The sequence below is a fragment of the Aulonocara sp. 'chitande type north' Nkhata Bay genome, linkage group LG12 (genome assembly GCF_057382095.1).
Source record: "Aulonocara sp. 'chitande type north' Nkhata Bay isolate Kocher_YH1m ecotype deep benthic linkage group LG12, A_spYH_male_GT1.1, whole genome shotgun sequence".
Lineage (NCBI taxonomy): Eukaryota > Metazoa > Chordata > Actinopteri > Cichliformes > Cichlidae > Aulonocara > Aulonocara sp. 'chitande type north' Nkhata Bay.
This window is the reverse complement of record NC_141355.1, coordinates 38,566,448-38,844,202: the sequence shown is the minus strand read 5'-3', so window position 1 is coordinate 38,844,202 and position 277,755 is coordinate 38,566,448. Positions and strand designations below refer to the sequence as shown.

General features: G+C 44.6%; 12 protein-coding genes, 1 long non-coding RNA gene and 1 other non-coding gene across 26 annotated transcripts; 8 read left to right on the top strand and 6 right to left on the bottom strand.

Moving 5' to 3' along the window:
* Positions 1–1,099: 1,099 nt before the first annotated feature.
* On the bottom strand, positions 1,100–9,780 carry LOC147318080 (uncharacterized). 2 transcript variants are annotated; one of them, XM_086257726.1, is made up of 7 exons: positions 9,671–9,780; positions 7,922–8,120; positions 7,109–7,148; positions 6,612–6,671; positions 5,256–5,864; positions 3,863–5,056; positions 1,100–3,752 (listed from the first exon to the last, which is right to left on the bottom strand). In XM_086257726.1, exons 3-7 carry the CDS (start codon positions 7,122–7,124, stop codon positions 2,107–2,109), a joined length of 3,525 nt encoding a protein of 1,174 aa, XP_086113852.1. In that variant the 5' UTR covers positions 7,125–7,148; positions 7,922–8,120; positions 9,671–9,780; the 3' UTR covers positions 1,100–2,106. The 2 variants fall into 2 exon arrangements, with proteins under 2 accessions (XP_086113852.1, XP_086113851.1); XM_086257725.1 differs by lacking the exons at positions 7,109–7,148; positions 7,922–8,120; positions 9,671–9,780 and having other exon boundaries at positions 6,612–6,693.
* Positions 9,781–14,434: 4,654 nt separating this feature from the next.
* Positions 14,435–26,376, top strand: LOC147318079 (granzyme K-like). Its single transcript, XM_086313015.1, has 6 exons — positions 14,435–14,587; positions 15,179–15,364; positions 22,871–23,015; positions 24,229–24,364; positions 24,970–25,239; positions 25,336–26,376. Exons 2-6 carry the CDS (start codon positions 15,325–15,327, stop codon positions 25,486–25,488), a joined length of 744 nt encoding a protein of 247 aa, XP_086169141.1. The 5' UTR covers positions 14,435–14,587; positions 15,179–15,324; the 3' UTR covers positions 25,489–26,376.
* Positions 26,377–34,299: 7,923 nt separating this feature from the next.
* On the bottom strand, positions 34,300–42,720 carry LOC147318078 (GTPase IMAP family member 8-like). 2 transcript variants are annotated; one of them, XM_086257721.1, is made up of 6 exons: positions 42,589–42,720; positions 40,842–41,040; positions 40,026–40,069; positions 39,530–39,589; positions 38,184–38,783; positions 34,300–37,983 (listed from the first exon to the last, which is right to left on the bottom strand). In XM_086257721.1, the coding sequence occupies exons 3-6, from the start codon at positions 40,039–40,041 to the stop codon at positions 35,237–35,239; spliced, it is 3,423 nt and encodes a 1,140-aa protein (XP_086113847.1). In that variant the 5' UTR covers positions 40,042–40,069; positions 40,842–41,040; positions 42,589–42,720; the 3' UTR covers positions 34,300–35,236. The 2 variants fall into 2 exon arrangements, with proteins under 2 accessions (XP_086113847.1, XP_086113846.1); XM_086257720.1 differs by lacking the exons at positions 40,026–40,069; positions 40,842–41,040; positions 42,589–42,720 and having other exon boundaries at positions 39,530–39,611.
* Positions 42,721–47,359: 4,639 nt separating this feature from the next.
* On the top strand, positions 47,360–110,841 carry dapk1 (death-associated protein kinase 1). Of its 3 annotated transcripts, XM_086257717.1 has the most exons (26): positions 47,361–47,506; positions 48,111–48,296; positions 71,435–71,656; positions 75,820–75,958; positions 78,646–78,775; positions 80,948–80,996; positions 81,125–81,151; positions 84,360–84,512; positions 86,291–86,336; positions 86,420–86,509; positions 87,291–87,383; positions 89,067–89,186; positions 90,951–91,049; positions 92,344–92,442; positions 94,160–94,258; positions 94,353–94,550; positions 94,702–94,899; positions 97,112–97,210; positions 100,147–100,224; positions 102,081–102,297; positions 104,311–104,496; positions 104,588–104,785; positions 105,150–105,288; positions 105,695–105,815; positions 105,928–106,116; positions 106,462–110,841. In XM_086257717.1, exons 2-26 carry the CDS (start codon positions 48,235–48,237, stop codon positions 107,755–107,757), a joined length of 4,347 nt encoding a protein of 1,448 aa, XP_086113843.1. In that variant the 5' UTR covers positions 47,361–47,506; positions 48,111–48,234; the 3' UTR covers positions 107,758–110,841. The 3 variants fall into 3 exon arrangements, with proteins under 3 accessions (XP_086113844.1, XP_086113843.1, XP_086113845.1); XM_086257718.1 differs by lacking the exon at positions 97,112–97,210 and having other exon boundaries at positions 47,360–47,506; XM_086257719.1 differs by lacking the exons at positions 47,361–47,506; positions 48,111–48,296 and adding an exon at positions 71,107–71,228.
* An 8,802-nt stretch (positions 110,842–119,643) lies between these two features.
* On the top strand, positions 119,644–123,675 carry ctsla (cathepsin La). Its single transcript, XM_086257716.1, has 8 exons — positions 119,644–119,796; positions 120,630–120,766; positions 120,848–120,970; positions 121,189–121,341; positions 122,121–122,345; positions 122,552–122,720; positions 122,871–122,988; positions 123,277–123,675. The coding sequence occupies exons 2-8, from the start codon at positions 120,638–120,640 to the stop codon at positions 123,374–123,376; spliced, it is 1,017 nt and encodes a 338-aa protein (XP_086113842.1). The 5' UTR covers positions 119,644–119,796; positions 120,630–120,637; the 3' UTR covers positions 123,377–123,675.
* Positions 123,676–124,541: 866 nt separating this feature from the next.
* fbp2 (fructose-1,6-bisphosphatase 2) lies at positions 124,542–135,201 on the bottom strand. Its single transcript, XM_086257714.1, has 7 exons — positions 134,935–135,201; positions 133,765–133,927; positions 132,783–132,875; positions 131,841–131,981; positions 130,656–130,793; positions 128,138–128,257; positions 124,542–124,924 (listed from the first exon to the last, which is right to left on the bottom strand). Exons 1-7 carry the CDS (start codon positions 135,105–135,107, stop codon positions 124,739–124,741), a joined length of 1,014 nt encoding a protein of 337 aa, XP_086113840.1. The 5' UTR covers positions 135,108–135,201; the 3' UTR covers positions 124,542–124,738.
* A 616-nt stretch (positions 135,202–135,817) lies between these two features.
* Positions 135,818–141,917, bottom strand: fbp1a (fructose-1,6-bisphosphatase 1a). Of its 2 annotated transcripts, none has more exons than XM_086257713.1 (7): positions 141,733–141,917; positions 139,121–139,283; positions 138,571–138,663; positions 138,218–138,358; positions 137,979–138,116; positions 137,689–137,808; positions 135,818–136,414 (listed from the first exon to the last, which is right to left on the bottom strand). In XM_086257713.1, the coding sequence occupies exons 1-7, from the start codon at positions 141,768–141,770 to the stop codon at positions 136,223–136,225; spliced, it is 885 nt and encodes a 294-aa protein (XP_086113839.1). In that variant the 5' UTR covers positions 141,771–141,917; the 3' UTR covers positions 135,818–136,222. The 2 variants fall into 2 exon arrangements, with proteins under 2 accessions (XP_086113839.1, XP_086113838.1); XM_086257712.1 differs by lacking the exon at positions 141,733–141,917 and adding an exon at positions 139,907–140,181.
* Positions 141,918–146,913: 4,996 nt separating this feature from the next.
* kank1a (KN motif and ankyrin repeat domains 1a) lies at positions 146,914–197,216 on the top strand. Of its 3 annotated transcripts, none has more exons than XM_086257709.1 (12): positions 146,914–147,252; positions 175,092–175,221; positions 184,797–187,454; positions 189,373–189,537; positions 191,609–191,705; positions 191,921–192,139; positions 192,256–192,343; positions 192,517–192,736; positions 194,111–194,253; positions 195,099–195,299; positions 195,428–195,526; positions 195,715–197,216. In XM_086257709.1, the coding sequence occupies exons 2-12, from the start codon at positions 175,185–175,187 to the stop codon at positions 195,775–195,777; spliced, it is 3,990 nt and encodes a 1,329-aa protein (XP_086113835.1). In that variant the 5' UTR covers positions 146,914–147,252; positions 175,092–175,184; the 3' UTR covers positions 195,778–197,216. The 3 variants fall into 3 exon arrangements, with proteins under 3 accessions (XP_086113835.1, XP_086113836.1, XP_086113837.1); XM_086257710.1 differs by lacking the exon at positions 146,914–147,252 and adding an exon at positions 147,383–147,498; XM_086257711.1 differs by lacking the exon at positions 146,914–147,252 and adding an exon at positions 147,553–147,688.
* Positions 197,217–198,488: 1,272 nt separating this feature from the next.
* On the bottom strand, positions 198,489–217,994 carry LOC147318072 (uncharacterized). 2 transcript variants are annotated; one of them, XM_086257722.1, is made up of 7 exons: positions 217,641–217,994; positions 216,561–216,608; positions 214,384–215,016; positions 206,724–207,695; positions 205,905–206,492; positions 204,313–205,521; positions 198,489–204,212 (listed from the first exon to the last, which is right to left on the bottom strand). In XM_086257722.1, the coding sequence occupies exons 1-7, from the start codon at positions 217,642–217,644 to the stop codon at positions 202,630–202,632; spliced, it is 5,037 nt and encodes a 1,678-aa protein (XP_086113848.1). In that variant the 5' UTR covers positions 217,645–217,994; the 3' UTR covers positions 198,489–202,629. The 2 variants fall into 2 exon arrangements, with proteins under 2 accessions (XP_086113848.1, XP_086113849.1); XM_086257723.1 differs by lacking the exon at positions 217,641–217,994 and adding an exon at positions 217,281–217,350.
* A 435-nt stretch (positions 217,995–218,429) lies between these two features.
* On the bottom strand, positions 218,430–227,859 carry LOC147318069 (cilia- and flagella-associated protein 157-like). Of its 4 annotated transcripts, none has more exons than XM_086257701.1 (9): positions 227,607–227,859; positions 225,000–225,271; positions 223,870–224,023; positions 222,949–223,216; positions 222,542–222,681; positions 220,061–220,211; positions 219,560–219,696; positions 219,336–219,470; positions 218,430–218,717 (listed from the first exon to the last, which is right to left on the bottom strand). In XM_086257701.1, the coding sequence occupies exons 1-9, from the start codon at positions 227,768–227,770 to the stop codon at positions 218,636–218,638; spliced, it is 1,503 nt and encodes a 500-aa protein (XP_086113827.1). In that variant the 5' UTR covers positions 227,771–227,859; the 3' UTR covers positions 218,430–218,635. The 4 variants fall into 4 exon arrangements, with proteins under 4 accessions (XP_086113827.1, XP_086113830.1, XP_086113828.1 ...); XM_086257704.1 differs by having other exon boundaries at positions 219,560–219,693; XM_086257702.1 differs by having other exon boundaries at positions 223,870–224,020.
* Positions 220,229–220,300, top strand: trnac-gca (transfer RNA cysteine (anticodon GCA)). The gene has a single exon. It is a non-coding gene; the product is annotated as a tRNA-Cys (tRNA).
* On the top strand, positions 220,727–223,412 carry LOC147318070 (uncharacterized). Its single transcript, XR_015124291.1, has 3 exons — positions 220,727–221,227; positions 221,870–221,977; positions 222,282–223,412. It is a non-coding gene; the product is annotated as an uncharacterized LOC147318070 (long non-coding RNA).
* Positions 227,860–229,557: 1,698 nt separating the features above from the next.
* dmrt1 (doublesex and mab-3 related transcription factor 1) lies at positions 229,558–262,495 on the top strand. Of its 2 annotated transcripts, none has more exons than XM_086257708.1 (5): positions 229,558–229,971; positions 232,651–232,819; positions 233,969–234,126; positions 243,471–243,645; positions 262,043–262,495. In XM_086257708.1, the coding sequence occupies exons 1-5, from the start codon at positions 229,756–229,758 to the stop codon at positions 262,198–262,200; spliced, it is 876 nt and encodes a 291-aa protein (XP_086113834.1). In that variant the 5' UTR covers positions 229,558–229,755; the 3' UTR covers positions 262,201–262,495. The 2 variants fall into 2 exon arrangements, with proteins under 2 accessions (XP_086113834.1, XP_086113833.1); XM_086257707.1 differs by having other exon boundaries at positions 229,560–229,971; positions 243,468–243,645.
* A 7,127-nt stretch (positions 262,496–269,622) lies between these two features.
* dmrt3a (doublesex and mab-3 related transcription factor 3a) lies at positions 269,623–273,488 on the top strand. The gene is made up of 2 exons (XM_086257706.1): positions 269,623–271,043; positions 272,222–273,488. Exons 1-2 carry the CDS (start codon positions 270,644–270,646, stop codon positions 273,232–273,234), a joined length of 1,413 nt encoding a protein of 470 aa, XP_086113832.1. The 5' UTR covers positions 269,623–270,643; the 3' UTR covers positions 273,235–273,488.
* The last annotated feature ends 4,267 nt before the right edge of the window (positions 273,489–277,755 follow it).

Here is a 277,755-nt window from a genome sequence, read left to right as displayed (position 1 = left end):
GTTTAGAACTCTTAAAGATGTCGAAGAAGCTCCTTTAAGCAATTACTGTGATGTTCCTCCACCTCCAAAGTAATGTCAGAAGGAGTCCGAACCACAAAAGAAGCGCGTATTCTCGGAAAAGTAGTTGCAGGAGGTGAGCTGGCTTCAAACAAATGATGAACGCACAGAGATGTGGTGCAAAATGTGCCGTGAAAATTTAATAAATGACAAATTAAAAAGGCATGAACATTTTTTTTGTATCAAAAAAATATCGAACCGTGACACCAAAGTATCGAACCGAACCGAACCGTGAATTTTGTGTATCGTTGCACCCCTAATATATACACATATATATATGTGGGTGTGTGGGTGTATACATATATATATAGTCATTCTTTTTTGAACAAAACTCAAAACAGACCATAATAATCTTTCAGTCGTTTCTACCCTCACTTAATTTCCTTTCGCTGCTCAGCTCTCACAAAGTGGCTCAGTTATGCTCCAATCACTCCATATTGTGGCCAATCACATGCGAGGATATAGGATAATATCATTATGTGAAAAACAGAGAGGGTGATGGACGCGACAGTCAAGTGGAGCATCCGTCTGTCCTCTCAGTAAGTGAGTGAGACAGTAGACAGCGGTGAGGAGGGCTGTGCGAAAGCAAAAACACATAAATATGCCTGACACCCGTAAACGACGCAACATCTGGCTGCAGTTTAAAGACTTTTTTTGTCTCGGTCTCGGTCTTGTCTTGGTCTCGGATTAGGCGGTCTTGACTACAAGTCTACTCCTGTCTCATCTATACCCTGCTTCTGTTTTCATGTTAGTGTGAAGTGTGGTTTTTTGTTTGTTTGTTTTTGTTTTTGTGGGGTTTGTGTGTGTATATGTCTGTATTTTTGTATTTAAGATATTTCTGTTTTGCTTAATTTTCTTTAGTATAACTTTGAATAAACCAAAGAACAGTGTCTTAAAATCAGTCAATTATCTTGATGAACAATTCTTATTCTCCATGTGATGAATTAATTCATTGAGTCATTTTTACATTTTCTGTGATTTTTTTTACTTAGAAACTGCATTCTTCCATGTTTACTAAAAATCCTCCATATTAACCAAGGAATTTAAAAAAAGTTTTTAATAAGATGCCACCTGCAAGAATTACTTTAAAAAAATGACAGGATAAAAACATCATATAGAAGATTTTATAACAACTGATAAAAGTGAACATTAAAGAAAAAACCCACAAAAATGTTTCCTTTAGAAAATAAAAATACAAGGTTAAACATGATCCTGAAAATAAGAATTTAAATTTAAATCAAATATCTGCTGATTGTAAATTGTTTATGAATCAACCTTAAAATCAGTCAGACGAACCAAAGAGTCTGTTGTGCTCGTATGTAAAAATAATGTAGTACAGACTCTCCTTTACTGCACCAGCAGCTACATCTGCATTCTCGTACTCCAAACGTAGTATTTTGTGCTGAAATGTTACAAATTGTATTAAATGCACCGAAAATCATTTGTCCATGTAGCTGAAATCTGACAATAATTTTAATCACCTCATGAAATGCTGCAGGACGAGTCATTCAGAAGTTTTTCTATGAACTCTGTGATCTCCTTTTCATGAATTTTCTGCAGGTTTTATTTTTTATCCTCGATGTTTGCAATCTTCATTTGGTCCTTGTGTTTTGTCAGCAAATCTCTGATTTTTGTCAGATTTCCTCTCTTCTTAGACAGACATACTTATTTAATACTAAATATTTCTAATTACAGCAAGCATGCAAATATCTAATAATCTTCTTCTATTGTTTAATACGCTGGTGCCTGCAATAATCTAAATAAAATATACCAAAAAATTAAACAGCGTTTCAAATATTTTCCAAAACCTTAAGTTACATGGCAGCAATTCATCCTGCATGCATCATTGACATCATTGACATCATTGACATCATATAAGGTACAAAATGAAACACAATCCTGAAAATATAAAAGATAAATCAAGAATTCCATCTGTAATTGTAAAATGTTTACAAACTGACCATAAAATATATCTCTTCATCTCAACTTTTAATGTACAGAAAATATTTTATCCAGCTGAGCTCTGTCACAAAAAGTAGAAAAGAAATCTCATGAAATGCTGCAGGAAGATGTTTCAACTTCATCCAGAAGTTTTTGTATTAGTTCACTTATTTCTGTTTCATGGATTTTCTGCAGGTTTTCTTTTTCTTCCTCATTTTTTTCATTCTTCATTTGATCCTCATGTTTTGTCAGCAACTCTTGGATTTTTTTCACGTTCTCTTTCTTCTTGGAAAGACATTTGATCACATCTTTGATTTCTGCTTGATGCTTTTCTCTCTTTTGTTTTTCAGTGTGCTCAGCCAGAGCCTTTAACAGGTCATACTTCTCATCTTTGTCTTTAATCTTCTTCTCGTGCTCCTCCTTCTGAGCTGCAAACTCTTTGTTGTGTTTCTCTTTGAAATCATTGAACTCTTCAGCTTTCTTTCTGGCCTCATCTTCATACATCTTCTTCAGATTTTCCACACGTATTTTATAGTTTTCCTCCAGCTGATTTCGTTCTTTCTTCTCCTTTTCTCTCCTCATTTTGTCTTCTTCTTTTCTTTTCTTTTCATGTTTTTCTTTTTCCTGTTGTATTTTTTCTTTCTCTTCTTTCAGTCGTCTTTCCTCCTCCTGTCGTCTCTGTTCATCTTCTTGTCTTTGTTTCTCCCACCATTTACTTCGTTCTTTCTCCCAGGCTTCTTGTTTTCTCTTCATCTCGTCTCTGTTCTCTTCCAGCTCTTTGTTCACACTTTTCTTTTCCTCTTTTTCTGACTGAATTTGTTTGTCCAACATTTCAAGTTGTGTTTTTAAATTCTGTCTGTGTAATTCTTCCTCATTTTTCCACTTCCTGTTCTCTTCTTCTCTCACTTCCTGTTCTTTCTTCCTCTCCTCACGCTCCTTCTTTAGATATTCCTCCATCTCCTTGAGTTTCTGGTCTCTTTCCTGCTGAAGTTTTTTCTTCTCTTCTTCCATTCTTTTTGTCATTGCTTTCATTTCTTCCTCATGTTTTCTTTCCAGCTCCTCTCTCTCTCTCTTCATTTCTTCTTCCTTCTCCTTCAGGATTCTGTCCATTTCCTTCTTTATCGCTGCTTCAGCTTCTTCCAGCATCTCATTGGTGAAGCAGTTTCCTCCATTGTCCTTCACCATGGTGTCAATCTTTGTTATCAGCTCACTGACTTGTTGGCGGTTCTCTTTGTCTACATTATTGAACACATGGTATCTTCCTCCACAGTCAGCAATCAGCTTCTTAAACGAATCATCACATCCGCTTTCAATATAATCTTTAATAGACATTTTTTTAAGCTTATCTCCCTCTGTAAAAAGAATGATGGTGAACTTTTCTGAATTCGGCCCAAAACCTTCCTTTATAAGTTTTAATGTCTCCTTCTCCTCTGGTGTGAGACGACCAATTTTTAACACCAGCAGGAAGACATGTGGTCCTGGAGCCAGAAGACTGACACATTTCACCATCTCCTCATGAACTTCTTCATGTGACAGAGTTGTGTCAAACAGACCAGGAGTGTCGACCACAACAACAGGACGGCCGTCCACCTCACTCTGTTCTTTCTGACACTGTTTGGTGACTGATTTTTGACTTGCCATTTCTTTAAACACATCCTTTCCTAGGATGGTGTTTCCTGATGAGCTCTTTCCATTGCCGGTCTTTCCTATCAGCACAATCCTGAGAGGCTCCATGTTCTGCTTCTCTTCATCACCTGTAAACATATGATTTTCTTAAAATGTGAACAGTTTATAAAGTAGATGTTAGAATATAATGTAGAACATGATTAATGATTAAAATAAAAAAAAACATTCAATTACTTACGAGTGACCATATGTTTAGTTATCAGATCAATCTGGGCTCGAGCAAATGTTAAAGCTGTGTAGCAGCATGGTTTGTTTGTGCATCTCATCTGATCCACAGTGTCCAACAACGTGTGGATCTGCTCTTTATCCTTGATGTTAACAATAACAGGCCTTTGTCCGTAACGTTGACAGACCTCCTGGATATTTGGGTCTTTGCTTACAAAGTTACCAACAGCTGGATCTGTAGGATCTGAGTCCACAGTGAACAGAATCATGGTGAAGTCATTGACTCGAGAGCCGAATGCATCCTGGATGGTCTCTAACTCTCCCTTGTCTTCATCAGTGAGGGGAGCCACAGGTAGGACCAGGATGAAGGCATGGACACCCTCAGGATCACAGAGGGAGATACACCTGAGTGATTCCTCCATCACTGCCTCCTGAGGTTTTCCATACAAGGCAGGCAGCTCCACCAGGGAAACCCAACGTCCACACACCTCTCCCTGATGTTTAACACACTCTGATGAGTTGGAGGCTGAATGAAGCTCAGTCTGACCTAAAATGGCCTTGGCTGCTGACGTCTTCCCTGCTCCTCTCCTCCCACACAGAACCAGGTTTAAAGATGGTTTGATGAGTTGTGATTCTATTCTTCTGATCTTTTCAGGTGGTTCTTTTATGTCTTCAGACTTTGGTCTGATGGTCTCTTCGGTGACTGTGAGGAATTTTCCTTTGAGAACATCGTGCATGAGAACAATCTTCTGCATTAACTGTCGATGATCTTTTTCAAACATGTTGTAGTGTCTACCTTCACAATCTCTAAGTAGAGAATTAACTGAACGTCCCATCTTCTCCTCATCTGTGATGATGACCATTGAGTGTTTAAAGGCATCTCCATTAAACACACTCAGGGTCAAACTGAGAGTTTTTCTGCTCTGCACAGTGAAATCAGAAGGTTTCACCATCAGCAGCAGAACGTTTGGTCCAGGAGGACAGAGACTCACACAGCTCTTCATCTCTTCTCTCGCTGCTTTCAGAGATGGACTTAAGAAGTCGGGAGTTTTCACTACTGTTAAAGGTTTTCCTCTCCACTCTCCATGGAAAACTTGTCTGTCTGGAGAAAATCCTGAAAAATCATAATTTGTCTTCACAATAAAGTTACAGAGTTCTGTCTTCTTTGCTGAGTTTCCTCCAAACAGCAAAATGCAGAGTCTACGTCCTGTAAAGGAGCAAAGATACAAACAGGAAATTACTCTCAGACAGTCTGACTGATCCTAAAAGCCTTTTGGTCTTTCTTCACTTTTTCCATCTTCAGTAAATGCTGCTTCATGTTCTTGGTGGATCGTTCCTTCTGAGCACTTTAGAAAGTGTCTTTATGTTAAAATATCTACAGATAGAGTTTGGGGTTTTTTACTTACCAACAGGCTGAGGATCATTCAGAGTAACAGGAGCTTCTTTTCTTTGTTCAGCGCTGGTGTGCTGACAGGTCACATGTGTTCCATTGTTCATTTCTACAATGCGTTCCATGTTTTCTAGTAACTCCCGAATGTTGAGGTTTTCAAGCTGCAGTGACCTGTTATTACACAGTCTGATCATTTCCTGTATAGGTGTATGATACATGACACGATGCCGTAAACCTGGACGCCTCTCTCTGGGTGGTGATATCAGAACCAGTGAATGATCAAAGGAATGATCACTGAAGAAGTTCAGGACTCTGCAGAGTCTCGTTTTTTGATGCTCTTTGAAGTCTTCAGGCTGTAGAACCAGCAGGAACACATGAGGTCCAGGATCAGAGAGCCTCACACAGTTGTTCACATGTTCCTTTAATTTCTCCTCTGAGATGTTTGGATGAAGCAGATCTGGAGTGTTGATGAGAACTACTTCTTTCCCTTGAATGTGTCCACTGACTCTCACACATCGGTCCAGTTCTTCCTCAGGGTTGAACTTGTTCTCTCCCAGTATAACGTTCCCCACTGAGCTCCTCTCAGACCAGCTGTTCCCCAGCAGGACAGCTCTGAGCTCAGACACTGAAACAACAGCAAACACAAACACTGAACAAAGAATCTTTCAAAGTTAATACAAGCAGAAACAACATTATATCATAGGTTTTAATTAATCTAATTTTAATGGTTTTCCACTTGTAACCACTGAGTTGTAATTACTGAAAAATGCACAAAAATTGTCAGTTTGTTTAAATATGTGTTATTTTTTTCTCGTATTTGGACCATTACTGAGCCATAAATATATATTCACATGTGAGAATACTACATAAAGTTTGAGAGCTGAAAAATAAAATTAACCTCTGTTAAAAGCTCAGTTTTACATCCACAGAATCTGAAGACCAATTTTTTTTCTTGTTTGGCACAATTTTATTTCTATAATCTCTTTTGATCATCATTACCACAGGATACATCACAGTTTCAATAAATTGCACCAACTTCATGTCTGTGGCATAGAGCTACATAAGCACTGGTGTCCTGAATGTTTGATCTGTTAACATGAAGTTAAGGAGACATTTGATTTGCTGTAACCTCTCCCAGAAATGACCCCCAAAAGTTTACATAAAATAGTTTTCTTCACTTTTCTATACATTATATGAGCTTTAAATGTAAAGAGAGAAAGCAGGATCTGTGCACTAAGAGGTTTTCATTATTCCAAACAGGCTTCACACTTCCTGCTATAGTTTGTCTTCACCTGCTCCTGTCTAATGTCTTCCACCTTAAATTGCCCAGTTAAAGTTTGCATTAAACATAATCTTTTCTTTAAAAACTCACTGTGGGGGGGCAGAAATCTAAAGCTGTTCCTGCGACGTCTGGGAAAAGTGTCTTGTGGTCCTGCAAAGATAAAGAAAAACATGCATTGTGCACTGAGACGTGTTATCCTGCAATGACTACATCAGATGGAACAAAGCACTTTTAAAGTCAACAGCTGACTGCATGAACAGATCACATTAGTTCTGGGAAAGATTATTAAACATGACTGTTAATTTTCAGAAAACACATTCTGTCAAATGTTATTGGTTAAACACATTGTTAAAGTATGTTGCATGCAACACAGCAGCTGGTTCAGCAAAGACACTCAGATGAGACCTGCTGTAAAATATTCACCTGTAGTCACATCGTTTATCCTCTAATAATCACTTTTTCTTCATTTTTTTTCACATTTCTCCAAACAGGAGAAACCAAGAAACAATTAAATTACTGTCAGAGAGTGCTTGTAGAGGGAGGTAACTCACAGTTACTGCATGTAAGTGTGACAAAGTAAGACTCACCAGATGCTGCTGCCATGCTGTCATTCAGCTGCAGAACTCACTGTGGAGTTAAAAAGAAAAAACAACAATGACTGAGAAAACTGTTTGTTTTTCATGTTTGAACCTCTGACATCGAAGGAGTTTTGCACAGACGGTGCTGGATACAGAAACTTGGATGGTTTTATGTAAATATTCACAACAAAGCGAACAAAAACTAGTCTTCAGAAGCACGACTGCCTGTAAAACATGGCAGAAAGTCCCTTTCAGACTGTTGTTCACTTTAAGGTGAATGAAAGTACTCTCAATGAATCATATTCAGTTCTTCCAAATGAACTCAACTTATTTGAGTCAAGAATAAAGTTGGTGGGGTTCAAACTGAAATCCAAAACTTTTCCGTTTGAGTGTCTAGTGAAGATCATCCACCCTTATTTCAGCATTTACTTAGTGGGTTATTCTCAGTTTCATTTGGCCATGTTGCTATCATGACTTATCTAATATTACAGACTATCTGCAGGGCAAAGATATGACTGTTTTTGAGCAATAAATACTTCATTTGTCAGTGTCTCGAAAAACTCATTTAAAGGATTTGCACATGTCATCATATACCCAACACATGTAAGTTCTATAGAGTCTTGCTAATGACCTACTAATGTTCTTCAGGTGTGTTGCAGCAGAGACATTTAAAAGTTTCAGGACACCGGCCCTCGAGGACTGGAGTTTGACATCGCTGCCATAGAGCAGAAACCCACCCCAACCCCATCCCCCCTCCTTTGTGGGGTTTTCAGTCTGAGTCTCAGGATGTTTGTGTGTATTACTTCTAGTCTATGTACCCACCTTGCTTTTCTTGTGCTACAGCTCTCTGATCACACCACCTGTTTCACGCTCTGACTCCTGGGAAGGATTTCAGTATGGCACCTGGCTGCCCTCTTGCCACCGCTTTGCACTGGATCCCTTTTAACTCAGGTCAGCCCAGCATCGCTCTCTTCAGCTCACCCGGATCTTCAGCTGCTCCTCAAAGTGTCGCCAACTCTGCCTGCAACATGAGTCATATTTCTGTTTCAAATTCATTCAAGCCTGGAGAAGTTTCATACCCACAATAATCACCCACTCCTCTGTCCACAGTTACAGCTTTAGATCTCCACACTACGAGTTATGTTCAAACATCAAGCCCTGAATCCCCCACCAAGTTTATTCCTTTGATTAAACTTGGAAATAAAGTTTGAAAATTGCTCTGCTGTCTCCACAGTCACATATTGGGCCCTTTGTAAGCTTCTGAGCTCTGAGTTGTTTTGCGGTGTGTACAGACACATTTGTGTTCACCTGTCCTGATAAAACACCTGGTCGCTGTGTCATCAAATACATGCTTAACTGCATCTGCATGCACATCCAACAGCAATGTCGAGTAGCCCTGACCATCACTGCTGAGGTCATAAATAAAACCTCCAGATTTGCATATACGAGAACTCTGAGAGGTCAGGTTACTCTAATATTTGCTCCCACCAAGCTTAGAGGCTTTACTTGATGAGTTTGCCTCTGTTCAAATTAAACAAGGTAACAAGAAGTCTGTGTTTATCTGTATACAGTGGATGTTATCTACTCTGTGGTCAATGTTCACTTTTTCCAAACGTTATCATTTTCTTCTTTGTGCATGCTGTTACTCATCGACTCACAGGGCGTGATACATTTACTTTATATCTAACTGCAGGTCAAAGGTCAGCTTTATTAATATGAATGTGAGTTAATGATTTAAAAAAGGCCCTTTCTGAATATTCTCTGCTATCAGCTTTATGTTCCTAGATAATCTGAGACTAAGACTTATGAACCTTTTTAAAGATTAATACAAAAGTTTCAGACTTTGATGCAGACGAGAAAATAACAGCTACGGTCACAAAAATAAAAATACTTGAATACATAAAAAGAAAAATACATCAGGTTATGATGGAATAAGCACACGACCTCATTCAAGTTGGGTTTTTTGTTTTTTTCCTACAGACTAACAGGAGGTCACACAGGTCACAGTGAGTATTACATTACTGTTACTCAGCTGTATTCCACGTATCGTATTTATTACTCTGATGTCCACAAACTGATGAAAAGAAGGAAAGCATCCATAACTGTGATTTTTAAAAAAAACACACCAGATGGGACATGACTGTCTGAAACTTTCTGAAAACCAAATGTTATTTTGACGGCTCCTGGTTATTAACATGAATAGAAGCTGCACTAATACACACAGATCTACATTTACACAGTTAATATTCTTACAGTTAAATATTATACTTTTATTAATGAATTTTTTATTGCTCCTAACATTATGGCTGCAATTAAGTTCATCGTCCCTGGACTTTAGACTCTCCGCTCTTGAACAACAACGCACTGCCCGGCTGGATTAAACGTGTTACTTTATTAAAATCTGAACAAATTTAAAACAGACGAGCTTTTTGACACGAAATTCAAAAAATCATTTCACTGGATTTTTGTCTTTGAGATCAAACGTCACAAACAGAACCACAGGGATCCTGCAATCTGTGCATGGACTGATTTTAGTTCTTATTATTGATCAGGTCATCCTGCAGATCTTACCTGAGCTGTGTGTCTGTGACATCACTGTGCTGAGAGCAGAATTCATAAAGTGACTCTTCAGGTCTTTTAGCTAAAAACAGTCGTCATTGATATTCCACATGTTTCATGCGACACCTCTTCAAAGTGAAAACTCACCTGTAACAAAGTCTTCTCAGCAGAGTGGGCGGGAGTCTCACTGCTGACATCACTGAGACACCTGAACACCTGATCAATGTTTAACCTGCAAGAAAACTGAGACTGAGAAAATTTTACAGCTGAATAAGACCAAGGTTTCTCTTCGATAAGCAGCCTGTAACTACGTCTACTGGTTCATTCTTGCATTGTGAGCTGTCAGATTTTAACAGCAGAATTCACAGTTTACCAGAGAATCACTGAGAGAGAGAAATGGCATCAAAGTAGGTTTCTCACTGTGGCCAGGCTGACCGTCAGAGCTCTGTTGAGCCAACCATCCCTTTAACATTAACTAGTAATGACTTCATGAACTTCTTCACAAATAACATTTTAACCATTAGAAAAAACATTACCAATAATCATCCCACAGATGTAATCTGTCCATGAAGCCAGATAACACACACCAATGAGTTAAACTGCAGGAATGTCTTAAAGACATAAAGACCTGGATGGCCGCTAACTTTCTGCTTCTTCATTCAGATCAAGCTGAGGTTATTGTACTCGGCCCTGAAAATCTTAGAAATATGGTATCTAACCAGATTCTTACTCTGGATGGCATTACCTTGGCCTCCAGTAACGCGGTGAGGAACCTTGGAGTCATTTTTGACCAGGACATGTCCTTCAACGCACATATTAAACAAATATGTAAGACTGCTTTCTTCCATTTGCGCAACATCTCTAAAGTTAGAAATATCCTGTCTCAGAGTGACGCTGAAAAACTAGTTCATGCATTTATTACTTCCAGGCTGGACGACTGTAATTCATTATTATCAGGAAGTCCTAAAAACTCCCTGAAAAGCCTTCAGCTGATCCAAAATGCTGCAGCAAGAGTACTGACAGGGACTAGAAAGAGAGAGCAGATTTCTCCTGTTTTGGCTTCCTGTTAAATCCAGAATTGAATTCAAAATCCTGCTCCTCACATACAAGGTCTTAAATAATCAGGCCCCATCTTATCTTAATGACCTTGTAGTACCATATCACCCTATTAGAGCGCTTCGCTCTCGCTCTGCAGGCCTACTTGTTGTTCCTAGAGTATTTAAAAGTAGAATGGGAGGCAGAGCCTTCAGTTTTCAGGCCCCTCTTCTGTGGAACCAGCTTCCAATTTGGATTCGGGAGACAGACACTATCTCTACTTTCAAGATTAGGCTTCAAACTTTCCTTTTTGCTAAAGCATATAGTTAGGGCTGGACCAGGTGACCCTGAATCCTCCCTTAGTTATGCTGCAATAGATGTAGGCTGCCGGGGGATTCCCATGATGCATTGAGTTTTTCCTTTCCAGTCACCTTTCTCACTCACTATGTATTAACAGACCTCTCTGCACTGAATCATATCTGTTATTAACCTCTGTCTCTCTTCCACAGCATGTCTTTATCCTGTCTTCCTTCTCTCACCCCAACCAATCACAGCAGATGGCCCCGCCCCTCCCTGAGCCTGCTTCTGCTGGAGGTTTCTTCCTGTTAAAAGGGAGTTTTTCCTTCCCACTGTCGCCAAAGTGCTGCTCATAGGGGGTCATTTCTCTGTATCTATTATTGTAGGGTCCACCTTACGATATAAAGCACCGTAAGCAGCTGTTGTTGTGATTTGTTGCTGTGTAAATAAAACTGAATTGAAAGTGAAAGAGCAGCAACTGTCCCAAAGGAAAGAATGAAACAAGATCGTCAGACAGATGTTTGTTATTAATTCAGTGTATTCGATCACTTTGCTCAGTTATCATTGAATAATGTTTACTTGCCACTGTGGTGAAACAACCTCAGAAGCAAATTATAACTCAGACATGCGCGTGCATGTGGCGCTCAGCTCCCTGGACAAACACCACAACACCCTCTGAGTGCTTCCTGCTCCACAGCAGTGTCTTCATGTCCTTGGACGTTCATGTTGGTGCAGTGGTCCTGGATACAAGCCTCCTTATTGGCTCAGGTGTTTCTATGTGCAGTTTGCCAGGTCTGCCTGTGCCTGTCCTACTGTTGCTGAGTGTTGGTCTGATGCTCTTACACTGAAGATAACAAACTCATTCACGTGCAGTAAGGTGATGATAAACTGCAGTCTTACTTTTGTCTTGATTTTAAACAACAATTTTCAGATATTTGCTTCAGTTTTTATTGCTAACATTGAACTTTAATCTGTGTACTTGGTTTTATTTCTTATTGGGTGTAGTTTACCATTGTGGCCACCAGATGGCGCACACTACGTGTTTAAAGTGAGTGAAAATGAAGCAGTTTTTGCTCCTCACTTAAATACTTGGACAGAGAGACTTATTCCAGTGTTTAAACACTCAGTTTAAACACTTGGTGCATTTTCTATCTTCTATGATCAATTAAATCTGAGTTTCACAAATCATTGAATTTTGTTTTATTGTTACGCTTGTGTCCTAACTTGTATGAAACCTCTGACAAAGCACTAAAACCTGCTTTGGGTTAAGTTGCTGCTGCAGTTTGTTTCCAGCATCATATTTTAAAATGACACACAATCTTTCAGAAGAATGAAAGAACACCAGGATCGGCTCTGCAGCCTCTCCTGCTCTTACTATAAATGACCAGAATATGAAATGAATATTTTGGGGCTTAAGCTGTCACATCACTGTTATTGTGGTGTTAATAGGAGCTGATGGAAATGTCAGAGGTGGAAAAGCTGCTGGTTAAACAAAAGAAAAGCCAAAAGATAAACGAAGTCAGCAGACTTTGTTTCCTCTGAGGGCGGTAATCTGTTTAATACTGGCTGATAATCCAATCCAACCATTCGGTGCACCGACGACATCATCTTCTTCAAAACTCTTCATCTGTCCCTCTGGCTGCAAACTGTGACAACAGGAGTCGTTTAATTTTCCTCTTTTCAGCCCAAACGTTCCTCTGCTGCTTTAATCATCTCCCAGTTTCTTTGGTTGAGATGTTTGACTAAAAATAAATAAATAATATTTTTAAATATTAGCTTTTTAAATCTATATATGAAGATCAGCTGCTGAGAAAAGACCTGCAGCTGTGATCAGCTGTAAACATCTGCTTTGGTTGAACATGTAAACTATGGATCAGGCATGAAGACGCCCAGAGAGGGAAAGGTCAACAGAGACTTTAATGTATAAAGTTTGTTCCCTTGTTAATCATCCAGACTGTAAACTGCCTTTTTACCCTGTGTGCAGGAGCAATTACTGAGTTATTCATTTATTCTTATACATCACATCTTTAAGAGAAGTTTTCTACTGAAAAACACCAAAATCAGGTTCATGCTACAGTGTTTAGAACTTTCTTCACAGACTGACAGATAAATATCATCTTTTTAATCTCATATTGTATTTTACTTTAGATACTGGTCATGTTTATTCTTCTCTCTCTTAAATAAACATAAATACATTGTTGGTTTCAAATGCAGCTGCAGTTAAACCAACAGTTCTTTCTCAGTCTGCATTCACAAACCCCAGAAGCTATTTAGAAAGCACAAGGAGCAGTATGTGCAGTGTATCGTCTGTCCAGATGTCTGACACCACATAGAAAATCATTCAAATTTAATAAAACATTGAAGTCATCAGACAGTGTTAGAAACATTCAAACCTTGTAAGATCTGAGTTTCTCTGTCAGCAGTCACGTCTCTGCTGTTAACGTCCTCAGCTGCACCCAGAGGACACTTTGATCCACTCACCAGAGACTTTATCAATCCTCAGTCTTTATTCTTCCAGCAGAAAACTGTTTTCTATGTCTCGTGTGATGATGATTCATCAGAACGCAGTGAAAAGGAGCTCATCAGCATCAGCATCAGGCCACGGCTTGACTGGAGGTACGGACCTCTTTTAAAATCTTTCGATGGGGCTGGAAACAAACTTGTGCCGTCCATGCTCCCTGATGTTTTGGTTTCCACTCTATAAAAATATTATTTCACCATAATAACAACAAATATCATGATGTTGAGCCAGCTGACACATGTGTCATGTGCTTTTTAGAGAAATGTAGTTCTGCCTGATACAGTTTGCATGCTTTAACTACTGATTCCTTTTCAGTGCTGCATTACAGACACATGCAGGCATAACTATTCGCTCTTTAATTGTAAAAAGACTTGAGGTGAGGAAAAACAATAAAATAAGTAAACATTTTATTTTTGTAGATGTCTAATAACAGCTTTGTAATCCTCAATTGTTATTAAATATTTATTTTATCTAAATAAATAACTGCTGACAGATGTTAATTCATTGCAATAATGACAAAAAGTCTGGATTTTGCTACTTTTACTCTAAAAATGATTTAAAAAAACAGGGAATAAAATAAACAGATTAACATAAAACGTCTGAATTACATAAAAACGTATTTTTGCACAAATTCTCAGCTTCTGTGATTCAAAGTGGAGGTTTGCTGCCCTCCTGCGACTGAAGGAGCTCACACACCCACGCTGCCTTCACGACACGTAGAAACTCGGACATCTCATCTTCGTTTTACTAAAAATTCGGATGACAAACACCCGCCGATTATAGTGACGTTTAGTAAAATCACTGTTTAGATTTATCCTTTGATCTGTTGACCTCATCGTTGTTCGTTTAACGGTAACACGTGAAATACACACAGCGTGTCCTCCAAGTCTCCGATCTCCTATTTAACCCCAGCCCGTGAACGCAGCACCAGGACCAGCCTGCCTCACATTGTTAACGTTGATTTCTCCCGTTCAAAGCAGCATTTTGTCTTCCGTGAGCCGAACCTGGATCACAGCCTCCCACTAACCGCATGAAATCTCGGCTTCGTCAGGCAGCGGGACCCCCACCGGCACACGGTAAGACCTCCACGGAGTAATCTGGAAACCCCCCGTTTCCCGGTGAGAAATCTTTCCAGCTAAGGTTCATGTCTCAGACTCCGGAGGAATAAAACGTTACCGGGGCGAGCCGTGCTGTTACTGCGGGGGGAGCTGAGGGGTCTGGTGGTTAAAGTAGTTGTTTTTTTGGGGGGCACTTTGGCACGCACGGTTAAACCGGGTCAGACACCTGTGCGGCTCGTTATTCTGACTTTGCTCAGCAGTCATTTTCCTCACCGGGCTGAAAGCAGCAGGAGGAGGTTAGCGTGTTTCCCATGGCTACACCAAGCGTCCACACGGGGGTTATTTGCATTCCTCTCCGGCCTGTGGCGACACACACACGCGTTATTATTATTATCTTAAAACTGGCAGCCAGATAACTGCGCCGGGAGTCCGGGGGCAGAGCGGCCAGGGCAGCTCCGGGGGTCGTGACGTCGCCGGGGCTGCAGGTTCACCGCTCCGTCACTTTGGGCTCCTTCTGTTGACCGCACGCCCACCTTCCCCCGCAGCCGCACGGTTTCATAATCTAATGCTCTCGTTTCTTCTGCCCTCCTGTTGATCTCCGTGTGGAAGCCCGAGCATGAGGAGGATCGGTGGCCGTTACCCTGCCCACACCGGAGGCTGCTGGTAGGGATGGTGTGGCTGTGAAGAGCCGGTGTGACGCGCCTGTGGTCGGGGGAAGAAGTGCCTGGACAACATGACTGTTTTCAACCCGGAAAATGTGGAGGAATTTTATGACATCGGGGACGAGCTGGGGAGGTGAGTCCACACCGAGCTGATTTCTAATGCGCATCAACTTCCCGTTTCTGTGCCCGGGGCGGGGATGCTGGGAAAATACCTGTTTCTCATGTCGATAATAAATGTTTCAAAGTTTATTTAGCCCACATGTGCAGAGCTGTGGTCCACGCGTGTCTGAAGCCCCCCACTGTGAGTGAGTGAGTGTGATAAGCTGTGATTAATGCAGTCTATAATGCAGTGTCGTCAGTGATGAAGAGTTGCTGTGTCTTCTTGGGCTTTATTGCAGGAGGCTGATGTAGCTCTTTGCAGGGAGAAGGTGTCCATCCTGGCTGTCACTCCGTGTGTGATTGGTCAGAGGTGGATGCTGATGATCAGGGTGAAGAAGCTGACTGTGTATGAAGCACTGTGACAGAGCTGGACCTGAGTTTGGTTTGCAGGGCGGCTCGAATGTGGCAGATGATTCCAAACATAACGTGTTTGTTGACTGGAGCAAACTGCTGACCTGGCTTTACCTTCCTCATCGAAAATCTCTCGTGCCGTCATCTTTGCTCGAGCTGAGCTGACAAAAACAGTCAGGGAGTGAGTTTGTTTGGGCTGTTGGAGAAGAACGAGGACGTGCAGCAGCAGCAGCACAGTTGATCTGGATGATGTTCTTCATTTGAACCAAATCCAGGTTTTGGTTAATCGAACAGCTTCACAAATGTTGTTTTTTAATCATAAGTTAGTTTAAGTGAAAGCAGATTTTCCTGTTTTCACTGTGACTTTATTGCTGATTCGGTAAAAAATGTCATTACGTAATAATAAAGGCAGAAATGATGCGTTCCAGCTCCCAGATGTGAGAGTCACAGCTGTGGAAGTGGGTCTCTGAGTTTGTGGTTATGAAACGTTGGTAATAATCAGCCAGCTGTTTTCTGCTCCTCGGCCTTTGTGGCGTTGCTGATTGTGTGTCGTGTTCACCTTCCTCTCTGAGGAAAGCCTGCGCGGCTGCAGCTGCTGTAGCAACAGAGACGATCGGGGAGCTGTGTGTGATGGGATTGAGTTTCTGGCTGAGGTAAAGTAGACGGCTACGCCAGCGTGATCGTCTCGATTGGCTGTTGCTCCAACGCTGGGATCCGCTCTCTGTTGAGGAAGGATGGGGAGAACAGGGAGCTGATATCACGTCATCCGCCATCATTATTGAATCATCCTAAATATTCCAACATCTGCAGTGTTGGGATAGAAAATATTTGCTCGTGTCGTCAGTCCTGTCATTTATGCATGCTGTTTGCTGGAGAGCGCTCCAGCAGCAAGGACTCAGAAATGAGTGTGTCTGTGGGAAACTTATTTTGCATGGGCACAAAGAGGCAAGCGCCATGTGTGCAGCTGGAACTAGACTTGTTCTTGTTTCTGCTGCGTCTCTTATGCGTGAGGCTTGTGTTACTTCTCTCATCAGTCACTCAGAATCTGACGTATCTGAGTCCGGTGACGTCCTGCAGCGTCCTCAGGCGTCTGCTTGCCGCCGCGTCACGTTTTAATGAGCAGATCTTTCCCATAGATGCTGCACACAGGTGGTCTTATGTAAGACTCGGGCGCACTGATCACTCCCAAACTGGGCCTGACACCTCTGCATTAGCAGCCCACGTGTGTTGAAACGAGGCAAACGGAGACATTTCTGTGCAGCTAAGCGTGCTCGCTGTCTGAATTGGAGCACTTGTACTGTACAAACAGACGAGCTGCACAGGAAGAAGAAATCAGAGGTTCTGGGTGAAAATGCAGAAACTACAGTGACTGTGCAGTCGTTATATATTTGTGTTAGTATTGGATGAACTTTAGGATAAACCAGAGTCTGTTAATGATGAAAGCTGCTGAGTCTTCCACTGTAAAGCCCAACATGCCTGCAGACTGAGGGCTTTTGATCCGACTGTACTCCAGGCCTGCTGCTGGCTGCACTTGGATTAAGGCCCATTCAGTTTGGCAAAATGGGAAAATGGGAATTCGCCCAAGCGGTGAGTCTATCCTGTCACTGACACCGACACTGCCTGCTTATGCATGGAGGACCTGATGCCCGGTGAAGCCGAGCATCATGCATGAGCATCTACGCGCAGCGAGCACGCAGGAACAAAGCCAAAGCATACATGTTAGCAGTGCGATCTTATATAATGCTGTCTATGAATGTTGCATTATTGCTGAAGCTCTGCTCAGAATCGCTGCCTCATCTTGATTTGTATCACCTCTGTGATCGGTGGGCCATTGCTCGCCCAGTTTTCCGAGCCTTCCAGAACAAAACCTGGAAAACTGGAAATATTAGACGCGCCTAATAAAGTGTCAGTCAGAGAAACGATTGTGAAACTGCAGGTCAGCCGTTGAAGATCCAGGCAAAGCAACAAGTTGTTGCTTCCAGAGCTGCGCTTTAAAAAGTGTGATGTGTTTGCACAAGTGCATCAAACTCATCCCTTTGAGTTTTCCCCAAAAACAAAAGTGCAGCATGGAGTTTAGTTTAAAGGCCTCCTGACAGATGTTGACCACATCTGTGCTCAGCTGGTCTCTGTAACTGCTTCACAGAAAAGTCTCACTTCACGCCTCAGATTGTTGAAGATGTCGTAGTTTGCCAGCATCTCAAAGGGTCTGTTGTTTGACGCCTCCTCAGTGTGATGCTCAAGTGTCGGGTGAAGCACCGCTGCAGTGCTTTAATGGTGTGTGTGTGTGTGTGTGTGTGTGTGTGTGTGTGTGTGTGTGTGTGTGTGTGTGTGTGGATGTTAGACTGCACAGACACAAGCATTCAGGCTCAGAGCTTCTGTCGCTGCAGGGCTTTTTTTACCCCATCAAACCTTTTAGTTCCTCCAGTTAGATCAGCAGAAATAGAAAAAGCTGTAATTGCTTCCATTATCAGTGCCTCTGCAGTGCATTATGGGTCGTGCGTGACAGCCGGCGCGTGTGTTTTCTTAATTAAATGATTAAGCAACGGTGTTTGTGTGGTGCTCCTCTGCAGAGGCCTCAGTTAGCAGGTGCTTTATGACACATAATACAATCAGCTGTCCATGCAGGGAGTTCCTCGCCTCGTCGATGGACTTCAGCTGCACCTCCTTGGGCTGGTCCTCAGTGAGCCCAGTGCAGCAGGACTTGAACCAGTTATCCACCTGCTGCAGGTGCTTGTTAGAAATCTCCAAACTAGAAGGCTCCGACTGCAGGGTGAGACCCGCTGGAGAGGCAGCTGAATGAAATGCAGCTCTGACCTACGCAGGGAGAAAGCTGGAGATGATGCACGACTCCAGAGACAGATGGGAAATCACCGTCAGTGCTGGCCGGCTGATATCTGATCTCTGAGTGGATGCCAGTACTGCTCTAGAATAACAGTAAACCTCTGTAGGTCTGAGCAGAGCATGCGGTCATGCTGCATGCAGCAGGCCTGCATGAAGAAACGGGCGCAGCTTGTACTCCGGTCATGTGAGTCCAGTTCTGCTTTCCTTATTTTTTGGATTCATTTATTTCTTTTGCAGTGGGAGATTCAGGGCTGTCACGTGTTCAGAGATACGCTGACTCAGCCTTTCTTTCCTGATTGAGAGAGAAAAATGACACGAGCCCACTCCCACTGTGGAATCCATTTGCTGTGTGCTTTTCATCGGGTCCACGTGGCAGTTTTACACTTTGCATATTTTTGCAGGGCTCTGCTGACCGCTGTGTGGCTCTCTACCAGTTAGCCCTCCTATTGTGCGTGTGTGCGTGTGCGTGTGTGTGTGCGTGTGTGCGTGTGTGTGTGCGTGCGTGTGTGTGCGTGTGTGTGCGTGTGTGTGCGTGTGTGTGCGTGTGTGTGTGTGTAGAGGAGGAGGGGAGGCTGTAGCTCTAAAAAGATTCTGCAATGCAAATGAAGGTAGAAGCTTTAAGCTGAGGCTGCGTTTGGGCTTCATCAGGAAAAACTCCCCAAAGACGAATCGCTGTGAACACAAAACAGGATTATTTGAAGAATCCACCCAGGATCCTGTGTCCCGGAGTCCCTGAACAAATATTTTCTTCATTTATTGTTTATGGAGGACACCGACAGTAAATCTGCTCCAGACAGTCAGCAGCAGGAATCAGCCCCAACCAGCTACTGACCTACATTTACCCCCCACCACCACCCTTGGTTATTCTGTTGGGTGGAGGGGCAGTCTGGGAAGCAGGAGTGGCCTTGATGAAGCCTGTCACTCAGCCACCCTCCCCCCCCGTCCTCCCCCTGGATCCCAGGGAGCGGCAGTGCGGTCCTATCAGGACTACTGTGCTGCAGCACTACATTAGCTCCAGTGTGGTCGTTGCATACTTTGGTGTGACTGTCCAACACAATAGGTTTATAAAAACCTTAAAGTGGAGGACTTTTGAAAATGAGCACAGGGCCGCTCGTCTGCTGACGCCTGCTCTGCATTAAATCCATCAGTGACTGTGGGTGTGAACAAAGACGAGAGCACCGCCCGTCAAAGCTCCATCACAGCCAGCCGCTGCATGAAGGCAGAGAGAGGCAGCACTGATGCTGTTGTACCGTCTGCACTTTGTTTTTTTATTGCTGTGCCATCTCATCATTTGCATTTTGGAAGCCTCGCAGGAAGCTGCGTGTCTGTGTCGTCTCTCTGAACTGTGGTCGCTGCCTGGATGCATCTCGCTGTCACATCTATGTATCTGACCGCCACACCAAAGTCAGAGGACTCAGCATCCTCCACGTCGTTGATTCTGCCGTCATAAAGATGCACGCGCTCAGTGAAGCCAGATGGAAAAGTTTTTCGAGCCGCACTGAGCTGCTCTGTTTGCAGTTTGTCCAAACTGCAAACAGACGAGCTATCAGGATAACAACACGACGAACGTGTTCTCTTAGTCCTCGCTGAATATTCAGAGGCTCTGTGTAAGAAGTGATTTGCAGCCGATCTCATGCTGACAGAGTTCAGCCTCAGTCTGAGTGAGAAATCCTTTCAGCGTTTCTTCGTTGCCCACATTTAGCATCATCTGTCCAACTGCACGTTTCTCTGATCGTGATATTAGTACGTGTCACAGAGCACTGAGAGGAGGCTGCTGTGGGATACAGCCATTAATCCTCCCAGATTTCAGGGTTTTTTCTGATCAGGCGTCTTTTATTATTGACGTATCCCTGGATCATTAAATGAGTAAATAAAATATAGAAATATTAATAGAATTAATGCAATTTTAAAATTTGTTGTTATATTAGTTTATTGTGTAATAAAACAAATCTTTAGAGTGATTTAAAAGGACTCTTTTAAAACCATTTCAGGACCGTGTGCGCTGCTTTTATCCCCGTGCTCGGTGCTCGGCGTCGGGCAGGTTGGACGAGCTGTTAGTCGATCTGTTGAGGAAGCTTTAGGCTGCAGCAGCAGAGGCCGAGCAGTCAGCCCCCTCTGATCCTGCAATGTGAGGAGGCAAAATAACCACGTTTCAGTCCATATGTTCCAGCTTATCAGAAGATTGGTGGTAACTGGAAACCAAGCCTCAATAACCAGGTCAAAGGGCCAAACTGGGAGTCATGTAGATGCTGGTCATAAATCCTGATCAGAGGAAAACATCCCGACTCTTGTTTGTGTATCTGCTGCTTCGCTGTATGTATTTACATTCAGTCATTGAGTGCACGCACACCCTGAGCTTCAGCCTGCCAACATTAGCAGGAGTAATAAGTAGTACGTGAGTCAGAGGAGCATCTAATGTTCCTGCGGCCTCGAGATTATCATTAAAGACAGACGAGGTGGGAAAAACGTAAACAAGACGAGTCAGCTGTGAGAAGAGTTGATCAGGACTCTGAGGCTGACTTTAGTCTGTTATTGCTGCACTTAGACTCACATTGAAATCGGACTCACTTGGATTAGCCTCAATTATTTTCAATTAATCTCTGCAGTCAGGGCGGGATGATTGGATTCCTGCCTGCTGTGGTAGCAGGTGAATGGCAGGGAGCGGCGCTGTGCGTGAAGCTGAGTGTGTGTTGGAGCGCACGTGGGACGAGCTACAACCCTTTGCGGTCAATTAGGAGAGACGTGCAGGCGGTGGAGCGTGGAAACCGAGGGGTGGTAAACGGTGGAGGAAGACAACTTCTCCCGTTTCTGTCTCTCGTCTTCTGCAACGTTCCAAGCTTAAACTCTCACTCAGGGTTTTCCTCCTGCTGTGAACGAATGTGACGACTGCACTTAGACGAACGCCACGCAGCCTTCTTCTCTCGGCACATAAACGACTCCAAACTAATGAAAACGTGCACTTGGAAGCTTTTGTTTCACGTTCACTTGAACTGATATCACTGCGTAACTCCTCGTCTCGTTCCTTGGAATATCTGTCTTCTTTTCACACATGCTCGCCCACTCGTGACAGTGAGGGCCAATCAAAGGCTGCGATGAAAGCAGCACCAGACCACGGAGGTCTGCAGATGCTGCTTTCAGTATCTGGTCAGTGTGCAGAGAGCAGACAAACCCGAGTGGGTACAAACAAACAATCACACCAACGTTGGGTTGATGCAAAGAAACTTTCACGGACGCTGAACCTGTGAGCCGAGAAAGATGCTCATTTGGACTCAACTACACGTCCAACTCGTCTCTGCGTCCTGTGTGGGCTTACATGAAGGATCGTTTGAAACACTACGAGTAAAATCTCATTAATCCTTGAGCGGATTAAGTTTCACTGTTGGAAAAATATTCTGAGGGCTTAAAGTATAACTATTGTAAACAGTGTTTTAGGTAAAGCCTCGTTTGGGCTGCGGCGCTGATGTGATGTCACATGACTACATTTCAGACCTCAGTGTTGATCAGGGAGCAGACATGCAGTCTCGCTCCCTAGATTTGATGGTTTTGTTACAGACTTTAAAAACGTGTTTTGCTTTTCTTTCACAAATGTGGGATTAAATTGTGTTAAAATGCACAAAGCAGTGATGTCATGTTCTGTGACGAGGACCCAGGCACAGAGAGACTTGATGGATTTAAGAATCTTATGATTTAATAAAGAAATTTGCAGACTTGCACAGAGAGGGTAAAATTATGATGACTGATAACGGAGACGAAGACAACAGACGACGAGGACAAGGACAGGGAGGAACAGGGGTTTAAATGCACCAAGGAGACAGACAGAGAGAACTCCGGACAACTGGAGACATTTAGGGATGCAGGGACTGACAGAGACGGGGTAGAAGTCTCATCCTGACAAGTACAGTTTATCTTGCCTGGCTGGGCAGCTCTCTGGGTGCTCTGTAATTTCCACTGTAATTTAATTTACTTATTGACATTTTTAATCTTCATGTAAACGAGCATAATGCAACGTCACACTGCTGATATCTTCAATGTGGCTATAGCTCAGGTGGCAGAGCAGGTCAGTTACTGAAGGTTGGCGGTTCGATCCCAGTCTGCATGCCAAATAGCTTTGAGCAAGATTCTAACCCCATGTTGCTCTCCGTAGTATCAATGTTAGATACTTAAGTGAATGAATTAGTTGTATGAAGTGCTTTGAGTGATCAGACAGAGTAGAAAAGCGCTATATAAGAACCAGTCCATTTCACTCATCTGCTGATTTATGTGTCCTGATATTTTGTTTCTGTTTCAGGTCGTGGTTCTGAGATTATTAATGGGAAAGAAGTCGAGCCACACTCACTGCCTTACATGGCTTATGTGAGAAGTGTGACTGATTCTTGGTGTGGAGGGACATTAATCCATCCACAGTGGGTGCTGACAGCTGCTCACTGCACTGGGTAAGAATCTGAGACCTTATTTTAAAAATAATGCAGTATTTATTTTCAATGACTATTATTCCTTCAGTAACTACCCAGAGGTCACTGCCCTCACCTGTGGTCACGAGCTCTGGGTAGTTACTGAAAGAATGAGATCAGGGCCAGAGCAGCAGGAATGTGCTTTCTGTAAGCCATGACTGGCCTCTTCTTTAGAGAAATGGTCATTCATCCAGTCATTGGAGAGAAGCTCAGCTGCTTCTCTTCCACAGTCAAAATAATACACACTGCTATAATTATGCATGCAAAGCTCATAAATTTTAATGGAGAGAATGAATATAAAGAATATTTAAAGTTGAATTCTTGTTCATAGATTTATTTGTTTTACAGAGGTGTTCTAGAAAATGTTATTTGTGATGGAATAACAAGGAAAGTACGGAGCCCTGTGAGGGACATGGGAGGAAAATAAATGAAAATAAAATTTTGCGAGATCCTGAGTTACTTTTGTGAGATCTCGGGATCTCTCAAAATCTTAGGCCACATCTTTCGGAGGCCGCCAGAAGGAAGCTGACAGGGAGGTCGAGGCACAGTGTGCCGGGAGTGCGGTATTCTCGCCGTCTCTTGTGGCCTCGACCTCCCAGTCAGCTATCAAGCGCAGCGGGTGGGTAACAGACGACTACGAAAACATCGGAGCACTTTTTACAAATATGTGATGTCTTGATAAACCAATCAGATATTTGAAGTTTACACAGCTACATTTTTGCCTGATATCTTAAAATTGTATTTTGTGACCCAGAAAGAATAATATTAAAACTAAGCAGCTGCCACCATTGTTGGAAACTGGAATTGGCTGGGCTGCGCTATGAATTCTGGGATAGGATGGGCCACAAAGGAGGTCTCGCAAAAGTTCATCTTCATTTTTTTTCCTTCCATGTTTGTTGCGGGGGAAAGAAGTGTTGCACTCACTTAAAATAACACAGAAGCCACAGCTACATACACATCAAACATTTGATACATTTCTTCATCTAAAACATTTTATGTACATTTAAATTTCTTCATTCAGCTTAAAAAGAAAAAATAACGCAGATTCACCCAAAGCTCAGTAACAGCTATAACCCAGCCATATGTAGTAATACACAATAATAAGGAACTATGATGACTGTTTTAGAAGCCGCTGACCTGTTAACCTTTTAAATATGTAAACCTTCATCACCAGATTGTGTTTTTTCTTTTGCAGGAGTTACTGGGTGATGCTGGGAGCCCACTCCAGAAAGGAAAACGAACATTCCAAGCAACTCCGAGTCGTCGAGAAAAGTTTTCCTCATCCTGACTACTGTTGTGCAAAGCACGACAATGACCTCATGTTGCTGAAGGTAAGGTGATATATCAGGGTCTGATGATGATGATGAGATGATGAGATAGCCTTTATTTGTCAGTTGCAGGTCTTTTGCCCACAACCGATACAAACGATGTAAATGCACTGCTTCTTATTTAGCACCTTTCTACTCTACCTGAGCACTCAGAGCGTTACACAACATGGCTTATTCACCCGAACACATCTTTCTGTGCTTAAGTGCTTTCTATCTAACATTGACACACACTCACACTCTAACGTAGCATCAGAGAGCATCGTGGGTTCAGTATCTTGCCAAAGGATTTCTGACATGCAGACTGGAGAGACCAGGGATCACACACCAAACCATCCGATTAGTAGATAACCTGCTGTACCTCCTACAGCCAACTCAGGTTTTGCTCACTTAACTAAAACTTAGTTTCATTTTTTAAAATATAAAATGTATTTCCATGTCTTTATAGACATGTTTCAACTCAGCACTGCACATACTTCATATTTTCCAAGCAAAATATTAGAAATAAATGAGTGGTGCTACAACTCTTTAGCAAATATCTGTTTATTTAATGTAGTTAATGTAGAGAGATTCATCACCAATATCTGAGATTCTTTTTAACTTTTTTTCAGCTTAAAGAACCGGTGAGGAAAACCAGGGCAGTGCAGTGGCTCAAGTTTGGCAACACTGTGAGAGACCCGGCAGCTGGCAGCACGTGTCTGGTGGCTGGATGGGGAGAAACTGAAAACAACCAAACATCAGACGTCCTCATGTCTGTCAATGTGACCGTGGTGGACAGACAGACGTGCAACTCTTGTGATTATTACGACCACGACCCTGTTATCACTGATGACATGATATGTGCTGGTTCAGATGGTACAAACGTCGCTGATACCTGTCAGGTACGTATGAAGAATACATGTATTTTTCCTTGTTTGAAGTAAATGTTCATTCAGCTCAACACCTGAAACACTGTCATGTGTTTGTTCTTGCTGCAGGGGGATTCAGGAGGGCCGCTGTTGTGCGATGGAGCGCTGGTTGGAGTCACTTCTTTTGGAGAGGATTGTGGTGTCATTAAAAAACCTGGAGTCTACTCGTTTGTCTCAGAGACACAGCTGTACTGGATCAAAACCACGATGAAGTTATTCTAAATGTGTGAAACCACAGCATGATTTGATTTCACAGGTGTCAAACTCCAGGCCTCGAGGGCCGCTGTCCTGCAGGTTTTAGATGTGTCCTTGATCCATCACAGCTGATTTAAATGCCTTAATTACCTCCTCAACATGTTTTGAAGTTCTTATGAAAGGTACTGGTAATGAACTCATCATTTGATTCAGGTGTGTTGACCCAGGGTGAGATTTAAGACCTGCGGGACACCAGCCCTCGAGGCTTGGAGTTCGACACCCCTGCTGTAGACCATTATCCGGTTTATAATTTCATTGCTCCTTTTAAATTTTATGATAGCTTAGTTTCTGCTAGCTTGCTGCACTTTTTTTTATAGATTCTGCACTTGGCTAGTCTGCTGCATACACAATTGGAAACACAGTTTGGCATTTTACCCTCTTTCACCATACAAACTGTACAGAAACAGGGTTATTTCTAATAATAATTTTTTCAAATAAATTAAAGAATTCCCAAACATAAGTGTTCCTGGTTGTTGCAGTAAAACCAGGGAGAAGCATTTTTTATGTATATACAAAACCAATGAACGTAAAATATTATTGTATTATATCCTACTGTTTTATTGTAGGGTCTACTTTACAATATAAAGCACCTTGAGGTGACTGTTGCTGTGATTTGGTGATGTTTGAATAAAATTTAATATAATTGAAATTGAAAATAAAAAAGTGAGATATTCAGACTGTCAAACAGATTCAACACATCTTATACAACCAACTGAAAATGAGGCTTGTGGACAGTTTTTTTGAAAAAGACATTCTTTACATTCTTATTTGTTCCATTTCACATTATGACTGTGTGCTTGATATACTTGCTACTTTTTTACTTTCTAATAAAGCTGGAGGCATGAATAAATAAAGACACAATTCCTTCTCTTTTTCTTTATTTGTTTGCACTGCAGTTTCAAACTGTACCTTTCAAATGTCATTGTTAAAATGCTTAGAGAGTTTTATTGTCATTGTGCAGTTTCTTGCAAAGTGAAAGTGGGTAGCTGGGCCACAAGGTGCAAAAGTAAAGAAGGGAAAACAATATACAATGAGGGGGGGGAATAAATAAAAACCAATATATATGTATACATGTGTGTGAGTGAACTAATATACATGGTGTATACATAGGAAAGATTGAAACAGAAACATAACTACAGTATGCAACTGTACAGAATAGAATAAAATAAAATACTATATACAGTAGAATAAAATAGAATAAAATATACAATAGGATAAAAATAGAATACAAATTCTGTATACAACTGAGTAAAAATACAACGATGCCAGAAAGGAATATTGCACTTAGTGTTATTGCACATGTGTGGATGTGTGTGTTTGATCAGTTGGAGTCTTTGTTGTGGAGTCTGACAGCAGTGGGGAGGAAAGACCTGCGAAATCTCTCCGTCCCACACCGTGGGTGTAGATGATCAATAGCAGCATTAGAGTGGATGTGTTGGAGAAGTCTGCCACCAAGGACTTGTTTAACTTCCTCAGTGCCCTCACCCCCAGTGATGGGCAAGTCTTTCCCCTCATCTTCAGACTCTGCTTCCTCTACAAAAGACATGTCACTGGGATTAAGGAAGTCCTCGAAATACTCCTTCCACCAGCATGCAATATCCTCAGTTCAAATGATCAGCGCTCCACTCACACTATACACAGTGCAGATATATCACTGCTTTCCCCTCTCGAGTTCCCTGATGGTTTGCCAGAATCTCTTCGAGGCAGTCCAAAAGTCTTTTTCCATGGCCTCTTCGAATTCCTCCCACACCCAGGTTTTTGCTTCACCCACTGTAAAAGCTGCGTTCCACATGGCCTGTCAGTACATATCTACTGCCTCTGAAATCCCACAGGCTAACTAAGCTTGATAGGACTCCTTGTGCCTGATTCTTCCCTTTACCTCCAGTGTCTACCATCTGGTTCAGGGTTACCACCGCGAATGCTGCTGGAGCTCTGCCTGAGGTGGGAGTTGAAGAACTCGCAGATCAGGCATTCCCAGCGCACCCTCCTTATTCGTTTAGGCATGCCATGTCTCCAATTGGGCAAAGCTGTCAAAGACCCTGCAAGTGTCTGGACGGGTATAAATGCCTGATCTGCGAGTCATATCATATCTAGCAGTAGAGGAACGCTGTACCACTGTACATGGTTGAAATGACAATAAAAGTAACTTGAGGAGATGGAGAAAAGCAGCAGAACAGCACAGAGAGGACTGAGAGGCCATGACACAAACCTGGTCTGTAGTGATGGCCACATGAAGCTTTCTGAAGCATTAACGCATCAAAAAAAGGCTTCATTACTCCAAGCTTTTCAACACAGTCCTCTTTGGGGACATCTGGTGGCCAAAAATATGAAGAGCAGCTTGAATCTACAATTTAAATAAACTGGTTTGTTATTATTGCCCACTCTACAGAGCTCAGTTTATTTAACATCATCTGACAGCTCTGTGTGATATCACGCTGCCATTGTGGTGCTTTGAACAGGTTTTTTGTGGTAGAAATATTGTTACATCCATAATAATAATTTCAATGAATTAACCTTCCTTGTTTAAACATGTGCTATGATGTGTTCTCACTTTGCTTCTGACTTCTTGACATTTGTAAACATAAAAGATGAAAATGCATCATATCTTGTAAAATGCTGCTGCTGTGAGGTCCCGCCTCTATGTGGTATATTTGTATAGCGCTTTACTTAGTCCCTAAGGACCCCAAAGCACTTTACACTACATTCAGTCACGCACACATTCACACACTGGTGATGGCAGCTACATTGTAGCCACAGCCACCCTGAGGCGCACTGACAGAGGCGAGGCTGCCGGACACTGGCGCCACCGGGCCCTCTGCTTTTGATGGAGTAATGAAACAAATCTTGTTGTGTCGGCTATTTTAACATCTTTGGAAAAAAACAAAACAAAACACTAAGCCAGTATTTTGGTAACATGTTGAGTTTCCTGTGGACTGTTATCTTTCAAGGTAAGGCTCACAGTGTTCCTCTGATCACTGTATCAAACACTGATTTCCAATTCTGAGAATCACTCATCTATGAATGCAGCCAGTTTCTTCTATGATTTTCCAAACAAAGACAGTTTTACCAACCTCAGATAAGTTCAAGTTCAGATTTATTTATATAGCACTTTTTAAAGACAACAAGTGTTGAAGAAAGTTCTGTAAAATAAAATAGACAAAGCAGAAGACATAAAAGTATTTTAGGAGAGAATAAAATCATTAAAAGAATAATGGTAACAAAGTCATGATGAATCAAAAGCCAGAGAATAAAAATGGGTCTTTAGACTGATTTAAAAAGTATCCAGTGTTGGGGAGGACCTAATATGCAAAGGCAGTGTATTCCACAGTTTGGGGGCAGTCACAGCAAATGCCTGGTCTCCTCTGTGTTTCAGTCTGGACCTAGGGACAACCAAAAGCATTTGGTCTGCAGACCTCAAGGATCTTCACAAGGGGAGAATACCAGGTTAGGAGATTAGCAAGATACGTAGGGGCTAGTCCATGCAACGTCTTAGAAACAAGTCTTAAGATCTTAAAGTCAATTTGAAAGCTGACTGGCAGCCAGTGTAGTGATGCAAGTATAGGAGAATAATGATCTGATTGCGTGTGCCAGTTAGGAGTCGTGCTGCAGCGTTTTGGACTAGCTACAGTTGGCCAGTTGATGAAGAGGTAACACCAGAGTAGAGACTATTACAGTAGATGAGATGAAGGCATGGATTGCTGAAACAGAAAGGGCTTAACCTTTGCAATTATGCAAATATGAAAGAAGCTGGTTTTGAATACATTGACTAAATGTACATTGAAATCTACATTGACCCTAAATTTCTTGCAAACAGTTTTTTATAGTATCCTAAGGTGTCAAGGTCATAACAGTCAGAAGGACCCAAGACAATGACCTCAGTTTTCTGTTCATTTAGAGCCCTCCATGCCTTGACATCTTCTAGACAATCAAACAGTCCCTTCCCAGGATTCACCGATTTCCATTTCAGTGGAATATGAGAATCATCTGCATAGCAATGAAACAAATTACCTTTTTTTAAAACAAGTGATCCCAACGGGAGCGTGTAAATTCAAAAGAGGACTGGGCCAAGGGTAGAGACTTGGCCCTTGGCAAAAAAGCGTGGTCCTTGGAGACAATGTGTCTCTGAATCTAACAGAGAAAGTACGATTAGATAAGTAGGATTTAAATCATTCCAAAGCAAGCCCTTTAATTTCAGCACATTGTTCCAGTCGAGAGATAAGAATCCTGTGATCTACCATGTCAAAAGCAGCACTGAGGTCTAATAATATTAAAATAGCAGAATCTATAAATCTATAGTCTGTAAAAGTTAAAAGGTCATTAAAAACTTTTAAAAGAGTGGTTTCAGTGCTGTGGTGCATTTAAAACCGGACTGCAATAGTTCACCAATGTCATGTTGATCTAAAAAGGTTTAGAGCTGCAAAAGGACAATTTTCTACAGAACCTTTGACAAAAAGAACAATTTAGAGATTGGACGGTAGTTTGATAGAACTGTTGGGCCCAGATTCTGTTTTTTAAGGATTGGTTCAACCACGGCATGTTTAAAGTCAGAGGGAACAGACCCAGACTGAAGACTGGTATTAACAATGGAAGCAAACATGTACAGTGGCTTGCAAAAGTATTCGGCCCCCTTGAACTTTCCCACATTTTGTCACATTACAGCCACAAACATGAATCAATGTTATTGACGTGAAAGACCAACACAAAGTGGTGCACAGGTGAGAAGTGGAATGAAAATCATACATGATTCCAAACACTTTTTACAAATGTTTTTTTTTTTTTGTGATCACACTTGCTAATGTGTATCTTCCTCCAGAATGGGATAGAAAATTCTTTAAGTCATTTTTTGATGCTTTAATTATAGCGAGCGAATGTATTTTAATCTTTGGTGAAGACTGGAATACTATTCTGAATTTCTCCCTGGATACAACAAGTTGTAAGAGACAAAAATTATGATCTCGAAAAAGAACGGAAAAACTTAGAAATCAAACTATAACAAAACGGTAAAGATTAAAGCTTGGCCAACAAAATTAGAGTACTTCCATCCTGGCGCGAGGCGGTAATATCTGATCTACCTAAAGAGGGTAAAATTACTATGAATCTTACCGCCCCATTTCTATTTTGAATGTAGACTATAAATTATGTACCTTAAGAATCTCTAAAAGACTAGAAGTCCATTTGCTGGATTTAATACATTAAGATCAGACAAGCTTCATAAAAGGCCACCAAACACATGACAGTATTAGAAGAACGCTTCATATTATAGAAGAAGCAAAGAATCACAAACTGAGTATGGCATTAATAAGCCTAGACACAGAAAAAGCCTTTGACTGGGTCAGCTGGCCCTTTCTTTATAAGGTACTAGAGCGTATAGGATTCAACAATAAGTTAATTAAATGTATACAATTATTATACAGTAATCCAGTGGCCAGGTTAAAGATCGATGGACATCTTTCCTCTAGTTTTTAATTGAATAGAGGCACCCAGCAAGGCTGCGGGCTCAGCTCTTCGCTTTGTTTATAGAGCCTTTAGCCCAGGCAATAAGACAGAACCCAGAGGTAGTTACTCTTTTTGCTGACGATATCATTACATACCTCCAGAATCCTGATATGTTACTCCCTGAGCTCATGTCAACTCTGAAAGAGTTTGGGGCCCTGTCTGGTTATAATTTAAATATAACTAAAACACAAGTCCTGACAATTAACTACTCTTCATGCAATTCAATAAAACAAAATTATAAGCTAAAATGGGATGCAAACAAGATTAAGTATCTTGGACTTTACATTTCACAGGATTTTAATAGTCTGTTCACTTTGAACTTTGATAATCCAACTCAATTCAGGAGCACATAACTCGCTGGTCTTCACTGACTCTGGACTTTAGTACAAGAATACAGATTGTGAAGATAAATCTGTTGCCCAGATTCTCATATCTTTTTATGGCTCTACCCATTAAAATCCCAGATTTCCAATTCAATGCTTGGGACAAGTTAATATCACGCTTTATATGGGCAGGAGTTAGACCAAGGATAAAATTATAAACCCTTCAAATCGATAAAGAACATGGCGGACTGGCCCTCCCTAACTTAAAGGAATATTACTTGGCAGCACATCTGAGAAATATTGTTTGTTGGTGTTCCCCGGCAGTGGAGGACCAATGGAAACAAATTGAGTTGAGCATGGGCAAGTCTCCTCCCCAAACATGATTGGTAGAAAAATCAAGGAGAGGCAACTTAAATAACCATATTGTGAAAAACACTCTTAATTTGGCATGAAGTTGTTAACAAATACAATCTGGGGAGCAATATTAAAATTTTGTTCCCACCTGGAAGGTTAGATCCAACATACTCAGAGCAGTTAAACCTTTTCCAATCCAACCTGTGTCTGTTTGTGGAAGGGGGCACTTTTAAATCATTTTAAAAAATTGAAAACAGAATTTAATCAGGAAAATGCGGACCTGTTCAGATATCTGCAGGTACGTCATTTTTGCAATTTAGAAATAAAGGGTGCCTCCTCCCCAGTAATTGATCTTGTCAAAGTTTTTACAAATGCCTACAAATGTCTGCCCACTAAAGCCATGTCTAAACTCTACGAAGGGCCACAAAAACAAAATGGCAACAACACACTATATCCATTCACTTCCGCTTATCCTTTTCAGGGTCGCGGGCAGTGCTGGAGCCTATCCCAGCTGTCATAAAGGCAGCTTAAGAAGCTTAAGAAGGCTTGAGAAGGATCCTGTCCGAGTGGACTTTCTTCCTACGATTAAAAGGTCACCTTTTTCTACAACGTTGGACTAAATGGCATAAATACAAGCAGAGCCTTGAAGATTCTGTGACTTAATTCAGCTAATATATCTCTCTATTTGTATGATGCCTGGAACAGTGCCCCAATTTGTTCCTCTTTTGTTTTTGTTGGGTTTTTTTGTTTCTTTTTGTTGTTTTTTGTTATATTCTTGTCGCAATGAAAATTTAAATTAAAGTTGTTGGGGTTTTTTAAAGTAAAGCAATACTACTTTTATAAAGCTATTTGCAGTGTTGGTCAAGTTACTTGAAAAAAGTAATCAGTAACTAATTACTGATTACTCCCCCCAAAAAGTAATCCCGTTACTTTACTGATTACTTATTTTCAAAAGTAATTAATTACTTAGTTACTTAGTTACTTTTTAAAAACACGATTTACAACCTGAAGAGGTGATAAAGTGATAGATCTTTCAGCCCAATTCTACTTTTTCTACATAATCCATCATACAAAATGTAATCAAATGGAAAAGTCTCTTTTTTTAACTTGTTTTATCAGTTTTAATCTTTTAACTTTATGCATCAAGCAAAACATTTAATTATATGCAACATTCTCTGACTTGAATAAATTAGTTTAACATTTAAACCTATTTTCTACACATTCCAGCACATAAAATAAAATATTTTTTGTGTTTTCACTCACTCTTTCAAACAGATGCAAGTAAAACACAGCAGAAAATAAATAAAGTCAAAGACTCAGCGGTCCTTTTGCTCTATTTTCACCTGTAAAGCAGGAGCAGGGTAGGCGGAGGGTTACCCTGGTGTAGGTGTGCTGCGGTCAGTTGAAGAATCCGCGCGAGTGTCTCTGTGAGTTTCCCATCACGTCGTAGCTACTCGGTGCTTGCTCGGAAGTTTAGGGGTTTTTTTCGCTGTAAAAAGAAGTTTTCTTCCCACGCACGATGGACGCTAATGTTTTTGTCACTTTTTATGGAATCAAACTCAAAGTAAGGTCAGTACTTCCACACTTTAAACGCTGCACGCTCATACTCTCTCCCGCACTCGATATATTATCCATTGTTGATCTGCACACAGCTGTTGTCACCAACGTCGCACTTGCTTACGTCACTGTCATGAGACATTCTCGCAAAAAAAATCACGGTTTTAGTAACGCAGTAACGCAGCGTTCCTACGGGAAAGTAACGGTAATCTAATTACCGATTTTGCAATAGTAATCCCTTACTTTACTCGTTACTTGAAAAAAGTAATCAGATTACAGTAACGCGTTACAAGTAACGCGTTACTGCCCATCTCTGGCTATTTGTAGTAAAAAGATATCATTGAAAAGGTGACATCCCAAAATCAACCAGAATGGGTTCAATTTCATTATAAAACTCATAACTGATCCCTTATTTGTTTAAAAATAAAGGATACAAATAGCATGTGTTGTTTTCAAAAACGGGATTGTAGTAGTGTCATTGCAACTAAAAATCTCCACTTAGAATGAAAAAGTAGCATCACAGGAAGAGTAGTCCCAGGTGGGGCTGTGGGAAATGGCAAGGACCTGGTTTAATTTTGATTCTTCACTGGAGAACATAGATTTGGTTACATATATTTAGACATTCATTTGCCACGATCTTCAGTATGTAGGCTCTCAGGAAGAGATACAGTTCAATGGATTTATCTGATGTGCTTAGTGGAAGTCAGAAGTTCTCTGACACTATAAGGCAACACAAGCTGAAAACTGTTTCATCACGGGTATAATTTCCTCTCTGTTGGCATTCCTGCTTACAAGCATCCACTGCCATTATAATGTACAAACATGAAAAGTATATTGTTAGAACAGTAAAGTCTTCATGGTATAATGTGATATACCTCTATTTCTCTTTTGCTTGGGTGGCAGCTCTATGCTTCCGTAACTTGATCCTACAAAACTGAAGAACAACATTTTAGCCCTTTTAGATTATTTATAAAGAAAGTGTGCCACATATCCATATATGTTCCCGACTTTCCAGTAATCAGACCACACACAATGCATTAATAGGAGGACATTTTATTTTTACAAACATTCTGATTACATAATGACCAAGAAACTTTTTCCATTCACTCTGATTTTCCATATGGAAACTATGGCCTGCAGGCGTATAGTGTCCAACAATAAAGTCAGAGTAAAAGTCAATAAAAACATTTCCCACGTACTGAAATAATTGTATCAAACTATATAGAAACATAGAGCGCTCAAATGCATTGTTTTATTTTAAACAGACCAGGACGAACATAGAAAATAATGTAATAACATCATATAATTTTTTTAACCCTCAATATCAGTAATTATTATGTGCATGTATTTTGACATTCACCAGTTTTATATCTAAGTTTGTTATCTTATTCTTTACAAAGTAAATTTAAAATACATTTTTCACAGCTATTTTTCTTCCCATTTAAATGAATACGACTTGCAAAGAACACATCAGAAGTTATCAATTATGTTTTTAATCCTTCCATAAAATATTTGTGGCTCATATAATACAAAATCATAAAATTAATATTTCAGATACATCATCTGTAAACTGTTCAGTATTTCCAGGTTTGCAGTGGAAATCATTAACAGACAATAATTTGGTGAATTACTTTGAATTACTTTTACTTTCAAAAGGAGAAGATAGAAAATTAATGTCCTTTTATGAGAGCACCACCTGCTGGGCACAATAGTAAAAACACTCATAGTGTAAAAATATGGCTCTAATAATAAACACAGATGTTGGTGTCTTGCTGACACTGCTGCCTTTCCAGAGTCTAAAACTGACAGGTTTCAGCAGTCTTCTTCTTCATTGCAGCAATTTTCCGTTTTGCTCCCTTGTTAATTGAAAAAACAAAAGTGGTGCTCTCTCTATCACTCGCCCATTTTAATTTATGTTCACTTTCAAACACTGGTATGAAACTCATGTGTTCTTCTCTGTTTTACTGCTGCACTGTTTAAAGTCATCAGGCTATGATGCATTTATGCTTTTGTTTATATTTCTTAATTTCTTCTTCATGCTTTTTCTGCATTTCCTCCGATTCTTTCTTCAGTCTTTCTTCTCTGTCACTGGAGACCTTGTGCAAATCAGCATAATTATGTTTCTGTTTCTCATGCTCCTGCTTCAGATTCCTTATCTCCTCATTGTATTTCTCTATCAGAGATTCAAAGTCACTGGTGTATTTCTCTTTGAAGTCATTGATGTCTTCAGCTTGATTTCTGGCCTCGTCTTCATATTTCTGCTCCATTTGTCTCATTTTTTTCTTGTGGTCTTTCTCTAATTCTTTTCTTTTTCTTTCCTCCTGTTCTATTCTGACACTGTAATCTTTTATTCTTCTGTGATAATCTTCTTTTTCCTTTTCATATTTTTCTGTCAGCTTTTTAATTTTCACTTCTTCTGCTTCTTGTCTCGGTTTACTTTCTTGATCCCTATTGTCCCACCAGTCTTTCCTTTCCATCTCCCAGGCCTCTCTCTCTCGTCTCATTTCTTCTCTGTTTTGCTCCAGCTCTCTGATGAGTTCTTCCTTTGATTCAGATTCTATTTGCTTCTCCAAAGTTTCCAGTTTTTGTTTCCATTGTTCTCGTTGAGTTTCTTCCTGTTCTTTCTTCTTTCTCTCCTCATCTTCTCTGATTTTCTGTTCTCTCTCTCTCGCTTCACGCTCCTGGTTAATGCGTTCCTCCATCTGTTTGAGTTGTTTCATACTCTGCTCTTTCTCAGATTCAAATTTAGAGATCTTTTCTTCCATTTGTCTTTTTACTTTTTGCATTTCTTCTTTATGTTTCCTTTTAAGCTCCTCCCTCTCTCTCATCATGTCTTCATCCTTCTCTTTCAGTATCCTCTCCACTTTCTTCTGTATTGCTGCCTCAGCCTCTTGGAACATCTCAGTGGTGTAGTATCTGCCACCATTGTCTTTCAACATGGCTTCAATTTTCATCAGCAGGTCTGACACTTGTCTACGGTTTTTTGGATCTTTGTTGTTGAAGACGTGGTATCTGCCTCCACAGTCTTTAATCAGAGTTTTTACAAAATCAGAACAGTCTTCTTCTATGTAACGTTCAATGGATGTGTCTTCAAGCTCATCTCCTCTGGTGAAGGTAACAATGATGAAGTTTCCTGACTTCTTTCCAAAAATCTCTTTGATTATTTTCACAGTTTCTTTCTCCTCCTCTGTAAATCGACCGATCTGCAGCACCAGTAAGAACACGTGAGGTCCAGGAGACAACATGCTGATACAGTTCAGAAGCTCTTGTCGAACTTCATAACTGGACAGTTTTGTGTCAAACAAGCCGGGGGTGTCGACCACAACAACAGGACATCCATCAATCTCTCCTGCTGCTTTCTGACATTCTCTGGTCACAGAAATCTGACTGACTTTAGATAAAAACACCTTTTTGCCCAAAATGGTGTTTGCAGTTGCACTTTTTCCATTGCCAGTTTTTCCAAGCAGCACCATCCTGATGGACTGTTCAGTTTGATGTGCATCATCAGATGAAGCCACACTCCTGCGTTTAACTTCCTGCAGTTCAGCTTTAAGTCTTGTTACCTTCTCCATTTGAGCTTTGGTGAACATGTCCTTAGTGAAGCATTTGGATCCTTCAGCTTTCATATTTTCCACTTCATGCAGAAGGTTCATGATGGTTTGCTTTTCTTTGATGTTGAGAACAACATATCGTCCTCGATAAGTCTGACAGAGCTTCTGAATGTCTTTGTCTTGTCTTACAAAGTTAACAACAGCTGTATCTGTAGGATCTGAGTCCACGGTGAACAGAATCATGGTGAAGTCATTGACTCGAGAGCTGAATGTGTCCTGGATGGTCTCTAACTCTCTCTTGTCTTCATCAGTGAGGGGAGCCACAGGTAGGACCAGGATGAAGGCATGGACACCCTCAGGATCACAGAGGGAGATACACCTGAGTGATTCCTCCATCACTGCCTTCTGAGGTTTTCCATACAAGGCAGGCAGCTCCACCAGGGAAACCCAACGTCCACACACCTCTCCCTGATGTTTAACACACTCTGATGAGTTGGAGGCTGAATGAAGCTCAGTCTGACCTAAAATGGCCTTGGCTGCTGACGTCTTCCCTGCTCCTCTCCTCCCACACAGAACCAGGTTTAAAGATGGTTTGATGAGTTGTGATTCTATTCTTCTGATCTTTTCAGGTGGTTCTTTTATGTCTTCAGACTTTGGTCTGATGGTCTCTTCGGTGACTGTGAGGAATTTTCCTTTGAGAACATCGTGCATGAGAACAATCTTCTGCATTAACTGTCGATGATCTTTTTCAAACATGTTGTAGTGTCTACCTTCACAATCTCTAAGTAGAGAATTAACTGAACGTCCCATCTTCTCCTCATCTGTGATGATGACCATTGAGTGTTTAAAGGCATCTCCATTAAACACACTCAGGGTCAAACTGAGAGTTTTTCTGCTGTGCATAGTGAAATCAGAAGGTTTCACCATCAGCAGCAGAACGTTTGGTCCAGGAGGACAGAGACTCACACAGCTCTTCATCTCTTCTCTCGCTGCTTTCAGAGACAGACTTAAGAAGTCAGGAGTTTTCACTACTGTTAAAGGTTTTCCTCTCCACTCTCCATGGAAAACTTGTCTGTCTGGAGAAAATCCTGAAAAATCATAATTTTTCTTCACAATAAAGTTACAGAGTTCTGTCTTCTTTGCTGAGTTTCCTCCAAACAGCAAAATGCAGAGTCTACATCCTGTAAAGGAGCAAAGATACAAACAGGAAATTACTCTCAGACAGTCTGACTGATCCTAAAAGCCTTTTGGTCTTTCTTCACTTTTTCCATCTTCAGTAAATGCTGCTTCATGTTCTTGGTGGATCGTTCCTTCTGAGCACTTTAGAAAGTGTCTTTATGTTAAAATATCTACAGATAGAGTTTGGGGGCTTTTTACTTACCAACAGGCTGAGGATCATTCAGAGTAACAGGAGCTTCTTTTCTTTGTTCAGCGCTGGTGTGCTGACAGGTCACATGTGTTCCATTGTTCGTTTCTACAATGCGTTCCATGTTTTCTAGTAACTCCCGAATGTTGAGGTTTTCAAGCTGCAATGACCTGTTATTACACAGTCTGATCATTTCCTGTATAGGTGTATGATACATGACACGATGCCGTAAACCTGGACGCCTGGGTGGTGATATCAGAACCAGTAAATGATCAAAGGAATGATCACTGAAGAAGTTCAGGACTCTGCAGAGTCTCGTTTTTTGATGCTCAGTGAAGTCTTCAGGCTGTAGAACCAGCAGGAACACATGAGGTCCAGGATCAGAGAGCCTCACACAGTTGTTCACATGTTCCTTTAATTTCTCCACTGAGGTGTTTGGATGAAGCAGATCTGGAGTGTTGATGAGAACTACTTCTTTCCCTTGACTGTGTCCACTGACTCTCACACATCGGTCCAGATCTTCCTCAGGGTTGAACTTCTCTCCCAGTATAAAGTTTCCCACTGAGCTCCTCTCAGACCAGCTGTTCCCCAGCAGGACAGCTCTGAGCTCAGACACTGAAACGACAGCAAACACAAACACTGAACAAAGAATCTTTCAAAGTTAATACAAGCAGCAACAACATTATATCATAGGTTTTAATTAATCTAAATTTAATGATTTTCCACTTGTAACCACTGAGTTGTAATTACTGAAAAATGTGCAAAAGTTGTCATTTTGTTTAAATATGTGTTATTTTTTTCTCGTATTTATGGATCATTACTGAGCCATAAATATATATTCACATGTGAGAATACTACATAAAGTTTGAGAGCTGAAAAATAAAATTAACCTCTGTTAAAAGCTCAGTTTTACATCCACAGAATCTGAAGACCAATTTTTTTTCTTGTTTGGCACAATTTTATTTCTATAATCTCTTTTGAGCATCATTACCACAGGATACATCACAGTTTCAATAAATTGCACCAACTTCATGTCTGTGGCATAGAGCTACATAAGCACTGGTGTCCTGAATGTTTGATCTGTTAACATGAAGTTAAGGACACATTTGATTTGCTGTAACCTCTCCCAGAAATGACCCCCAAAGGTTTACATAAAATAGTTTTCTTCACTTTTCTATACATTATATGAGCTCTAAATGTAAAGAGAGAAAGCAGAATCTGTGCACTAAGAGGTTTTCATTATTCCAAACAGGCTTCACACTTCCTGCTATATTTTGTCTTCACCTGCTCCTGTCTAATGTCTTCCACCTTAAATTGCCCAGTTAAAGTTTGCATTAAACATCTTTTCTTTAAAAACTCACTGTGGGGGGGCAGAAAATTAAAGCTGTTCCTGCGACGTCTGGGAAAAGTGTCTTGTGGTCCTGCAAAGATAAAGAAAAACATGCATTGTGCATTGAGACGTGTTATCCTGCAATGACTACATCAGATGGAACAAAGCACTTTTAATGTCAACAGCTGACTGCATGAACAGATCACATTAGTTCTGGGAAAGATTATTAAACATGACTGTTAATTTTCAGAAAATACATTCTGTCAAATGTTATTGGTTAAACACATTGTTAAAGTATGTTGCATGCAACACAGCAGCTGGTTCAGCAAAGACACTCAGATGAGACCTGCTGTAAAATATTCACCTGTAGTCACATCGTTTATCCTCTAATAATCACTTTTTCTTCATTTTTTTCACATTTCTCCAAACAGGAGAAACCAAGAAACAATGAAATTACTGTCAGAGAGTGCTTGTAGAGGGAGGTAACTCACAGTTACTGCATGTAAGTGTGACAAAGTAAGACTCACCAGATGCTGCTGCCATGCTGTCATTCAGCTGCAGAACTCACTGACTGTGGAGTTAAAAGAAAAAACAACAATGACAGAGAAAACAGTTTGTTTTTCATGTTTGAACCTCTGACATCGAAGGAGTTTTGCACAGACGGTGCTGGATACAGACACTTGGATGGTTTTATGTAAATATTCACAACAAAGCGAACAAAAACTAGTCTTCAGAAGCACGACTGCCTGTAAAACATGGCAGAAAGTCCCTTTCAGACTGTTGTTCACTTTAAGGTGAATGAAAGTACTCTCAATGAATCATATTCAGTTCTTCCAAATGAACTCTCCTTATTTGAGTCAAGAATAAAGTTGGTGGGGTTCAAACTGAAATCCAAAACTTTTCCGTTTGAGTGTCTAGTGAAGATCATCCACCCTTATTTCAGCATTTACTTAGTGGGTTATTCTCAGTGTCATTTGGCCATGTTGCTATCATGACTTATCTAATATTACAGACTATCTGCAGGGCAAAGATATGACTGTTTTTCAGCAATAAATACTTCATTTGTCAGTGTCTCGAAAAACTCATTTAAAGGATTTGCACATGTCATCATATACCCAACACATGTAAGTTCTATAGAGTCTTGCTAATGACCTACTAATGTTCTTCAGGTGTGTTGCAGCAGAGACATTTAAAAGTTTCAGGACACCGGCCCTCGAGGACTGGAGTTTGACATCGCTGCCATAGAGCAGAAACCCACCCCAACCCCATCCCCCCTCCTTTGTGGGGTTTTCAGTCTGAGTCTCAGGATGTTTGTGTGTATTACTTCTAGTCTATGTACCCACCTTGCTTTTCTTGTGCTACAGCTCTCTGATCACAGCACCTGTTTCACACTCTGACTCCTGGGAAGGATTTCAGTATGGCACCTGCCTGCCCTCTTGCCACTGCTTTGCACTGGATCCCTTTTAACTCGGGTCAGCCCAGCATCGCTCTCTTCAGCTCACCCGGATCTTCAGCTGCTCCTCAAAGTGTCACCAACTCTGCCTGCAACATGAGTCATCTTCCTCTTTCAAATACATTCAAGCCTGGAGAAGTTTCATACCCACAATAATCACCCACTCCTCTGTCCACAGTTACAGCTTTAGATCTCCACACTACGAGTTATGTTCAAACATCAAGCCCTGAATCCCTCACCAAGTTTATTCCTTTGATTAAACTTGGAAATAAAGTTTGAAAATTGCTCTGCTGTCTCCACAGTCACATATTGGGCCCTTTGTAAGCTTCTGAGCTCTGAGTGGTTTTGCAGTGTGTACAGACACATTTGTGTTCACCTGTCCTGATAAAACACCTGGTCGCTGTGTCATCAAATACATGCTTAACTGCATCTGCATGCACATCCAACAGCAATGTCGAGTAGCCCTGACCATCACTGCTGAGGTCATAAATAAACCTCCAGATTTGCATATACGAGAACTCTGAGAGGTCAGGTTACTCTAATATTTGCTCCCACCAAGCTTAGAGGCTTTACTTGATGAGTTTGCCTCTGTTCAAATTAAACAAGGTAACAAGAAGTCTGTGTTTATCTGTACACAGTGGATGTTATCTACTCTGTGGTCAATGTTCACTTGTTTCAAACGTTATCATTTTCTTCTTTGTGCATGCTGTTACTCATCGACTCACAGGGCGTGATACATTTACTTTATATCTAACTGCAGGTCAAAGGTCGGCTTTATAAATATGAATGTGAGTTAATGATTTAAAAAAGGCCCTTTCTGAATATTCTCTGCTATCAGCTTTATGTTCCTAGATAATCTGAGACTAAGACTTATGAACCTTTTTAAAGATTAATACAAAAGTTTCAGACTTTGATGCAGACGAGAAAATAACAGCTACGGTCACAAAAATAAAAATACTTGAATACATAAAAAGAAAAATACATCAGGTTATGATGGAATAAGCACACGACCTCATTCAAGTTGGGTTTTTTGTTTTTTTACTACAGACTAACAGGAGGTCACACAGGTCACAGTGAGTATTACATTACTGTTACTCAGCTGTATTCCACGTATCGTATTTATTACTCTGATGTCCACAAACTGATGAAAAGAAGGAAAGCATCCATAACTGTGATTTAAAAAAAAACACACCAGATGGGACATGACTGTCTGGAACTTTCTGAAAACCAAATGTTATTTTGACGGCTCCTGGTTATTAACATGAATAGAAGCTGCACTAATACACACAGATCTACATTTACACAGTTAATATTCTTACAGTTAAATATTATACTTTTATTAATGAATTTTTTATTGCTCCTAACATTATGGCTGCAATTAAGTTCATCGTCCCTGGACTTTAGACTCTCCGCTCTTGAACAACAACGCACTGCCCGGCTGGATCAAGAGCGCAACTTTATTAAAATCTGAACAAATTTAAAACAGACGAGCTTTTTGACACGAAATTTAAAAAATCATTTCACTGGATTTTTGTCTTTGAGATCAAACGTCACAAACAGAACCACAGGGATCCTGCAATCTGTGCATGGACTGATTTTAGTTCTTATTATTGATCAGGTCATCCTGCAGATCTTACCTGAGCTGTGTGTCTGTGACATCACTGTGCTGGGAGCAGAATTCATAAAGTGACTCTTCAGGTCTTTTAGCTAAAAACAGTCGTCATTGATATTCCACACGTTTCATGCGACATCGCTTCAAAGTGAAAACTCACCTGTAACAAAGTCGTCTCAGCAGAGTGGGCGGGAGTCTCACTGCTGACATCACTGAGACACCTGAACACCTGATCAATGTTTAACCTGCAAGAAAACTGAGACTGAGAAAATTTTACAGCTGAATAAGACCAAGGTTTCTCTTCGATAAGCAGCCTGCAACTACGTCTGCTGGTTCATTCTTGCATTGTGAGCTGTCAGATTTTAACTCTGAAAAACAGCAGAATTCACAATTTACCAGAGAATCACTGAGAGAGAGAAATGGCATCAAAGTAGGTTTCTCACTGTGGCCAGGCTGACCGTCAGAGCTCTGTTGAGCCAACCATCCCTTTAACATTAACTAGTAATGACTTCATGAACTTCTTCACAAATAACATTTTAACCATTAGAAAAAACATTACCAATAATCATCCCACAGATGTAATCTGTGCATGAAGCCAGATAACACACACCAATGAGTTAAACTGCAGGAATGTCTTAAAGACATAAAGACCTGGATGGCCGCTAACTTTCTGCTTCTTAATTCAGATCAAACTGAGGTTATTGTACTCGGCCCTGAAAAGCTTAGAAATATGGTATCTAAGCAGATTCTTACTCTAGATGGCATTACCTTGGCCTCCAGTAACACTGTGAGGAACCTTGGAGTCATTTTTGACCAGGACATGTCCTTCAACGCACATATTAAACAAATATGTCAGACTGCTTTCTTCCATTTGTGCAACATCTCTAAAATTAGAAATATCCTGTCTCAGAGTGACGCTGAAAAACTAGTTCATGCATTTATTACTTCCAGGCTGGACGACTGTAATTCATTATTATCAGGAAGTCCTAGAAACTCCCTGAAAAGCCTTCAGCTAATCCAAAATGCTGCAGCAAGAGTCCTGACAGGGACTAGAAAGAGAGAGCAGATTTCTCCTGTTTTGGCTTCCTGTTAAATCCAGAATTCAAAATCCTGCTCCTCACATACAAGGTCTTAAATAATCAGGCCCCATCTTATCTTAATGACCTTGTAGTACCATATCACCCTATTAGAGCACTTCGCTCTCGCTCTGCAGGCCTACTTGTTGTTCCTAGCGTATTTAAAAGTAGAATGGGAGGCAGAGCCTTCAGTTTTCAGGCCCCTCTTCTGTGGAACCAGCTTCCAGTTTGGATTCGGGAGACAGACACTATCTCTACTTTTAAGATTAGGCTTCAAACTTTCCTTTTTGCTAAAGCATATAGTTAGGGCTGGACCAGGTGACCCTGAATCCTCCCTTAGTTATGCTGCAATAGACGTAGGCTGCCGGGGGATTCCCATGATGCATTGAGTTTTTCCTTTCCAGTCACCTTTCTCACTCACTATGTATTAATAGACCTCTCTGCATTGAATCATATCTGTTATTAACCTCTGTCTCTCTTCCACAGCATGTCTTTATCCTGTCTTCCTTCTCTCACCCCAACCAATCACAGCAGATGGCCCCGCCCCTCCCTGAGCCTGGTTCTGCTGGAGGTTTCTTCCTGTTAAAAGGGAGTTTTTCCTTCCCACTGTCGCCAAAGTGCTGCTCATAGGGGGTCATTTCTCTGTATCTATTATTGTAGGGTCCACCTTACGATATAAAGCACCGTAAGCAGCTGTTGTTGTGATTTGTTGCTGTGTAAATAAAACTGAATTGAAAGTGAAAGAGCAGCAACTGTCCCAAAGGAAAGAATGAAACAAGATGGTCAGACAGATGTTTGTTATTAATTCAGTGTATTCGATCACTTTGCTCAGTTATCATTGAATAATGTTTACTTGCCACTGTGGTGAAACAACCTCAGAAGCAAATTATAACTCAGACATGCGCGTGCATGTGGCGCTCAGCTCCCTGGACAAACACCACAACACCCTCTGAGTGCTTCCTGCTCCACAGCAGTGTCTTCATGTCCCTGGACGTTCATGTTGGTGCAGTGGTCCTGGATACAAGCCTCCTTATTGGCTCAGGTGTTTCTATGTGCAGTTTGCCAGGTCTGCCTGTGCCAGTCCTAAAGTTGCTGAGTGTTGGTCTGATGCTCTTACACTGAAGATAACAAACTCATTCACGTACAGTAAGGTGATGATAAACTGCAGTCTTACTTTTGTCTTGATTTTAAACAACAATTTTCAGATATTTGCTTCAGTTTTTATTGCTAACATTGAACTTTAATCTGTGTACTTGGTTTTATTTCTTATTGGGTGTAGTTTACCATTGTGGCCACCAGATGGCGCACACTACGTGTTTAAAGTGAGTGAAAATGAAGCAGTTTTTGCTCCTCACTTAAATACTTGGACAGAGAGACTTATTCCAGTGTTTAAACACTCAGTTTAAACACTTGGTGTATTTTCTATCTTCTATGATCAATTAAATCTGAGTTTCACAAATCATTGAATTTTGTTTTATTGTTACGCTTGTGTCCTAACTTGTATGAAACCTCTGACAAAGCTTTGGGTTAAGTTGCTGCTGCAGTTTGTTTCCAGCATCATATTTTAAAATGACACACAATCTTTCAGAAGAATGAAAGAACACCAGGATCGGCTCTGCAGCCTCTCCTGCTCTTACTATAAATGACCAGAATATGAAATGAATATTTTGGGGCTTAAGCTGTCACATCACTGTTATTCTGGTGTTAATAGGAGCTGATGGAAATGTCAGAGGTGGAAAAGCTGCTGGTTAAACAAAAGAAAAGCCAAAAGATAAACGAAGTCAGCAGACTTTGTTTCCTCTGAGGGCGGTAATCTGTTTAATACTGGCTGATAATCCAATCCAACCATTCGGTGCACCGACGACATCATCTTCTTCAAAACTCTTCATCTGTCCCTCTGGCTTCAACCTGTGACAACAGGAGTCGTTTAATTTTCCTCTTTTCAGCCCAAACGTTCCTCTGCTGCTTTAATCATCTCCCAGTTTCTTTGGTTGAGATGTTTGACTAAAAATAAATAAATAATATTTTTAAATATTAGCTTTTTAAATCTATATATGAAGATCAGCTGCTGAGAAAAGACCCGCAGCTGTGATCAGCTGTAAACATCTGCTTTGGTTGAACATGTAAACTATGGATCAGGCATGAAGACGCCCAGAGAGGGAAAGGTCAACAGAGACTTTAATGTATAAAGTTTGTTCCCTTGTTGATCATCCAGACTGTAAACTGCCTTTTTACCCTGTGTGCAGGAGCAATTACTGAGTTATTCATTTATTCTTATACATCACATCTTTAAGAGAAGTTTTTTACTGAAAAACACCAAAATCAGGTTCATGCTACAGTGTTTAGAACTTTCTTCACAGACTGACAGATAAATATCATCTTTTTAATCTCATATTGTATTTTACTTTAGATACTGGTCATGTTTATTCTTCTCTCTCTTAAATAAACATAAATACATTGTTGGTTTCAAATGCAGCTGCAGTTAAACCAACAGTTCTTTCTCAGTCTGCATTCACAAACCCCAGAAGCTATTTAGAAAGCACAAGGAGCAGTATGTGCAGTGTATCGTCTGTCCAGATGTCTGACACCACATAGAAAATCATTCAAATTTAATAAAACATTGAAGTCATCAGACAGTGTTAGAAACATTCAAACCTTGTAAGATCTGAGTTTCTCTGTCAGCAGTCACGTCTCTGCTGTTAACGTCCTCAGCTGCACCCAGAGGACACTTTGATCCACTCACCAGAGACTTTATCAATCCTCAGTCTTTATTCTTCCAGCAGAAAACTGTTTTCTATGTCTCGTGTGATGATGATTCATCAGAACGCAGTGAAAAGGAGCTCATCAGCATCAGCATCAGGCCACGGCTTGACTGGAGGTACGGACCTCTTTTAAAATCTTTCGATGGGGCTGGAAACAAACTTGTGCCGTCCATGCTCCCTGATGTTTTGGTTTCCACTCTATAAAAATATTATTTCACCATAATAACAACAAATATCATGATGTTGAGCCAGCTGACACATGTGTCATGTGCTTTTTAGAGAAATGTAGTTCTGCCTGATACAGTTTGCATGCTTTAACTACTGATTCCTTTTCAGTGCTGCATTACAGACACATGCAGGCATAACTATTCGCTCTTTAATTGTAAAAAGACTTGAGGTGAGGAAAAACAATAAAATAAGTAAACATTTTATTTTTGTAGATGTCTAATAACAGCTTTGTAATCCTCAATTGTTATTAAATATTTATTTTATCTAAATAAATAACTGCTGACAGATGTTAATTCATTGCAATAATGACAAAAAGTCTGGATTTTGCTACTTTTACTCTAAAAATGAAAAAAAAAACAGGGAATAAAATAAACAGATTAACATAAAAAGTCTGAATTACATAAAAACGTATTTTTGCACAAATTCTCAGCTTCTGTGATTCAAAGTGGAGGTTTGCTGCCCTCCTGCGACTGAAGGAGCTCACACACCCACGCTGCCTTCACGACACGTAGAAACTCGGACATCTCATCTTCGTTTTACTAAAAATTCGGATGACAAACACCCGCCGATTATAGTGACGTTTAGTAAAATCACTATTTAGATTTATCCTTTGATCTGTTGACCTCATCGTTGTTCGTTTAACGGTAACACGTGAAATACACACAGCGTGTCCTCCGGTCGCTCCAAGTCTCCGATCTCCTATTTAACCCCAGCCCGTGAACGCAGCACCAGGACCAGCCTGCCTCACATTGTTAACGTTGATTTCTCCCGTTCAAAGCAGCATTTTGTCTTCCGTGAGCCGAACCTGGATCACAGCCTCCCACTAACCGCATGAAATCTCGGCTTCGTCAGGCAGCGGGACCCCCACCGACACACGGTAAGACCTCCACGGAGTAATCTGGAAACCCCCCGTTTCCCGGTGAGAAATCTTTCCAGCTAAGGTTCATGTCTCAGACTCCGGAGGAATAAAACGTTACCGGGGCGAGCCGTGCTGTTACTGCGGGGGGAGCTGAGGGGTCTGGTGGTTAAAGTAGTTTTTTTTTTTTGGGGGGGCACTTTGGCACGCACGGTTAAACCGGGTCAGACACCTGTGCGGCTCGTTATTCTGACTTTGCTCAGCAGTCATTTTCCTCACCGGGCTGAAAGCAGCCGCAGGAGGAGGAGGTTAGCGTGTTTCCCATGGCTACACCAAGCGTCCACACGGGGGTTATTTGCATTCCTCTCCGGCCTGTGGCGACACACACACGCACGCGTTATTATTATTATCTTAAAACTGGCAGCCAGATAACTGCGCCGGGAGTCCGGGGGCAGAGCGGCCAGGGCAGCTCCGGGGGTCGTGACGTCGCCGGGGCTGCAGGTTCACCGCTCCGTCACTTTGGGCTCCTTCTGTTGACCGCACGCCCACCTTCCCCCGCAGCCGCACGGTTTCATAATCTAATGCTCTCGTTTCTTCTGCCCTCCTGTTGATCTCCGTGTGGAAGCCCGAGCATGAGGAGGATCGGTGGCCGTTACCCTGCCCACACCGGAGGCTGCTGGTAGGGATGGTGTGGCTGTGAAGAGCCGGTGTGACGCGCCTGTGGTCGGGGGAAGAAGTGCCTGGACAACATGACTGTTTTCAACCCGGAAAATGTGGAGGAATTTTATGACATCGGGGACGAGCTGGGGAGGTGAGTCCACACCGAGCTGATTTCTAATGCGCATCAACTTCCCGTTTCTGTGCCCGGGGCGGGGGTGCTGGGAAAATACCTGTTTCTCATTAAGATAATAAATGTTTCAAAGTTTATTTAGCCCACATGTGCAGAGCTGTGGTCCACGCGTGTCTGAACCCCCCACTGTGAGTGAGTGAGTGTGATAAGCTGTGATTAATGCAGTCTATAATGCAGTGACATCAGTGATGAAGAGTTGCTGTGTCTTCCTGGGCTTTCTTGCAGGAGGCTGATGTAGATCTTTGCAGGGAGAAGGTGTCCATCCTGGCTGTCACTCCGTGTGTGATTGGTCAGAGGTGGATGCTGATGATCAGGGTGAAGAAGCTGACTGTGTATGAAGCACTGTGACAGAGCTGGACCTGAGTTTGGTTTGCAGGGCGGCTCGAATGTGGCAGATGATTCCAAACATAACGTGTTTGTTGACTGGAGCAAACTGCTGACCTGGCTTTACCTTCCTCATCGAAAATCTCTCGTGCCGTCATCTTTGCTCGAGCTGAGCTGACAAAACCAGTCAGGGAGTGAGTTTGTTTGGGCTGTTGGAGAAGAACGAGGACGTGCAGCAGCACAGTTGATCTGGATGTTTTGAAGCCTTCATTTGAACCAAATCCAGGTTTTGGTTAATCGAACAGCTTCACAAATGTTGTTTTTTAATCATAAGTTAGTTTAAGTGAAAGCAGATTTTCCTGTTTTCACTGTGACTTTATTGCTGATTCGGTAAAAAATGTCATTACGTAATAATAAAGGCAGAAATGATGCGTTCCAGCTCCCAGATGTGAGAGTCACAGCTGTGGAAGTGAGTTTGTGGTTATGAAACGTTGGTAATAATCAGCCAGCTGTTTTCTGCTCCTCGGCCTTTGTGGCGTTGCTGATTGTGTGTCGTGTTCACCTTCCTCTCTGAGGAAAGCCTGCGCGGCTGCAGCTGCTGTAGCAACAGAGACGATCGGGGAGCTGTGTGTGATGGGATTGAGTTTCTGGCTGAGGTAAAGTAGACGGCTACGCCAGCGTGATCGTCTCGATTGGCTGTTGCTCCAACGCTGGGATCCGCTCTCTGTTGAGGAAGGATGGGGAGAACAGGGAGCTGATATCACGTCATCCGCCATCATTATTGAATCATCCTAAATATTCCAACATCTGCAGTGTTGGGATAGAAAATATTTGCTCGTGTCGTCAGTCCTGTCATTTATGCATGCTGTTTGTTGGAGAGCGCTCCAGCAGCAAGGACTCAGAAATGAGTGTGTCTGTGGGAAACTTATTTTGCATGGGCACAAAGAGGCAAGCGCCATGTGTGCAGCTGGAACTAGACTTGTTCTTGTTTCTGCTGCGTCTCTTATGCGTGAGGCTTGTGTTACTTCTCTCATCAGTCACTCAGAATCTGACGTATCTGAGTCCGGTGACGTCCTGCAGCGTCCTCAGGCGTCTGCTTGCCGCCGCGTCACGTTTTAATGAGCAGATCTTTCCCATAGATGCTGCACACAGGTGGTCTTATGTAAGACTCGGGCGCACTGATCACTCCCAAACTGGGCCTGATACCTCTGCATTAGCAGCCCACGTGTGTTGAAACGAGGCAAACGGAGACATTTCTGTGCAGCTAAGCGTGCTCGCTGTCTGAATTGGAGCACTTGTACTGTACAAACAGACGAGCTGCACAGGAAGAAGAAATCAGAGGTTCTGGATGAAAATGCAGAAACTCCAGTGACAGTGCAGTCGTTATATATTTGTGTTAGTATTGGATGAACTTTAGCATAAACCAGAGTCTGTTAATGATGAAAGCTGCTGAGTCTTTCACTGTAAAGCCCAACATGCCTGCAGACTGAGGGCTTTTGATCCGACTGTACTCCAGGCCTGCTGCTGGCTGCACTTGGATTAAGGCCCATTCAGTTTGGCAAAATGGGAAAATGGGAATTTGCCCAAGCGGTGAGTCTATCCTGTCACTGACACCGACACTGCCTGCTTATGCATGGAGGACCTGATGCCCGGTGAAGCCGAGCATCATGCATGAGCATCTACGCGCAGCGAGCACGCAGGAACAAAGCCAAAGCATACATGTTAGCAGTGCGATCTTATATAATGCTGTCTATGAATGTTGCATTATTGCTGAAGCTCTGCTCAGAATCGCTGCTTCATCTTGATTTGTATCACCTCTGTGATCGGTGTGCCATTGCTCGCCCAGTTTTCCGAGCCTTCCAGAACAAAACCTGGAAAACTGGAAATATTAGACGCGCCTAATAAAGTGTCAGTCAGAGAAACGATTGTGAAACTGCAGGTCAGCCGTTGAAGATCCAGGCAAAGCATCAAGTTGTTGCTTCCAGAGCTGCGCTTTAAAAAGTGTGATGTGTTTGCACAAGTGCATCAAACTCATCCCTTTGAGTTTTCCCCAAAAACAAAAGTGCAGCATGGAGTTTAGTTTAAAGGCCTCCTGACAGATGTTGACCACATCTGTGCTCAGCTGGTCTCTGTAACTGCTTCACAGAAAAGTCTCACTTCACGCCTCAGATTGTTGAAGATGTCGTAGTTTGCCAGCATCTCAAAGGGTCTGTTGTTTGACGCCTCCTCAGTGTGATGCTCAAGTGTCGGGTGAAGCACCGCTGCAGTGCTTTAATGGTGGTGTGTGTGTGTGTGTGTGTGTGTGTGTGTGTGTGTGTGTGTGTGTGTGTGTGTGGATGTTAGACTGCACAGACACAAGCATTCAGGCTCAGAGCTTCTGTCGCTGCAGGGCTTTTTTTACCCCATCAAACCTTTTAGTTCCTCCAGTTAGATCAGCAGAAATAGAAAAAGCTGTAATTGCTTCCATTATCAGTGCCTCTGCAGTGCATTATGGGTCGTGCGTGACAGCCGGCGTGTGTGTTTTCTTAATTAAATGATTAAGCAACGGTGTTTGTGTGGTGCTCCTCTGCAGAGGCCTCAGTTAGCAGGTGCTTTATGACACATAATACAATCAGCTGTCCATGCAGGGAGTTCCTCGCCTCGTCGATGGACTTCAGCTGCACCTCCTTGGGCTGGTCCTCAGTGAGCCCAGTGCAGCAGGACTTGAACCAGTTATCCACCTGCTGCAGGTGGTTGTTAGAAATCTCCAAACTAGAAGGCTCCGACTGCAGGGTGAGACCCGCTGGAGAGGCAGCTGAATGAAATGCAGCTCTGACCTACGCAGGGAGAAAGCTGGAGATGATGCACGACTCCAGAGACAGATGGGAAATCACCGTCAGTGCTGGTCGGCTGATATCTGATCTCTGAGTGGATGCCAGTACTGCTCTAGAATAACAGTAAACCTCTGTAGGTCTGAGCAGAGCATGCGGTCATGCTGCATGCAGCAGGCCTGCGTGAAGAAACGGGCGCAGCTTGCACTCCGGTCATGTGAGTCCAGTTCTGCTTTCCTTATATTTTGGATTCATTTATTTCTTTTGCTGTGGGAGATTCAGGGCTGTCACGTGTTCAGAGATACGCTGACTCAGCCTTTCTTTCCTGATTGAGAGAGAAAAATGACACGAGCCCACTCCCACTGTGGAATCCATTTGCTGTGTGCTTTTCATCGGGTCCACGTGGCAGTTTTACACTTTGCATATTTTTGCAGGGCTCTGCTGACCGCTGTGTGGCTCTCTACCAGTTAGCCCTCCTATTGTGTGTGTGTGTGTGTGTGTGTGTGTGTGTGTGTGTGTGTGTGTGTGTGTGTGTGTGTGTGTGTGTGTGTGTGTGTGTGTGTGTGTGTGTGTGTGTGTGTGTGGAGGAGGAGGGGAGGCTGTAGCTCTAAAAAGATTCTGCAATGCAAATGAAGGTAGAAGCTTTAAGCTGAGGCTGCGTTTGGGCTTCATCAGGAAAAACTCCCCAAAGACGAATCGCTGTGAACACAAAACAGGATTATTTGAAGAATCCACCCAGGATCCTGTGTCCCGGAGTCCCTGAACAAATATTTTCTTCATTTATTGTTTATGGAGGACACCGACAGTAAATCTGCTCCAGACAGTCAGCAGCAGGAATCAGCCCCAACCAGCTACTGACCTACATTTACCCCCCACCACCACCCTTGGTTATTCTGTTGGGTGGAGGGGCAGTCTGGGAAGCAGGAGTGGCCTTGATGAAGCCTGTCACTCAGCCACCCTCCCCCCCCGTCCTCCCCCTGGATCCCAGGGAGCGGCAGTGCGGTCCTATCAGGACTACTGTGCTGCAGCACTACATTAGCTCCAGTATGGTCGTTGCATACTTTGGTGTGACTGTCCAACACAATAGGTTTATAAAAACCTTAAAGTGGAGGACTTTTGAAAATGAGCACAGGGCCGCTCGTCTGCTGACGCCTGCTCTGCATTAAATCCATCAGTGACTGTGGGTGTGAACAAAGACGAGAGCACCGCCCGTCAAAGCTCCATCGCAGCCAGCCCGCTGCATGAAGGCAGAGAGAGGCAGCACTGATGCTGTTGTACCGTCTGCACTTTGTGTTTTTATTGCTGTGCGATCTCATCATTTGCATTTTGGAAGCCTCGCAGGAAGCTGCGTGTCTGTGTCGTCTCTCTGAACTGTGGTCGCTGCCTGGATGCATCTCGCTGTCACATCTATGTATCTGACCGCCACACCAAAGTCAGAGGACTCAGCATCCTCCACGTCGTTGATTCTGCCGTCATAAAGATGCACGCGCTCAGTGAAGCCAGATGGAAAAGTTTTTCAACCCGCACTGAGCTGCTCTGTTTGCAGTTTGTCCAAACTGGCCACAGACGAGCTATCAGGATAACAACACGACGAGCGTGTTCTCTTAGTCCTCGCTGAATATTCAGAGGCTCTGTGTAAGAAGTGATTTGCAGCCGATCTCATGCTGACAGAGTTCAGCCTCAGTCTGAGTGAGAAATCCTTTCAGCGTTTCTTCGTTGCCCACATTTAGCATCATCTGTCCAACTGCACGTTTCTCTGATCGTGATATTAGTACGTGTCACAGAGCACTGAGAGAGGCTGCTGTGGGATACAGCCATTAATCCTCCCAGATTTCAGGGTTTTTTCTGATCAGGCGTCTTTTATTATTGACGTATCCCTGGATCATTAAATGAGTAAATAAAATATAGAAATATTAATAGAATTAATGCAATTTTAAAATTTGTTGTTATATTAGTTTATTGTGTAATAAAACAAATCCTTAGAGTGATTTAAAAGGACTCTTTTAAAACCATTTCAGGACCGTGTGCGCTGCTTTTATCCCCGTGCTCGGTGCTCGGCGTCGGGCAGGTTGGACGAGCTGTTAGTCGATCTGTTGAGGAAGCTTTAGGCTGCAGCAGCAGAGGCCGAGCAGTCAGCCCCCTCTGATCCTGCAATGTGAGGAGGTAAAATAACCACGTTTCAGTCCATATGTTCCAGCTTATCAGAAGATTGGTGGTAACTGGAAACCAAGCCTCAATAACCAGGTCAAAGGGCCAAACTGGGAGTCATGTAGATGCTGGTCATAAATCCTGATCAGAGGAAAACATCCCGACTCTTGTTTGTGTATCTGCTGCTTCGCTGTATGTATTTACATTCAGTCATTGAGTGCACGCACACCCTGAGCTTCAGCCTGCCAACATTAGCAGGAGTAATAAGTAGTACGTGAGTCAGAGGAGCATCTAATGTTCCTGCGGCCTCGAGATTATCATTAAAGACAGACGAGGTGGGAAAAACGTAAACAAGACGAGTCAGCTGTGAGAAGAGTTGATCAGGACTCTGAGGCTGACTTTAGTCTGTTATTGCTGCACTTAGACTCACATTGAAATCGGACTCACTTGGATTAGCCTCAATTATTTTCAATTAATCTCTGCAGTCAGGGCGGGATGATTGGATTCCTGCCTGCTGTGGTAGCAGGTGAATGGCAGGGAGCGGCGCTGTGCGTGAAGCTGAGTGTGTGTTGGAGCGCACGTGGGACGAGCTACAACCCTTTGCGGTCAATTAGGAGAGACGTGCAGGCGGTGGAGCGTGGAAACCGAGGGGTGGTAAACGGTGGAGGAAGACAACTTCTCCCGTTTCTGTCTCTCGTCTTCTGCAACGTTCCAAGCTTAAACTCTCACGCAGGTTTTCCTCCTGCTGTGAACGAATGTGACGACTGCACTTAGACGAACGCCACGCAGCCTTCTTCTCTCGGCACATAAACGACTCCAAACTAATGAAAACGTGCACTTGGAAGCTTTTGTTTCACGTTCACTTGAACTGATATCGCTGCGTAACTCGTCTCGTTCCTTGGAATATCTGTCTCCTTTTCACACATGCTCGCCCACTCGTGACAGTGAGGGCCAATCAAAGGCTGCGATGAAAGCAGCACCAGACCACGGAGGTCTGCAGATGCTGCTTTCAGTATCTGGTCAGTGTGCAGAGAGCAGACAAACCCGAGTGGGTACAAACAAACAATCACACCAACGTTGGGTTGATACAAAGAAACTTTCACGGACGCTGAACCTGTGAGCCGAGAAAGATGCTCATTTGGACTCAACTACACGTCCAACTCGTCTCTGCGTCCTGTGTGGGCTTACATGAAGGATCGTTTGAAACACTACGAGTAAAATCTCATTAATCCTTGAGCGGATTAAGTTTCACTGTTGGAAAAATATTCTGAGGGCTTAAAGTATAACTATTGTAAACAGTGTTTTAGGTAAAGCCTCATTTGGGCTGCGGCGCTGATGTGATGTCACATGACTACATGTCAAACCTCAGTGTTGATCAGGGAGCAGACATGCAGTCTCGCTCTCTCTGTCAGTTATTTGGTGCCGTTTGGTCCGAGTTGCGTTCTTGTTCCTCACGTTAACAGGAATTCTTCTGACCTTCACAGATCCTCCTGACAGACGTTTTCAGCTGCGTGTTTTTAGTTGGACTCGTGAGATAAGGAGGGAAACGAGCAGGAGCTTTCAAAATGAACTTTTAATTAATGCTGACAAAGTCAGAGGTGAGGTCACATCAGCTCAGAGCGTCTCTGCTCAACCTACAAAACCAGTCTGCGCCTGCTGATTTCCCCTGAGTCACGGCGGAGTTAACCGGCTCGAAACTTGCTGAATGTCAGTTTCGTCAGACATGCGGGGCCCTGTTTGAAAAAGCAGGCAGAGAGAAGGCCCTCCCCCTGCTGCCGTCTCCTCGGTGGACTGTGCAGGAGTCCAGCACTTCCCTTAATTTACATACAGTGCTAAATAAAGTTTGTCGTGTTTTTCTTTAACAAATGCAGCGCGTTAGTACCCACAGCAGACAGGTAACTCATCGCCTCTGTAAACACGTCTCTAACACGCTGAATAAATGAGCATTTTTGATTCTTAGTACCAGAAGCTTTCGCTCATACTCAGCCTATAAACGCACCAGCAGCCCCACAGACTCGTCGTGATTGTCAGACCATCAGACGTGACGATCGATCGAGTCGGGCGGACGGGGCTGTTCCAGCGACTCGTCAGTGTTTACAGCCTGCAGATGAAGTCACGTGTCGATTGTACAATATGGGCTTAAACGTTCATATTTCTGTAAACATTAAACATGTTTGATTAATTATGAATTCAATTTATTTACACAGCACCAAATCACAACGGCCTCAAGGTGCTTTATATTGTAAGGTCGACCCTACAATAATAAGTACAGAGAAAAACATGAGCAGCACTTTGGTGACAGTGGGAAGGAAAAACTCCCTTTTTAACAGGAAGAACCAGGCTTAGGGAGGGGCGGGGCCATCTGCTGTGATTGGCTGGGGTGAGAGAAGGAAGACAGGATACGGACATGCTGTGGAAGAGAGACAGAGGTTAATAACACGACTGATGCTGGTGACCAGTTTGAGATGCGTGCGCCTGTTTGACCATCAACGTCGGTGCTTTGGGTGAAAGAAACCTTCATGTCTTCATGACTGATTCATGATGATTTATTGTTTTGAGAACTTCACAGTTCATCAGCTCTCTCCACTGTTTCACCTGGTTTTTTTCATTGTTTTTCTACTTATCTCTGGGTGTTTGTACACATCAGTGTGGCTGCGAGGATTCTTCCAGGATGATTATCTCTGCTTGCTGGCATTCAGTCCTCTCAGAGTTACAGCTGGATCAGAGCAGGAGTCTGTTATTGTGTCTCTGCAGCGTCTGAAATCTTTGAAGGTCCTGGAGGCTGTTGGTCGTAACAAGTGTGAAGATGGCAAAGGAAACCTTTCACCTCTCCTCTTTACCTTTAAGCACAATGTCTCCATTGTTTGTGCCGTGGAAAGCTTGGGCCTGGGGGAGGTGACTGACATTCCTGCCACACTTGAATGTCCTTTCACTCTGGCTGCAGACGAGGGCAAACACTGCCTGCCTCTCATTTAGCTTTCTGTCAGTTATCTCTCCATCAGAGGAGACATTATTAGTTCCTTGAACCTGCAGTTGTGTCTGAATGAGACTCCTCCCCCCTGAGTCACACCTGGCTGCCAGGCTGGGAAACAGCTGAGTGGAGGAAACAGGCTGTTGAGCAGAAAGTTAGCAGTCCTGATGTGAACGCTCACAGGGATTTGAGTCTGCTTCTGGTCTCGAACCACCGATCTTTTATCTGTTAGGCAAAAGTGCTCACCACCAGGCCAATGTAGTCACTTTAAAAACCCTCACTGATCTTCTCTGTGTGTGTGTTCATATCTTTGTGAAGTACAAAATTTGAAGTTTAAAGGCCTTTAAGAGGCTCAGAATGTGATTTTTGATGGTAAGGGCCCAGGGAAAGCCTTATGTCAATGAGATGTCCTCACTGAGTTTGAAAACGCGTTTGTGTGTGTGCTGATGGAGAGGTGGCGTGGCCCGTACACAAACACATACAGGTGTGCGACACCTGCTACACAATACCGTTTTGTGCTCTCCTGCAAATATTTAAGTCCCCGAGTATGTTGTGACATATAAATGATGAAGTATTGCAATCAGCTGCGTCTCCTCTGCTGCAGCCACGAGCGGGTGCACTTTCAGAATAAGAGCTTTCATACTGACTGCAGACAAATAACATCTTATTTTAGAAATGCTAAAGTGGGTCATGTTACATCCAGGTGTGTTGCTCAGGTGAAGTCTGTTTGTTGGAAACACGATGTCAAACATCAGACCGATCGTTTCATCGCTGTTACAGCTGAACAGCTTCTGGATGCGTCGCTGAGACTCAGCGGGCACCTTTGCATAACAGACTAACCACGCGGGGAGATAACCACGGTAAGGTTGGGTCATGTCCACAGTATCAGCGCTCCTTCTTACAGTCTTATTATAAGATCGTTGAAACTGGTTTTTAATATCTGTGGAGCCTTTAAAGCCGAGGGGAGCGATGCTGCGGCCTGTCGGAGGTGCAGTGACGCTCTCAGGGCGTTAATGACGTTTAATAACTTTCACCGGTGTCAGAAACACTGCTGATAAAATGCTTATCTGAACACAAACACTCGCACACGCGCTGTTTACACCCACCCAGGATTATACCGCACTCTTCCTTCCTCCAACCAGCGCCGGTTCCTCAGTCTCTCGGCCCTGTTGCCGTGGTTACCCTTCCGCCGTACACAATGGCGCGGCGGTTGCGTAATGTTTTTTCTGCCGGTGCAGTTTGTGGCCCACACTACCGCAGAGTGGGCCGGGAGCACTCCACGCCGGCCTCCCACACTTGGCTCCGTGCTAATGAAAAGCCTGGCCTCGCCGGGAGTCTTCAGGCTGACGCCTCGGAGCCTGCGGCCGCTGCAGACGCTTTGTCCTCTGACTCCTCTGAGCTGCAGAGGTGCTGCAGTTACAGTCTGATCTCTTGTGTTTCTGCTGAGACTCAGCCGCCCGTGGAAACAGAACCGGAGTGAAAAAGAGCGACTGGCCTCTGATTGTTTTACCCTCGTGTCTATAAGGAGGATAACCTGCGGCTCCTGCATCGTGCTGGTGTGATGAATGTGCCACGACACACCCGTGACCTTTGCAAGCAGAGCCAATCAGATACATTGAGGAGTGTATGTTTCATTGTATGTGGAAATGTGTAGTCTTCCACTCACAGGCCTGATTCTCTCGTACTAACAGCAGTTTTAAAAACCACGCAGCATCAGATGATCAGCGCTGAAGCTGCACAGCCCACAGAAATAACGTGAAGCTGCGAACTCACCAACAAAAGTGTAAAACTGTGCTGATCATTCAGAGATGTAGCATCTGCATCAAGGCTGGCTTATTAAATTAAGTACAAACTATAACGATGCCACTTACACACTGTTTATGCAAAACTTTTATATCTGTTTGTTGCTGCTCTCTGGACGCCTGCTTTAATGTAAAGATGAGTTCAGTATAAAGGAGAAGCAGCAGCCGTGTGTCGCTGAGAAAAACCCTTTGACGGTTGTGACTGTCAGTAAGGTTTCAGCTGGTCTTACTGTAAAATCAGCTGACGACGAGAGCGGCACTCCAGGTTCAGATTGGGAGGGGCAGTAACTGATTATCATCTGTCAGCAGTCTGTGGTTTCACTTCACTGTTTCTGCGCGTTGTCGTCTCTACTTATTATTTCCTTCAGCATGTTTGCAGCCAACGATGCAGAGGAAGTGTGGAGAGCTGAGCAGGAACAGGCTGATGTTGTGAATGTGGACGCAGGCTGGCCTGCAGAGCGCTGGGACTGCATCCATCCCCCGCGAGCCAAAGACAATTTAATTAAGTAGAGAAGCTTTAATTGAAGTGAGCAGGCACGTTTAAAGGGATGCATCGCCCAAAACGAAGGCGGTTAGTTCCCTTCTCTTTATATGATAAAATAAAAACGACACAGAGTCTTTCAGGGGTTTGTTGTTGGAGAAAGTGTTCTTGTCGTCGTGTTTGAAGGCGTTCAAACCTTTGTGGAGACCTTCCTGGGGGATCTGATTCAATCTGAGCTGGTGTCCTCTGATGCGCTGCTGGTTTTCTCTCACTGTGCAGCAGTTTGGCACCGATGCAGCCATTTGTACCCCCATCAAATATTCATCTCTGATTTTAAAAGCAAAATGCGCCGTTGCTCAGCACCCCGAGCGTCCGTCAGTGTGAAGCTTTGACAGCGAGCAGCGAACCACTCAGTGCGTCGAGGTCGTTACCTGGAAGGTGAGCCAGAAACCTGCTGAACATCTGATGGAGCTGCTGGCCGCGGTTTCTTAGTGCTGATTAAAGGATGGCACAGTCATATATTTCACATTACACGAACAAACCTTTACACAGCAGTGTTTTTATAGCCGTACTGTACGATGAGCATTCGCACAGACGGGGTCCTCGCTTGGAAACTGCACACAGACAGAAGGTGAAGATGACACATTAGTGTACCAAGGAAAAAATAAACATTTTATGTCATCTAAGACCAAAGCTGCCAACATCAGGAAACAGTGCGGGCTACTAACCCTCCGCAGTTTCAGGTATTCACGTCAGGTCTTTGCAGAAACCCTCCTGCAGCAGAACAGCTTCCTCTGCTGCCAGCTCGAGTCGTATACACACACAGTTGTCACACTGGATGCATTCACAGCTAACCGCCGCTGTCCACGGAGACGGCATAGAACTGCTGATGCTCGTAACTGGTCAACCTGACGTTTAAAGATGGCTGCACTCGTTTACATCATAAATGCTGGCAGCTAAACACATGATTTCATTTTTAAATGTCGGTTCTGCTGCAGCTCTGACTGACAGCAGCACCTGTCTGAAAACCTGCGAGGTGAGAGGTAAATGAAGCGGCGTGCTCCTGCAGCACTATGAGGCAGGAAACGTGGACGTGGACGTGGACTGGCATAAACTGTCATGGAGCCACAGTCAGTGCAGGCGTGTGGGTGCTAGCTGCAGGAAGCCCAGGCTGCCGGTGCAGCAGATCGATCTGACGGTTTGTGCATGGCCTGCATGTAAAATATGTTTTGTTATCAAATCGTGTGATTAACAGTTTCACACGAATCTTAAACTCTTTACTATTCTATACTAATCTAGTCTGTTCCATTCTACATTAGAGGGCATGCACTTCTATGAAAGCACGTCTCCCAGAGCGCTCAGACTAACTCGCAGCACAGGGTCTGATGTCCTGTCATGACTGCTCATGTGACCACAGCCTTCATGCAGGGTGATGACAGGACGACGCTGGTGTCCTACATCAGGAGGAGGGGAAGCCTGTCTGAGCGGGGCGGACGCATCAACTATAAAACTGTTTATTCCGCTCACCGTAGATGCTGGACTGAACGCGACCTGCAGAGCAACACTTGAGTCTTAACTGCTGCCGGGCGCTGCAATGGATCAGGTTAAATATAAAGTGTGCAGGTCACGCACCTATCCAGGGTTTGACGAGCACGCCTCGCTTTATCTCTCCCTGGCAGGCCTCGCTGATGAACGATCCCATCAGCCAATGATCGGGCAGCATAAAAGCCGCTTTGTCACAGAGCTGACGGGCAGCGAGCCTCGTGCCAGGTTACAGCGGCTCCCTTTTATTAGACGCCTCCATTATCGAACCTGAAACATAGACCTGTGTTTAATGGCCTCGGATCTCTTTCAGTGATCCGCCTCCATCAGTGGATGATGAAGTTGAGACGAGCACAATCACCCAAAACAGCTTTGGGAGGTTCATTTAAATAAGCTCATACATGATGATCGTGAAGACCTTTGTCTTTATTTATCACATTATATCCTACAGTAGTTTATTACTAATGCAGGAGAAACACACACACATGCAATAGTGTGACTTTCACTCATGCTGGGACTGTTTTCTTTGTAAAGGCTGACAGACGTCCGTTTATACTCAGATGTTTCGTTTCACCGTCTTTACAGGAGACGTTTGATCTCAGGTGTTTGCAGCGATCGATGTGAAGCGCACCGCCTCACTGATGTGTTTGAGTTTTTTGCAGTTACATTAGAACACAGTAAAAGCTCCTCATCAAACCCTCTCTGTTCACAGTTTAAAGAAAAGCAGCGTTTTCAGCTGTTAGTCTGTTCAGCACACCAACACATCAGCTCGAAATCCAGAAGACGTTAAACTGAAAGATGCTGCATTTTTAAACGATGCAAGCCGAGAGCTGCTGGTAACGCCTGCACGCCTAAAGACAGACACTACGTCTATTTGAAGTCTGAGTTACTGTTTCATGAAGGACGATGATGATGATGATGATGGCTTCAGGCTGTGACTTGCTCGTAACAGAGCAGTCTGCACAAAAATGAACAACATGGAGAAAAAAGCAACAAAGCAAAGTTTGCTGTGGGGTTTGCAGCGAAGGACGGCGAGCGGGAGGTGAGATCGCACTCGTTGTTTCCCACTTACTGAATGTGTCGTCCTCCGTCGGTCCGAGTGCGCCCGCGTCACATGTGACAGAGAAGCCTCGTGGGCGCCTTCCCGAAGCTCTTCCAGCCTGCCCGCCATTGTGCTTAACACTTTTCAGCTTTTCAGCACCCTCTCCGATTTCACAGTAGTAGTGCACAGAGCCAATCAATAGCTGGCTCGCAGTAGTGACGGAGAGGTGCAGTGTAGTGTTGGACAGCGCGCTGGTCTTTGTCCTTCTGTGTTTAAAGTCTCAGAGAAACCTCGTCGTTGTGTTTGTGTTACGAAGACGCGATCTTTGAAGCTTGAGTTTATTTATGCGCACTTAGTTTGAGCTTGTGTTCAATGCTGTTGTTAGTGATTAAATAACACAGTCTGTACATTAAAAGCTGCTTATAACTATCATTTATTTGGCAAATGAAGCGAGACTCTCAGTGTTTATCAGAGCAGTGTTGGTGGGAGAGGAGGCAGAGCAGCCTTTTGGTTTCTTATCCTGTGGACCGAGTCCAACTCCACCATCCTGAACCAGCAGCAGCCCGTTGGTGTTCTTCAGTCCCAGCATCGAGGACCAGTTCCCATCTCCTGCAGGTTCTGGGGGGGGCTTCTCCCACTATCAGCAGCTTTTCAGAGCATTGCCACCTTAACTGACTGCAGTCCAAACAGCTGGGATCTGTTCAGTGTGGGGGGAGAGCAGCTGAGTAATGTGACCTGGTCAGCCTGCTGGTGGAGATGCATGAGGTGGTGGGTTGGGATGATTGCCTGTTAGCAGCTGTGCTGTAACAGCAGGGGAAAGGATGCGTTAACACGTTGCACAGTGCAGACGGTCTGCTGCAGGAAGGGCTTTTATTTTACCCTGTATGTTTATACTGAGGGCTTAAAATGTCTTTATACGTTGAATTCTGCTCCCACAAGCCTGGCTGTGATGTATGGCTGGATTATGGCTGGATTGGGGCCAAAGATTAGGAGGCTGAGCATCTTACTTTCCTTTTCAAGCCCAGACAGCCATGGAATCACTTACACATCGGGTTATTCTGCAGAACCTAATGGCGTCCACACAAACACAAGTGTCTGCTTGGACAAAGCCTGATGATGTGGAGTAAAGATGCAGATGTATGAAGATAACACCGAGATTTGTTCTCATCTCTGAGAACAGAAAGCCAGCAGGATCGTGTTACAGTCAGCTGTCCAGCAGAGAACGCAGACTTTTCTCTGTGTGTGTGTGTGTGTGTGTGTGTGTGTGTGTGTGTGTGTGTGTGTGTGTGTGTGTGTGTGTGTGTGTGTGTGTGTGTGTGTGTGTGTGTGTGTGTGTGTGTCATCAGCTGCTGTCAGCCCGAGCTGTGCCAGACACCCTGCGTTGACAACATGAACTTCCGTGAGCTTGTTATCACTTCGTTCTCACTGAGGAGGCTCCTTTCCAACACAACCCTGTGCTGCTAAAATAATCCTGTCATGTTTATGTGAGGCCTGCGTAGTTTTAATGTTCATGTGATTTGAGGTTCGGTGTCAATCAGAAAACTGCGCTGATGCAGATCTGCCTCAGTGTGTTTCTGACCTGCTGATCACATCGTCACAGATCAGTTTCCACACCTGAACATTAACCTGTGGAGATGCAAACACATGTTAGTGACCTCATAATTAGAGAGCTTTTTATTGTCATCCTGCAGCTTCTTGCACAGCGATGTTGGGATAATATCATGTTGTCACTCAGACTGAAGCCTGCATGAGTCTTCAGCTGTCCTTCTCCTCTCCAGTGGACTCTGATCCAGTCTGGACTCAGCAGACAGACGCCCTCTCTGCTTTTAAGACCTTACATTTTAAACGCTTATAGTTAGGCCTGGATCAGGTGACGCTGAAGTGCTCCAGGCTCCGGCTGCATGGGGGACTTCCCAGGATTTATTCCTTCTTCACTTCCCTCTTTTCTCTCCTGATGCATTTACCTCTTATTCCTGCATGTCCTTAACTCTCCCTGCACTGACCTGACAGTAGCTGCTGGTAAAAGGTTAATCTATTCACAGCTAGCGAGTTGTTGCCCCGTGTGGCAGCTGCTTCACCAACAGGAGGAGGATTGCATCTGGAGTAGAGGCCATCTCCTTCAGATTCGGACAAAATCCCGACGTGATTCTCGGACTCGTGAAAACAGCAGGGACCTCAGGAATAACCCAGAAGCTTTCATCGTGTACTTCCTCTGCTGCTGATGCTTTAACCTGAGCAGCTGTGATGAAATGAGCAGAAACACTTTCTTAAACCTTGTTTTTGCTTCACAGCGAGTAAAAGTGTTTATATTTGATTAACTGGTAAAAGAGAACTTCACTGATTAGTGTCAGAGCTGAACTTCCTCAGAGTCGGAGGCATGAAAGTAACTGAACTGCCCATAAAGAAAAGCACAGTGAGTCTGTGGTAGCAGCTCGCTGTCACTGCTCAGCTTTGGCTCCATTAAACCGTCGCTGAGTTCCTCCTCTGGTTTGATGCAGACGTCTCGACGTTGGCGTTAAATTAATAAACTGTTTTCATCAGGCTGTACTTAAACATTACTGTCCTGAGTAGTTTCTCCTTTTCCTCGAGCAGCTGAACGCTGATGATGACACCTTATGTTACCAAAGCTTCCCAGCAGCTGCTTCGCTGAGTGTCCTGCAGCTCCGACCGTCTCTGTGACTCTCGCTGCTTCAGTTCTTACAACGACAAGCTGTTTGTGGAGCAGCAGTGCTGCAGCTGTGCAGCTGCAGCTGTGCAGCTGCATCGGCACCTGCAGGTTTGGTTTGGTCACCGACACACAAACCTGCTTTATGACCTCATGTTGGACCCGCATGGTCCAACATGAGGTCGGTGGATCTGCGCTGAGAGCTTTTAAGCTTCTCCCTTCTTTCATGTGCGTTTGCACATCGTGCTGTAAAGAGCGGCAGCTGCTTCTGCTCCCGGGCGTGGCCGTTGTTCCCGTGGGAGTTCACGCTGTAACAACAATTACAGATAAGAACAGAAGGAGACGAAACACAGCGACGTAGCAAACATGTGCGGCCGCGTGTTCTCACCCAGATGCGCCGGCTGCCCTTCCTCTCTGCTGCGTTGTTATCATGAAGCGCGTTCCCTGCCCACTCCCACTTCACCGACTTGTGTGTACGAGGCCTTCCTGCTGCTCATTACCACTGAACATTGTTCATTCCGGCGCTGCCTCACCATGACAAGGCCGAATTCCCGACAAGAGCAGCGACCTCTAACTAAGCATCGAGGTCGCGCCGATCCAACATCGCGCCGGCGGCGGGTGTGCGCTCAGGACTCGAGCCCCCACGGCTCAGGGCTGCTTGTTTGTGCGCTCTTCAGCTTCCTCATACATCTTTCTGTAACGTGGCAAAGCTGTAATAAGAGCTGCTGTAACAGGTTGGCTGTAATTATTAACGCCACTGGGAAAAATTATTATATGAAAGCTGGAAAAATGATGTCGCAGCAGCCAAAAGACTCGATGCAAGCTCTGAGAAAATAGGAAATAAAGACAGCATGACAAACAACAACAGTTCAGTGAAGCGAACAGAGCAAGCAAAGAGCTTAATGAGTAAAGCTGTAACTAGATAAACGGCGGTGCTGTAGCATGAGGCAGGAGAGACTTCCTGTATGTGACGCGCGCTCGGTAAATGAGCACGTTATTGGAGGAGCTGAGAGGCCGCAGACACAAAATGAAATTGTCTTTGCTCCCTCGGCTGGACCGATGCTCTTCACAGACTGAGCTCTGTGTAAGACGCAGGTTCGGTTACTTGTTCATCGTCCACGTGTGTACGTTCCACAGGCGTGACTGCGTGTAGTGAACCTGGGTGGGATAGTCCTGTCACTCTGACCTGCTGTATCAACCTAAAGCTACGCTGCGTATCTAAGCACAGATAACCTCCTGCAGTGTTGAGTAATGCAAAGAGCTCCCGACCAGCTCCTCTCCGTCATCCCCTCCCTTCCAGCTGCTTTGGTGAAACAAGTAGGCCAAAAGTGGGAAGCCCTGTCTGTGCTTCAAGCACAACAAAGGGAGCTCAGCAATCTGATCCTGCAGACTATCAGAGAGCCGGGGGGGGGGGGGGAGAGGTGCTCTTGAAAACCTGCCTCTGTTTGTCAGCGATTCCCAGGAAGGGTTTTTCCCCTGCTCGTTACTTCTGCCCCGTCTCTGTGCTCAGCAACATCCGTGCACGTCGGCGCTCTCCCTGCACGTCTCTGGAGGATGAGAAGGATTTCCTCACTCTGCCAGGCTCTGCTAGCAACGTAAACACGAGGGCTCTGTCATCATGCAGCAGGGAGCCGCCACTTTGACCTCCGTTAAAGTAGCTCCGGGTTAAACACAGAGTCTAGCAGGGAAAGCCTGTTTGTTTGCTTTTCCTCACCAGGGGAAGACGGTTCAGTTGAACCGCTGCCATTTTCCCCTCGTCTGTGTGTGTGTGCAGCTGGTGTTGTTAACAAAGGGTGGGCTCGCTTTCATACACGGGGAGAGCTGCGGAAAAACACACAAGTTAGAGTTTGGGTTTAATTCCCACAGGCGAGCTGTCGGTGTTTACCTCGTGCTCCTTTTTAGCCACGCTGTCATTTCCACTTAGCTTGCAGACAGATGTGATGCAAACTTTCACGTGTCCACAGGAGAGTTTCAACGAGCTCTTACATAATTTTGTCACTTTAGGACAAAAGAGGAAACATCAGAGGAAGTGCACAGAAACGCGAGAGCGTGAACACTTTCATTAGTTAGGATTTAATTTAGGAAGTCGTAGTACTTTCTGACTCCAGGTTATAAGCACAGCCGTTGCCCTGTGACTGTGCACATGTTCAGTTTCTCCTTTGATGGCAGCATAGACCAGTTTACTCTGTGTGCTAAAAGAGCACGCTCATGCTTCCTTAAATTAATTATGAAGTAATAATTCATGTATTCAAATGAAATTCCCCCTCGTAGAAAGTTTAATTGCCATGTGCAACAATTTATTCATGTGTGGAGTGCAGACACGCTGATGCTAACGAGCTTACGTCGCTCTTGCTGTTGTGTTACTTTGTGAGGAGCGAGTGGAAGAAAACTTCGAGCCTGAGGATAGTTTGTGGTTGTGGAGGAAACTCCTCGTGCATACCTGAGTTTGGTGCCTGCTCGTGCTCTTTGTTCTTTAAGGACTGTCACATGATTATCGTTGCTACATCTATAATTGCAGTGCTTCCCTGAGTCTGCGTCTGCCCCGCGTGTTACCCAACCTGGGAGGAGATACGCCTGCAGCTCAGCTCCCTCCCATCATGAAGCAATCCTGCAGAGCTGCTGTTAGATCGCACCGCAGCTCTTTGTTGGTGCGCAACCCGACACCCTGCAGATAGCTTTTATGCTTAAGGTGCTACTTTGTGTGTGAGTATTAATAAATATCAGTTTCTTGCTGATGCAGTATCACGAAGCTCAGAAATATTCATATTCGCTCAGATGGCAACCACTGAGGGAAACTGCAGTTCCTCTGGTGGCCTCTAGAGGCGCACTGTAAAGGAGAGTTAGTCCCCACTGAGCCTCGAGGGCCGGTGTCCTGCAGGTTTGAGACGTGTCCTCGATCAACACAGCTGATTTAAATGTTAAATGACCTCCTCAACATGTCTTGTAGTTCTTCAGAGGACTGGGAACGAACAAATCATCTGATTCAGGCGTGCTGACCCAGGGTGAGCTCTAAAACCTGCAGGACACCGGCCCTCGAGGCCTGGAGTTCCCCACCCCTGCTTTAAGGGTCATGGCTGCTGAATGCAGACGCGCCTCTGCTCGTGTCTCCTGGCAGGAAATCGCAGCAGGTCGTCTCGTTGCGTGGACTTTATTCTCTCTCTCGCCACTTTGTGTTTTTGTAAATGTAGCATTTAAAAGTTTGTGCTTCAGGTTTACTGAGAGAAACCTGAACATTTTATTCATGTATGACGTAGAAATGAGTTGATGTGCGTCTGTGTTGGATCTGCACAGTTCTTGGGTGAAGCTTCTCGCCTTAGCGGCTCATTTAGTCCTAAATATGGTCGCAGCGTCCGTCTTTTGTGTACAGTCTGTGTGTTTGATGATGGGTGTAGCCGCGGCGCCTCGTCAGTAACACTCAGCAGTGCTCCTCGTGCGCTGTTTGATGCGAGGCCTGTCAGGCAGGATGAGAGCACTTCCAAAATGTCACACAGAATATTTTGAAGTGTTTTCTATTGTGTGGAGAAGTTTCCAGTGTGCTGCTGGTTTGTGTGTGGAGTTGTTTCCCTTTGTGCTTCTCTTAAACAGCATGATGATGGTCCTCATGCAGACGCAGCGCCACGTTTCCTGTCGTACTTTCAGCAGAGAAGTGAAAACGAATAATTAATATTCATTTCTGAGGAGTCACAGAAAGTCTCGAACTGCACAGATGGTGTTTAATCAGGAACAGGAAGTCAGCCGTGTTTTCCTTCTCATCCCCGACGAGATTTTCGCAGCAGGTCCCGCGACTTCACAGATTCCACGTTTCCGCTGCACGAGCCGGCGGCGGCGGGACGTCTGAGGAAGACGTTCCGACGGCTGCTGCTGTTCCAGCCGTGCACGTGTGCGTGTGCGTGACAGGTGACCGGAGCTGTGTGTGCACGGACGCTTATTACAGTGTGAAACACTTGACTTCCATATGAACGCGATCACATCCTGATGTCTTTCTTTCTGCGCCGAGGCCTCAGTCACAGAGGTGGAAGCAACAACAGGGTGAGGTCAGGCTGAGTGGGAGTGGTACTAGCATGAGAAAGCCTTCGTCCTCGGCTCTCTCTTCCTCTTCGGTCACAGGACGGTTCGCTCTTTTTAAGCGTGCAGTTCAGTTTCTGAGGAAATCTTTGTCCACTGGTTTGTTTCACTGTGGTAAACAGAAGAGACGTGAATCTGTCACAGAGCACAACACTGAGATGAATTCAGCCTCACATGATTCATATTTATCAGAAATAATCATTCACCAGTGACTGATCCAAACATGGATCCGTGCATGCTGACGGATTATTATTGAGCTTTGAACTCGGTCATATCTGATGTTTCTTTTGATACAAAGAAGCAACTTGTTGCTGCAACATTTCTGGATGATGGAGACACGAATGCTTCTGCTCGATGTCTTGGAGCGGTTGATGCCTTCTGCCCTGACTGACCCTGTGAGTTACACCGTCAGGTGGACGGCTCACTTTGGCCAATCAGAGGAGCTCTCATTTACAGTTTTATATATAAGGCAGTGCTGGGATTGCTGCCCTCCTGCACGTGTTGCCTGCTCGCAGTGAAACGTGCTGCTCGTGTTTCTCTTGCTTTCTGTTTATTTGCACAAACTGAACTCGGTAGAAGAGTTTTTGTCTGTTTGGCTGCAGAACGACTGGGAAACGAGTTCATTTCATTATAAATGCTTTAAATCCAAACTAAGATCCTTGAGGCCGTTTCCATAACACACAACTGTTTCAGTTAGATTGCTGTCATTTTAATTGAATTGAATTTTGTGTGTGTTGTTGTTGCCTGTGTTTAATTGTCTAATTTTTGTAACTGTGGAGTATGCTGCTGCCTGTTTTGAGCGGGCCTCCTTTGAAGAAGAGGTTTGTGGGATCTTCCTCCTCGGGGCGACAGCATGGAGCTCGCCTTTGATTAAAAACACGTTTACTGCACAGAATCACCAGGATTGATTGAATTCACTGATAGTGAAGAATATTTGTTCAGTGCTTTTCTTTGAATGGATCTAAACTTTGATGAAGTCTTCCTGAGCGAGAAGCTCCACCAAACGAGCCGATCGATGCCGAACGCTGCACGAGCCGCATGCAGCCGGCGCAGCAGCAATCTGGCAGCACGAGGAGCAGCGCCGCTCTGCTGCTGCTCGTGTTTGTGGAACAGAGACAGGGAGGGGGTATGGGGTCTTTTGTTGGCAGCAAACTTCCAAAATCAAATGCGTTTTGTTGTTTTTCCAATTATTTTCCCACTTGGCTTCAGGCCCCGCCGATTGGCCCTTTAGAGCCGCGGCTGTTACGGGTCACATCGGGGTCACGGATGCTGCCTTCAAGCTCGTCTGCAGCTGGCGGTCTCACACGAACTGGGTCAGTCACACTGTGGAGTGAGGATGTGCAGAGAGCTGAATCACTGCTCTGATTCCTGACGACTCTGTGCCGGCAGGGCTCAGGGAGTCGGATGACTCTCACTTTATTGCCCATTTTTTGGCCGGAGCCGAGGAGACGTTTGCCATCGTCTCTGTTGGAAGCCTGTGTGAAAATCTTGCTGTGGAAATAAAAAAAAGAGGCAGAATGTGGCGCTCTCTCATTTTCACTCACTCTTCTTTCTCTCACCCCCTACTCCCTTGTACTCTTCCTCCCTCCGTGGGTGTTCGGTACACTAAGTGCTGCGTGATTGCCGGGGCCGTGAGGAGGCGTGAACAGCCCTCAGCCAAGTGTCCCTGCTTCCCCGAGTGGTTTTTCTGGCGCTGCTTTGGTCGAGTGGCAGAGGAGTCAGCAGTCTGATCAACCACAGCGCTGCGTGGCAACGCGACGGTGCGATTTCCATAACAGCCTCTGTGTTGTTGATACATGCAATAATCGTCACAGCGAAATGTCACGCAGGCTCGCCACATCTGGGCGAAGCGCTCACGTGTGCCCTTCAGGAACGTGTGCGGGGATCAGCAGCATTGTCTTTGCTACAGCCTGTCAACAGCAAATAATAAAGACGGGCTTGAAGGGCGGAAACATCTGTGCAGATGTGGTGACGGAGGAACTTCAGTTTGAGTTTGTATCCTGTGGGAGAGGCGACAATCTGCTTATTATCTGTTACGTGGCGACTACACGATGTCAGGAGACAAAGTTACACACCAGCGGTCGGTGAGGTGGTTGTGATGTCACTCACTTTGTAAAGCATCATCAGTGTTTCGATAACAAGCCGACTGTGAAGCTCAGCGTCACTGAGCATGCTCCGATCAGCCTCCTCGTCCAGGGCCCAGGTTAGCGTGACCGTCCACGGATTTATCATCGAAATCTTTTCTTCTTTTTAAAAATCAACATTTCTGGGCGGATTTATAGTCGGTTTATGGGCTTTTTCTACATAAGAGCAGTTAAAACGTTCCCAAATGATCCCAGCCTGTGTGTTTATCACATAATAGAACAACAACCACACGCCTCTAATGTGTGATGGGTAAAAAACATACAGATCTTCTCATTTTCATCGGCCCAGGTTGGATACACTGCATAGAGTATCTGTGCCGGACGTGCCAACGAGGACACAGCTCATTATTGTTGAGGTGCACGTCTGGTTTCAGAGTAAGAGTTTAAAGTCTGGATGTTTGTCGGCTCTGTGGACGAGGTGCTGACGCTGAGAGCTGTGCTGCTTTTTGCACACTGTTCCTGAACTGATTACGAGGGGCTGCTGAAGGTGGAGGGAGGTGGAGGGAGGTGTGCCTCTGCACTCTGTGCACAAGTCTTTTATTAAAGATGTGGGAGCGTTCTGCATCAGAGACCAAGGCCACGAGAAATAACCCGACTGCACCCGTGCAGGTTGTCGTGTTGCACTGACGTGAGTGTGAGCGTGCACGCTGCTGTCTTTATTCCTGCGTTGCTATTTCAGCTTCAGCCGTGATTCATCCAGCACTTATTAATTAAAGCTGTTCCTGATCACCAGTTTGCTTCTCATAGTCCCTCCCACTCCCTTTGGCTCAGCTGTCTGTGTTTACCATATTGACAGTGATGCATATATGCAGCCTGATGTCTGTTTTTAAGGTTGCTGAGCAGCCGAGGTTCCTTTCAGCTCGCTGCTACACATCTTTATGTATTTTTCATTTTCTCAGGTTTGTTCTGAATGATTTCTCTGCCCTTTCAGCTGCAGTCATCATGTAGCTCCATATGCTCTATCTTAGGTCTCTGCTACAGCAGCTTTGTGTTCACAGTTCAGAATAATCCTTCTGTCTATCACCTGTCTCAGACTTCATCCTCTGTCTGAAATAAGCTGTTGTGGTGTTTGCTGAGCGCTCTCTGTGTTCCCTCCCGTCTGCAGCGGTCAGTTTGCTGTGGTCAGAAGATGCAGACACAGGACTACAGGTGTGGAGTTCGCCGCCAAATTCATCAAGAAGCGGCGCAGCAAGTCGAGCCGACGAGGGGTGACGCGGGAGGACATCGAGCGCGAGGTGAACATCCTGAAAGAGATCCAGCACCCGAACGTCATCGCGCTGCACGAAGTCTTTGAAAACAAGGCGGAGGTCATCCTGATCCTGGAGCTGTGAGTTTGTCTTCTGTTTGTCAAAAACATGTGTAAAATACATTTAAAACCACAAAAGGTCCAAAAACATCAACAAAGTAAAAAAATAAAGAAGATTCTGCGTCATAAAGGTTCAAATCAGAACACGTGAAACACGTGAAGAGCAGATCAGAGGGATTCATTCATCAGATGTTTAAAGCATTTAAAAAAAGCCAAACGGTCGACCAGAATCGGTGAGAGTCTGTCTTGTGGAGGAGACACAGACTGGCTCCTCCTCTCCTCTGATAAACGTCCTGCAGGAGCCGGTTTGTCTTCAAACAGACGGCTGATAAAAACCGTGACGGTAACTGTATCCCACCAGTTAAACCAGTTTTACACGCTTACTTCAAACATCAGCAGTGTTTATATTCCAACTATGCACCATTATTCACCATTACTCTGCGCCTCAACAATAAGGTCGCCGCGCTGCAGATAGTCGCCCGACGGCATTCCTGTCCGCTGATCGCGTCTGAAATAATGGCACCGTGTTTGTTGTGGTTCGCCGTGACCTCGTCTCCACGCCGATAGTGAGCGGGCAGACCGCGTAACTATGGCAACAAATAATCTCTTTTCCATGTCGTGTATCTCTGTTGTTTATGTTCTTTAGGCTGTTAAAGATGTTAGAACATGTTAATAACAGCAGAATGAGGTTGGCTGTTGTTTTCCAGTTTTCATGTTTCCTCGTTCCCAAAGCAGGAAACAAAGCCTCTCTGCTCCTGATTGGACTCTGTTCATGGGCTGTGAAATTACAGGTTCAGCAGTAAAATCAGGGGAAAACTCTCATTAGCATATAATCAGTTTACTGAGAACATTCATGGGTTTAAAAATAGTGACGCCTCGGTTCATGTTCGAATTCTCCACCCTAAGTAGCCGTTTATCTCCTCTCTGAGGCCTTTTTAAATCCAAGCTCATAAGTTTATAAGAAGTTTATAAGAAGTTTATAAGAAGTCGCGTCTTTAAACCTGTAAGACTGTCGGAGGCACTTTGTAAGTGGACGGTCTGAGAGTCTCCCTCCTCAGACACGTCGTGTTTCGGGAGGTTCTCACCTGTCAGGGACGCGTGTCAGCTGAGCCACCTTTGCCCTCGGGTCATTCTAAAGACCTCCACCTCTGCTCCATCCATCTATCCTCTACCTCCATCACACACAGTATCCCACATGTTCACTGCTCACTTTATTTTCACTACGTAATGACGTAGTTAACCTCATGAAGGACAAATATGGAAAATTCATGCTTTTTTCTTTGTGTTGTTGAAGTGCAGATGTTGTGAGTCTTTCAGAGGAAGTGGAGGTCGGTTATCTGTGGGCGTTATTAACGAGTGAGTGAAGCAGGAGACGTTTCTGTGCTCGAGCTTCCTCTGTTGGGTGTCGCAGCTCGAACGTATGAGAGTTCAGAGGAGAAACACACCAGGCTCCCACAGAAGCCACACCAGTGCCTCCATAAGTGATGGAGGCGCTGATGGTTGTGAGAGTATAGAGTTCACATACAAGCCAAATATTTCAGCAGAAAACACTTGAGTTTCCCTGAAGTCTTCGATCCGTCTCGTTTTCACGACGCACTTTGATCTGCTGATGGTGACGAGACGTCTGTCGGTGTTCAGCTGCTGCTGATAGAGGATCAAATATGAACCAGGAAGTTTGTTTTAAAGGCTTTAAATGCTTAAATGTTACACAAGAGCTCGAAGCTCCTGGATTGGCTGGTTTGATGTCTGAGGTAAACGCTGCTGACAGGTGTGGCTGCGCTCTGGATCTGGTAACGTGTGATTTCGATGTTTTTTCTGTACTTGGAACGAACCTCTGATCTGTTATGGGTCAGAACCACAGGCGATATGAAAGACTGATGAAGCCACGGTGACACCACCCACTTTCTGGATGGTTAGCACCACACAGTCGTAACGTCAGGCACAGAGCCCGTTAAACAGCCAGCAGGAGCCGCGGTTTAATGACGTGGGAGGAGCTGTCCACAGAGACCCAACACCTCCTCTGTCCCAGGCGTGATTTTTAATGCAGGCAGATTTTAAAGGCGTTCGCTTCATTTTTCAGCTTCAAAAATGGGTTTTAACACAACTCCATGATTATTAGAAGGCTTTAAAGTCGCGACACGTTTCGCCTCACGCTATTTGCATACCCACCGTCTTTAAAGCGTTTCAGCAGCCCGCAGATATTCACCTTCCTCCTGATGTACGTCACAGTAAAGCGACACTTTCAGACGAAGCGCTGAGACTCTGCAGACGTCAGACGCGGCGCACAATCGTGTTCAGTGATGGTGACATATTGTCGTCGTGTGTTGAAGTGTATTGATGTTTGTGCAGACGCTGCATGTGAAATGGAAACAGCTGATGTCGGTACAGTTTGGTGTTTATAGTCAAAGTCGGCTCTCGAGCGTGCGGCGAAATCGAAGAGACAAGATGTCGTGTTTTGTTGATTTCGGGCCCTTTTGTGTCTTTGCGTTGCCGTCGTGGTAAATACAGCCACGATAATGACGCACAGCTACGAGCTGCAGGGAAGTGACAGAGCTGCTGTGTGTGTGTGTGTGTGTGTGTGTGTGTGTGTGTGTGTGTGTGTCCTGTGAACCACTGAAGCAGATGATGAGGTAAAGAGTGGGCGGAGCTGTGCAGCTGGTCTGGTGTTCCCCCTCGAACGGGGGTGTGTGTGTGTGTTTCTATTTCAGGATAAATATGGGGAACATTAACTGTGGTCATTTTATTTTTCCACAGCAAAGTAAACACAACTTATCAAAGTAAATGTGTTTCTAACAATCAATAGAAAAGAATAGAAAGTAGAATCTTTATTGTCACTGTTACAAGAACAATGAGGTGCAGTAGCTACTATAATAAATAATAAGTACAGTTTAAAGTGGGAGGGATGTTGGTTCCATTAAAGTATAAATAAACATGCAGTTTATAAATGAAGTGTGACGTGAGTGTTGGCAGTGCAGTTATCCTCCAATCAGGGTGGAGGTAGGGCATGTCTGACAGCCTGTGGGTAAAAACGTCTGAGTCTGTTTGTCTTCGACCTGATGGAGCTGTAACGTTTACCAGAGGGAAGGAAAAGTGAGTGTGCAGGGTGTGAGGGGTCTTTGATGATGAAGTCTGCCGGTGTAAATGTCTCTGAGGGGGGTTAGTGAGGTGCCTCTGCTGCCTTCACCACCCGCTGCAGTTTCCTCTTGTCCTCCACGGTGCAGCAGTCGAACCTGAGTGTGCAGCAGTAGGTCAGAAGGCTCTCGATGGTGGAGCGGTAGAAGTTCACGAGCAGTCTCTGTGGTCGTTGGGCCTGACGCAGCTTCCTGAGAAAGTACAGCTTTGTTGTGCTTTTCCTACCTTGCAGTGAATAAATGTGAGGAACTGGAACTCGTTTTCATATCTTAGTGAGGACATGTCATTGACATGTTTCCCCCTAGCTGCTTACTATAACCATCAAAAATGAATGTTAACCCTAACCATAACCTAATTGTAACCCTGAGACTAAAACGTGAGGATGTGACTGTTGGCCCTCACAAGTATAGTAGCAATATGTGGGCCCCACGGAGATGTCTAAACAGGCACACACACACACACTCTCTTACTGCTGCTAGTTTTATCTCACCGTGACGGAGACGAACCTCCGTCCTCTCCGTTCCCCGTCTCTGTTCAGAGCTTTCCTCTGTTTTATCCTCACGTCTCTCTTTGCTCTTCCTCACTGTGAAGAATAAAATATGTAAGACGTTTTGAATCTCAGCTTCATTGTGTTCGATGAGCTCATATGAAGTAAAGTCAGCCGGGTTTTTAGGAGGTTGGTGAGAGAAGCTGCAGAGTCTTATTTATTTATTTAAAGAGTGTAATTGCAGCACTGGCCGGTGTTATTTCTTCCTTCAAGTTCGTGTTTGAACTTGAACATTTGCAGCTGTTTATTGAAATGCAGACAGGAAATGGTGCACCGTTGTTAAATAACCCAACAGGTCGTTTTCATTGAAGGGTTTCATTGACTTAAAGCGGTTTTGTGCAGACAGCGCTCCTCTGGATGTGTAAATTGGTCGGCTGCTAAAGCATCAGGATGATTAGATTACATCAGCTGAGCTGTGTTAATCTGGGATTTGTTGCTGGCTTTGATCTCAGAGATCTCACTTTCTCCCTCTCCCCCCTCCCCGTCCTCCTTTCACCTCGCCCAGGGTGGCCGGAGGCGAGCTCTTCGACTTCCTGGCAGAGAAGGAGTCCCTGAGCGAGGAGGAGGCCACGCAGTTCCTCAAGCAGATCCTGGATGGAGTCCACTACCTGCACTCCAAGCGGATCGCTCACTTCGACCTCAAGGTACATCTGCAGCTGAACCGAGTCCGCCGTGCGTGCGTGTGTGCGCATTTGTGTGTGTTTACATATCTTTGTGGGGACCAAAAATCTGAAGTATACTTGTGGGGTCCAACAGCCCATTTGGGGACAAGTGCGTCCCCACGAGTTCGAAGAGAGTCAAAATGTGGCTTTAGTGTCAGGGTTACAGTTGGGCTATGGTCTGGGTAAGCAGCTAGGGAAAGCATGATGTCAATGAGGTGTCCCCACAAAGATATGAAAACAAAGTGTGTGTGTGCGTGTGTGTGCGTGTGTGTGCGTGTGTGTGTGTGTGCTGTACCCACTGATAAAAAAGATAAAATAAAAGCTGTGTTAGTTCAGTGGCTCACATTAATAACACGCAGGGCTGAGGATGTTGTGCACTCACAATGAAAAAGATCTAAAAACAACGAATCGATTAATCGAATCATTCGGAGTCTGTCCGTGTCTCCTAGGAGATTTGCCAAATGTTCAAACGTAAAGAGAAAATTGACGATGAAAACGGATCCGTTCATGTTTAGTTGGGATAAAACGACTGAAACCATCATTAATATTTAATTAACTGTGTACATATAAAAACCAAACTGGAGCCCTGAAAAACTTTGCTATGTGAAATACAATGATGTTTAAAATATCTGAGCTGTGTGAGTTCAGACGATCTCAGAGGACACAAACGTGTCTGAGTGAGCGCGCCTTTCAAATGCACTTCTTACATGCTAACTAACTGGCTGTGTGATGTTCAATAGTTTGTCTCGGTTTTCCAGGGATTCGTCTCATTAACGTCCTTAAACATGAGAACCAAACGTTTGTCACGGTTTTCTGTCTCAGTGAAACCCTGGGAGTGTCCTGCTCCTGACCGTCAGCTGACTGGAGCGCTGATAACGTGGCATCTTTCTGACCACTCTGGTTTCTCTCTGTGTCTCCGGGCTCATAGTCATGACTAATCTGTTGTTTAAGGTCTCTGTTGTTAGTGGACAGTTTTCCAGAGGGACGAGCAGAGGTCAGGAAGCACTCGGCACAGCGCAGCACATTATGTTTCCTCCCTGCTGGACGAGCTCCAGTGTTTCTGGTTGTGAGTGTTCTTTGTTTGTGTCTCGTCATTATCATTGATCAGTTTTCCACTTGCGCGGCGTCCTGGTGTCCTCGTACATCACAGTTTGGGACACGCTGGCCTCAGGCCTGCAGATAATGATAACCTCTGAGCTCAGCCGCTCGTGATCGATGCCGGAGCTTTTACCGAGCACGCAGCCTCCGCTCCGCGCATTAGCCGCCGTTATTCACTGCTCGGCTTCAGACTTCATTTAATATACTTTACTTACTGATCCCTCTAAAGTCAGGCGTCTTTTATATTTCCACCCGTGTTCTGGTCATATGACGCTTTATAAGATGTTTTGTGAGTTTTAGTTGGAGGCTGTTTACGCTGCTTTTATAAGGAAATGCAAATGTTTTCTTTTCCAATCAGCTGTTAGAGACAGTAACGTGACCTGTGAACTCAGTGCGTGTAATCATTTAGAGTCACCTGCTCTTTTACTGGAAAGTATATGAAATGAAAACTCGGCTCCGACGCGTCGGCTCTGTCTCTGTTTACCGATCGTGTATCTGTGTTTGCGTTCGCCGCCTTGTCGCAGTTTCCACTTTGCTCCTGGTTTAAGGTGTCCACACGATGCAGACGGAGACCTGGAACAGCTTGTAACCCACATTGGATCATCTTCCTTCACTCCAGCATAAACATGAGCATAAACATCGCTGCTGGTGGAGCAGAGAACAGAGCGGGCGAGCTGTTGTCAGCGCTGCCCACAGCCAATCTGTTCCTCCCCGCACTGAATCCCAGGCTCGTAATCGTGCTGAAAGGACGAGACCTGAAGGGAACGCGGACTCATCTAAAGCTCGTCTTTGGCTTTCTATCCTTTCTCCCACTTCCTCGAGAGGTTTCCACTCATGATTTGCATGGGATTTCCATCCCTGATGAGCCTGCTTCCTGCCAGACTCTTCCTGTGTGCTCCTGCCTCCTCCTCTATTTGCACACACAGGACACGCTGTGTTTCCTGCACACGTCTGCTCTGTTTCTGGACGTCTGAGCTGTTTTTCATTGAAATCATGGCGGGCAGATGGACGTGCTTTATGGAAATGTCACCTCCTCCTCTGTCTAATCGCTTCAGTTCAGTTTGATTTTTACAGTCGATTCATAACAGTTCCCTGAAAGGTCGATATTAGAGAGACGATCAGGTGTCAGCAGCACTGTCTGACAACCAACCTGCTGCAGAGGAACCGCAGAGAGAAAACCTGAACTGTGTGAGAGATAAAGGTTGATGACATGCAGCTGTTGAATGTAAACACATGTGGAGTGAAAGGAGGAGAAGTGTTGTGTGCATCATGGAAAATCACAGGAAGTCCAGAGCTGCACATGTTTGCTCAACAAAGACAGTTTGAAGCCTGATCTGAAAGTAGAGCTGAGTCCATAAGAGAGCCCCTGACAGCTGAAGGCTCCGCCTCCCATTTACTGTTAAATACTCATAGCGTCTGTTTGGATAACAGGTAGTCTTTAAGATGAGACAGGCCTGATTATTCAGGAATTATTATATTATGAATAATAATAATTATAAGTCCAGCCTGTGAGTAAGTCTAGTTCCCGTCTGGTTCGGCTGATGAATCCTGTTTTCTTTGCTCCTCTGCAGCCGGAGAACATCATGCTGCTGAACCGCTCAGTGCCTCACCCGCGCATCAAGATCATCGACTTCGGACTCGCCCACAAGATCGATTTTGGCAACGATTTTAAAAACATCTTTGGAACTCCAGAGTTTGTAGGTCAGTGTCCCACAGCTGCGCACACGGGGCTTTGTGTTTCTGACACTGTTCTGTTTTCCACCATGAACACACACACGCGCGCACACACACACACACACACACACACACACACACACACACACACACACACACACACACACACTGCACCACCCTGTTCTCCTGGCTTCATCCCAGAGGTTGCATATTGTGAGAATGGACGCCAAATGTACCGGAGGGACCGAGAGAGAGACCTGATAATAGGCCGGAGATTATCAGAACTGGCCCCTGCTGCCTGCACACACACACACACACACATTCTTGTTTTGATATTTTAGTGAGGACATCTCATTGACATAATGCTTTCTCTTGCCACTTACCCTAACCATGAAAAATGAATGCCTAACAGTAACTATAACCTAATTGTAACCCTGACACTAAAACCACATTTTGAGTCTCACACTCGTGGGGACGGGCACTTTGTCCTCATAAGTGACTGTTGGTCCCCACAAAGATGTCTAAACCAGTACACACGCTCGCAGAGACACCAGTGCCATCTGCCCTCATCTACTCTTCTCTGGGGCAGCAGCCAACCCTCCACCTGGTGCCAGTGCCCACTACCAGCAAGATCCAGGCCAAGACCACAGCACGTTCCCGCTGCAGCGGGGTGTCAGCGGGCAAATGGTGTAAATAAAGATCAGGTGGAAGAAAGCCAAACGATGTGTGGGATAGACGATGCTGGAGAATCGAGTCAGCTGCAAAACATAAACATTCATGCTTTCCATAAAATAACATGTTCTTTATTTGTTCTCAGCGCTGAAAACCTAAAGTGTTGAAGCAGCAAATAAGAATAAAAGCTCAATATAATAAAATAAGATTCAAAATAAATTAAGTCCTTCTGCAAGTCTCGTCTGAGTTGGTATTTTAAGCCATTTTAAAATTTCAGTAAAGTCTGAGGCAGAAAAACTGAATCAAAAGTTAAAAGTCAAAGTAAAGTTTAAAAGCTTTTCCCTCCACGGCTGCTCTCGCTGCTCCTGCAGGCTGTTTGTTTAAAATCCAGGATTCTTGAATCCTGCTCGTCTCTGCTCGTCTCGTCTCCGGTATGAAGCGAGCAGATGAAATGGCAGATGTAAATGTAAATGCCAAGAATAATAATAATAATGGATTGCATTTATATAGCGTTTTCAAGGCACCCAAAGCGCTTTACAATTCATTCACACACTGGTGGAGGCAGCTACAGATGTAGCCACAGCTGGTAAAGTGTGTTGCCCAAGGACACAACGACCAGGACAGAGAGAGCAGGGGGATCGAACCAGTGATCTTCCGGTTACAGATGTGCTTCCCAACCCCCTGAGCCACGGTCTTGCTTTTGCAGTTTGCATTTGCAGTTTCAGTTTTTGCTCTGCCTCGGGAACGCAGCGCTCGGCCGCTGCAGGGCGAGCTGGAAAAGGTGAGTGTGTGATACTGACGGCGGCGTGCTGGGGCTGTAATAGCAACAGGAAGTTAGTTGTTGTAGTTCGCCCTGCTGTTCTGGCTCATTTACCAACACAGTCGGCTGTTAGAGGCCCTGATGCACGGCTCATGGAGGAAATTAAGGTAGTTTAGATCCTTTAACACATGATTGCTGCAATTTGCATCGAGTTGTTCTCCGTCTCTGCGTCGCAGCTCAGTCACAGCTCCACACAGAGACGTAATGAAACGTACTCTAACGCAGCGCTGCACCCAAATGTAAAAACCACACCGATATACAGACACTTCTGCAGGTGGGAAACACTGTTAGCTGATTTATTGTCAATAATAAACTAATAAAGGCTGAAAACGTATTGTTTACAGTCTGGAAGCATTTGATTGGCCCATAAATGGAGCTGCAGGAAAAACGATGACATCATCCTGTTGATTTTTGTGGGTTCTTCTTTCAGATGAAGGATGTTTTGTTTCAGCACGATTAGAAATGAATTCGGTGATTTGTCTTTGATTATTCACACATTTACAGACAAGTGGGGAGAAAAGAAATCGCAGCTTTAGCAGGCGCCATAAAAAAATCCCACCTCTGAAGGAACAAACAAATCAGCGAACCTAGCCCAAAGCGATCGTGCGCTCCAGTAAAGCTCAGCAAACTCTGAGAAGAATTAGTGTGGAGAAGAAGTAACGTCTGTGTGCCGACCTGACTGCTAACAATCTGCTGTTTCCTCGCAGCTCCTGAAGTCGTCAACTACGAACCTCTGGGCCTGGAGGCAGACATGTGGTGAGTAAACACGCAGAGCTTCATCCCAGCTGTGCGTCTGCTGTAGAATACATCGAGGATTTTCATGGTGTTTGATGTTCGAGATGTTGAAAAGCTGAACTCTGTTTCTCTCTCCTGCCTCCGCCCAGGAGCGTCGGTGTGATTACCTACATCCTGTGAGTATCTCAACCCCGCAGCAAACCTGCTCTTGCATAAACTGTATGTAAGCGATGGAGCTTTTTGAACCTGCTCTGCTTGTCTGACTGTAATTGGAATAATTACAGGATCAATCGAGCCGTCCGCTCGTTTTTCTATTGCAACCAGAGGAGTCGCCCCCTTTTGGCCATTAGAAAGAATGCAGGCTGACGGCTTTTACACCTGATGGGAAGGGACCAGTTTTTATGTTTCACTTTGCTGTGTGTTCACTCGCTGAGCGTGAGCAGCAGCGAGTGCCAAGACGCGGCGATCTCAGCGGCGTCTCTCTGACCTCGGTGGGCGAATCTACGGTGGCCCTGAGAGCTCAAATGCACTGAAACATCAGAAATTAGCAGCAAAAAAAAATAATTCAAAAGCTCATAAAACGTGACGGGCTCACGAGCTAACAGGAAACAGCTGCGAGCAAACACGTGTGTCCACGATTATGAATCATGTGATTAAAACACGCGTTTCCTTCCATCTTTGATCTTTTTGACTCTTCTTTTGTGCGAAGCCTTTTTTCTTGATGGCGCTTCGTGTCACACCCAAACCAGCAAACACCCACAGAGCGCTTTAAAGATGGCGTCGGAGAGCTACTGTTGTGATTGTGTTCGTATTAAATATCAAGCTGTGAGTTGTTGTCGACTGCATCCAGCCCACAGCTGCTGGATTTCCACGATCAGCGGCTGGTTTTCACCCGAAGAACGTTTTGTTCCAACGCCATCATCAGTTTCTTTGATTTCTTTGTTCTTCGTGGTTTCATTTGAGGAAGAGTTGAGCTCAGTCACCAAACGAAGCCGTCACAGGGTCGGCGACACGTTTCCTGTGGGCTCGCCGACTGTCACGCTGTGATGTGACCCGCTCTCATCGCACGTCCAATTATCCACTGATGGAAAAGGTTGTTTAATATAAAACTGATTTATACTAGTAAATTCCTGCAGTGTTTGATTATTTTTAAAGAAGTGGCCTTTTTAGAAGGATGTTTGCTCCGGCACACTGAACAGCCCTGTTATTAAAAGCTTGTTTTTCCTGCTGCGCGCACACTGGAACCTAAATGAGCCGAAACTCGTCACAATATTTAAAACACTTTAAACAGATCAGATATTTGCCTCTGAGCCACAGATGGGATTTTCCCAGTCCTGATAATCTCTGCATGTAACTCGCACGTTAAGCTGTTTTTAATATTTGAAAACTTTTCTTTTATTTGCTCTGATTCTTAAATATTAGCGCTAACGTGCACTGTTGTTTGAGGCTAGTCTGCTTAAGCTAATTGACTCTGGACGTTATCCTGCTCTGCCGATGCTTTGATCTTATCAGCATGTCGTTGGGTTGATAAAGGAGCTCGGAGGATCGCAGTAGTCTGATTAGATCCAACAAATTCTCCTGAATTCACTTAGTTTGGTCTTTAAAGCAGCCGTTCTGCAGACAGCTGTTTGTGTGCTCTGTGTTTGTGAAGCAGTCGCCTGCAGACGTGTCAGCACAGTTTAATTCAGCAGCAAAAGTGAAGTTCACGTCCTCGACGACCCGCCGGTCGACTGCTGCCGGCTCTCGATGATCCCGTCGCCTCTCTGTGTACTCAGCTGAAGGCTTCCTGAGCTCCCGCGCACCTTTATCCTTCAAAGTGACACCTACACCAATTTTTCCAAAAAACAAATCGCACATTAGTTGCGTTTGCCTACACAAACATGCGAGCGTGCCAAACAAAACAAGGCGAGAGAGAGAGAGAGAGAGAGAGGGAGAGAGGGAGAGAGAGAGAGAGCGAGGGAGAGAGAGGGAGGGAGGGGGTAAATGCCCAACGCCAACCTAAAGGTGTCATCAGAATATTCAATAATAAGCAGCTGCAAACAATACAAGCTTTTCAGTTTGCATGATACACAATCTCAAACAAATGTGTCTGTGCTCACACACACACGTGGGGTATTGATATCTTGTGGGGACATCTACCCAGTCCCCACAAAGACATGAATACAAACGCACACTCACACATGCATCCCAGTTCGTGGCGTCCGCCCACACAGCTGTCACAGCTCAGCCTGGCAAGGTTGAAAATAGATTGTTCTCAGCTTCTTATCACAGCAGAGCAACAGAGAGGTGCGCTGACTCTTCATCTCTCACTGGCAAATGTAATGTAGTGTGTGTGTGTGTGTGTGTGTGTGTGTGTGTGTGTGTGTGTGTGTGTGTGTGTGTGTGTGTGTGTGTGTGTGGGAGCGTTCGGTGAGCGTGACACGATGACCACAGAATCATAAACAGTGCTCTGGGTAATGAAACGCGCTCTTATTTCCTCTTTCATCAGGCCTGGCGTGCCGTGCGCCACACAGCCTGGAATCCTATGACTGAACGTGGCGCCTCTCTGCTCTGCTGACCCCCAGTCTGGCTTTCAGGCTGGTCACAGGGCTTGATTTCGGCCTGGTGCTCAGTGCACGAGTGTTTTGGAGAACCAGGAGGTAAAATGTCACCAGGAGTCCTGACGTCACACTTCCCTGCCGATTGTATCGCCTGGCCTCGTAACGAGCCGCCGCAATGACTCGTTTGTTGTGAGCAGCTTTATACAGTCGATAAATTCATACATTTCCACTCAGCCTGAGCTCGACCTGCACCAGCTCCACGCCTCCCCCAGATCACATGTTAATTAGCAGCTGGTGACGGGATGCAGGAGTCGGAGCAGAAGGGGAGGCCGGGTTTGTCGGGAGCTGCTGTTCGGTTTAACGGGCTAAAGTCCGGGAGGCCGAGCCCTCGTTAACGTGCACGACTGCTCAGCCCTGCGTGTGCTGCGCCGTGGTCTGTCCATTAAAACGTGCTCCCCTCAGTGCATCTGCTTTGTGTGTGCGTTCAGTGGAGAGGTGCATTAAAATTCCTGCACTCACACCGAGAGCGGTCCAGCTGGTTTCCCTGAGAGTGTTTGATAGCGACGCTTCACTAACGAGTCACAGTTATTTGCAGCTCTTTAATCACATTCACTCAGCAAAGCGTTGTACGGTTGTAGTTTGGATTTCAGGGGCTGAAGCTCATCAGCGTTTGGACTAAAATCAGAATTCCTCTTCCTTTGTGATTACAAGACAGCTGAGCTGTAGTCAGAGAAGGTTCCACCTGATGTGATGCAGAGCTGGTTTGTTAAAGTCCTCACACAAAGATAAAAACCCGCCAGCCTGCACGTTTCTGACCTCTCCGTTAACCTTTCTCGTCCTGCAGCCTGAGCGGAGCCTCTCCTTTCCTGGGCGACAACAAGCAGGAGACTCTGGCCAACGTGTCGGCGGTGGACTACACCTTCGATGAGGAGTTCTTCAGCAACACCAGCGTGCTGGCCAAAGACTTCATAGCGAGGCTGCTCGTCAAAGATCCAAAGTATGTTCTGTTTCCATTGTATTTGAGATCAAAGCGGCCTTAGAGTCACATCAGAGCAGGAGCTGCTTTAATCACGACAAACGTTTCCATGCAGAGCTGCCAGACTGCAGGGTGACTCCTTCAGACACAAGTCTGCTTTGAGGCCTTCCTGCGTATCCTGACTCGAGGTGGTTTGGTTGACGGTGTGATTTCCTCCAGTCAGCTGAACAACAAACGAACACATTTCGTCTTCAGCTCCGAGTCTTGGCTGTAACAGCAGCGTTTAAACGACGCGTTGACTTCTAAATGATCGCTCTCTGATTGGTCTCGTTTAATCGCTTTTAAAACGCTGACAGGAAAATTGAATAGGTGCTTTCTGCAGATATTCCAGCTACGCTGCCTCCTCGCTCGGCGCCGTGCCTTTTGGCGCTGGCTCCTAAAATTGTTTGGACTGTTCCCTTGTTACAGAGTTGCTGTAGCAACAGCTGAATGGCTGCAGCTGTGCTCGAGGACAGTTACCGCCATCAAGCTCTTTTCTGCTCGTAATTACGCCAGCTCCTTTCAAAACAACGGCGTGAGAACGAGGGGGCTAACAGAGGTGATTAATTGTAGGTGTGAGGATGATTTCATTTGGATAAGTCAGAGAGGAGACGATGAGGGGTGGGCATGCGCTGCTGTAAACAGAGAGACTTTACCAGCTTCACCTAATGGGGCTTTCAGAGATGACGGGCCGAGCGCTTCGTAATGGAACGGCTTTTAATTGATCTGCGTCGAGGTTTGCATTCAGGAAGATAATGAAGAGATGCTGTTATGAAGTCTGCTGGGTTAAAGCTGCACCAGCACAGGCCTGGAAATCTGGGAACCTGTGTGGTTGGTGTGAATGCAGTCGCCTCGGCTGCAAACGGGGATGTGGTGGCGATCGGGCCGAGCCGAGAGGAAGCGGCGCCTTCGCCAGGTTCCCCAAAATCTATGTAGGACGTACGGAAACCTTTCCTGAACAACGGGCTGTTGTTGGACTGAGGCCGTCCCTGAAGCACATCGAGCTTTACTAAATATTAATCATTAATGTTGGTGCAGCACTCTGTCAGGTTAACTTCTGCTTTGTTTGGATGAAATGTGAGCGTTTTAAAATCTGTCAAACTGTTGTCTGTCTCAGGAAGTAGCACCGAAGTGCATCACGTAGATTTGTTCCCTTTACTCCGACGACCACGCCGAGTTTCTCGGTACCGCCTTTCATGAGACGCCGCGTAGAGAAGCATCGAAAGAGGAAACTGAATATTCCAGGTTAACAAAGAGCAGCAGTTATATCTTTATTGCTCATTAGGTGCAGAGCGACAAAGGTCAGCTGTGTAATATCAGCAAGCGATTATTAAAAGACGCACAGAGACGTGGCCGAGGCTGCAGCCTGACACGGACGCACAGCTCGCACACCTACAGCCAGTTTACACTCACCCGGTGTGGGTGTCTGTGGACTGTGGGAGGAAGTAAACCCACACAGGAAGCCTGGCAGGTTCAAACAGAGGGCAGCAGGTTCAAAGCACACAAAACATTTTACAAATAAAACCAAAAATACATCTATAACCTGTAACTGCCTCAGATTAAAGCAACTCAAATGAAAACAATTAGGAGATAAATGAAAGTCCTGCTGCTGTCAGGCTTCGTGTCTCCATCCCAACTGTGTGTTTCCTTTGTAAAACAGAAAATAATCAGCATTAATGCACAAAGAAAAAGACCGAAGCTGAACCGCAGCAGCTGGAACATCTGATGGTGAATCATCGAGTTTCCTTTTCTGTCCACAGAAAGCGAATGACCATCCAGGACAGCCTGCAGCACCCCTGGATCAAGGTGGGACTGATGTCAGCGTTTGGATTTTGTTGTCCGAGCTTTTCTAACTTTAACATTTATCTCGTTTCGTTTCCTATAATCAGCCAAAGGACACTCAGCAGGCTCTGAGCAGGAAGGAGTCGGCCGTCAACATGGAGAAGTTCAAAAAGTTTGCAGCCAGGAGAAAGTGGAAGGTGAGAGTTTTCCATCTTACTGGTTTCTACGCTCACACTGAAGCTTCAGGAGCAATAAAATACATTTCCCATGATGCACTCTGAAAGCTTCTTGCTACAAAGTCTCCTCATTGGTGCTTCGCTGTCACTGTTGATCGCCACGGGGTCGCCGCAGCCATCAGATTCACCGCCGGCTTCTTTACTGCGTGTCTGCTTCGGTTCGTCACAGCTGACCCGGCGACGCTCCCAGCCAACACAACGCAGCGGCGTTTGAAGCTGCGGCGCTGCTGTCGCCATGTTTGTGTCTTCTGTTTGGTGACTCACAGCAGCTCCTGGCTTTGCAGCAACCTTCATCTTTGAGGATTTATTTATGTTTGATACACAAAAACCTCCAAAACACACAAACGTTAAACGCAGCTCAGGCTCATCTCGAAATTCAGAGGGAAGAATAAAAAACTGCAGCGACACAAAGAAAACCTGCTTTTAATAAATGAATTCTTATTAATTGGACAAAATCATTTATGTGTTTATTGATCATTTGAGGTCATCAGTTCGCTCTCTGGTGATGATGGTTGATATATAATCTGTAACATCGACGTGAAGCTGGAACATTTGCAGACGTGTGAGGTCGATCCACGTGCAGGTCAGCGGGTTACGAGCGATGAATCGGAGCAAAGAACTCAACCAGAGCAGAAAATCGCTCTCCTGCCTGTCGGCGGGGATCCTTAACGTGACGTGACGTGAGCTTGTTCTGCTTCTGCACATTCACCGACCCCGTGTCTTCTCTGTTTGTCTCTTGCAGCAATCGGTCCGACTCATCTCCTTATGTAACCGCCTGTCCCGCTCCTTCCTGTCCAGGAGCAACATCAGCGTGGCCCGCAGCGACGACACGCTGGTAAGACGGGGCCTCACACCAGCAGAGCAGCACATAAATACGTTCAGCTTCATGCACCTGCTCCAGCTCTGAAGTCAGTCCTTATCTCCAGCCAAGAGTTAGAGTAACTGAGACGTGCAGCGCGAGCGCTTTCAGTTTGACTGAATGTTCAGTTACAGCTCAGGTATTTGTGGCCTGACAGACGGCAGAAAACCATCTTTTCCTCATTCCTGGTGTGTGTGTGTGTGTGTGTGTGTGTGTGTGTGTGTCTTTGTCTTTGTTGGGAGGTTTACTGTACTTGTGGGACCGTCAGCCCTTATGGAGACCTGGTCCCCACAAGTTTGAAGCCATTTTTGAGATTCAAAGTGGGTTTGAGTGTTAGTTACAGTTTGGTTATGGGTCAGGCTGAGGTTTACGAATTCATTTTCCATGGTTAGGGTCCAGGGAAAGCATTATGTCAGTGAGATGTCCCCACAGGTCATGAATACCCAACGTGTGTGTGGTTTCCAGGCTCCCGGCGTGCGTCCGTCTGCGGTAAATGATGAGTCAGCTTGTTCGGACACACGGAGGCTTTTATGTTGTTAGCGTGTCCGTTTCCAGTCGACACGATAAGCTGGACAGATGTAAACACTGCAGCTTCTGTGAGGAGCTTAATCATTCACAAAGCAGCCGAGGCCGGCCCTGTTATGTCATCAAAGGATTACACAGCAGCTTCCTGCCGTCACAGGTGACCTGACAGGTAGGACTGGGCACGGTGAGGTCACAGCGCCCCCTGTGGTTCAGGGTAACAAACACAAGCTCTCTGATGGAGACTTCCAGGCAGTTCCACGGTTTAGTGACTTACCTGAAAAGCAGGTACAGGTGGGTGTTCGTGCTCTGAGAACAGCCGGCCTGCTGGGACGGCTTTGTGAATAATTAAGTTTCTCACAGAAGCTGCAGTGTTTACATGTGTTCAGCTCATGTTACCGAGGTCAGCTCCGCTAGTTCAGACAGCTCATTATTCCTGCATGCTCCTGCAGGACTGTTGTGGTTTCTTCCTCAAATGAACCTTTTGATTGTTGTCTGTCTTGTTTTTTTTATCACACATTCAGGTATTTGTTCTGCAGTTTGGATAAAAACATTTGAACTTGGCAGCGATGTGAAGCAGAAAGACTTCATGTGATTAGAGCTCGTTCTTGCTGAGCGTCTGCTTGCATCACCGCTCGATGAATAAATGGATGAGTGTGGTTACCGTCGCAGTCGGAAGGCCGCTTTTTTGACTGCAGTTATTAAATCATTTCTGTGTATTTTGGAGGTCACAACGAGACCCGGAGGTCTTTTTCACGTGTGTGCGATCGAGGTGGGCATGGAGCTCCCAGCAGGGCCTCGCTGCTCGTGCATGTTTGTGCTGTTTGCAGCTCTCCGAGGTGCTTTAGTCACGGCTCGCCCAGCAGCGAGGTTATGTTGAGGAATGCGGCCAAAGAGTCGAGCTTGGCTGAGCAAACGCCACATCAGCCTCGCTCTCTCGCTGCCTCCTCGCCTCGCTCATCGTCGTCTCTTTGTGCAGCGAGGCGGCACGGCCGGTTGCTGCGCTGCACGGCTGACTCTGGCTGAAGGTGACCGGGTCACGTGTCGCTGACAGAGTCGTAATCACTGGATTCTCGGTTTAGATCAAGTGAGCAGCAGAGGATTAAATGTCTTTAACCGTGTTTCTCACCTGTTTAGGACGAGGAAGACTCCTTTGTGATGAAGGCCATCATCCACGCCATAAATGACGACAACGTGCCGGGTCTGCAGCATCTCCTCGGCTCGCTGAACAACTACGATGTGAACCAGCCCAACAAGGTGACGCACAGACACGCTCAGCTCGTTCCTGCTGAACCCAACGAATCTGAAGTAGTGGCGCAGAAGCACGTCTGCCAGTGTCTCTATTCAAAACTGAATCAAAGTGAAGCAGGCGCCACCCTGAGTCATCCACACAGAGACGTGTGTGTGGAGCTGTGGATGCGCTGCCTCCATCTTTCTCTGAGAAGTCACGCTTTGAGTTTTAGACGCTGGGACCAGGTTAAGACTCGGTAACGAGTTGGCTTTGTGCTGAGGTTGGGAAACGGGTCAGACTCGCGCGAGCGGCGTTTCTTTAAACGTTCACATTTAACAAAGTCACCATTCAAACAGATAAAACCGTCACATTTGCAATTTTTATAACTAAATAACTTGTTTATTCTTCATGATCCCAAGAAATTGTGAAAATCAGGGAATAATTTTCCCTTTTCGGGCATTTTTCACACCTGTGTAGGAACGCTGGCTCAGCGGGAGCAGCGATTTATTAAACTGAAGATCTCAGTTTTTCCACTGCAGGCACGTCTCACAGTATCCAGTGGGCTGGATTGCACCGCTGTGCTCCAGATTCAGATGAATCATGCAAATAATTTGAGAAATTATTCAGTTGTTGTGCAGCCTCGTGTTGCATAATGATGTTTGTGATGATGTTTGATCCGGCTTGTTCCAGCTCTGATCGACGCAGAGAGCTGATTGGCTGTCAGAGTTACATGTCTGAGCTGTGCTCCACACTGTGTGGACGGCAATCCTGCTTTCACATCCAAGGCAAAACGTAGCAAAGTGGACTATCCACCCAGGAATATAAAGTCTGACACAACCATCCCTCGACTTTATTAACCGCTTATCCAACAAATCCCAACGCCAACAAAATCATGACAGATTAAAAGTTGATTAAAGAATAAATTGAAAGCTTGAATCGTCTCAAAGATCTCCATAAAAATCTTTGTGTCTTTTCCATATTTATTTAAAGCTGCCAGCATCCCAGAAACTAGGTCGTCCCGTCCTCCAGCCAAAACACAGCAGAAGAAAAACAGCCTGACGTTTTAAACACTGACGGTCCACAGAGCGTGTTTCCACAGAGCGTGTTTCCACAGAGCGTGTTTCCACAGAGCATGTTTCCACAGTCGGGCCCACAGTCGCTTCCAGGCTCATCTGCCACCTGCAGACTTTTGCAGTGTGTAAACAGGTGAAATCTGCAGATTTGAAGTGTTATTGTGAAGCATCATCACGTCTTCATTAAAGAACATCAGTGAATGTGGGCGGAGGATGTGCTCGTGGTGCAGCGTGTTAGGGAGGCGTGTTCACGTCCGGTTTGTGGCACCGAGGGAGCGTTTTATGGGTTTTTATAAATCAAAGCACAGCCTGGGCATGATTACACAGAAACTAAAACACGCTTAGTTTTTACACCGCGCAGCCTGATGGTCGGGTACATGTCAGGACTTGGCGGGCGATGTGAGGACGAGAAGCCATTAAACTCAGTGAAGTGTAAGAAAATAGGAAGAGGAAAGAAATGAGGAGGGGAAGGATGAACAACCAGAGGCAGAGTCGGTACCTGACAGACTCGTCGGCTCAGTCTGTCTCTGCTCAGGGACTCGTTCAGAAAAGGTCATCTCGCCATTTTCATTCATTATTCCTACCTCAGTCTCGTTTACTTCCTCGCCACGTTTTCTGTGTAACTACAGGCTGTCAGATTGAGCTTTACCGCACAGATTAAAGACGCAGCGTTCACACATAAACAGGAAGCGTAACACGCGTGTGTGTGTTTTGCAGCACGGGACCCCTCCCCTGCTGATCGCAGCCGGCTGTGGAAACATTCAGATCATCGAGGTCCTGATGAGGAAAGGAGCGGAGATCCGGGCCCACGACAAGGTAAGAGCCGGACCTGCTGTGACGAAGACTGCATGGAGGAGCTGTAAGGCGCATAACAGCTGACCTTTGACCCTGCTGTGAACCAGGACAGCTTCAGATGCTAACAGCAAACTTTTTTTGAAAATCAAATATTATAAAAAAATCAATATTTCAGGGAACAAACCTGCTTCGACGTTGCATAATGAAGGTTCTCATGATTGTGAATATTTGGGCCTGTGTAATGACAGAAATGAAACACACATCAAACACAGTCGAGTGATCAGAGCCGCTCCTCTTTGCTGATTGGCTGTTTCATACGCAGTAATGCTGGGATGGACTCTGATCGTCGGTTCGTCCTTGCTCTGCGTGCACTGATGCTGTTGTGGTGCCTCAGAGGTTTTCTATCATATCTTATAAACACATTTTAATTTGAAATAAGAAAAAGTGTGAGATATCTTCTTCTTTAGAAAAATCAGAAGCTAACGTAGACGTGAGGGTTGAGTTTAGCCCTGCGGGCTCTGCCTGCAGCACGGTCAGAGCCCACGTGTGACAGCTGACGTCGACTTGTTTCTTTGAAACTTATGAAGTTGCTTAAGATTGTTCAGAACCAACAAAGTGCATCAAACACAAAACTTGTGCCGCTGCTAAAACTCTTTGTCACAGCTGCATCTTCATCAGTGAAGCGTCAGAGACGGGAGGAAGACTTTAGCAGAGCCTGAAATCGTTTCCCTTCCGATAGCCGACAGTTCCTGGAAGTTCTGTGAGCAGCTGAACATCCGCAGCAGCTTCTCCCTGACAAACGTCCTTCATCGTGCCGTGCAGTCACTCTGTGCTTGCACCGAGCTGCAGGTCCTTCCTTGTTTTCCAAGATGTTAGAAAATAAGAGACGTCTGGAGCTGCTGACCCACACCAGGGTCGACGTCACGTCTCCGAACTCTGACGCAGCGATCTCGTTGCCTTTGATTTGATTTCAGTGCCACACATGAAATCAGGTTAATGCTGCACACACTGGCTGCCATTAAATAAAGTTTCATTCTGTCATCATCGGTGCAGCGAGTTCAGGAGATTTATATAGAGACGTTATGACTTCATACAGAAACAATGAAAGAACGTGTTTTGATCTCGTTCCTCCGTTTAGAAACCACAGCTTCAACGTTGTGTCTGAGCCCAACATCCAAGCACATCCTCAGAACGATCCCGTGTTAGAGAGCACGGCACAGTATTGTCCAAGGATACGTTCCTATCGTGTGGCTGCAGACTCTTTACTAAAGGTCAGGGATAAATCCTGCAACGCTGTTCTCTCTCCAACCCTCAGAGCGGAGCCAACGCCATCTACTACGCGGCGAGACACGGCCACGTGGCGACCCTGAGATTCCTCCATGACAAGAAGTGCCCGCTGGATGTGCAAGATAAGGTAGAAAAGCAGGTCCTTCCTCTCTGCACGTCTCACACTCACATGGAAAAACACACACTTACTACGACTCATCATGCTCTGTTATCTGTCAGCAATTACTCACTGCCTCCTACCCACAAACCCCTCGAGAAGCATTACTTTGAAATGCCCAGAAACAAACACACACACACACACACACACACACACACACACACACACACACACACACAGCTTTACACATTCACACTCTCACATTTCCACACCTGTGGAGAAAACCAGTTACTCTGGCATTTTATCAGCTTATTTGCTGTTGCTATGGAAACAGGCCTTGCAGGGAGAGATGGGATTGGTGCGTCTGTGTGTGTGTGTGTGTGTGTGTGTGTGTGTGTGTGTGTGTGTTTGTGTGCTTTCGATGCTAGTGCAGCCTCGGCGTGCCTTGCCTGGGCGTCCAAAATCCCAGAAGCGTTTTCCCGTCTCTCCGATCTTCACGAGGTGTCCTTTCCTGTCTGTGAACGCTGAGGCGGAGCCTAATCTGCGCTGCACGCGCTCTGCTGATTACTCTCCAGCTCCCGTCCAGGCGTCGTTAAAGTTTCATCTTTCTTTATTACACAATAAACCCCAAATCACAAGCCGAGGCGTTTGTGTGGAACTAGATAATTGCTTTGTGAGAACAGAGAAGCCAAAGGACCTTTCAGGTTTATCATAACAAGGTGAATCTGCGGCGGCTTTTTATGTAATTCGCCAAATTAAACCGCTCTTTGAGGGTTTTTCCTTTTTTCCAGAGTGACTCAGTCTCTAAGAAACAAGTAAACACGTCGTCTCGCTAACGAGCGTTTACGCTGACTGCCAGCCCCAAGTCTGAAACTCGTGGGTCAGTTTTTAACGAAAACAGAAGCGGAGTCAGAGTTCTAGTCAGAGTCAACATCCACAGCGTCCACGCTTGGTATGCATGGTCTGTGCATGGTCTGTGCACGGTCTGTGCATGCAGTGCAAACATTTGGCTCTGTGTTGTGTTTCAAGAAGCAGGGAGGTGAGTCCGCTGCTCCCTGTTAACATCTACTGGAGGTTTTGGCTACTATACGGAAAATCTGGGATGTTTGACCAAACTACAGAATCTAAACTGGAGACAGCATTCCCACTTATGGTGTCAGGATCACAGAGGCCCCCTACTACCTCCACCTGCTCCTCTGATGGGTGATGGAGGACCGCCCTCTGAGGAAGCTCTTTCCCGCTGCTTGTATCCTCGGCCCTGTTCTTTCGCTCGCTGCTCTCGGGTGAAGATGGAAACAGAGGCTGTGCCGCGTGTCGTCTCCTCCAGTCTTTCACACATTGTTTTTGTCATGCAAGAGAAAATTTGCACGCGTGTCAATCATCTCTCATCACCGTCTAGCAGCTCGTGCAATCAACCAGCGCCTGGAATAATAAACATTTCACTTCCCGAAGCTGAAAGGAAGGTTCTGCAGGGAATCCTCTGGACACCAGCAAAGCTTCGTCTCTGTCACTGCGTTTATACTTTTACTCTGAGATTTCATAGGAACCGTTTTTATCTGAACCGTCCGACGTGTCACAGACGTGTTAGACGTCACGTGTGTCAGTCAGGTGGGTGTGAGCGACAGACACACAGTCGCTTCTTTTGTTCTTTTGTTTGACTTTTATGACACAATTTGATCGTTTCTAGCTTACTGCTAGTTTAATCTGCTGCTTTGTTATTAACATATTGGCTGTTGGTCACCTCCAGTCCGGCGAGACGGCGCTACACGTGGCTGCTCGCTATGGCAACGTGGATGTGGTGAGCTACCTGTGCAGCATCCGAGCCAACCCGGACCTGACGGACAGGGTGAGCGAGTGCAGCGACGGCATCGGAATAAGAACCGAGGGGTTGTTCGAGGGCCGCGGGGTTTTATCTTTGCGTTCCACGTTTCTGTCTGCAGGAGCAGGAGACGCCGCTGCACTGCGCTGCCTGGCATGGCTACTCTCCGGTAGCCCGAGCTCTGTGCCAGGCGGGCTGCCACGTGGACGCCAAGAACCGCGAGGGGGAGAGCCCGCTGCTGACGGCCTCTGCCCGCGGCTTCGTGGACATCGTGGAGTGCCTGGTGGAGCACGGAGCCGAGCTGGAAACCACCGACAAGGTGACCAGAGCTCAGCCTGATTTATTTTGGCACATTTTACTTTTACTTTTACGTGTTTTTGTGCGAGGGTTGACTAACAGGTCTCACAGCACACAGGTCTCACCACCTGTGCAGGTCACAGACACTGACCCGTCTGTGTTTGTGTCTCCAGGAAGGCCACACAGCTCTCCACCTGGCTGTGCGTCGCTGTCAGGTGGAGGTGGTCCGCTGCCTCCTCAGACACCGCTGCCAAGTGGATCAGCAGGACCGCCACGGAAACACGCCGCTCCACATCGCCTGCAAGGATGGAAACCTGCCCGTCGTCATGGCGATCTGCAATGCTAAGGCCAGCCTCGACCTCCCCAACAAGGTGAGTGCAAGCACTTCCCCCCAGACGGCCCGGATACGCTCCCTGAGGCGTTCCCAGGCCGCGCTGAGAGGACTGGTGGTATCACATAGTTTTCAGACACAGCTGAGAGTGAAGGTGGAGGTGAAGGACCTCCTCCTAACTCTGCGCTCCGCCCCCTCCCTCACATTCAGACACTGATGTTAATGTGTGGGGTTTTTATTTTTCGTCCCGATGCCGTTAACATGAATACGCTTTCTGTTTTTACTCTCCTCTTACATAATCTTCAAGCACATCTACTTCAGCGCCAGCTCAGCGATGCCGGTGTTATGTGATGTGTTACAGTACCTTGATGAGTCAGGCCGAACGTGTCTCTGTCTTATAAAACACGCTCTGCGTGACCAACAGCACCTGAGTGATTGAGCTAGCAGCCTCGGCGCTGCAGCCTTCACCCTGCGGATCGTGCTGCAGATGGGCTGCAGAGCGTTTTGCATTACTGTCACAGGAGTCTTAGAAGCACAAGAAGAGCAGAAGTAAACGACAGCTAACCGAACCACACTCAGCTTGACGCTCTGCAGGAAGTGAGATCCATGAAGTAATCTTCCTCACGAAGAAGACTCCTTTAAATCGAACCCCATCAGCTCAGCTGTGAGTCAGACCTGCTCCACATTGACCACAGTTTCAGATGATGAGGTGTCTGTGCCAGTAATCCCTGCTCTCACAGACTAATATGGTCGCCTCACTTGTGTGAGCACAGAGCTCCGCCCACCTGCTGTTCGGTTTGTGAGGAACGGCCAATGAGAGGGAACTCTCTCATAGGTAAAGGAGTTAGAATAGTTTGACCTGAGAGCAAATGTAGCTGAAGAAAAATAAGACGAGTTTAAATGAGTGTTTTAGATCGTTGTTTTGCAGCGGAGCTAAATGAGGCCTAATCGCAGGTGGAGCATTGATAAAAACACAGGAAGTAGAATATAACGCAGTGTAATGTTTACAGAGGTATGGGCTGTTTTCTGCTGACATATTTTAAAATCGTCTTTCTTCTGATATCTCCTGCCCTCCTCACACACCTCTGAAGCTCCCGTCCTCTCGCCTCCCGCATGTTTCTGATTCTACTTTCTATTTTGACACCATACATTTAAATAGATTCTGCGACGGGGAAGCTTTTCTCGGCTTTTTCTGCAGAAACGTGTTTTCAGCGTCGCACAGGGAGGCGATGTGCATCGGGAGCAGACGGCGCTGCCAGAGACGTCGTGGTTCATGCATTATTCTCAGCTGGAGCTCGTTTCTTTTAAGCTCGTGTGAAGCAGCGAATCACAGGCTGCTGACTCTGGGTCGGTCTTTGCTGTCAGCTGCAGACACCGAGCAGAGAAATAAGAGGGTGGGATTGAAACCGTCTCCAGCTCAGTTTGCAGCATCACAAAAACAGGGTGGATGTTCTTCCAAACTGCTGCAAAGGAGAATGGATTGAAACGCCTCCGTCACTGAGCTCTGATTAAATCCCAAAGCTTTTACTGTAACATCAACATCGAACTGCTCTGGATTTATGAGATATTGTGGTATGAAATTGATGGCAATTATATGGTGTTTACAGTAATTAGCGTTGTTTTCAGGGCACTGTGTTCCTGCTCTAATCAGCAGTTTTATTCTTCAGGCCGAGCGACCGCAGCGGGAACAGCGAGCAGCCGATCAGCCCGCCGAAGCACGACCGTGCGCTTAATTAGGCCGAGTTAGCGCGAGGCAAGAGGGGGACGCCGTTCAGTGTTTGTTTAGAAAATGTGATAAATGTTGATTTCAGTGTTTGTGTCACTCTTTTTCCTCCACATTTGTGTTACAGTGACGGCAGCTTAAAGAGAGCAACGTTTTATTTTTGCCAGCTTTCTTCTGATTGGCTGCTCCTCATTAACAGGAAGTGGGTGGGGCTTCTCATAGAGAGATGTGTACCTGAGAAAACCATCAGATATCTGCTCTGTATGACATCACGCAAAGATTATTTATTGATTTATTGAAAAAAACTGAATGTGAGCTTCTTAAAAAGCTTCTGCCTCAACATTTAAACTGAGCACGCTCAGAAGGTTTTGACGTTTTCAGGAATCCTTATTCGAGCATTTCTGCTCAGCAGCCTCAGTTATTAAGAATAACCTGTAAGTGTCAAAGCGAACATGAATGATTGTGTGCGTGACTTTCACCGTGTCCGGCGCTGACGTGTGCTGCTTCCTCTCTCCTCTGTGCGTCACAGTCCGGCAGAACTCCGCTCCACCTGGCGGCGAACAACGGGAGCCTCGAGGTCGTCCGCCATCTCTGCCTGGCCGGAGCGAACATCGACGCTGTCACCAACGTAAGGCACCTCTCTGTTTTACCGCTCGGGCGGGTGCAGCAGCACCTCGTCATCATCGTGATGAGACTGACAAACCCAGTGCAGCCCTTTGGTCTGTAGGACGTGTTCACACGTGAAGCTGCTGCGATCTGTGACTCGAGTATGGTGGGGGCGTGGTCCACGCCGACACGCCTCATATAGTATGTAAATTGAAACGTCGCTCCCGTGCTTGTTCAGATATTGTTTGCGTGGCGATTGTTCATTTTCTGCTGGGGCTGCAGACGAAGGCGCCGCTCATGAATCCTCAGTAAAACTGGGAAATTCTTCTGGCATCGTTCCCTTACCTCCGCCCTCGTCTCCACCCGGCTCAGCTGCACCACCTGTTTGTTTTTTTAATAATCTCATCCTCTCAGAGGTTTTCAAGGCGAAACCTTCTCCTTGTTTCTTCTTTCTTCATGTTACTGAAGTTCTTTCGACCTCTTGAACCCTGATGAGCTTCCTTGCAGTGTCCCATCCACTTCCCTCACAGTCTCTCGCTTTGAGCTCTTAAACTCTTATTAGAATATTTAAATCCCAGCTGGCAGTTTGAGAGCTGCACCATTAAATCAAATGAAAAGTCTGCTGAGGATTTTAAACATTAGTTATTAACATGTTTGGGGGCTTTAAAATTTCTCTTTGAAAGTCCAAGAAGTAAAAAACTGTGAGTACAACTTCAAGAATGTTAAATTTCCAAAGACGTTTCCTGTAGTTTACGTCTGTGGGGTCGTTACGAGCGCTTAGCTTTGTTCAGGAGATTGTGCAGCAAGACTCCTGTTTGTCACTGTGTTTGCTGCACAAGGCAGAAGAAAGCGAGCAGGAGAAACGGCTTCGTTGTTGTGCAGATGAGATATTTAAGACGAGTGAATCCAAGCGTGGATTTGGTGACTGCACAGAGACGTTTGTGCCGAGTCTGCGGCAGGTGAGGCGTTAAAGGCTTCAGCAGCCGCGGGCTGAGAGCTTTTATCCAAGCGCTCGGGATCAAACGGTTCCACATTCAGCCCTGAGTGGGTTTGACTTTACGGATAAGTGGGAGTTCATGTCCAATCGTTTTAGATCCGAAAGGATTTTTATTTCTCGTTCAAAGCTCAGCGCTCTGAGCTGATGCTTCTCCACGCCGAAGGCCAGGAGATGACTTCATCCGAGACGCGTCCAGGATCCAAGTGGTTTTATGAAGAACTGTTATCGTGATTTTATAAATCAAACGTAATTGAAAGAGTTATGTCACGAGCTAAAATTTCATTTATGTGAATGTTAATGTTGATCGTTTGAAGTCTCTAACAAACAAAAACACTCGTGTCAAATGTTCGGTACAAGAACTGGACTCACAGTGAGCGAAGAAGCAGCCAAAGACCGAAAGAGACCTTCAGCACGTCAGGGTCGGCGCGTCAGCCTCCATCACGGGCGCCTCCCTGCTTCTCCTGCCAGAGCTCACAACATGACCTCAGTTGTTATTGTGCAGATGTTTTCAGCCTGTTCAGATATGATTTCCAGATGTTTCCAGCGTTCTCCGCCGATATCAGAAGTAACGTGTTTTTGTCCGTCATTGAAACTCGTCTCAGAGCCTCAAATCTAATTCTGCTCGATCCTGATGCATTATGTTCTTTCTTTCATTCCATTGAATTGATCTGGTTCCAGCAGCAGACGATCCGCGCTGAGCTTTTTCCCTCTCTGCCTTCCCGGGATGTTAATATTGTATGGCAGCTGATGTGCTGTGCATGTTTCATCTGGAGCGCACACTGGGATGTATAATTCAGTGTCAGGGAGGACAACCTTCCACGGTGCCTCTGTGATCTCTGCCTGGTTTTTCTTCCAAATCATTCCAGCCTCTGCGATTTCACCGTTACTCGTCGTTCCCGAGCTTCCGTTTCAGCAGATATTTAGTCTGGGCTGGAAATACTGTGGATGATCTAATATTCCTCACATAACGCCAGCCGTTCATCTGTCACTGCCAGGCATCAGTAGTAATAATCGTGACACTCAGCCATCTGTGTGAGGCGAGCACCGCGAGAGCGTCCACGCGTCTAAATGCTCAGACTTCATTTGCCCAATCCAGTCGGCTCGGGAGGTCGACGATGTCGAAGTCCGATCGTCACGACGAGCTGTTTGGGAGGAGGCGGCGGCGCTCTGTGGGCGTTTCAGGCGTCCGTGCAGGTTTTCCCAGCGGAGCGTCAGCCAAGCCGGACAGTGACAGATACATGAACGCTGTCAGGAATGTGGCGTTTGTGTCGGAGCGCTGGAGCAGAGAGGGAAAGTAACGTGTGTGTGTGTGTGTGTGTGTGTGTGTGTGTGTGTGTGTGTGTGTGTGTGTGCGTGTGCGCGTGTGCGCGTGTGTGCGCGCGTGCGTGTGTGTGCGTGTGTGTGTGTGCGCGTGTGCGTGTGCGCGTGTGTGTGCGTGTGCGTGTGTGTGTGTGTGTGTGTGTGTAATTAATCCACTGACATCAGCTGAGAGACGACGCTGCGTGATGAGGAATAACTGTCATAACTAATAAAGGTCACTTCAGGCGCATCGATCTGATTTATGTAAATGTCGACGTTTTTGGAGAACATTCATTAAATGAAAGCAGCTGACTAATAAATCACTAACAGCAGACGTCAGCGTCGATCAAAACAAAATATCTGCTGAATTTCCTGTTATGATGAACAAGTAAATAAATATACAAATATAAATGATTTGTGTATCTAATCTGCTGGTTCTGATCTAAACTGGTTGAACACGTGATGTAAGTTTGGGGGAAACACTCAGTTAAAGTAAAAGCAGCGTCTGCTGAACTGGTTTAACAGGAAGCTCTTTTTTGTGCTCGAGCTCCTTTTTCATTATAAAAACTCCAGAAAACGAATGTCCTCAGTGGAGCTGAGGAGGAGCCAGAGGAGATGTGATGTTTACTAAAGACCTGACTTTTTTTGTTTTCCTCCTGCAGGATGGAAAGACGGCGGAGGATTTGGCTTCGGCCGAACATCACGAGCACGTCGTGTCACTGCTGGGAAAGCTTAAAAAGGTAAAGAGGAAGAAGAAGGCTCAAAAGGCTCGAGTTGGACTGATGTGTTCAACCAAGTTGTGTCAGCTGAGCTTGTTTGAAGAATGAGGCTATAAAAAAAATGATGTGATGCTGTGAACGCGGTTTAGGAAGTGCAGATGATGATGATGGTGGGGGTGATGAGGCACAGTCGGGCTTCACAGTCGTCACACTTGGTCTATTTCGGTGCAGAGGTGTGGAGAGAGACGTCTCGGGAAGACGGGAGGTGTTAGATTTTAGCGATCCGCCGTTTTTAGACTTTGGGGCGCAGTTTGCTCGACACGTGCAGGTGAAAGGACGAACACTCGGTGAAAGCCAAACCTTTCATCTCCATGACGATCAGCTTCACCCTCCACAGCGGCGTGTGTGCGTCCGGTGTTCCCGGTCACAGCTACCAGGACACGCTCAGACTCCTCGTCTAAAGCTACGTGATGCCGACGTCTCTTTTTTTCTAGAAAACCTGCTGAGAATCGGTGAAAACATGAAGCAGCAGCTGTGAAAACAGCCGCCGTCTGCACATGCTGGGCTAATCTCAGACACTTTGGCACGTTTGAAAAGGCCGACTTGTCGAGAACCAAGAGGGGGAGAAACCCGGCGGCTTGAAACGAGAACTCGTTCGTTTTAAAGCCGGATTCTGTGAATCACACGTTTTGAAATTGGAAATGAATTATTTTTTGACACGTTAGCATAACCCAGGTGGGATTAGGAGCGCGTTCACATCCCACGTATCTGCTCGCAGCGTTTGGGGCCACTTCTGATGCGTGACTCATTGGATGGTTAGAGAAACGTCTTAAACGGCTCCATCGAGCTGTCAGATCTACGGCGGCGTGAGCAAGCAGCTGGCTTTTGTTGTAAATGTTTCCTGCGGCTGAGTCACTGTTTCATTTTTACAAGAACATTAAGAGCAGTTTTAAAAACCGTCCTCGTAGCCCGAAGAATCGATGATGTTTGGAAGAAAGCGTCTCCTGTAACGCCGCTCACAGCCACGGCGTTTCAATGCTGTCACATTTAAATGTTTTATAACTGAAGTATTTATAGACACATAAGATATGGAACGTTTTGTTTGAGTCACAGGAACTCTCCTGTTCATCCACCAAAATAAAAGCATTTAAGCTTCCTGCGTTGTTTTTAACCACTCTGTCCAATGAATGGTAGACAGACGCCTGCAGGCGGAGCTCACATCCTCAGTTTATGGTTCACCTGCTCAGCTGTGAGATAGCTAACCTGTGCATGAAACTTTTCTCTGTCACCACCAGGGGGCAGAGTTTCACCTGCAGCTGCGATGTCACCGCAGAGCTAAGTGGTGACATTTAGCTCGATTTAGTGATTTTGATTCTCTCTCCCCAACCAATCACAGCAGATGGCCCCGCCCCTCCCTGAGCCTGGTTCTGTCGGAGGTTTCTTCCTGTTCAAAGGGAGTTTTTCCTTCCCACTGTCGCCAAAGTGCTGCTCATAGGGGGTCATATGATTGTTGGGTTTTCTCTGTATTATTGTAGGGTCGACCTTACAATATAAAGCACCTTGAGGCGACTCTTGTTGTGATTTGGCGCTGTGTAAATAACACTGAATGAACTGAATTTGTTGGATGGAGCTGACACTGCTGCCTGTGGCCCAGCCCAGCTCTGGTTCCACATCAGCTGATATCTCTTCAACACAATACGCTGATGTGTATTTTTAAATAAGCTTTTCTGCAGTTTGAAGCTGACATAATGTGCAGCAGCACAAAATCTGATTAGTTGAAATGTGTCATGTGATTTTTGGGGCCTTGTGGGAGTCGTGTACAGGTGTCTGTGACCTGAGCTGTCGATGTCTTCTTCTGTGGTGTGTTTTTGGGTCAGGACAACCACAAGCTGAGCTACATCCAGCAGCTGCGGCCCACTCAGACGGTCCAGCCCCGGATCAAACTCAAGCTCTTCGGACACTCGGGAGCCGGGAAGAGCACGCTGCTGGAGTCTCTGAAGTGCGGCATCCTGCGCAGCTTCTTCAGGAGGAGGAGGACGCGCATGACCAACGCGGCCCGGCACCCCAACTCGCCCGTCAACTCCAAACCTCCCGGTAGGTGACAGACAGGTGGAGTCGCGTCGTCACCAGCTCAGCATTAATGCTTTCACTGCCGCAGCGGTTAGCTCCGCCCCCTCACAGCAAGAAGATCCTGAGTTTGTGCAGGTACAGACAGGTGTGTGTCACCTGGTGACAGCTCTGAAAGGCTCCACCCCCTCCAATCACCCTTCGGCTACACATGCGAATGTTGGTTGGGATAAGCAAAGAAAGACACACAGAGACTCCTTCGTTTATTTGTGAGGAGTGCAGTTAATCAGAGGAGGCGTCTCCCTGGCACATCTGTCTCAGAAAACTTCAGCGTGAGTCATTTTATTAAATGTCTTGTTTTATCCACGTTGTAGACGCAGCTGTTGTTGCTGCTCTGATGTGAGCATGAACATGAGCCCTCACAGTCTCGTACTGAGATGCAGTTTGAATCTCACAGGGTGAAATTGATAAAAGCTGATCAGTTCTCCTCGTTATGTCCTCTGGAGTAAATGATAGATGAGCACAAATGGAACAACTGTCTGCTGAGGGAAACCGTTCAGGTGCTGCTCTGAGGCTCGGGTATCTTGAGGTCTGTGAGGTGTTCGTGGTTTTCAGGAAAGTGCAGTGACGACGTGTTCAGTGTCTTGCCTGCCTGCCCTCCTCTCCCCTTTAGCTGCTCTGTTATGCGCCGCTTGCAGCCATTACGTGACGCCCGGGCTGATAACGGTCAGGTGCGTTAGCCGACTCCTCCGTCTGTGAGCCTGCCGGCGTCTCAAAGAGTCAGCGCTGGTCCGTATCGACCGTTAGTTGTTTCTGCAGCGATACGTGACGTGAATCCAGCCAAAGACAAAGAAACACAAGTGTCGATATTTTAGTGTCGCCTCCCGAGACCGCTGAACGCTGCATATTGATTTTGTGGCTTTCAGCCTCGGCGTGCGCTGATATATTCTTTTATTTCCTTATTTGTAGCGAACTTTGAAATGTCGCGGAGCTCCATTAACGAGAGGCCTCGTCGTGAAAGGTGCTCCTCGGTAAAAGGAGCGCTCTTTTTAGGCCTGTTAGCGAGAGAAGATATGAGCAGCTTCGCTTCACTGAACTCTGAACCGCCCGACGTTAAACGGCATGAAAACAGCTTTTTCTCTCCACGTCGAGAAAATGAGCGGAACCTGTTGGCTTTAAGGATTTCACTCATTTTACACCGATCACAAAAACCACACACGGGTTTTTCACAAAATGCACATCTAACAAAGGTTTTGGCCTCTCAACGACTGGAATTAAAAGATTTGCAGCCACTAATACTTTACAATCTCTTTATTGAAGTATAAAATCCCATCAGAAATGAAAACATTCGGATGAAATAAACATCTGTTTTGTGGATGTGTGTCCAGATGTGCCTGAGTTTCTGACTTGTCCTTCGCTGTGCTGTGAACAACCATCGTGCGTCTGGCGTTTTCCCCGATTTGTCCGCGCAGACGCTCACTCGTCCGTCTCAAACATCTTCTCTCCTCCAGCTCTTTACACCAGCGATGATGTCACACTGATGTCTGTGATCACCCAAAGACCAGGATGTCATTTTACTGTGATTAAGACCTCAAAAACAAGCTGTAGGTGTGGTCCCGAAAATCCAAACTGTCCCTGCAGAGTGGATTCATTAGCAGTGAAATGGCGCCCCCCTGTGTTTGCAAGCGGCGGTTATTTGGTAAAGATGATGCAGATGTGTTTGCTGCAGCAGAGAGAGACATCTGCACTTAATCTGAAATACTTTGAGCGTTAGTCACAGTCGATCGCGCGCTGAAGTACAGCAGAGATCAGAACAACAACCTCTGAGAGCAGAAACCAGCCGCTGTGTCTTTAAACACCATCACCGCTCAAACTGTGGAGCCAAAAGTCAGGATTTATTCCCTGATCTAACAGCAACATAGTGCTGCAGGTTCTCTGCTTCTCCTGTGTGTCCCTGCTAAATAAAAATCAGTAAAAATTCTGCATTAACTGAAAGTAGTCCGGTGGTTGTCATGGTTTCTCCTCCATGTCTGTGTTCAGTGTCGGTGAGCATTTCCAACCTGTACCCCGGCTGTGAGAACGTGAGCGTGAGGAGTCGCAGCATGATGTTTGAGCCCAGCCTGACCAAAGGCGTGCTGGAGGTCTTCTCCCCCGTGCACAGCGCTCTGTCTGCGGCTGACGAACAGGCCACCAAGGCCATCGACATCCAGCACGCCAACATCCACGGTGAGAGCCGCGAGGATCCCCCGCGGAGGACGTTCACGGTTAAACCTGTGTGTGAAATTCAAGCAAAGCTCACTCGGCTCCCTCTCTGTAGGCGTGGGAGATTTCAGCGTGTGGGAGTTTTCTGGAAACCCGGTCTACTACTGCACCTACGATTATTTTGCGGCCAACGATGTCACAGCGATCCACGTGGTCCTGTTCAGCCTGGAGGAGCCGTACGAGACCCAGCTGGGCCACATCACCTACTGGCTGAACCTGCTGAAGGCCCTCACCCTGCCGCAGGAAAGCATCTGTAAGCAGACCAACCATCTACTGCCTTCGTGCGGTCGGTGGATGGTCGACTTTAATCTTTTTCTTAAAAACATCGATATGTTTGAGGTTAGGAGCAGATCTGCAGGCAGGAAGTAGAAGCTGCAACGATAGAGAGTCGGCAGGTTTGAAAGTCTTTGTTTCCTGAGTAATTGGAGAAAAATATGAGTTTTCACTGATACTTCGCCAAGAGTTTGGCCTTTTTGAAGCTTCATTTAAACAGTTTCGTGCGAGGCTGTGGGAACTACATTTGCTGTTGCAGCAGCCAGACAGTTACACAACCTCAACACAACCTGATCATGATAAGCTGTCTACTGTGACGGTTCACAATCTTAACTTTTCTTCAGCTTTCGGTGGTCGGATCCAGCAGCCTCTCGCGGTCGTCCTGGTGGCGACGCACGCCGACCTCGCCGACGTTCCCAGAGCGTTCTCCGGAGAGTTCAGCTACGACAAAGAGAGGGCGCTGCTCAAGGAAGTCAGGAACAGGTGAAGAGCACCTCCTCTCCATACTGCACCGAGCGGTGCCAGCTTAAATCACGTCAGTCACATGATCCGGTCACAGCGAGCGTACGTCTCAGCCTTACTGATCAGACAGCAGATAGCAAATTCAGCAGTTTCACCGCTAACACAGCAGAGCTAATGTTTTGTAAAACCAGATCTAGAGTGAGGAGAGCTTGAGAATCTTTTAATGTTGCTTTGATGTTTATGTTTGAAAAAGTTAAAGTGCCGTCAGTCAGTGGAGATTATGTTGATGAGTAAAAAAGCGAGCGGCTTTTTGTCAAGACAGTCGATGCGACCTCAAAGAATCCCTGCAGAGAATAAATTAGACGTATTAATCACACAGATTTCAGTGATTTGTTACAAAGTTTGGTGTTTTTGGTTTTCGGTCCAGGTTTGGGAACGACCTGCAGATCAGTGACAAACTGTTTGTGATGGACGCTGGAGCCTCAAACTCTAAAGACATGAAGCTGCTGAGGAGTCACCTGCAGGAGCTTCGAGCCAGCGTCGTCTCCGTGAGCTCTGCAGACTCTCACTCCCCGTGTCCTCTTGTTTCTAAATGTCCTCATACCTGAACAAACGTAGCGTGGTCGTTTATTGTCGCCGCTTCCTTCTCCGTCTCTGCAGAGGTGCAGTCCGATGACGCTGCTGTCGGAGCGTCTGCTGGCCGTTCTGCCGACCTGGAGGAAGCTCAGCGGACCCAACCAGCTGATGTCGTGGCAGCAGTTTGTCAGTGACGTGCAGGAGCACATCAACCCGCTGGTGAGCCAGGATCACCTGCGCACGCTGGCCCTGCAGCTCCACAGCATGGGAGAGGTGAGTGTTTGACCAGGAGCAGGCAAAAGGAGTCGGTGTTTTACTCCTGAGTGCCAGCAGGGGGCACTGCAGGCTCCTGAATAAACCAAACCAGATGGTTTTCATCTGTGAGGACAGCAGCAGGAACACTGTGTTCTGTTTGTGTGCCTCTGCTCAGGAAGCTGAATGAGGAACCAAAACTTTATTTATTTATTTGCATGTTTTTCACAGATAAAGCAAAAGTTCCATTTAATGTTGTTCCTTAAATATTTATTAGCTTCTTTCTGTATTCTGTCTTTGTCTCATGACATAAATTTTTCTGATAAACGTCCACGCGCTCACATTTCTCCCTCGTCTCCTCCACAGATCAACATCATGCAGAGTGAGACGGTGCAGGACGTCGTCCTGCTGGAGCCTCGATGGCTCTGCAGCAGCATCCTCGGCAAGCTGCTCTCCGTGGAGACGCCCAAAGCCATCCACCACTACAGGGGGCGCTACAGGCTGGAGGAGGTGCAGGCCCTGGCGCCTGAGAGCGACGTGGACGAGCTGCTGCAGATCCTGGATGCCATGGACGTCTGCGCCCGGGACGTCACCAACCCCACCATGGTGGATGTTCCCGCACTCATCAAGACAAACGGCCTCCACCGGTCCTGGACCGAAGAGGAGGAGGAGGAGTCGCTGCTCTACGGAGGCGTCCGAATCGTCCCGGCCGAGCACCTCACTCCCTTCCCTTGCGGCCTCTTCCACAAGCTGCAGGTGAACCTGTGTCGCTGGAGCCACCAGCAGAAGCCCGAGGAGGACGGCGCCGACGACAACGATGGAGATATTCACCTGTGGACCAACGGCGCCAAAGTGAGCCAGGCAGGAGTGGAGGCCATGATCCTCCTGGTCAACCACGGGCAGGGTGTGGAGATTCAGGTCCGTGGACATGATTCTGAGCGGGCCAAGTGCTACACCCTGCTGGACACCCTCTGCAGTATAACAGAGAACCTGCTGGCCTCCACGCTGCCCGGACAGCTCACCGCCAAATACTACCTGAGCCCTCAGCAGCTGCGGGAACACCACGCCCCCATCATGGTCTACCAACCCAAAGACTTCTTCCGGGCTCAAGTCCAGCGAGAGACCTCGCTCACCAACACCATGGGCGGCTATCGGGAGAGCTTCAGCAGCATCCTGGCGTTCGGCTGCGCTGAAATTTACCAGTGGGGGATTCTGGGAACGGACGTCCACATATCGGACGTGCCGCTGCTGGCTCGCCGGAAGCTGTGCCGCATGCTGGACCCTCCAGACGCCATGGGGAAAGACTGGTGCCTGCTGGCCATGAACCTGGGCCTCACTGAATTGGTGGCCAAATACAGCAACGGGACTCCAAACGGCACCTCTGAGCTGGACTTGGACTCGGACTCCCAGCAGGCCGCGCTGCAGCCCAGCCCGACGGCGGCTCTGCTGCAGGAGTGGAGCGGGCGAGCGGGCAGCAGGGTCGGCGTACTGATGGCGAAGCTGAGGGAGCTCGGCCGGCGCGACGCCGCGGACTTCCTGCTCAAAGCGTCGCCCGTGTTTAAGGTTAACACAGAGGCGCTGGGAGGAGCCGCCAACGGCTACCCGCCAACCTGCAACGGCGGCACATCGTACAACTCCATCAGCTCCGTCATTTCCCGCTGAGGGCTCGCTGTCCCCGCCAGACGTCAGGAGGTCGCTCTGACACGACGGACTCGTGCAATCTTTCCGGTCCAGCTGCTCACACTTTAATCGCTCCGTTTTGTTGCCGTGCAAACCAGATGTTGTGTTTGTGCTCTCCACACCTGTACAGCCGAGCTTTCCTCCCGCTACGAATGTCGTGAAAGAACCGAACGCTCCGAGCTCCAAAGAGGAATTCTGTGTTTTTCTTCTCTTTCTATCTTGTTGTTTGCTGCTTCCTAACGTCCCTCCTGCTGTCACGCACACTCCAGTCTCACTCCAAGGAACAGCGCCATTTTCTAATCTCCACGTGTGGTCAGAAACATGGCAGCTGCACGTGTGGCTCGAACACGAGGGCTGAGTGTCGTGTTGCTCGCTCCATCCATCGCTTACATCTAATATCAGCTCCCTCCTCGCGTCTGGTTTACTGATGTGAAATTTGGTCGTTCAGCTTAGCGTTTAATACATTTACAGCATTTCTTTCAGAGTGCCTTGGTGGCCTTCTACCTCCCTGAAGAGCACAGCCAGTCTCATTGGTACAAAGCAGAAGTCTTTTCCAGATGTTTGGAGAACTGTGCCTTGTTGATATAAAAGTAAAATGAGTTTCTAACACGTCTATTTATCTGGCGGCTGTCACTAACACGAGGAAGACCATGTTGTATAAAAATAAAGGAGACCTGGTCTCGTGCTGTTTCACTTTTCACAAAAGCAAACGCACACAGATGTGTGGAGACGACACGTGTCAGCAGTGGGTGGAACCATTTCCTTCATGTTTGATTGGTGTGTTTGTTGATGTTCCTGCTAATCCTCAGTTCAGATTTCTGTATTCTTCCATCCAACAGCTGAAACCTTTACAGGTCCCAGAACTTCCCGTGAAGGTCTTTGAATAAACTCTGTCTTATTACAGTTTTGGTCTCCAGTTGGACTTTAAAGTCTGCTGGACTCAGACAGTCTAAGTCAAACCTCACCTTCACCATCACAGCTGCTGTTTTCAGATCGCTGTTCAGACCTCTGGCACGTGTGCAGCTGTGATCTCCCCGGAGCTTCAGAATTGTGCTCAAGTTAAGCATCAACTTGTATCAGATAAACAGATTTCTGAGTGCACATCATATCAAACCATGTCAATGTAAATGTCATTTGCATATTCAAGAGAACTTTTTTTTGCCAATCCAGAGCAGCTTACTTGGTAACAGCAGTCTGGTGTATTAGAGCAGCTTTGCATGATCCACAGTGCAAACTAATGCGCATTTATCTGTTGCTGGGCCTTAGTGCAGCCGCTCGGCCTGAAACAAGCTGGTTTTGCCCCTTTCTCTTTAAGCTAGCCTTCCTCGGATTGGCTGCCCCTCTCTAAAAGTAGGTCAGAATAGCAGGTGGGCGGGGCTTCAGTGCCTAAGATATTAGGTATATCCCGTCTCTGTGGTGTCATGGAGACACCCCGGAGCCAAAACCTTAGAAACAGAACGTTCTGCTTTGTACTCGCATTTTAATATCTGCGATTCCTTTTCTTCCTTTTCCTGAAAACTCCAGGGAAACTTTGGGACCTGTAAACATCAGTGTTTCTATAAACATCATCTTTCATTCACACAAAGGGAAGCGTAGCCATTTTTACAGGAAAAGGAGGGTTTTCTAAAGGACTGTGTCGTATTGGGTGATGTTGACCTTTCTAAAGTGTAACAAGCTGCAAAGCAAATGTTTAACCCATCACAGGGTGGGCTGAGGACGCCCTCACGCTGAGTACTTTGAATAGAAAGTTTCACTAAAACGCTAAATTCTAATCAGAAAGGTGATTTTTTTTTTTATAATTGGGTTGGTTTCTGTACTTTTGTACTTCTCTTAAACGAGCAGCCGGTTACAGTAGACGCTGACGCCGCGCCTCTTTGATGCCTCCTCATCAGGTTTTTAAAGCGTTATCGCCGGCGCAGGGGCGTCATTAATCAAGCTGCCATCCGCGGTCAGAGTTTTGCACAGTGGCATCCACGCCACCTCTGTCAAGCTAAATTTGAGCTTCGTTGTCGGCGGGCCGCGCGTGGCTTCATGCCTTCTTTCAGTTTGTCTTTGTGAAGCATGAAGCCGCAGCCCGGCCGCGGTCAGCACAAGCACAGGGAAGCGGCGGCGTGATGTTAGTATTGTTAGCTGAAAAAGGCCAAAGGCTGCTGATGACAGAAATGTCAGAGAAAAGCATTTTCACTTTGTGCGAGCTGGTGTTTTGTAACGTTTGTGCCCCTCACTCTGAACCTGAAGAAGAAAACAGCTTGTTTTTCAGCGCACGTGTGCGTCGGACGGTTTCACTCCTGAAGTTACATTTGACGGATGTAAAGGACTTTTTCAGGACGCGCTGTGTAAAGACGAGCTCCGTGCCAGAGTGCAGTATTTGCTGTCAGCTTCTCTTCCTCCAGTGTTACCATCTGTTCACAGATTTAAACTTTCTTCTCGCCAATCAACACAGCAAACTGTTAGCTGTGATGTAAATACTCAAAGCTTTTTGTTAAGCTGTTTGTTTTTTGCTGAGGCAAAAATGAATGTACTGCACATCTTTCCTAAACATATAGTGACAATAAAAATGAATCAAAGACGCCAACATGTGCGCAGGAACACGAGGAAAGGAAATGTCCCAAACTGATCTGAAACGCGATTTGAGTTTTCTGTTTTTTATTGAAGCTGTTGTCGGAGTTGTGTATAATCATTGCCAATGTTGTGTGCCTAAAACACACTCGTTCATTCCTCTTTCTGCCTTGTACAGTACACGAGCTGAGAGGTGGCGTTTGGAAAGGGAAGAGACTCTTCTGTGTTTCAGAGGATCGTTTTGTAAAAACTGAGAATCACTATGATGAGTTTGTCTTCTCCCTGGAAGCTTCTGCTGAGGTTGAGATGTTTCTGTCGACGAGGAGGGACCGACTCGGTTTTACTGTCGGGTGACTTTTCCTCCTTGGAGAATAATCGCCGCATTGCACAAATCTTTCTGTTGCTATTTATGTTACATCCTTAGCATGTCCTGGAATGCCATGTTCTTAGTACTGCTGACACTTTATAGTGTAATACATTTTATAATAAATTCTTTACCTAATGCCAGTGTGGTTGCATCATTTAAGTGTTCGTAGTAGACTGTACAGGTGCAGCGTGCCAGCACAGGTGGGCTGATTAATGCTAGTTCAGTGACTCTAATGTGCAGTTCGGTTGCTCATATTAGCAGGAGCCTGTCTGTCTGTGTGTGCACACGTATCAATCAAAGGACTGACACACCTGACTTTACTTTAAAGATGAGCTCCAAAAACATCTTTGCAGTTTGCAATGACCGAACACTTTTCAGGCACAACGTTCAAAGAAAGTTTACACACTGCAGTCTGTAAGAAGCTTTAGTAAGATCCAATTTTACATTATTCTGTTTTTTTCTAAGTAAGCAAACCTACATACTGTATTTTTTTTGGACCATAAGGCGCTAAGCGAAACAAAACAGATAAGTCAACTGAACTGAACTCGTTCTTGCTTCCTCCACATCCGTACCATCGATTCATTAATGCTGAATTCTCTGGCAGCTGCTCTATTCCCATGTTGTTGCAGTGACTAACCTCGTATTGTGGATGGATTATCTCAGTTGTTCTCCTGACTGAAGTTTGGTCCGTTTACAGCATCCTGCCTTGCGACTGTATTTGTCTCTAACCATCGGGAACCCTCACGTTAACTTTTATCGAGTGGAAAAGTGTTAGCGTTCATCCTCCAGCTTCACTGTTTATGCTAACATAGCTGTGTAGCTAGCCACCATGTAGCACATCATTATATAGCAGCTAGCCAAACTTCAGTAACCCTACAATCGTCATTGCTGTTTATAGCAGAGCTGTACGTTTGAATTCTTTCAGAAGTCTCTCAGTCAGAACATGCTATATCATGTTTAGGTGGAAGCTAGCGAGCTAATGTCCTGCTAACTTCTAACTCCGTTAAATGTAATAAATCCTGTTTTCATGGATGCCTGGATGTTAAACTTAATTGTTACACCTGGTAAAGCAGCAACGCTGATCATTTTATTGAAGATGAAAGAATTTAGATAGTTTTTAACTCGTTTGACTTTGCGATATGAAGTAACGGAGTTTTAGACCCAGATTACTCCGCGAGGCTCCTGACTACAGCAGCCGTAATGCTCCAAGCCATCAAGCGGCGCAGCTTCTGAGCTTACCAAAGTCATACTAAAGCATTTTTTGACTGATTTATATATATGTACCACATAAAATCAGTTCAAAGTAAATAAGCACAACAAGAATTCATACATAATGCACACCGGATTATAAGGCACACTGTTAATTTTTGAGAAAAATTCAAGGATTTTAAGTGCGCCTTATAGTGTGGAAAATACAATATATGTTTGTATATCCTGGTAAAAAGTCTCCAAGATCCATCACGGTCTTCATATACATATACTGGTGCCTGCTGGCCATATACTTATATGCAAAAAGGGTCTTTGTATATATTTTTGTAGTTTAATTGTTTTACTTATGTCATCTGCTTCTGGTTCTAATAATATTGCCTAAATGTAGCATGTATACTGTAAAAAATACTCGTCCTAGCACAGAACCCTGTGGAACTCCATGACAACCTTTTACATATGAAGAAGACTCCCTGTTTACATGAACACAATGTAATGTGTAAGATACGATTCAAACCACTGCAGTGCCCTGTTTATCTAGCAGGATAAACACAAAGGTGAGTCCATCACCAGAGGCCATAAGAAGATGGTTTGTAACTTAGCGCTACATTGCGATGCACTCTAAATCCTCAATGAAAATCTTCAAATAAACCGTGCTTCTACATGTGCTCAGCTACTGTTGAGGTTAAAAATCGTCCCATAATTAGGTAAGACGGCTGCTACATAGTCTTTTAATAATAAAGATAAAATGATGTATGTAAATTTTAGGATTAATTAATAGTGAAACAACTTTGAGCAGTCTTTAAGGAATGGGGCTTTAGAAAAGTGAAAGATTATAAATATCAGCAGTTATTAAAGCTCCTGTAGGATGTGGATGGTTGTGAATAATTTTTTTCTCTAATTAAAAATGTTTTTATTTCTAAAGAAACGAGTGAAGTCATTGCAAGTTGAAGGAATTCTTCTGACTCTTTGTGGCTGCAGGGCTGAAGAGAAACCTGCGGTTGTTCCTGTTTTCGTTGATCAGGGTTACAGTGAACGCTAAGATGTCCTCGTTTTACAGAGTGCTTCTGCTTTACAGAAAAAGACACGGGCAAAAACCGAGAAAATGTTGATAACTGCAGCAGGATTACTTGACAAACTTAATGTAGATCACATCGTGGTGGTGATCATGTAGCTCCAGAAAGTTCATCCTGTATCACTCTGAGTGGGAGAAACGTTTTGTCACTCAGTAGAGACTTTTTCAGTCTCACGGCTCGCCCATATGGAAAAGATATTTATAAATCTTATAATGTTTGTATCTGTCTTGTGTGAAACTTGTATGAAAAGCACACAAGAGTGAAAACAGATATAAGATCCCTTGAAAAATTATATAAATGAATCTTGTATGTTTTGGATACTTACTAAAACAATATATGAAAGTAATGACAAACTGGCCACTTTCATGAGTAAATCATAGAAGTTTTTACTATTTCTTTTCCATATGGGCGCTGTTAGTCACTGGTGATAGTTTTGGTCATTAAGCAAACATACAGGGAAACCTGCAGTCAGTCATCTGATCGAATGATGAAATATTTCTGCACTGAAACAACATGTCCAGACGAACTGAATCAACCTTCTGGGATTAATGTGGATCAGAAAGATTTGGATATTGCTGTGAAATAAGGGCTGCAGACAGAGGCCTGCTCTTCTCCAAATTCCACACCGAGTTGTTTCCACTCCTCTGGATTCATTGTGGAGCTTCAGCAGCAGGGACGTCACATTAGTTCACCCACAGAGACTCTCACGATTGGAAACTGTCCCAACTTTCTGTGTTGTTAAGAAATATTTGTTGTAGAGAAGAAGTCGAGCTGTTGAACGTGTTTCTGAACCTGTCACCTGATTCTGAGCAACAGCAGGATTGTTTGATTTGATTTGGGAAAGTGTGCCGAGGGTTCTGTTTACAGGGTCTGTGCTGGTTGGTACAGGCAGCACCTGCAAAATGCTTCTTTGGCACATTTAATATCAATACTCTGATTCTTATTCATCTGGCTTCTGGTAACATATTAGGCAAATGCTCAAAGAATACATTAACACATATACAAAGTTAATTCAGTGAACATCAACACTGCCTGTTGTTACTCTAACTGCACTTCATGTACAGTTAGGCCCACACGTTTTTGGACTCTAGTTTTACTTTGTACAACAGCACACTGGGTTTGAAATCAAACAAAGATATTTTAACTTTAATTCAAAGGTTTTTTACAAAACGTTGCATTAAAAAAAGGAGAAATTAGGGTCATTTTAAAACATAATCTCACATTTTCAAGGCCTAAAAAGTGGTTGAACGACTGGTGAACAGTTCTTTGACACAATGAGCAGATAAAAGATCTTCAGCTGATTCCAGGTTTTAATCTCGTATTTGGTTTCTTTTCAAAAAGCGGTCCAAACAGACGTTGATGCAACTGAGTGAGACTGAAAATCCAAACTAAACCTGTGAGAGGGACGGAGAAACCTTTAGGAACGACCAAATCAACAATCTGAGTCTTTAAAACGATACATGAGTCGGATCATCAACAGCAAAAACCTGACAGAGCACAGAAGACGACAGAATTATTTCTGTGGTTAACAGAAAACAACTTCAGAACATCTAAATCACTGTTGAGGAGGCAGGTGGTGTAAGAAGACGCTTCCTGAGTGAAAATACGGAGCGTTTACGACAAACATCTGATTACACTCAAAAACACAAACACAAACATCCATAAGGGCCGCGAGGGTCACAAGGAAAAAGCAGATTCATTGAATCCATGACCTGATTACAGCTTTATCTGTCAAACATGGTGCAGGAATGTTATGATATGGCCATGCGTGGCTGCCGAAGGTCACAGGTCACCGGTGTTTATCGATGACGTGTTGATAGAGGGGTACAGAGCTACGTCTCTGCTCAGCTTCAGCCAAGTGTTGCAAAACTGATTTGCTGTGAAGAAGCACTGTATTGATTATAATGATTGATTATAATCAATAATGACCCAAAGCGCACTGCAAACAGCAAACCAACAGCTTCTCCAGGTAAACAGATGGGACAGTGCAATGGCCAAGTCAGTCACATGACAAAGAAACCATCCAAACGTGTTTGTAAAACTGAGTCACAACTGAAAGTCTGCACTCTGATCACTTCTTCAGGCCCAGAAACCTCTGCGCCTCTCTGCATCTGCTGCGTTTCCACTTCCTCCGGTCTTGCCCGTCTCCATGATTTGTCTTTTGTCTTTTTGTCCTGTAGCGTCTTTTCTCATGTGTTGCTTTGTGTCTGACGTCCTTCATAAAAAGAGAAAAGGAGCTGCTGTGCTGTGGAGTCTGACTGTACAAGTCAGCTAAACATGGTCACTGTTGTTTACCTCCACGCAGTCAGGACCAGATGAAAACCAGCGTGACATGTGACTGTGCTGAAACGTGTCGGTCATCCGAGGATGTGATGTAAAGACTTCATGTATAGACAAACTGGTTTCATTCCTGTCAGCAAAGCCAAAGGGAAGTTTGTTGGAAACAAGAGAAGCATCAGCTGACTCCATACACTCCATTACATACATGCAGTGCACTTCCTTAATCCACTAAATATTCACCGACTGTTCTGGTCAAAATCAGACGATAAATCTCGTTTTAAGGGGTTTTCAAAACAGAAGATAAAGACATGATGTCCACATAACATGGATGTAGAGGCCTAATCTGTGCCTTCTGCTTACAAGACGTGCTCAATCGACACAGCGACGCATCGCTAACTAAGAACCTCTGACCGTCTTTCATGTTTGCATGAACAAAAAGCTCAAATCAAGATTATCATCAGGAAGTAAATCTGAAAGAAAACACTAGAAACAAACTACAAAAATGCAAAACGTCAGTGACTCTGATGATCCCAATCCAGAAACATGAAGGTGGTCCAAACGGGCCTGTGTGACACACCGATGCATCGCTAATTCTTTCACAGACCGAGTAAATAAAGCCCAAATGAACAAATCTGGGAACAGTTAGCTTCTTCAAGATTTTTGCTTCACGTGAACAAAATAAAACATTTTAAGATGAGCAGTGAAAATAAAGTCTGTGTGAACTGTTTAACAGAAACCTGTTTTTGTGATGTGGAAGAAACTACGTTAAAAATCATCATAATTCTGTAACACGTTCTTATTGGCACAAATATGAAACAATGTAAACACAAAGAACAAAACCAAACAAAAAAGAAAATATTTTTAAGAAATATTAATTATGACTGAAATGAAAAAGTGAAGCAACATAAACACGAATAATTAAATAAAAATACATTTTTGTTATAAAAGCAAACATTTACGACTCTTTGCAAACACTCATGTGACCTCTGCTCTTCGTGGCTGATTGTAACGTGCACGCTTCACGTAACGCCGTGGACACACTTTCATCTGACTGCTGCTTTTTCACGTTAATGAGTTGCTTTTTTTTTTTTTACTTTATCAAATTTAATCACCAGTTTTGTTATTTTATTTTTATTTTATTATTTTGCATTATTTTATTTTAATAAATGAGAGCAAATGAATTTCTCTCATTCTAATAGTTTAAAAGTTTGCCTGATTTTTATTTCACATTTCTACATTCGGCTCTTTGCTGCTTTGACTTCACTCTTGTGTGCTGAAATATTTCTGTGAGTACTTCAGTGTTTCTGTGAGTAATGAGGCTGTTTGCACCTCCAGCGATTCCTGGACGACTGCAGACGTTTGAATGACTGTGAACAGAAACAATCACTGACAATCATCAGTGTCACTGAGTGGTGGGCCTGTTGTGTTGATCACTGGCCGTGTGTTAACCTTTGTTTCGGGGTCGGCAGACGCGCGCAGCAGCTGATAACCCGGCGGAGTGTTTGAGCTGATTAAACATCCTAATCAGAGGAATGTGTCGCCTCGATGACAGAAACATTTACAGTTCACAAAGTTCACCCGTACGTCTTCATCCGCAGCATTAAAATATTACACAATGATAAAACCATCATGAGCCAGTAATAAAATGATTCTGCATAATGAGTTTTTTTAGTTTTAGGAACTAAACATAGTTTCATTTTTGCACATTACAAAAACACTGAGAGGCTCTCGTGCTCAGAGCGGCACATCCAAACTCCACACTCTTTTAATTCTGATCTTATTTCTCATTGGTCCTCGCTGCCTTAATCTTTCTCACGTTGCAGTTAGTTCAAAGTGTAAAAGCTGTTTCACTTCCATGCGTTGACTTTGCTACTGTGCTCATCTGTGTTTATGAGAAAATATGTAGAAATCTAAATTTGCTTCATCCAAACCGGCCAAATTTGGGAAACATCTTTGATGGTTCATGGTTTTGTAAGAGGGTGACGCATGAATCTGAAATATTATGACACAGAAACATTTGGAGTTAGCTTCTTTGCTGGTCCGGCCCACATGATGGCTCAGACTGTGCTGTTTGTGACCCATGAAGGAAAATCCATTCATAAGCCAGCACTGTGTGTGCTCCCCTGCAGCATGCTTGATTGATTTAAATCACATTTCTTTGATAAACTTGTTGGAAACAGATGCTGATAAAGTTATCGTGTCTGACAGATTCCTCTGAGAGAAGCTTTGGGTGGATGACCGCACAGAAAACGCTCGGCCAGTCGCTGTCATGTGTGCCACGGCTTGAGCAACACATTCAGTCATATGCCTGCTGTGCTCAGCAGCAGAGACACATGCAAGGAAGGACACAGTGTTTTTTTAGACTGCTGTACAGTAAAGAACGATGCTGCGCTAATTTAACCGCTTCCTATATGTGACCACACAGATGCATGACAGACAGAGGGGCAGATGTGGATGAATCACTGCTGATGTGTCTGCTGCTGGCACTCTATACTCTGTGTTTGATGTGCATTGCTGGTATTTAACTGTGTGGTTTAGACTCAGTGTGCTGAAACCAGTTTGGGGAAATGCAGTTCAGAAGCATCCCGCTGCAGTAATGTAGGTAACATGAAACTAAAGCCGTATCGCAGCATAAGGATGAAACCAGCAGGAGAAATGAAACCTGGCTCTGCTCAAAGGCAGCAAAACACTCCGACCAGCGTTCACCCGTTTACTGGGTTCAAAGTAAAGAAAGAGAAACAACTGTTATCAAACTACATGCAACTTCTGCTTTGGCGTCACTTTTCAGGCCCAAACATCCATCTTCGTGTTGATGGGCTGCACGAAAGATCTCGGAGGTCCTAAATTATAAAGTTGTTGTTTCTGTAGCAGCTCGTCCATGGCAGCGTTTTTTGCCACGTCAAGTGAGGAAGGATTCTGGACACGGGAAAATAAATTGAACTCATCTGAGCTACAGCCAGTAAGAGTCCAGGTATTAAGATGAGCACACGTGCAGAAATCACACCACAGACACACCAGCAAAACCTCCAGAATCCAGAGCGAACTTGATGTTTGTGCAGCAGTTTTGTACTGCTGTTGCATTATCATGTGAAGAAGCTGCTTTTAGTTGCTCCCTTATTCACACGGACCTGCCACAGTGGGCACATATGTAAACATATGTAAACATATGTAAACGTCCACACATTGTGTTTTAAAGTTGTAACATCACAGTTTACGTGCATTTTAAATCTGAACCTGCAGAGTAATAAAAACCTAAATGTCATGATGTAATTCCTGAGGTCAGACTATCACAGCTCTGCCTGTTCAGAGTCCTTCAGTCTTATCAATCACATGAACACTGATTGATTCAGGGTCAGTGTTCATGTATATTCATGTGGCCCGTCTCTGCTGCTCTGTATGTTAATGCGGTCGTTGTCAGGCTGTTACAGTCTAACACCTGAAGGATCACAAAGTATACTTTGGAAACGATGGCAGAGTGCACCGTCTTCATTTTACAGAGTAAATGATATGATTATATATCATCTACGCTTCTCCATCTATCATCATCAGCTCTTATTTTTATTAAATAATAACCTAAAAAGGGATTAATTTAACCTGTTTTTACTTCAGCAAAATTATTGGAGTGAACCTTAAATTTGGTGCTGGCGGGGTGCACTGAAGGAAAATACTAAAACATACACAAACACTGTCTACAACTAAAGATTCACCACTTCCCCCCTTACAAATCTCCTTTATGACCCAGTAACAAACATTCAGCTGTTAGTGTTTACCCTCCATCTCAGGCTGCTGTTGTTGTGCAACTTTTAAACTCACTGAGAGGCCTTCTGTGGGTGTTTGTTGTCCATACCTATTTTTGCAGTCGCAGTTTCACACAAAGAAAACGACATGTCTGCAGATGAATCTGGAAGCCTTTCTCTAATTTCCTCCTCTGGTTAAACAACAAATGCAGCAGAAAACCTGCAGGCCTGGTTCTCTGTGGGGGTTTCACTTCAGTCTATCCACACTTTCAGTAACAGTATATTTATTTACCAGTTTAACTTTTTTAAAAAGTCCCCCACACACCACAGAAATATAAAAGTACAAAAGCAGACGTGTTTTCAGTAACACACAGAATAAATCGTTATTACTAATCATTGTTACCAATAGTTTGCTGGGTGTACTTTTGAGTGTTTTCCTGAATCCTTCTGTCTTGTAATCAGCGGTATTGAGCAGCATTGGGATGAATCAGAGGCTCTGCGACTGAAAACACGTTCAAACAAGAACACGCTGATTAAATCGATTCTTTTTAAAATCGCGCTTATCTAAAAAACTATCGACAACAACAACAGCTACCCGCAGGCTGGTGAGGGGACAATCACGTGCTGCCATGATGACATCAGACCCCGTGTGGGCGGAGCCTGGGAGCAAACAAGAGCGGACCAATCACAGGGCAGCCTCGGAGCAGCTGGGTGTCCGTCCAGCCTTTATAAAGTTTAGCGCAGCGTTACTGCAGCAGGTTATTTTTCTTCACTTTCAGCGTCGAGAGTTTTTAGAGTAAGTGAAGTTTTTAATCTCGTTTTCAGGTCTGACGGTTACGTTTTAGAAACAGGAAGTTTGATCAGAATTATTTGTGGGATATTTCTTTCGCCTTTTAAACCTAGCATAAACATCGTGCCAGTGTCCGTTTTAAAAATCTGTAATTTAGCACGTTTTTAATGTAATGTTTTTTAGCGATGATAATCAACATTTTGCTCTTGTTTCCATCACACCCATCGCTTTGTATTTCGTTCGGCTGTGTGTGCTGTGATCTGCGGTTTGTGCTTCGGTGGCAGCCATCGTTGCTTTTTCGCCTCTTCGCGTTAAATAGATTAAGAAAAGCCGGGACCCCGTCGATCAGGTGGTGTTTCTGGCCGGATGCTGGTCAAGTTTTGGTTTTCTTTTCGGTTTCCTGGTAGTAGTTTCGGTGACGGCCCGGTTTCTTGGCTCTGCGCCGGGACAGCCGATCCCGTGACTCTGCACAAACACAAACAGGCCCTGCTCATTGTCGGGGTCTGGCCTCGTTTCCGTTCGGGAATGTGCAGGAAAATGGCGATGAGGAAATCGGCAGCATCGATTTTCTTGGATACACTTTGATGATTATTATTCTTTTATTCCCGGGATCCAGCGGGCTCCTTTTGTGTGTTTGGCCTAACTGTTGCCCCACATTTGGCCCGGGGGGAGGAAGGATATGACTGCGCTGCCGGGAATGTGTTTTACTACTTAGTCATTGTGATAAATAAGAAAAAGACTGTGTTGAGTAACCGTGTTTCTGCGAAGACCTCCAGGACTGAGTTCTTCAGAATCGCGCCTCTGAAATCTGATCCTGACGCTGTTTTCTTGTTTTGCAGTAGGAGCCATGATGAAGCTGCTGCTGGCTGCACTGGCCGTTGGCCTGAGCTCGGTCCTCTCAGCCCCCCATCTGGACCCACAGCTGGATGAGCACTGGAACCTGTGGAAGAGCTGGCACGCTAAAAAATACCACGAGGTGATGCATTGTTGTTCTTTCTGTAAAACCTGGTGCTCTTCTGTCCAGCGGAGGAGGCCTGACTGAGTTTTGTCTCTGCAGAAGGAGGAGGGCTGGAGGAGGATGGTGTGGGAGAAAAACTTGAAGACGGTCGAGCTGCACAACCTGGAGCACTCCATGGGCAAACACACCTACCGCCTGGGCATGAACCACTTTGGAGACATGGTGAGCCAGCGGTTTGCGCACGCACACACACACACACACAGGCACGCACTCTTGTATGGTGAAACTTATCAAGGCTCTTTTAAACCTTTGGAAAGATGAATGAGGGAGATATCACTGGAAAACATGGCTCATGCAAAAATAAAGGTGATCTAGAAGTTTGAAGGTGTAAAGTGCAGCATGATGTCGCTTTATTTACATTCCTGACGTTGTTCCCACAGACCAACGAGGAGTTCAGGCAGCTCATGAACGGCTACAAGCATGAAGCACAGAGAAAGGTGAAGGGGTCCCTGTTCTTGGAGCCCAACTTCCTGGAGGCCCCTCGTTCTCTGGACTGGAGGGATAAGGGCTACGTGACTCCCGTTAAGGACCAGGTAACAGCTGTTTTGTTGGTTTTTTTCACCCTGGTTGCTCGAGGCCCTGTGGCAGCACATGCGTAATTAAGGTGGAGCTTCCTTGGTTTTTACAGACTGTAGACTAGATCAGGCTGCAAGTAGGAGGCAGACGGAGGCTTTTTCAGGTGACACCTCGTGTGGTTGTAACAAACCAGACTGGTGCACATCAGGTGTGCTGTGGCTGTCTGATAAATGCCTTTAGGTGATTTTTTTTTTTTTTTTTTTTTTTTTTTGAGTCATCCTGCACAACCTGCAGGTTTCATGACCACAGTGTGGTCCGTTTTCCTTCAGTAAAATTCCACAATGCAAATCTTCAGGATTTGCATTGCTGGAGATGCAGATGCACTTCTTTACATCAGCTGTTTGCATTAAGCCTGATGTCATGTGCATTGTTCCAAATGTGTTGAAGGGCATTGCTGTAAATGTTTTGCAAGAAGATAATAAATACCCTGCAAGCAGTCAGCTTATCTATTTACTGCACTCACACCAATGCCCCTCCTCCCTCCTTCCATGAGTGCACAGCCTGTTCTCTCCGCCCCTCGACATACATTTTTCACTCGGTGCTGTCAAACAGGTGGAGCCAGCTCACTGTAAACAGGCCAAGGTGCAGCAGGCGGGTGTATACGTTTCTTTTCTGTCGTTCGATTAGTCCCCTCTGCCTTTGCTCTTAAGTTTATGCAGAAGTTTACAGCCACAAAACTCTCACATTGTGTGCTTTCATTTCTTCACCATCATCGTGTCCTGTCTGCTCTCCTCAGGGTCAGTGTGGCTCCTGCTGGGCTTTCAGTGCCACCGGAGCTCTGGAGGGTCAGCAGTTCAAGAAGAGCGGCAAGATGGTGTCGCTGAGCGAGCAGAACTTGGTGGAATGCTCAAAATTCGAGGGTAACGAGGGCTGCAACGGAGGTCTGATGGACCAGGCCTTCAAGTACGTCATGGACAACCAGGGCCTGGACTCTGAGGAGTCCTACCCTTACCTGGGAACCGTACGTATCTCTCACGTGTCCTCAGCACAAATGAAAAGAAGTAATTTGTCTTTTACTGACCTGTCAGCAGTTTACTTATCAGTTGTCGGCATAATTGAGTCACTGATTTAATTCATCTATTAGTTTTTTAAAGAAAAGAGCTAACCACAGAACACTGATTCAGCGCTCAGTGTTATCCTCACTCACCACCACCTTCCCTCTTACAGGATGACCAGAAGTGCCATTACGACCCCCAGTACAACTCTGTCAATGACACCGGGTTCACAGACATTAAGAGCGGCAGTGAGCATGCTCTGATGAAGGCCGTTGCTGCTGTTGGACCCATTTCAGTCGCCATTGATGCTGGCCACGCGTCTTTCCAGTTTTACCAGTCAGGTCGGTGTTTGCCAGTTATAAAACACATTTTAACTTAAAGCTTATAAAATGCACGGACAGGAGAGGAGTAGTTGACTTGACGAGATCTTCCTGCGTCAGGTTTCATGCTCAAACTGAGCTGCAGGTTTGACTCGTGGCTTTAAATTTCAGGAATCTACTATGAGCCAGATTGCAGCAGCGAGGACCTGGACCACGGCGTGCTGTTGGTGGGCTACGGCTTTGAGGGAGAAGATGTGGACGGCAAGAAGTACTGGATCGTCAAGAACAGGTCAGTCAGGCTTTCACAGCTGCAGCGTGCTCGGCCTTCAAGTGTGTAAAATCCACTCAACAAGAGTAGTTTCACTTCTTCCTTTCAATGCTGATGAATTTCACTTCCAGTTGGTGTTAAAGCTCCTAAATGTCACAGACTTCTCAGCCTGATGCAAAACGCTCTGCTGACATGAGAGTCGTTCTAATGTAAATAGGACTGTTTCAGGCCCTTTGTATCGTCGTCTCTGCATCACAAAGGAACCAAAACCAGTCACCTCCTGACTTTTGTTTTCTTATCTCTCTGCAGCTGGAGTGAGAAGTGGGGAAACAAAGGCTACGTCTACATGGCCAAAGACCGACAGAACCACTGTGGTATTGCGACCGCAGCCAGCTACCCTCTGGTGTGAGGCCGGCTCCACCTCGTAGCACCGTAGTGGTTTTATTCTAATACTCTGGACAGGAGGGACGACGCTGCAGTCGACGTGAGACACGCAGGAGATTCTGAGGTCTCACCACCAATAACACTGATTTTAGGGAAATTGCCCTTTTTTGTTTTCTGCTACTTCATGTTGTCAGGAAAAAATTAGCTCATTGTTTTATTCTCTGTAAATATGTACTAGGCAAGTGATCGTTACCACTTGCTATGGTCATTGTAAATGATTTCTTTTCTACTTTTACTGTGATCAATTAAAGTTTTAAAACACTAGTCTGGACTCAGGACTGTTTTGAAAGACGTGTTTCACCCCGAGCGCTTTCCTCATCTGATTATAATCAAACTGACGTCAACGTTAAACTCTGTCCCTGCAGAAGTCACAGTATTGCTCTAGAAAGCTAATGAAGTTAGCTAATGTTAGCGATGCAACAAAGCTCTGTGCTTCTGCTGGTTTTAAAATGTAAAGCAATGAGGCTAACGAGCTCACAGTATGTGGGATCTCGTGGATTTCTGATCAACAAAGGTGCCAAGTGAGAAGGAAACATGACCCAGTAAATACTGCTTCCATAATGCTTTTCTCATAAATCTGAGCACTTACAGTATCTCATCCAAAGACGCCTCTAACATACGAGCAGGGGGAGCCAGCAATCAAACCAACAGCCTTGTGGTCAATAGATGAGGCTCTTTACTTCAAACCACCAAATATTTCAAGTATAAAAAGCACCTAAAAACTACAGCTCGTGACTGATGATCATTATTGACTTCTACTGGTTGATTACCAGATGTTAACAAGGATGAAACCTCAGTTAACATTCATGCTAGCAACATTATGGTGATAGCTTTAGATTACAAAACAAAAACCCAGCTGATTACTGTCGTACTGGTTCGTGGTATTTTAAGGCCAACTGTTAAAGATATGTGAATTCTCACTTTTCTATTTTTATTTATTATTTATTTAGCACTAAATAACCAGTGGCCTCTGCAGCTGGAGGATGCTGGAAGCTAAAGGCCCTGCGATCGTGCAGAGGAAACCCTAAAATCACACATCCCTCTGAGCACGTGGCAACAGTCAGAGGATTTTTGCTAAAAAAAAAAAAAGAGTCAAAAACAATGATACCCGGATTCTTTCTGGTGTCATATTTCTTTGTTTTTATGCAGCATATATGACCCAACACAGGCGCTTTCATAAATCATGATGTCACAGTTAATAAATCTAATTATTTATTTAAGGTTAAGCTGAATATTTAGCTGTTACCGTTAAAGCAGAAAACATCAGGTCACGACTGTGAGAAAACCACATTTTAAGAATCTTCAGCCAATCGAAGCTCCCGCAGCTTTATGAGAACTTCTTGACGAAGGACAGGTACTCGTTGACGTCATCAGGTGAGCCGACGACAAAGGGCACCCGCTGGTGGAGCGATTCAGGCTGAACGTCCAGTATCCTCTGAGTGCCCGTGGTGGCGAGGCCACCGGCCTGCTCGATGATGAAGGCGATGGGGTTGCACTCGTAAAGCAGCCGCAGCTTCAAGGAGAAGAAGAAAAAAAGGACACACTTGCGTTAATATTGAAAAGATCAGCGCAGCTGTTTACAGCTAAAGGTCACAGCTGGAATCTGAACCGCTGAATCATTTCTAAAGATGGTAAATATTCACTCTGAGACTGATAACCACCTCACAGTGCAGCCGAGGCTCACAACAGCACGTTTCCAGTTTTGTGTAGCTACAGTTTGCAGATGACCACCAACATGTCGCAGGCGATCATCAGGACAGACTCGTGTTCATGTTTAGTTTTTAATTATCACGGATAAAAAGCTGAATGCGTGCTGGACTCTGGACACGCAACAAACGGGATACGAACCCCAGACTAACAATCAGAGGCACCAATAACCTCACATAATACACGCACAGGTCCCAGCGCGATCTGTTATCGTCTAAGTGATGACGCATGAACCCTGCATCCGGGTCCAAATGTTTATTAAGGCTGTTGTGTTTTTAACATGTTTTAATGCTTCGTATCTGTTTAACCTGAACAAGCTCCTGTTAACTTTTACCGAGTGGGAAAAAGTTAGCGTTCATCCTCCAGCTTCACTGTGTTTATCCTCAGCTGCTGTTATTGTTCTATATTTCTATATTGTGTATTTTGTTGTACAGTTATCTTATTTTCAACTTTAATTTATAAATTTTATCTTATTCTTTTCCAGTTAAATTTACCCTTCATTCTAATTTGTTGTTGTACAGTTATTTCAACTTTATGTATTTTATTCTATTGTTTCCTAGTTAAATTTACCCTTTTTCATTTCCATATTTATTTCCTATCCTATTCATAGTCTTTTTTTTTCTTTAGGTCACAGCAAAGCATTTCACTGCATATCGTACTGTGTATGTGACAAATACGATTTGAATTTAACGTAGCTGTGTCGCTAGCGATCACGTAGCACATCATTATATAGCAGCTAGCCCAACTTCAGTAACCCTACAAACGTCACTGCTGTTTAGTTTCTGTCTTCATTTATGGTGGAAGTGATAGCAGAGCTGTACGTTTGAGTTCCTTCATAAATCTCTCAGTCAGAACATGCTATATCATGTTTAGGTGGAAACTAGCGAGCTAACTTCCGCTAGCTTCTTGCTAACTTCTAACTCTGTTAAATGTAATAAATCCTGTTTTCATGGATGCCTGGATGTTAAACTTTGTTACACCTGGTAAAGCAGCAACACTGATCATTTTATTAAAGATGAAAGAATTTAGACAGTTTTTAACTCTCAGTGATGTCACAGTGTTCGTGTGACTTTGGGCCCTGAAGTGGCGATTGGACCCGGAAATAATGACGTCAGACTTAAAGCCTGGATTCTGTTTCTGAGACACGCTTGTTTCTTTGACTCTCACATGTAGTGGGCTGATTCCTGGCAATATTAGAGAATGACAACAAGAAAAAAGGAAGAAAATTCTCTCAGAATTGGGAAGTGGAGTAGTTTCTTAGTTTTTATTGTGGCTGCATTTCCTTTTCTTGTGTCCATCAAATCCACATAAACCGTTTCTGATTCGTGACCTTTCAACCGCCACTTGACCTTTAGGAAAGCCTTCTCCTCTTTCTTCACAGCTGAGCTTTGGAAAGGCGTCCGTCCCACAGCGCTGACTTATGAAAAACCAGAACGCAGTGCATTTGCTCGATTTGTGGGGCAATAAAACTGCTGTGCAGATTCACACATCTGGTGATTGTCCAGCACACAGAACTTCACCTCCAAAGGTCATGTAGAGTGTCTTTATTGGAGCGCTATGGCACGCTGACAGCATGTGTTTTATCCCCACTAAAAGCTCTCAGCTGGAGCATTTGATCTAGTGTAAGGGGCGATCGTGGCTCAAGAGTTGGCAGTTCGCCTTGTAATCGGAAGGTTACAAGGTTGCGGGTTCGAGCCCCGGCTCGGACAGTCCCGGTCGTTGTGTCCTTGGGCAAGATACTAATCCCATGTTTGCCTACTGGTGGTGGTCAGAGGGCCCGGTGGCGCCAGTGTCCGGCAGCCTTGCCTCTGTCAGTGCGCCCCAGGGTGGCTGTGGCTACAATGTAGCTGCCATCACCAGTGTGTGAATGTGTAAAGCACTTTGGGGTCCTTAGGGACTAGTAAAGCACTATTCAAATACATTTACCATTTAGTGTTTTATATATATTTGTATTTGTTACATTCAGCTATATACATCAGTCAGATCAGAATTCAGACACCTGCTTGTGAAAGACATTAACTTTTTGATGGGGGGCATGTTTGGGAGTTTACGTGGTGCTTTTGTTAAGCATTAAAAAAATACCCTAAATTTGGCCAAAATGTGAAAGTTTTTTGTTTCCAGGTTACTTTTAAATGCTCTTCGTCAGTATTTCAATAATAACACCGGCAGTGAACGAGCAGGTCGTGACTATGTGCTGAAACTAGAAAGTCTGAGTTTCATATTCCCGTCTTCACTGCAGTGCACAGGTTTGTTCACAGCTGCCTGCTGCCTGTGATTTCCCCTGTATTCAGTTTACATCTTATAATATATTAATCATATGTTAAGAGTTATTATTTGCTGCTGTTTTTGAAACTGGCACTCAGCAGCTGTAGCTCGTGTTTGCCCAGGAAATAATGGTGGAAATATGAGAGATGTTGTGTTCGAAGCGCTCACAGAGGGAAGCTGCCTGGATGCACACTGACACATGAGGTTTGTGGGTTTTCTTTACCACCAGTCTCTGCTGCCTCTGAGCTTCATTTATCTCAGGACAACCTTGGATTAGTCCACGGACACATCCACGGCAGTGTCTGGTCACACGTCACAGTCAGAGTCATTTCATTTTGGAGCAAAAACTTCAATCAAACTTTTGGAGTTAAAACAAATTTAAAACTGAAACACACGTTTGTTTCTTCTTTTGTGGAGTGAACCCATTAAAGGGGACCTGCTTTGCTCTTCACACTGTTACTGATGCGTGCTGATACTAAACACAGCCAAAGATTCAGATAATGAGTTCAGTGTATAAGCAAGAAATCCCCGAGAGCCAAAACCTCAGACCTCAGACTGCTCTGAAAACTTTTTTTCCTCTTCTGGGCTCTGCGTGATGTCAGTGAGAGTCGATATCACTTTCATGTCAGGCACACCTGCTACACCAAGGCCCCGTGTAAGATAAATAAGCATTATTCTGATTGGTAAATCATGCAAAGCCACTCAAAAGCACAACGAGTCCCCATTGAACAGCTGCAGCCTTCTCAGTGGTTACCTTTCCCTTTGGGCTCTTCTCATTGGCCGGATACATGAAGATCCCTCCGTAAGCGATGGTGCGGTGAATGTCTGAGACCATCGAGCCCACGTATCGCGCTCCGTAGGGCGAACTGCCGTCCTGCAGGAGAGAAATTCATCTTAAATGTCACTAAACTAAATGTGACTTTCACATTTTCTATGCTCCACATCACATTTTGGTTTATTTTAAGAAATAAATTTAAACACACACAGATTCCATTAGCATTAGCATTAGCATTCCCAGAGATTCTGTGACCTTTACAGTTTTCACAGTTTGTGACTGGTATTTTATGTTGGCTGATTCTTGGATGTAAAGCGTTAGTTTATCTACTTCCTGTGGTCACTGTCAAATAACTGTATATTACAGATATTACAACCATTTAAAAACAAAGAGCTGTAGAGCAACAGCGTCATGTGACCAGCGTCTCAGCGTGGCAAACCTGAGTTCAACACTCCAGCTTTATCACTACGAGTGCATTTTAAAAACTGACCTGTAAGTAACGTCTGAATGAAATGACTTTGTGATTAAATATTCTTCTCAGTGAACTTTATTCTCAGAATTTGTTGTTTAACAGGTTAAAATGTGACGATGTCATGTGACGCGAGCAGTCGAAGGTGTGTGGAGTTCCCACCAAGCGAGGTTCGTGTTCTGACCGGCACGACATGATGTAGAGTCATGTGCCTGCTGAGTCACATCCCATAAGGGTGGGTGTGTGTGTGTGTGTGTGTGTGTGTGTGTGTGTGTGTGTGTGCGCAAAGTAAAGCAGGGCTTCCCAAACATGACACACGATCAAAACGAAAAGAAAAGAAAAAAATCCACCTCGAGCGAAACTACCTAAAATAAAATAACGAAGTCACAAGAAAGAGCAGCGAGCAGAGAGTGAGGGGAAGTTATCGAGGGTGTGACGTGTGAACGTATGATTTATGATCTGAAGCATATTAATGCTGAGAGAGACGTCCTGAGCAGCAGGGGTGCTGATCTGGGAGCAGTGATCAGGGCGAGTTTTGTTTAGTGTTGAAATCTGGTCACCTGACTCTGTACGGCTGCTCCGCTGTAAACAAATAAAGCTTTTTCAAATGCAGACGTTACATTTGTAAACGATCCTTCATGCAGGTGAGAAACTGACGGGTTTAAAAAAGGAGCAGAGACTGAAAACTTCCCTGCGCGGCATTCAGAAAGTGTTGATTTCACTTTAACCTCGTGACTGAAGATCTGCTGTTTCATAAAGAAACAGAGTGTGAGTAACTCTGTGGTCACTGACGGATTGTGCTGGCTCATGATGCGCTGTGTGAAGTGTAATGTGAATGAATGAGTGTTCACGGAAGAGATATTAGCAGAAAATCTGCTGTGACGCAAACTCGGCCTGATGGGAACTGCAGCGTGTGCAGAATGGACTTTTACAAAAACACAAAACCACCCTCGAATATACCCACCTTAGTGTGTGTGTGTGTGTGTGTGTGTGTGTGTGTGTGTGTGTGTGTGTGTGTGTGTGTGTGTGTGTGTGTGTTTTATGCTGTGTGAACATGTAAGAGTGCTAGTTTGTTATGGTAGCGTTACATTTAATACACATAATCCCACAGAGGTTGTTTTCCTATAGATTCGTGTGACGAGACGTCATCCTGTAGCTGCTGTGTGGAGTTTCTTGGTCTTTGTGTTTGAAACCAAACCCACGAAGCGTCGACAGAGTCATGTCTCACACGTGACACAATGCACCACTTTTAATTTGAGTTTTCAGTTATTCTAAAAGCACATAGGAGGGTTTTGTTTTTTTGCTTTTTAGGAAAAATCAAAGGGAAAGGAAACTGAAATGAGAAAACGAGAGCATCAGCGAATCCCGGGCTGATGAAGAGGACGCTCATGACAAGCGCAGGCTTCACAAAGTGCTGAGTGTGCGTGTGCAGGCAGAGTTTCCAGTTGAGAAGCTGCTGCAGTTTCCTGAGGAACAGGATGTGCACTCACATTAGCTGTTTCACCATCCTGCAGCTCAGCTGACCGACCTACAGCCTGACCGACCGGTCACGCTCCGCTGACTGCCCGTCACATGTTTCAGGGCATAGGTAACCTCTACCTGCTCTCGCTACACAAATGCATTGAGAGTCTTTTACTGTAAATCACCCAGAATGCACTGCATGTGCATATAGGGTTGAAGTAATTTCTCCAACAAGCAAATGAAATGGTTTTATTGAGCAAGTCTAACAGTGAAGTATACACGTACCATAACACTAGACTGACCAACAAACATGTTCTCTGTGCCTGTGAGTCTGTAAATGTGTTCTAGCCCTGCGGATGCTTCGTCAGGACTCACATGACGAGTGCGAGCAGCTGCTTGTGTGTGAACTGTGGCTGCAGGAGTGTTAGATTCAGCTTTGAGCCGGCAGACCTGAACAGATGCGCTGTGGGTCGATAGCTCGCATTTCTACTGCAGCTTCAGTTAAAGGTATCACATTTAAAACCATCAACGCGCTCTAAGTAAGTGGGACGCCGTGCGCGCTCTTACCTCGGGGTACTTCTTGTGTTTGAGGTATTCATTGATGGAGGGGTGGAAGTACTTGGCGTAGCCCTCGTTCAGACTGTAGATCTTCCCCTTGGGCTTGATCCTCACGCTCCTTTCAGTCAGGATGAACTCGCCGACGCCCTGATAAGAAAACAGTTAGACGTTCAGTGGAAACAATAGAAATGATCAGGATAGAAAAACATCAGCAGAAGTGAACCAGCGCCAAAGGGTCAAATCCAGATGTTAGCCAGTGCCTTCCTTTAAGAGCAAAATCCTCAGGTCGAAGAGTTCAGGTGTTTAAATTACAAAGTCAAGGTGCCGCATTACACACGACTGTAAACACTGATGATACAACATTACTCTCTCCAGCTGTCGAGACCTCCGGAGGTTTCTGGACTAAATTCTTTTTCCTACATTTCTGTTTGCATCGAGACTCATTTCTTCAACGATATCATAACTAAACCTGCTTTTTAAAAAGGCTGATCAAAATGTTTTTAAAGACCTAAAAACTCAATATCAAAGAAAAAGTGAAGTTTATTGAAAAGCTGATTAATCAAAGTTCTTCACTAAACAACAAAAGACAGAAACACAAAGCAGGACGTGATGAAGGACGCAGGCTGAAACAGGAAAACTCACAGAAGGAAAAGAGAGAGAGGGAGACGGGACTCGTGCGCTCACTGAAGAACGAGAAACAGGAAGCATCAGGTGAGAGGAATAAAAACACTCAGACAGACAGGAAGTAAAACAGGAAGCATCAGGAAATTTGCATATTTGAGACAAGAAGACCCAAGATGCTGAAAAATGATGAGAAGATGTGTACGTGATCTTTGTTTAGACTCTTTTTACCTTTGAAACCCAGAATGTGACACGAGTGAGATGATGAAAACTGATTTAATCAGAGATGAGGTGCCAGAAACATTGTGGCAAAGCTAAAAGGATTGACGTGTGTCTACAGTCCTGTGATTCCACTGTGCAGATGTGCCTCACGAGGGATGATTGACAGCATCGTGTCTGCTTTCTTCGGCAGAAACAATAAACCAGAGAAACGGGAAAAGCCCGACTGTGAGGGATTAACCACGAGTTAATGAGATTATCACTGACACAAGGAGCCATGAGAGAAAAGGGCCCTTCAGGTAACGTCACGTGGCGCTCTGTGGAGGTGTGGAAACCTGTGACCGCAGTACTCACAGGATCGAGCGTGAAGAAGTTGACCCCGGCGCCTGTGCTGAGGGCCACCAGGGTGGCGCTGCCATAGAGGGCGTAGCCAGCGCACACGATGTTGTTGCCCTGCTGCAGGGCGTCTTTCTCGGTGGGCTCCCCCTCTGAGATCTGAACATCACAGCAGGGAAAAACAACAGCAGACCTGAGAGATTATCTGCAAACTGCTCACAGACTGAGTGCCTCAGTGGACAAAGACTGTAGCATCCAACCAAAAACTCACAAACTGACATCAGATTAACGTTTTTCTCATTTCAGAATAAAACATGTGGATGAATCACACCAGGGTTCATGGTATAAACCTCACGCAGGCCTGTCTAGGTGTTGTGCAATGTTGAAAAAGCTCAGCAGGCTGCAGCTGTAAATAATCAGAAGCGCTCAGAAGCCAGGTTTAGCTGGGCAGCAGCGCCCTCTTGTGTCTGCAGGATGTTACTGCACCTCGACCCTGCAGAAATCTGAAGTTTCTGAAAATCCCAGAAGCCTTTAAAGACTCGAGCAACATAGATGGTTCTGTTACAGACGGCAGCTTCACAGTATGAGAACATTTCCTGGATTTTGAAAAACGTGGTAGCGGAGTGATCGATAAAAAGGCGTGTGGTGGGAGACGCAGGAAATCTTAATATTTAAATAGGAATAAAATCAGTGTGGACACTGTGTGTCCTGTTATTACTGCACAGCATCATTGATGCGCGACTGTTTACCCAAGTAACTAATAAGTAACTTAATAGCACAAAAGCTGTATAATGAAAATATATTTAAAGTAATCACAGTAAATGTACTCAGATATTTTACTGTTGATGGTTTGAAATACTTGTGACTTCATTCAGTACCAGGATTTGGCTGTTTTCCTTGACTCGGGAGCAAAATGTTTGTGATGCAGATGATTCGGCGAGACTCTGAGCTCAGACTCACCCGTTTGTAGATGGCGAATATGGTGCCGATGGACGCCAAGCAGTCGATGTTACTGGAGCCGTCCAGAGGGTCGAAGCAGACCACATACTTCCCCTGTGGAGAAACACACTAAATAATGAAATATGACGATAATAATAAATTAATTCCAAATAAAAGTGAATGAGTCATGCAGTCATCTAAAACCAGTGCTGGGGGTGAGCGGCAGAGACGGGAAGTAAACAGGAAATAAACAAAGTGTCGGTTGTTAGACTGGAATCATATTATTTCAGAATAACGTGTTTATCACTCAGTGTGCTGTATTAATGCGTCACTACAGCCACTGAAAGAACCAACACGTCCCACATATTTGATCACATGACTCGCTCACCACTGGAGCCGGTGAGCGATTAGTACAGAACACGGCCATCCACCTGCATCTAAAGGTCAAAGGTCACTCTTGAGGATGCCAATGTTCACATGTTGGACAGAGAAGACAGATGGTTTGAAAGAGGAGTGAAAGAAGCATCTATGTCCACTGTGAACGCCATCTGTGAACAGAGGGCGGGGCTTATGACACCAACCGTCTGTCATCTATAATCCAGTTTTGAGATCGTTCCCAGACGCCTGAACGCCCACTCACATCCTGGGCCTGGGGCTGGGCTTCACCTGCAACCAAAGCTGTATTGTGCTGACTGAATTTAATCTGAGTGCTGTGATTATGAGACACGGACCGACTGTCTGGTTTAAAATGGTGACAAATTAAAAGAAAACCTTGAAGCTTGTAAAGTAGCTCGATGCTCCACAGCTCGGCTCCTCGTTGTGCAAAATCTTCTCTTCATACTGAGCTGGATCTCCCCGGCTTAGATGTGGTGAGGTGTCACACCAGTCCTGACTGACTGGACGAGGTCACGCCCATCACCACAGATGTGATTCATCAGAGGATAAAGATGGACTCACCTGTGAGGGTGGAACAGAGACACCTGGCTGTGAGGTGGCTGCTTACCCTCTTCTCCTGGGGGGTGACGATGAGCTCCTTGTTCTCCTCAGACACCATGCAGCAGGTGCTGTAGGAGGCCCGCAGCATGTTGATGACCAGGTCGTTCGACAGCACGTCCAGCTTCTTCACGTCGTCCCCCGTCACGTTCACAGCGCCCGCCAGACCCTGCCTGCACGGACCAATCAGCAGCCACATGTTAGCCACGCCCACACACAGGACACCTGACTGAGAGCAAACCTGCTCACATCCGGCTGAGCAGAGAAATTCAGTTAGTCGCAGAAAAATTCATTATTGCATTTTCCCCCACAGTGGTTTCTTCAACTGGAGATCACGTGTGAAGCGAACTCCATTCACTGAGCTGTGATTGGTTATGTAAGCTCTCTGATGATGATACTTTCTTCACGGGCGGGCACGATGTCAGCAGGCGGTGCTTTGGGATCCTCACGAGCTCCGCCTGCAGCTTTAAACAAACCAGACACACTAAACTGTAAAGCGGGCTGTCAGGGTCACGCCTGCGACCCCACATTGACCTGAGGCGGGCTGCACCACTGACACTCCTGCACAATGTGACATACATGGACACTTTTTATTAAGATATCCAATGAAAAATGATGATGACATGTCTTCAGAAAAACGAGCTTTGTTTAATTAAATGTGGTAAATGTTTCCAGTCGGTCGGACCAGCAGATCTGTGACTTCACACTAAATCATTTTATGCTTTTATGATTTGAGCCATTTGTCCAGATCTTAAAATCGCTGCTCTGTTCACACTTCAGTCGTGAAGCGGACCAACTCGGACCCTCAGATGGGCTTGTTTTGGCCCCGGAGCCGCGTGTTTGACACCCCTGCCCTTAAAGAATTTTAACAATGCGCACAGCTCCGTCCTTTCACTGCACCATCTTTTATTAAAGTCACGATTAGAGTGTTGAAATCACACAAAGCTGTGTGTGCTGCTTTGACTGCAGCGGTGCGACCTTTATCCAGCACAAAGCCTCCGTTCATTCTTATTGTGCAGTGTTGAAATCAGAGGAGATTTATCTGTGACGGCTCCTACACTGAACACAAACAGCCAGTCGCTCCACCAGCTCTGTGACGGAGGCCGACCTCCAACAGCAAAGTTCACGCACAGCTTTGTCCCCGCATGCTGAACTGTCTCTGTACGTAGGTGATACTCACAGGTGGGCCAAGCCTGCCTTACGCACAGCAGATGAAATTGCTTTGATGGCCGTCAGCATGGCGTTGATGAGCTGGGTCAGCTCACCCGTCGCCCCTTTAGCCTGGCGCCCCGTCTCGATGACAAACCGGGTCAGGGTCCATACGTCCGTCTCAAACGCCGACTGGTCCGACATGCCGGATCCTGGTTCTTCTGTCCTTCCTGCTGGGCAGCAAGCTACGACTGAGCCTCCTCATTATGAGCCTCGTCCTTTACGTGCCCAGAACTGTGAAGCTGAGCTGATCTATTTGTGAGCGCAGCCGAGTGGAAGAGCGGGTGTGTAGGTGGTGTCGGGTGTCAGCTGCAGACTGGCACGCTTTAATCCTCCACAACACTTTTATCAGCTCTTTAATTCATTTAGGCAACAGGTTTACAGGCTGTTTGACAACAGGCGCCCGAGGCTGGGGTGACGTGGCAGCTCTTTGGGACGTTTAACCTCACATGAACCTGACAGCAGGTCTGCAGCAGATTCTAAACATGCATCCAGGTTTACAGTCAAAAATAATCACGGCTGACTTCGAGGTTAAGGTTTAAGACACTTCAGCTGCTACAAAAAGAAGCTGAAGTATTTGTTTCAGTTTGATGTTGTGTGTCTTTGTGTTACAGGCTCGGGGACACAGATTCGATTCTGCAGCCGTGTTTTAGCACAACAGCAGATCAAGTGAGCTTTAAATGTCAGTCGGCTCTCTGAGCTTCAGCTGACCCCGGCTTAAAGGTCGACTCCACTGAAATAAGTATCTTTGAACTTTAGCCTCTAACTTGAAGATTTCAAGATATTATCGAGGGACACAAACTGAATAACTGTGAGATGATGACACACGTCTGAAATGATCAAACACTCACTCGTTCTTATCATTTATTGAGAGACTTCATTGTTCCAAACAGCTGTTATTTCACATAATAAAAGAATCGCGTTTGGTTGCAAAGAGGCTGTTTTTGGTCTTTTGCACATCTGGAATGTGTCTTTGATTTAAGGCACAACTGGAGGTAAACTGAGGAGCAAAGGTCTCAGACTGAAGTGCGTTTGTGTGTTTTGGCACATTTTTGGTCTTTGGTAGCTTTTGTTTGGCAGTATGTGAACTTATGAAGCACCGCTTAAAAATGGGAGCGCTAACGTGGCATGAAAACACCGTGCCTCCAAATCTCTTCACATTTTTGGTCTTTAAAACCCATTTTTACATAAAAACCATCATTACAGAGGCGGTAACGTGCATCCCAACAGGAGGACCGCTGTGTGAGTCCCGTGCGGTCTCACTTCTTGGCGTGTTTCTGGCAGATGGCGATGTACTCCAGCACGTCCTCGCTGGAGCCCATAGCCACAGGAGCTCTTTGGTGGATGCTCTCAGGCTGGATGTCCAGGATGTTCTCGAAGCCCGTGGAGGCCATGCCGCCTGCCTGCTCCATGATGAAGGCCATGGGGTTGCATTCGTACAGCAGGCGCAGCTTTGAGCGAGAGGGGAGGGAAGGTGTAAGTGCTCATGAGAAAGTCTGGAAAACTCACAGGCTCGTTCAGCATTTTAGTGCTTGAAGGAAAAAAATTGAGAAGTCACAAATGAACACTGGACCAGGATTTTCTAGAAGAGATCATTCCTCCTGTTCATGTAAAGATCTTCTTTTTGTGCTTTAAATGTAATCGACAGTCTGCTACAATAGTTCATAAACAGGCCTTTTGGTGTAATTTCATATATATATCACATTTAAACTGTCAGATGTGTTCTTTGGTTTTAGGCACCGTTACAGAGGAGCTGCTGAATCCTCCTGAATGACCAAAGTTTACTAAATGGTTTTTCTCCAGTATGAGTCAAACTATCGGCCAGCTCAGGTCAGGGGGGCGTTTTCCTGCAGACCTCTGGCTGTACCGGCTTCACTTTTCAGAACCAGGAACCAGAATGTCAAAGTGAGCAAGCTGATTTCATCAGCCATAAATAATACCTGCCAGTTAGTGCAAAGTAACAGACTGAAATGCTCATTTAAACCAACGTAACCGAAGCACAAACTACTGGAAATCAATTCTATTCAGTTTTATTTATACAGCGCCAAATTCAACAGTTGCCTCAAGGTGCTTTATATTGTAAAGTCGACCCTACAATAATACATACAGAGAAAAACCCAACAATCATATGATTGTTAAGTGCTATGAACAAGCACTTAGGCGACAGTGGGAAGGAAAAACTCCCTTTTAACAGGAAGAAACCTCCAGCAGAACCAGGCTCAGGGAGGGGCGGGGCCATCTGCTGTGATTGGTTGGTGTGAGAGAAGGAAGACAGGATAAAGACATGCTGTGGAATGATCTGTAACTCACAGCAGGTCAAAGTTTCTGTCAGATAATTCAAATAGAAATGCTCCAAAAAGCACCGACAGCACCAACACTTCAAATCTGTGAAGGCGGACAGCAAACCCGTCGCTCAGCTAACTGGACTTTAAACTTTACCAGAGTGGGTGAGTTTAAAAACCTATATTCTAACTGCAGCTGAGTGACAAACTATCGAGCCCAAACCATCTATGTACCTGCACAAAAACACTGTAGACATTAGTTCTGCTTGTAATCATTTGTAATCATCTGTGGGAACTGAGCTGATTTTGATCCCAGCCTTGAGGGGCCAATCGAGGAACTCAAGTTTTGACACGTTTTCCAAGTTTTTTTTAAGGTGCTACAGCATTGATGTCACGGACGCCTACACTGCATCCATCTTTTACATACAGCTGCAGGACCTTACCTTTCCCTTGGGGCTTTTCGTATTTCCTGGGTATAAAAAGATCCCTCCATACATCAGCGTTCTGTGCACATCTGCCACCATAGAGCCAATGTAGCGGGAGCCATAGGGCTCACTGCCGTCCTACAGGGGCGTCAAAAACAACATCTGCTGAGTGACGAGGTCTACGGTAAAAATACATCAGTGTGCACTATTAGTATTTAGTGCTTATTGTATATCCAGCATGTTTGTGGATACTGCTGGAATGTATAAATTTCCCCCTGGAGACAAACATGTCTGGACACCTGCGTTACCTGAGGGAACTTCTTGTTCTGCAGGTACTCTGTGACAGCAGGGTCAAAGTACTTTGCATAACCTTCATTCAAGCTGTAAATCTTCCCTCGTTTCTTCATCTTCACATCCCGCTCGACCAGTATGAACTCCCCGATCGCCTAAAGAGCAAAAAGCAGTAACAACAAAAACATGTTTGTAGATAAAATCAGTTTGCAGCTTTTCTATGTGGAACACGCGAAACCTTCAAAAGAGCGCTAACCGGGTCGAGCATGAAGCAGTTGACTCCCTGGCCGGTGGAGAGCACTACCATGGCGGCGCTGCCGTAGAGGGCGTAGCCCGCTGCCACGAGGTTCCTGCCGGGCTGCAGAGCGTCCTTCTCACAGGGCTCATCATCTGTGGTCTGAGGGAAACGGCATCAGTCGTGTCATTATTGATTCTGTTGCCTGATTCGACATCAGTGGAGCGTTTGCATTAAAATCAGTTTAGTCCCTGCTTTAAACATCTACAAGTGATGCAGCTGTAAAATCCAATACAAACAGTTTGCCAACACTTTAAGTTTTTAAATCAAGAACAAACCAGTTTCATCATAAGCTCTTAACCCTGTGCTAGTACCTTTTTGTAAATGGCAAAGATGGTGCCAATGGAGACGAGACAGTCGATGTTGGAGGAGCCGTCCAAAGGATCAAAGCACACGATGTATTTCCCCTGAAGAAGCAGAAAAACATGCAGTGACTATGTGACGTGTTATATACAAGAGAGTTACTTCTACAAAGAGGCGTCTCAACAGCTGCCTTGAAACGCCTCCGGGCAGCGAATCTGAGGCCTTATCTAATTTCACTGATCACCTGATGATCACCGAATCTGACTGTATCTATGCAACTGTCAGATGTCATAGAAAATAGTTGGTTTCTGAGTTTGCTCCAAAGGTTTTACAAAGCAGATTTCCCCTGGACGTTACACTCGGATGATGTGGAATTCACTGTTAAAGGAACTTTTAAAAAGGTCAACTTAGAAATATCTGAATGATCCGTCTCAGTTTTCAGAAAACGTCCCACACAAATAAGATCAGGTTTTTCAGGCTCGGTGGGTTCTTAGAGGAACCTGGAGCGTTAAACCCGGTTAGGCTCAAAGTCTCAAATATCTCACCTGGTCTCACACTTACCCTCCTGTCTGGCTCCACTATGATGGCTTTGTCATTCTCTTCAGACACCAGCACGCAGGAGCTGAACGATGACTTGAGCATGTTGATGACCAGATCGTTGGACAGGATGTCCAGCTTCTTCACCTGATCGCCCGTCACATTGGTGCTGCCGGCGATGCCGTAACTGAAAAAAGCAAAAACAAGTGAGCGTGAAAAGTTCACACACACACACACACACACACACACACACACACACACACACACACCAGGTAGTAACAAAGCAGTAAGCCTGCCTGAGTGAAACTGCTGGGACTACTTGCGGCTGCTCTGGATACTGAACAAAGACGTCTTTGTGTGGAATTAAATGACAGAGACTTCCTTGTTTCCATCAGACTGGATAAATAAGAGTAACAGAAGCGTGACGCTGCACTTCTGAAACACTCGTTACTCCTCTGAGACGCAGTTCTGCAGGAACAACATGCAACATGTTCTCTTACTTCACATAAACCAGCGGAGATGGAGAAATAAAGACAAATGCAGAAGTGAGCAGGAGCTGGCCCGTTCCCCGACTGGTTCGGGGTTAAAAAAAAACAAGTACCGCAGTAATAACCACCTGTGGACCGAAGCATGTCTCATAAAATGGGCGTGTCTGTTCCAGGTATGCGCTTTCTGATTGGCGCAGAGACCCTGGAGCCCTGCGTGCCGCTGAGGGCTTTACACAGCGCTGCATTCAAGTACGGAACAGTGCTGGCAGGGCCGTAACGGCTACTTCCAAACCCAACGGCGTGTGTAACGTGGCTCACTCACAGGTGGGCGATCCCAGCTTTGCGCACAGCGCTGGAGATGGCCTTCACCGCCGTGCACAGCGAGTTGAGCAGCGTGGTTAGCTCCCCCGTGCCTTTGGCCTTCCTGCCCTGCTCCATGACGAAGCGGGTCATGGTGACCACGTTGGTGTCGAAGGTGCTGCTGTCGGACATAGTGCCGGTGAGTCGCTGGAACTGCGGGTTTGAGGAAACTCTGCAGGATATAAATGCGGCAGCAACGCGGAACTGCGCGTGGACAGCCGTGGGGGGAGTGTATGTAGCGGAGAGGTGTGGCCCCGCTGTGCACACTGAGCGCTGCAGCGATGACACGATAGTGTTACAAACACAAGGATGTGAGCAGAACAAAGAGAGCTGCACAAGCCCGAGTCCAGACTTTTGTTCCCTGAGAGCGACAGCCCGACACAGATACGAGGAGTGCGGACACGCATTGTTTCTGCGCACGATAGTCAGCGTTTACATTCCTCTTGCGCACACGAACTTTTCAGCGCGTTGCCCTGGATTTTCTCTTTGGAAAGATTAGTGGCTCCAGAGACGCTCGCATGCTCATTTCATACCTCATTTCATAACTTGTGCAAATCAGCTGGAGTCATAAAACCATCAGGTCGAACAGAAGCGTGGGAGTGAGGATCTGAACTCCTGAAACTCCAGCATGCAGAAAACACCGAGTCAAATGAAAATGCTTCATGCAAACATGAAACTGTACAACATGCTGTGAGTCAGGGCGAAGAGGCTAAAACAAGCCAGTGCAGAGACAGTAGTGCTCATGTCCAGTATGTGGTACGATGAGCTTCCAGTTAGAACAGTTTTAACGTCTGCAGTGTTTTAACGCTGAGGTTGAAAGATTTTTCTAAAAGTCACTCCAATGCTGTCATGTCCTTATTGTAAGAAAGTCTCACCTTCCTCTTGAACACTTCAGTGCGATTGTGACACTTGAAGATGCTGCAATGGAGCTGAAAACCGTTTTTACCACATACCGCTGAAGACACACAAGCAAGCTGTCCATCATGTGTTTCAATAAAACCGATGAAGAAAGGCAAAATGTGACGAAGCTGCACATTCAATAAAATCCAACATGTGCGCCCGTGTGCACGCACACACGGAAACACAAGGATGTTTGTGTAGTTTAGAAGAGACCGAATCAAAACCATGGAGGAAATCTGATCTTCCACAAAACAGTTTCCCAGAGTACTAACATGTATCTGGGGTCACGCTGTCAGAAGATAAAGATATGGGAACAGCTCAAACATACCTGTATGTTGAATCGTTGCTTCACAGAGAAACACTGGTGACATTTCAGACCCATAAATCTGCTTTTCAGTTCAGTGCAGTGGAATAAACTCACCGAATCTCAACACAAATATAACTCATAATAATTGATTTTCACTCAGGGCAGACTGTGTATGCTTTACCTGACTGTTAAGTGAAATGAAAAGAGTCAGATGAAGCACTCTGTCTTATAACCTTTCAGCCTTTAATCTCACGTGGCTCTGTAACATACAGTAAACTTCACTGCTGACGAGCTCTGTGACCTCAAAGTACTTCAAGCAAAAATGATCTCTGTAAGCTTAAAACTGGAAACAAACACTAGGAGCTCATCACCATCTCCAGGCTTTATCTAACTGAGCTGTTTACTTGGTGATGAGACAAAACACTGACAGTTCAGGAACAGCAAACACACTTTTATAAAAATCTACTATGACTGACTGTTTAATAGTCCTTAAGCTCTCCGAGCCAGTCGGCTGTTATCAAAGATGACCGGGATTATATCTATATCCCACATATTCAATAGATTAGTGAGCATGAACTCACTTCAGAGATGTTCTCCTGCCTGCAGCTGCGTCCAGCATCCAACCGGTAGCATCAGCAGCACCTTAAACCATATGTTAACTTTCTTGGGCTTCCATATGAAGGCTGTGATTGACAGATAAAGGTTTTGTAGTCGAAGAGTGAGAAAAAAAACACAACAAAACATGGCTTTACTAATAAAAAAAAAAAAAAAAAAAAAGGAGAGTCCCATGAAGGCCAGATGTCCCAGTTCTGCACTAGCACTTAAACGCAGCTTACATTTGTGGGTCGCACGCACACACTTGCACATGTGACGTCATATGTGCGGGTTTTTTTTAAACAATCTGTGATAGTGTTAGACGTTTGTCCTGCAGCACAGGAAGCGTTTAAAGGTGAAAACGATCCGATTTATATACATTAAATTAACATTTGACGCGTAATTATCAGCATTTATTCAAATTTTGATACTTACCATTTGAGAAATAGTTTTAGGTGAGACCAAATTGCTCTGTGTGTAGACACACGTCCGTGTACTCACTCATTTGTAAACTGTGGTTTGTGCTATTGTAGGAACTGTTTTGCGCACAAAGATGTGCCAACAGTAGCCGTTCAAATAGTAGATCTTTTCAGCGCGTTGCCCTGGATTTTCTCTTTGGAAAGATTAGTGGCTCCAGAGACGCTCGCATGCTCATTTCATACCTCATTTCATAACTTGTGCAAATCAGCTGGAGTCATAAAACCATCAGGTCGAACAGAAGCGTGGGAGTGAGGATCTGAACTCCTGAAACTCCAGCATGCAGAAAACACCGAGTCAAATGAAAATGCTTCATGCAAACATGAAACTGTACAACATGCTGTGAGTCAGGGCAAAGAGGCTAAAACAAGCCAGTGCAGAGACAGTAGTGCTCATGTCCAGTATGTGGTACGATGAGCTTCCAGTTAGAACAGTTTTAACGTCTGCAGTGTTTTAACGCTGAGGTTGAAAGATTTTTCTAAAAGTCACTCCAATGCTGTCATGTCCTTATTGTAAGAAAGTCTCACCTTCCTCTTGAACACTTCAGTGCGATTGTGACACTTGAAGATGCTGCAATGGAGCTGAAAACCGTTTTTACCACATACCGCTGAAGACACACAAGCAAGCTGTCCATCATGTGTTTCAATAAAACCGATGAAGAAAGGCAAAATGTGACGAAGCTGCACATTCAATAAAATCCAACATGTGCGCCCGTGTGCACGCACACACGGAAACACAAGGATGTTTGTGTAGTTTAGAAGAGACCGAATCAAAACCATGGAGGAAATCTGATCTTCCACAAAACAGTTTCCCAGAGTACTAACATGTATCTGGGGTCACGCTGTCAGAAGATAAAGATATGGGAACAGCTCAAACATACCTGTATGTTGAATCGTTGCTTCACAGAGAAACACTGGTGACATTTCAGACCCATAAATCTGCTTTTCAGTTCAGTGCAGTGGAATAAACTCACCGAATCTCAACACAAATATAACTCATAATAATTGATTTTCACTCAGGGCAGACTGTGTATGCTTTACCTGACTTAAGTGTAATGAAAAGAGTCAGATGAAGCACTCTGTCTTATAACCTTTCAGCCTTTAATCTCACGTGGCTCTGTAACATACAGTAAACTTCACTGCTGACGAGCTCTGTGACCTCAAAGTACTTCAAGCAAAAATGATCTCTGTAAGCTTAAAACTGGAAACAAACACTAGGAGCTCATCACCATCTCCAGGCTTTATCTAACTGAGCTGTTTACTTGGTGATGAGACAAAACACTGACAGTTCAGGAACAGCAAACACACTTTTATAAAAATCTACTATGACTGACTGTTTAATAGTCCTTAAGCTCTCCGAGCCAGTCGGCTGTTATCAAAGATGACCGGGATTATATCTATATCCCACATATTCAATAGATTAGTGAGCATGAACTCACTTCAGAGATGTTCTCCTGCCTGCAGCTGCGTCCAGCATCCAACCGGTAGCATCAGCAGCACATTAAACCATATGTTAACTTTCTTGGGCTTCCATATGAAGGCTGTGATTGACAGATAAAGGTTTTGTAGTCGAAGAGTGAGAAAAAAAACACAACAAAACATGGCTTTACTAATAAAAAAAAAAAAAAAAAAGGAGAGTCCCATGAAGGCCAGATGTCCCAGTTCTGCACTAGCACTTAAACGCAGCTTACATTTGTGGGTCGGGTAGCGTGAAAAGTGCCCCCCCCCCCCCCCCACACACACACACACACACACGCACACACTTGCACATGTGACGTCATATGTGCGGTTTTTTTTTTTTAAACAATCTGTGATAGTGTTAGACGTTTGTCCTGCAGCACAGGAAGCGTTTAAAGGTGAAAACGATCCGATTTATATACATTAAATTAACATTTGACGCGTAATTATCAGCATTTATTCAAATTTTGATACTTACCATTTGAGAAATAGTTTTAGGTGAGACCAAATTGCTCTGTGTGTAGACACACGTCCGTGTACTCACTCATTTGTAAACTGTGGTTTGTGCTATTGTAGGAACTGTTTTGCGCACAAAGATGTGCCAACAGTAGCCGTTCAAATAGTAGATCTATATCAGGTCTAATTACATTTGTTTTCTCTAATGAAAACAAAATAAAGACGTTGGCTTTAAATGTGCAATGAAGGTAAACAGTCAGCTGTCAGTGCTGCGTGTTTATTCCACAGACCACATTAGATTCAGGGAGTTTGGCTTCTCTTTGCTGTTTTTTTTTTTGTTTTTTTCCGCCTGTCCCATTTGGTCCCATCAGAATTGTTGTCTGAAGACCAACAAGGATACCCAATGGATTTACTTTGCCAAATGGATCATCGTGGCATTGCCGTATTGGTCCATTTGGTCGATCTTTGTTTTTATTATTTATTATATTTTATTTTCAGATGTTACAGACGGGACAGACATGAGTGAGAGATAGGAAAGGGAGAGAGAAAGAGGAAGGAAAGGAAAAGCAGAAGGGGAGAGGGACAGTGAGAAAGGGGGGGAGAAAAAAATAAAAATCTCCTGGATCACCTGTTGAGAGAAGAATAGAAAACAAGCAAAAAAAGACAAAAAAAACAACAACAAAGCAACATACTAAACACAACACCATCGCATTAATCTAGCTAAGTGTAAACAGCAGTAAATACTAAATATTCAATGTTGTTGTGCAGCACGCAGGACAGATGTGCTTCGAAGTAGCAGCCAAGAAAGGTGTAATTTGGGTCTACGAGCAGTGAACACCCGTGTGCATACCTGTGTGGATCAGCATGCTTGTATTCCAAAGGTTTCTCCATGTAACGATCTGCTAGGGAGTGTGGGGGGGCCACAGCCCCGTCCTCCAGGGTATGAAGCAGGTATGGAGGAGATCAAAACTCCAGACATCCAGAGGCCCCCAGAACACAAGAAACCATGGAAGACCAACAGAGGGGCAGCCGCGCCACTGTTCCAGTAAGAGCTGAGGAGAGTCCCAGATGAGGGCTCACTCAGCAGCCGCGGAGCAGAAGCCAGGGGGGGTTGCAGTGACGCGCCTGTGAGCTCCACCGGCCGCCAGCTGTGCCTGAGTGACCGAGCCCCAGGCCGAGAGGCCGGGGGCACCCCACCCCCGAAGGGGCCCGAGCGAGCCCCAGGCTCCAGGCCCCGATAAGCGGCCGCCAAGGAGTGAGCCGGTGTGTACCTGGACGCCCACCCCCAGACACAAAGAACCATCAACGCACCGACACCTGAGGGAGTCCGCCACTGGCAGGGGAAGTGGTGGTGGGTGGAGATAGGCCTCCAAACCTTGGAGGGCCTGAGGTGTCCCCAGAGAGGTGGCGTCTGATACCCAACCTGACATATAGACACAGACATACAGGCACACACAGACACAAACATCCATTCCCACCCTCATGCTCTCATATGCACTCACTCCACACTCAACCAACGTGGAGACAGACATAAAGAGACGCTGTACACACGATCACACTCCCCAAGCGTACTCTACAAACCGGGTCTAGGTACCCTTGCCCCTGGAGGGGGGGACTGCACCCAGACCCAGGTGGTGTTACCCTTTTCCCTGCGGTGGGGGGAGGCAGACCGCCCCGACTCCGCAGCAGCAGGGAGGCCCCACACTCCAGACCGCAGTCGGACGGCCAACTCCTCCTCCTAGCCCTCCCGCTCCAGCAGGCCGCAGAGAATGGGGGTGGGAGAAGACTCCAAACCTCCCTCCACCCGCTCATTGTAGTGTTGATCCATGTGTGTTCTAAGGTGCATTTAAAACCCAGGAGGGCATGGAGCTACCTGCCAGAGAGCAGCAGGTAAGCGCATAGTCCCTCCTGCTAGCCCTCAATGTCTACGTGTATTTAAAATTGAGAGGTGGGCAACGACGCCAGGGGTGGGGTGTACACCCTGATGGTAATTTGGACTCCGTGATTGTGCCCACCCCCAAGATCCTATATGTATGTGTAATGAGAGTGTGAGTAATGTGAATGTCTAAGTTGTGGGATAAAATTGAGGCAGAGGCAGCCAGAAGGGGACAGAAGGGGGGGGGGGGGGGGGGTAGCCTCCTCTGCACCCTGGTGACATACCCCTACTCCAAGGCCCTGCATGTGTGGGTGGTTGTGGTGGAGCGGGAAGAGGGAGGCAGCTGGAGATCTCTTTGCTGTTAACGCCACTGGTCACCAGATGGCGCTGTCGGGCAAACGCAGCCTCCGGCGGGACGCTGACTCTGTCCAAAGCAGTGAGGATGCGTTTCTGAAACTTGTTGTCATCATGTATCTTTGAAATAATGATCATTTTTATGTACATGTAGGTATTCGTGTGTCTGCGTTAAATATTTAGGTTCATTTAAAAGTGTAAGTATTTTAAAGACCGTAAAAAATGAGCCCCGATAAGATTATCTGACACAGAACAATTAAGAACACTTGATATTAATGCGCCAACTGAAACCGCTTCCATCTATCGTCCCGAGCTCTATATTGTATCGCGGAAGAGAAACATCTTCGTTAGTTATAGTAAGTTAAAACTACAAAACTTTAACTTTGTAACGTACATGTCTTTTTCTCCCCGGTGTGGTCACAGTTTTACGACACAACGTGTAGACACTGGTTAGCAAACGACGTGCTAACTGCATTAACCTACACGTTTACCTGAGTTTTAAGGTGAGTCCGGAGCGCGCTGTTTGCTCTTCGTGACTCAGCTAGTGTAAGTAGGCCGAGCCCTGTGCGCAGGTAAAGCAACACCTGTGCCTCTAACTGACCTTCACATCAGCTCAGACTGGGCTCCTGGGAGGGCACCGACTGCGCATGACCGCGGGTTAACTTGGAGCCCAGGCACGAGCGGACAAGTACAAAGAGGCTGCTGCTGCTGCTGGCGCAGAGGGGACGTACCGTGTGCGGCGGGCACAGACTGGAGCTTTGCACACTTTTGCGCAAAGTTAACGCATTACCCAGCTTTTACCCTCCGAGACTCCGACCCCGAGCACAGAAAGGAGTCCGAGGAAAGGAGCTGCACCTCCAAAGGAGCCCGGGAAGCGTTAGCGTGGGGTAAGTTAAGGTCGCTTTTGCTAAGACAAAGTGTGTTTTAAAGTGCTTCAGTTGTCCCAGGTGTCTCTGTGGGCGCGTGTAAGCGTGCACGAGCCCTCTGCTTAATTAATTACGTAAGTTGAGCGTGTCTTCAGTGCGTGTTGTCGGCCAGGTGGTCCTGCAGCGAGCAGACGAGACAATCCCATGAAGCGCTGCTGGTTAAGCTGGATTATATTTAAAGTCAGCTGGTGTTTGGGAGTCCTTCAGGTAATCTGGCGCTGTTTTTTTCCACTTCCGTCTGCGCTGCGCAGGTGTTATGAGGCTGAACTTTGAGCTCCAAGAGCGGGGAACCGGAGGCGAGGGACGGCGGAGGTTTTCAGGGGGATTCGCCCCTCGAGACCAGTTTCATTAAACTCGCGATTAAATCCACAGTGAGCCGCCTTCGCTCGGATTCAGAGTAAGTCAGGTGTCACCACAGGCTCGCGGACACCTTTAGCTCAAGCGCGAGAACGCAGAAATGTCTTTCGTGGCACTGTTTCCACAGCCGCGTCCTCGTAGCGCAGTGCGTGATGAGCTCTTAACAAAAGAGTCTCCGTGGAGCTCTAAAGGTCACTCAGCAACCCCGAAATGCTGCCAAATGAAACTAGTGTTGGACACGTTTCCTTCTTTGCTACCTGTTTTCATGCGGGGGGGCTCAGACCTGGATGGTAGTCCCCATTGTGCTGCTGAAGAGCTGGGGTCAAACTCACAGGCCTTTCCACTCTTCAGTACAGATGAAGCACTGGGGAATTGATATGTGAAGAGGAGGACTAATGGCCTTGTGAAGCTTCCACTGTGGGGTTGTTGCATATCTTAAGATCCACTTGTCTACACTTGGATAATAAGTGCAGATTTCATCCAGGATGCCACACAAAGCATTCCTTCAGGGCCCGAATGCCTCGCATTTTGTGGCTTTGCAGAAAGCATCGCACTTTCTGCAAAGTCGCTTCTCAAAGCTGCTGCTTTGCTGTTTGTAGCACTGATTAACAGCTTTAATGGGGTTTGAGGGTTAGCGAGTCATTCACTAACCTTAAGGTGGTTAAAGGGTCATCTCGGTGTCTCTAACAGCTCAGGCGTTCTTTACTTCACTGCAGGGAGCTTGTTTCATATTTTCATAAGAATAAACTGAAGATGAGAGAAAAATGATATTTCTGGAAGCTTATTGATTTCTAATGCTCTCCTCCTCGGTATCGTGGACATACGGTGGAGGTCTGTGAAATGACGCCTGACTGAGACGACCCTCACATCCGCAGGATCAAAGCCGGGTCTCATCTGCTCAGACGTGTGGCCTCCCCCGCCTCCCCCGCCTGTGATTACGACTCCCACCCCTCCTGTTTGTTTAGAGGAAATGACTTCCACTCCACAGCTCTGTGCGAGCAGCTTGCACGTCACGACTGGCCTCGCTTCTCTTGTGGGTGTTCAGTTTTTTTGTGGAGTCCTTGCCGTGGTGTTTTCTCTGTAATTTTATCTCGAGGGGGTTGCTGAGTTATAATTTTAGTTTTGGTTGAACATCTGTGCATACTTGTCTTGTTTGTGCTTCTCTTGCATGTTTTTGGTTCTAAAAATAAAGCTGCTCTGCCTGGGTTCACTTGAAAATGTTAGTTTTTGCGTGCGTGCACGTGAAGCTTCACTGCTGGGTAACCCCGAAGAAACCACTCTTACTGGCTGGACTGGAGGTGAAGGGAGTCGTCACAGCTGCTCGGCTTTAACGTGTGGGATGAGGACCTACATGAGCCTCGGGGTCTGCCCTGTTATTACAAGATCAAATGTACTTTAGTTTGAGTGGAAGATCCACTTAAACTAAAACCATAAGAGCCCCCTCCTGCAAAAACAAGAACAGCCCAAGATGCATTTGAGAGGATATAAATGTGTTCATGGAGATCTTCGATAAGACGTTTCACAAAGGACACAACGACCACGACTGTCTGAGCCGGGGCTCAAACCGGCAACCTTCCCATTACAAGACGAGCCGCCAACTCTTGAGCCACGATCGCCCCCATTTCACACACAAGTAGCACTTATGTGTTGGCAGTTTGTGGCAACAGTTGGTAGTGCTTCTTGTAACTGGAAGGTTGCCGGTTCAAGCCCGGGCTCCGACGGTCTCATTCGTTGTGTTCTTGGGCAAGACACTTCACCCGTTGCCTACTGGTGGTGGTCAGAGGGCCCGGTGGCGCCAGTGTCCGGCAGCCTCGCCTCTGTCAGTGCGCCCCAGGGTGGCTGTGGCTACAATGTAGCTGCCATCACCAGTGTGTGTGTGACTGGGTGGATGACTGGTTGTGTAAAGTGCTGTACAAATACAGGCACCATGAAGCCTCTATAATGACTCACAGCTTTATTTAAGGACATGATGAAGGTGACACTGCTTACTCTGTAAATGAGCTTCTCTGAATCTCAACCATTCTGCAGTGAGTTATTTGTGATCTTGGCTTTTTCATTTCTAAACAGTGAAACTGTCTGGTTTCTAACTACCTTTACCAATAAACTGGGATCATTACTGGCTCAAAATTGAGTTTCTGGTTGGTGACTGACGCTGAAGAGCAGCTGGTCTGCATAGTGTTAAGGCAAAGAGTTATTATTGCGTTTAGTAAGAATAAGTCAGAGTCGGGGAGCACTGGAGATGAGAAAAAGAGCTTCAGGTTGCTGTGAAGCTGCCGTCCTGCTGTTCTCTGGGCAGTTGTTGCAGTTATTCTGAAGCATCAGCTGGTATGAAACTGGTGCTGCACCTCCACTCACAGTGCATGAGTTTTGGATGTAAATAAAACCTTTTAAAAACACCAGTGGACCGGCTGAAATGAAAAGGCTTGCATAGCTGATTCTAAGTAAAGGCGATCTTCAGGGAGTCCTAACAGATTTCCAGCAGCTCGGAGCAGCTGCCAAGTCGGCACCACGCTGTTTGCAAATTTGCAAGGAAGTTATTACCGCGGTGATCAAAGCTCTGGCAGGACCGCACGAAATTCTTTTCAAATCAGTTCTTGTGGATTTAGCAGCTTAATGGAGTCAGAGTGGCCTGAGATGGATTGGGAGACATTTGTGTGTGTTGGCACAGATTGTAGAGGAGGCTGTGAGGTGTGTTGGACTGATACTTAAAGCAGAGGTGAGATTATTTAGTTTCTTCTACAGATGTTTGGTGTCTGGGGTATCTAGTTTTGCATGGATGACTTGCAGCTGGAGTTATTCTGCACAGCCAACATTTTGGGTGATTCAGCAGCCCGACGAGGCCGACGGTAAACATGATCCCGGTCGCTTCTACCTGCAGAGATTATGAAACAAACCAGGTGAAGTTGTTGTGACTTTGAATTTCACTGACAACTTACATAAGAACAAGCGGACACATGAGCTATCACGATGAATGTCAGCGGCCCGGATAGTGTTTTATGTTGTTCCGCCTGCTGATGATTCATTTCTGCATGCTTCAACTTGCGAGATTCTCGTTGGGTAGAAGATTGCTGCGGCGAACATGAAGGAGTGAAGCTTTTTGCTCTCTGTGGCTGGGATTAACCCTGCCTAAACCTCGGAGTGCGTTTCACAAAGATGTTTTGTTTCCTGGTATGTTAATCCCGTTCTTTCTTTCATGCTCCCTCACAGTCGTCACATGCTCGTCGTATCACAGACGATCAATAAGGGATCATTGACCTCTGACATTATGAAATTAAGAGTTTAAATGAGACGTTTTTGTTTCTCAGCTTCGGCTCCTCACAGACTTCGTTTCTTTAAACCACCCGAGCTGTTGGGACAGCAGCAGATTTGTGACGGGGTCTTCTACTTAAATATTTGTGTTGGTGTCGGCCTCGCTCGTGTCGGCTGTGGAAAACTCGATCTTTGCAGTGCTGATGGGACCTTTTGAATCAATGTGCCAGGACGACGCCCTCGTGGAAACGCGCTCTGCCTGACAAGACTTGCAATAAATGATTGTTTTTAATTTTCACTTTGATGGGAGGAGTGATGGTGCGTGGAACTTGAGGCTAAAGCGGGAACACCGTTGCACACCAGCCCTTACAGGGGAAGGAAGTTATTCTTCCAGTGTAGAGCTGACGCCTCACACACTCATCCAGTGTGGCATTCTGGGAAATCAGTTTTCAGCTTGCTCGTTTTTAGTAAACAAGTTTTTGTTCTCGAGTCACACAACAAATATTTCAGGGCATGTATAAATGTTTATTACTCCAGGCACCTGTTTGTGGAGGTTTCAGATCAGTGCTCGTGTCGTGTAAGAATCTGTTAACCTTTTAGGATAGAAATAAATGTGACTTTGATTTCATTTGGACCTGTTGGTATTAAAACATTTGAATAAATGTATAAGGAAATCTTTGGATTATAAAATAACTGGAGGGTTTTTTGTGTGTTTTAAGAAAAATGACTAAAAACCTTTATTTTATATTAAAATAAGTATAAATAATTGGGTGGCATTTATTAATTTGTGCAGTTTTTCTCTTATCAAGGTGAAAATTTGAATATTATTGATATGATTTATATTTATTGGAGCAGAACAAATACTTGCAAATAAAAATCTCGGTAAATGGTCATAAAATCAAAATCTGAACGATGAAACCAACAGAATCATTAACATCACTAAGACTTTCATATAGAGTTGTTCACATGGTGACCATCATCTGTCCATGAAGCCATGCCGTCAGTTTTCCGAGCAGATAATTCCCAGAAAAGCTCTGAAAGTTCAGCTGTTCCTAACCTCAGCAAACTGCTCGCTGACCTGCACCGTCGTGGCTTACAGGTGTAGCACCAGCACCTGCAGCAGGTGTAGCACTGGTTCATGTGCTGGTGAAGGACTAGGGATGGGTACCGGTGTCCGGTGCCATGATGGCACCGGTTCTGACATAAACGGTAGTAACCAGACCGAAAAGCAGCGCACATTTCGGTGCTTTATTTTCCTGACCTGTGATACACTTTAGATTCTAGCCAATCATTTTACGTTTCCGAGGATAGTAGGTGGGGCCAGGTACGTACGTTCTGTTAGAGCAGAGCTACAGATTAAAAATGTCCAAGGCGAAGCGGTCAAAAGTCGGGCTGTACTTCACAGCAAAAGATGCAAACTCAGCAGCAACAAGTGCTTTAAGCTGATACTGTGATACTGTCAAAGGAGGTAACACCAAGAATCCGATGAAACACCTGGCGACGCATAGCGTTTTTTTTAAAAGCCCAGAAATGCGCCGTATTTGATAGCTTGCTGCGAGACCTCACACCTAGCACATCTACTGCGGGTGGGTTGCCTGTTATGCAACATCCCCCAAAAACACGAAGAGGAGAGTCCTGGCCCCTAGCCCTGCCAGTGTAGCAGAAATGATGACGGATGATGATGCAGCAGCAGCCGTTCTTCTCTGCGTGAGTAGCTAATTTATGTTGAGTAGGCTAACCACGTTATTACATTAATGCATGTAAGGTGAACTAGCAAACATCATCATAGCTACATGCAGCTGTCCTCTTGTTTGATGGCAGATACTCCCTTCACCCTGGACAAAAAGGCTAAAATGACCAAAGAAAAAGTGGGAAACAGTTAAACATGAGAGGTTTAGGACAAAGTTTGTGTTTTTTCCATTGTTTAAGCACTGCTTCCAGCCAAGAGTGATACCATATATGCCATAGCTGCAGAAAAGGCTAACATTGTTATCTTTTTACAAAAAAACAGCTGAACATGAGAAGTTTTTGGACCAATTTTGTGTTCTCCATTCTTTAAGCACCGGTTTGAGCACCGTTTGAGCACCGGCACCGATTTGGCACCGGTATCGGATAAAACCTAAACGATACCCATCCCTATGAAGGACTGTTGCTAACTTCTCTCCTCGTATTCACAGAAGCCGTTTTCTACAGCATATTTCATAATTCTTTGAGAAAACTTCATTAAAACTGAAAGTAAGAACTATTGTATGGTGCATCAGGCGCTGGCAGCTGACTCCCTTTTGTGGTGCATGTAGATCAGAAACGAAGGCGTCCAACACACGAGACGAGCTATTAGCCCGTCTTCTTGTTCCAACCACAAAACTCTGGAGCTGCAGGCGGGGAGCAGCGGCACATTCGACTCCTCTGAACCAAACATCCTTTGCTCTGCACGTCAGGGGGAAGTGTCGCTTCTTAAAAACGTCTCACCCGTAGCCTGTCATTATCCTTTCAGAGCTGCTGATGAATGAAAGGTGAGCAGTCTCAGAGAGGAGGGAGCGAGAAATCCCACACGTTTCTTGTGCATTAAGCAGGACAAGGCAGGTGCAAAGGGGATTCAGGGCTCAGTTGATACTGTGATAATCCCTCAGCTATGCAGGCATGCACAGACTCTGCTTGTCAAGTCGAAGCATTCCACAGTCCGGGGGTCTGACGGGGCTTCACGTTAGCCAGAACCTGACCTGCTGATTAGAGATGCAGCCAGCTGTGCGCGGGACACATTCAAGCCTAGTTTACATACAAACCTTAGCATGAATTTAATACAAATGTCTTCATTCTTGGTTCATTGTTTGTTTTTTGAGGGAAATGGATGATGCCCATTTTTGTGAGCAGAGTATATACAGTAAAGCACTTTAAAAATACACCTTAGCGCTCATTATTTGAGAGTTTTTCCTTGTGCAGCTTTTTTTGCTGGCAGCTCTCGGTCTGAATCTCCTATCATCCTCTGCAGCTCAGAAAGGGCTGTTGAATTTGTTCCCTGTCAGGGATGCCGCTGTTTACGGCCGAGAGCCTCGGCCCAGTGGTCACCGTGCTGCTCATATTACAGCCTCCCTCACTGGCTGCTATTGTCAGGTTACTCTGTGTGTGTGTTCAGCGTTTGCGTGGCCGGGCTGCGATTGGCTGTGCCGTGTGAGACGGCGCCGGGTGACGTCTCTGCTGTAATCCCTCGTTTCTCTCTGGTAGCGCTGGCTGCTCTGTGCCAGCTGCAGCTCTGTGAAATGCTTTTACAGGTTTCTAACTGAGGAAGGTGAGTAAAAGGTGCAGCAGTTACCAATACAGCTGTTGTAGTATTATTGTTTTGGTTTTTTAAGTTGTGTTTAGTTTCTAAAACTTGCTGGTGCAGGTTTTAACGTTTGCATGGTGGGACCAGTGAATGTTATCAGAAGGAGATGTGGGGAACAGGAAGCTTGAGTCATGGTCGTAGTCACAGTTCGGGTGTTGGGTGTGTTGTTCATGTAAGCATCTGATCCCTGGTTTGGAAAGCCAGCTGAGCTTGTAACCTGGGTTTGAGTTCAGATTTACACTCGGATGTTGGTGCACATAAACTGCTCAGATGAACCTGGATCGTGCTCTTACACATTTCTCATGTCACATGCCATTACCATTATCTGACCAGAACGTGGATGCTGATGTGCGTGTGAACAAATTATCCAGGAGGAACGCAGTGAAGTCTGCGTGTGGAGATGCCGCCGCTGTGTGACGGTGTTACTGCAGCTGCTCGGGAGATAAACCTGCGTGAAACGCTGCTGTCGTTGCTCTGACTGCAGAGAGCACGTAATGTTAAATGCTGCTAGTACAAGTCATTCACTTTATCTGCTTGTTAGTGTGAACCGGTTCAAGGGTACAGCCGGGGTTTGCTGGGCGAGGGGGGCGGTGGTTTGTTGTGTCTACAGCTGCCACTCTGCACATTCCGACTCTCGGGGCTCTGCAGCTGTCTGAAAAGTTTTGGCATCTTTAATGAGACGCAGGCTGATGTGACTTGTTTTTCTTGGGTGCTTTCAAAACCAACCTCCTGATCGCTTGCAGAGTGATGCTGTGTTCAGTCATGTGACCTTGTGGTTTTTAGCATGTTTTTGAACTGAGAGATGCACTACACAGTTGCATTGTGGCCTCACCACAAGAAGTGGTTGTAGACGAGAGATGAGATGAATGGATGAAGGCGGTTAAAGAAGAGCCACGAGGACTTTATTTCCTACCGCGTGTTGATTCAGGAGGACCAGAGTCACTGAAATTGTGTGATACGAGTTACAGCTGAGTCCACATTAAAGCCTGAACAGTGCTCGAGTTGTTTTTAGGGTCAATACAGAAGTAATAAATCTGATTACATCAGTAAATGAAGGGTAATCGACTTCACACATGCTTACCTGAAGGCACTGCTCAGCTGTGAGGTGTAGTCAGCTACATGTGCTGCACACTGGGCTGTATGGCTGTAGCATGCAGTGGCAAGGTTTCCCTACTACCCCATTATGTTTAGTTTAATAATTAAAAACGGCTGTACACCAGCTGATGGTGATTAACCAGTGCATCTGTTTATCTGTGGGCCAAAATCCTCAACGTTTAATCCTCCTGGTTTCTCTGGAAAAATCCTTCATGAGGAGAGAGCTGGTTGCCTCTCTGCCACGTCTCCGTCTTGCCTAAACTTGGCAACCTGAGGACCAAATGCAGAAAAGCATTAAAAGGGGTTCAGGTGAAAAAGTGAAAGACGCAGCCTGTACCTGCTGCAACTGTGTATGGAGGGAAACTGTAGCATTCATTTGTCTCATTTAAATGTGATGTGTAGAGCACGGCCGACAGTCTGTGGAGCTTCATGCAGTATAAGAGCAGGCAAAGATGTGGGTTACGATCCCCCACACAGACCCTGCACAGCAGCTGTCCTCTTGGCCTGTATCAGGTCACTTTATCAGATCTACTGTAATTGCAAGCTGCAGGAAAGGCAGGAAACTCTTTGTATGCTTTGCATCCTTGTGGAAGTAATCAGCCGGACATTTGGGAATTTTTTTTTTTTGCAGCGTCACAAATTGTGGCAGTTTGTAACACAGATGGCAGCCATTTGTGCAAACCTGCAAATCGACAGCGAAGCGCGTAAGTGCGAGGAGCACGTCCGGTACAGTGAAGTCTTTCAAGCTGTGGTAACAAATTGTCGTAGAGGTCGTTGCATCAGTTTCAGGAACTTTCCACAGGCAGGTGACGAAGCTCCGTCAATATAGAAACACCTCTCCAGCCAGACGGCTTTCATGGTTACATGCCTCTGATTTGGTGATTTGGTGTATAAACACCGTCCTGAAGGAGGTCGGGCGTTTCACTGTTAAACTTCAGCAGTAAACCATTTCCTGTTACGGTCAGCTGGGCTTACAGTGGAGATGGACTCCCTGCTGGCACCGTTGATCTTATCTGGGCTGGTTAATGTTCCTGTCAGCACACATGGGCACGTTTTCATACGAGGCTGCGCTTCCACACCTAAACTTTCAAGTGGGGACGAGTATCGATGATAAATTTGATAGTGATGAACTTTGAAATGGTGTTACTATAGCGACCGGTTTACAGCGTTTGGCTGTGTGTGTCCTCATCGCGGTGGTGCGGTGACGTAGGCTTGCTAATGGCCTGGCGTCCTCTCAGGTTTCAGCCTCCACAAAGTGACGGGCACATCACCATGGCGATACCAGTCCTCGTTCCCCTGTAGTGGAGAGCATTAAAGGTCCTACATACTTCAAATCCACACTGCAGCAGCTGAGAAGGATGTATGACGTGTGAAGATGGGAGTGGATGCAGGTCCATCAGAAACCTCCTACGTGATCATCTCAGATTCAGTTCTTATTAGGAATGATGTAAAATTTCAGCTCCTTTTAATTCTTTGGTTTTATAAACCATTTAGAGAAAATTAATCGTCTGTTAGGCAGGAACAGACATGCACAAGCTTTACTCATCAATCTACAGACTGCTGCACACCTGCTGCTGCACACCTGCATCCTCAGGCTCGTGTGTGTGTGGTGCCACAGATCGTTTAGATGGAACAAACTCACAGATGTGAATGTTCTTCATTAAGGACATGTTTGAAATCCATTGATGGGCTTGTTGTCTGAGTAAACAGAAGTAATTCTCGCTGACGTTGGTTGCTGCGCGTTGTGTAATTAGTTTTATTTGTTCTAATCACACGGCTCAGACGGTAACGCTGTGGGAAAGGAAAATTACCCATCAGGACGCGGCTTTGTTGGTTTAAGGCTTTAGCAAAGCAGTAATTGGGTTATGTTGTGCATAAATCTCTGATCTTGTCGTTGTTGAAAATGGTCTCGCTCGATTAACATCGTCTTTGTTGGGAGAAGCAACCGTAAGCTCGTATTCAAAAGCTGCAGTCGTGAACATCTGTCTTATCGTACTGTAAATATTGTACTTTGGTTGTCATGCACAGTAACCATTAGTCGTGGATGGGGGGGCTCGTAAGATGTCACGTGCCAGTGACCCACGCCCACAGTCAAGTGGAGCTGCTTTGCTTATTCAAAGCAGAGAGCAGGTTGTTGTTTCAGCGCGCTGGCTGATGGCAGCGCTGCTGTTGTGATGAAGGAAGCGGAGAACAGTTTTCTGTTGCTGCTCTGAAATCACTTTGTTTGTTTTTATTGTACTTTTTAATCGTTATGGACAGTTTGTGTCTTTACTGCACTTTTTAAACAGCTGGTGCGTGTTAGCAGCAACAGCTCGAGGTTAGCACGTGAAGATCGGGCAGATCTGACTTTGTTTTGTTTTCTCCCACGTTCTGTACGATTACCTTGGTTTTGTTGTTCTTTAAACACATCCAGACCCCAGTGCAGTGCTGAGGGTCACACACAGGCCTGCTGCCCGACCCACAATACTCCTGACCATAATGGCTGTCCCTGGGAGCGGTCAGCCCTCGGGCTAGAGGATCCTCGTTGTACTGGCTATGCATGGCCAAGCCCAGTGAATTCAAGCCTGAGCACCAGACACATGCCTGCAAGCTCCCCTCCCTGCACTGGCTCTACAGGCCCTGGTTTTTACTTCCATACAAGTTATCCAGAGTCCATATCATGACCCACGTTGTAGTTTGTAAATACATGCTTTTAGTCTGTGTCCTGGGAGACCCTGCCAGGAGCCTCTGTCCATGCCAACACATCCCCCCATCTTGTGTTGGGTGGTTCGGTCCAGCGTTGGAGCTCGGGTGAAGAGCGCAGATGACCGAAGCAGCTGCTGCTCTAATATGTCCCAAGGAGTCAGCTGAGGTGGTTCTTGGATGCTTCTCTTGGAGGTTTTTGTGGGAATACTCAGAGGTGACACCCAGAACCCACTGGAGTTCTCGGGGCTGTGCAGAGGGTCATCTGGCTTGGGAACGTCATGGGATGCTTCAGATGCAGCCTGCTGCCACATGAATCGGATAGATGAATGCAGTAGACTTTAGCTACAGTAGTTAATCTTAATCCTTAAAATTGATCAATTTGTTTGTCCAGTTTTATTTTTGCAGGTCTGTTTGCTTCGAGTTTGGTTCTTGAAGGCGCAGAGTGTGTTTGTGGTGTCTCAGCTTAATGGTCTGATAATGACAACTCTGCTTAATGGGTTTATTTGATAGAGCCACTTTATAGTTGCAGCGTGGCGGTCACTTTTCCACTGAGCTCATTTTAAACAGAAACGGGCCGAGTTTTGTTTCCTGTCAGGCTTTGGCCACAGATTTCCACCAGTATCGGTTTTATCTGCTTTTACTGGTCGATGCATCTGCTCTTCCTTCCTGTCTTTTGCATATTCAGTGACATCTGCCACCAGACTGCTCCCACATTGTTCTTGTCCTCCAGTGAAGCTGAAATAATAGAAGAGCACAGGCCAACATTCGAGTCAATATTTGCTCATGAGCTGTACCTTCTGGGCTCTGTTTTAGAGACGCTTTTGTTATAATTCATAATGAACTCTGTTCTGTTAAAAGTCAGAATAAGGTTGGACACCCAGCTGGAGTTATGAGGAGATTCATCCCAGCAGGACAATAATCTCCTGAGGAAACGGCTTCCTGTTACTTTGGCTACTTCAACAGCAACCAGACCAGATTTGCATTTTAGTTCAGGACCAGACGTTAGTTCAGACGTTAAAGATGGCTGCTGCATGTTTGTTTGTAGTCCTGTTTTCAGGGCTCATGATGGGAAAATCCCCCATCTCTAAGTGTGAGGCTGATCTGTGATGCACCTACAGGCTGTCAGGTCTGAAGTCTTCTCTCCTTCCTGTGTTTAACTGGAACAGGAAGAGCTCAGGTTGTCTCATCAGTCTGCAGAGTAATGCAGAGTCACCGGTGCACAGGTGTAAATGCAATAAATGCACTGCAGCGAGGATTCAGCGCAGTGATGTAAACCCTACATCTGTCATACAGTATCGTGTATTTACAGCAACATTTCTATCTCTGATAAGACAAACACAGATCTACCACTGAGTTTATGTTTGCAGTGTAAATGTGCAGCAAAGTTCAGCAAGCCAGAAACAAAACGGATGCTTGAAGCTGAGATGAAATATTCGGGCAGTCATTCTTGGAGCCGGACGGATTGACGAGTGTGGGAATTTGACTCATCGCTGTCAAAACACGCAGTCAGTTTAGCAAATATGACTGTTCACAGGTAGGAAAAGCCGGACAGCAAAAGTTACTCTGTCATTCCTAAAGGTGACACAAAACATTCCCAGAATGAGTTCATCCCTTTGTTTTGGTGGAAGTGGCGATCCTCCCAGCGAACAGACGCCCTCCACAATGCCACAGTGTTTCCAGAGGAATGCTGCTGCTATTGTTGATCGGAATGACTCCCGCTGGGAAGACCGCCCCGCCTCGCCCCCTCAGCCCTCCACTGCCAACACAATACAATGTGTTGCATTATACCTATGAAGGCATGCTACTGTTTTCATAGCCTGCGACCCTGCGAGGCCAAGATAATGAAAAGGATAACACGGAAGTCATTAGTTAGTCCCACAGTTATTCCCACTTCCTCCACCCAGCGATGGCTGGTAATCTGACGCGAGCCCGACCGTGCAGATGAATTTACATCTGCATTAAATGTCCAGAGCTTAGTCTTAGCCCCGAATTCATGTTATGAATGTTTAGAGATGTGCATGATTTACTAGCTGCAAAATAAATGTTAGTTTTCCGACTCGGACCGGTTTTCGTTTGTTAAACATCGCTGATGATGTCCTCTGCAGACGTCGACACCGTCCACGTCTCGTCTGTCTTCACCTGGAGCGGCGTCTCGCTGAGCCAGACACCCATTTGGTGTTTAACGACTTCCTGAAGCTGCTGAGGTTTGCTGTAACGAGCCGTGCTGTCAGGGTTGGAGGTTGCACCTCTCACCGATTCCTTCTTCTGGCGCTGATGCTAACGCTCTGCTTTACTCTTGTTAATCGTATATGTTAAATTTAAATTGTGTAAACTTGTTCTCGAAACAGATAATGAGACTTTTTAAGGCTTGTTTGGGAGGTTTTATCTTTTGTGGGTCATGGTTTTGTTTGAATTTGGCGTGTCCCCCACTTTTATTTGGTGGTTCCTTTTCTGCTTCCCCTCTTGGGAACAAATTAGACTTTCAGATTAGGGCGTCAAGTGACGTGTGGACGGCTTCAAGCGCTGTTGATGCTAACGGGGAAAACGGGAGAGGTTAGTGCCTGGTCATTACTGTCATTCCCCTCAAACACCCCCCTTCTCTCCCTGTACTTTCCTCCCCCTCCCTCAGTGGAACAAATCATTTAGCTAATGGGATTAATCCTCTCTCCCTGCCTCCCCCCTCCCTCCTTTCCTCTCTTGTCTTCTTTCTTTTCTCAAGTCCATCCTTGAGTTCCTCTTTCTTCTTGGCAAACACGAGTGCTTCGTGTCAGTGAAAAGCTTTAGAGGGAACACTGAATTAACGAGGACTAAATGCAGGATTTGGGAGCCTCGATCACCTTCCTTGTTACTAAACGTTCTCGTTGCTGTGATCATATAAATGAGGAGTCTTTTCTCCAGACGACCCCTCAGTTGGGAGCCAGAATAAACTCTTAATCGCTGTATTTAGGCTGCTTTGTCGTCCCAGTAACAGAGTAGGGATAACGGCCAGCCCCCGAGATGGCATGCTCGATATCCCCGATGACAAATGACGCTAAAGCCAGTTAATCAGGGCTAGCACTGATGTCACCACATTAACCTCTCCATGACAAACAATGAGGCCAGCTAAGAGCGCACAAAGGCAGCCAGCGTCGGGACCAGCTGGGGCGGACACGCTCAGCAGATGGACATTAATATATTCTACATTACATTTAAATTGAGGCTTTTATTTATAAGCTGAACTACAGGATCTGTAATGACTCAAGAACAGAGTTTACTCACATTAACTGACTCACTGCTCTCTGACCAGGTATGAGCTGCAGAGTGGTTAACCGACTGAGAGTTAAGAACCTGGGGTTTATTAATACGATGATGATGATGATGGTGAGATGTGATAATAGGACTTAAAACGTATTCATTTGATTTATTTGTACTGGTCTTCTAGGCTCAGTGCAACTCTACTGTGTACCGTTATTTACAGTCAAGCTAGTCCTCCTCAGTCCACCTCACACTTGCTGCTGGCGCTCCACCTTGCTGCTGGCGCTCCACCTTGCTGCTGGCGCTCCACCTTGCTGCTGGCGCTCCACCTTGCTGCTGGCGCTCCACCTTGCTGCTGGCGCTCCACCTTGCTGCTGGCGCTCCACCTTGCTTAAATCAGCACTTTGTCTCCAGTATCCGTACCAGCTTCTCCAGACTGGACCGATAATCTGTCGAAATATCAGAAGAAGTGTGAAGGCAGTTTTTAGGCCATTAAATGATCTTTAAGTTGTTGGTGGAGGTGGAGCAGGTCGCCTACTAACCGGAAGGTTGCTGATTCGTTCCCCATCCTGCTCAAGGATACTAACCCCATGTAGCTCTCTGATGCATCCACCGGTGTGTGACCTCTGCAAATGGGAGGATGTACAAGTTGTGTAAAGCTTTGAGTGCTCAGAGTAGAAAAGCGCTATACAAGAACCGGTCCATGTACCGTTAACGAATTCCATGTGTTCTGCCCGAGGTGGGACTGCAGAGAACTCAGGATGTGTGGGCAGCTAACCTTCTGCCCAAAGGCCGATTCCTGGAGTCATAGTTACAATAGATAATTATCAACAGGCAAAGTCCACAAACGAGCAGCAGCAGGTCTGATGCTGCTTCATAACTGGTGCTTGTGAGGCCGTTTAGACTTCCTGACATTAAGGCTGTTTTGTTGTGAGGGGAAAATGAAAACAGACGCTTGTTTTCAGGAGTTTACAGCTGTAACTTTGGCTGCTTGTTAAAACCTGCGTGCTTGTTGTTTGCACAGTGATTCGCTGCTTTCTGTTACGTCTCGGTCATGATGAGATTTCTATCAAACTGAACGGCCAGCTGCTTTCAGTGGAAAACACTTTATCGTGTGGAGGCGGTTTCATGCTCCCCTTGTGCTTGAAAGCCTGAATCTGGCAGGTGTCTTTTGTTCCCGGGACCTGGGCCGCGGCACAGCTGGGACTGCAGCCCCCAGAGATAAAACTGCCTCTTCAGGGAGTCCTGATTGATTCTGAAAGCAACCCGCATAAACACACAGCCTGCGTTGTAACAGCTTTGTGGTGGTTTGACGATACAGTGAAGTGCAGCAGGGCTGCTGTTGTGCTTCTAAGCAGTGCGTGGGACGGTTCTACAGCTGTTCAAGTACTGTAATTATTTAAGGTGTGTTATGCTAATTTCTAGTTACATACTGGAATTGCTAAACTCAGAGTAGCTTTGCATGATTCAGAGTTCAAAATACTCCAAATAAACCTTATTTCTGTTACGCAGGGCATCAGGGTTTCTTCTGATTGGCTGCCCCTCGTAAACAGGATTGAAATGCAGGTTGGTGGGCTTCTGTGCCTGAACACAAAATGACCTAAATGTACACAGGAAGAGTTGAATAGGTCCATTTTATTTGAGACAAAGTTTTATTCAGAGATGTAGGTCGGCTTAAAAAAGGAATGTGAAACAGACTGACGGGGAGAATAAGTGAAAGATACCAGGCTGTGGGTGTGTTGCTCGTGACCCTGAACCCGGTCTTGCTTTTATCTCCACAGCCTGCGCACTTTCTTTCATGTGTTTTCTGAAGAACAAGCAGCTGCATTCTTAGTGTCGCTTTAGAAACTCTGAGCAGTTTCCACAAATGTGTGTTAGCTGTGCAGATTTTAAGGTTTCCACCAATAAGAAGCGGCGCCTGTAAACACACCAGTGTGCCGATAAGAGTTTATTTTCTCTTCCATGCTGCATGATCCTTAAACCTACACTTTTCTGATAATGCAGCAGTCGTCTGGAGCATGTGGGCCTCGTATCTGTGGAGATATGAAGCTTGTGTATTTTTGTAACATGAACTTTACGCTGTGAAAGAGTGTATTAGCCCCCCTAAACCCTGCACAAACAAACGGACTCCATAAGACAACTGAAGGTGGGAAAGTCCAGTGGATGAGTCCTCTGAGCCTTTCCAGCCCCCAGGGGCGGGTCCTTGTCCCCATTTTAACCAGGAACATGACTTAAACTGCGTTGCTCTAATGGCCACCAGGGGGCAACACCTTGAATTGCACAAAAGAGAGTTTATGGACTCAGGTTCTTATTTTAAGGTTATACTGAATAAAGCATGTTAATATATTTTGATTATTATAAGTGTCAGTAAGTGATGCTCACACATCACCTGCTGGTTTTACTCGGTTCTGAGAAAATCACGTTTTTATCTGTTTAATTTTGGGAAAAACCAACGAGTTTAGACTGTGTCAATAAAAATGACCGTCCGCATCATCGAACCTAAAGGACCTGCGAGCGCTTCTCGTCTGTGCTCGCTTTGTTCTTTTCCAGTTCTGGGAAAAAACTCAACTTGTATTTAATGCAGATGGTCCAGTTCCTGTTTTAAGCCCATCGGCGCGGCCGCGTGTGGTTGGAAACTGTTTCGCATTTACAGTTTAGAGGGAGATGCCTCTTAAATTTCTGTAAGTAGAAATATGTAACAAAAACAAACTCTTTTAATTTTGTTTTGTAGTTTAGTGCACTTTATTGCAGTTTATGTAGTTAATATGTATGCATTAAGTCCATAATATTAAAATTTATGATATAATTAATATATAGCAACTTGAAACGCTCTACAGCATGTAGTTCTGGGCTTTAAAGGGGCAAACATCCAAAAACAGGAGGTGTGAACTCAGCCTGCCTCAGCAACATGCAAAATCAGCTTTCAGCAGTAGCTGCAGCTCATTAGCTTACATGCATGTGTGACAGAGTGAGATCTCTTATTACTGTGGGTCAGGGAGGACGCTGACCTGCATCTCTGTACATTACAATGCTCCACAGCTGCAGCTCTCCTCCGCCTTCCCCTGGCTGTGATCCAGCTCAGTGGGACTCATTAACGCCATAATTGGCCCACCGGCTCAAGTGTTTGGAGCTCGCTGAAAAGGAGGGGAAAGTAGTTTATTAATAATTACAGCCTCCAAAAATATTCCTGAGATCGTTTCTGTTCAGGTAACACAAACTGCAGAAAAATACGTGGAGGCTTTGTTTCTTTAAAAGAAGCTCATGGTTTTATTTTACCCTCTCGTTTTGGCGTCTCTTGGCTTCTTCGCTCCACCACATGTTGTGATCACTTTAATTAGCTTGTCGTTCATTGTCCGGCAGCTGTCAGAGGAGAAGGGCAGCGCAGGAGGCAGCGCTGCATCTCATTGGTCTGTCTCCAAAAGGTCGTCAGAGTGGGCTCGCTTGGCACAAAAGCAAACACGGGAGCACTTAAGTCGGAATTTCTCCCACAATGCTTCTTTGAGCGAGCTGACAACACGAGTGAAAGCTGTGGGAGGGACCGCCTCTCTCTGGAGGTTGCATCTGAGCGCTGTGGCGTGTTTAGAGCAAACGCAGACGTGTGAGCTGTAAAGGTGTCCACGCGGCTCGTACCAAAACTTTAGTGTTTGTAGAGAAACCTGAAGGCTGACGTTTGTCTTTGTTCTGATTCGTTGCACCTCTCACATGTTTGGAGTTTACGTTGTGGTTGGTTGACTCTTTGTTTTATTGAATTAAAGGTGATCGACGAGTTTCAAAGTAAAGGCGAGTGCATAACACGCCTTGTAATTAAGGCTCATTCATGTGGTTTCACTGTTGGGTAACACGAGAACAAACCCAGTGATCTGTGTGCTGAATCACGATGGCCGAATAAAACCAGTTTGAACTGAAGGATGAGTTTCAAAGTAAACTGTTCCGACTCACTGCTCTGCAGGAAACTTTAGCTTCAGTAAAATCAGTCATGTTTGTTGTTCTAGTCATAGATGTGAACTCCATTAGATGGAGAACAACGTCTGTGCAAAGCATGTAATTTAAAAGTAACTTGGTGCCTCCACCGGCTGCGAGTGATGGGCGGTGTTCACCGGCCCATAGCTCCACTCCGCCTTAGTGACTCCACTCAAGAGCTGAACAAATAAGCGGCTCCAGCCTGTCCTTGGTCAAGAGCAGGCCAGACAGAGGAGGACCTGTGGGGGGGGGGGGGATAAAGAGAAAATCAGAGTCGACACAGTGATCCGGGGAGACGGCGTCTTCTGTAAAAGCAGCTCTTTAACTCTTAGAGCGCAGAGAGAGACGGATGTGTTGATCTGTGGCGTTTTGGTGTTTGTTTCACATCTTTCAGCCGTAACCTGGAGCTGAGTCTTGTTCCTGCAGGGGGCAGTGTTGTCAGCAGAAAGGCTTCGTGTGAGTGCAAAGACTGGGTGACCTCTTAAATCTGTGCTCAGGACGGCATTGAGGCGAACAGGCTGATTAATGGCGTACCACGGCGTCTGCAGTAGAGTCTTCTTTTCCCTCTTTGTTGTTCGGTGCTGGAGGAGCGGCGAGCGAGACAGAGAGGTGTAAACGGGCGTTTCGCTGATTCCTTGAGGCTGAAAATGACCTTTTTTTTTTTTTTTTTTAACTCAGTAGTTCATCCAAAAACAGTTACTGGTGCAGCTAAATGTTTTTCTCACTGCAAACAAATTATTAACTCAAATAAGCTGAAGGACGGACAGTTTAGAGCCTGGCAACTTTGGCATGTTTAAAGCAGCTGATTGGCTCTTTGGCTGCAGGCGAAGAAGTAAAACTTGGAGGAATAAATCGGAGCAGAGCTGAAGTTTCTCCGCCCTGGCAGACAGAAAGCATGTGCCAGTGTAATAAACACCAAATTCACTCAGCTGTGAGCTTATTCTTCATTTTGTAGCCCTCAAGGTTTAATTTCTTTATTTGTTCAGAGCTGTAAGGAGGAGGAGGGACCCTGACAGACCTGCAGGGTCTGCTGTTTGTGTGCATTCGATGGTCTTGCACAGAATTCCTTTGTAGGGACTCTGAACCTCTGGAGAGCAGCTGTCGCAATAAATGGCTGAAGCAGATAAAGTCGATTCCTAAAATAAAGGGACAGCAATCAAAGACACTTCTGCACCATGTCGTCCTCTCTTGGCTTTACTACGGTGGAGGTCATGACGAGGAGCCACGCTGGGGGGCTAAATGCATCTGTGTGCACTCAGTTGCAATGATAGGAAAAAAGCTCAAGACCCCAACAAGCTGCATTTTCTGTTAATGGCTGTGAAGAGGACATTTAACACGATATTTAGGAGCTGCCACACGATGTTACCCTTATTAGGCGCTAGCTAAACTACAGTACATATTTACTGTGTGGCACCAACGCCATGTTTGCATCATGTGTTACAAGCTAAATGTCAGTTTTCGGTCTCATTCCTCTGACCTGTACATGCACCGCACAGATGTTGGTTTTCATTAACATTTGAACTAAAACCTCAGACGTGAACGCGGAGCGTCGGTGCGGTGGGGGTGGCCTGTTAAAGGCTGAATGTTTACACGGTGCTTGGCCACTTGAGCGCTGAGTTTAAACACAATATAACTGAACAGACTAAAGGAAGGATTGATGCAGCATGGAGCACAAACAGCCTGCACTGAGACTGTTACTAGAATAGATCTGCATATTTTTAGGATGGCCTATTACGCTCTGTTTAAACGCTTCGGTTATAAGCACAGCTACACTCCTTTTGTGGTGAAAGGTACACAGAACTCTTGATATGCAAGTAAACTTCAAAAACGAGTATGAATGAAAGGTTGGAGGCACTAATTTAAACCGAGCAGGCACACTGTGGTTTTAAAATGCAGTGCTGTCTGTCTGATAAGTGCAGGTTAACGTCTGGAAGAAGTGAACCAGCGACTGCCTCGTCTCACAACATTTTCACTCCTGCCGATACCTTTCCCAAATTTCAAAGCATCCGAACAGCTGATGCTGGAATTCGAAGCGCGTGCGGTATGGTGCAGATTTCAAAACGAGCTGGATTTAGATCTGCAGGTGTGACACAGATGTGCTGTGATCTGAAGTCCTGGTTCCAGTTTGTGCTCAGATACTGATTCTTCTGAAATGACCGGGCCGACTTCCACGTGCACGCTGCTCAGATTTTTATGAACGAGATAAAGCGAGCGATGGCTGGGAGCGTAATGACAGGGCCAGTATGTATAATTGTCTTTGATTTCTATAATTCCAGTCTCAGTGGAGGAAATGCTCGTCGTTCGCCAACACTGTGTTTATCTGCGAGCACGAGGCTCGCGGCTGCCTCGGAGGAACAATAGCAGGGAGTTGAAAGCGTCTGCACCAAAAATAACTCCATGTGTGATTATACAGGAGCAGGAGTCTCTGCAGGTCGGCTCATCAGCTGACCTCACAGTGTTTGCAGGGTAAGTTAAAGTGTGTTGGGTTTGTCTGACCTCAGCCCCGAACCAGACACAGTAGTGACAGGTGATCACTGAGGTTCTCTGTAAAGAATACAGGCTGCAGTATTTACAAAGAAAGCAGCATGAAGCGATGCTCTGTGAACGCCTCTTTTTCCTCAGAAGCAATACTAAGTTAGAGGCACATTAGTGGGAAAGGACCAATCGTAGAGAGGCGAGGCTGAGCTGGTTTGAACACGTGCGGAGGAGAGAGTGGATCTACTGGACAGGCTGGAGGAAAAGAAGATTAAAGGTCATACAGAGGGTTTGTGTGACAGGATGCTGCAGGGAGCATGGCGAGATGGAGGGAGATGAGCCACTGTGGCGCCCCCTAAAGGAGCGAGGCAGCAGCCCCACTGCAAATAGGTCAGCGTTTGATGAAGCAACATGGCTGCTTTCACTCTTTTGCTGTGTTGCACTCTTTGTTTGACGGAGACCTTATCTCTGCTCATATTTGCATCAGACGCCTGAATGAAGTGTGTGTGCGTGCGCGTGAGCATTTCCACGTCTTTTAAAGAAGCTGCTGAACTTTGCGTCTGATAAACGTCGTCGTGTTTATCGTGTGGTCTTTGGCGCTCGTCAGCTGGGAGCGTCAGTACGTTTACACTCATGGATGTTTAAGAGCAGCAACATCAGCCTCGCTGCTGTTTATCACTGAGGTCCAAAGAGTTTGTTCTCCAAAGATCGTCACCATAAGAGACGTCTATAGAAAAGCAAAAACACAAGCCCGTCTTTATCCTTTCAATGAGTAATTTATCATATGTTGAGCTGACGTGCACCAGCCTGACTTATTGAGCCTCAGCATTGATGCCACAGCCTGGCACTCTTAGCCTCTAATGATTCTGTTTCATCAACTTCTTCTAATCTTAATCAGCTGCTGGAAAAGATTCCTGAGCTTCCCTGAAGATGGACGTCTTTGCTTTTCTCTTCTCACCTCTGCCCATGTGACTTCTCTTTAAAAATGCTAAGTAGGGGACACAATCCTCTGGTTCTTCCGGGTCCTCCCTCCCTGGTGGAATAATTGAGAGGCTTTATCACAGGCTCTCCAGAGTCAAACTCGGCAGGCTCCGTCAAAGTGAAGTGAACAGTTGAACAGAACCAGCTCTGCAGCCTCCAAACTGTAGAGCTCGTCGGCACGTCCGGCCTCCTCGCCTGGCCCGGCTCTTCTCCACGGTCGGCACAGCAGCTTCCCCTCAAAGCTTCAGAGGCATTTCCTAATGAGGCCCAGATGCAGAGCTGAGCTGACAAGCAGCTACTGCTTGTTCTGCAATTAGTCACATTTGCGCTCGTGCACACGTTAGCGCTGCAGCACAGGAGCACGCCGTTTCCTTCAGTTTAACTTTCCTCTACGTTTTAATTCTTACGGACATGAAAAAAATAAAACGAGGTGAACTCGATGCTCCACGTGCAGCCGCTCTGTTACGCTGCTGAGCTTTTCCTGATTATCTGAATGAAAACATCCCAGTTCCTCTCGAGGCTTTTTCCCTCCATTAAAGCTGCAGCCTCTGCTTTTATTAGGGGAAAAACAGCTCTGCTGAATATTCAGCGCAGCGGGTCTGCAGCCTAACGGCCCTCTGGTAACTTCTCCTTCTGTTTACTGTCCACACAAAAAAGCCTCGAGTCTTTGTTTTACTGCAGTGGAAAATGTGAACTGTGGCACCACATCCTGTCAGCTCGAACTTCTTTATATGTGTGTCGATGTGATGCACGCGTGAATTTTCTGACAATAACGGCGGGCATCACCGTGAGCCTGACGTCACTGTTAGGAAGAATCATTGTTTGCACGTCTGTGCTTTAAAGCCACATTTGAGAGGCTGACGTTTAAAACGTGTTTATGATAAAACTCATTGTTCAGTGAAATAACATTTAAAGTCCCATTATTATGAAATTAATGAAACATGTAGGTATTCAACATTTTATTGATAATGTCACAGATTGTATTTTTGCACATGAAAAAGCCGCGTGTTTGAAAACTGTGTGATGAAGAAACTGTTCACTGACCTTTTTCTGTCGTTCTTGAAATAAATGGAAACAAAAACAAGACTAAAACATGTCGTTCCCATCCACGCCATCGCCAGGAATAAAGGACAAAAATGACTTAAATGAAAGTCGTCCTCCACGTTGGGATTTCCTTCAGTAACAAACGTGCTTCATTAGATTTCCTGGGATCTTAAATAGGAGACGCTGCTTCCTGTTTGACTGACAATCCAAACAAAGTGTTTTCTTACATTTTGTTTGTTGCTTGGTGTAGCTTCACTTCACTAAGAGGGGAACTCGGTGAAGTCAAGTAATATTTAAAGATAAACTTCATACTCATTTACAGACCATTTAGAAACTCGTTGTTTTGGTTCAGCTCTTAAACAGCTTTGTGTTGATGTAATCAGATTACTTTTGTGCGCAGAGAAGAGGAAGCTGGTGGACGTTTTAGTTTTGTTGCACTGAAACACAGCTCATTTCTACCTGTACCTGCTTCTGCTGAAGTGCTCTTGGGCTCGTTCACCTTTCTCTTGGCTGTTTGTACTCGAGTACTTAAAGAGCTCAGCCTGTGTACTGACTCGAGCACGCCACGGGATGCTGTTTGAATGCTCGTGCGTCTGTTTGTGTAGCTCGTCAGGTGTCTGTCACGGTAAATAATGTAGCTGTGTGTCTGTCAAACGCACCTCCAGGTGGAGAGGAGTCACGCCTGCCGCTGCTCAGAGCTGTGCGTGCACGCTTGAAAATTATTTAACAGCTGAGAAGGAACCGAACGGGTTGTTCCGGTTTGCGTCGGCGCTCAAAAGTTTCCTGCTCGAGGAGTTTGAAGCTCCTGAGATCAGCCGTGGATCTGCTCTGGTCAGCGCGGTGAGTGAGGCTCTGTTTAAATGGGAAGCTTTGATTCACAGGAAAGGCTCAGAGTCGGACTCTGAGTACATTTAAAGTGGCTCCTGTTAAAGCTGAAGGATGTCGGAGATTAAAAATAGAATATGGAGTTTATGAAGCAGAAGTCAAGATTTTATTGACAAACATGGGCTTCGTATTTAGTTTGACCGCACGCAGACGCTCTGCCTTAGAGCGCACAGGTCACGATTTCACAGCTGCTTATTACTCTGCTGCCTTTACTGTAAGTGGGAGAAGTTTTTTATATCACTTAAAACTATAATAACTGGTAACACTGTGTGGCAATGGGAACTGTGGGACGTGCCAGCGTGCTGTCAGAGCTGCAGGGCTGAGACTGAAGAAATGTGAGGGTACCAGTGTGTGGATTAAAAGAAGTAGTTGTTTGTCATTGAAGCTGTTAGTAGATTAACTCTGGGTTTTATTTTTGTAGATCGATGCACATGCAGCCCTGAGACCTTCAGTCTGTTACTAATGACAGAGCAGTTTTACCTGAACGGGGGGCGGGGTTGGAACATGCAGTGTTGATCACTTTATTTATATTTATTTATTTTACCTTTTGTCATATATGATCAGCTCGCTGAATATCCTGCCTTTGCATGCAGTAGTCATGGAAACGGGTTACCTCAGAGGGCATTGGCTGGGGGAATGTGGCCAGCAGGTAATCGCGTTTATTTGAAGTGGGTATGTTTTCAGTCGCTGAGGTCTGATCCTGAGTGGGTGCTTCTGTGGAGTGTTTTTATCCTGTGTGGTCTGATGTTATAATGAAATGTGTGGTTAAGAGGAGTTCAGCTGAATTATTTCTTTCTTCACTGATTACTTCCAAATACGTTAAATCAGTTTTCTGTTGACCGTGGGCAGAAATGTGACGGGTTCTTGCTTAGCTTGACCTTTGACCCTCTGCTGTCCCACATCAGCCCTGATCCACGGCGCTGCTTTCTGTTGTTCGCCCTTCTGTCTTCACCTTCAGCAGCTGAGCCTTGAGAAACGCGGCCGTGCTGGTTGATGTGCAACCATCTGAAAGGTTTTCCATTGTGTTCAGCTGCCTGGCTCATTAGCTGCGCTTCAGCTGAAGGGCGGAGGGTGTTTACCCACGCCGGCCGACTACGCGCTTCACCTGGAGGCCCAGCGGAGGGGTCGTTCCACCCAAACGGCCTTAAAGTCCTGTTTCCTCTTATAGGACTCGGATCGTTTGGCTGTCATCTGAGGAAGTCGTCTAATCTTAGCCGTGAAACGTAGCTCTCTCTCTGAGGGCTGCTCGGTGCAGGCTCGTGTCTGAGGGCTGCTCGGTGCAGGCTCGTGTCTGAGGGCTGCTCGCTCTGTTTGTACCTGCGTCAAGGTGCAGGAAGTTAGAATGAAAGTTGCAGGTAAGCGGCTTCATTATTATGATGGGAGGTGTCACTGTTGTGGTTTGGGTTATTGTTAATATATCTGAAGTGTTTGTGTGTGTGAGAACTCCTGTTTGTGGTTGGTGTGACTCTGGGTCAGCTCTCAGGCCTCCACCTGCAGCTTCACCCTGTGCGAAGCTGCACAAACACGGATTCTGGTTTATTTTTTAAAGCTCGCACTGAAGAGTGGGTGGAAACTCTGTAAGCACGTAATCATGAAAATGTCAGAGGCTGAGTTTATGTCGATCATTAACTGCAGGAATGTGCAGACTAGACCTTAAAAACCTCACAGGAGGTTTCGTGTCACTCATTTAAAAAAAGGATGAGCAGGTTTTATATTAAAGGCTTTTGCCAAACACGGAAAAATTCAAATTGGAAGAGGAATAAAATCTCTTTAAAGAAATTCTTTGGTTAAATATCTGTTTATACAGACTTAAAGGCACTTGGACCCAAACAGGGCCTCAGTTTATAAAGACTTTCCTTTTTTCTCTCAGCAACACTAAATGTTTGCATAACTTCAGTATTTACCTCAGTATATCATGTTTGGATTATTTGGATTACTGTTTATTTTTATAGGTTATGTTGTTAATTGATTAAACTTCTGATTTATTATGAATGATGTCAGAAATAATCCTTTAAAATAAATTTTTATTTTCAGTTTTATTGCTATTTTATGAATTATCAGGTCATAATTCTGTTCATTCCTGCAGAGTTATTGTTTCGCTTTTTATTATTTATTCCTGTAAGTCTCTTTATCACAGTGTCTTTACTCAGGAAAACATTAACGGATCAAATTTGCAGATATATTGATGTCAATCAGTACTCGCTGATTTTTAAATTGGTGCGTCTTTATTTTATATTTTCTCCTGGAAACAGTTTCATAAAAGCGACCTGTGACCGTTTTAAGGCCTGTAGTGCATTAAAAGCAGGCTGATGCTCTGACTCTAGGATCGATGGCTTCTCCCACAGTGGTGGTGCAAAGCTGAACAGTAAATAGACTCCGCCTCCTTCTCTCCTGCTACTTCCTGCAGGTTTGTGTTCTGGCGGCTCATGGAACAGGACATGTGGGAGATCTTTGGTCAGTCTGTATATTATTCATTTTCCCTTCAGTTAGAATCGTTTGCATGGTCTTGGCAAACAGAAGTTGTGTGTATGTGTTGAAATGCTTACTGAGCTTCATGCTGCTGGAGAGCAGCTGCATGAAACCTTTGCTTTGTGTTCGTTACCTGTTGTCTCAAGTTTCAGTTCATCAGTGTTGGATGTCCAGTCCTTTGAGTCCCATTAGGTGTTAGCAGGCTCAGGCTCATCCATTGTAATCGTAATGTTTTAAATGGGCCAGCCGCCCACAGCTCGATAGTCTGACCTCCTCCACAAACACCTTTTCTTGCTCTCTAGCAGAGGAGCACCCAGGTCTGCCATGACGAGTAATCCTAGCATCCCTTTGATGGTGTGAAGGAGCAGCAGCTCTGCTAGGAGCTCGTTAGCCTGTCTGTGGAGAGCCGGAGGATCAACTGACCAATAAAATGACAGCTTTATGCTCGTCTCTCCTGGAGTTCCCCACCTCTGATTTATTTGATCCATCCTTTCTGACTTTTCTATCCAAGAATTGCTTTCGTGTCCTAAAACAGCAGATTCATTGTATAATATTTTTTATTTTATTTCACCCAATGACCCGAAAGCCGAGCACAGAGCTGAGCAGATCAGACCCAGACACCATCCGAGCGATATCCAGACGTCGTATCGATGCATCTCTAAATGTTAGTGGCCATTTCTTCCACACATTTCTTTTTGTGTGACATGCTGGAGCCAGTTTTAAGTGTGAGGGAGGAGAACAAACATGCCTGCGGTCTATTTGGGTGTTGGAAGCGTCTGTGTGCTCTGCAAAGGCTGCTCTCAATCCTTCGTCTCTGTATCGCGACTATAATAACTCCCCAGGGTGACGGACGGTCAGGACTTAGAGGCTCCGGCCTGATGACACTACGGCGCTGCTTTATTTGGCTGCACACTCTAAACAATGATTTACTTATGATGCAGCTGACTGACAAAGTGACCTTTCACATGTTCCTCACACACATTTTATGGCTGTCGGCTGCATGTCGTCACAGCAGGTGCAGCTGTTGGGTAGATGTGTTTAAATACTTTGTTTGTAACACTTAAATATGCATCGTTACGTTAAACTGTAAGTGACGGTTAGGATTCATAACCAAGAATGTTTTCTGATGATGTTTGTTATTTTTCATGCACCAACGGGAGTAAATGCTTTCCTTTCTGCGCTTCTTGGATGCTTGGTTAAACTCTGACTTTGCTGGGAAATGTTTCTGGTGTTTGCTGGAGGTCTCAGCTCGGTCCTGGCTGATGTTCAGCGCCTTTAGCTCCAGTATAAACGTTCTCCAGAGGCCTGGTAATGAACTCATTTGATTCAGGTGTGTTGACCCAGGGTGAGATCTAAAACCTGCAGGCCTGGACTTCCTACCCCTATTCCTGAGGTATGCGGCCTCACCGACCCTGATAATCGAGTAAGACCGAGTATATTGTAAAAGTCTTAGATTGTCCTCGACTCTGTTACCACTGCGGGGCTGAGCTCTTGATCTCTAGCTGTCAGAGTCACGTGTTCAGTGTAAAGGTCAAAGGTTTCAGCTGTATCGAACCTCGTCTACATCTGTGCTCCTCGAGACCTGACCCGCCCCCCCCCGGCCTACTGACTCCAGTTTTCGTCTTATATTTGCAGCTTCTTATAAGATGACAACGGCTCTTTTGTTTTGTTGCTCATAATGTGTCCATTGATGATGATGAGCAGGCGACTGCACACAGGACCTCTGTGCTTCGAAATGTCAGGATGCAAACACACCTGTGAAGGAGCGGAGGCCGGCCGGGCTTCAGCTCCCACAAAGACACGCTTAACAAAAGGTCAAAATACGTGCACTCACACTTCACATATTTCAAGTTACACTGGAGGTCAGAAAGCCAGCGCTCTGTTCTCATGTGAACTTTAAAAAGGAACCAGTCTGACCGCTGGGACAAAGTGACCTCCTTTACTGACACTTTTTAATCTTTGAAAGGTTGCCTTGTGTTGTTTCTCACTAATTGTTGCTCACCTGTGTGCGTCACTAACGGTATTCCTTTGTGTTCTGTCTCAGGTTGCAGGTTGCATGGTAATCTGGACTTGCTGCATGGCAGTTGCATGACGGCACTGAGTCTTGTTGTTGGACTGAGAGCACGCAGCTGCACCCATGGCTCAAACCGTGCACGTGAACGGCAATGGCCCAGGTAACGTGTGTGAGTGTGTGTGTGTGTGTGTGTGTGTGTGTGAGAGATTCTTGCAGGGATGTCTTTGACCTTATTTCATTGCAGAGCAGTTTGAGGGAGACGCTGGTTAAATGCGTCCCTGCATGTCTAAAGGTTACAGGCTGCCTCCGTGACTAAGATGTGCTCTCTGGGCGTTGGTGGGCAGGGGTACAATGGGACTGAAGTGGGATTAGGGGTCCAGTTTCAAGCTTAAGTCATGCTGGTATATTTAAGGTCTTGGCTCCGGCTCTTTAGACACAAACACCATGAGTTGCAAGAAGTAATTTTAGTCAAGTCATCCAGTAACTTTTCAGACCTCGAGACAAGAGTTTAACATCTTCACACGCTGTTTGTGCAAACTTGTATTCAAACATTCAAACACTGAACAGCCTCTAACAGCTGTGTGAGTAAGTGTGAGCTCACATGCACTGTGGTGGGTGTTTCAACATATCAGCAGAGGGTCCCTATGATCAAAAGTTTGTTTTTATTTTCCTTTACTCTTGGCTCTGTATGACGTCAGGAAGAACATGATAATAATAATGGATTGGATTTATATAGCGCTTTTCTAGACACCCAAAGCGCTTTACAATTCCACTAATCATTCACTCTCACATTCACACACTGGTGGAGGCAGCTACAGGTGTAGCCACAGCTGCCCTGGGGCAGACTGACAGAAGCGAGGCTGCCATATCGCGCCATCGGCCCCTCTGGCCAACACCAGTAGGCAAGTAGGGTAAAGTGTCTTGCCCAAGGACACAGCGACCAGGACAGAGAGCCCGGGGATCGAACCGGCGACCTTCCGGTTGCAGATGCAATTCCCAACCCCCTGAGCCACGCTCGCCCCCAATGAGGCGAGCGTGCACGTGTCCACCATCCAGCTGAGTATGCTAGGCTATCACCAGCTTCTGAAAGAGGGTGCTGTTAAAACAGCGCTATTATTTGTTTTATTTTTTTCTGTTGACTGCTTCTATTAGCTCATCATTATTAGCAAACTTACTCGTGGACAAATAAATAAATCGCCCAACCTTATTCCACAGTATATTTTTAATGAATAATCATAATCTTGGCTCGAACCAGATTCAGTGATATCTGAAGCACAAAGGGCAAAGAGTTCTGACGGAGAGAGAATTTTGGCACTTCAGTATGAAAACACACACACACACACACACGTGTGCGCTCTCATTCCTGTGTAGACTAACGGGAGAGCGTGAAGCTTCTTGCTTCCAAATCCCTGCTGGAATGTGCAGCATGCAGGTCGGGTGCTTCAGGAGCGCCGTCCTGAGTGTCAGTCTGCCATCACCACTCCACTCTGCTTGTGTTTCTCAACATGATAAAGTCTGAGCTTCAGTGGCCACATCGACAATAAGTTTGTCCCGAGGAACCCTCAGACCGCTGAACTCCTCGTCGTACAAATAGCCTCTCTGTCGTGTTGGTGGTCAGCAGGCAGACGCGGTGAAAGAATGCAGAGCAGATGGTGATATTTAACCTTTTATTGTAGAGGTGGGTGATGTGCTTTGGGAAGAATGTCGATCTGTGATCCAGGGCTGCTCAATCATGGTAAAAAATTACAACTGATACGTGGAAAATGTTGCACTTGTTGAATTTTGAGAAGGATTTGTTGTTCCTCACCAGACTTCCTGTTTTCAGCCTGTCTTATCATCTTGGCTCGAGCTGAACTAAAGCAGCTACAGTGTGAAGGGGGGAGTCTGAGCTATCAGAGGAGGTGAAAGTGCAGACTTACAAAAATCTACAAAACCAAAACACAAAACAAACAGTTGAAAAGCTGCATGTTTTCAACTGTTTGAAGAATTGTAACCAAAGTCATTGAACAGCGTAATATTTAAACTGGAGTGCTGCATGCATCTTACATATCTGAAGCTCGAGAATGAAGCTTCTCTCAGATTGGAATAAATGCCAGATGTGGGACGCCTCAGCGCATTGAGCAACAAACCATTAAGCACATTTCTTCCAAACAAAACCTCAGCAGACTTTAATGCGACTCCAGCACTGTTTGCAGGACTGATCCCACAGTCTTAAAATACTTCTCCTCAAAAATGTTGGCCTGATTTATTTTAGACCAGTGGGGAGTGAAAACACTCAGGATGTGATCATTTTATATTCTGCACAAAGCTGACATCGGGCAGTGTGAAGTGTTACTCCTGAAACTCAGATCCTGGTCCAGCCCCGGGTTGTCTCTCGGAGCAGACCATTATGGGTCTGACTGGTCTTCAGTGGCACCGGTCGGCACGGGGACACCGCGGTGGCCATCAGGCCAGTGAGGCCACTCCCTGCAGCTCCTGTAAACCCACAGAAGTGGTTTTGTTTCAGTAGCAGTAATGGACCCAGCTGCCCTTTTAAACCTCCCCCATGGTAGCTTTCAGTCACTTTCCTGTTTGTGTAAGAGCTTCGAGTTGATAATGATGTGAGCCGGAGGGGGCGGGACGCTGCGTCTTTGTAAATGTTGTTTGTTTCTCTCTCTGGAGCTGGCTGCTCCAGACCCTTACTGTCTTTACACAACAGCACCGATGTGCCAAGTGTGGTCGTGTCTCTCTGAGCATTAATCACTTCATTGTTGTCATCTGCATGCGCCTCCACAGTCAAGCAGCACAGTGCAGTGATTCAGATTCCTCTCACTCATAAGTTGCATCAGTTAATGCGTTTGCAGTCAGGAAGCTTCCCTCGTATCTTTAAAAGACACAAATCCAGTCCTAAATCTTAATGAGCAGAATCCTGTTTAATGTGCAGAGTTTCATATGAATTTATCTCATTTCCAAGTTATGATGGCAGGTTCATCTGTCACCCTTTTGTTTCCTTTAAAGGTTTGTCTGTGACTGCAGCTCCAGAAGCAAAGGCAGTCGCATACATTTGTTACTCTTTTGCACCAAGAAGTGAGAAACCAGCCACACTAGATCAGCCAAATTATTACGTACACTTCAATGAGTCTCCTGCTGAAAATGGTGTTTCAGTAGTTTTATGAAATGTACACGAGCACCAAGGAGGCGACTGAAGGTTCTCAGTCATCCAGGTCATCGTAGTCGAAGGAGCTTGGAAAGAAAAGCGTCTGGACTTTAAGTTTCCCTGAAGACGTTTCATCCGAGAAGCTTCTTCAGTTCTAAGGTCAAATGGTGGAGCGTCCCTGTGAGGGTCATGGACCCCCTATTGATCCTCTACCTAATCACACGAGCCGAGGTGTGAATACGGGTGTGGGTCACAATCAGCCAGGGTTTCAGGTGAAACCTTGTGAAATTGATCATTGTGAAACCCAACCCCACCCTATCGTCTGATTTACTGGGGTCAGATGGCCCAGGATGTGAGTGGGCATTAAGGGAAAGGATCTCAAAACTGGATCATAGATGGCAGACAGTTGGTGTCGTAAGCCCCACCCTCTGTTCAAAGATGGTCATTCACAGTAGACCTAGATGGCTTCTTTCACTCCTCTTTCAAAGGAGGAGGTCCAAGGAGGTGGCTGTGCCGAGCCTTCCTGAGCCTCGTTCCGTTTGATGGCACTTCCTGTTAAAAGGGAGTTCTTCCTTTCAGCTCTTCCCGTGTTCTGCTCAGAGGATCGTTTGATTGTTGGGATTTTCTCTCATAGATTACAAAGTTTCCTAAACTTGAATTAAAAATAAAATGTAACCATGACGTTAAACTGTGACATTCATTCATAAGTTTACACCCAAACCGATGGTCCCACCAGCTAATTATGAAACGCTGGTATGTTTAACTCACTAAACCAAAGATGTGTGTAGTAAACACATCTGTGCCTCAGTGAAAACATGTTACTGAATATATCTGGAGAAGTATTTAACAAAAACACAAACCCGTTAACTCCGACCGTCTCGTAGCCATACAAACTGAAACTGGATCATCACATTTACGTGTCGGTTGACTTGAAGCAGCCCGCACACTGTCGTTGATGTTTTTCTTGACCATCTATGAGAAAATCCAGAGAGGGGCACATTTTTTCAAAGTGCCTCAGTGTTTGCAGAGGAAGCCCAAACATTTCCCTCGGTCTGCATCATCATTGTTGAATTTGGCAGCTGCGTCTGGCGCGACCCCGCGAGTTCCTGGAAGAAGCCCACAGTCGAGCGGACCGGCCTGCGTGCAGCTAATGTGCAGCTTTAATGGACTCTTTGTGTTTTTGTCTTGTTCTGGGTTCAGATGAGGACGGACGCGTCTTGCCTTTGTTGTGTTGAACTGCTGCAGCGTTGATCAAACGTTGGCTCTATTTTTCTTGGGAGTAATTAGGCTCACGGGCAGAGCCAGGAAATACCAGGCTCCGTGTGTGTCTGTGTGTTACTCATGTTGTGGGGACCGAATTCAAGTCCTCATAAGGAAAAGCGCAAAACTTTGGTATGAAGCTCATTTTGAGCAAACTCGAGTGTTTCGTCTTCTGAAGGGGTAAAATCAGAGCTGTTTCTGTGCCGTCGGGCGGGTGGAGGCTGCTCCACCCAGGCGCTTGCATCATGTTTGGCTCTCACAGCTATGCCGGAGCACAGCCCTGCACTTCCAATGAGTTTGCAAGTTTTTCTCTGCACATCCTGAACAGCCCTGAGTTCACTTTCACTTCTTTCAAGCATTTCACGAGTCTTTCAGTGTTTCTCCTGGATGCTGTTGGTAGTGATGGTTGTGTTAAAGGTTAATTATTGCAAAATCAACGTTATAGACAGACTGTGTGGACACATGCTTGGAATTGGGCTGCAGTCTTTTCTTTGCTCACAGTGTAGGTAAACAAACAGACGACAGGCAACGCTGACAAACTCAACATCACAGACGATAATGGCACGTGTAGCACATAAGTGCACTGGTGCAAAGATGTTGGGATAAATTATGGAGTTATAAGGGTTTGATAATGTTACACATGTATACAGTAAGCGCACAAGGACTCGACTATATAGCATGCTTTGATTTGGCAGCAGGTATGGGGGCTGTTTAAGTACAGACACTATGTGAGTGTCTAAGTGTTGGTCAGAGCGACGGCCTGAGGAAAGAAACTGGATACGACTGGAACGGGTCATGTGACGGGTGTGCTGTGACGTTACCTGCTCGTTTCCTCCAGCTCCAGGCCTCGAGCGCCGGTGTCCTGCAGGCTTTAGCTGTTTTTGACCCAACACAGCTGATTAAATGGCTGAATTACCTCCTCAACATGCCTGGAGTTTCCCACCCCTGCTGCAGGGCGTTTAGTCTCTTTGCAACCACAGGTTCCGCCTCCTGGTGGCCATTAATTAATTAGGTCAGTACCTGTGCACACAGGTGAGCTACAAACCTGAAGACTCCAGTCTCATCGTGCGGCTGGGCTCCATCCCAGACCATTATCTGCACGGCTTCCTGCCACCCTGTCTCCACTTTCCTGTCTGATAAAGGCCAAAAAAATACAGGTTAAAGGCACACTTCACTTTTCAGACCCAGAAGCAGCGTGTGCATACTGGATACTGGTAAATATGTACACGTGAGGTACCAACAGTGAAACGGGTGTTCCCAAACAAGTTTGTTTTCTTTGTTATTTCAGGACTTTTTGGAGCGTCACTAAAGATCTTAGAACACTGGAGACTCGATCCCTTTTGAGCAGGAACTTAAATTGAACGTGAGCTGTTGGGCAGAACCGATAAGATTAAAATCTAAATAAAAGGGCAGTTTGCTCAGATCTGAACACTCCAGTGTTTTCTTCTGTGGATGTCGGCGTCTCTCAGATATTCACAAGGCCCAGTGCTTTGTAGTTGGGCCTAAACTCATTTTGTCTACCATCACTAACGAGCAGTTCACTCATTTATCCTAATACCCCCGGATCGCCCCACGCGTGGGTCGTAATGTTGTCTTGGACCACACCTAAGTGCACATGTTATCAGATCATAACAGCTTTAACTCCAGGCCGGTCGTACACATTTAAAACATGTAGTTAAAGATTACTGACACCCTAACTGTCCACAGACTGATGAGGAACTGTGCTCTAAGGTGAGATGTAACCTTCTGTAACTGGTAATTAAAGTGTGTGTGTGTGTGTGTGTGTGTGTGTGTGTGTGTGTAAAAGCAGGTAGTTTGGCTTGAATTTCTCTGGTTAACAAACAGCTGGCAGACACATTTAGCCCAGTAGCCTCATTTATTCAGCGTCTGATGGCGCTGTGGAATTAAAAGGCTTTCGTCAGCTCTAAATTTAAACTTTTACAGAGCCGCTGTAAAATAAGCACGGCCCCGCTTGTATATTTTTCTTCAGAGCGTCAACATCGGGGCCCGGGCCGGCCTGCAGTCCCATATTTTAAGAGCAAACACGGAGAGCTTGAGCGGCGTGAATGAATGAAGGCTGGACATTTTCAGCAGCTGATTGGAGAAGCAGAGAAAAGCTCAGACACAGTTCGGGGTGTTTTACGTGGCTCACGTGTCTGTGGACATGGAAACGACTGAAACGTGTTACCGACGGTGCGTGCTGCTGAGTTTGGCTGCAGAGGGACGTGTGAGGAACTGGTGTTTGACTCTGAAGCAAGTTTCTGTTTGAGCTGCGAGTCCTCATTGTGGCCTGTGAGCTTGTACATATGGCTCACCTTAGATAATTAGGCAGAAATATTTGAATATCTGAGGGAAGTGGAACAGAGCCGGGAACTGTGTGGTCAAAACTAAAACTCTGCTGTGCTGGACGACTTTGACTAAAAGAGGCATTTTTGTTTATTCTGTCTTTTATTAATACACGGTGCACATGCTCATAGCTGTATTTGGTCTTAATGTCCTTGGATGGGTAAGAAAAAAACATGTATCCCCCTGAAACTAAACGATTAAAAACCAGCTGTTTATACTGGAGCTCAGCTTATTAATGGTTTGAGTTCAGAGACGATTAGACTTTCTGTAAAAAGTGTCAGATGATTATCACCTGAGGAAACGGCTTATCTTCATCAGCTGATTAAAGCACTTTTGGACCCTCAAATAATGATTTCAGTTGTTTGTATGTTTGTTCTGCACTTGGAAGCAGAGCGTTAAACCCACCTGGTCACAGCTGAAAGAACGAGGCTGAAATTCCCACACGAACAGGCTGAGCTGTGAGCTTTGGAGCAAGAGGAGAAAATGAGGTGGAAAAGAGAGGAAGTATGATGAGTCCCTAAATTTGCTAAATTAAAAACTCGTACAGCAGCACTGTTTCCTCACAGCAAGAAGGTCGATTCCACCATCAGGCCGGATACACTAAACGACAGTAATGTGGTGTTTTAACATCCAGGATGTTCAGGGGAAAATGAGAAAATAATTTTATGACCAAATTGTAACCAGAAATGTGCTTCTCTCTCTCCTCTCATTGGCTGCTGAGGCAGATAAAGAGGGAAGTTTGCAGGTCCTGTTTTCGAGGGCTTGGTCACACTGGTGCAGCTCAGTTTGGGGAACAGAATAATGCCTCCTTTTCATGGCTGTGCAAACGGCTTTAGGCAGGGCTGAAGACGTGGTCTGTAAGAAGGGAGATGAAGTCCAGCAGCCTCGCTGTGCTAACTATCATGTGACCCCTCAGACTGACGAGCTCACAGCTGCTAGCTGCAGCAGACGCCCGGGCTCTTCTCGCTGTCCTGCTGCCCGACCCCATCAGTTGTCAGCTGATGAGGTCATCGCTCAGCTGTTTGGAGTGTCCGTGCCACAGAGCCGCCCGTCACATGCGACACGGCCGGTTGGCGCTCGTGCCACAGGGGGACTCCTCCAAACCAGACAGCACAAGACCGTGACTGTGCGCTCAGAATATTTATACCAGGGGGAAAAACGGGACGTGACTCTCAGGGCAGCAGAAAACAGCCGGGGCTTTGTCTGCAGACGGAGCTGTCAGACGCTCACAAAAACAAAAAATCAGAAAACACGAGGAAACTGGCTTTTTCCCCCCCAAACAACTGTCAGGAGTGCAGACTAGTTTAAAATTGTGACACAGCATGATTTAAATAAAGTCTTTACCTTACAGCATAAAGCGCCTTGAAGCGACTGCTGCTGTGATTTGGTGCCATATAAATGGAATTGAACTGGAATCCATGCAGTGTTGTCATCACAGGCTGAACACTGAGGGGGTAGATTTAGCCGTGCACGTACCAGGTCACTCCGTGTGTGTGTGTGTGTGCGCGTACGTGCACTCAGGTGTTTCCCCTCAGTTTTCTTTACCTGGTAGAAAAACGAAGGTAACTTCTGAAAATAAAGGCGTGGACACAAACTGACTGTAAGTCACGGATGAGTCTTTGTATCATGGAGCATAGACCAGTGTAAAAGTGTGACTGGTGTCAAGAACAGACTGTTATTGTTGTGGGTTCACCTCCCCTCCATGCATAACAGGACTCTTATTTAGGAAGGGAAGCGCCCGGCTCTAGCCTCACACGATTGGAGGAAGCAGCTGTCCAATGGTGCACCAGAGCAGCGCTGCGTGTAGTTTACACCAATAGTGGAGCTTTTTATGTCCCGTGTGGAGAGAGGATTGTGAAAGCGAGCACAGAGTGAGGAGAAGGCGTAGTTGCGATCCCAGCACAGAGCCGTGAATGTGAAGCCGAGAGGAGCAGAGGAGGAAACGTCCAGTTAAAGAGCTGCTGGTGTGCGGTGAGTGAAGTTTGAGCAACACATGCAGAGGTTTTAGCAGCAGGCTTATCCCTGTAGTTCCCTCCTCCTGTTGCTGAATGGAAAGGAGCTGGGCGGACTGGAAGGGAAGAGCAGGGCTGTTTATTTCCAGCCTGTGTTTGCTTTAGTCACTGAGAGTTCCAGGCATACCAAGAACAAGCCTCTGTATTTAGCCAACGCGGTGTGAATGCGGCGGCCTGGCTGTGACGGAGGGCATTTTCAGCTGGAAGTGTTGGAGTTTGGACTTTGATTTAAGCAGCTTTGATTGGCCCGTAGCTGCTCTTTTAACTGGGTGATAGCTCGTGGTCACTTCTGCCTGTAACAGCTAAAACGTGGACACTGGATGGATTTTGAACGAGGGAATATTGACGTCGCCTCTCAGAGCCCTTTGCCTTCTTTCTTATGTGAGCTTTGGAAGCGACGGTCTGTTTGTGTCACAGCTTTGAACCTTTGGTTTCGTCACACCTCGGTGAGCCGACTTTGACAGATTAATTTTGTTTTAAATCTCCTGCCGCTTTTGTGGAAAAGCCTGAGTGCTAATTATTTTGGCAGATAATGTTTTAGTTGGACCCAAACTATGTGAGATGCAGAGATGTGAGAAATTTGAGATGTTTGTACTCGCTCTGTCAAATGATGACGACCGTCTGTGGCCAGAGGTGCCGGCAGTGTGCTGCGAGCATTAGACTAACTCTGTGTAAACAAAGAAAATACCTGCACGTTAAGAGTCGGATCAGATGAAGCTGTTGGGATTTGTGGATTTGTCCTCTTTATTTTCCTCCTCCTGTTTTTACCATGTGGCTGAATAAAATGTGCATAGATCTATGTATATGTAAGAGTGGGATTATTGTGATTTTATGTCTCAAATTAACAGGATAAATGATTTTCCTGACTCTCACACTGTCACAGACTTGCTCAGTAGATCCTCTCAGTATGTACGAGTCTATAAATCGGTCTGTTTCCAGCATTAAAGCGACACTAATACATTTTTGTGGTCTCTCTTACAGAAAGAGGACAAAGATGCCCAAGCACAGAAGACGAGAAGGACTCTGAGGCCGCCTACTATGTTGAAACTCCTTATGGTTATCAGTTAGACCTGGACTTCCTCAAGTATGTTGACGACATCGAGAGGGGCAACACTATTAAGAAGCTGAGTATCCAGAGGAAGCCCAAAGTGGCCAAACCCTCGGCGGTGCCTCGGGGCAGCACTGGCGGGGTCGGCGCTCAGGCTGAATGGACCTCCACAGACTCGCTGTCCTCCTCCAACAGTGACGGCAAACAGTCCCCGGTCTTCTTCACCAACAGGGCCGCTGCCCCGCTGACCCCCACCCTCTCCAGGGCAGCCTGTGAGGTGCCTCTGCATCAGCCGTGTTCAAGCATTGCAGAGCAGAAACAGCTCCTCCCCCCGCCGTCGCCCAGGTTTGCCCCTCGGCACAACCCTCAAGTGGAGAAGACCCTCATGGAGACCCGCCGTCGGCTGGAGCAGGAGCGTGCGCTTCTGCAGCCGCTAAGCGAGCCTCCGATGCCCCGCCGGCGTCTCGCCAGCTTCGGTGGTATGGGCTCCAGCAGCTCGCTGTCCTCCTACTCTGGCTCCATAGGCACAAGCCAGATCTCTCCCAACACCTATCAGACTCTGCCCATCAACGGTCATCTCCCTAACGGAGAGTATAACCCCTATTACCCACCATCCAGGGGCAGCTCCATCCGCCACAGCCCCATGAGCTCTGGCGTGGCTACCCCGGTAACGAACGTCAGCCCGTTACACCTGCAGCAAATCCGGGAGCAGATGGTCGTGGCGCTCAAGAAGCTGAAAGAGCTGGAAGAGCAGGTGAAAACCATTCCCATCCTGCAGGTGAAGATTGCCGTTCTGCAGGAGGAGAAAAGACAGTTGGCTGCTCAATCAAAAGGTCAAGGTCTTGGCGGCTTCCGCAAACGTTCCTACAGTGTAGGCTGCGCTGACCAAATGGAAAACCCGGGCCCCATCCAAAAGGAAACGGAGCTGCACATCATCGAGCCAGAAGCCCAGGAGCAGAGCGCTCAGAGGCTGGAGGAGTTCAGACGCCTGGCTGCTGAGGTCCAAGCACTGGAGAAGACTTCCAAGGACAACGCAAATGAAAATCAGCCTCAAAACCTCACGCAGAACCAGGCCCACCAAAAGTCTGTTGGCATAGTTACTGATCAAAATATGAATAATCTTCCAGCCACCCAAAGAAAGCCAGAGAAGGAACGCTGTTTTCGGGACGCAGGGGTGTCTACAGAGCGGCTGGAAATCCGGAGCACTGCAGTTGGCGTCACCGAGGCCATGCTGGGCATGAGCAGCGAAGCTGAGAAAGAGATCGAGCTCCAGCAGCAGACCATCGACTCCCTGAAGGAGAAGATCTACCGCCTGGAGGTGCAGCTCAAAGAAACCACTCATCAGATGGAGATGGGCAAGCTGAAACTGGAGCTCCAAGCTGCCGGTGGGTCAAACAAGAAAAAAGCAGACAAAGGTTTGATGGTCAGGCCGGAGATGTACAGCGCTTGTGTGGAGGCGAAAGTCCAGACACGCAGCCAGGGAGTGGGCGAACATCTGGAATTCAGCCATGTTAGCACTGCTAAAAGTCCACAGACTCTGACTAGAGGAGTGTCCTGTCAGCCTTCTGTGCACAGCGTCGCCACAGGACCGGATATCCCCATGGACCGGTGGGTGGTGCACGAACAGATGGAGGTGTCTGACCAGTGTGTAGGACGGCACGTGGAGACGTGCCATCGGCAGGTAGGCGTAGAGCTCAGCGTTTGTGAGGTGGGAGTGAACACAGAGGAGCTGGTGGACAGCTTGACCCTCGGTGAACCCGCGATGGAAGCCAGCAAAGAGCAGAGATCCGTGGGCTGTGGAGACTGTTCGGTGGATGTGATCGTTAGTCCCATCAAGACGCTGGTGTCACAAGGAACTGAGACTGACCGTGTCAGTCAAGTGGACTCTGGAGTCACGGCAGCTCCTGAGTTCCTGACTCAGGAGACCAGCACTGAGGCAGAAGTTGCACACAAGTCCACGAACACGAAGCACGCTGTCCTCTCAGACTCATTCACTCACATGGAGTCGGTTACATCAGATAAGCAAACCAACACGGTGGTCACAGAAACCCGGACCGTCGCTGCCGGAGAAGGACTCGTCAAAGACGTTCACTCAACGGCAAAGATGCGTTCGATCGCCGTTGGAACCACCTCGGACGTGGAGCTCTTGCCCGGCAAATTGAGCTCAACTAAAACCAAAGAATGCGGGGTGGGGCCAGTGAGCGTCCATGAGAATTTCCTGGTTGGTTTAAAAACCAGAAACATAGCATGTGGCCCCTCCCAGCCAGCTGAGTCTGTGGCGAGCATCGGCAGCCAGGAGACGGCAGAGGTGAAGCCTGCGCCGGCCGCTGTGCACGCTGATCCGGCCGCCCTGCAGGCGCACGGTGGCGTCAGCTTGGACCATTACATCGAGCGCGTGCAGAAGCTGCTGCAGGAGCAGCAAATGCTGCTGGCCGAGAACTATACCGAGCTGGCGGAGGCATTCGGCCAGCCCCAGTCCCAGTTTGGGGTCATCAACAGTCAGCTGGTCAGCACACTGTCATCCATCAACTCAGTCATGAAGTACGGGAGCGCCGAGGACATCCTGAAGCTGCAGGCGGAGTCAAAAGAAGGTGAGGGTACTGTTTATTTATTATATCAGACTAGAGTCTGACATGTAGACCGACTCGAGCTTTCCTCCCATTATGATAATGGCTCTTCTGTAGCTAACGATCGTGTCATTTGATCGTCCTCAGCTGATGGAGTTTGCTCCGCTGTCACAGAGATGATGTGATTTCCATTTCATCCTCTTCATGTTTGCTTCTCCATTTTGAAAGCGAGCATTTCCTCCAAACCTAAAGTTATTATTTCGTTTGTATGAAAGCAAAGTAACAAATTCATAAAATACTGAAATGCCTCCTTCACTCAAAACTACAGCACAGACCTCGTGCTTATCTTTATATTTTTACATGCTGTAGGCATTTCTGGGAGTATTTCAACTTGCTATGCAGCAATACAAACGTTATATCCCAAATTTTAATAATGTGTGTGCATTAAATCCATAATAACTACACATATTGCAAAAGAAGTGCAATAAACTACAAAAAAAGGATTTTATTTTTTTTTTACACATGTTTCTACTTAAAGAAATTTCAAGTGTCTTCATAGTTTCATTTTTGAGATACAATGTTTTTTTATTAACTGCAGGAAAAACGAAATAACTATTATAAAAAAAACAGCATCAAGAGAATCTACTTCCAACAGGTCAATTAAGCCTCCCAGAAACTGTACAGAAAGGCATGAACTTTCATAAACACAGTAAACCTTTGAGAGGCGCTGCAAGGAAAAACTACGTTTCCCCAAAACATGACGTCACGTCCGGTTTTGACAGGTGATGGTGAACATGCGATGGTTTGCGCTGATGTAGGAAGTGCTGCAAACAGCTGATCAGATTGGCAAAGCGTGTTTCAGGATTATTATGTTTTTGTTGTTGCAGTGATTTTTATGTTTTGTTTTTTGTTGTTTTTTTGTTTTTTGTTTTTTTTTGCAAAGCCATTTGGAAAAAAATTGAATGCATGTTATGCAATTTCAACTCCTCCAGTTTCATATACAAAAAAAGTGCGCCAGCTTATGTGGTTGCAATTCTACCAGGATTTAAAAATGTTACGTTTAAGCTCCGATAGGCCTAAACGGGTTACAGACAGCTGTGACGGCACAAACCTGTCGACATTCAGCTGAGTGATGTGAAGTTTGCAGTAGCTACAGTTAAAGTTTTAACATGGGAGTCTATGGGGACTGCCTCAAGTGGTCATTAGAGGAACTGCAGGTTTTTCAGCCCTGGACGAGTGCTGCTCGTCTCAGACACATTTGTATGCATGTCAGTGTTCTAATGAGCTGAATCAAGGTGTAGTTCAGGACTGAAGGGTGGGTGCTGGTTTGGAGTTTAGGGGGTGGGGTTGTCACACACGTGTAAAGAGAATCCTGATAGGATCAGACAGGCTGTGCTGATCTGTGACCCTGAAAAATGTGGCAGGGCCTTTGGACTTGAACCAACAATGAGCTCATTTCTTTCAGGAGGCAGTAATGTCGCACCATTCTTCCACTTGTTGTTTTTGCGGGCCGCCCTGCCTTCACTAACAGCTCCCTGCTGATGCTGATTCATGGCTCCTTCTCCCTTACATAACACACGTTGTTGCAGATGAGCACGCGGCGACTCTGTGCTCCTTTCTGGCCTCTTTTGCGATGTCATCACACGTTTCCTCTTTTGTTTTTATCCCGTTCTTGTGACTTTACTCCTGCCATCAACATTCAGCACACAGTTACATTAAAGTCACGGCTGATGCTGCTCCTTGGAGCACCAAGAGCCTTTTTCCTACTGAATGCTGCCGTCTTCAAATCAGAGGAGTGAAAAACTGTCTTGATTTAGAAAACTGGATCTCAAATCGCTCCTCGCCTCTGTGGCGCTCTGTCGTTTCAGACGGTAACAAAGTGAACGTTCAGAGCTCAAAATGTCTAAACCTGCCTGACCTTTTCTTTTGTTCCCCTTGTCAGAGAGCAGTCAGCAGCTCCAGCTGTCGTCTGTCGGGGCGAAGCACGTGGAGAAGTCACCTGACCTCACAGCAGCGGATACGCCTGCGAACACGCCGTCGCAGCAGCAGATCAGTGCGGCCGAGCAGAAGAGCCGCATGGACCTCCAGATGTCTACAGCGCTGCATGGTGCGACTGCAACAACACAGCTCATTGTTGTTATTATTATTCCAATATTAAATATTTTAAGAGCGCTGCAGTTTACAAGCTGCATATAAAAGATGGACCTGCCACTGCCGTCTGTAGTTGGAATCAACATCTTGAAGTTTCTGTTTGTTTTGTGGGTAGTTTTGAGCTAATGCTAACAAGTCTGGCTAGTCCAGAGACTCTGAGGCGTCCCACAGACGCCTGCTCGTTATTTCTAATGAACTTCCTGATAAAATACTACAGCTTCATCCTAATTGGACAGCCAAAAGTGCTCCAGGCCACGCCTCTGACAGTGTAAATGTACCCCTGTCCTGACTGTGGAGGTTGCAGGTTCTGAGATGGAGGTCTGGAGGCTGAAGGTGGTTTCGAGTATCATAGACTCCCAGATCTGTGTTGCTTCTGCTTTTAGCTCAATCAGTTTTATTTTGGTGCTGCAGCCACACCCACCTGACTGCTACGTCTTATGGTCAAGTGCTGAACCTTAACATGATTCAAAGGTTTTCCCTCCACAGCAGACGGGCTGATGTCTGATGCTCTGTGACCCAGGAACATGAATCAGATTGTCAGCTCGTGCTTTTTGGACTCTGTTGCTCAGTTTGAGAGTCAAACACATCTTATTTGCCTTCTTCGGCCCCCGAGTCCATTTATCAGGGTTATAAACACTGCGAGCTGAAGTCACTGTTTCAGCTTTAGTTCCTGTTCCTGTGCAGAAGCAGAGCGCCAGAACAGTAAGAGCGAGGCTCTGGAGCGTGAAGCAGATGTTTTCCTAAGTTATCTGACCAGATGTTTAGGCTGTGGTCTGCTGGCTGTAGAGACGGCCCCTCAGCAGAACATTCAAACGCTTCTTTCACAACCCGGCTGCTGTAAGGTGCGCGTTACCTCACCTGAGCTGACTGTAGGAGGTTACCTCGCGCAGACGCCAGGTGACGTGTGAAACGCCACCACGAGCGCCGTCATCGGCCCGACGAGCGGCTCACGCCACTCTCACTCCCAGCTGTCAAAACACGGGAAGCGTGCTGAACGACTCTGTTGCTAATGAGCAGCGCACGCGCCTGTGTGTACACATGCAGCTCCTGCATGCTGATGCATGAACTCCCCGCGGCGTTAAGGAGGCCCCTCGGTGGAGGCAAGTCCTGGCAGATGTGCTGAGTGTTTCTGGCTCGCTCTGCTGGTATTTCGGTTTTCGAGGCCTCTACTTAAAATGACTGAGATACTTCGGGCTTTGAGTCGGCTTCCAGCGCCTCACGGACAGATGAGACGGACACTTAATGGCTGCTTTCGTCTCTGCCAAAGCTCTCGATCATGTCAGAACTTTTAGTGGAGCATTCAGGCGTTATCGGCTCTTTGTAACCAGCTCAATGGGCTATTTAGTTACATGGTGTGTTAATTATGCAGGAGGAGAGTTGGAGGGATGATTTTATGAGGAGGATCGTGATGAAACATGGGAAAGAGACGGAAACGACGAAGGAAAAACACTTTGCACTCCGAAAAGTCTCACCTTACACACTATAAATAACGGAAACATAAATGGTCTTATTTTAATGATGCATAAACTCCAGATAAGTGTGTCTGTCACAGTCCTGTAATACTGTCTCAGCCACACACGGCTGTAAACAAAAGGGAGCCTAAATAGTCCAGCTGTTTAACATGATTCCAACAGGGGGCGCTGCGCTCATGAACAGAGGTGAAATATAGAAGCTGGAGCTTACAGATGTCAGAGATCTGATTTAATCTTATTGTTTATTCATTTAGTGACGAGGGTCTGTTTGAGATGAAGTCCTGACGAGGAACGTATCTTTGTTCATAAGTGACGTCTGAATATCTGCAGTGTTCAAAAATATGTGAACACACAATCATCACATGACGGCAGTTAAACGTGATTCTGTCGCTCAGGAAACAAAAGCATTCTGCAAATCAAAGTGATTTTTATTAACGATAAACACACAGCCCTGTTTTAAAGCAGCCTGTTCGATTTATCAGATGAGTTTAAGTTGATTCTGGATTACGTGTCATGTTGTCGGCTCTGGTTTACGATGTTCTGCGTCTCCTGCAGGGCAGAGCACCCTGAAATCCATCATGAAGAAGAAAGACGGCCGAGCCGACTCCAACGGCACGAAGAAGAACCTGCAGTTCGTCGGGGTGAACGGAGGGTGAGAATGTTTTTAATCAGAAGTTTGCAGCGTGAGAGTTTTTCAGTGTTTTGGTGTCCCGGCTGAGGTCAAAGGTGGCAGGGCTCACGTTTGCTCAGCTGCGTCGACGCCGAGCCTCACGAGCTCGTTAGTGTTGTTCGCAAATATGAAACCCGAGCTGCTGATCTGCACTCACATCTTTGTTTCTGCACCTCTGTCGCCCCCTCGTGGCGCAGATACGAGACTACGTCGAGTGACGACTCCAGCTCAGAGGACAGCAGCTCCTCTGGGTCAGACGAAGAGGACGAGGAGGAGGAGGAGGGGTACGGAGGAAAGGAGGAACACCAGAAAGTGGAGGGGCAGAGCCTGAGGGAGGAGTTCCAGCCCGAGGGAGCAGAGGACGTGGACAAGAAGGATGACGAGGAAAGTTCAGAGAAGCAGGAGACGAGAGAGAGGCGAGTAAAGAAGATGAAATCATGATGATATTTTTCTGTCTGTAAATTTGATCAGTTGTGTTAGGATGAGGCTGAAGCTATTAGAAGAATGACGTCTGTTTGACCTCGACTCAAAGGTACGAGCTGAGCGAGAAGATGCTGGCTGCATGCGACGTTCTCAAGTCGCACCTCAGTGACTCCAAGGCTGTGACCAACAAAGACCTGGTGAGGAATCTGATCAGCTGTTTGTTAAACGATGTCATGAAACGTGGTTTGGAGCGCAGCGCTGACCAGTCACCACAGTGGATTCAGTGTGACACGCCCACTGTGCACCCAGAGCTGGGCCTTTAGTTAAATTTGCCTGTCGGCGTGCTGATGGTCACTTCCTGTCTGTGCAGAGAGGCTGTCTCAACACGGTGCAGCACGAGTGGTTCCGCGTGTCCAGCCAGAAGGCGGCGGTGGCGGCCATGGTGGAGGACTACCTGGGAGCTTTCACGGACTTCTCTCCCGCCGTGCTGCGCCACATCGTCAACATGGCCGACGGCAACGGCAACACGGCGCTGCACTACAGCGTTTCACACTCAAACTTCCAGGTGGTGAAGAAGCTGCTGGATGCAGGTGAGAGCTGCGTTCGTGCGAGGCGGCTTTGAAGCGATCGGCTCCCAGGAGAGGCGCTGCTGAGGGAGGGCTTCATCTCCCGCCTCCAGCTTCTTCTTCTCCATTTATACTGTTTGTTTGTGTTTGTTTTCTAAATGTAAAAACTGAAGACAGCAGACCGTCTGTCCATCCTGTAAGTCCTCGGCTCGTTCACTGGTGGAGCGCTGCGGGTAGGATGAAGTTCAACTTAAAAAAAACTTTATTTAACTTGATGTGGGCACAGAGCAGTGAGACGTTCATGTTGAGGGACGTGCAGTCTTTATTTGTTGTCTATAAAACGTCTCAGATGTCACGATGGTCAGATTTCACCTTTTTGTCTTCCTGGTTTCTCCTCGTGCTTCACCTCCTTTTTCCTCCGTCCTGACAGTCGAGGAGGATCCTCCCTCTCTGTCCCCGCAGCTCCTGCTGTTAACAGCAAAATAATTATCTGATAGTTTGACACAAAGGCAGCTGAGTGACCTCGTGATGCAGAGCCACAGATGCAGGCGGGACACGGCTTCACGCTGGAAGACGATGAAGGAAAACACTGAAAGTGAGGATACAAGGATACAAACGGCTTCGGTTGGTGCTGTCTCCACACAGCAGGAGGGGGCTCCTCCAGCTCCTCCGCCTTCCTCTCAGGCTCGAGGCTTGTTTGGACTCAGAGTTGTAATAAAGAGTGGTTAAATGTGGTGGCAGTGACTGACTTCCAGTCAGCAGGACTAGAAACGGTCTGTTTGCATTTCCATATCTTCCTGTGAGAAAATATATTTTAAAGCTCGGGCAGGAAATCTGCACGTGTGAGTTAAATGTCACCAAGAACACGTAGACGACACGGACGCTCACATTTGGGCTCCAAGACAGGAAAGTTTTCTCGTCCTCGCTGACGCTCCCACACAGCGAGCTCCGCGGAGGCTCAATAGACTGTGATGAGGTCGCGGCCACTCGCTGCTCTGAAGGCCTTTTGTCTCCTCTGCCTTTTGTGTCCTTGTGTCCGTGACGCCGTCTCCGCCCCCTCCTCCCATTGCAGCCTTTGTCCGTCCCAGTTCTAGCTGAGGCCTCCGCTCGCTTCGCTCCCATCCGGCCTCTGACGGGTTTCTTCCCCCTCCATGTTGGCGTGTTCAGCTTGTAGAGAGTGTGAGGAGGAGCAGACGGTACGACTCGAGTGTTTCCTTTTTGTTTATTCACGAGGAGAAGCGACTGACAGAAGCGTCACGTGCTGACACGTCTGTGACATCGTTGACTGATGGTGACGAGTCAGTGTCCAGGCTGACCCCCCCCAACCCACCACTGACAAAAATGTCTTTGTCCAACCTTCTGGAAGTTTTAAACTGTCTGTGTTGGTGTGTGTTTCAGACGTGTGTAATGTGAACCAGCAGAACAAGGCGGGATACACCCCCATCATGCTCGCCGCGCTCGCAGCCGTGGAGACGCCCAGGGACATGCGTATTGTGGAGGAGCTCTTCGGCAAGGGTGACGTCAACGCACGCGCCAGTCAGGTCAGTGAGAGGAGGTCAAAAGGTCGCAGCAGTAATACGAAGGTCACGATGGCCAGACAAGAGCAGAGTCGCTCTGCGACCTAAAAAGCAAACGAAGCAAAAGCAGAAATGAAACGTGCACGATGGACGGAGCAGAAACGGGAACGTTACTGAAAAAATCAGAAATGCACAAATGAAGCTAAACATGAGTCGATGAACGACTGCCTGCAGGAGTTTAAACAGAGTTTAGTTTAAACCTCTGGAGCTGCTGAAGGGGGAAAATTGCACTTTAGTGACACCGTGTGGTGGAGAAGGGTAACGGCCTGGACTTTTAAAAGTGAGACAAATTTAAGTTTGTGAAATACTGAACATTTGATCTGGAGTCGTGTTTGGGAACGATGCAGCTTCACCGGGAACACGACCCGTTAGCGTGGACTGCTTCCAGACAAAGCTTCTCAGAGCTGCTGGAGAGATTTTGACCTGGTGCCACTCGGTGTGTTTGTGATGAACACAAACCAACGTCGAACTGCCTCTAGGAGAGTTTTCAAACATGTTGAAATATAGAAAAGGATTGTTTGCATCCTGTGATCATGAATAAACAGTAACATCAATCATCTGGATGATTGTTCCTTCTTTACCTGAACCATGCATCGTTGCTTCACCCAGGCTCCGCCCACCGTACAGTTGTACTGGCTGTGCTGTGATACTGTGGATGTTTGTGTGGCTTCATTGAAAACGGCAGCTGTGTGATCAGAGCTCTTCGTTTAATGAAACCGTTTTAGTTCAGAGTTGATATTTGCACGAACGCGTCGGCGTGGAGGCCGGAAGCGTCGGGTTTGCTCACCGTGCTTTTGTCCCCGCCGCAGGCCGGCCAGACGGGGCTGATGCTGGCGGTCAGTCACGGCAGGATGGACATGGTTCGAGCTCTGCTGGCTCACGGCGCCGACGTCAACATCCAGGACGACGAGGGCTCGACGGCGCTCATGTGCGCCAGCGAGCACGGCCACGTCGAGATCGTCAAGCTGCTGCTGGCCCGGCCGGGCTGTGACGCCACGCTCAGCGACAGTGTGAGTTGTGTAGAAGAACTTTGTTGCTGTAATGTTGGACCCACTGGTTTCTAAACATTAGAGAAGAACTGCAGGTGTGTAGCTGCTGTTCTTTTGGTCATGCTGACTTATTTTGTTTGCTCCACCAGGATGAGAGCAGCGCTCTGTCCATAGCTCTGGAAGCGGGACACAAGGACATCGCAGTGCTGCTTTATGCTCACGTCAACTTCTCCAAAGCCCAGTCACCAGTGAGTCGCTATTTTAATGTTGCACCAAATCATGGAAGCTTCGTCACACATTTCAGAACCTCCTTCCTAATAATCGTGTGTGTGTGTGTGTGTGTGTGTGTGTGTGTGTGTGTGTGTGTGTGTGTGTGTGTGTGTGTGTGTGTGTGTGTGTGTGTGTGTGTGTGTGTGTGTGTGTGTGTGTTTTTTAGGGAACGCCTCGACTCGGCAGAAAAACGTCCCCGAGTCCGACCCGGAGGGGCATGTTTGATTAAACCCAGCCTCTCCTCTGCCCACAAACCCTGCGCTGCTATTGGTTCTCATGCACGACGCCTTACCCATCGCTGGATTTACCCAACCAACCAATGAGATTTCTGGATTTTCTTTGATCTATGTGCACATTTGCCTCCACGACGAGCCCAAAGTGCCCTTTGAATATGAATGTAAGCAGCTGGTGCTTCACAGACTGGCTGAAACGTGTCCAAAGTCACAAACTCTGGAGTTCAGACCAACCTTTAAACTAAAATATGCCTTTTTTTTTTTTTTTTTACTTGATGCTCAGTGTTGATCATAAAGAGCACCAAACCCTCGTCATTTGATTTTATTTTTAATTATGTTTGCGAGCGTCAGAGATGGAGCGCGATCCAGCCATCCTGTACATACCGCTGGCCTCGACATCCCGGTGTCACGTCGGCGTGAGCTAAACTGGAGAAGTTTTACTTTTATACAAATGATTTGTATCTATTTAAAAAGAAGAATCACAGTATTTTGAATATTTCCTTTTACTACTTAACAATCCACGAGGTTATATATTTATCAGAGTATAGTTTTTAATGCAGAGATGTATTACGTTGTACATACGGTGGTCGTTTGACTCCAGTTTCCTTCTGTGTAAAATAAGTTCTCTAGTTTTCATCAAGGTACTGACTTTCATGCTCACGTGAGATTTGAAGTGCCTTAAACTTTACCATGTAACAATAAACACCAATTAAAGAATCCAGACGTGTCGGGTTTGTTCTCACCGCTCGACGTTTCTGCAGAACGGTTTCATACCAGTTAATGAAGAAACTGACCTGTGAACAAAACCGTGGTTCATGAGCAGCAGGGAGGTCAGTGTTGGAGTAAAAGGCATAAAAACAAGTCCTCAGATCAACCTTTTTTTTTTCTCTTTTACAAGAAAACTGGGGAAATTCTGAGATTAATTGATTCATATGTCAGTGGTTCTTTTTTTTTTTTTTAAAGATCCTCAGGTATCAGGACTAGAGTGGAAAAATCACACAGTCCAAAGAAAAACCCTGAAGACTTTCAGAAAGCTGCAGAAGTGTTGCTCAAGACCACTTTAAAAATTAAAGTCTGGCTCCTCCAAAACAAATCCACTGCTGCAAACAAAAGGAGCTCGTTCCAGGAGACCTGGACAGGACTATAACCCATCAGTGGGACCAGTAAGTGCTCCTTGGTGCAAAGAGGAACATGCTGAACACTGCCAGAGCAAAATGACCTCCAGCAGGACGCTGGTGTGAACGTGTCTGACTGAACCAACGGACTTCATGACTGGCTTGAGTGTCTGACATCTTCTGGTGGGTGCTGTCACTGTCCAGCATCGAGAAGCTTTTCTGTTTGAGGAGTCCAGCGCTCGTTCATGCAGAGACAATGTCACAGTGGGATATTTGTGTAGTGCAGCCTTAAAGTTATAGTTTGGCGATCAGTCGATCCCTAATTTCCTTTGGGATTAATAAAGTATTCTGATTTCAGAAATGTCCTGAACTATTTTCATTGATTCCGGGGTGTCTGGAGGCTCTTTGTTCAAACATTTCTGGGTTGTTGCCCAAAAATGGCAACAACTGTTTCATTTGAACATATTTTATTATTTCATCTTAAAGAAAAACAGCATTACGTAAAAAGCATGTGCACAGGGGTCGATTCAAATCAGTACAAAAAATATAGCTTTAATTTAGAAAAGCAGCTTTCAAGACACGCCGCCAACTCACTAAGGTTTATCCACCAGGATCAAAACAAGAACGAGCCAATCGCAGAGCAGAAGAAACAAAGTGAGCACGTGCAAATTCTGCTTCAAAAAGTTCTTTTCACTTTAAGATTTTGGTCATTTTGTTTTACTGAGTTTAAACCGTTCTGGTGTTTCTGACCATAAGCTGACGGTTACATGTTTGATGTGTTCAACAACTCGGACCTGCTGGAGTTTTCCAGCTTTGGGAGATAAACACAATAAATGAAGAGACCTTCATGACCCAGGTTAATATGATCAAGGGCCAGCAGGTTTGACCTGAGCTCTGTTTTTGCTGCACTGTTCAGACAGAGGCCTGATTCTGCCTGAAAGCACAAGCAGAGGGGGGCATAGCTCAGTGGTAGAGCATTTGAGGTCTCCGGTTCAAATCCGGATGCCCCCTGTAGAGGCTCGGTGCTGTTTTATCTGCCCTGCTGACAACAAGCTCTGTGAACCTGTGAGGAAACGACCTGCTCACACTCATAAGAGATTTGATTTCTTATCACAGATGATGAAACCATGCAGCAGATCCTGCAGCTGCTGCTTCACACTGTTAGTTAGCTTTCACCTGCACCTGCCTGCTGTTGAGCTGCTCTTTCTGTTAACAGTTACTGTTGCTGTGGTAACCATCATCTTAGGATTCATTTGCACTTTAATTTAAGAGGTCACTTACCTTCATACATTTCTGTTTGCAGTTATCTGCAGTTTGGTTCAATGCAGCGCAACAAGGCCCTGATGACCTGAAACCCAACGTCCACACACCTCTCCCTGATGTTTAACACACTGATGAGTTGGAGGCTGAATGAAGCTCAGTCGGACCTAAAATGGCCTTGGCTGCTGACGTCTTCCCTGCTCCTCTCCTCCCACACAGAACCAGGTTTAATTGAAGTAGTTGTTCAATTAATGATTAAATGACACTCTTCTTTTATTTGGTTTTTATTTATCTCATGTAATTTTATTTTACAGTTCCAAAGTGCTTTATAAATAAAGGTGGTGGTGATGATGATGATGATGAAGAAGACACGCAAATACAAACAACATGCAGTTGCGTTTTGTCAGAGCAAGAGCAGCTTACAGCGACCTCCGTGTTGCGCTTGGTAGCTTAATGAAAAGGTTTTTTGGGGGGGGTTTTGCCATCAGAATTGTCTAAAGGCGACGAAAGATGCCCAACAGATTTACTTTATCAAATGGACCATCCCGGCCCGTGATAGGCCTCCATACCTTGGAGGGGAGCTTAATGAAAAGTTAAATTCCCTCTTTGTCCTCATTTTTATGAGAATACTGAAAGAGGGTGAACACAGAAGTCTCTCAGCCAGATGCAGCAAAGACATTACTCCTGTTTAACACATATTTAAAACTAACTGAAGCCAGAAAGCAATGCTGTGATCAAAAACAACTATATTAACAAAAGAAGTCATGCTAAGACTTTAGGGAAAAAAGACTACTTGCCACAACTTATACTGTAAACTAATGTTTTCAGTGGAGATTGATAAGCTTGTTTTCTGCTGGTGTGATTACAGATGCAGTGGTAGTCATGTTCCCCAGGCTTCCACTGATGACATCCTAACGTCTGCAACCTGGCAGCAGGTGGAGGGACATTCAATAAGGCGTGCTACTGTCCCCGCCCAAAATGATCCTACTGCTGCTTCATGGTGCTGGAGCTTTTTCTTTGTTAGACATGTGAAAATGGACATTTCCTAAAAGCTAGAGCAGGGGTCGGCAACCTCTCTGATGACGAGTGCATCTAAAATTTCCTCAGAAGCATGAAGCGCCTTGAGGCGACTTATGTTGTGATTTAGCGCTATATAAATAAAATTGAATTGAAGTCAGTGTGCCATATGATTGCATAGCAATAAATTTAATAACGCTCTATATGAACAGTTACACACTATATAGAACAACTTTATAGAATCATTTGTTCACAGATGTTGGCAGCTGTCAGTGAATAGTTATCAGCTATTTGGAAACAAAAGACACTTTTTATCCATAACAGCAAATGAACTGTACAACAGAAAATACAAATGCTATTTATGGTCTCCTCACAACAATGATAAGAGAAATAAACTGGGCCAATATGGCATGTTTGATAATACAGTGACACACATGTGATCTCTGGGCTCTCACTCAGAGACACAGGTCTCCCAGTGTCCAGCATTCAGAGGCTGCCTGAGGACTCATGTGAGAGAAAACCTGCTCACACAGACAGAGCCAAATACTGTCAATAAGGCCTCTGCAATGTTCTGAAGACAGCTAAACTTGTCAGGTAGTGATGTCCAGCAGGTGAACATGCAGCTCCATGAACACACACAGCTGTGGATTCCAGCTGCTTCGATGTTGCATTAACTCGACCATGCGAGACAAATCCAGCTGCTCATTAAAGATTTCTGGTTTGATCAGAAAATAAAACATTGGTCCAAACACCTGAAAGTCCCAAAAACACATTGTGAATTCTGTCTCGATTCTACGGATGTATCCGTGTGTTTCCGTGGTGCTGATGCTGAGCGGACAGCTCCTGAAGTATTTGAAGTGTCAGAATGTGGAAAGCTAACAACGTCCCTCTGACCAGTAGGCTAAGTTATTTTTAGCCAATTACAAGTTGAATCTGGTAGTTGGGTTGTTAGCTAAGATACCGTCATCAAGAAGCGGCACAACTAATGTGTCTATGTGAGCTGATTTGCGATGTGTTTTTAATGCACCTTCTCAGATTAATACACTGCGTGTCGTGCCCAGAGCTGGACTGGGACAAAAGAATTCAGCCGGGGCATTTTCACTACAGACCGGCCCACCAGGTATTAAAGCCATAAAGCCTTTGAATGAAAACAAACGCTGCTGTGACAGTGATGTACTGTCTTGTTGGTATATGTGTCATTTCTATACATTTTACATCAGATTAAAACTTTAGGTGTAAGATTCAGATAATTATTTAATAAAAGTGAGACATTTTAAATGACAATAAGAAAATGTTAAGAGATATACTCTAAAACACTTCTTCAGTAAAGACTCAGAGAAGAGAAACACACAGAACTTCTTGCTAGCAAGGGCAGCCTCCAGAACTGAGACTCGCCCTGAGGACTGCCCTGGTCTTTATTTATATGCTTCAGTGAGCGTTTGTTCTATACAGGAGGTGTGCGTGTGTGTGTGTCCCCATAAATGACTTCCCGAAACCTGCTGGTCTCGAAGTCCAGCAGTTCATCTAAACAAAAAGCACTTAGACTAAGACAGATATAGCTACGTTAATCCTACCGTAAAACAATAAGACAAGCTACGCCCTCTCCCATGCTCCTAGGATGTGGGGTGAAGCCAGAACACCCTGGAATGTCACTGACCTCCTAGGATGAGACATTCTTTCAATATGCCACCAACTATATACTTCTACACACAAATGATTACATGCAGTATTCTACCATATGCAAACTTATATCATACTGACTACTAAGTACAATTTTCCTATTGACAGAAAGAAAAGTATTTCTTTGTGCCCCCCTCTCCCTGTTAATGCCCTGCCTGCCCCCCTGGCAACACTTTGCTAGACCCGCCCCTGCACAGTTACCAGCTGTCAGCTACTTAGAAAAGGATCCTGGTGTTATTTATCTCTCAGAAACAGTTCATAACTTCCACTCATCCATGTCACCTAAAAGGTAAACCTGTTTCTCCATCACAGCTCTGATGATTCAGTAAGGACATCTCCTGGTTTCATCTTCATGTTTCCCTCTCACCACATATCCAAACCGACATAATGACCAGCAGCTTTACAGCTGTGGCTCCAGCAAACATCAGCTGATAGTAGAAATTAATATTAAATAAACTCTAACAACAGCTGATCAAACGTGCTGCTGTTGTTTAGTGCGACATCCACTGGTTTCCTCTTTCTGGTGCAAAGTGGGCGATAAACAAACAAGAGAGAATGATTGAAGTAGCAACAGGAGAGAGAGGGGAGAGAATAAGAGAAGAAGAGGCAGCTGTGCAGCGTAAACACAGAATAACTCCAGCTTTGTGTCTTTTTCAATGTAGCTGAAGTCCAGGACAAACTGTGTTACTTTTCACCTCAACACGAAACGCGTAATATTTTCTCTGAATACGAGACGATTCCATCTTTTTACAGGACGGTTGGAAACTCTACTACTAACCTTATGAATTAAATAAAGTTCAACATCAGTAACATAGCACCACCCAGCTGTATAAAAACTCCGTCATGCTAGCTAGCACGCAGTACGAGTTATTGTAACTGACTGTAAAAAGTCAGCACAACGAAAATAAACTCCACCTAAACTTGGTTTATATCTGACCCAGTTAGACTGCAGGTCATAACTTCTTACCTGAAGTTCAGTTCACCGCCTCGGGTCTCTGCTCCTCCTGCCTCCCCTTCCCTCATCCACCTGCTGACCTCTGTGGAAGCTCCGCCACAGCCACCACCAAACAACTGAGTTATTTTTACACATCTCCCTTCATCTGGCCAATCCACCACCTCTCATTGTTTATGCTGTTACAAGAAAAAAATAAAATAAAATAATCGGCCCACCGATGGCCAGTCCAGCTATGGTCGTGCCATCAGTTAACCCTACGTGTGCCACAGCTGGCACGTGTGCCCAGGGTTGCCGACCCCTGATCTAAACTTTATAGTCATATATCTGTCTATTTAAAAAAAAAAAATCAGTGATTTTATAATAAAACTTGGTTACATAAAATGTACAAAACACAACCAAAAATTATAAACACCATGAAAACAGTTACTCTCAAGAAAATACAAGAAATCAAATCACACATATCCAGATTTTTACCAATCATTACAGAAAACAACAAATCAGAAAAGACTAGAATGACTGATTCAACTTACAGTCCAGTACAGAGCAAAACTAACACAACTTAAATGAACATCCTGGTACTTAAAGAGCTCAGCCCAAAACTCTTTGAGCCATAACTTCAAAAAAAAGACAAGAATAAAGGTACCTGATCACCAAATGTGTGTCGTCTTTCTTTATGATAAAACATTTAAGGCAGGTTAGACGCATCAGAATTATTTGCTGTTGTGAGGAAATCCCAAACATGTAAAACGTGCAGAACAACAAATCGGTGCTTCTTTAACGTTTTTTCCCAGTACAAATGAAAGAAAAACAACTGAAATCATTCATTTCTCGTCATAAAATGCTGCAGCTGACGCGTCACTGACCTCCTTACTTAAGATTTTTTGCATCAATTCACTTAATTGTTGTTCATGTTCTTCCTGTAGTTCGTCCTTGTCCTCCTCAGTTTTTGCGTTCCTCATTTGTTTTTCATGTTTTTCCACTAGATGTTTGATCTTTCTCAGGTTTTCGCTCTTCTTGGTCACACGTTTCACTAAGTCGTTCATTTCCTTCACGTGTTCTTCCCGCTGAGCATTTAATTCATCCATGTGTTTCTTTTGGGATTCGTTGAACTCTTCTGCTTTCTGTCTGGCTTTTCTTTCACAGCTCTTCTTTAGGTCCTCCAGTGTTTTCTGATGATTGTTCTCTGTTATTTCCATTTCTCTTCTTATTTGTTCCTCTTGTAATTTGTTGTTTTCATATTTTATTTTTTCTTGTTTGTAACTTTCCAGCAGTTTGTCTATTCTTTCTTCCTCCTCCTGTCGTCTCTTTTCATCTTCTTGTCTTTGTTTCTCTCGCTCTTCTCTTCGTTCTTTCTCCCAGGCTTCTTGTTTTCGTTGCATCTCTTCTCTGGTCTCTTCCAGATGTCTGTCGACACTTTCCTTTGCCTCTTTTTCCAACTGAATTTGTCTGTCTAACTTTTCAAGTACTTCTTGAATTGTTAATTGTTGTCGATATCTTTCTTCTCCAGTGTTCTTTTCCTTTTCCTCCTTTTCTCTCATTTCTTCTTCTTTTTTTTTCTTCTCTTGTTCTTCCTTAATTTTGTTCATCATTTCCTCGAGTTCTTCAGCTTTCTGTTTTCCCTCCTTTTCTGATTTTTCTTTCTCTTCTGCCATTCTTATTTTCATTGCTTTCATTTCTTGCTTATGTTTTCTTTCAATCTCTTCCTTTTCCTTCTGCATCTCTTCTTCCTTCTCCTTTAAAATCTTCTGCATTTCCTTCCTTATCGCAGCTTCAGCCTCTTGCAGCATCTCATTGGTGTAGAAGCTTCCTCCATTGTTCTTCACCATGGTGTCAATCTTTGCTATCAGCTCACTGACTTGTGTGCAGTTTTGCTTGTCAGAGTTATTGAACACATGGTATCTTCCTCCACAGTCAGAGATCAGCTTCTTAAAGGAATCATGACATTTGTTCTTGATGTAATCATCAATAGACTCTCCCTGACGCTCCAGATCGTCTCCTCTGGTGAAAAGAACGATGGTGAACTTTTTTGAGTTCTTCCCAAAGAATTTTTTAGTGAGCCTGATCGTTTCTCTCTCCTCTGCTGTGAATCTACCGACCTGTATCACCACCAAGAAGACATGTGGTCCTGGAGCCAGCTGGCTGATACATTTCACCAGCTCTTCTTGAACTTCTTCATTTGACAGAGCTGTGTCAAACAGACCAGGAGTGTCGACCACAACAACAGGACGACCGTCCACCTCACCCTCTGCCTTCTTACAATATTGTGTGACTGATATTTGACTGTATTCAACTTTAAACTCGTCTCTTCCTAAAATGGTGTTTCCTGTAGAGCTCTTTCCACAGCCGGTCTTTCCAATCAGCACAATCCTGAGACAATCTGAGTCTTTTCCTTCAACTTCATCACCTAAAACATGAAAACAATCAGAGTTAAAACTTGTATACTGCTGGATTAAAACTCTTTGGGTCACTGAACACATAAAAATATTAAAATCTAAACTACTTACAAGTCATCATGTTCGTCTTCAGCTTCTCAAGTTCATCATGTTGCATCTGTATGGATTTATCTTGTTGTAAGACTTTGTCCATCTGTGCATGTAGAAATGTTGTCTTTGTATAACAGTGTGGTTTGTTTGTGGCATCACTAATTTTGTCCACAACCTCAAACATCTTTGTAATCTGCTGTTTGTCTTTGATGTTGAAAACCACATGTCTTTGTCTGAACGGCTGAAGAAGCTTCTGGATGTCTTTGTCTATACTTAATATATTTTCAGCAGCTGGATGTGTAGGATCTGAGTCCACAGTGAACAGAATCATGGTGAAGTCATTGACTCGAGAGCTGAATGCATCCTGGATGGTCTCTAACTCTCTCTTGTCTTCATCAGTGAGGGGAGCCACAGGCAGGACCAGGATGAAGGCATGGACACCCTCAGGATCACAGAGGGAGATACACCTGAGTGATTCCTCCATCACTGCCTCCTGAGGTTTTCCATACAAGGCAGGCAGCTCCACCAGGGAAACCCAACGTCCACACACCTCTCCCTGATGTTTAACACACTCTGATGAGTTGGAGGCTGAATGAAGCTCAGTCTGACCTAAAATGGCCTTGGCTGCTGACGTCTTCCCTGATGATCCACTCCCACACAGAACCAGGTTCAGACTGGACTTCAGATTGGGTTTAGCCTCTTCTTTTAACGTTAGATATTTTCCCCAGTTTTTAGTCACTATCTCATTCATTTCTGCCATCAACTCTGAGGAATCTGACAAGGAGTCTTTCCTGTCAAAGTTAATGAACTGCTGCCTTTGTTTGGATTCTTCAATGAGTTTGTCCACTGAGTTATTCCCTTCCTCGTTATGCGTTCGGATGACGATGGAGTGATTAAAAGCATCTTGACCAAACAAGCTCAGGACCAAATTCAGAGTCTGTCTGTTCTCCTCAGTGAAATCAGAAGGTTTGACTAACAGCAGCAGAACGTTTGGTCCAGGAGGACAGAGACTCACACAGCTCTTCATCTCTTTAAACAGCACTTCCACAGGCAGACTGAAGATGTCGGGAGTTTTTACAACTGTGGGAGGTTTCCTGTTCCTCTCTCCAGAGGCAGCACCAGATTGCTTTCCTTCAAAACCTTCAGACTCTTTTTTCCCAACGAGGAGCTTTTCCAGGGCTGATTTCTTGTTCTCACTTTTTCCAAACAGCATTATCCTGAGTTCACGTGCTGCAATATATTGAAAACTTAAACTGGTTAATAACCTTCATACAGACATCATTTTTTACCACATTCATTACACAGTGTGAACTGTTAATGACCGGGCCCCTCAGTTTTGCATTTGAGCTTTGAATCCTTGAATTCCACAAACCTGCATGTTCCTCATGTTCAGTCTCAATGATTATTCAGATCAGCTGACTTTTTATTTACTCATGTTTAGGTTAGAGAGAAGCTGGCAGTCACAGCCTTAATCTGGTTCAGGCTGAGGGGCCAGACTAAGTGTGATTCAGGTGACTCGTATGAAGAAGAAATTAAAACTCAAGACTTTCAAACAAGAATGTCAAACTTATGTAAACGTTTTAAAAGTACCAGCTAAAAAAAGCTGTACTTACCACAACGTTTGACACGAGGAACTGGCAGTGAAACCGATGTTTCCTCACTGGAAACTTCCTCCCTCATGCTCTTCTTCACCACTGTATCTATGGCTGCTAACAGCTGCTCTTGTTCCAGGTTCTTCTGCCACAACAATTTTTCTCTACATTTCTTGATTATGTCTCCTAACTGTGGATGCTGCTGATACTTTTCAATGGAACTTGAACTCTTGTCTTTGGGCATTATCAGAACCAGTGAACGATCAAATGATGGATCACCGAAGAGTTCAAGGACTCTTTGTAGCCTCTGTCTGTGATCCTCAGTGAAGTCTGCAGGCTGGAGGACCAGCAGAAACACATGAGGTCCAGGAGCAGAGAGTCTCGCACAGTCCTCAACTTGTTTCGTCAGATCTTCTGGGGAGATTTTAGCCGACAGCAGATCTGGAGTGTTGATGAGATCGATTTCTTTCCCCTTCAGCTCCCTTTTGACTCTCAGACAGAGGTCTGCTTTATCCTCAGAGCTGAACACAGTCACTCCCAGTATGAAGTTGCCCACTGAGCTCCTCTTAGACCAGCTGTTCCCCAGCAGAACGACCCTCAGCTCAGACACTGGGGGAAAAAATAAAATGAGTGCATGTGTTAAAACATTTATGTGATGTTTATGTTAGTCACTAATTTTTGTAGTAAAAAAAATAATTTCTGTCTCAGTGTACGGTGATGATTGATTGAAATGATTCTGCTCGTCTCCCCAAACAGGTTTTTGAACATTTTTACTAATTTTCCTCAAACCAGATTATGTCAGCTCAGGGAGAGGACAACCTTGACTGGAGACAAACTCACTGTCTGTTCTTCGGTCGGGCACAAGTCGGATGGTTTTATTGAGTTCTTTTCTTTCTTCTTCAGGTTTTTCGTTTTCTATTTCATCTTTCTGTTTTTTATTTTTATTAATTTCTTGTTGCAGTTGTGTTTGTGTTCTCATCAGTTCTTCTTTTAGTTCCTTTTCTTTCTGGTTCCAGCTTTTCTGTAACAGGTTAAACTCTTTTCTGTGTGCTTCCTCTTTCTGCTGCATTTCTTCTTCATGCTGTTGCACCAGTTTTGAATTGATTTGATTTTCTTTTCTTGTTATTTCATATTTTTCTCTTTCCTGCTTAAACTCTTCTTGGAGCTTTTTCTGCTTTTCTTCCTCCTCCTGACGTATTCTTTCAGTTTCCCTGGACTGATTTTCCTGCCACTCTTTTTCTTTCCTCTCCCAGTCCTCTTGTTTTTCTTGCTTTGTCTTCTCTGCAGTGAGGATGAGGAAGCTTTCTTTGTTTTCTTGCAGCATGTCTTCAATCTTCTCCATTAACACTTTGTGCTCATTGGTAAACATGTTGTAGTGTCTTCCATCACAGTCCTGAAGGAGCTTGTTCACAGAGGCGCTTGTTTCTTTCCACTGATGTCTGTACGTGCTGATGATCATCGAGTGTTTAAAGGAATCTTCTCCAAACAAACTCAGGATGAACTTCAGAGTTTTTCTGTTCTCCTCAGTGAAATCAGAAGGTTTGATCAACAGCAGCAGAACGTTTGGTCCAGGAGGACAGAGACTCACACAGCTCTTCATCTCCTCTCTCACTCCCTGCACAGACAGACTGAACATGTCGGGAGTTTTCACCACTGTTAGTGGTTTTTCTTTCCACGCTCCACGAGCATCTTCACAGTGTTTAGCTGGAGAAATATTTCTGAACTGAAAAGAATTTTTCTTTGTGATGAAGTTTCCAAGTGTCGTCTTTTCTTCCTCGTTTTTCCCAAACAGCACAATCCTGAGTCCACGAGCTGCCAAACAACAAGGAATAAGAAGAGTTTAGTGATGCGCTCATCAGCGTCTTAACATGATACATCTCAATATATCAATAATCAAATAAATAATCAGTAATTAAAACACTTTTTAAGACACACAAGACTGATTTTTCCATCTGAACTTATTTTAATTTCGCTGTCTGTTTCTGTTTGCAGATCTCCCCATCATTTCACACTCGGGGGAAACAGAAGCAAGAGCCCAGCACAGAAGGACGATGTATTAATAACAACACATGTGACTTTACTGGAGGTGGGTTGCAAAGTGGTTTGTGTGATATTATCTTTTGGGAGACTCCTGTTTCATTTCCTGTCAAAACAACACAAAACAAAACAAAAAAAACAGAACAAAAAAAGTTGCTGGTTGAAGAAAATTAACTTTAAGTCAAAATTTGTCAGGGGTATAAATAATTATGGGCTTGACTGTACACTCATGTATACTGTCCACACTTACAGTGCAGTGTTTATATAGTGGAGTCACTGTGTTAAGCATTTAACCTGCATGTTTAAATCACATGATGCATATAGGTCAAATATATCTATCATTATATATTAATGAAAAATATTGTACCACTTTTTGTATAACACATGCTTATCAATACTGTATGAAAATGTAATGATTAGGATCAATAAGTAACTGTTACAGTCCGCGGGACAGACGGGGTGGAGAGAGTGAGGTGGACCCCGGAGCAGACACAGGTGAGGTGAGAAAAACCCTTACTCAGCATAGATAGCAGCTCACGTCTGGCATGCACACCCACACCTGTCGAACTGATCAAGTGTTAACTGCTGGTTTGCAGACTTTCTGACTCACTTTGGCCATAAAACTGACAAAGGGACCCAAATTAGTGATGGATGGAAGAGCGGTTTGCAAGAAGTTAGTGTAGGATCCTATGTGTTATAAGTGGAAGATTAAAAGAAAGAACAAAGGATGGAAGGGGACCTGATGGCAGTGGGGGGGGGGGGGGGGGGGGGGTCGCTGATCCTATACAAGTCCTATATATATATATATATTATATATATATATTTTTTTGTCCACCTCTGGCACAACTGCCAGAGGTGCATATACATATATGCCTTATAATGGAAAATAAAATGTGTTTATGAAATCTGTAAATCACTGTATTGAGTTGTCTGTGAAGGTTCTCAGTCATCCAGGTCATCGTAGTCAAAGGAGCTTGCAAAGAAAAGCGTCTGGACTTCTTTAAGTTGCTTGAAGACGTTTCACCTCTCATCCGAGAAGCTTCTTCAGTTCTAAGGTCAAATGGTGGAGAGTCCCAGATATAAACCTAGTGGGAGTGACCCCCCACAGAGGGACAAAAGGACCCCCTGATGATCCTCTAATCGCCTGAGCCAAGGTGTGAAACTGGGCGTGGGTCACAATCAGCCAGAGTTTCGGGTGAGTTCATTGTGAAACCTGGCCCCACCTTATCATGCGAATTCCTGAGGTCAGATGGCCCAGGATGTGAGTGGGCGTTAAGGCGTCTGGGAAGGGAACTCAAAACTGGATTATAGATGGCAGACAGTTGGTGTCGTAAGCCCCGCCTCTGTTCAAAGATGGTCGCTCACAGTGGACATAGATGGCTTCTTTCACTCCTCTTTCAAACCATCTGTCCTCTCTGTCCAAAGTGTGAACATTGGCATCCTCGAAAGAGTGTCCTTTATCCTTAAGATGCAGATGGACTGCTGAGTCTTGTCCTGTGGAGGTGGCTCTTCTGTGTTGTGCCATGCGCTTGTGAAGTGGCTGTTTGGTCTCTCCGATGTAGAGGTCTGGGCATTCCTCGCTGCACTGTACAGCATACACCGCATTGTTAAGTCTGTGTTTGGGCGTTTTATCTTTCGGGTGAACCAGTTTTTGTCTGAGCGTGTTGCTGGGTCTGAAATGCACCGGGATGTCATGCTTGGAGAAAACTCTCCTGAGTTTCTCTGATACACCGGCTACATAGGGGATGACAATGTTGTTGCGTCTGTCCTTCTTATCCTCCCTCGCTGGTGTCTGGTCTTCTTTTCTGTGCCTCTTTGCTAACTTTAAGAGCGCCCATTTTGGATAGCCGCACGTTTTGAGTGCTTCCTTTACATGTGTGTGTTCCTTCTTTTTTCCTTCAGGCTTAGAGGGAACATGTTCTGCCCGGTGGTGTAGGGTCCTAATTACTCCAAGTTTGTGTTCCAGAGGGTGATGGGAGTCGAACAGGAGGTACTGGTCCGTGTGTGTGGGCTTCCGGTAAACTTCGATGTTGAGGTTGCCGTTCTCTTCACTGTGCACAGCGCAGTCCAGGAAAGGCAAACAGTTGTCCTTTGTGTCTTCCCTGGTGAACTTGATGTTTTTATCCACAGCGTTAATGTGCGCAGTGAAGGATTCCACTTCTTGTGTCTTGATTTTGACCCAGGTGTCGTCCACATAATCTGTACCAGTGGCTGGGTACTCTTCCTTTGAAAGAGCCAAGAGCCTTCCTTTCCACTTCCTCCATGTAAAGGTTGGCTACAATAGGTGACACGGGGGAGCCCATGGCACAGCCATGTTTTTGTCTGTAAAAGCCTTCGTTGTATTTGAAATATGTAGTGGTGAGGCAGAGGTCTAACAGGGTGCAGATCTGATCGGGTGTGAAGTTGGTCCGGTCCTCCAAGGAGCTGTCTTCTTGTAGTCGTTTTCTGACAGTCTCCACGGCCTCCGTGGTGGGTATGCAAGTGAAGAGAGAGACTACATCAAAGGACACCATGGTTTCATCTGGATCCAGGGTAAGTTTCTGGACCTTGTCGGTAAAGTCGGTGGAGTTCTTGATGTGGTGTGGGGTGTTTCCCACGAGAGGAGCAGGGATGGTAGCAAGGTGTTTAGCAATGTTGTAAGTGGCTGAGTTTATGCTACTGACTATGGGTCTGAGTGGGACAGCTTCCTTGTGGATTTTAGGAAGTCCGTAGATGCAGGGTATGGCATCCCCTGGGTAAAGGCGGTGATATGTGAGGAGGTCAATAATTTTGTCCTTTTCAAAGTCTTGAAATGCAAGCTATAACTTTCTTTTTGTAGCTGCTTGTGGGGTCTCGCTTTAAGGCTTCGTAGGTATTGTTGTCACTGAGGAGAGTAGTGATCTTTGTGTGGTAATCTGTAGTGTTTAGTATTGAGTTTTTATTTACATTGCACTCAGCGCTCCAACTATTTTGGAATCAAGGTTTTATTTGTATACAGTGGGGCAAAAAAGTATTTAGTCAGCCACCAATTGTGCAAGTTCCCCCACTTAAAATGATGACAGAGGTCAGTAATTTGCACCAGAGGTACACTTCAACTGTGAGAGACAGAATGTGAAAAAACATCCATGAATTCACATGGTAGGATTTGTAAAGAATTTATCCGTAAATCAGGGTGGAAAATAAGTATTTGGTCACCTCAAACATGAAAAATCTCTGGCTCTCACAGACCTGTAACGTCTTCTGTAAGACGCTTTTCTGTCCCCCACTCGTTACCTGTATGAATGGCACCTGTTTGAACTCATCATCTGTATAAAAGACACCTGTCCACAGCCTCAAACAGTCAGACTCCAAACTCCGCCATGGCCAAGACCAAAGAGCTTTCGAAGGACACCAGGAAAAGTACTGTAGACCTGCACCAGACTGGGAAGAGTGAATCTACAATAGGCAAGCAGCTTGGTGTGAAAAAATCAACTGTGGGAGCAATCATCAGAAAATGGAAGACATACAAGACCACTGATAATCTCCCTCGATCTGGGGCTCCATGCAAGATCTCATCCCGTGGGGTCAAAATGATCATGAGAACGGTGAGCAAAGATCCCAGAACCACACGGGGGGACCTGGTGAATGACCTGCAGAGAGCTGGGACCAAAGTAACAAAGGTCACCATCAGTAACACACTACAACGGCAGGGAATCAAATCCCGCAGTGCCAGACGTGTTCCGCTGCTGAAGCCAGTGCATGTCCAGGCCCGTCTGAAGTTTGCCAGAGAGCACATGGATGATACAGCAGAGGATTGGGAGAATGTCATGTGGTCAGATGAAACCAAAGTAGAACTTTTTGGTATAAACTCAACTCGTCGTGTTTGGAGGACGAAGAATACTGAGTTGCATCCCAAGAACACCATACCTACTGTGAAGCATGGGGGTGGAAACATCATGCTATGGGGCTGTTTTTCTGCCAAGGGGACAGGACGACTGATCCGTGTTAAGGACAGAATGAATGGGGCCATGTATCGTGAGATTTTGAGCCGAAACCTCCTTCCATCAGTGAGAACTTTGAAGATGAAACGAGGCTGGGTCTTCCAACATGACAATGATCCAAAACACACCGCCCGGGCAACAAAGGAGTGGCTCCGTAAGAAGCATTTGAAAGTCCTGGAGTGGCCTAGCCAGTCTCCAGACCTCAACCCCATAGAAAATCTGTGGCGGGAGTTGAAAGTCCGTGTTGCTCGGCGACAGCCCCAAAACATCACTGCTTTCGAGAAGATCTGCATGGAGGAATGGGCCAAAATACCAGCTACTGTGTGTGCAAACCTGGTAAAGACCTATAGTAAACGTTTGACCTCTGTTATTGCCAACAAAGGTTATGTTACAAAGTATTGAGTTGTATTTTTGTTATTGACCAAATACTTATTTTCCACCCTGATTTACGAATAAATTCTTTACAAATCCTACCATGTGGATTCATGGATTTTTTTTTCACATTCTGTCTCTCACAGTTGAAGTGTACCTCTGGTGCAAATTACTGACCTCTGTCATCATTTTAAGTGGGGGAACTTGCACAATCGGTGGCTGACTAAATACTTTTTTGCCCCACTGTATATTTGAAGATATTGGCTGAGAAATCAGATGACGTGGACTGATATTGAAATGAGCTGATCTGAAGGTATCATGGCTGAGCCAATGATTGATGTGTAATTTTAGCTTCATATATCAAATAGTTTTCAGATGCCTATCAATCTGACCTTCATGTCTGACCTTCAACTTTTAAAGATTATTCTCAACTACTCAGAGTGGCCGTCGACCAGCGCATGCAAGACAGAAGCGTGGCAAGAGAGGTGGGCTACATGTTAGACTAAAGGCTAGAGCCACACGACCACCTCTAGCCTTTTGTTAGCCAACGTCTGCTCTCTCGAAAACAAGATGGATGAGCTGTGAACCAGGATAACATCTCAACATGAGATCAGAGAGTGCTGTGCTCTGATTTTTACGGAAACCTGGACTACGGGAAGCTCACTAGACTAGGCAATACAGTTACAGACACACATCAGCAAACACGAGAGCGCTCACACAGACGCCGTGTTTGTTGTTGCCGGGGATTTTAATCACTGCAACCTCAGGACTGTGCTCATGAGGTTCCATCAATATGTGGGAATATCACGTCTCTAGCAATGTAAGGGGCGCAAACAAGGCAGTGCCTCGCCCGCACTCTGGACAGTCCGACCACATTTCTGTGTTCCTCTGTCCAACATACAGGCAGCTCCTCAAACGAGCCCCGAACAAAATGGTAAATGGCCTGTATTTGTATAGCGCTTTACTTAGTCACTACATTCAGTCATCCACCCATTCACACACACATTCACACACACATTCACACGCTAAAATTACTAACGTTTGGAGCAAAGAGATCTGATTTGGTGCTTCAGGACTGCTTTGATGTTACAAACTGGGGTGTGTTTAAGACTGCTGGCGTAAGAGAGGAGAGTTCTGTGGATTTAGAGGAATATGCATCAGTGGTTACCAGCTACATCAGCACATGCATTGACAATATTGTCCCCACCAAGCACTACAAACATATCCAAATCAGAAACCATGGTTGAACTCTGAGGTACCTTCCATGCTACATGCACGCTCCACTGCATTTGCCTCTGGTGACGCTGTGGGGGACAAAAAGGCCAAATAAGACCTGCGTAGATCCATCAGGGAAGCCAAGAGGCAATACAGACCGAAGCTGGAAGGACACTACAACAGCTCAGATTTCCGACGCAGGGCCTTCAACAAATTACTGATTTCCAGCAGAGGAGCAGCAGGGTCACAGTCAGCTCCAACACGCTACCAGATGAGCTGAATAAGTTCTACACCTCAACACCAACCAACTCAGAGGGATTCTACCAGCAGAGGCAGCACGGAGCTCTTCACTCACTGTGGCTTCAACTGAGGTGTGGAAGGTTCTGAGGACTAACCCCGAGAAGCAGCTGGCCCTGACAACATCCCTAGCCGTGCTTTTAGGGTCTGCTCTTCAGAGCTCGCTGAGGTGTTTACAGACATTTTCAGTTTGTCCCTCACCCAGTCAGCTGTGCCCACCAGTCCACCACCATAGCGCCCCTCCCCAAGAAAAACAACATAATCTGTTTGAATTATTAGACTAATATCTGGAAACTCCAGTATTTTGTTCCATTGGATGGGAAAATATGCTGATATTTGTCTGTGTGGTACAATTTCTCACATTTGCTCAATCCACCATGAACGTTGAGGCATTTTCTTCATTTCTGTGACTAAAAGTTTCACGTTAAAAAGTACTGATTTCATGGCATTGTGTCCCTAGTTGTTATTAATTTATTTATTTTTATTTCTATAGTGTTTTTAAATATGGGACTTACTGAACTTATTTATATTTTGTCCTTTTCTCCTGCCAGCAGAAGAGCTCAGAGTACAGAGAGACCCAACAAACATTTAAAAGTAATAAAATGTTTTCCTGAACTCACCAGCAGCTCGAGCAGGATCCATGTTTGCAGGCACTGACAGCTGATGTTTCAGGGTTTGATGAGAACCATCTGCTCCAGTTTCAGATAAATCACAGCTCACATGCTTTTCCTTGTTCTCTCTCACAATCTGACTGAAGCGTGTCAACAGTTCCTGAAGTTCAAGATCTTTCTGTTTTAAATATCTGTATCTGCACATGGTGACCAGGTCCTTCAGTGCTGGATGCTGCTTGTAATTTTCTGTGTAAGCTAATTGTTCCTCTGTAGGTGTTGATATCAGGACCAGCGAGTGTTGAAATGACTGATCACCAAAGTCTCGCAGGACTGTTTGTAGCTTCTGATTTTGCTCCTCAGTGAAGTCTTCAGGCTGTAGAACCAGCAGGAACACGTGAGGTCCAGGATCAGAGAGCCTCACACAGGTTTCTCTCAACTCTGTCAATTTGTCCTCAGAGATGTTTGGATGCAGCAGATCTGGAGTGTTGATCAGAACGATTTCTTTCCACCTGCACCGCCCGCTGACCCTCACACAGCAGTCTGGTTCCTCAGTGCTGAACACGGCCCCTCCCAGTATGAAGTTCCCCACGTCTCTCCTCTGAGACCAGCTGTTCCCCAGCAGGACAACCCTCAGCTCAGACACTGGCATCAAAACACAACGACAACAGGGAGTCAACAAAAACAGAGCCAGGGTCACTCTAAGATGTTTAGTGTGTTAAAATCATGTTTGCTGATCATCAGAGAGGAAACATATGATAAATATTTTGAGGAATCTTCTCCAGAAAACCATTAATACCCATAAAATATACATTAATTTGCAAATGTTAAAAAACAGTCATTCATCAACAAATACATCATGCTATTTCCAAAAAACGGTTTTGATAGTTCGAGAAAGAAACCCTGCAATATTATTTGTGTTTTGAATGAAAAATGTGATTTAATTTAGGTTCAACAACATTTTTCAGTTTTGTCATTTCCAAATGAAACAGACACTGCCCGACCACAACAAGCTCACACCTGGATTCAACCAACAGGTTCCACTGCAAAATGTCATGCCAACTATGTGTATACAGTATAATTCATTGCATGCAAACTCCATGTGCTTCACATAAAAGATGGAAACATAAAGACCCATATAAATCAACAGTGCTTTGAGGCAATTAAAAAATAATTTATAAGTTAACATTCAAACACACAATAGAAAGAAACTCATGGAATTGGCACTAAACATCTGTGTAACTAAGAAAAACAGTGATCAGTGAAATTAATCTGCAGAAAATGTTTCAGTTTGATTGGGAGCAGAAAAACTGGAAAAGAGATGCATCCTTCATGTCTAGTTATCAGGTTGTGACCTGGAGTTGCTCCAGTTGGTCAGGTCCAGGTTCTGTAGTGTTGTTTTTTTTTTTTTAAAACAGTTTTTTTTTTTTTTTGCCTTTTTCAGCTTTATTTGATAGATGCAATGAAGAAAGGACAGAGACAGAGGGGCAGACATGCGGCAAAGGGCCACGGGTTGGACAAGAACCCAGGCCGGCTGCGCTCAGCCGTTTGGTACATGGTCACCCACTCAAAGCCAAACCAGTGCCTGAGATTCTGTCGTGTTATGTCATCCAAAACAAAGATGACAGCTGACTGAATATACTGGTTTGTCATGTTTTTTTTCCATCAGTGGATATTTTCTGACTCAGATTGTGAAATCAGGGATCATGAAACATTTTCACACATGGATTGGCCCCAGAGTCTAGACATTAACCACACAGAATCTTTGGGAGGTGCTGTTAGACTTTCCCATCAGCGATATGCACAACTGGGGCAGGGATAGCTCAGTAGGTAGAGGGGTCGCCCTGTGATCGGAAGGCTGGGGTTCAAATCCACTGAGGCACCCTTGAGCAAGGTACTGTCCCTACACACAGCTCCCTGAGTGCCTGCTTAGTGGCTGCCCACTGCTTCACTGAGTGAATGGATCAAATACAGAGAAAAAAAAAGTAATTTTCCCACGGGGATCAATAAAGTATACATTATTATTATTATTAAACTGTGGATGAAAATAATACTGTGATGCTGCATAAGGTTATAGAAATAGAAATAATATCACAATGAATATGTACCATATCAAAGTTAGTCCAAAGAAATATTACAGTGTGACTTTTTTGGCCAAACAGTTTATATTTGAGTCACGATTAACTTACTGTTGGGGGGAATATGACCATAGCTGCTTGTTCGCTGCTGAGGCACCTCTGTGAATATAAAAGAAAAAAAGAGTTACACAAAAACCTAAACTGTGTCAAATTCCCACAGTGATGAAATTTCTTTGTTGACAGTGAAGGAGAAAGTGGGAAAAACCAGTTTCCAACATATAATGTTGCAGCAAATATACAGGAAGAGAATGGTTTTATCCAAGCGTCTGTTGCACTGAAACTTATGATCTGTTAAATGTAACTAATAATATAAGAGTGTGATGAGTGCTGATGATAAACTCTTTACTTTACAATATAAAGCACATTAACTGTTGTTGTGATTTAATGGTATAAAAATAAAATTGAAAATGATAAAACATGAACTGGAATATTGAAACATGGCAACAAAAAGCCTCAAAGATATCAGATCAGAGACGATCAGCAACAACATCCCGGAAATGTCAAACCTGCCCAGGTTTAAAACAAAAACACTCCCAGAAATGCTGTCAGTGAAAGAGCAATAAATAAATAAATAAATGAAGATTGAAACTCAAAGAGCAAACGGGATAATTAAGAAGATCAAATCTCATCACATTTAAAACAGTTTCAGTTCAACCACAACAGAGAAAAACGTAAAAAGATAAAATGAGTGATTAGAACAAGGACAAAAGGAAGTAGTTTTATCCACGAGGACATCGAGCGTTAAACATGGAGCTTCCTGCAAAAACACACCTGTGTAGCTCTCTGCTGAAGGCCGCCCAAATCCAACATGGCGGATGAGCAATGATTACGAATGTGACGGTTAACACGAACAAATAAACAAACAAACAAACACTAACGTTATCTAACTGAGTACCATCAGAGTCAGACTGGGATCGCTCTGAAATCAAACAGTGATAATAAAAAGCTTTGTGCGGTCGGTCTGTTCACTTCCGTCTGTTTCCGCTTCAGCAGCTGGAGTTAATCTGATTTTACCTGAAAACTGAACGTTTCTACATTTCTGTCAGTTTATTAAAAGAAACATCAGAAAACTGCGTCCTGCTCAGTTACTGTGATAAAAACCAGCTGACAGTGTGATCAGCCGATACTCACCCATCGATCCGGATCGATCAAAATAATCCTTTTAACGTGTTAGAGTCACCGGATCAGCGTTGATCCATCGATGTCAGCACAGCCGCTTCATGCAGAAACTTCTTAATGCTTTACTTTTAAACGTGTTTCTAATCAGATGATTTGTTCTGCTCAGATTTGAAATTTAACGTAAAAACAACTGAAACCCTTCAGTCTGTCCCGCTGCGCGAGAGGCGGAGCACAGCGAGGACGGGTCCAGCACAGGTCTCACATCAGTTTCGGTTTTATTTGTCATATGCAAGTTAGCACAGGTCCAACATCGCAATGAAATGTGTTTGACGAGCAGCAGACAGTCAGCAGCAGAACGGTACAGTAGAAAAAAATAAAATAAAAAATAAATAGAAAAATAGTAAAGAGCAAAATATTAATAAGATGTAGTAAAAGAAAAAAAAAGAGATTTTCAGTTAACTGACTAATATATATATATGTATATATAAATATATGTACACACTAGTGATTAAATAAAGAAAATCTTAAATAGGAATATATATATATATATATATATATATATATATATATATATATATATATATTATTATTATTATTATTATTTTTTTTTTTTTTTTATTTATATATTTGACTGCAGATCAAGAGGTCTCTGGTTCTGGTACTTTCATCTATTGTCTCAATATGCAAATCTATGAAATGCTGAGGAGTGTGTGCTGCAGCTTCCCAGAACCCAAAGTGCTGATCTTCACTCAGTAAAGGCATTTTCAGCATTCTGTAACAACAGCCAAGCAGAATCATGAAGACTGTGATAAACAACATTTATAACATGTTTCCTATTTCACTGCACAATAACAGACAAGCTGTTTTCATCACAGCAGGAACATTATTAGAGTTTGTTACAGAGGCGTCACCTTTACTGTAACAGGCTGAGCTCACAGGAGTCTCAGTCGATGTCAGACTGAACTGCAACATAATCGACAGTTTTTAGGAGATGAGTTTTGTTACTGTCACTTGAGTTTGTTCTGTTTGGAGGTCACAGCTGGATCGGTGAGCTTCACAGAGCTGTCCGCCTTCAGACTCGACGGTTTCCTGGATATGAAAAAAACAGAAGAAGAAGAAAGTCAGGTGACATAAAACACTTAAAGCTAAAAAAGGGAAACCTTCAGAGCAGCGATGTCAAACTGCTTCAGTGGCCACCTCTCTCCATCACTGAGTCGGTCTCAACTTTACGGCATTTAAAACATGTTTTTAATAACTGGTTTATTTTGATGCTGCTGAGGCTTCACTGACAGCTGGATGCTGACACCAGTCGCCCTGCTACGCCTCCATGATTGTGCCATTTGGAACAATCTACTTTTCTTTAATATTTATCAGTGTGATACTCAGATTACGTGTGTCTGTTTGTTATACAGTTTATGGATGCAGTTTGCTGTGGGGAGAAGATAAGTCAGCATAACAACCTCTCATTGCTTTAACACAGCGAAGGCTACAACACCAACACTGAGGCTCTGTCCCTCTTTCACATACAGTCTATGAACTGAACTACTTAAATAGGAGGATGTTGTCTGCCTGATATCTAAACTGATGAAGGAATGGAGAGTTTAAATGTTAGTTGTAAACAGCTATATCATATAATAACTGCAGCTGTAGCTGTGATCAGACATCCCCCTGCAGGCCCTGAAGCTGAGCTCTGAGGTCCTCACAAACCTGCTGGAGCCAGCTTCCATCCTGGGGAGCACGTTTTTGTGTTTCAGCGCGGGGCGAGGCACAAAACCCAGATCTCCCGGCCTGTAGCGGGCCAGCTGGAACTGGAAACTCCAATCTGGATCCAGACTCCTTGTTCTACACAGACGATAAAGATGCAGGATTTCTGTCAGTCATCAACCTGTCAGGTATTTGCAGACCATCTTAGCGAGCACTGATTTTATTACCGGGCTGCTGCAGAGTCAGCCGTCTGCAGCTCGTTCACTTTGCCGCTGTCAGCAGCAGAGCTGGCAAATCCGTCTCTGCTTAAAAGCACCAGCATCCTCTGCATCAGCTGCTTCCACTGGTCCACCTCTGAGTCCTGCTGCAGGTGAAAACAAGACTGAAACAGTCTGATTGGCTGAGATAAAGACCTCACCTTCTTCACTGGAGCATGGAACCATCGTCATCGACAGAGAAATAAAATGAATTCAGTTTGCTTGCAACAACTTTGTGTTTTACAGATAAATTCCACCTTGTCATAAATCTTTTTTTCATTTCTGTATTCTAAAACATAAAACGTTAATGAGGCGAATACCTCGTGTGTTCTGTGTTAGCTGAAGGTTTCAGACTTTTACTTTGAAATGATGTCGGTCTCACTGAAGCTCACTTTTCTAAAATCGAGCAGTCGGTCAGAAAGTACGACACTGTCATCTGCACACGTTCCAGAGTCAGCGCTGTCATCTTACCATCAGTGCTTGTCTGAGAGCAACAGCTGCTTCCTGAATGATGTTCTTCATCCTGCTCCTCCTCCTCCTCTCCTGTTGAAGCTCCGCCTCCAGCCGGCTGATCTGAGCTCTGTTTTTACTGCACTGTTCAGACAGAGAGGCCTGATTCTGCCTGAAAGCACAAGCAGAGGGGGTATAGCTCAGTGGTAGAGCATTTGACTGCAGATCAAGAGGTCTCTGGTTCAAATCCGGATGCCCCCTGAGCAAATGTTATGCCACCCTGAGTTACCTGCCATCATAGTTCAGAGCAGGAGTGGGAATGTGTTTTAGATGTGTCCTTGATCCAACACAGCTGATCTAAATGGCTAAATGACCTCCTCAACCTGTCCTGAAGTTCTCCAGAGGCCTGGTAATGACCTAATCATGTGATCCAGGTGTGCTGACCCAGGGTGAGATCACAGGAGACTCTCCCCTTTAAGGAAAAGATCACTTTCTACTCCATATAATTTATTTTTCAACTTCAAAACAATCCTTACTCTTCTCCATCCTCTGCATTTAAGCCACCTTTCTTCTGATTGGTTGCGTCTTTCAAACAGGTTTGTCCTGAACAGTGCATATATGGCAGAAATGATAATGATAACAGGCTGACCCTGACATGTTTAACTAATAATAATAAATAATGAACGATATCAGTGAGTACTTGCAGTCAAGCCTCCAAACTGATGCACAACTTTCTGTTTTCTGCCTGAATCTGAGCCTTTAAACTAAAATACACTTTTCTAGTTTTGCATGTAAAGAATTATTCATTTTGAATGAACACGTTTCCTGTTGTGTTTCTATGTACAAATAATAATTTATGGAGTTAAATGTACGATATTTCACAGACACTGTTTTGTGTGGCCGTAGTTAACACGTCAGGTCAAGGCTGCTCTTATCTTGCAGCGTCTCTTCTCTGCATGTGTGAAAGAGGGATTTTTTGAGCTCTTGGCTTGGAAACACAGAGGAGCAACTGAGGTGGAAAAGAAGGAGGCGAGCACTCAGAGTCACTGATGACAGCAGCTGGGACCGCTGCAAACGTCGCTTTCTTTGTCTGCAGTGATGAACAAGGCTTCATTGTGCAGAGATCTGCGTCTGCCTGAGAAGAATGCGACCTTGCTGATAAGAAAAGTAGCAAAGCAGAGCAGAGCAGTGAGTAATGAGCATTTAATGTTCATATCAGGCACCTGTTTGAGTACCTGCTTGATGGGAGCCACAAGTGCTCTTTTCTAGAGGCATTTTTTTAGTGTGTGTGTGTGTGTGTGGAGTCCTGCCTGTGCCCCTCACAGTAACATTTAACGATTAATCACAGTGTTGCTAAATAACAGGCTCTGGGTTGCATCAGTCACATGATGACCATTAACCAATGATTGCCCTTGACAGCAGAGCGCGCTGGTCACGAGTCAGGAACGAGCTCTACAGCACGCAGGAGTATTAGCTTGTTGTGTACACGTTGGTCAGTTGTGTTGTGGTAACTGACGAATTGAAACAAATGAGCGTGCTGTGTGTAAAACCGCGTGACAACCATCACCTGTCCTTTTATTAACTGCACAAGTAGTAGCTGCTAACTAACTGGGTGAGGCTGTCATGGGTCTGTGGGTCTGTCCCCGTTTTATGGAACATATTTATTTTTACAGGGCTTTTCCTCCCTTTATGGAGGGCTTACATTTAGTATATTTACACAGAGTGAGAGAGAGTGTGTGTGTGTGTGTGTGTTTGTGTGTGTTTTGCCTTATGATTCCAAGCACTGTCACCAATCTTTGCATTTTATTATTATCTCACCTGTTTAATCAGCTACATTCTCTCCAATGGACTTTTTACCGTCTACGGTCTCAGATCCACACAGCCCCGCCCTCCAGCCCCGCCCTCCAGCACTGTCAGCAACAACATTGTACCCATCAGGTAAAACTAGTTTCTTGATGAGTGTGGGTTGTTGTTCCAGGCTGAACGCTTCCCTTTTTAACTTTGAGCCCCGCCCCTTCAAACCTCTGCACTGCCCGGGTTCATTTTCATTCTGAATACAAATTTCTGTATTTCTGCTGCACTAATGTAAAATACTAGTTTATGTCTTTGTATTGAAGTAAAACAAAAATGAGTGCACAAATATTTTTCTATTTTTAAATATTAATACATGAATTTTCCAGCAATCATAAGTAAAAAAGGAATAAACTATAAACTACTGTGGGTGTTTTCTTGTCTCGTTCAGGGAGGCCTCATCATCATCATCCAGCCATCAGCTGCTACCAGTAACAGGATTCAGTGCTTTTATGTTTCCTGTCTGTCTCTTTTGTGTCTCTGTTGTTATTGATTTATTTGATTACTTATTATTGATGAATCTCACTGTGGAGTTATTGCTTGCATATAAACGTACCACAAATGAGACTACGAGCCCGTATGTGTAATAACTGCACCTGCTGCTTTGCTTTCATGAACGTGAAAACCTGAGTGAGACTCATCTGTACGGACGGCAGAGTGAACTTTGACCTCAGCGCCTCCATCTTGCCCAGGGCTCCTGCGTGTTCGGTCTGAAGCTGCTCGAGCCGCTGCCTGCAGTCCTTCTGCTCCACCTGCAGCTGCTGGCACTTCTCTGTGAGCTGCTCCACCACCTGATGGAGAGAGTTGGGTATGGATTTAGAGTGAATCCCTTGTTTTTCACGTTAAGAAGACGTTGGCGTTAAACACGATGAAAGGGACTGGCACTGGGAGCACACTGTCTAGTGCTGGTCCACTTTTCAGTAACCTTGATTTAACTAAATAAAATGTGGATTATTTGAAGCCACTGTAATCTGAGTGGACAGTGAAGCATGACTGTGGTTACACTGCATTTAAAATATTAAGTTAAACTTAAAGACATTTAGAATTCCTTCTCTTACCTTCTTACGGACGCAGCTGGTGCGTGACGTGTCTCTGAGCATTTCTTCCAGGTTTTCCACATCCATGCTGAGCTGACTCTTGCAGCCCCGCAGGGCGGCATTCTCCTCCATCAGGATCTGCACCTGCTCCGACAGCTGCCCCACGCGAGCTTTCACCTCCGCGTTCTCCTGCAGCGCCAGCCTGGTCGTCTCCGGGACTTTCTGGTCCACCAGGAGCTGCACCTCTGCTGCCATGGCTGCAGCGTGAGACTCCATCTCCCTCTCCAATCTTTGGCAGGACACAAGACAAAGAAGGTAAAATCAGAGGGTATTTTAGGTGGATAATTCAGGTATGCAGCCTTGTGAGGAGACACTGACGATATTTGTGTATTTGCTGTGCAGTAGATAAGGTGAGTGTTCTCATATATATATAGCCAGATATTTAATTCAATTCAATTTTATTTATATAGCGCCAAATCACAACAAAAGTCGCCTCAAGGCGCTTCATATTGTACAGCAGATACAGAGAAAAACCCAACAATCATATGACCCCGTATGAGCAGCACTTTGGCGACAGTGGGAAGGAAAAACTCCCTTTTAACAGGAAGAAACCTCCAGCAGAACCAGGCTCAGAGGGGGGCGGGGCCATCTGCTGCGATTGGTTGGGGTGAGAGAAAACTTATTTTATGCCCTTAAATTTATGCCTGCAGTTTCAGAGCTTCAAAGGAACACGACCCTTGGTGGGACGAGGATCACATAAAGGAAAAAACATTAGTGCTACAGAGGCAGGATTAACATGTCGTCCTGAAGACAAGCTGCGAGTTGCTGCACTGACACGGATTTGTTTACAGTCTGAACTTAAACTAGTTTCTACGAGTGGACTCGACCCGGGTAATGAAAAGAGTCTGTGCTGTGATTTTTATGTACTAAAGTGGATTCCACCTCCTCTTTTCCAGCAGCGCTTTCATCTCCAGGCTGTGAATGTCATCCTTGTGCTCTTCCTTCTGACTCGCCAGCTGCTTCTCCAGCAACTCTAAGCTGGACATCATCTCCTCCTTTTGCCCCTGAAACGCCTCCAGGCTTGCAAACCTCTCTGCTGGAGGGGAGAAGAGGAGAGTTTAAATCATTCCCTGAAGCCAGTCTTTGCTGAAATAAACCTCCTGAAAGTTTAATGGTTCCTGCTGGAAACACTTGCATCCAAAAGAAATCTGGGCTGGATTTTCAAGGAATACTATAAATATAGGAATACTATAAATATAGGAATACTATAAAGCTGAGCTCCTTTTAACATCTTTGGCAGGGAGAGGCTGATAGAGGCCTCTTCCAGCAAATCACTGTCAGTTCTTTTCAGCCTTTCCAAAAGTAAAACCTTTTTTTTAATTTTAGTATTATTAATTTCTATATTTGAGACAAAACAAAAAGGCTTGAATTGGAAGGAAAACTTTTGAGTTCCCACATTTGAATTCTTGTGGCAGACACTTCATGGTATGATACAACATTAAACTAATGTTTAAGAACAGGCTTCAGAAAGTTAAATGGAAAATGTATGTTCTCCTGAAATGCAAAGACATATTTAATTTAACATATTTAAAATATCACTAGATTCCAAATAATGTAATCATTAAGATTCCCCCACAGAGCTTTATTAATGCTACACAGACAGGGACACACACCGCCCTCATAAATATGAACAAATACTTTGGAGTAAAATCCATCTGAAATGTATAAAATCAAAGGTTTATTTATTCAAATAATTGATTATTGAGGAAAATATGTCTCGGTATAAACTGAACTCATACCAGTCGTTTGACCAGATTCCATTAAAATTAGTTACACATAAACGTTCAAACAAAAGAATGCAGTGATATTTTGTAATGATTGTGAAAGCATATGTTTGAAATAAAAATGAACTGAACTGAAAAGGGAGGAAGATCCAGAAATTTCATCTTTTATTTAAAAAAAAAAATCCTTATTATTATTTTAAAAATCGAATCCCTACCATCACTTTGATGTTTATGTGGATACCCTGTGGTAAACTCTGATGGGCTACATGCTAAGAGCTGAACTTTTACCGAGTGCTATGTTTTCTTTGATAAGCTCATCAATGCGGTTCTGAAGCTCCTGCCTCTCCCGGCTGTGCCGCAGCTGCAGGGTGTCTCTTTCCTGATCTGAAGCCTGCAGCTGGTTCTGCAGCCGCTGCGACAGCTCGCCCACCTCGTCCTCCTTCTCCAACAGGGAACGCTTCAGGTACGCGATCGTGTCTCTGTTCTCCTGCTCCAGTGTGCTGCGCTGAGTCAGCAAGTCTTTCCTCTGTCTCACAAGGTCATCACATTTCAGCTGATATCTGAGGGGTTAAGGATGACAGCTTCAACGATTTATAAACTGCATCTGGCCTTTTCTGGATTTCAAGCAGCTCTACAGCTCGAGCAGAGCATGCACTGTCTGAGTGACCTCAAGCTCACTCAGACCGATGGATGCCTGAAACAAATAAATATGTGAAGGTCTCGAGGCCTGTAGAAACCACAGTTTTGCAGGTGTGAGAGTGATATTTTATTTCCAGCTTCTCAAATACAAAATATCTTTAAAACAGGCCAAATCAGGTGAATGTTTTTGACAGATATTAAAGCTGGAAAACTCTAAAAATTATTCCCAGTGTGACATGTACCAAATCCAAATGAACTTTTTTTTTTTTTTTTTTTTTTAGAAAAAGCAAGTTTCCAATACTTGAAAAACAAACAGACACTTTCAACACTTAATTTTCTTTTCTTTTGAGAAAATTCTGACAGTAAGCACCTAAAATTACTGACACAAGACAATCAACTTGCCTGAAATACTTTAATATTTTTTTGAACCTTGGTTAGTTTCAAAGTCACCACAAAGCAGTGTGAGAAACATGAGTCTCACACTGCAATTTACTTTCTTTTCTTTTTTAAATAAATTTTTATTGCTTTTTGCAACAGCATACAAAGGTCTGTTTTCCCAGTAATATGCTGCAGTAATAGGAACCCTCCCCCCTCACCTCCCACCCTGCTCTCTTCCAAACTTACATCAAATAAAAAACATATAGAATATGTGTACATTCGTACCATATGTGACATTTATACATATTGAAGGAAACAAAAAAGAGAAAAAAAGAAAACAAAAAAAAACAATAGAAACAGCTAGCACAGACTAAACAATTTTCCCCTCATCCAAAACGGAAAAATGTTCCACGGGCTTCTCCACATTTAAAACATGTATCTGGAATTCTGTTATTATATTTGTTCAATTTCACCAGTGTTACATATGTTTGCATGATCCAATTATATTGTAATAACTTTAGGTTAATATTAATCGATTGTTTTTGTGATTTTAAGCAAATTGGCTTCCATGTCTCCTCAGAAATATTAATATTTAGGTCCTTTCTCCGAGCTTCTAACTTAGAAGCTGATGTTTCTGGAGAGGCAGAGACAATCCAGTTATAGAATGTTGAAATTAAGCCTTTATTACCACCTTTTTCCACCATTAACTCCTCTAACTTACTTAACTGGGGAACGTTGAGAGACTGATTTTGCATGGAAGAAATTAAGCTTCTAATCTGTAAATACTTTTGAAACTAAATCCTCAAATGAGACCATTATTCCATCACAAAAAAGATCACCCACTTTCCTAACACCTTTTTCTGCCCAACCCTGGAACCCTGCGTCCAAATTTCCTGGTGCAAATAAAGCATTCCCCCCAAATAGGACTAACCTGAGAGAGATTATTCTTAATATTCATCATTTCTTTTATTGTAAACCAAACTTCAATCATATTTCGGGCTATGGGATTATTTGTTTCTTTCTTTAATTGTTTTGGCTGTGCAGAGTATAAGTACAAGTTTAATGGCATTTTAAGAGAATTTGCTTCCCTTCCCTCCCAAGATGGGGTATTTTGGGATGAAAAATAAAACATTATTGTCCTTAGTTGAATAGCCAGATAGTACCAGTAAAAATTAGGGGCATTTCAACCCCCCTGTATCAAAAGGGAAGATACAACAAAGACAAGCGAATGCGGGGATGCTTCTTGTTCCAAATAAACTCTCTGACTAATGACGCTGGTTTGCTAAACAATCTTCCAAGTGTCTCCCTTTAGCATTTTTCTCATGCAGTATAAATACTGATTTATGGTTTGGACGTGTGCAGAGGGTTGGTATATAAACTGGACAGAGGATGTTAAAGAAGGAGCTGCAAGGAAGAAAACAGGAAGACCACGGAGAGCTAGTGTGGGAGAGGAGGATGTTAGAGACGATGCTCTGCTGTGATGACACTTAAAAAGAGAAGAAACTTGTGAATATGTTGGATAGAAAAAAATGAAAAGTCACTTTCATAAGTAAATCCTAGTACATGGCATGTGAAAGAAGCATGTAGTAAATGTTTTGTTGTATTTTGTTCATGTGAACCTGCATTAACACACTTTTCAAACCCCCTCATGAAGGAACCCCGGGATCATTGTTATCTGAGCGCACCAAAGAATGAAGCGTCTCACTGTAGCTTGTAAAATCAGTTCATTTCAATGAAGCTTTGTAAATTCAGCCTCCATTATGCTAATGCAACATTAGATCGAGTTAGCAAATAAAACATATTTAAGATATCATTACAAAGTGCTTTTTACTGCACACACAATCACTCTAAACATTACGGTAAACTTAAACGGCTCACCGCTCCAGCTCGTCGGTTAAATACGCTATCTGTGTCAGGTAGAGGTCCTTCTCTTTGTCCGCAGACCCGCTTTTCTCTGCAGGAAACTCGGAGTTTTCCTTTTTCGGTGTCTTCTTGTTTCCATCTCGTTTGTCGCTGCCTTTTCTCTCCGTCTTTCTGGGCATTGTGTCTCACAGAAAGTTAGCTAAAGTTTCCGCCGATAGCCCGGCGCGAGAAACTAAACGGCACCGTTGCTAGGCAATGCTGCCTTCAGTGACTTCTCGGAAACGGTGACGACTTCTTCTTTAACCTGATTCGTGATTGTGAATTGACTGAGATTTAAACTTTCTTGATAACAATTTAATACATACCGTACTGGAATAAAATACTTTCATGCCTTTTAAATGTGGCAGAGCTAATATATATTTCCATTCTGTTTAATATGCCATCATTTTCCCTTAAAATTCAGTTAATGTGCAATCACAAATAGAACTAAATGCATAGAAAATAAGAATGAAAAGAAAAGAAAAAAGACACTGGCGAGTACAAAAGAAATTGAAGACTGAGTTCATGATTGTAGCTAAAAGGTATCAACGGGGGAAAATATCAATATAATACATAATAACAGTGAAGCAGCATTTGAACTACACACGGAAAGCTTCAGAAACAATTCAGAGACTAAAGTGTCGAAAATGAAAGAAACTCTTTATATGCTTTCACTTTCAGTAGCACAAATTGGTTTTGCCATCTCCTTGTGTCCACCCAGGTAAATTAAATATATAAAGACAACGTTATTGCGTGGCCATTCATCATTTCATTTCACTGCTTCATCAATGCAAACAAACCTCTACAGACCATTGCAAAAAGAAGGTCTGAGACCTAACTACAGGTATTCAAAGCCAACTTCATACCTACTTCTTGTTGCATGGTATACTCAGTTTAAAGCATAAATCATTGTGGGGGCTGGATTACATAGTTGGCTTTTATTGGCTCTACTGTTCATTTTACACTGATGATCATTTCAAAATAAGTGTCTCTCTCTGAGCTGCTGAGAGGCAGCATTTATTCATATTTATTATAAAGCGGTGGATGATAGGCACATACGTTTTCCATGTTGGTCTGCTGTGTTTTACAGGCCTGCTTGGACTGGATTCAGACTAATGGAGATGTTACCTGCATTAAACTGCAGACTTTATCACTGCATTATAATCTGTCATTATAACCTTTAGAGGCAATTAAACTCAGTGTTGCAGCCCTGCTTTCAGTTACTTTAGGACCTGAGCCAGTGAAGTGTAGCAGCTATTTATTTTGACTCAGTGATTCGGGGCTGCTTTTTAATTGGCAACTTTGTTTTATCCCCCTCCGTTTGGCTGTAAGGATTTTAATTGGCTGCCTCTGAGCTTCACCTCACTCCCTGTCTATAAATCCACCGGGCTGACTGACGGTGCGGAGGTCAGCTCAGTTTCAGCTCAGTCAAGCTGAGCAATTAATTAATTCACCAGCAGCCAAGGTGGGAAAAACACTGCAATAAATATGTTTCAGTGGGAAGATACTATAAAGAATATTACACTAATAGTAATAGTTATTTTAATTTGACAGGCAGAACAATTTCCTGTATTTAATTTGGGGGATAATTGGCATGAACCGTAGTTAAGTTAAATCTTCAGATTATAACACAGAGTCATGGTTATTTTCTGTTACCCACTTGGCCCACGCGTTGGTCCTTCAGACTGCAAAGCTGGCACAGACTGAGTTAAAGTCCAAAGAGTATGCCTTTTTTCACTCTGCAAAGCCATCAGGTGGCCTCTGAGGACACTTTTCTGGTCGCTGCACCTCATAAGAAGAATTGTATTGAATTTTAAATTGTGTTTTTGAGTCAATATTTTTAACTCGTGACTGGAGAGAGAAAAACGGGAGGCCTGCAGAATGATGCTTCTGTACTTCCAGCTCTCTCCCCCGCATTGTTTCCTCCCACTGGATCCCAGGCCTTCTGGGGAAAAAAACCAAAAAGCAGGGTGTGGAGGGACAGGGACCTTACAGCCTCCAGCCTGGCACCAGTGCATATCTTATCAGCCAGCCTCTGCTTGGGCTCAGCAGCAGACCTGTCCGTGTGCACACGTCTTCTCTGGGCAGGTCCAACAGTTATCAGCACTCCTTATTGCCAGGACCCATGAGCCAGGACCAGCAGAGTAAGCAGGTACCGGATTGCAGCGGACCGATGTCCCCCAAAGTCAAGAAATCCCCCAGGATGCCCAAGTGCTCCCGCTGTAGAAATCACGGATACGTGTCTCCACTGAAGGGACACAAGCGCTTTTGCAACTGGAGGGACTGCCAGTGTCCCAAATGCAAACTGATCGCGGAAAGACAGAGAGTCATGGCGGCCCAGGTAACTCAGTTTAGGCGCCCGTTAGCGCGGCTAGCTGCAGCTGAGAACAAAACTGCTTTTTAACACCAAGCCAAAGGTTTTGTGACCACACACAGCCACACAGGCTGTTTGGGACTTTCTATTTATGTCTGTGGACTTTTAAACCCTGTTTGCTGCGGGTGAGTCTGTTCATTAGTAATAACCACCCAGAAAGCAGCTAGCCAAGTTCGTACAGAGCTAACAGTTAGCTGCCTGACGGAGCTAAAGTTCAGGGTTAAAATGTTCCAGCAGCTGCTCACATTTATAAGATACTTACAAAAAGCAAAATGAATTCATTTGTAACTTTGTAATTTAAAGTGACAATTTAAGAGTTTGTAAAATAACATTTTAAATGTATTAAGTTACTAAAAATAACCACATGTTTTTTTTCCTTTCAAAGAATATTTTTGTTGGTTCTTCCAGTATTTCCCCCACATTGATATCTACTGTTTTTTCTTTGAGCTTCTTTAAATCCATGTTGTTGATTCTGCTCTCATTTTTAATGATCTATCCTGTAAAGAACGCTTTAATAACTGAAGTTTATTGTCTTTTTTAAATAGACTGTATTTAATCCTATTGAAAACCTTTTTTTTTTAGCAGGAAACGCAGCAAAATTTAGAAATCAGTGGCTTTTAAAGTCAGTAGTGCTGCATAATTTCCTCATTTTCTAAAGAACAGATGAATAAGTTGGTCTAGCGTGGTCAGGTGTGTGAAAACTGATTTGGAAAACTGTTTAAAAAAGTTATTTGGAATTTCTGCTTGAAAGTGACTCTTACAGAGAACTGATACTAACAAAATGAGCAGATAAAGAATTAAAATGTCTTTTTAACTGGGTAAAACATCATGTTTTACTCGTGACCCTGAGATACATCGATGCACAGAGCTGTCAGTTTACAGAAAGCTGAGCTGATCACCTGATTGATTACACCAATCATTGATTGATTGTTTGTTAATTTATTTCAAACATGTAAACAATATACAGGTACATTTAGAAAAGAAAATAAGAGAGAGAGAAAAATACTATACAAAAATCAATACATTTCAATATTGCTACCATTCTGATTCATTTACACGTTGAAAGGGAAGAAGTACACACTTATTTGATCCCACCCCTTTGCCATAAATTATCATTCAATATTTAGTCAGCTTCCTTACTGATATAATTTGTAATAAAAATGGTGAACAGATTTCTAATATACTATATCCTGTAAATCTTTTAATAGAGACATTCACATAATTTCAAGATCATATTTTTATAACTCTTTTTGAACAGTTTTGTGTTTGGACGTTGCTGTAATTCCATATTCAGACTGTTCCACAGTTTCACTCCATGAACAGAAACACAAAAGCCTTTTCTTGTAGTACGGACCTTCCCTGTTTTGAAGTTACAAAAACCCCTTAAATTATAACTTGCTTCTTTTAAAACAAACATACTCTGAATATTACCTGGCAGTTCTTTATTTTATGCTTTGAATAAAATTTGTGCTGTTTGGAATTTTACTAGATCGTCAATTTTCAATATTTCCTACTGCAAAAACAGTGAGTTTGTATGTTCCTGTAACCTGCAGTGTGGATGATTCCGACTGCTTTTTTTGAAGAGTAAAAAGTGACTGTAATGTTTTATAGCTGTTGCCCCAGACCTCTGCACAATAGCTTAAGTATGGTGAAACCAGTGAACAGTAGAGAATATGAAGTGATGTTCTGTCGAATACCTGCTTTGCCTTGTTTAGTACTGCAATGCTTCGTGATACTTTGGCATGAATATATCTTACGTGAGCTCTCAGTTAAGTTTTTCATCTGTTATTACCCCCAGAAATGTATTTTCACTGACTCTTTCAATATCAACACCATTTATTTGAATCTCAGCATTTGTATTTAAACGACTATTTCCAAATAACATAAGTTTAGATTTATTTAAATTTAATGATAATTTGTTTTTATCAAGCCAGAACTTGACTTTACTTATTTCATATCCTCCAATAAATTCTGCAGATCATCACCAGAGCAAAAAATGTTTGTATCGTCAGCAAAGAGAACCATTTTTAATGCTTTGGACACTTTACAGATGTCGTTAATGATGTTGAATTTTGGGGGATACACCACAAGCAATGTGCATACATAAGGAGCAACCACCATTTAATTTCACAAACTGCTTCCTCTCACTAAAGCGACCCCTCTGACACCATAACGTTCCAGTTTTCTTATTAATATATCCTGATCTATAGAGTCAAATGCTTTTGTCAAGTCTCTGAATAACCCAGCCACATATTGCTTTTTGTCTATGGAATTTGAGATGTATTCTATTGAATCTGATAGTGCCAATGATGGTGATCTGCTTGATCTGAATCCGTACTGACTCTCGGTGAGTCGTTTATCTATAAATTTTTCAGTCGGTTGTTAAACAGTTTTTCAAGAATTATAAACAACAAAGAGCTGCTGGTTTCATCTCGCTCAGCAGCCAGGAGCGTGTTTTCAATATCATCTTGTTTTATGGCGATATCAACAGTTTATCTGCACACAAACAATCTTATTATTGTCTAATCAGGTGTAATTACAATTTTCAGACGAGCCTCTGTTTAAATCTGTTCTGGGAAGTCAGCAGATAAGGGCAATGTTTGTTTCATGCTCTCGGTTCCTTATCAAACCTCTCCTCCCTTCCAGGTTGCCCTGAGGAGGCAGCAGGCCCAAGAAGAAGAGCTTGGGATGTGTAGTCCAGTGTCTCTGTCCGGTTCTGAGATGATGGTCAAGAATGAAGTTGGAGCAGACTGCCTGTTCTCTGTGGAGGGACGGTCCCCGACACCTACCAGCCACCCCACCTCTGCTGTCACAGGTAACCTCGTGTTACATGGACCTCGTCAGATTTTGTTGTGTTATGAACCTTATTATTAGAGATCTCCAGTGTTTTTAGTTATTAAACAAAAACAAAAACAATGCTATTAACGTGTCAAGTGTCTGAAAAAATTCCAGTTAATTCTCTCAAAGACACCTTTTCACCTGTGAGGTCTGGACACAGGTCAGTGTTACTGCCTGCACTTCAGCTGCTGGTCTGAGAGGCATCCACCTGCCTGCACTTCCTCCTTCTCTGTTGTGTGCCTGTCTAGATAAACCAGTTACCCCTCAGTGAATTAATGTTGTTGCTTTTTTAAAATGTTAATTGGTGTTATTGCTAATCCAAGGCTGAACAACATCCTGTGGACTGAACACGTTTCTAGACGAGAACAAGAGACTCTGTGATAACAAAGGACACTAGAAACTTGAAAATATGTCCTTGAGTTTTTCTTCCAGGTTGTGTGGAAGCTGACACAGAAGAGTGTTTCGCTGATAACGCTTAAATGTGATTTTGGGTCAAGGCTGCTCTTATCTTGCACTTTGTATGTTTGTATGTGTGTTCCTTTTATTTTGAGGGAACGGGGGGGTAGAGATGAAGATTGAGGTATAAAAAGGAGTGGAGCACTGTGTGGAGCTGCTGATGGCAGGAGTTGGGACAGTAAATGTGATCATGTTTGGCTCCAGTGGTGCACAGTGTCTTCCCTGTGCAAAGATCAGGGTCTGCCTGGGAAGAATGTGTCCTTGCTGATAAGAAACGTACAAGCGAGAGTGAGTAATGATGACTTAATGGTCATCTTCATCCTGAAAAATGACAATTTTATGTTTGACACCAAGTACAGCTGTCACCTGAAGATGGAGCTGTTGGGCAGCATGTTTCAAAATGAACTCTTTCTGTCTCCTTTAATGATCTGAACAAGTGTAACTTAAATACTGAGAGAAGTTAATTGTTACATTTTAGCATCAGTAAAATGTGAGACGGGCTTAATGAGACTTGTTTCCTTGTTAAAATTGCAACAAAACACAAACACGAGCGTTTGAAAACATCCTGAACATCATATGTTAAATTACCTGACAGTGCTGAAACAACCAGCCACAGACTTCACTCTTCATCCTCTCGGTCTCATCGTGTTTTGTTTGTTTTTGTGTCCAGGGACCCGCTCAGCATCGTCCCCCAGCCCATCAGCCGCTGCCAGGGCTCATACCGAGGGACCGTCTGACCTCCTGCTGGAAACCCCCTATTACAATTTCTACCAGCCTTCGCGCTACCCCACCTACTATGGAAACCTTTACAACTACCCGCAGTACCAGGTGAGCCACAGCAGCGACAGTCAGTGTGATCAGGAGCTAATGAAGGCGTGAGCGTTGGTCCTGCTTGTTGGATACGTTGATTTGACAGGAATTTTAAACAGCTGGGTGAGCTCGGCAGGACAAATCTGTCCGTGTGCGTCAAGCTACAATTCATAATCGTATTACTTTAACCCAGTTACATCAAACGTGACCCGCTACAGGGGATTAACTGCTGTGGCTTCAAATATAAAAGAACCGCTTTTGTGTTGGAATGTTCTTCATGTTTAGGAACAGGTCTGCACATAGTTTATTGTTCTCGTAGCAGCAAAGCCTGTAAAGCAGCATGTGAGAAATTCATGTCACAGAAACGGGAGGTAAGCGGCTTTACGGCGCTTCAGTCGGGAAAGGCTTCGCTTTCACGCCAACTTATCACGAGAGTGTCGTGTTTCTCTCAGACAATCACTGGTGTTAAACCAGTGTTAAACTGGTGTTAAATGATCCTCATTTTAAATGAGTGTTGGTTAGATTGGCACTGATTTGTTATATATGTAGACAGTCACAGCCCAAAAATACTTGTAACTCACAGTTTTGATTATGTTAAACTGATATTTTAATGTCTAAATTCCAGCCTCTTGTTGGGTTTGTGGCTATAAAGAGATCTCACAGGTCTGCTTCACTAAGTCAGTGTGCAGGCTACACTGCTTTTATTTGCCAGTTACTTTGGACTACATAAACAGGAAAGCCTAAATCTGAAGTTGCTTTGCATTTAATCCTCTGGGGTGTCTTCACTCTGTCAGTAGGTCTGCAGCTTCTCAGTCCTCCAGGTCATGGCAGTTTTAAGTGCTTGAACTGAAAACAGCTGGAATATTTTGATCATTAGGATGTTTCACCCGTCATCCGAGAGGCATCTTCAGTGCTCAAAACTCAGGTAGTTTTTCCCCAATGCAGAGGCCAAAAGGTCGATTCTGTTCATCTTCACGTTTACATCATCATCATCATCCAGGTGACTTCTTCAGTCTCAGCTGACTGCAGGTTTCAACCTTATAAACGTACATTTGCATAATGACTGAAACCAGCCCACTGAAGGAACAATGGGCTGGGAGATCAGTTCATTGATCATTAATATGCAAATCATCATGAACATTGATCAACAACCACTGATCAAGTCAGCTCAGACTGAAGAAGTCACTTGGATGATGATGAAACAGATGAACAGAATCAACCTTTTGGGATTTACTTACCTGGATGTTTGAGCCTGAGCATCAAGACACCTAAATGCAGAGGTGTCAGACATAAGGCCCGGGGCCCAGAATCAGGCCACCGCTGACTCCAGTCTGACCCAATGGATTTTTTACAGCGCTTCTTATTAATAAAGACCTACCCCATGACAGGGCTGTATGACCAAAATCTCATATCCCGATATAAGACATCTATCGTCCGATAACGATATAAATCACGAAAATGTAACATTTTCTGTAAATTCTGTGAATCTCTGGTTGCTGAGTCGAGTGTTTTAACTGATGCATGAAACGATGCATTTTTAGACATAAGTTGTAACGGCCACCGTTTTCTTTGTATTTATTACACGGCGTGCGGCGGGGAAAAGCCTGTTCTAAGGTTTGCGTCTAAGGTTTATTTTTTAGCACCTGGCGGCTCTTTTTTGCTTCTCATCCATAAACACTCTGCATCTTTCACGTGATTCAGCTTATTTTGAAAAGTCTCAACAGGATCTTGAGCTTTATTCTGAAAGGTTTATGTGGAAAATAAACAAGCGGACACGCGATGGTTTTATTGTCGTTGTTGCTAACGACAACGCATAAAAACAGGTGCTTGTCCGTCTGTAGTGGTTATATTAAATATAAGAGAAAGAGAGAACTTTAATAAATTAATATAGACACTACAGTGACCATCAAAACAATGAAAACAGTTTATTTTGCGACACCACGAAACAAACGATAGCGTAAAATGAAACGATAGACGTTTTTATATCGTTATATCGATCAGCCCTACCCCATGATCATTTATACTACACCACAGTAACTCGGTTAAACATACGTTTACGTGACAGAAAAGTTTAGTTTTTTCAGTGTTTAATATGAAAATGTTTCTTTTTTAATTCACAAGAATTAATTTCTTACAGTTTAAGCCCAAAGAGTCGTGTTGATTATACCGTCATGTATCTGAGATGAGCTAAAGTTGAACTTTCTCACTTTGGGGTTTCTGAGGGTGCAGTTAGACTTCTTTACACTGACAGAACGCAGAGTTTCACTGGTCCCGCCCCCTGAAGCTCAGAGTGGGCCTACCATATAAAATGAGTTTGACGTGCTTGCCTTAGTGGTCACTTTATAGTATGTTACAGTCCTGCAAACCCAGAGGATAAAGATGTGTCCAGTTTCTGACTCCAGGTCCGCTGCCTCGCTCTTACTGCGCTCAAGTACAGACCTCTGTTTAAATCACTGAAATGAATTTGGGGCTGATTATACTGGATGTTTACTGCTCGGTCAAAAGAAAAGCGATGAAAATCAATCCAGTGTTAAATCATCTTTAAGGATACTTTAGTGAACTAAAGGTGTCTAAAAACAGAAACCAGCTGTGAAAAATAAAAATCAACTCTAGACTTTGGATGGCTGCAAATTAACTGCATTCACAAAGTGTTTGTATCCAGATAACTGCTCTGAACTTATGTATAGAATAGAATAGAATAGAATAGAATAATCCTTTAATTGTCCCGCAGGGGAAATTTGGTTCTAAAGGCAGCAAAAAAACACCTATACAAGCAGAAGAGGACACAGGACGGAGACACACAAAATTGTTACATATTTCCATCATGGACAATCGTTACCAAAACAGTTCTGTGCTGTTATTAAAATTAAAGTACAGATAAATGGCAAACCCAGCTGTAGTGTGCAAACAGAGCAGGATATGAAAGTTTAAATAGTTAAGAATATTTAGAATAATTAGAAAAGTGCAGATTGTGTGTCGTACCTGTGCATTAAAAAGTAGACGTGTAACTTCCAATAAGTTAGTGTATATAAACTGAGAAAAGTAGTTGTAACAGTAGTAGTTGTTCAGTTGATTAGTGGAAATTTACTCCACGACTAAAAACATTGAACCCAACACTGAAACTAACAAAGCTGAACCCAAAGCTCTTAACGAGTAAACCAAAACAAGCAAACCTGCTGTGGAAAGTGAAGAAAAGTGAACAGATTTCAGAACAAAATAGAAATAAAAGCTCTGATGTTGCTGTATGTTTGCTTATTGTAATCACATTACATTTGAAAACAGCCCCAGCTGATTTCTAACAGAAGCCGCCTGATGAACGATGTCTGTCAGAACAGTTTAAAGGACTAAATGAGGGACAGTGTTCATGTATGAGACTGATGAGGAACTTGAACGTGTCCTGATGGAGAAGGTTCGACGTCTGTGTTCAGGAAATGTAACCGAGCTCCGTCAGTGATGCATCAGCGTGTCCTGTACTCATATAACCGTATACGTGGTTACACCCAGGTCACAACTCAATTGAAAAAAGTCAGCGCTGATGGTAAAAGAGAGAGCAGGGCACACACACACACACACACACACACACACACACACACACACACACACACACACACACACACACACACACACACACACACACTAAGCTTATGCATGGAGCAGATTAGATCTATAACTCTCCTGCGTTTGTGTTTTTATGAAGAACATTTGTACCCCTCTCTCCGCCCCCTCCTTCTCTCTCAGTTGCCCCAGTAGCAACGTCTACTTTTGGGGTCACTGCCTCCGCGATCCTGCCCGCGCACAGCAGAGCCTGAATTGCAAAGGTTAATGGTATTGTCTGTCGGCAGAGGAACACACCGCTATGCCTCAGCGCCCGAGGGAGAAAGCCAGCACATTAATGCTAATCAGTTAGCGCTCTTTAGCATAATTTGGCCATCCGCTTCTGTGATTTATGATATTTTCAGTGAAGTTGTCAGGTTGAGAGGGCTACGTGCTGTGGTTATTCAATATCAGAGGCAGATTTTTTTGTATTTGCACGAGGAGCTGATTTAATGAAGATGAGTTTTAGAGCAGCAAACACTCAATAAATAATATCTGTAAGTAGAAAGGTGGGATGAAATAGTTCATTGCCTGATTTTAACATTTGGTTAAAGAGAAAGAAAGAAGGAAACTGTTGTGTGTCTCCTTTACCCGTCCTAAACCTCCAGTTCAGTGAGCTGCATTCAGATTTTAGTATCCCAAACTGAAGTGAGTCCTTGAGTTGCTCACTTTAGATTTTGTCTCCATATTTGATGCTAAGCAGTTATCGCTGTCCTGTTTCTGCACGATGCAGAGAGCACGCCTGAGTCAATGCAAGCCCAACAGCCTTTAACTTTTCATTCGTTGGGGTTTTTCTCAAGGTGTCCCTTTATAAATACAACATCTCATTGTGAGTGCATAAATGACACTATGCACATCTATAAATCTGTTGATGCTGACAGAGGTGATGGCAAAGGCGAATCATCATTAACTGTGGATGGATCTACTATGAAACTTCCAGAACTAAGAAATAAATGGTTTTCTTCACTGTGAGGCAGGAAACTCCTGACAAAGTGTGTAACAGGAGAAAAATCTGTACAGTTCACCTTGTTGCTGTAGTCGTGGGCTCACGGTCAGAATAATCTTGGTGGCTCATATACATTTTTTAATTTAAACACTGGTTTTCAGCCATGCATCCATATTCTGCTGCTGATCTGAGAGGCAGCAGTCTAAGCAGGGACCTCCTCGAGCTCTGAGGTGTCACCAAGCTGGCTGAGAAACATAATCTGACCAGTGTGCCCGAGGTCTTCCTGTGCTCTCCTACTGGTAGGACTATGATTCCTACGATGCCCAAACCACCTCATCTGGTGTCCTTATAGAAGAGTAGCAGCTTTACTCGGAGTCCCTCTCAGGTGACGAACTACAACTACTGCTGGATGGAACAGGGTTCACACTTAAATGAGCTGTGGGCCCCTGCTGGCACTGTCGTCTCATTGGAGGGTCACTGTAGTGTTCAAGTGTACAAAAGAAACAAACAACCACAAATGTTTGTTTGGTACCACTGCTTGCATCCACGACCGTAGGCGAGGGCGGGAACGTAGACGGAGCAGTAAATCGACAGCTTTGATTTCACGCTCAGCTCTCTTCACCGTAAAGATGGGTACAGCGTTCAGATCCCCGCGGACTCCTGCTCCTCTCTCCACCCACTTGTGAACCCGACCCACAGATACTTGAACTCCTCCCAAACACACCATTTTGTGGCCTCTGACTTTTCTTGCCAGCTGTTTCACGCTTGGCTGCAAACCCTCCAGTTTAAGCGAGAGGTCACTTCCTGATAAAGCCAGAAGATCGGCAGAAAGCACAGAGGTGATCCCGAGGCCACCAAGCCAGAAACCGCCGGCCACACTTTGCTGCGCCTGGAAATTCTATCCATGAAAGTTACGAACAACAAGTTTCAAGTCAAACTTTGTTATTTTTTATATTTCTGCATCTGCTTTTTGCCAGTTTGTTTTCGTCTGTTCTGTTTTTATGTTTTGTTGGCACTTCTTAACGCCTCACTCATGACTGAGGTGAAATATGCATTTCCCTTAAAATCATTAAGCTAATGCGTCATAATAAAGTGATCCGCAGGTCCTGAGCTCTTCCCACTGTAACACCAGAGGAAACAATGTGGTCTTTATCAGTGGAAGGCCATCTGCCTCCTCCTTTTCTCCTGTGCACTCAGTGATGCTTGGCTGTCATGCAGGTGGATGGTGATAATATAAGGGTAGTGTAGAGCTTCCAGACAGGAGATGGTGCCAGATAAGAAGACAGGCCCTCTCAGGGAGGTAAGGAAGCCCCTCCTTAAGGACTCAGCAACTTATCTGGGTGGTTCAGAGGAGGCACTGTAGGTCTGTGAGCAAACCGCAGCGTACGGCCGTCTTACACGTTTGGCACAAGTTGTTACTGATGTCATGGTGATAATGGTGGCTTTCTCTTCACTCGCCATTTATTTCAATATTAATATCAGTGCTGTCTGACATGTGCCTTGTTTAAATCGCTTTGGTTGGTACATCCAGGTGTTCTCCAGACTGAGTGCAAATAAGGCAAAAACTGCACACGTGATCTGTCCACTGCTGAAGCAGGACCACAGGAGAGCCGATGCTGCACGCCTGACCCGACAGGCTGATATTGAGACGCATGTGCACGTCCAGTTTGTAGCAGTGGCCCTTGTTATATTTTAGTCTTGACCACAGAACTCGTAATATTTTAAAGAAATGCTGCTTTGATGTTAAACTGCGCTTTGCAGTAAAAACTGAGCAGCAGTTTCTTCATTCGCTTACAGGCCTGCAGACTGTTACTGAGGGCTGCTGCTGGCCTGCAGACCACGCTTTGAGAACCATGCCCCCTTTCCTTTAACAAACAAACACCTTTATACAGAGTACAACATGTAGTGAAATTCTTGTGTCCAAGCTGCAGACAGGCTGCAGACATAGCTGCGGGAGTTTTGGGGTTTTTTTTGCGTGGGGGGTCTAGCCAGGACCCTTACTGGATACCGGGTGGGAATCAAGCTTGTGACTCCCGTTCCAAAGGTGTGTAGTCTTACCACTACACCATCCAGCTTCCTTCCCTCCACTTGAACTGGAGTCAGCTGATTCAGGCACAAGTGTGCAGAAAAAAAGGCGCCTTTGATTTTTCCTGCTCATCCTTCATGCAGATCATTAAAGATTTGCAATGCAAACAGCAGCACATTTGTACCTGTAATGGCGTTACTAAATTTAGTACAATAACGGGTTAAATTACTGCAAAAAAAAAAAAGTTTCATGCGTGCATGTGGAAAAGATTAAGAAACAGCAGCGCGACCTCTGCACAGACCTGAGCGAGCACCAGTGAGAATGATAGCGGGCTGCAAACCAGCATGACTGAAGGCAGCCGTGGAGACGTTACTGCAGGTTAATCGGACACTTTATTAGATTCATCAGTAAGATAGAAGAAGGGTATCAGCTGGCACTGCGATCAGCTGATCAGCCTGGAATTAAAGTTAAGCTTGACTGTGTGACTTAATTCAACTCTTATCACTGAAGGACATGTTTTTGTTTCTGTTTCCAAAGTTTGATGCTTTAGGTGAGCGTGTTAGGGTGAAGCTGCACTTTGACTGACGAGGACACACACAGTTTATTTATAGCACATAATCATAAACATTTGAAATGAAAACCTACACTGTTCACAGAAAAACACAGTAAACTGGAAATAATCTGATAAAGCAGTGGTATTCAGATTTCTCCGGGCATAACCACGTGGTCGGTGTGAATAACCAGCCTGATTATGGTCGCGTGTCTGGAGGACATCCCAGGCAGCTGTTATCATCTGGGTGTTTTGAGCTGCTTTCATTATTTTAACCGACACATTTTGAACCTGTTTGTGATCATTTCTCCTGACTTCTTCGTTGGTGTTGCTTCCAGCTTCAGCTTCCCATTTATCACTCCATAACCCCCCACAGCTTTGTGAAAGCCTGATTGGTGGCTGGTGGATCCAGCTGCTGTCGAAGGTTTATTAATCATCTGTGGGGAAAATATGTTTGAACACCATTTGTCTCTTTGTGTGAGAACACCAACACTGAGCTAATTTAAAGTCCTGCTTTTTACAAAGTGGCACAAACTATCACCTGACTTGATGACAGGTCAGATGATGTGGACAGTTAGCTACACACTGTGGCATCGTGCTGAACCCGGGGATGTGCTCGCCGCCTCTGGATGTAAACGTATGGAAAAACTCAGCCTCGGCGAGCAACTTTGCCAGTTTTGTTTGGTGCTCCGTGTGTCCCGCTTAACCATCAGCGCGGTGCACTTTCAAGACTCCAGTTCCAATCTGTATTGTATTTTTCACGGCCTAATACAGGAGCCGAGTGTAGCTTAAATAACAGTTTATAAAGCTGTCGCAGAACCGATGGTGTGGACAATACGGGTGACGTATTACAGCCTGACAGAAATCAAATTCCATAAAAATGAAATTGAAAACCCTCAGCGAGGCGGCCTTGCTGCTGAGTAGACAGCTCGTTTTAAAGTTTTCAGAGGACTGAGGAAAGCCAGCTCTGGGTGTTGCTGCCCATTTTGAGAACAAGCCGCGGGCCTGTGAAATCACACACTGCTAATTTTCTGTCATATATTATTTTACGGCTGTATTTCTTTCTGTCACTCCGAGTTGTTAAAGTGTTGCCTGTGAAAATCTGATGTATGAGATGAAGGATTTTACAGTCAGAATCTGTGAGTGGACTCACACAACAGCGGCGTTTATATTGTATTATAAATATATCCAGTGGTGGTGTTAGCGGGCTCTGATGTTCTGATGAAAGTCATAAAGCCAGTGTAAACCACTGTAACCTCACAGAGCTGCAGGAAATAAACTGTATTTTATATAAAACCTTTATTTAAAGTGCAGATCTTAAGATCATGTGACCCCAGTAAGGCGCATAGCCTCTGTTGAACCAACGGCTGGTGTTTGACTCACAGAGCAAAAGTCACAGGAAAGACTTTTTAAAGCCGGAACAGTTCTTTGTTCTTTTGAACAGTTCCCATGAAAATCTCCAGTTTTTATCAGCATGTCTTTAAGCTCAGTTTTTTAATTCATCATGTAGCTACCAAGATATCAGCTCAGACGGAAACTATTCAAACACCTCAGAAAGAAATCCCCTTGTGTGCAGCTAAGATTTCAGTGTGAGCATTTAAGATCAGGACATTTTTGTCGTGAGCAAAACCAAATGTAGACTGATGTTAATTTTAGCTGTTTGCTAATCTGTCATTATCGCATTTATAACAAACAATTAAAAAGAAGCGACAGAAACACCCTTCAACTCTGTTATGAGTGACGTTGTATAGTTTGTCCACCAGAGGGCGCTCTGCAACTTCCCCAATAGCAACAAACATGTTTGGAACCAACAACCAGCTGATCCAAGAGTAAACAAGCAGATAAATAACTGCACACAACAAATGTTACAGATCTGTTTAGGTTTTGTTTGTCTGGAGGCAAAATATATATATTTAATATCATATTTAATATCCGATAATTAAAACATTTTGTTTCTAGTCTCGTGTTTTTTTTCTGTCGTCATCTTGTCATATGATGGTTTTGTTTCTGCCCAGCGGGGACCCCAACATGAACTTTTATGGAGAGCTATTTAATCCTCATACCACACCTTCAACCATGGGTCAGCTCCTAAATATGAAGACTGACCTTAATTCAGATCTTTGGTGGATTAAGGAGGACCTCCAGGCCTCCACTTTCTGGACCTTTGCTGTTTATCCACAGCATGCAGTGTTTGTATGTTTTCAATCTAAAAGTGCCTGTCTTTGTGTTTTACTTGCATAAAGCAGATGCCTCATGGCGATGGCCGCCTGCCCAGCCACAACGTGTCGTCTCAGTACCGCATGCACTCCTACTACCCAGCAGCCACCTACCTGACTCAGGGCCTGGGCTCCACCACCTGTGTGCCACCCTTCTTTAGCCTGGATGACAGCAATAACAGCTGCTCTGAGACCATGGCAGCCTGTGAGTGACACACAACAACACACTTCTCAGGCTCCATAAACCTTTACCCAGACTTTATCAACAGTACATGGAAGGGAGGATTGCACTCGAATCCAGAGCGCCATAAAATGCACTTTTTACTTTGACTAAACTTTTTTCCTTCCTGCTTCTGATGCAGTTCTGTGAAAGCAGGTCTGACCCGAGCGTTTCTGAAGCTACAAAGTTAAAAACAGTACTGCTCTGTTTCTTTTTGGCATGTTTAAAGATGAAGTAGATTTGATCCCCTGATCTCTGCAGCTCTCGATTTCTGGCACTTGCCAATCTCAGACGCTGATCTCTTCTTAACGTAGCTGCTGACGGAGGTGGCTTGGATTTTGTGCCTTTCTCATGCCTGTGAATGTGGGCTCATCAGATTGTGTGTGTGTTGCTTCACATGTTCAGCACAGTGTTTTTGGAATTTGTAAAGACTGCATGTAAGTGCATGATAAGAGAGAAGATCCAGCATAAAGCAGAAGAGATAGAGGGAGGCTGCTCGACTAATAAGGCCAAATGGAAATTAAGGACATTTAAAGGATTTGCTGTTTGATGGTTTTCAGGCAGGATAAGCTTCAGATCAGGATTCTGGCTCTGCAGTGGACGTCGTTATTAGATTTAAATGTGTTCAGAGAGCACACGACATAATCTTAACAACTCTCAGATAAACTTGTTAGTAACAGAGGACTGCAGCATGCAGAGGTTCACATTTGCACGAGCACAGTGGGAGTGCAAAGGCTGGTTTGACTGAGGCATTGAGGGTTTGATGTCTTGATTTTGTGTTATGATTTTTATTATTTGTTGTAGTTTCTGTTCCCTCCACGGATCTCGGACTGTTTTTGTTCCTGTTTTAATTTGAAGTGTCTGCCTTTTGTGTCGTTTGTTTTGTGATTGTTGGTGCTGTTGTTGCGTTGAGTGCTCAGTCTTTGTTCATTTGTCTCCACACACCCTGACAGAAGGTGTCTCTCTGAGTTCCTGTGATGGAGCTGCGTCTGAGTCAGTGTTAAAACTCAGACTGTTGGACGGTCGTCTTCTGTATCTGTTTCATGATTATCGGCGTTTTCTTTCACACCTGTTACCTGTACAGATCTGGGCTGTTCTAATCCACACCTGCCTCATTTTTGTGATCCTCAGATATATGTAGAATCATAAACCTGTAGGTTACATAAATTCTGTAGCAATTAGCATAAAAAAATCTCTTTTTCCTCTTTCCTCGTGTGTTTGTCTCATATAAACCTTTGCACATTGCAGAGATTCACTTCTATAAAGCCTTAAATTAAAATCAAGTTTTCTTTTAACTATTTCTGGCACTCTTTGGCACAGGATAATCCATTTTTCCTTCCTTGCACTTGGCAACAGTGGGAAGGAAAAACTGACTTTTAACAGGAAGACAGCTGGTGTGAAGGAAAGGGAGACATAAGGCACGCAGAGGAGGAGAGCCAGAGATTAATAATAACTAATGATAGGAAATGAATGAAAATGAGTCATAGACGCACCTTGGTTGCAGAGATTTTTAACACTGTGAATATAACACTCAGTTCCCTTCGTGCTTACATCTAAAAACTGGGTTTGTTTTATTTTTAAGGAACTAAAGATGAAGGATGTATTGTATGTTATTGCTCATATATAAAGGATATAGGGGAAGCGCATCAACAGTACAACATAAATATCCTTCTTTCAATGAATCGGAGCGCTGACACCACCAGCATCGCAAACCTAAAGACCCCCACGTCTCTCCTTGTGTCTGTATTTGTTTATGACTTTCACCTGTCCTTTTCCTGTGGGGGTCCCACGTCAGCCCCCTGCTGTGAATCGCCATGCTCCATTACAAGATAACAACGCTCTCTGTGGGTGGCCCCGCAGTTAGAGGCAGAGGATCAGCCTGCCTCAGTCGGTTCTTTCACCTTTACTGTGGTTTCTCTCATCAGGAAGCGTGTACTTGCATATATACCTGGAGACGTTTTTTTTAATTAATCGAATTTTTAGCTTCTAAACTTTAGAAATTAAATGAGCTTATGTGTTTTTAAAGATACAGAAACGGCCTTGGTGGCTTACTGAATGTAATAAAAACAGCACAGCAGATCCCCAAAGACATTAAAGTGGCTCAGTATAGCAGAGGGAGGCACAGAGCAGTGCAAAGAAGAGCTGTCATTTAACACTGACACGAAGGTTGATGGTTTATTTGAAATGACAGAGACTGTGAGTACACTGCTAACGTTACAGTTACTTTATGTGTTTAATGTTAGCTGCTGCAAACATTTTGATTGATTCCACATCGACACTGTGCTGTCTCACACAAAAATGTGCATCTCAGGGAATCATGAACTCGTGCAGCACAAATTCTGGATGCAGGTCTTTGAGCTGTGTTGTTTTTCCTGTGCTTGTGCACTTCCTTCTTCTGATTCAGCTGTAAGGACAGACTTGAACACTTGTCCCTGCACCTCAGTACAAACACTACAGAACAGAAACAACATTGATGGCGTTTTCAGGATTTTAAGTGTTCGTCCTGGTGACATCTGCACTACTCTCTTACAAATGTGATTTTGCTTGAAGCATCTGAGCTGCCACAGGAAACAGAGCCTGCTTGTCTCAGCCCAGGTACCTGTTCTCCTCCAACACATCAGGGACATAAAACACTCATCTGAAGTGCTGTTTTTGCGTTAAACTGTTGGTTAGCATGCGAGGAAAGGAGGTTGCTAGCCCAGACTATTGACTAATAAATTAGTCTCCATCAGATGTTATCGTTTGCTTGTTTAGATCTTCATTTTATTGTAAAAAGGTAAAATCAGTGCTACAGTAAAGATAAACCGAGAACCTCCCCACGCTGTCTCGTTTCTCATATTTTATTAAATCATGTTTCACTTCAGCCGACCTTCCTCGGGTACAAAAACCAGTGTTTTCAAAATGTTCACTCCCATCCACCCGGCAGAATTCCAATTAGGGAATATTGGATGTTGAAACACTTGACACGTGTTTGCTGTTAATCAGATGATGGCGCATTATAATAAAAACACAGGAACAGACTCACTAACAGGAAGAAGGATGAAGGATATCTGCTTCCATCGGTGGGGTGAGTGGGTCTGCTGTGGGCTAATACTGCAGCTACTGCTGCACAGGCTCTGATAATGTGGTTCTCAGAAGGAATAACTAAGCGTTTAAAAGGGAGGCCTGTTGGGTGGAGAATGTTTTTCCTTGACTCAGCTTATTGTCATCATGCTTGCTTAGTTCAGACACAACCAAACCTGGTGTGTGGGTGTGCGCCGTGTCTCCCAGAGCTGGAAGATAAAGCGTGTTTCTGCAGACAAGGCTGCGTTTAATATGTCGGCTGTTAGATCACTCCTGTGCTTCTGTAAACGGCAGCGTGCATGTGTCAGGCCGCGGCCTTGATGTCTGCTGAGGCTCGTTCACATCTTATCAGCAAGTTTTTGGACAATGACCATTTTTGTAGCTTTGGCTCTGTGTGCATGTCAACTGAAACTGCCAAGAAGTGAACACTTTCAGCTTGGCTTCAACAACTGCATCAACCGTTTCAGGATTATAAACACTTTTATACACAACTCCATCATCAGAGGCTCAGGAAGTGGCAGATAAAAAATGTTTTTTATCTGCCACTTCCTGAGAACATGAAAACTTGATGTTGATGGAAGTGAAGTTGGCCGTCGTTAGACTGGAAATAAAGGCTTGTAATAAAGAGATGTGATGCAAGGTGCAGGTGACTGCTGGTTTTCTTTGTTGTTTTGGTGTAAAATCATGTTTCTGATTTGGAGTTTTGCTCATTTGGAGTTCAAATGATGAGGAAGAGAAAACGTCTGTGTCCTGTGACAGTTTGGTTTGGACCTCAGTTCACAGCCATGGTTCTGGTTCATCCCTTCAGGTGCACAGGGGTGCAGCGGTTACTACTGTGGCCTCACATCAGGAAGGTCCTGATTCCAAATCCACCGCCCGGCCGAGACCTTTACAGACTTGTATGTCTGCTCACTCTTCTACAGTTCTCTTCTTCCTCCCACAGTCCAAAGACACGTTAAACTTAGTGGTTCTGAACTGGTCATAGGTGTGACTCGTGTGCTACCCCTGAAACAGACCAGCGACCCCCCCCCTCTCGCTCCACAGCAGCTGAAATAGGCTCCTGCTTTCTGACAAGCACTTAGGAAAATGGATGGTCGGGTTCATAACTTGTTTTTCTTTAGAGGGATGCACAACAGAAACAGGGTGAAATGTATTTTTACTGCAGATCAGATCGCTTCATCATGGACCAGCCTGTTAAGAATGACATCATCGTTTGTACCGTGAGCTTAGTCTCAGCTAACGGTCACAGCATTACTGTCGTCGTATTTAAACAGAAATATTCAGTGTAATCAATGAAATCCACTCTTTTCCTAAAGATAACTTTTGGACAAGAACTTTAATTATTATAACAGCAGTCGATTAATCATTAATCAAAAAATGTGTTACTTCTAAGACAGAAAGTCCAATAATTGACATAAAATAACTTGTTTTGCTTCATGCAGTAACCAGAAGCAATCCAGCAAGAAAAACTGAAAAAATGACTCAATTTAAGGTTAATAAGTAATCAATTAGTTTTTACATTTATAAATAAATAGTTGAGGTTAATTTTCTTCCATTCACATATTGATTTTGGACTGTTTACTGAATAAACTGAACACTTTAACGACGCCTCTTTGAAATTGGACATTTTCACTGAGCTAAAGTCAAACAGTCATTTTTAGCTTTTGGTGATAGAGACACAATCTGGGTTATACGTCCTGGTTTCAGGTCTGCATTTCAGAAACGGCTTTGCTGTGGCTGAACGTGCATCTGGTGCATCTCGGGATCAGTCGATGAGGAGGAAATGACTGTGAGCGGGGAGCCTCGCTGCCCTCCCTTCCACCTGGCAGCCAAGCAGCACCCTGTCAGATTTATCTCCCTCCCAGGATAAGGCTAATCATTTGGCCAAATACAGAGATCCAAATAACCTTCAGGAGTGCCACGTTGTCCTTTCCCCTCCCCTCCTCGCCTCCTCCTCTTCTTCCTCCACCCCTCTTCGCCCTCCCCCTTCGCAGGCCCCGCTGTCTCCGCAAAATTGCCTTCTGGAGTTAGTGAGCGGGAACAGTTAAGATTTACAAACAATGATGAAGCTTGTCATGCGTCTTTCTCCATCCGTCACGGCGGTCCGGGCGGAGCTGTGGGTAGAGCCGTCCCGGTGTTCTTCATAAAAGCCAGCTCTGTGTGAAATACGCCCCCGGCCGGCCTGTTTACTGCCCCGCGCTCGTCAGCAGCCCCGCCGCCGTAAATCGCCGAGCGGGAGGTGACAGTGCAGTCCATCAAACTCCCACCCCACTTCGCTGCCCTCCCAACATCTCACCTCGCGCTACCCCCACCCCTCATCACTCCATATAGACACACACAAACCGCAAACACCCGCCCCGCTTCCTCGCTAAGATCTATCCGAGGAGGCTCAGATGAGCTGCCCGAAAAGAGTTATGGCGGTTTCGGTCTTACGGGAGACAGCCGCGCGCCCGGTCCGTCGGTGTTTATGTTCTTTCTTTTTTGTCCTTGTGTAGACTTTTTCAAAATTCACGAGAGCCCAAAGTTTGCGAGCTGTCAGCAACTTTCCCTCCACCTCCTCCGACTCTGTTTTTAGACCTCGCCCGCCTGACTGTACGTTTGTCTGTTTTTGTTATATTGGTGTCAGCGCGGCGTGCAGTCATTTAAATGCAAATCAGATTGTTGAGCTATTGCAGATGTTAATCCTGCTAATCGATAGACCTGTGTAAGCCCATTAAGTTAGAAATCCATTACTATCTTTCTAGATGATATTCTATTGATTTTTCTTGCTTCGGTCTACACTCTACTGTACGCCAACGTGAGTTACTGCGTATAAAGTCTGGCGTTTCGGGCGTTCCCCTCCTCCTCGTGCAACAGGCGGGGAAACAAACGGCGGGGAGATTGGTGTTAGTAAGTTTCTTTGTGTCGTGTGTAAAATGGGCTTTACCTGCTTTCAGATCAGATTTCTTTACACTCACATACAAAAAGGGTTAAGAACACACACACACACACACACACACACACACACTCGGGCCGCACTCATTCCCGAGATGTCGGCAGGGCCTCTCGCTCTTTTGGATTTATTAAACCTGAAACAAATGGGTACCTGAAACCCAGGAGGTGACCTTTTCAGAGGGAGTGCTGTTTCATGTCATGTAGCAGCCAGAGTTCATTTCCTTGGTCACTGACAGGCTGACAGCATCACTCAGCTCCGTGTTGTTTCATTGGCTCAAAAACAAACGGTTGCTGCAGGAAGCAGAAGTTTTGTATTGATTATGGAGCTTAAAGCTCTCTGTAAGATTTCTGTGACACACAGGAAAAAGCCGGGGTGTTGTTTAGTAAATAAAAAACAGGGACATACTGTGATTGTAGCTTCAGATTAAAATATGTGAGTTCAAATTGGACTCTTGTGTTTTTCCTTGTTTTGTTCTTTTGCTCTAAATGCTATAATTCAGTCCATGGTCTCCACACATGGATCTTTCTGATGTCACTGGGAGTGGATGTCCCTATTGGATGTCTGCAGGTGCTCAACTTGAGCCGAAGCCAACATGGAGACGCCTTCAACCTGCATTCTTTCGATCAGACACCAGGGGGCGATCGTTGTGGTTCCAAATACAGAGGAACACTTCCCTCTTTATGCGTATGCTCATTGGCTACATACGTTCACCTGAACAATAGAAACCAGCCTACAGTTCAACCACACAATGAATGAAAACTTTGAAATGGGACGAGGGCTGCGTCACGCCTCTGTCATCTTCACTGGGGACAGACTGGTTAACAATGCCGGAGTTTTTTCATTTAATGGCTGATGTCAGAAAAGTGTTTGCTTGGTTAAAAATACACTCGTCAGTAAAGTGGGCAGTGACAGGATTGGACAGGAAAAAGAAAAGATGCAACTGTTCAGTAATTACCAGCTTTAAAAAACAGAAAACTCTGGGTCACACACTTTTAACAACAAATTAAAATTTTAGTAACCCTGGTTATTAATTGGGTCACCTCTTTGAATATAAACACGTTGTGATCTTTGCAGTTTTTCAGAATACGTTTTGTTTGCTGTTTGTTTCTGAGAGTCCCCGCAGTGTTCCCGTCATCAGCGTGTCTGACTGAGCGGCCGTTGCTCACAGAAAAGTCCTGCGTGTCCTGTCAGGTTGTCTTCCACACTTTGCCGTGGTGCTAAGTGCCCTGATAGCCCGCGGGGCCGTGGACGGGCTAAATACCGGCGTAATTGTCTGCTCGGGGCACAAGCACCGCTGTAATGCGTTGTACAACCACCATTAACACAGGCCTGGGGCTGTGGAGACATTAAATGGCCAGGGCTGTGTAGTTTATGTCCTCTTCCCCTCACTCTCTATTTCTCTTTCCCTCTTATACACAGACACACACACACACACACACACACACACACACACACACACTCTCACATTGTCCTGCTCTGAGGGGCTTAAAAGGAGATGAAATGTGATCCTATTGGCTGCTGTTTCATCTTTGATTTTCTTTGATGTGCTGCATCAGTCTTTGTTGCTCGGGACGTTTGGATTAGCTTTAGTTTGTATCTGTAGTTCAGGAACTTCATTAGCGGCAGCGTCTCGACCCGGTGAGCAAACAGAACAATCAGACTGAAGCGTTTCTGAGCCACAGTTACATAATGAGACCTAAATGTCTGACACTTATTCACTCAGAAAATACACATTTTTGTCATGTTTTCTGTTGTACTTTCACTTATATCGTCTGAGATCTTAAAGCTTTAGACAGTTAACTTTAACATTTAACGATTAAAAGTCCTGATGTTCTCGTTCGGTTGCCTTGAGTTTGTTTTCATGAATGAAAAACCTGGTGCACTGATTTTTTTTTCCTGTTTTACTTTTAAATAGAAAGAATAGGAAGCTGACATTCACATTTGTGATGTGGTTATGTATATGTTTAGGACTGGTATTTATATTTTTGTAAAATGATATCCTAATTAACATTAATAATAAGAATAGCCTTTTTAATGAAGTCTTGTATTATGGTGGCATTTCAGGTTCTTAAACACTGAAAAATGACTTTGTCTCCTAATCTAGATTCTAACCTGATGGTTCTACGCAGCTAATCTCAAAATGCAAACATGACTTATGTCTAAATGTTCTCCGGATATAAACGACTTCTTGGATGTTGTTTCCTACTATGCTGCGTTCCCACTTAATGGTGCTCGTGTAGTCTCTTTCCTCGCGTTGTTTTGAGCATCAGCAGCGGCTGACAAATGACGCGGCCGTGGCAGCTCTCCGAAACAGCCGAGCGACTCGGATAAACACATCTGGCAGCTTTAGCACCCGTGAGAGGCGTCCTCCTATCCACAGCAATATATTTCACTCTTCCTGTGTCCTTTACTTTGGCATTTTTCTTACCCTGTCGACTCACAATGAATCTCTTGTTTAAAATGTAATGATAGAGAAGTCCTGCAAATATCGATCGGCCACCTCAGCTCATTATTGCATATCCATAACTCTTCGATGGATCATGTCAGGCAGCCCAGCGATGGACTGACGGGCCATTTTGTGAGCTGATGGGGCACAGTAGCCGAAATGGAGATTTAGCATAGGGACGAGGGCTGCGTCACGCCCCTGTGGCAGTCATCTTCACTGGGGACAGATTGGTTAACAATGCCGGAGCAAAGGTTTCTCTCTGCTTAATTAGCCTTTGACCCCGACAGTCTCCGTGGCCTCGTCTCGGTTTGGTTCCAAAACAAACCAATAATGAGCCTTTAAGTGTTTTCTGATCCTCTGCATCCCTTTGAACAATTATCTTAACAGCTATTTATTAACAAGGTGAGAGTGATAAATGTATTTAACGGTACAGACAAGAAAACAAATAGTCCTGATTCATGAAAATGCAAAAGTTATTATTGACTCTGAAGATGTTTGATGTGAAATAGCAGTAGCTCAGGCAGTGACGGACTGTCAGCAGCAGTCACAGTGCAGAGCGAGGTGTGGTTTGTTTCAGCAGTGCTGGCTCTATTTGTACACACATATATATGTGGGGGGGCTCAAGGCTCGTCTTTGTGTTGTGAGAAAAAGAACAAATATGATCATACAACCAAAACAAAGAGCAGTCTGTCCTTAGGCTCTGTTAGCTTCAGTGTTCTGGTTTCCCTTCGATGTTGTGTCTTTTTGTTGCGACTGCTTCCACAGCAGGACGGGGAGGCTTTGAAACGCTTCATTTGGACTAATTCTTCAAACTTTGTGGGGAAAAATTCTCTCAAAGTAAAAAGAAAAGAGAAAAAGATTTTTTGTCTCCCTTCAGATGTGGATTTCTTTCCATAATCTGGATTAGTAGTTTATAAACTTGATAAGTTACATAATTACCTTAGGGGTTATTAAAGTACTCTAATTCTGAAGTCTAAATAAGTGGGACGCCATAGTGGGCATTTAGTCTGTTGCTTTGCATAATATTAATTGAAAAGTTCAATGAAATGTGTGAAATTATGACTGACACATACATTCTGTCAGGTTTAAAGGCTCCAAAACATTTAAGATGATGTCTTTTGATCAGCTGTAATGCAAACAGTAATATGGATTATGTGATGTCAAAGAAGTGAAACGAGCATTTTTTTAAATAAACTGATACATTTTAGACTGTTAGATTAAAATGATTGTCCAGCCTGCAGAGTTAGGGCTCCTACAGAAAAGTCAGGTGGTTTAAAGCCGAGGGTGAAGGTCTGCACTGTGAACATCAGCTGAGTGTCATGAGCCTCCACTGTTCACTGCTCAGTATTTAAAGCCCGCCTGCCTGACTGCTCTTTGACTGAGTTTTCCGGGCCATTAAGTCCTGCTGCTCGCCTGATGATGAGGAGCCGAGCGCCCATACGGGGAGCATCCATCCCTACATGGGCTGTCCTCAGTTGGACACACACGGGACCCTCTCAAACTGGCCAGGCGCTTTTTTTAAGCTGCAGCTCGTATCTTTTTAATGGGAGCCATTTAATCCCAGGTCAACCTTGTCATGTGACAGGCAACTCTTCATTCGTAAGATTGAATTTTTGCTGCCTTGATAACAGCCTCCACTAAGTGTTGCTGTCCCTGGACAGAAAGCGCTTTCAGGCAGTCGACAGTAGCGGGGAACTTGCAGCTTGCAGACACTGAACAGTGTCTCCTTTGCAGTTAAAAGTTACGAAAGTGAGAGCCAAAGTATCAAGGCTGAGTCATCTGCTGCAGAGACAAGAGTTTGGATCTAGTCGAGTCATGCAGCTGTTCTCTCTTAATATATCATTAATGTGTTCTTGTCTGTTATTCTAAATCAGGATTAAGACAAGATTGATTTTTCAGTTTGTTTGTTTTTGTCAGGAGTGTTAGTTTAGTTGCTGTCTCGTGTTTTGGTTCATGTCTATTTCTATCATAATTTATGCAGAGGTAACCTCCTCTGGTGTTTCTGTTATTGCTCTCTCTGTCTCACAGTCTGTGTTCTTTGCTCCCTTCTGTTTCCTTGTGCATGTGTATGTTAATTAGGGCTGGGCCATATTATACAGTTCACGGTAATACTGGTACAATGTTAGGCAACGATAAGAAAATGATGTCTTCATACGCACATGGCCGATCGTTGAGTGAAACGGATGAACCAGAATTGGTTTGTAAAAATGCTGCAACTTCAGTGATGTGGAACTGGTTTGGTGTTTGTCCGTCAGATACACAACAAAGCACATTTTTTGTAGAACATGCAAGCGGCCGTCGTTGTTGTCGTATTTGTCGAACTAAGGTGCTCCTAACTCTGGGAGTAATCTGGGTCCTAAACTCCGTCTCTACAGGTCCCAAAGTCAAACGAACACTGCAGCATCACTGAGAGTTAAAAACTGTCTAAATTCTTTCATCTTTAATAAAACGATCAGCATTGCTGCTTTACCAGGTGTAACTATAAAGTTTAGCATCCAGGCATCCATGAAAACAGAATTTATTACATTTAACGGAGTTAGAAGTTAGCGGAAGTTAGCGGAAGCTAGCTCGCTAGTTTCGCTAGTTACCTCAGCATGATATAGCATGTTCTGACTGAGAGATTTCTGAAAAAAATCAAACGTACAGCTCTGTTATCACTTCCAACATAAATGAAGACAGAAAACTAAACAGCAGTGACGTTTGTAAAGTTACTGAAGTTGGGCTAGCTGCTATATAATGATGTGCTACGTGATCGCTAGCGACACAGCTATGTTAGCATAACATAAACAGTGAAGCTGGAGGATGAACGCTAACACTTTTCCACTCGATAAAAGTTAAGGTGGAGGTTCCTCATGGTTAGAGACAAATACAGTCGCATGGCAGGATGCTGTAAAAGGACCAAACTTCAGTCAGGAGAACAACTGAGACAATCCATCCACAATACGAGGTTAGTGATTAATATACTGCAACAACATGGGAATAGAGCAGCTGTGATAGAATACAGCATTAATGAATCAATGGTACAGAAGTGGAGGAAGCAAGAAGAATGAGTTTAATAAAGTTTAATTTATCTGACTGCTTTGTTTCACTTAATGTGTCTTATAATCCCGTGCACCTTATGGGCCGAAAAATACATATTTGACTTTTTTATTTGGCACACTGCAGTTTAATGTAGCAAAGCACCTCTTTTTAACTTCAGTGGATATTATACATGGTTATGCTCTGGATATGCCAGCCCATGTCTACTGGAAATGGCTTTGGTTAAACTTTCAGTAAGGAATTTGCATTTGCACTGTTAAATTTTTATATAGCTTCAATGCACATAAAAAAACAGCTGCTTGTTTAAGTGAAAATAAATGGATGGGTTTTTTGGCGCTAGTAAAGTTGTGGAGTTGTATTTTGTCTCGCATCAATTATATCGTCAGTTATATCGTTATCGCAAATTTTCTGTTGATGTTCTTGCTGTTTGTCCAAGCTAAGCTGGACATTATTTAATTCTGGACTTTCCATTTCCACCAACATGTTCTGGATTTGGGTTCTTCTCTACATACTCCACACACAATGTCAAATTAGTTTTCCAAGAAAGCCCAATGTTAGAACTGCTAACACGATACATCTGATTATTAATCCTACAGAATCAGGTTAGTTCAGCTGGTTACTTTCCATCTGACTTGCTAACAACTACCTATCAAACAGAGGCAGAGACGCTGTGATGTGATGACATCTTAGAATCAGCTGTTAGCTGCTGTTGCACAAACATTACTACAGACAGCAATGCAACATCCATCCATTCTCTTCCGCTTATCATTGTCAGGGTAGCAGTGACCAATGCAGGGAACATATAGTCAGGTAATTCCACACATCACAAACTTAAAGTAAACAATTGCCTTTTAAAAGAAATTCGTTAAAAATACAGAAATGTTTGAGATTCACTGACCTAAAGGCTCACAAAGCTGTTAGCAGGTTTCAAGTCCCAGTTAGATGAATTATTTTCTTTGTTAATGAGCGATAAGATCGGCCTCGTTGATGTGAAATGATCTCTGCAAATTTAGATCCTGTGCTAAGTAGGTATTTATCTCAGATACATAAACTCCCCTGACAATCAGTACAGTTGAAGGCAGAGCTAAGCATGCACATACAGGGTGTGTGTGTTTACTTAAGTGTTATCTACCCACATGACCCTTGTGTACAGGAGATGAGTGTGGAGCATGAAACCCACAGAGCGAGCTTATCCTCGGAGGATCAGACTGAATTACCATCTCCTCTCACATCTGGGCTTTTGTTCCCTGCTTTGGCAGCAGCAGAAGTGATTGTACCTCCATTCACACCCTCCCTCCCTCTCTTAGCAGGACAAGTGGGAGGTTAAAAAAGCTTCCTTTTGTTAATCCACACAAAGACTGTTTAATAGTTTGGAAATCTTATATAGAGTGCTGAGTGAGTGAGAAAAGGGCACAAGTTCATTCCAGAGAACGAACTCTGAGCATCACAGGCGGTTTGTTACAGCCTGGAGGGGAACTTTGGACAGACTGGATATTCTTGGTTGTTACTATCAGACATGTAGATGAAAGTTACAGCTTAAAGTTCTCTGGAGGCCACGCATGAAATATATAACATGAAAATTATCTGTATCCATGGATACTGTGACGTCACCCATTAGTTTGTTTTCTTCACCCATGTTTGTATCAGCTAATGCTGGCGAGCTGGTTTGGTTAACAAGCATCCATCCAGTCGGCAAACGTCAGTGACTTGACGCGATGATAGATGATCACTGGAGATGCAAAGTGGGCGGTACCAGGTTAAACTTTTCCAACTTTGAGGTCAGAAAATGAAGCAACTTTGAACGAGAGCGAAGGGTTCTGCTGATTGAATACGACATGCTGGGTTATACATTGTTACCTAGGTAACCGGAGTTGTCTGCCTGTCTTCAACTTACAGATTTTATGTATTAAGCTTTTATCAACCCCCCTATTTAAGAAGGGGGGGCTGGAGAGTGTGCACCAACCACAGGGGGCTCGCACTCCTCAGCCTCCCCAGCTCTGTGCCTGGGACACTGGAGAGGAGAGTCTGTCCGTTAGTCAAGCCTCCGATTCAGGACGATTTTCAGTCGTGGAAGCTGGACCAACTCTTCATCCTCTCCAGAATATTCGAGAGTCGTGGGAGGTTGCTCAACCACTCAACACGTGTTTTGTGCACTTGGAGAACGCATTCAATTGCGTTCCTCGAGGTATCCCTTGGGGGGTGCTTCAGAGGTATGAGGTGTCTGGTTTGTAAAAGTTGGACTTTTCCCGTGGTTGTTTGACTTCACCAGCGCTGCTCTGTGTCACATATTAACATATTATGGACAGAATATCTTGGATGATGTGGTTCTGTTGGCTTTATTGGATGTAATCTCCGGGTCGCTTTGCAGCTGAGTGTGAAGCGGCGGGAGTTAGAATGATCACCTCGAGGTCTGAGGCCGTGGTTCGTGGAGTGGCCACTCCGAGTGAGGGAACAGTTACCCAAGGTAGAGGAGTTGAAGTATCTCAGGGTCCTGTTTACAAGTGAGAGGAGAGTGGAAACGGAGATTGACAGATGGTTTTTGGCCGTGGGGCATCACGAATGCTGTATTGATCTTTTCTTTTGAAGAGAGAGCTGAGCTTAAAAGCAAAGCTTTGGATTTTACCGGTCAGTCTATGTTCTTATGTTCCCTCGCCTAAGCTCACGAGCGCTGGGTAGTGACCAAAGAATGAGTTTGCAGATAGAAATGACCTTCGTTTGAGGAGTGCCTGACTCCTCCGTAGAGATGTGGTGAGGAGCTCGGTCATTTAAGAGGGACGAAGAGTAGAGCCGCTACAAGGGGCCAGTTGAGGTGGTTCAGTAATCGGACTGGGATGCCCCCTGGACGCCTCTTGAGTGAGGTATTCTGGCCATGACCTGCGGGGGAGGAGGTCTCAGGACAGACCCGGGATTTTGATTTAATTTTTTAAACTTTTCTATTTAATTAAGCACTTCTGATCTATTTAGTTTTGTGATTTTGTGTTTAATTTGACTGCTGTAACACGTTTCCACACACACACTTCCAAATATTTAGCATAGACAAGATAAAGAATATGTTTAATTTAATTAGTGTCATTAACAGGTGTGATGTGGCTAATTGAGAACACGGCTTCCTGCTGTCGCAGCGGCCTGACATTAATCTGAATTAAACAGGAGAGCCGAGGACAGTCGGATGCAGTTGGGAACATGTGTACTACAGTGTGTCGTGATTTAACGTCCCCACTGAAACTAACGCGTCCGGTTGCTTTCGGCCTTTAATTACACCATAGATTTCCTGCTGATGAACAGGCGGCGAATTAACAGTGAGAAGGCTAATTCACAGCCGCTCTCCCCCACCCACTCGCTGTTATTGCCACACAAGTTATTGTGTTATTGCTGAGGGATGGAGGGGAAAAAAGAGAAAGAGCTGAGTGCACTTAGCTACACAAACATTAGTATTAACGATCGGGCTGCCAGTTCACAACTGGTGACAAACTGCAGACGGGCAGAAACTGGAAACCAATCAGGAAGTTAATGAGGAGAAAAATTACTCCTCTTCTTTCCTCCCACCACTGCTGAGGAGAACACACACACACACACACACACACACACACACACACACACACACACACACACACACACTAGTGCAGGGAGGTTTTATATTTTTTTAAGCTGTGAATTCAGTAGACTTGTGTAATCTGATTACCTGTGTACATTTCTCATAGTTTTATTGTATTCTGGGAGCTGATGAACCTTCTAATCTGTCATCTTCTCTCCTGTGAACTTGATCCTCAGATTAACACGTGTGGAGCATCTGGATTAAGCAGCTGATTATTTTCTTGGTTTTTATTAATAAATAACATAAATAAAAAATAACAAAATCTTTTAATGTACCTTAAAGTAATTTTTTGTTAATTATCTTAACATTAATTATTTATTAATTTATTACTTTTATTAATTACATGTTATTAAATTAAAAAGGCATGATTTTGTTTCCTATTTGTATTTTTTGGCATTTATACAAAAAAGTTACTAATACTATTGTAAAAACGATATTTAAATATTTATTGAGTAATTCTGTGATCAAAAGGCTGTTCGACTTTTCTTGCTTCGATCTGGGAAACGTAACTTTTATCCTGTTAAATTAGCACTTTCTATTCATTTTACAAACAGGGATGAATGATTGCGTTTGCTCCCACATTAATGTTATTGTTTTATTAGTAGACATAGCTTGTTCGATTTCAGTTCAATTTTATTTATACAACACCAAATCAAAACAGTCGCCTATAAAATAAAATACATAAAATTGTATATTTATACGATAATACACACAGAGAAAAACCCAAAAACCATATGACCCCCTATGAGCAGCACTTTGGCAACAGTGGGAAGGAAAAACTCCCTTTTAACAGGAAGAAACCTCCAGCAGAACCAGGCTCAGGGAGGGGCGGGGCCATCTGCTGTGATTGGTTGGGGTGAGAGAAGGAAGACAGGATGAAGACATGCTGTGGAAGAGAGACAGAGGTTAATAACAGATATGATTCAATGCAGAGAGGTCTGTTAATACATAGTGAGTGAGAAAGGTGACTGGAAAGGAAAAACTCAATGCATCATGGGAATCCCCGGCAGCCTACGTCTATTGCAGCATAACTAAGGGAGGATTCAGGGTCACCTGGTCCAGCCCTAACTATATGCTTTAGCAAAAAGGAAAGTTTGAAGCCTAATCTTGAAAGTAGAGATAGTGTCTGTCTCCTGAATCCAAACTGGAAGCTGGTTCCACAGAAGAGGGGCCTGAAAACTGAAGGCTCTGCCTCCCATTCTACTTTAATTTCTACTTTTAAATACTCTTACTGCTAATAGTTGAAGTTTATGTGTGTGCTTACATGTGTTTAGTACGTCCATGTTGTTGAAATGGGAACTTTTACTGACCTCTGCGTCAGTAAAAGTGTCCAGTGTTCATCTGCTAGTGGTGGGAGGAGCCTGGCTCTCTGCAGGTGCTGCAGGTGTGAAGTTGTGCGTGAGCTGGATGATGTGACGATTTCCTTTCCCACTCATGTACTGATTTATTTTTATTTGAATTATAATTAAAGTTTTGGAAATCAGCTGTTCAAGTTTTTAAAAATGTACGACTCTTGTTAAGTTAATAAGTGATTATAATGATTTGGTATAATAACTGTCTTCTGTATGTTTCCCTCCCTGAGCCTGGTTCTGCTGGAGGTTTCTTCCTGTTCAAAGGGAGTTTTTCCTTCCCACTGTCGCCTAAGTGCTGCTCATAGGGGGTCATATGATTGTTGGGGCTTCTCGATGGCTTCTTACAATATAAAGCGACTTGAGGCGACTGTTGTAATTTGGTGCTATATAAATAAAATTGAATTAATGTAGTTTATACTACTGCTCAGTTACATCAAACACAACAAAAGCTGAGCACCAAAACTGTCAGCAGTTCTTTCATTCATCGTCTCCAAGCTCGAACATTTAAAAGTTTAACTACACGAAACATTTCAGAAACAGTTACCTGAGTAGAAAAGGTCACAACCAAACCAAACAGTGAAAATGATCATTGTTAATAACTGAGCCTGAGGTCTGCTGTTAGTGTTTGTGCTGCAGCTACAGGGCGAGTGTTAAAATGGGCGGGTGCACATCGCTCCGCTCTTAACTGTAAAAGATGTAATGCTTTTGTTTTGTGGTCACTGTCTTCTCTTTTTGCTCGCTGATTCAATTTGCTGTAAATCCCAGGCTTTGCCAGGAATCATTTCACCGTGCGCTCGTATTTATATCGAGGCTAACAGAGAGGAGCATTTATTCTGCAGAGCTGATGATTACTGCCCCGTTTTGTCTGTCTCACTGTAGTATTTCTGTTGTCCTTCTCGTTTACTCGCCTCACAGCACGGAGACATGTTTATTTTATATGTGTGCTGTCCTGTCTACCTACACGACGTAATAGGAATCTATCATATTAATGACTTTAAGGAGTTTCCGAGGAAGAGATTTGTACTTGGATGTCAGACGTGAAGTGAACCATCTGAGGATTGTCAGGGTTTTTTCCCGGTTAATTATCATGTCACTGCAGTGTGAAGGAGTTTTAATATCTAATAATCAAATGTGTCGAGCAAAGCTCAGCAAACGTCGTCATCGGAGCCATCGTGACAACATTTTGGATGTGCCGCTGTAGTGTTTTTAATCGAAAAACGACTCCTCCTTAATTTCCTCAATCAAATTCTGTGACTTCTTGTAGTTGGTGCAGCAAAGATTATGGAAAGTTGTATGAAATATAATCTCTTGTTTTTAATACTTTAATATCATTTTTAAAGTGGTCTTGAGCGATAGTTCTCCAGGCTTTCTGAAGGTCTTTCAAAGTTTTCTTCGGGCATTGGCTGCGTGTTCACTCGATTTTCAGTCCAGTCCAGGAGATGAACAGGAAAACAAAATCCAGCAGAGACCCGACACAGGATCAGCCTCTCAGTCGATTCATTCAACAGTCCAACAGTGAGTCTGCAGCTCACTGTAAAGCAGGGTGGAGGCTCTGCATTTCAGCCAGTGGGGGAGGATGAAATTATGAACACAGAACAGCAGCGTCCGATTGGGCACAGCTTCATTTGTCAGCACACTGCCAGTGCGGTTACAAGCTTACCTGGACAGGTACAAAATGTTGTTGCTTTGCATTGCTGCGTCTATTTTTCATCGTCCGACTTTTATATAATCAACATAAATAGAGTCATTAGAAAAAATGTTTCCATTATCTACCCAGGTGGTTGTTTTAGTCCCTGACATTGTTCGGTTTGTTTGATGTTAATGAAGTAAATCGATGTGACGTTTGTTGGTGACTCAAAGGGTTCAGACTCTTTAGAGAAGCACATTTTTGCTCTGAGATCTTCGGTGCTCCTCAGCAGATCTCTGACTCTCCATCTGTGTTGTTCCTGCAGCCTTCTCGCCCAGCAGCATCTCCGCTGGTCACGACTCCACCATGATCTGCCGCTCCATCAGCTCCCTGGTTAACGTTGACGCCAAGGCTGAGTGCGAGGCCAGCAGCCAAGCTGACGGCTTCACCGTCGACTCCATCGAAGGCGGCGCCACCAAATAAGAGAAGAAAAGGATAAGATCACACGACAGAAGCTTTACAAGCTCGGACGAGCTGAAACTTGATGTTCTTTAAAAACTGTTTAATCGTTCGCTCTAGTTTCACGTTGTCTGCACGTTTCCCTTCTAAAGCTCTGTTCTTGTATTTGTAGATCATTTTAAATCCAGTTCAGGGTTACGTATCGCAATGTAATTAACTGGCCAATGCAGTGAGACCCTTGATTAGCTTTAATCAAGATCAGATGATTGAGCGTGAAGCAACTCTTCCAAACAGAAATAAAGTGGGTTTTTTAAATGCAGAGCAAGGTTCTGGTTTTTTCCTTTGAATAAAGCTGCAGCGCCACATTTCTGCTGAGGGTTGCTTAGCATGATCGACTTTCACCTCATCAGTCCAACAGCTGGTGACTTACAGACAAGATCAAGAAGACCACATTTTTCTGTGTTAAACTCTTTGCAGCTTGTAAAGAACAAACATGTCAGGATGATGTGCTGTTAAATAATCAGCGTGCACAGCCTTTAACCGTCTAACTTCCGTCATGTCCGCGTGCACATTTACACTCCGGCTCAACATTTAAGTCTGATTCTCTAAACGAGCAACGTAAAGACAGCCGTGGAGAAAAACGAGACTTTGTTACAAATAACATTTAATTTAATTATGAACCAGGTGATTTATTTGATCTGAGCAAATGAAACTACATATGGATGTTTCCTGTTGGTTATTGGCTGACGTACAGTATCCTCATTATGCTGTCATGTCAGCTAATTATGGGCCCACTGTAACCATATTCTCACAATGGGGGGAAAAAAAGATTTAATCTGAAAAACTGTTTTTCAGATTAAAAGTCAGCTGATGTAAAAAAAAAAAATCACAAAAATCAAGTATTTGTGACGTAAAGTTTGGTCTCCGACTGGACGTCTGTGTCAGACTCAGATGTCCTCCCGAGGATGGCGTGGGACGGGTTAGACGGGAATCGCGTGTCCTCTGCTGCGTTGGCGCCTGGTGAGCACCGGCTGCTTATTTATGGTGCAGCTTCCACAGCATTTGCATGTCTATTGTGTTTTTAACCCTCCTGTGGCCGGGAGTCAGCTGTGCACACCGCTTACTGTTTGCAACTTCTCCAACGTCCTGTCAGGCGGAGCAGAGGCGGAGCAGAGGTGGAGGCCGACGGCTGACTTTGGAATATTTCATGTTTTCAGCTCCATGTTTGCTGATCGACCTGTGAGCATGTGGAGAAAAACTACATCTTAAATATAAAAGTAGCTTTCTCATTTCTGCTCTTTTTCACATTGACTGAAGGCATAAAGCTGCGTTTGACTTCATAGAGTTTAACTGTAAATTAAAAAGCAACTCGCGGCCCGGAGCTCTCCCCGCTGCGCACGCTCTTTGTGTTTTATAGAGATTCATTTCAAACGGCTCGCTTCCAATGCCTCTATTTGTGTTTGCGTTTGAATAAGACAGCAACAAAAGTAATTTGGAGCTTTGGAGTTTATGTCGCTACAGGTTTCCTGGGAATAAAAACGCTGGGACGTGATGGAGTGCGAACGCGGCCGTGTGCCGGGAACAACGATATAAAACAGACAAAGAAAATTACTTGTATTTTCTTTGTGCTGCACGGTGGGAACATTCATTGGATTGTGCCCCATCTGTTGTAATCAATAACGTGACCATCTTGTTTTTTTATGAAATGCACTTACTCTTAATTTCATCCACCAGTGGTTTTAGAGAGAAGAATGTGGAGTTACCTATAAGGCTCTGACATTATAAATCACCTCTGGAGACCAGATTGTACAGCAGTATCGATTGATCCTGATATATCACAGAAATTTACTGTCACTTCTGTTTTCAATTAAAGATACAATCAGTCAGATAATGACTTAATTGGATTTTACAGAAGATTGAGTTTTATCGCCCCGTGCTTTATGAGTTTAGTTAAGGAAGGCCGTTTTATCACAGTTGTCAGGCCGCCGCTGCCTTGTCCTTCTGTAGCTGCTGCCCCGCGTACAGGCAGGGGAGAAAGTGTCACAGGGTCTGTTTTCCTTGAGCTGCCTCCGCCTCCATGAATCACGCTCTCCCGTAATAGATAAAATCTGCTCGGATCCCGCCGTGACACCTCCTCGGGGAGTGATGGGAGCTCGGTGCAGACGGTGTGGAAGGGGATGCTGCAGGTTCAGAGACGGAGGAGGAAATTTCAAACCGCTGGGAACAGCCAGAACGTTGGCACCACTGTTGGAAAGGAGAGAGTTCAAAGGTTATTTTATTGAGACGATATTTTACTGTGTAGATGAAACATTCTACATTAAAGGAAACCAGTTCTCCCATTCTACTCATTCCCAGTTCCATGTTTTTATTCCTGAGTCTACTAGAGCAGCTTTGCATGATTCACAATTCAAAATAAGCCTCATACATCTTATACTACTGAAACTAAAAATGTGTTTCTAGTTCAGTTTTTATTCGCAATAAATGAATAAAAATTAGAATAAATGAATAAATCCAGAAGTAGGAAAAAAAGTCTCACAGGGAGTTCTTATATATAATTACTTACATTTTTTGTCTTGTTTAATATGATTGTCCTCCATAATAACACCATAGTGTATATTTAATATTACAGAAAAAGCACAACAGGTGCCCTTTGACACGATGTCTGCGTCTATATTTAGCATCTTAACACTATTTTCTTGCCAGTTTTCACTTCTGTGAACCAGGAGAGCGTCTCACCTTTAACGTATCACCATCAGCTCTGGCTGTTTACGGCCACAAACTTGGACTCGAGGATTAACTGAGCAGAAATGTAGTGGTCCTAGTCCACTGTGATGTCACAAAGGACATTTTTGGTGGTAACTGAAAAAACTGCAACATAATTTCACTGAAATGTCTAAAAATAGAAGGAGGTCAGAGTATTTTACAGTTGGTCTCATGCTGACAGCACTGACGTGGCTGTTTGGGTCCAATGAAGGGTTTGCAGAGAAACTTGTGAAAGAGTGATGTTCCTCTGGCCTGATGTTTTGTTCCTTCTGACTCGTCATATTTTTAGATTTCTTCTCTTCTTTTTTTTTTTTTTTAACTTTAATTACCACTAAAAGTCTATTTTATATAAAGGCTGAGTTTTGTTGCAATATTCTGCCTCCACTCTGCATACCTTAAAAAATGCAGTAAAATTAAAGCGTGTACTTCAACCAAGTATTCTGTACGTATTAGCAGCCACTGAATTCAGCTGGTTTACTGAGAGCACGACTGTCTGAAGGACGGAACGAGCTCTGTTCATAAATGTCTGTCCTGAAAGCCGAGCATCAATAAAAGGGCCAAACTGTGAAGACTAACTTCCCAGGTTCACCCTCCCCTCATCTGAGACACGGAGCAGCCTTTGGGAGGACAGAGTGCGACCAGAGGCCTCAGTCGTGGCCTAATTTTGGTATGAAGAGATTAGTTCATCGTTAAAAATGGCCTTTTTTATACTTATCTATATCTCAAAAAGAGATTGTGGCCTTGCAAGACATGCAGTAAAACACCAAGAGGCTCTCAAAGTGTTATTTTGTTGGCATTCCCCTCTGCACCCACAATTACATTTTTAAATCAGCTGTTTAAAAAAATCCAGTTTTATTTGAATCTCAGTGCCAGACCAGCAGGCCTGCATCAGCACACTGTGTGAGATAATAAGCTCATAAAATAATTATACAAGAAAAGCAGAAAATCTTTTGAGAATAACGACACGTTAATAGTTTATTCTTTAACTCATGAAATTATGTGAAAATTGTTTTCATTCCTTCGAATAATGAATCACATTTTGTATGACAACTTCAGATTTAGACCACTTTGTATTAGTCCTGTTTTTTACTATGATTATTGCATCTTTCCTTTTCTGTCCTTATCATCATCAAATTGACTTCCCTGCCCGGCACCGACAGGGTTGAGCAGCCACGTAAAGAACACCATAAAATTTTAGCCATCTTCAAACATTTTATAGCTTTACATGCAAGTCAAATAAAAATGACCTGCCCTCCTTAATGATGACAATAACATTTATTTATTTATTTTACAAATGTGAGATAATAAGAGGCGAAAGAAAAAGCTCAGTTTGAGATGTTAATATGATCTATAACTCTGAGACTGATAATATTAATGACACACTCACGTGTGCACGCTTTGCTGATATTTCTGTTTAATTTATTCAGTATTTTGTTTTTACTGCCCGCTTATAGATTTTCTTGCAGCGGTCTTAAAAGCACAGCCTTTCCCTTTTTGCCTGGATGAAGGCTGACGTCTGACTGATGTCCTCGGTCAGCTTTCTAAAGACGTCAGATGTCCAGCTAATTCCTCTGTAGGAGCTCGGTGTCCCGCCTCCCCAGGGAAAGTTAAATCAGCATTTCTGTGACAGGACTTGTGAGTGGCAGCGACGCCCCCAATCAGCACCTCATAAAAACCTCACTCAGCAGAGGTCAGCTCCTCCTCCTGCTCCGGAGGGGCCCCGCTGGAGGAGTTCCCTCAGCCAGCGTAAACAAGAGCTCCAACATGAGGAGAGACTCAAGTGCAAAGTACTGAAAGCAGCGTGGGAAGGTTTTGTGTCGTGAACAAAACTGCCTAAAATAAACACTGGAACTCCATTTATGAAGCAAAAACTGAAAAAAGCCTTCGACACATTAATCTGAGTCCAGATTTCCAGGATGGAGGTGACATATGGTTTAAGTTCACAGAGCTCTGTGTGACTAACCAATGAGCCCCGACTACGATCTCTCATAATAACAGAATCTATAATGAAACCAAGTCAACGTGGACTCTCGAAAAGATGCACTTTTATCCAAATACACTCATAAATAAATATAAGGAAAATATATTATAGCCAATATAAAGACACGTTAATCATCCTCAGCTGACACCTTAAAGAGAGAATCATTATTTTTACATTTTTTCAGGTAAATGTTGTAATCCTACAATATTACAGTATAAATGCTTCTTTTCCTGCTTTGCTGAAGGATTATTCAAAAGTAACAAACCAGTGTTTAAACTGTGTGGAAATGAAAAAATAATTACATTTTTAGTCTTTTAAATTCTCCTGTGTCTGTTGTCGGGACCTTATTCTTCTAATAAACGGCACGTTGCTTTAGGCACATTATAATTTTGCATGTGTAAAAGAATGTGTGACTTTGAGCTCATTTTAAATACTCTGTATATGCAATCCTGTCATTTTGAGCTTCTACAGGACAACTTCACGTTTCCTACAGAAGGCAGAACAAAGCACGTTTTTCAAATTCACCCACATATGTGAAAATATTGGATATAAATATGCTGATGCACTGAGGCCATACAGCACCACACACAGAACTTCATGTATTCATTTACTTTTAGTTACTTCTGGGTTGGAGCAGCTCAGAAACTCAGCAGGCTGTGATGGAGAGTGACTGTGTGCGGCAGTGTTTTAATATCAAAGGTCTAAAACTGAGATTATTAACATTTTACATGTGCGTGGGCGCTTAAATGTGGGCTATAATACATAATGACTGAGCGGACTGGCACAAGTTTAATTTGGATTACATTTCTAACGTGAAACGTCTTAGCGAGTAAATTCGAGTAACCTTATTTTAATCTGTCACCCACGCGTGTTGGGCTGTCAGCGAGCGCGGTCACAGACAGCGAACAGGTGTTTAAACCCAACTCACGAAGGGTTTAGTGCTTAAACTGAAGCAGATAACACTGCAGGCGATGCCCCTCCAAAGCAGCCCCTCACCCCACGGTGGCTAATTTGGCCACGACCAGCGCGTCAGGGCGCTAAAGGACACCTTGCGCGTGACGTGGAAACGCAGGAGCCTCTCCAGCATCCTGCAGAGCCGCAGCTCTAACAGAGAAGCTGCAGTATAAACTTTCATCCCGAACGTGTTTTAATCTTTATCGTGAACAACACGAATAAATTTATTATGCGTTCACCCGCAGCCTCCCACTCCCACAAATCTACTCGGCCGGCACAAACTGCAAAGCCACTCTAGTCACCTTGAAATTTCCTCTGCTATTTTCCAATTAAAAGCTTAATAGCCCTGGAGACGGGCTTCACGCGGGGAAGTTTACCGTGCTCTTATTCCCTGTAAGCCGCGAGCCTCGGATCCCATTATTTGCTTGAATAAACCTTTTTTACGGTCAGAAATGGGCCCGGCTTTGTCCGGTGTTATGTTTCAATGCCCTCTATTAGTCCGGCAGAAGGGACATATCAGCATCCTCGACATAGCTCCCAAAGGGCTTTTATACATGCAGAGGCCTAATCAGCTAAGTTATGTACGATTGTGTAAAAGGTGCGAGAGGCGCCATTATTATTTTTCGCCCCTGGAATTAAGACTTAAAGCGTTTCGGGCCTGCAGGAAACGGAGCAGAGCGCGGATAGATGTCCGGGCCTGTAATCGAATTATGAACAGTCTTTAAATAGCAACCTTTTTACACCGTAAAGGTTTTCATGGGTGACTCATCTGGATATTTCGGAAAAGGGAAAGTTTGGATTGTATTTTTATGAAACAGCTGATTTAAGATTTAAAGGTTTCGCTGGTTTGTTTCAGGGAGCGAGTCCTTTTGAAACCTGCACACAGGAGATGTCATATTTAGTCGTTTTGTGATCTCACGCTTCTTTTTACACACACACCCTCTCTCTCTACGTGTGTGTGTGTGTGTGTGTGTGTGTGTGTGTGTGTGTGTGTGTGGTGTACGACGCTAATGTTGCTAAAAAGGGGCTCAAAACAAATCGAGTGCCTGGAAATAACACGAGGCTCTTAAATCTTCATACGAGTGTGTCCTGCAGAGTGATTTTTCTCTGAGCTACTTACACTAATATCGCACTAATATTGCAGTAAAGTTGCAGTAATATCACACTAATATTGCACTAATATTGCAGTAATATCACACTAATATTGCACTAATATTGCAGTAATATTGCACTAATGTTGCAGAAAAGTTGCAGTAATATTGCACTAATATTGCACTAATATTGCAGTAATATCACACTAATATTGCACTAATATTGCAGTAATATTGCACTAATGTTGCAGAAAAGTTGCAGTAATATTGCACTAATATCACACTAATATTGCAGTAAAGTTGCAGTAATATTGCAGTAAAGTTGCAGTAATATCACACTAATATTGCACTAATATTGCACTAATATCACACTAATATTGCAGTAATATTGCAGTAATATTACAGTAATATTGCACTAATATTGCAGTAATATTGCAGTAATATTGCACTAATATTGCAGTAATATTGCACTAATATCACACTAATATTACAGTAATATTGCACTAATATTGCACTAATATTGCACTAATATCGCACTAATATTGCAGTAATATTGCACTAATATTGCAGTAATATTGCACTAATATCACACTAATGTTGCACTAATATTGCAGTAATGTTGCAGTAATATCACACTAATGTTGCACTAATATTGCACTAATATCGCACTAATATTGCAGTAATATTGCACTAATATTGCAGTAATATTGCACTAATATCACACTAATGTTGCACTAATATTGCACTAATGTTGCAGTAATATTGCAGTAATGTTGCACTAATATTGCAGTAATATCGCACTAATATCACACTAATGTTGCACTAATATTGCAGTAAAGTTGCACTAATATCACACTAATATTGCACTAATGTTGCAGTAATATTGCAGTAATGTTGCACTAATATTGCAGTAATATCGCACTAATATCACACTAATGTTGCACTAATATTGCAGTAATATCACACTAATGTTGCACTAATATTGCAGTAATGTTGCACTAATATTGCAGTAATATCGCACTAATGCTGTAGTAATTTTGCACTAATATTGGAATAATCTTGCAGTAATATTGCAGTAATGTTGCAGTAATATTGCACTAATATTGGAATAATCTTGCAGTAATATTGCAGTAATATCGCACTAATGCTGTAGTAATTTTGCACTAATATTGGAATAATCTTGCAGTAATATTGCAGTAAAGTTGCAGTAATATTGGAATAATCTTGTAGTAATATTGCAGTAATGTTGCAGTAATATTGCACTATATTGCAGTAAAGTTGCAGTAATATTGGAATAATCTTGTAGTAATATTGCAGTAATGTTGTACTTCATTGATAAATCTGTAACACGGGGTTTCATTTCGGATCCAGGGTCACGTGTTCGCCTCCAGCAGCGTGTCCGGTGCTTCGGGAGGTCGTTGCTGTTATCTGATCCTCGCAGGCGCTTTGACGCGTTTGGTTACTGCTCGTCTCCACAATAGCGTGTCAGGCTGATGCGTATCAGTGCTGTCAGCTGAGGAAAGGTGGATCCTCCACTACAAGCCCACACCTCTCATCCTCCTCCTGTCATGCGTGCAGCACAGCAGCTCCATCCACCTCCACCTCTCTGACTGCTGCTGCGGCCGACGGCGACTCTCGCGCCCGCGTCCACGCTGGAAAACACGCTGAGTCCGACGCAATGAACGGTTATGGGTCTCCGTACCTCTACATGGGGGCTCCGGTGTCACAGCCTCGGGCCCCCCTCCAGAGGACCCCCAAGTGCGCGCGCTGCCGGAACCACGGCGTGCTGTCTTGGCTCAAGGGTCACAAGCGCTACTGCCGGTTCAAAGACTGCACCTGCGAGAAGTGCATCCTCATCATCGAGCGGCAGCGCGTCATGGCGGCGCAGGTGGCGCTCCGGAGGCAGCAGGCAAACGAGAGCCTGGAGAGCCTCATCCCGGAGTCCCTCAGAGTGCTGCCCGGCATCGGCTTAGCCGGGGCCGGCGAGGGGAATCAGCCAGCCCCGCCGAGGACCGAGGAGCTGGAGCTGAGGTGGAGCAGCACGGAGCCGGGGCAGCCCGGAGCACCGCTGTGCTCAGGTAGGAGAGCAGGGGGGAGAGCAGGGGGGAGATATTTGACTCTCTAAACAATTATTGTTTGTCTGGAATGAAGAAAAAAACCCTCGAAATTATGGGATGTTTTTTTTAATAAGAATATCTTTAAAGGCCTGAAACTCACAGTATAAACATTGTGACTTTGTTATTTAAAACCGTTTTCAGGTCAAACAAAAACGGATGTGAAACAATATAAAAGCTGAAATGATCATTTCAGCACTGCTCGCCGGTCTGACTGCACTGATAATGACACATTTAGCTGAAGTGATCGATACACATCACTCCGATTTCTGTGAAATAATCACGCAAATACGAGGTTTCACTTTGCGAGTCAGGAAACAGATGAAGAGATGAGCTGTTTCAGGAAAGAGACGTTTAATAAAACTGAAGCGAAATCAAACAAAGACGTGTTGACATTTTTAAAACAATATGAATTAATTCAGTTTTTAACATTTGTTTAAATAATGATGCATATTGAATTATTACAGACGTTTTTTCTGCTGCTGAACTTTTAATAATGTTCTTCTATTTCACGCAGAAATTTTATTTTCTATATAAATATAGAAACTATATAATTTATATAAAATAAAACGTGCTTAGTTCTCGCTGACCTGCGTGGAAATGATTTCTGTGAGAACCATTAAGGAATAATTACTTTCCATCCACCTGCCCGAATCACCTTTATTGCTCCTGACACTTTAGGCACGGATTCGGACACGCGCGCTTTCATTTCCTGCGTGACTGTAAAAGATTACAGTAATCAGCGGCGGACAGGCCCGATCGAATATAATCGCCATATTTCTCACAGGAGGTCAGCTTCGGATGAAATGTTGCCGAGCAACAGGCCATGTGTTTGCAAACTGCGGTCAAAGATCCCACGGCGCGCGCACTCAGCACTCTGCGTTAACAGCTTCTGTGAGGAGGCTCAGATAAATCCTCACACGTCTACGTGTAGCGGACAAGTCGTGACACGCGATTAATGGCGTGTTGCTTTTCCTCGTGAGGAGCGTGGAGGTGTTTGCACTGTGAGGCGGGTGAGGAGTTCGCACTAACCGCCTGTGAGCTCACAGGCTTAGGGGTGTGCTTAAAGTTTTCTGTGGATGCTGACACTCTTTCGTGATTTTGTGCTTACGCCGATAAAGTTGTGACTCTCTGACCCGCAGAGTCCACGGAGGACGGCGCAGACGAGGTTTCAGCAGGAGAGAACGGAGAGAGCTCCAGCGAGAAGGAGCAGGACGCGGTCAGCTCACCGGAGGCCTCCAAACCGAACTGCTACACCCCCGAGCCTCCGGGGACCCCCTCCCTGCCAGAGGAGAGCCGCTACGGCCTCCCTAAAGCCGGGAGCGCCGAGAAGGAGGCCAAAGCCGAGAGTCCGCAGAAGTATCCGGCCAGCCCCGCGGAGCAGGGCGTGCTGATCGAGGGCCTCGGCGGCTCAATCACGCTGCCCCTCAGCCTCCGGGCCAACCGGCCCCCGCTCGAGGTGCTCAAGAAGATCTTCCCCGCCCACAAGCCTCCGGTCCTGGAGCTCATCCTGCGGGGCTGTGGGGGCGACCTGGTGGGGGCCATCGAGGTGCTGCTGTCTAGTCGAAATCCTGACGCCAGCGCGCCACCGCACGCGGACGCGCACGCGGACGCGCTGGTGCTGCCCTCCAACGGACACCTGTTCGAGCCCGGCCTGGGCTCCTACCACCCGGCGTCCTCCTCCGCCAAGTGGTCCGTGGGCTCCGCCTTCCGGGTCCCGGACTCGCTGCGCTTCACCTCCGACTCCGCCGCGGGGGTGGTGTCCACGGGCGCGCTGGGGGTCCCCCTGCAGCACCCGTCCTTCCCGCAGCCCACGCGCTACCCGCTTATGCTGCGCAGCTCTCTGACGCGCAGCCACGCGGGCCCCTTCGTGCACAACGACGTGACTCTGTGGAATTCCGTGGCCCTGCAGCAGCAGTACCAGCTGCGCTCCGCGGCGCAGTACGTGTCCCCGTTCCCCCCTGGCGCCCCCGGCGGGCCCGGGCTGTTCCGAGGCTCAACCCTCCTCCCCTCCAGGCCCTCCGAGGAGCCGCGCGTGGGCATTCAGGAGGAGGGGTGCCCGCTGGGGCCCAAGCCGGGCCTCTACTCCCCGGATGAGGAGTACGAGGAGCGCTCAGATTCGGCGGACTCCCGCATCCTGAACTCCTCCAGCTGAACAGGAGACTGAGGAACATGTGTCACCGTGACAGGACGTGTGCGTGGACGGCGTGGACTGTCCTGTCTGAGCTGAGCCGTGGGAGCAATCACTCCGATGAACCTCAAACATCAGCCTCGCGCTTCCCACACTGGACTCGACCAAAGCGGGTGAATGTAACAGACTCATTATTCTGAAAGCGTCTCAGCTGTTTCCTGTAAGCATGTGTAGTACTGTGAAATCTGCCGTGTCCGGATCACGGCTGCATGTCGAGTAATGCCAAATAAATGTGAGTAGTCCAAACGGATAAAGGCTGTTTTCTTGCGTGTCGGCCACACACACTCAGTCACGATTACACGAGACTACAACATGTCTGCCCACAGTCCGGCTTCACATCCACACATAAAACACGCGTGACACCAAAGGATAATAAGAAATAATAGAAGCAAAATATGGAAGCATCCCCGATAATGATTTTGTTTTATGGAGCAGCAGTAATAATAAAACCTTAATTTAATCAGGACTGGAAACATTTAATATGTTTGTGAGTGTGCTGTGGGCCTGATCTCTGTCACCCGTGGCACCGTCAGCGCACTCCTCACAGACACGTGATGTTGTTTTTGTATGAAATGTTTTCATATCACCTGTAAAAGCCGAACTGAAGGATCTGAAATCAGCTTTAAAAAATCTGAGTGTCCTTTAATTTCTTTTAAAGAAAATAATGAATAATCTCAGTTCGATGCATCAAAACACGAGATTATAAATATGATATTCATGTTATTAAAATGATTAAAGCCTCGTGAAACCCACTGTTTAGATATTTGGTGTCATGTCGAAGATGTTTCTGTAAAAGTGAAAAACAAACACTGATCGTCATCAGACAGTGACGTCAGTCAGGCTGTCAGCGCTTTAAAAATCTCAAACGCAATAATAAGAGCACGTGTCTCCCTCAGTGCTCGTGTATTTAAACCTGTGACGTGTTGATGATCTGCGCAGCTGCAGACCAATCACATACTCCAGCTTTTAAGCTTCCGCTTGTTCAGACGCTCCAAAGGTGACAAATTCCAACGAGGGAAGAACCAGGTAAGACGAAACATCCGGATTAAGCAGCTGCGGCGGATTAAAATAAACATACGTGACTTTCTAGTTACAACAGAGAAGTGACAGTGCTGTGAATAATCTGTGGATCAAAATTATCCACGCGCGTGGGGGGCAAATAGTTTTTACTCACAGAAATACACAAATGAATATCCGCTAGTCCACGTTTCCTTCGCTCAGCGCGCGGCCCCTCGCGTTAAACCTGTCACGTGCTGCCATCTCGTGGTGTCCTTTGCACATAAACCACAAACAGGCGCCGGAGACTCTCGTGACGTGGATAATGAAGATTTTCAAAACAGTAGATGTAACGAAGACGAGTGATGTGAGAAATGAAAGCCACAGAATCCCCGACAGTGTGGGCAGGAAAGCGGAAGGACACGCCCGGAAGCTGAACCCCTGCCTTGCTCATGGACAGCTCGGCAACTGTTTCTGCGCTTTGTGGCAGCGCAGTGATATTTCCTCGTGTGCTGCTCGCCACTGTTTTTACTGCACTACAGTCACCTGACAGCTGCTGCTTTACTAATTAAAATGTGGATGCAAAACACGAGAGAAGCGTCAGAGTGATCTTATACACGCGGAAAGACACGTGAAACCAAATTATCAATAAAATAATCTGTTTGTCTGTTATTTTGGACATTTTTTTGGGGATATTTTCAAGACTGATGCCATCTTATTATTGAGTGGTTTAAGAATCCGATTCATTGACCAATATTATTATTTTGTCTTTCAGACTCATGAAACAAACAGATTTCCTAACATTCATGTGCAGTCACATATTTATGAGGCTTTGCTGACATAATATAATGATGCCATTTAAAAATAATCTTTGTTTTATTGATTAATTCTTTGCAATATATGGATTCAGACTCAGGTGTGCTGCCAACAGGGAAGCTGCAGAGCGCCCTCTGGTGGACAAACCGCAAAATAACAAGCTTTTATTTTCTTCTGCCAGTTCATTATTATTATTATTATTATTATTATTATTATTATTATTATTATTATTATTATTATTATTATTATTATTATTGTTGTTGTTGTTGTTGTTGCTTTTACTGGACATTTTATGTACCACACTGATATTGACAAACAGGAGCTCTGGCCTCAGTCCTGCATCTTCAGCACATAAACATTTATTCCATTAATTGATTAATTTACCAAATATTTTCTTTAAAAAAACTACTTTAAAGTAGTAACATGTGACTCATTAACGGATTTTATACCTAATATTTAATGAGAACACTTTTAACATCAACTTAATTTTGTACTTAGTTTCTTTCTTTCTTTTTTCTTCTTCTTTTTTTTGGACTCCTGGAAGGAAGAAATGTGGAAACTGAATTATAAATACAAAAAAACAAAAAAGATAATCCATCTAATTTTCAGACAGCCACTCTTCCTGCACTATCCATTCATTTTCATGAAATCTGGCTCTTTTGAACCGGAATCAATGTCGTCACTGCTCTGACCTTTGACCTTTCTAATAGCAAGAAATATGTAATGTTACGGGTTTGGCTTTAACCAAGTCATACTGCTCAGTCTCCTTTACAGTAAGCTGTTGAAAGACTCAGTGAAATGCATTAACTGTGCTGTGCTCACATTATGAAATGATTCAGCGTGTTTGGATGTGGAGCCAACACATGTATGCCATCATATTCCCGGTAAAACTGACCTTTCTCTATGTCACAACATCCGATCTGACAGGCTGTGTGTGTGTGTGTGTGTGTGTGTGTGTGTGTGTGTGTGTGTGTGTGTGTGTGTGTGTGTGTGTGTGTAAATTGCTACGTAATGAGGAAAGGTTAAATATTACCAGCTGATAGTTAATGACTAAAATTGAGCTAAACAGTGTAACCAGCTGTAAAATGTAAAAAATGAAATATCTTTGAAGCTAATGTAATCTAAACCCCACAATAAGAAATCCAATTTACATCCAAAGCAGAAGACTTTTGATCAAATGCAGACTAGTAATATTAATCAATAGTTTAATTATAGCAAAGAGGTTAAATGATCTGGACTCTTTCAAACAACGAGAGGAACTTTTACATCAATTGTTTTTGTTGTTGTTGTTTGTTTGTTTTTTTGTGGAGTAAGAATAACAGAACATCGCTGGATTTCCGGCTGAAGGCTGCCACCCAGTGGACAACAGAGGAATGTCACGTTTTAATCTTAAAAACTTCACATTCCTGTTAAACTGCAGCGCATGCTTGTGTGCTAAAAAATTCTATCCACATAAATATTTTTTACATACAATACTTTTACATAAAAGTGAAACTAGGATAAAAGGAAAGTTTTCTGGATATGATACAAGTGTAATTCCCAAACATCACAACGATATTATTCTCCAAATGAAAGTGTGGGGAGCTTGTAAGTAACAGCTTTTATTCAGTGCATCGATAATGTCAGTGCAAACTCAGACTGAAGGAATGTAAGTTTACTTTAAAGCTGCTTCTCTTTCTCACAGAGAAAATGTCCCAATTATCACATGATGACCAGCAGTCGGGTTACAGGGAACTGGCTGGGTGCAGCAAATGCAGATGAAAGTAAAAAGCGTGGATGAAGCTTGTCAGGCAGCTGTAGGACACGTCCTCCTGTTTGTTGCACATTGGCCATGAGAGGTCGAGGTGTCAGCCTCCTTCAGACAGAGACAAATGTCGCCCCGCCTGGTTTTCTATTCAGCTGCATGTGTTGTCGGTCCATCAGAGGCTAATTAACATAGCAGGATCCCCAGTGATCCCACGCTGCTCGTTCTGTCTATACACAGCTCCTGTTACACTTTACGGCATGCACAGCAGGACGCTTCCAACGAGATGCTGCTGTTTCAATCAGGCCCAAAGTAAACTGGACAGCATGTGAGGACTGTGTGTCTGCATCCACGCAAAGGTCATATCAGCCAAAATCGCTGCTTCCTGCATGTTTCCACAAAAAGCCCAAATGCAGTTAACACATGATTTTTATAAACACACACTGTCACATATCTGTGCACGCTGTGGGAATGAAAGAAGCCTTTAATGTTCTGAAAACTGTTTCCTGTGCTGTTTAAAATTGTTTTCATGATGTCATGTTGGACCTGAACTCTGTCTTCTTACGTTTGTTTTTGGGGAAATACCTGGTGCAGGAAAATCAAAGGCAGGGAGCTACTCCCACAAAACAACAACGAAATGTGGAAAACTATTCCTAAAATGTTTATGGAATCATACTAAAGAGACACCATTCGAAGGTTCAGATGAATAAAAGTCATGAGATGACTAATGACTCTCGGTTATCACAGACTGGTTTCTTTACAGGAACATCAGGAACATCCAAACTGGGGCGATACTGTCTGAGGAGATGTATTGTCGCATTTGTGACATTGGACAGGGAACCCCGCTGAACATCCCCACAGAAAATCTTCAGGGAACAAAAACTAAGATTTCCTGGTTTCAGGAAATACTCTAAAAAAGTCACAGGCCG

What these genes read in the sequence shown, in the direction of transcription:
- fbp1a (XM_086257712.1), bottom strand. Translation starts at nt 140,076, where the DNA reads ATGTCCGACAGCAGCACCTTCGACACCAACGTGGTCACCATGACCCGC. An exon ending in ACTGCTTCATGCTCGACCCG is followed by an intron (nt 138,117 to 138,217) that starts GTTAGCGCTCTT and finishes TTTGCTCTTTAG; the next exon opens with GCGATCGGGGAGTTCATACT. An exon ending in AGAACAAGAAGTTCCCTCAG is followed by an intron (nt 137,809 to 137,978) that starts GTAACGCAGGTG and finishes ACGCCCCTGTAG; the next exon opens with GACGGCAGTGAGCCCTATGG.
- LOC147318069 (XM_086257701.1), bottom strand. Translation starts at nt 227,770, where the DNA reads ATGCCCAGAAAGACGGAGAGAAAAGGCAGCGACAAACGAGATGGAAAC. An exon ending in CAAAGAAAACATAGCACTCG is followed by an intron (nt 224,024 to 224,999) that starts GTAAAAGTTCAG and finishes TCTCCCCTCCAG; the next exon opens with CAGAGAGGTTTGCAAGCCTG. An exon ending in CTCTCAGACAAGCACTGATG is followed by an intron (nt 219,697 to 220,060) that starts GTAAGATGACAG and finishes TTTCACCTGCAG; the next exon opens with CAGGACTCAGAGGTGGACCA.
- LOC147318072 (XM_086257722.1), bottom strand. An exon ending in GCCCGACCGAAGAACAGACA is followed by an intron (nt 206,493 to 206,723) that starts GTGAGTTTGTCT and finishes TTTTTCCCCCAG; the next exon opens with TGTCTGAGCTGAGGGTCGTT. An exon ending in GAAGACGAACATGATGACTT is followed by an intron (nt 204,213 to 204,312) that starts GTAAGTAGTTTA and finishes TTCATGTTTTAG; the next exon opens with GTGATGAAGTTGAAGGAAAA.
- dmrt1 (XM_086257707.1), top strand. Translation starts at nt 229,756, where the DNA reads ATGAGCCAGGACCAGCAGAGTAAGCAGGTACCGGATTGCAGCGGACCG. An exon ending in ACAACTACCCGCAGTACCAG is followed by an intron (nt 234,127 to 243,467) that starts GTGAGCCACAGC and finishes ACTTGCATAAAG; the next exon opens with CAGATGCCTCATGGCGATGG. An exon ending in CTCTGAGACCATGGCAGCCT is followed by an intron (nt 243,646 to 262,042) that starts GTGAGTGACACA and finishes TTGTTCCTGCAG; the next exon opens with CCTTCTCGCCCAGCAGCATC.
- kank1a (XM_086257709.1), top strand. Translation starts at nt 175,185, where the DNA reads ATGGCTCAAACCGTGCACGTGAACGGCAATGGCCCAG. An exon ending in AAGCAGGAGACGAGAGAGAG is followed by an intron (nt 192,140 to 192,255) that starts GCGAGTAAAGAA and finishes CTCGACTCAAAG; the next exon opens with GTACGAGCTGAGCGAGAAGA. An exon ending in TCAACGCACGCGCCAGTCAG is followed by an intron (nt 194,254 to 195,098) that starts GTCAGTGAGAGG and finishes TCCCCGCCGCAG; the next exon opens with GCCGGCCAGACGGGGCTGAT.
- ctsla (XM_086257716.1), top strand. Translation starts at nt 120,638, where the DNA reads ATGATGAAGCTGCTGCTGGCTGCACTGGCCGTTGGCCTGAGCTCGGTC. An exon ending in TGAACCACTTTGGAGACATG is followed by an intron (nt 120,971 to 121,188) that starts GTGAGCCAGCGG and finishes TTGTTCCCACAG; the next exon opens with ACCAACGAGGAGTTCAGGCA. An exon ending in TGACTCCCGTTAAGGACCAG is followed by an intron (nt 121,342 to 122,120) that starts GTAACAGCTGTT and finishes TGCTCTCCTCAG; the next exon opens with GGTCAGTGTGGCTCCTGCTG.
- fbp2 (XM_086257714.1), bottom strand. Translation starts at nt 135,107, where the DNA reads ATGTCGGACCAGTCGGCGTTTGAGACGGACGTATGGACCCTGACCCGG. An exon ending in AAGGCAGGCTTGGCCCACCT is followed by an intron (nt 133,928 to 134,934) that starts GTGAGTATCACC and finishes TGGTCCGTGCAG; the next exon opens with GCAGGGTCTGGCGGGCGCTG. An exon ending in AGAAGAGCCCAAAGGGAAAG is followed by an intron (nt 124,925 to 128,137) that starts GTAACCACTGAG and finishes TTCTCCTTGAAG; the next exon opens with CTGCGGCTGCTTTACGAGTG.
- dapk1 (XM_086257719.1), top strand. Translation starts at nt 71,128, where the DNA reads ATGCATATATGCAGCCTGATGTCTGTTTTTAAGGTTGCTGAGCAGCCG. An exon ending in TCGCTCACTTCGACCTCAAG is followed by an intron (nt 75,959 to 78,645) that starts GTACATCTGCAG and finishes GCTCCTCTGCAG; the next exon opens with CCGGAGAACATCATGCTGCT. An exon ending in AGATCCGGGCCCACGACAAG is followed by an intron (nt 91,050 to 92,343) that starts GTAAGAGCCGGA and finishes TCCAACCCTCAG; the next exon opens with AGCGGAGCCAACGCCATCTA.
- dmrt3a (XM_086257706.1), top strand. Translation starts at nt 270,644, where the DNA reads ATGAACGGTTATGGGTCTCCGTACCTCTACATGGGGGCTCCGGTGTCA. An exon ending in CGGAGCACCGCTGTGCTCAG is followed by an intron (nt 271,044 to 272,221) that starts GTAGGAGAGCAG and finishes TCTGACCCGCAG; the next exon opens with AGTCCACGGAGGACGGCGCA.
- LOC147318079 (XM_086313015.1), top strand. Translation starts at nt 15,325, where the DNA reads ATGTGGAGGAATTTTATGACATCGGGGACGAGCTGGGGAG. An exon ending in ATCGGGGACGAGCTGGGGAG is followed by an intron (nt 15,365 to 22,870) that starts GTGAGTCCACAC and finishes TTTCTGTTTCAG; the next exon opens with GTCGTGGTTCTGAGATTATT. An exon ending in ATGACCTCATGTTGCTGAAG is followed by an intron (nt 24,365 to 24,969) that starts GTAAGGTGATAT and finishes ACTTTTTTTCAG; the next exon opens with CTTAAAGAACCGGTGAGGAA.
- LOC147318080 (XM_086257725.1), bottom strand. Translation starts at nt 6,693, where the DNA reads ATGTTTTTCTTTATCTTTGCAGGACCACAAGACACTTTTCCCAGACGT. An exon ending in GAATGATCCTCAGCCTGTTG is followed by an intron (nt 5,057 to 5,255) that starts GTAAGTAAAAAA and finishes GCTCCTTTACAG; the next exon opens with GACGTAGACTCTGCATTTTG. An exon ending in AACTAAACATATGGTCACTC is followed by an intron (nt 3,753 to 3,862) that starts GTAAGTAATTGA and finishes ATATGTTTACAG; the next exon opens with GTGATGAAGAGAAGCAGAAC.
- LOC147318078 (XM_086257720.1), bottom strand. Translation starts at nt 39,611, where the DNA reads ATGTTTTTCTTTATCTTTGCAGGACCACAAGACACTTTTCCCAGACGT. An exon ending in TAATTTTCTGCCCCCCCACA is followed by an intron (nt 38,784 to 39,529) that starts GTGAGTTTTTAA and finishes CTGTCGTTTCAG; the next exon opens with TGTCTGAGCTCAGAGCTGTC. An exon ending in GAATGATCCTCAGCCTGTTG is followed by an intron (nt 37,984 to 38,183) that starts GTAAGTAAAAAG and finishes GCTCCTTTACAG; the next exon opens with GATGTAGACTCTGCATTTTG.